This window comes from Mixophyes fleayi, chromosome 8, assembly GCF_038048845.1.
Source record: "Mixophyes fleayi isolate aMixFle1 chromosome 8, aMixFle1.hap1, whole genome shotgun sequence".
Lineage (NCBI taxonomy): Eukaryota > Metazoa > Chordata > Amphibia > Anura > Limnodynastidae > Mixophyes > Mixophyes fleayi.
In genome coordinates, this window is record NC_134409.1 from 38,070,071 (window position 1) to 38,358,428 (window position 288,358).

At 39.3% G+C, this 288,358-nt stretch overlaps 1 protein-coding gene across 3 annotated transcripts; it reads left to right on the forward strand.

Annotated features, from left to right (window-relative positions):
- Positions 1 to 3,848: 3,848 nt before the first annotated feature.
- TGFBR3 (transforming growth factor beta receptor 3) lies at positions 3,849 to 168,155 on the forward strand. Of its 3 annotated transcripts, none has more exons than XM_075182390.1 (17): positions 3,849 to 3,968; positions 4,374 to 4,538; positions 65,858 to 66,042; positions 86,110 to 86,247; positions 114,070 to 114,247; positions 115,978 to 116,143; positions 117,683 to 117,830; positions 125,615 to 125,801; positions 128,348 to 128,589; positions 130,745 to 130,894; positions 134,016 to 134,162; positions 136,614 to 136,778; positions 137,314 to 137,607; positions 141,441 to 141,558; positions 146,374 to 146,412; positions 148,562 to 148,669; positions 167,813 to 168,155. In XM_075182390.1, exons 2-17 carry the CDS (start codon positions 4,478 to 4,480, stop codon positions 167,929 to 167,931), a joined length of 2,445 nt encoding a protein of 814 aa, XP_075038491.1. In that variant the 5' UTR covers positions 3,849 to 3,968; positions 4,374 to 4,477; the 3' UTR covers positions 167,932 to 168,155. The 3 variants fall into 3 exon arrangements, with proteins under 3 accessions (XP_075038491.1, XP_075038493.1, XP_075038494.1); XM_075182392.1 differs by having other exon boundaries at positions 128,351 to 128,589; XM_075182393.1 differs by lacking the exons at positions 130,745 to 130,894; positions 134,016 to 134,162.
- The last annotated feature ends 120,203 nt before the right edge of the window (positions 168,156 to 288,358 follow it).

Sequence of the window (288,358 nt, forward strand, 5' to 3'; positions counted from 1 at the left end):
TGACAGCATGTGAATCGGCAGCATTACCCCCAGAAATTTCATTTTTACCCCATTTGGGGTAATTGACTCCTGTTCTCTGACCACTGCAATAGATGCTGCTAAATCATTTGACTCTGCTGAATATAGTTATTTATGGGAAATATTATAAAAAAATTGTACAGGTATTAAGTCTATTAGGTGGACTAAATTATTATACTCTGATGCAGTAGGAAGGATTTCTGTAAATGGGTATATTTCTAATACATTTAAATTAGAAAGGGGAACACATTAAGGTTGCCCATTACCACCAACTCTATTCGCTTTGGCCATAGAATCTTTTGAATGTTTAATTAGAAATCACTAAGGCATCATTGGTTTAACTATTTGGGATAATACTGCCAAAATTACTTTATATGCAGACAATATGTTGCTATTTATATCAGATATGTTAAACTATCATAAAAAATGAATGCAGGTAGTGGAAAGATTCAGAAATTTTGCTGGTCTAATAATTAACTAGATCAAATCGATAATTTTGTCCCCAGAATTGTATTCACTCTTTTTCCTTGCTGTGGGTAAATATATTTAAATATTTAAGGATTTGGATTACTAATAACCCAACAGAATATACACAATAAATGAATATAAGTAACAGCGCTGTAATGACAATCTGAAAAAATGATAGATGCAAAATCAAAACATAAATTTGTTATCATAAAACTTTTAAAATACTTAAACACTTTTACCATCTAAAACCAATATCTGATATCTCTAAATGTCAAACTGACCAAGTAGCAAATATCATATTATGAAAATAATCTTATATAAGTTGAAGTATGTGCAATAAAACACTATTATTGTAACATAAATAGCACCTTGCTTGTATTTCAAGTTCTGCTGAGGGCCTCTCCAAATGAATGTTCAAAGTGACCAACAAAATGTAATAGTCTAGATAATCAGAAATGGGGCTCATTTAGCAAAAAGTCATTTGCACTTTGTCCACGGTCCCAAAGAATCTCATCCACTCCAAAAGGGGCCAGAAAATAAGCGCCGGCCACCTTTAATCCCCCAAAACAGTTTGTTGCAATCTCATCTCAAAAAGACCAGAGGGTATATTTACTAAACTGCGGGTTTGAAAAATTGGAGATGTTGCTTATAGCAACCAATCAGATTCTAGTTATCATTTATTTAGTACATTCCACAAAATGACAGCTAGAATCTGATTGGTTACTATAGGCAACATCTCCACCTTTTCAAACCCGCAGTTTAGTAAATCTAACCCCAAGAGACTTAGGGGCAGATTCAATCCAGTTCAGATGCGCTTATTGATGGCTGTTACGGTAAGAAATTTCTGCTCATTTTCCTATGGACTTCTATGTGACACGAGGAAAAATAAAATTTCTGCAACATCTCTGATGCAATGTGTCTCCGCGGACTGTTCCTGAGACATATTGAGTCACATTGTGCCGAATTGAATCTGCCCCTTAGACAGGCACTTCAATGTCGTTGTTAATAAATGAATATAAGAGATCCCAATACAGTCTTTGCTCAACATATGCATGAGATATATGTGCACTTGCTACAGGCAGGGCCGGATTAACCCGAGGTCTAACTGGGCTATAGCCCAGGGGCCTCGGGCATCCAGGGGGCCCTTCAAAGTCCTCAGCAGCATTATTGATCAGTCCGGGGGGTGGGGGCGATCAATGCTGCTGAGCACTGTCACAGTAGTCCTCTGTCCCCAGCGCTCAGTAATCTGCTTACTGAGGATATCTCGCGAGTGAACTCTCGCGAGATCTCCTCAGTAAGGAGGACGGAGGACTATAGTGACAGGTAAGCGCTTGGGAGGGGGGAGCCCTCACGGGGTACAGGGGGGGGGGCGGCGGGTGGCTCACATTGGGGGCCTCACGGGGGAATGGAGGTGCCCTTAGCCCAGGGGCCTCCATTCCCTTAATCCGGCCCTACAGGGCAGGTGCAAATAGACGCTGATGGTGATGATGTATTGTAAACCAGGCACATATGCTGAGGATGAAGAGGCAGACACATTTTGAGATGTGTACGGCTCTGCTTGTAAGTGAAAATATGCTTATTTATCACTCTTTTTTTTTAAGAATAATTTACTGACATTTTGTGGTCAACTCTGCATCAGCCCCCAATATCAGTAAGACTGACGCGTTTCTTTGTCATCAAGAAAACTTATATGTGGAAAAAGTACCTCTTACAGTCTCTGGCAGATTTCATTTAATTAAAATGATAATTCAAGCAAAATTACTTTATCTACACCAATATTCACTGATATATTCCTGGACATATTTTTGAAAAAATGGTTTCTTCTCTGGACTGGCTGGACAAAAGAGCAAGAATAAAACAGAGTATTATATAGAACTCATGCTTCTGTAGGTTTGATGCTTTCCCATTTTAAATTATATTACTTTTCATTTCAAATAGACCTAGGCAAGCCAATCTGGCATAATGTTAAAATGGAGATCTCCTTAAACTGAGAAATGACGGCTTTTAGTCTGGATATTATATTACTAAAATGCGTCGGCTGTTTTCCCAAAACCATTTAAGAAAGATAATTTTCAATCTCCCTAAATCAGCATTTCATCAAAACCGCCCTCTTCATAAGGCTCAGTTTGAAAATGGTGCACCAAAACTGTATAGTTTCTTATTTGAAAAAAATAATAATCAAGGAATAGGAAAACATGGAGCAATATTCACATTGTCTGCAATCTCGCTGGAGGATTATAGTGCAGACTGCCTTATACCTGCCCAGAACAAAATGGGAGAACAACATAGAGTCTAGTTCAGATGAGAAATAGTCTTATATTCTGGGCTTAGCTTGTAATTCTACTTTATCTACCAATTTTCAACAAATTCAGTTAACTCCTAGAAGACTAATGAAATATGGAGGATGCATTAACTCTTCATGCCCAAAGTATGCTAAAGGACTGGGTTATTTCTAGAACCTATTTGGTAATGTCCAAACGTGAATACATTTTGGCACAATGTAATTTGTTCTTTTACTTTGAATGGCGTTTTGCCACTATCCCAATCTCCTAAGATTGCTATATTTGGACTCTCTCAAAATAAAAATATGGAAAAATGGACTTGGCAATACACGATTAACCTACTCTCTTTGGATAAAGTTTAATGCAACTGATGTACAGATTATAGTGCATATGGGGATATTCTATAAAAAACAAAGAAGGAATAAAAATGGTGCCTTAATTTGTCTCCGGCATTTGCACCAACATTTCCTCTGCAGTCACCTCTGTCTCTTCTTATGCTAATGATAAAAAGTGGACAAGGTTCATGTAATGCCACAATAATATGCCACTTAGAACACACAGTATGTAACTTATTTTTTTTTACATATGTTTTCGATTGATTCAGCCCTCCACACTAAAATCTAAGACACTTTCTTGTCAGAAGAGACTATAGGCCAACTATAAAAACATCTATTTTTAAAAAATGTGTGTAAAAAAGTATTTTTAAGTGCTTTACATCATAAGAAAATATTTTTAATTAAATAAGTTCCACCATATATCCTTTTATATTCATTTCATTAAATACATTTTAAAAAAACTTTTTCAGATTCTCCCACCTTTGTAGACCACCCCCATAGTGCAGCTTTGGATAGCACTGCCTATAGATAATATTATATAAATTAACAATAATAATAATTATAAATAATAAATACATGGATGAGCAGAGAAGAGAATGGTGTACAGTATATATAATAAAATAGAGAATGTTGGTACTGTCCACTAGGGGGCGAACCTAGTCTTCCAGTTACACTGACATCAGAACTAGAAGTACAGTACAGAGCTGGCTTCTGTCAGGCCACGCCCCCGGGAAGAACAAGACTCCCGCCCCCTTCTTTCCTCTTCCAAGCTTGGAGTGCCTTAGAGCCGGAGATGCATGAAACGTCAGCCCAGTGGGAACAGAAAACGGGCACTAGCTCGTTAGCGTCTCCCTGAGATCTCCGGGTAAGTTTGTAACTATTAAATGCCACTTATGTAACAATGATCCCTGGCTCTAGCAAGGCTTTAGCTGCCTTTAGGGGCATGTCCAAAACATCTGGCTCCAGCTCTCATATTAAAACTGCTCTGCATCTGGCTGAAGTGTTTATCTTACTATGTTTGTGCTGTCTTGTGGATTACAATACATTGCAAGCTCCATACATTTTGCAATCTGCAAAGTTTCCTAATGTTTTTGTGCATAGTGTGATCCAATGACAGTGTCACTCACTTCCTTTGGTATCCAATCTGTGCTCATGTAAGTGCTTGTATTCCGCTGCCTCCTGCAAGGAATTGGGGGTGGGAAATGTCAGCAGGATGTTTTTTTTTTTTGTATCAACTACAGATTCAAGTTGTCTTCTCTTTCCTTCTCAGGCTGTAGGGTCCGGTGTATAAAAACAGATAACAGTGAACCAGCACAGTGGGGGAATTTATCAGTGTCCTGCAGAAAGTTATCCGGGATATCCTGTAAAGACAACATGATCACACAGTGGTTTTTGAGTACATGTATTCTTCTCTTCCTGCGCTCATCATCTGCAGGTAAAGTAGACTGTCATCCACTGTAAGCAATGTGTGATATCAGATCATTAGAAACATGTATTATTATTTTTTAATACAAACATTATAAACACGGGTAGGCAGCATGTAGTCCTCCAGCTGGTGTGGAACTAGAAGTCCCAGCATGCTCTCTCAGCCAAAGGCATGCTAGGATTTTTAGTAACACAACAGCTGATTGACCACAGTGTGCATACCTCTGGTATCTGCTGTTTGACACATTTATTACTGAAGTTGTCAGGCTACCTGATTGAATATAATCAGTGTGCTTTGTGGAAGGATATGCTGGAACTTGTAGTCCCACAACATCTGCCATTCCACAGGTAGCCTATTTCTCTTGTAAGCGCAGCTCAGTTCGGCATCTCGATTGCAGTTGTTTTGCAACATGCTTTATTTGAGCAGTATGTTGAGTGTGCTTGTGGCATTCAAGTGGTTAAACACTGCTGAATAGAGTGAGGTATTGCAGACTGCTTAGTTTATTTTAATTACAGGACACCGCAATACACATAAAATGCACAATAACATCCCAGTGGGAACGCTCTTTTATGTGAAATATTGCCTTACAAGCTAATAGTTGACCTACCCGGGCTGTGTTCTCCTTTAAGCGCCTTATCCCAATAAAGTAATTGTGAAACTGGATATTAATCTATAAATAGTGTTACTTTTTGGTTCTAACGTCATTTACGATTTAATAAATCCAGTGCGTGTTTCACCTGTTTCATATAAAAATTGTGAACGTTCTGTTCAGTGTAATAAGCAGCCCCCTCCATCTCTCTCATTCTCCAGTGTTTACTGTGCATTAACAGCTGTTTTTAATAGCACTATTTCTCAGAACATTATTTCTGCCTTGTACCTCAATGAATGACTATGTATGGATTTCCTTTGTGTTATTAATCCCCCAGGACCATGTTAAACACTGATCTACAAAAGATACAAAAATTTTTGGGAGAATCTGGATTTGGAAGCAAAGTTCCTTATCACACGTAGTATTGCAGGTTTGGCCATCGTGTGCCAGTTAGCCTGTTATTGAACAACGTCAGCATGCCCTGTCAGACACAGAGTTAGGGTTAGGTTTAGTTGCTGATCAGCCGAATAGCTGTTTGTCAGCAGCTTGTAATCACAGGTTGCTGACCTAGGGCTAGATTTACTAAACTGTGGGTTGAAAAAGTGGAGATGTTGCCCATAGCAACCAATGAGAATGTAGCTGTAATAATGTAGAATGTACTAAAATGATAACTAGAATCTGATTGGTTGCTATGTGCAACATCTCCACTTATTCAAAACCCCACAGTTCAGTAAATATACCCCCTGGAGTCTAATGGGTATCATAAACTTAATGGAGACAATATGTATAGTTAGTGGTGCCATAAAATATTGTTGTGTTGTTTCAATTTAAATGTGTTTATTTGTTTAAATTAGTAGCATGCAACTTGCTACTCTAGAGCCCCATAATTCATATGTGTGATAAACAAACAATGGTCTTTAAGAGGTGATTCCCTAATAACAGATCCTGTTGTGGAGACCATGCTGTCTTTTCTTATCAAAAGTGAATACTTTTTCTGCTTTTCTTATTAATTGAACATTCTCCATTATTGGGCATTTACAAGCGTTGCCTCAGTAAATCCTAGCTATATATATATTGTGGCAATATGTTGATCTGATGTAGCATTTGGATTTTTACCATTTTAATTGGGACGAAAATAATGTCTATAAATCAGTTTTGTGACCCAGTGCTCAGAGTTTCGCTAGTAAATGTATTTACATTTAATTACTTTATAGTTGTATACAAATTCAGTATATTATTGTAAAAATTTATTGTGTGAGAAATTGGAGTTTAGCTCAACATCTTAATAGTAAAATGTAATTAGTATATTCATTGTATAAAATAGATTTGCAGAGAATGGATTATAAGGACTCTTAAATAGAATGGTCATCTACATTTGTGTCCTAATTTATAGGCTCAGGATCCCTGATACACAAAGGGCTAGATTTACTAATCTGCGGGTTTGGAAAAGTGGAGATGTTGCCTATAGCAACCAATCAGATTCTAGCTATCATTTATTTAGTGCATTCTACAAAATGACAGCTAGAATCTGATTGGTTGCTATAGGCAACATCTCCACTTTTTCAAACCCGCAGTTTAGTAAATATACCCCAAAGTCTTCATTTCACTTTATATGAGCACTAAGCTGATTACTGATTTTCTTATTAGTATTTGTTATATTATGTAAATGGAAAAAAATTACAAAAATCAGTTGTTACATAACTTTATTATGTGTTGCTATAAAATATTCTTTTGATGTGAAATGTTGATTCCATGCTGTGTTGTGTCACTGTGCAAATTGGACATTTGGCAATTATTGTGCATGTTAATAGCTGGTCTTATGACGGTGACAGTTGCCTGAGTTAAATCTAATTGAATTGTAATAGACTGAAGGCAGACCTGTCACCGAATTCTCTAGCCTTAATTTGTTGCTGTACTACATAGTGCCCTGTCAACTGTGTAGTAAGCAAAACAAATGCAGTTCCTCGGAAACCTGTTCACTTGGGAGATACTATCCTGCATGCCACACACTCTCCTGGGCATCCTTCCTCTAACCCTTGCAGCAGCAGAGCTGTAATGTGTAGAGGAAGCTGCCCTGGAGCAAGCACTATACTCTGACAGCCTGACTAGGCTTCAAACTCAGTCTGTCAGATTGTACTATGCTCTCTCCCGGGCCGTTCTCGTCTAGATGCTACGGCTGTGTGGGTATTATAATTATGCGTGTGTGTTATTCTTATTGTTCTCCAAGCGGAAATGTAATATTTTGCACATGACATATTTTAAAATATTCTACAGAATGTTATATTTTGTTTACTTTATTCCTGCCTTTATTTTATATTTTTGTGTACGTTCTTACAGCTTATACATTTCAAAATACAGTTGCAGCATTTTTGTTTTGCTGAGACTACTAAAACACTAGTGACAATGCAGCTGCAACTAGCTGTTCAAAATAGATGTCAATGCCTTGGGTGGTATTTCAGTGACTGTACATTTGCAGCTGTCAGTGCTTTCAAGATGCTGAAACTTTTGGGCAATACAACATTACAAGATCACTTGCACAAGTGTCATAGCATAGCCCTGCAAGAAACATGTGCGCCATGTGCTGCAGTAAGTCCTGGGGTTATATTTACGGAACTCCAGGTTTGAAAAAGTTGAGATGTTGCCTATAGCAACCAATCAGATTCTAGCTGTCATTTATTAGTACATTCTACAAAATGACAGCTAGAATCCGATTGGTTGCTATAGGCAACATCTCCACTTTTTCAAACCCACAGTAAATATACCCCCTTGCTTAATATCTTGTAGTATCTGTCATATCTACAACTGTATTGCAGCAATTCCGAAGAATAACTTAATTACTATTTCTCGTCTGTGCTTCAAGACAGCCCAGTAGAGAGGTGATATGATGGAAATAGTAGAGATGGAACAGAGGGGTAAGATAAAAATATTTAATATAGCAAGGGTGATACTCAAGTCCTGTAAGAGAGCATATTTATCCCCCCACCCCCACCCCCCACACACACCATCAAAAAAAAACCAAAAGAATGATGAAACTGGACACTGGAATCAGTAGATAAGGTGGACCAAAAAGTTGTTTTCTGGACCAAAAAGTTGTTTTCTGGTATTATACTCTATGGGGTCTATAGTCATGGCCAAAAGTTTTGAGAATGACACAAATATTATTTTTCACAAAGTTTGCTGCCTCAGTTTTTGTGATGTCAATTTGCATATACTCCAGAATGTCATGAAGAGTAATTAGATGAATTGCAATTAATTTCATCGTCCCTCTTTTCCATGACAATGAACTTTATCTCCAAAACAACATTTCCACTGCATTTCAGCCCTGCCACGAAAGGACCAGCTGACATCAGGACAGTGATTCTCTCGTTAACACAGGGGAGAGTGTTGACAAGGACAAGGATGGAGATCACTCTGTCATGCTGATTGAGTTATAATAACAGACTGTAAGCTTCAAAAAGAGGATGGTGCTAGAAATCATTGTTCTTCCTGTTAACCATGGTTATCTGCAAGGAAACACGTGCAGTCATCATTGCTTTGCACAAAAAGGGCTTCACAGGCAAGGATATTGCTGCTAGTAAGATTGCACCTAAATCAACCATTTATCGGATCATCAAGAACTTCAAGGAGAGGGTTCAATAGACATGAAGAAAGCTTCAGGGCACCCAAGAACGTCCAGCAAGCACCAGGACTGTCTCCTAATGTTGATTCAGCTGCAGATTTGGGGCACCACCAGTGAAGAGCTTGCTCAGGAATGGCAGCAGTCAGGTGTGAGTGCATCTGCACGCACAGTGAGGTGAAGACTTTGGAGGATAGCCTGGTGTCAAGAAGGCTAGCAAAGAAGCCACTTCACTCCAGTAAAAACATCAGAGACAGACTGATAATCTTCAAAAGGTATAGGAATTTGACTGCTGAGGACTGGGGTAAAGTCAATTTCTCTGATGAATCCCCTTTCAGATTGTTCGGGCCTTCTGGAAAAACGCTTGTCCGGAGAAGGAAAGGTGAGCGCTACCATCAGTCCTGTGTCATGCCAACATTAAAGCATCCTGAGACCATTCATGTGTGGGGTTGCTTCTCAGCCAAGGGAGTGGGCTCACTCAAAATTTTGCCTAAGAACACAGTCATGAATAAAGAATGGTACCAAAACATCCTCCAAGAGCAACTTCTCCCAACCATCCAAGAACAGTTTGGTGACGAACAATGCTTTTTCCAGCATGATGGAGCACCTTGCTATAAGGCAAAAGTGATAACTAAGTGGTTCGGGGATCAAAACATCGAAATTTTGGGTCCATGGCCATGAAACTCATTGAGCAATCCTCAAGAGGCGGGTGGACAAACAAAAACCCACAAATTCTGACAAACTCCAAGCACTGATTAGACAAGAATGGGCGGCCATCAGTCCGTATGTGGCCCAGAAGTTGATTGACAGCATGTCAGGGTGAATTGCAGAGGTCTTCAAAAAGAAGAGTCAACACTGCAAATATTTACTCTTTGCATAAACTTAATGTAATTGTCAATAAAAGCCTTTGACACTTATAAAATGCTTGTAATTTTACTTCAGTATACCATAGCAACATCTGACAAAAAGGTCTAAAAACACTGAAGCAGCAAACTTTGTGAAAACCAATACTTGTGTCATTCTCAAAACTTTTGGCCATGACTGTATGCATCAAGTAAAATATGTAGGAAAGAGTGGCTGATTCTCACTCTTTCTTCATACTGTTAGGGCAGAGGAGGCAGAGTGTAGCAGAGTGAGGGTGCACATGGTAAATATATTAATCATTACAATATGATCTGTTGCACCACAGCCTCAAACCCTCCATGTGTGGAAATCTCCTTTCACCTTTAGGGAGGCAGAGCACTGGAGATCTATGTATGTTATAGATCCAGGGGCGGATCTAGAAAATACTTCTACCCGGGGCGATGTAGGGTGGGGGGTAGGGGGGGGATTTAGGCCCCACCCCCTTTTTGACATCTGAGTCTGCCAGCGGCTGCATACTATGTGCAGGTCCGTTCAGCAGGGACAGGTAGGGACAGTGTGCTGCCCAGATGCTCTGATTGTGTTTAAAACACAATCAGAGCGGCCGGGCAGCACACTGTCCCTGCCTGTCACTGCTGAATGGACCTGCACATAATGTGCAGCCGCCGCAGCAAGCCCCTGCTAGGGGGGGGGCGATCGCGTTTGCCTTACTCTAAATATACTTTTACATTGATCTAATTTGTACTTAAACTTATACAAAGAACCCAGAAATATCACCAAAGCTGAATTTGTATTGAGTCCTCTCTTGCTTATGTCTGTGTTTTTGTTAAATCTACATTCAGTGAGAAAACAGGGCACACATAAACCAGGGACATACAATGTAAGCAATACAAATCTAGAACTTAAAACAAATTTTTGGGAGGATCCTGCTCATGGGAGTTTACAATGAACTGTGTATAAGGGGCATGGTGGGGAGGGCGGATGCAGCATTTCTTTGGTGATTTCATTGGTAGTGTACAGTGTGTACTGACAGCTGCATGCGAACCACTGAGTGTGACTATTGTTGTATACACCAAGAATAGTACTGCAGGGTTAGTGCCATGTTTCCCGTCAGCCCCTTCTGGGTTAAAAACTGGAAGAGGGCTGTCATGGTTGACCAGCCATGACATATGGGGTTACACATAGTTGGGGACGGGATAAATACTTAATGAAGAGGGGGGATAAAAAGATGATAATTAGTGGACTTTAATTGATCTGTTTTATTACATAGAAACATTGTGCTGTAAATGTCTACACACCTAATTACACATTGGACAGTCTTCAGCGTCTGATAGGATGTGGTCAGATCTTATTTTTCAGAGAACATCTTTGTATATTCCTCCTCCTACATACATCAGTGAAGCACTGTGTTCTGTAAAGGTGTCAGACGGTGTGTATGTGTGTAAATAGAATTTTTAAGAGTTTCCCTCTGTGTTGCTCTGCTTGCCCAGTGTGTTTGCTCTATTCCAGGCAGCTGGCATCAGTACCCTGTCAAAGCAATGCATTTCCCAGCAGAACTTATTCGTGTTTGCAATTTATCTCTTGGAAAACATGATTATTTAAAGACATGCGTAATTTTGTTTAATCTTAACACAGCTAAACAAAGACATTGTTTTGGTTACTTTTAGCGTAGACTGCCAATCCTAGCTGTCACATACAGTTCTAGCACCTGTGATTCTTAAGTTTGACTGGTTAAAGTGAGACAGAAATTACGCAAGAGACAACATGCATTCCGGGCCTCATTTGCAGGAGTGAGTCACAGCAGAACATGGGCCAAATGTGTAGTAACCGACTCAGACAGACACAGAATCTGATGGCAGATAACAACCAAATGCCCTTCTAGTCTGCCCTATTCCCTACCTACTTACAGACTCTGACAGACTGATTTAGGTGATATAGAACCTGTGTATTTCCAGTATATCCATATTTATTGGCTTTGGTGCTCTGACCGAAGTACAGAAGTAGTTGTTGGTTAAATAGCACCAATCATTTGGTGTCATACTCTTACATTACCATTTCAAGTGTTTCCAGGACATCGCATTTAGTTGCCATTGTACGGACATGCTGTTCGGTGATGTTAAGGATTGGCCATTACTTCTGGAAAATAATTGCTTCAATTAGAGAATTTCATCACTTCTGTGTGCATACAAACCCAGGGCATTCTTTATCCAAACACACATGAGCATTTAATAAGATTTGTCGTTAAGAGTATTAAGAGTATATACGTAGCTGACACAAATCCTGCACTTGTGCTTTTCATGTAGATTGTTATATTCACTTGTAGGTTGTAAGCGATAGGGAACACAAACCTTCCATCTTCTGTCTCCATGCATGTTTCAGTAATGTACATGTAACACTAGTGCTGTCTAGTATTTTGCCCATTTATATATAAAATACATTAATTATAAATAATATTTACACACAGCATCATGCTGCTCCTTATTTTTCTACAGATTCTTAATATCATCATCATCATCACCATTTATTTATATAGCGCCACTAATTCCCCAGCACTGTACAGAGAACTCACTGACATCAGTCCCTGCCCCATTGGGGCTTACAGTGTGTTAGGGCTTAAATTCCCTAACACACACACACACACACACACACACACACACACACACAGACTAGGGTCAATTTCTTAGCAGCCAAATTAAGCCAATTCACCTACCAGTATGTTTTTGGAGTATGAGAGGAAACCGGAGCACCGGGAGGAAACCCACGCAAACACGGGGAGAACATACAAACTTCTCACAGATAAGGCCATGGTCGGGAATTGAACTCATGACCCTGGTGCTATAAGGCAGAAGTGCTAACCACTTAGCCACCGTAACTGGAATAATATATCCCCTACTCTCAAATACAAGGGCATTAGAAGTCACCTAGGTGTTCTGTGACAATTAAGAGGCCAAGTCCTACTGTACAGCAAGCTAGGTTGTTTGTATGGGGTGATCCTCATATCCAAGTGAGTATTGCCCCTGGGACATCATGAAAAACTTACAAAATGAGTCATGTAACACAAGTGACATCACTACTCTGCAAACATCAGTGTTAGGTTATGGGAGTGAGATCACTGTTCTCCAAACATAAGTGATGACATTACTACCAAATAATATGTTTGACATGATATCTTACAAATATTCAAATTCTTTTCAGCACAGAAAATTCTCTTTACTTTTGCACGATTGTATTTACCAATCTATGGGAACTGTGAAGTTACTTGTAAAATAAAGTGACATGCTTAGATACCAATGGAACAGTACACCCATGCAGGGGAGATTTGTTTTACCATTATGTTGACATCATTGTGTAGTTAATTAAAAAAGAATTAGGATCCGTGGTGACAGATTCACTTTAACGGCTTACACACAAAGCATGCATTTCTTTACTGTAGGATTTTGATTGTAAGAGATATCAAGGCACTGCTCTGTCTCTATGGAGATGATACTCCCCCATTGCAGTCACTTACAATAAGCCCAATCCTTGCAGTTCACAGTGACATTGTCACTAACACAAGGACATTGCAGGAACTGTCCGTTTAGAAAAGGTGGGTGTTTGCTATACTTTCCCAGTAGGGTTTAGATCTTTTTCCATTGCAAATTATGTGCAAGCTTTTTACATGTTGACCCTTTATTTCTTTAAATAGGAATTCCAAATATATCTTCAGCATTACAGTGACCCAGTACTGGTTTTATCATCGTTATCCTGTGCAGAACATGGAGAGAACATAATATTTAATTTAAACATAAATGAAGCCAATAAAAGACTGGGAGAAGAGTTCTAAATGTCCTGTGATGGAAAATTGAGATCTAATAAAAACATGAATAGGTCACGTTTATCAAATAGTGCAATGTGATGCCTATTCGACATTCATTGCAATTAGTCACTCTACAGGGCCACTGGGCCCCAGAGCAAAATTTCGGAGAGTGCATGGCGATGCTGATCTACCCTCCCAAGGCCAGAAGAAGTGGCAAGTGTGGGGGATGTGGTGATGTAATTCACATCATCGCAGCCCCATGCCTGCCGCGCATTTGTCGTGATTAGAGTCATCATCATCCAGAGGGGGTGGAGCCAGGATGATGCGGTTTGCAGCTAATCACATCATGGCTCCACCCACTTCACAAGGGATGTGGGCGGGGTGTGGGAGGGTGGTCTGTGGTCCCTGGAGTCCACAAAAACTCCCCGAAATTCTGGAGTTTCACAGATGTTCCGGGAGAGTAGGCAAATATGGAGGAGTTCCAGCTGTCTGTAATGTAGTGGAAGATTAGATTAACTTGGGCAGACTAAATGGGCCAAGTCGTTCTTAGCTACCATCAAGGTTTATGTTTACCTCCATGATGCCATATTTGAACATTTTTATTTTGGGTATTACTGGTCCTTTGTTGAATAAAAGTAAATATTCTAGTCCCTAGCAAAAAAAGCAGGAAAAAAAATGTATCATGCAAACAAAACTTCGTGCATATTCATAAATAAAATATATCTATAATATAAAAGCCTAGTGGCGTGTGTTAGTCTGTGTGTGTGTGTGACAAAAAAACAAAACAAGCTGCAGCGCCACCTGCTGGGCGGAATTATACACTGACCTACTAAATTCTTAGTGTGTGTGGGAAAAAAAAACTCAGAAAGGGTTGAAATTTGGTATACTAAGATGTTTTTAATTTGTTAATTTAATTTGTTAATTGTTAAAAGTGTTTATAAAGATTTTAAAAATATATATATATATTTCTTGAAGGAGAAGTGACAGTTGGGAGTGGTTGGTGGTTGCCGGGGGTGACAGTGGGGAGTGGTTGGTGGTTGCCGGGGGTGACAGAGCGAGAGGAGTGTGATACTCAGGACCGCTGAGAGAGATCCCTGTGTCTGGATAGACATCTGGATAGATGTGGCGATAAAGATGAAGGATGAGGTGATGGAGAAAAATGATGAGGTGGTGACATGTGGACAAAACCACGTTAAAAAAGGGCGCTTGCGTCGGGAAGTAACGCTCTTCCCCTGAGGAGGCCTGGGCTAGGCCCAAATGCATGACAAGAACCTTTTTAACACCTTAAGTAGCTTGATTTGACTAGAATGCATGAGTATCATGCACGGGTTAACTTGTGTGTGTATATATATATATATATATATATATATATATATTACTTCTAGGCTAGGGACACTGGACATACAGTAGGAATTAAAATGAATTAAAAGTTACGGGCTTCTGTAAAAACATTGCTTACGGTATGCTGAGAGCATTTGCTGATATAGAATAAAAATGATTGCTCATTAAAATTTGTATAAATCTTTGAATATTCCTATAAACACATTGATACTTTTATTATTTGTGTACAGACACCAGTACATGTCCAGCTGTTGCATGAAAGTCACAAGCAGCTAGTAATAAAGATATTACGCTGATGGAACTTTTCCTACCATACAAGGAGGTGGATTTTACCCCAAGTGGGGGCTCCGTCAGAGTTTCGTGCTGTTTGTGTTACAAATACACCATCATAACGTGCATTTTAATTGCCTTGGGCTGTGAAAATGGCAGAACAGTTTTCTATGATGCACTTTAAAAGCTTCACAGCATTATTTCTGAAAAGTTAATGATCGACCCAGTGTATGGTATAACTCACATACAATGAGCTGCCTGCAAACTTTGTTTAACCAACCAATTCACCTCCCTCCCAAACTACTACCAACCAGAACTCTGAGAACAGGACATCAAAGGGCTTTATCAAAGAATTAAGCATTAGAGTGTAAACGCAATGTTTACTTGCCAGGCAAGAAGATTAAACAGGGTGATAAATGTGCAGGTAAATCAATGAGTAGTTTTGTGACTTGAAGACTACAAAGACTTTTTTAAGCATTTGAAAGGTTGAAAGTCTATTTATAGACTTTGGGAAAACAAGTAACATCAAGGAGTTCACAGCATTTATATTGCTTTACTAATTGTACTAATTGTCCCATTGGGGATTCATTTGAAAAAAATTGCACAATTAAAGACATATTATAGACATATAACTTTACATATATTTAACTAAATGTACATATACTTTTTACATTTCTGTGCAAAATTAAATATAATTGAGGTTTGCAAATTAATTGAAGGAAAGCAAAAAAAAAATTACTTCATAAACAGCAAAAGCACAAGTGATACCTGTGGACGTCAATAAGGTGTCAGTGTTTTCATAGGTGCTTATAAGGTTTGAACACCGCATCAGTTAGCTGGAGTAGTGCCCGTTGAAAACAGATCCCTGCAATATGTGTACATTTCACAGTGCATCTCTGGCATCATTGTTATTGCATTTCTTTTTATTACATGACTGCTTTTGAACCTGGTGTGTTTGGTAAGGAATTTAGACTGTAAGCTCCAATTGGGAGGAAACTGAAGTGAATGATTCCATAAAATAGCAGTTCAATGTGCCCAAGATAACTGCCTCACCTTCTGCAACAATGGAGGGAATTCAGTTGCCAGTGAAGTGGCGCACGGACATCGTGTCGCGTACATTGCTGGCAATTACGGTACATATCTCCGTTCATTATTCCTCCACTTGTGTAGTATTTTGAGTCCTACTGGGAAAAAAGTGTTAAATAGATAAAAAAAATATTATAATTATTAGTTTAGGGGACTGCATTCTGGCTTTTCCTGTTTGTAATATTCCTAACTCTGTACTCTTTCTGTCTACAGTTAATTAGAAAGCAGACATCTTTTTTAAAATAATAGTGTGAGATCTTTCTTACTTGGCACTATACCAGCCTGGCAAAGTGTGTGCAACAATGTAAACCAGAAATAAGGCACAGACACAGATATTTGGAAAATTGAAGGTCGCAGTTTATTTAGGTATTAAACCTTCATGGTGGCGGTGAGAGCGTAGCAGTCAGCTAACAACTAATCTTCAACCAATAAACAGTGGAGGACAAACGCTCAACCACTAACCAAGAATCTCCTCTTTACCAATTGTCCGGTGCTAATCTGGTGTCAGTGTGCCTGCTCCTTTCTAGACTCGACATCGCCGTGCTGCGCAAAGCACGGCAAGGGACCCTCTGCACAGAAAGGGTCTAGAGTCATGTTCTTCGAAAGGGGCAGTGACGAGCGGCCAATAGGGGTAGCACCTTTGACTAGTCGCCGACTGCACAGCTCTCATACCCAATGCTGGGATCCTTTAACTGACTCCCAGTCTGCCCTCAAAACTCCCCACTAGAAAACCCAAATGACTACATAACTGACCGATGGAGATCCTTACACCCTCATCGGAGAGATGCACACCATCCGCACTGAACAGATGCACCTCCTGGAAACTAATGGACGGATGTGGTATTACCATGCTTTCTAGCAGAGTGATAACTTTACCTGTGGTACTGTTCATTTTTTTTTCGAAGTACCTTACATAAAAATGGGGGGGGGGGGGGGGGGGGAATTGACAACCTCTATGAAATTCGAGGGACTATGTGCGACCAACATAATTTCATATCCAGCCAGCGCATACGCATGCCCTTTAAATCCTCCTGTATAGCAATGATTACGGCCAATGATTCAACACTACCCACAATATTATCTCCTGCATGCACCACCAAAATGTCAGGAATTACATATTTCAGCCTCTAGCAAGGGCATGAGATCAGGCCATCTAAGGCCGCGCTTCCCCACCCAATTCATATCTACTGGACATGGAAATGGTGACATATCTATGGCTAGTGGGTGAAAGCCCACCCCGACTACGTAGGAATGGCCGATGATACATAAAAGGATCTTTCTGTCGGGAGAACCTGTGACAGAAACATGTTACATTAGCTCCCGACTTAGTATGAACGATTATGCAATCCATTACCAACCTACAATTAGAGCTCAATACTACTGCGTAACAAAAAGTCCTGTCCAGTAAGGATGTCAGGGGTCAACTACAAGTTAAAAATTCCTTACAAAAATGTACTAGCTTAAGCTCCAGCCGATGATGTAAACACCATATGGCGTTACATAACTAAACAAACATCCACTGCAAGGGCTATAAACCAAGCAGACCCGCACTAAAGGCCGCTTTATCTTAATGTGAAAAACCAGCCACCACACTAGGAGGCAATTAATATGTCGGGAAGGTAAAGGGCGTAACCCATATGAAGGTCAAGAAACCCCAAACCCTGGAGGCCAATAGCCAATCAGGCCTGTATCCTAGGTAAACGGTTTTTATTCACTTCCTCTGCACACCACTGAGGTCATAACCAGTCAGGATGTCAGTGGTCACCAAACCAAGCAGTTTCTTAACAGCACGAAACCAGCTTTACCACAATGTGCACCACGGTGCCAAAGGCAGAGGGGCAGTGCGCAACCAAATTACCTGAAACTAGGAACTAAAAACCAATCAAACCCCGCACCTATGTCGCTTTACCATAAAGTTAAAACTGCCGCCACATGAGCAGGCGAATAATAATTGGGCTGTGAGGGAGAGGGGGAGAGAGCGGTAGCCCATATGAAGGACAAAAAAACCTGAAAACCCTTGAGGCCAATAGCCAATCAGGCTTGTATCCTAGGGAAACGGGAAAAAATCCCTTCATGCCCTTCTAAACGCGACAAGCAGCAGTGCCCTAGGTTACCGAGGTGCATGTGTGTGTGGGGGTGGCAGAAGGAAAATGGCTTAAGACAGTTGAGGCCAATTATGTCCCTTATAAGCTCCTGACTTTCAAACGACCTAACGCCTATATAGCTGAGACAGGAGCGCCTCTGTCAACTGCAGCAGTAGCCACCCCAAACCAAAAGCAGTGGGTGCCATAAGGGGCCGGGTTTAAACTCCCATTCTCAAAGACACGTTTGAGGATGGCTTATAAAAGCAATTTGGTTATAGTTACCACTTCGGTGAGGATCACCCAGGGCGCCACCCAGCGGGGTTGGACCCTTTAACATTTGAACCGAATGACCTTTGCCCAACTGATCTGTATGGAACAGAGAATTGAACAAGCCAACTGTTTAATCACAACCATCATGTGCCAAGTAAGTAATGCGACCCCAACATCTCGCTGTTAAAGCAGTCCTGACATAAGGCCAAGAGGCATCTAGCTACCATCATGGAAAATGCTTACAAACTGAAACGGAAAACCTGTCGTAATTTGTGGCTGTAGCCGTTCTAACATAAGTAAAAGTGTCACATTAATTCAGGACCGAGCCAATAATGGCCAAATACTACATGAATTATGTCACATTAATCATAAGGCAAGGAGGGGTATACCCTTAGAACAAATTGTGACAGACCCTTTTCAAGCCGCAGCTGTAGCTGCCCCAATTCTAAGTGAAAGGGCTCTAAGTTCCTGATTTGAGCTAAGACTATAATATCGGTGGCTGGAGAAAAATTTTTGGTCCCACCTGTAGCCTATTAAGTGAAGAATATAAAACGTGGCGCACCCCTGAAACCTGAAGGCTACCTCCAAGCCAAAGCCATATGGTTGGGTCTACACGTGTAGCGATGGATACTAAGGCCCATTACCAAAATGGTACTTCTCAGACCTATGAATGATTGTCACACAGAGGGCGTCTTTGACCTAGAGTCCTACAGGAAGACGAGGGCTGCATGTGATTCCAGACTGTAAAATTTTCTTCAAATGTATTTCAACATTATATATAGCCATGGGTGTGATACCACCTAGAGCGCTAGGCTGTAAAAGACAAATGTCATCCCACGGGGAACATAAGACTGTGTGTCAGCAAAGTATGTACATGGCATGACGGGAAATACAGGGTAAGCCTCTATGACTTCATTGTGGCACCACCGTCCAGAATATTGGTATAATCTATCCTCAGATAAATGGCTTGTGAGTAACAAGCGGTGTATAATGTGTATAACACGAAAGAGCCTGAGAGATGGTATTTAAAACTAATGCAAGCACCCGATGCTAGGAGTTATAACATGTCCTATCCAAATTATCAACAAGTGTAAAGTGTGGTGAGGAAGATTCTGTACTTAGGCATACCACGATGATACACCTTGTCCGATAGTACTACACACTATGTTCTCAAACTACAAATGACGATGGGTACTCATGCCGGAGGGAATACCCACAGTATTTACTGAATGGAGCAGGCATAAACACTCAAATACAAAATCGTTGTAAACCACAAGACCCTAGACTGTTTAACAGAAGCTACAAAACAGGTAAGTAAGTAGGCTGGGCCAAAAGAGAAGGGGGGGGGGCAGGCACAGAAGAGCTCATTAAAGGGCCTTTATAGTATTCTCCCCCAAATATTAGTTAATGATACATCTCTGTGACAGACAATAGCAACCGTAATAGTCAGGATACTGGTGTGTGCAGATAGCCGTTACACAATGGGCAATGTAAAAAACCATGCCTCCCCCCCATTGGGCTATTAAGATCAACATAGAGGCACTGCAAACAAACCACGGGTGGCTCACTGGACATAGGGTCCAGGACTTCAAGTAATAACATGGGGGGGAGGGGTATCAACACCATACTTCCCAAGCCGTGTCTGCTTTGTAACCCAAAATCACAATAACAAATTAAGTTGCGATGAATACCAAAATAGTGCACCATCAGCATAGTAGACACCTAAAAGCAGGATCCCAGGGACTAACAGACACAGCGATCACATTATATTCTGCGCCAGGGAAAAACTGAAAGCTGACAGCGAGGGGGCACTAAACGCGTATCGCACAAATCCCAGGCAACTCACCAATACACCTGCTGACACATGAGGGACCAACTGTGTGCTAGGTGCCCCAAAACAAGAGAAATCTGAGTGTGGGGGGTGCAAAGGGGGGTTACAGCCACCTGGGGGGGAGAATAGCAGGAACATGGGAGAGGTGGCTGCATTATGCACACTGGGTCAATTTCTGCTAGGTCCAGAGCGCACGCTATATCTTTGCCAGTCCACAGGCCTGAGGGGGGCAGACTCTGGGCACTGTAGCATGCACTAGCAAGGGCGGGGTGGTGGTATAAAAGCCAGCACCTGGGAACTCTAAACTGGAACCTCTGGTGCTGTTGAACTATGAGGAGAATTGGATTGTATGTCAGACCTATGCATACTAACTGTGTCTCTGCTAGCATGGACCAAAGATTGGGTTTTTACTGTGTTTTCCCCGGCGACAGGTAAAATGGCCACAGGGGGGTGGGATAGGGGCGTGGCCATGTGACCACTCCCGGTACGACCGAGGGAGCCATAAGTGAATCGGGCAGGGGGATTGCTGGTGTAGCGGGAACAGGGCATTTTGAGGAAAATGTGAGTTATGAAAAGGGGCAAGGAAAATGAATATCAGCCAAGCCAGTGCTAAAAATATAAATTGCTAAGATAAGCAGACTGCTGGGGCATACAGCGGTGAATCAGTGATCATAACCACATTTATGTTTTATTTTTTAACATCCCACAGCACAGCATTTTCCCTGTAGGGTGTGTTGCAGAGAAGAAAGACAATTGATTATGGATTTTCAGGTTGCATAATGCATTGTATGATAATGAGTTAAATTGGACTCAGGTTAAAATGTGCTGCTTATTTGTCTGTATTAGACCCAGGGGCGGGCTGGGCCGCTCAGTCCAACCGCTGTTAGGGCCAGCTACCCCCCCGCCCCCGGATGCAATATTACTTGATTATTACCGGCGGCTGCATCACATGACACGCGATGCAGCCGCGTCAGCGCACAGGCGGCCGCCTGTGCACCCCTCCAGGCTGATATTTGCCAGCCTGCGCTTGATTAGACCTTACACTGCATAGACACATATAGATAACAGGGAGAAAACGGAGGGAGAATAACAAAAAAGGCAAGTAAGCAGCAGAAGGGTCAAACAGACAGTGGCAGACAGTAAGGGAACAGATAGGAAAAAACATGAAGTACAGGTGACAGAGATAAAGATATTACCAGATACAGCCCATTATGGAGAGGCTCCTTAGCAGCACAGTCAGGAATAGAAAGACCCAGCATTCCTTGCTCCTTGCATTTATACAAAGTAAACCTCCCAGTGACATCTTATTAGCTGGCTTAATGTAAACACCAGAAAACTTAACTCCTATTGGTTAATGCCTATTCAGAGATCCAACACGTAATATATATATATATATATATATATATATATATATATATATATATTCTGATGCTGATAGAAACTAATCCACAACAGTCCAAAAATTACAGTTGTTGCGTATATATGTGTTATCTTGGCTCATGTTTTTGGAAGCCTCTTCACAAAACCTGTGTTTGACTGTGGCCTCATTCACTGTGAGAGCTGGAGCGAAGTAAATAAACACGAACATGAGGGAAGGGGAGCAGCTGGGTATCTTCAGGTGACATAGCAGGATATGTCCTCTCTGCCAGTTGCCTCATGTGCATTTCAAGAGGAACAAAACGTAAACAGATATTTGCGCCATGTTGCCGTGGCATGTTCTGAGCTGTCGCCTTTCCTCATCTGGCAGTACAATGTTTACTGGACAAATAAATTGTAGATTGAAATTTGCATTTCATATATGATTGTCTCCTGTCTCAAGTCATTGAAATATGGTTTTGCCGAGAAGGACCTTCTAGCTGGATTTATTCCTAGCAGTAAAAAGGGCCGCCTTAAGTCCCAGAATGCTTAGCATTATTATAGAAACCAGGGGATAAACATGTGTGATATATGTTATGATATAGACTTTGCAGCTCAAGGTGGATGCCCCCAGTAACAGAACTACCGCAGCTGTAGGGGGAGTAGCTGCTATGATGCCTAGAGGTGAGGGGCAATGCTTGGTCACCTTCCAGAACAGAGCGAGGCCTTTTCTGAGCATGCTCGGGTCTGACACGTGCAGAGAAGCCCTTGTCTGGGAGGTCTTCACTGCTCTTGGGGAGCTATATCTGGCTCTCAAGCCACCAGTCGGTCCTGCCCTAGTTATTGTCAGCTTCAGTAAATATTAATTAGTGTTTGATCTATCTGGGATTGCTTGCACTTCTATGTTAATACCCAGTCTTTAGGAATCTTCTTAAACAAAAATGCCATTTTCCACAAGAGGAAAAAATAAACATGGATGCCAAAATAACTGAGTACATAGGAAGCTGAAAGGTTTGGTACTAAAATGCAGAATACAGGAAATCCTGAGACAACAGGGATTTCAGACGGAAATATGTGCCTCTCTGAAGGGTAAACTGAAGTGTAAGTGTGATAGCTGGTTATTAGATTTTTCTGGTCTTATACAGTTCCTTAAGCTCTACACTTATACAATCAATGAACACCATAAAGCATTCACAGTTTTGTAGATATAACATAGACCATAATGTAACTCACCAGTATACACGACTTGAATATTTGAAGGAGTTTTGTAACAATTCAAACATGTAGTTTCTATGTATTGTGCACTAAAATGTATGTTATATACTAAAAAAGTGCTATGGAAAAGTTGCTATTTTCTGCTTATAGCTGCATGTATGCTTTGGTCTGTTTGAAACATTTATTTTTGTAGCTGTATTTTCATTTCCTTTACCCATTTACTATTAGTAGATGGAAAAAAAGTTCAAATGGATCCATTTGCCTACACTAAGCCATTTTGTGGTATTCATGATATGCAGAAAATCAGTTCACTGGTAAAAAAATGCCCCTCTTCTCTGTGTGTAGGCGGAAAGTACACTTCAACAAAACCTTAAAATAAGCACATGCATTTTTAATGGATTTACGACTTAGACAAGGTAGACTAATTGAATACAAACATGAAAACAAAGGGTAGAGAGCCCTGATCATGAAAGAGCTTACAATCTAATTGGAAAAGGGCACAGCTGAAATGAGAGAAATGACCGTGGCTCAGTGTGGAGATTGGGACAGTTGTGATGGTGCTATAGTGTGGTAGTATAGTTGAGATTAGGCAGGTGTGAGGGTGCTACTTATGTGGGTAATGTAGGTGGAAGTAGGGTAAGCTCATACTTGCCTACTTTGTCAATTTGTCTTCCTGGAGGTCTGGAGGCAGGTGGGCATGTGGGGTTGGGGCTCAGAATCAGGTAACTAAGCTCCACCCACTAAGCTGTCATCATCAATTTGCCCTATACCAGCAGGGCAACCGGAAGTCTAGGAGGACTCACAGAAATTTGTGAGTCTCCCGGACATTCTGGGAGAGTAGGCAACTATTAAAGAGATGGGTTTTCAGAGAGGGTTTAAAAAGTTGAAGTTGTGGGAGTGTCTGAGATATAGTAGGGAATTCCATAAGTGGGTAGAAGTCATATAGTCTTGAGCGAGAGTTGGTTACCAGAGATGAGGCGGTGCTACTCTTGTCATATGTATCTTAAGAACCTCAGGCGATTCACACGTAAAATACTTTGCTGTTGCATTAAACTTTTCAGTGTTGCTGTTTCCATTGCTTTTGCTACGTATCAAGTTTCCATGATTACGTCCCACAAACTAAACTGTTCTTTTGTCACTTGTCAATTTTTTGAATTGATATGCTGCATTTTGGCCCACTGACAAAATGGCTGCTTCTATAAAGGAGCCAACTATCGGCATACGCACAAATATATGGCTGTATGTTTTCTCTGTTATTGTACTGTCAACTTTATAATAAAAAAAACTACGTCTCCCACCATCATCAGCCAGGCAAAAAGTGTGATAATATCATGCAAGCTGTGGTTAAGCAACAGCTGCACTGTGGGTGGACTACAGACATTGCCGTACATAATCTCCACTGAAGGAATTGTCCCAAGAAAAGATTTAACAGCTAATAAAATTATGTATCTTCGAAAATTGCGCAGACAAATTTTTAATTAGTTTTTTGTGCTAAAGAATGTTTAATGATGATTGCTTCATGCGCTCAGTACAGTGTTATTTATCAGCTTGTAAAGTAAAAATAATCACAGATGATCTCATTATGGACTGAAGTTTTCTCAATAGTAAACGTTTCCACTGGTGGACATAATGTTCAGCCAGAACTGTTGTTTGTGTGAAACTCATCAGTAAAGCATTTTGCGTACAGTAAAAAAACAAATGTGATGTCTTTTGCAATGTATATAAATTGCTTTTTATTTATTCACTAAGAAATGCACCCGCTAAACTGGAAAGCAGTAACATGATTTATAATGCATGTGCTGTAACCCATAGCAACCAGATGTTATTTGCCCTAGTCTTAAGCAAGATAAGATAATGAATGTACTCTAAATTTTGTGTATTTAATATTTTGTATACCATGACTTTGTATACTAATTTGTATCTGGCCTACAGTACCTCTATGCTACCAGAGGTGCTGCTGTTTTGCCATTGGACATTTCCACCTTGCCTGCAGGAATTAAACTCCTTCCCTGATTATTACCTGCACCTGTTCCACTGCCCTATATACCTGCCCCAAACATTGCACCTTGCAGTTCATTAACTGTTTGCTGCTTCTGGTCCCTGGTAATTGTGCCTGTTGTTCTTCTGATTATCTGGGTTCTACCTGTTCCATAATTTTGCACCTTTTTTCTGTGACCCAAGACTCTGGCTTCGTTTGACTTTGCTACTGTTTACTCCCTGGTATCATTGTGGATTTTTCCTTCTTCTGACCCCTGGCTTGCCTGACCCTCCTTTGACTGATTCATCTGTGGATCATCTGGTGCCTCCTGCCACCTGGCTAAACCTGGTAACCTGCATCTGCACTTCCCCATTTGTACCTGACATCCAGTGCCTCGTGCCTCCTGAGTATCCTGGTATTCAGTCTATATATTTATGTTTGATGCTGACCATACACTGGCCGATCGGTATATGTGTGTTGCCAAATCTGAGTGGTCCAATTGTTTGGTACTCAGACTGAATAAGACAGAGCACAATGATGACCACATACATTGTCAGATGTGGTCATTGTCTGAATGAACTTACCCTCCAGCCCTAATGACATCTGGGGGTAAATGTATGAACCTCCAGATTCTTCAACTCCGGCGAGTTCAGCGTCTTCAGCGCTTAAACTTAAAGCGGCGCTGCCTTGTAAAGGGAAGTTTCCCTTTACAAGGCAGCGCCGCTTTAAATTTAAGCGCTGAACTCGCTGGAGTTGAAGAATCCGGAGGTTCATACATTTACCCCCTGATGTTGATCTGGGTTGGCTGTCTTTTATGGGTCTATAGATTCTGCAATTTGAGGCCAGTTAAGTCTATAATGCCTTAACTGGTCATCGAAAGATGCCCCTGATGAGCATATTTAAGCAATAGGATAAAGAAATAGGCAGAGTGAGTCCCCATGTCTGGCATTCCATACCTGTCAACGGTTTTTGAGCCAGTTGGATGCCCAGAGGGGAAATGAAAGGCTGAGCTCAATGTCTTATGCAGAAAGACGGGAACTAAGGACCAGACCTGTGAAAGTGTAAGGGAATAATATTGGGAATGGGAGCCAGAGTCTCTCCAAAGCACATTGTTGGACAGTATACTAGTACTGCTGTTTTGTTACTTACGTACTGTTTATTGAAAACTTCTTACTTCCAATTCCTTTGAAAATGACTGAAGTTAACAGATTTTTCCATTTTACCTCTTTTCACCCCTTAATACACTTTGCTGATCTAGCATATCCTTTTAGATTTGTATAACAATACTGTATATCCTGTTTAGGCTGTAATTATAACCAGATGATCTACATATATTGTAGACACACCCAGCTATACATCAGATCTATAGTCTTCAATAAACATATACATGTATAAATGTTATTTGTCCCATAGATTGTAAGCTTGCGAGCAGGGTTCTCTTACCTCTCTGTCTGTATGTATTACCCAGTATTGTCTTATTAATGTTTGTTCCTAATTGTAAAGCGCTACGGAATATGCTGGCGCTATATAAATAAATGATGATGATGATGATATTGAACCTCCTATGATAAGCAAATACTACACAGATTATTCATCCCTAAAATGTCTGCTTCAGAATTTTTAACAGTTTTTAGTCCTTTGAAAGCCAATTTGTGCATAATTGTGCTCTGTTTGCTTAAAATGATGTTCAATGAATCTGCCCTGCAGATAGAAAATCGTTTTTCAGCTCTTTGTTTTATTGTTCACTTTGAAATGACCCCATAGGTCAAAATGGGAATAAAAAGCCTATTATATGAAGCTTAAAATTTGTGGCCCTACATTTTTATGATGTGATAATTACTTGCTGAGGATTTTCACTTCCTGAGGCATTTCAGATTTGCAAATTGCCCATCACATTGTGCTCAGTTTGCCTCTAAAGCTGTGCTTTAATTATCCATGATCCAACTGTTAATCTAAAGATGGAAAAGTAAAGACATACAAGCTCTTAATACATCTCTGGTAAAAGAAAAATAATTACCCTGTAATATTTATTATCAAAAATGAAAAATTGGAAAATTAAATCCCCCCCCCGCCCCCAAATGTTCAATTGTCAACAGTCTGCATCCATCTATGCTGTGCCTTCCGGAAGTTAATGGGAGATAAGCTTGCGAGCAGGACCTCCTTACCTCTCTGCCTGTCTATATTACCCAGTATTGTTTTATTACTGTGTTCGTTCCCAATTGTAAAGCGCTACAGAATTTGATGCCGCTATATAAATAAATGATGATGATAGGAGTACAGTTGCTGGGGGTATTTCTTCAGGGTCCATGAATGGTGCCTGAAGATGTTCCGATATGGTGGTAGAGGGAGGTTCAATACCCACATTTTATTTGTATGCAGATATCCTTTAAATAAACAGTATATATTATGGATTATATACGTTTGTGTGTCTCAAACCCTGTAGAATGAAACTACACACTTAGGTAGCTTTATTATATTAACCTATATTAAGTTTTCTGGTAAACACATGAATTATATAGTGAATGCTGCCCAGCATGTCTACATTAGACACGTCTTAGATAAAATATCTGAAATATGAGTTTTACTATCAAAACTTAGGTGGTTGTAACTGACCACTACCCAGCCTGCTTCCTGCCTGTGGTCTATAAATAGGAGTGTTGTCCTGTCATATTGTTACTATTATACACTGTGTTGTGATATCTTTGCCACTATGCATACCTCCCAACATTTAGGGGCATATTCAATTGACGGCGGGATCGCCGAAAATCCCGCGCTCCAAAAATATTACCGTTATTATGGTAATCCTGCGCGAGAAAACTGTTAATACGGTAATTCACTCGCTGAATTGAGCCGCGAGCTGAAATTCAGTGAGATATTACCGTATTAACGGGTCCAGAAAGCAGGAGATAAAATAAGCCATGCCCTTGTTCAGCCCAATCTCCGCCCACAAATGAGCAATTTAACAATGCCACCCACTTTCCTGTTAAGCCCCGTCCCTTTTGTGGCACGCGAATCAGAATGTCCCTCCAAATTCAGGACCATTGGGAGGTATGCAAGTATTGAGTTGCAGTCAGACCATTTAATATTGCAGACTTTAACAACAAACCATTGGATACCTTTGTGTGATCGCCCATGTGATAGCACCCTGTGCATCCTGCAACACAACACATGGCAGAGCATCACATAGCACCCTGTGCGGCTCTGGGAGCTGCGAGCTGAAATCCGGCTTACTATTGCCGTAATAACGCCTCGGGATATTCAAACAATTGAATATGCCCGCATATTTAATTCTCGGCGGAAACGCAGAGAATCTCGCGGTCTGCGCACGATTGCCGTTATTATGGTAATTGTGCGCGGAAAAACCGTTAATACAGTAATTTTCTCGCTGGATTTCAGCTCGCGGCTCCCTGAGCCGCGAGCTGAAATCCAGCTAACTATTACCGTTTTAACGGTAATAGTTTTTCTTCGACGCGGAAAACAAACATTTGAATATGCCCCTTAGAGTGCATTTGGAATAAACTTCCCCCATGATTAAAAAACTTTATCTCAGATACAATACCTTCACCACTACTAACCTCCTAAAGGGAGCTTCAAAAGATATAAAGTACATCTTCTGTCATTTAATCCTTATCTCCAGCTGTGGCCTGTTTCATAATGTGTCAGTCGGTACATGAAGATAGAACACATTAGAACACATTTCTTTTGTGTGAACTGTATGATTAAGTATCAGTTGTGCTAGTTGCATTTAAACCTTCTTGCTATATTTTAAATACTATACAGGAGTGGGGTTCATTGTACTGCAAACCAACACATCCACTGTGCTCCAGGGTTTGGCTGATTGCACTTTGTATCCTTCCCGAAGTGCGGTGCTGTTCCTAGTCGCTTACTCCTCTCCTGAAAACACTAAGGGCCTGATTCATTAAGGAAAGCAAGGCAAAGGAGTGAGTAAGTGTCATCTGGGACAAAACCATGTTACAATGCAAGGGGTGCAGATTAGTTTAGAATTTTGCACATAAGGTAAAATACTGGCTGTTTTTTCATGTAGGACACAAATACTTGATAACTTTATTTTTACACTGAAATTTAAAGTTGATCTAGGACATGCCCTACCACAACAATAAATCTGTCCCCACATTTTAAATTTGCCTCACCCTCCAATGCAACATGGTTTTTCCCAGGTGCAAAGTTACTCATTGTTTTTTTTGCTTTACTTTCCTTAATGAATCAGGCCCCAAGTGACCAGTATAAAGGAACATACATCTCCCAACTGTCCTGGAATCGGAACAGTTCAGAGGTATGTTCCGCATAGGACTAAAACATCTATTTTTAATCAATTAATTAAATTAAAAATTAATTATAATTTTATTTAGCAAAAATGATTATCAGGATATTTTAAAGTAAGCAGATAGATTATCTATAATATAAATGCTTAGTGGCGTGTGTTAGTCTGTGTGTGTGTGTGTGTGTAAAAAATAAAACCAAGCTGCAGCGCCACCTGCTGGGCGGAGTTATACACTGACCTACTAAATTCTTAGTGTGTGTGGGGAAAAAAATTCAGAAAGGGCTGAAATTTGGTATACTAAGATGTTTTTAATTTGTTAATTTGTTAATTGTTAAAAGTGTTTATAAAGATTTAAAAAAAATATATATATATTTCTTGAAGGAGAAGTGACAGTTGGGAGTGGTTGGTGGTTGCCGGGGGTGACAGTGGGGAGTGGTTGGTGGTTGCCGGGGGTGACAGAGTAAGAGGAGTGTGATACTCAGGACCGCTGAGAGAGATCCCTGTGTCTGGATAGACATCTGGATAGATGTGGCGATGAAAATGAAGGATGAGGTGATGGAGAAGAATGATGAGGTGGTGACATGTGGACAAAACCACGTTTAAAAAGGGCGCTTACATCGGGAAGTAACGCTCTTCCCCTGAGGAGGCCTGGGCTAGGCCCAAATGCATGACAAGAACCTTTTTAACACCTTAAGTAGCTTGATTTGACTAGAATGCATGAGTATCATGCACAGGTTAACTTGTAACTTATAATACACATTTCAATTTGAAACACATACCTACACCACCACCTTCCTAGCAAACGGCATGTTTAATAACCCCTAGCACCTTTTCATATGTGCATTAAAAAAGTGTATTTTATAAATACGTTTGTTGTAAAACATTCACATTTGTTAGGAGGTGTAAACATTCCAAGGTTAGGTTTTCTGCACATTTCTTAATGCAGTGTGATGTTAAATGCCACACTTTTAAGATGCATCCTTGGAAAGTTAAGATTTGGCCACTTACCATTCCAGATTTCAAATATGTGCATGTAACTTTAAATATGCACGTCAACACATTCCAACATACTTCATGCATATTTCTAAAACACGGACTTAGTCTAGAACCATGATCTTTTTTTATGCACGTGTGAATGAGCCCTTTGACATTTCACACTTAAAATGCTCACTCTGTTTAAACAGGGATTCTTAGTTTAATAGTCCTTTATGTACAAGTCTTTAAAATCATTTGCATCATTAGACCTTATTGCAGTATTTTGATTTGTTTGCTATTGTGCATGTTTATATCTATATCTATCTATCTCACTACAAGTGTAAGTGTACACAATCAGAATCATTGTGCAGGGTCCGTAAAAAATGTAAATATAGACCTACAGTGTTCAGCAAATGAACAGACCAACAGAAGTATAGAAAAGGTCAACATTTAATGAAAGATAAGAAAATAGCAATATATATATATATCTTCCCCAGGCATAGAATATTTTAGAACAACTAGAGGGAGTTGCATCTTGCCTGGAAATATTAATATTTTAATGAATACACTAGGTGCTATTAGGCAGGTAGGATTAGTGTTTTGTTTCTTCTGCTGCCTTAGGGTTCGACTTGCTTTAGAATTCTTTTTATATCTCAAAGGCCTGCAAAGCATTTCATGGCTTCTGCCCTCATCGGCATTTAAGGATTTAAGTATATCCCTACAACAACCTTTAGTGTCAAAGTGAGTTATTCCCTGTCCCCTGTTAGGCTATGCTATTGACAGCTTGGTTTTCCTAGTCATTAATACGGCCCTAGGCAAGGTGAGCTGTCAGTCATACCACTCTATTTAAGGCAGCAGTTAATGTTAGGTGGGGGGTAGATACAGTTATTTTTCAGTCTCTCTTAAAACCCATATCTAGGACATTATGATAAACTGTACAAAGTTAATTACTTTACTATGCTTTGTTTTCACCTTTCTCATAGAAGAGGTTCTGATATGTCTCATAGCCGAAACCTTGATCCAGTCTGCCTTTTATCAGTCTTTCATCTTTAAGCTGGACCTGTCTAAGGAGCAGAAAATCATTTCTTCTGTGATACAGCCATTGGTAAATCTGCAGCGTATGTTATTCTGCACAGAAAGTCTTATTTTTTGCACCTCTGACAGATGGGTATGTTGCTGTGGGGCCCATTCATATTTAGCTGCCACGTAGACTCCTATAGCTGTAGTTATGTGCTGTTCACTGCAGAAAATGTGGCCTGTTTCTCACATGTGGAGAAAACAAAGCACATGTGAAAGCACTTATCTGTTGTACTTGGAATCTAGAAGAGTTCTAATTTTATAATCCCATTCTTCGCCCCAGAGAGGGCTTTTCTGGATGCTGGCCAGAGATCCAGGGGCTACTTACTGATGACCATTTGACATAGGGCCTGGGTTAATGGAAAAATCACATAGGCTGAGGCCTAGGGCAGCAGAGCTACCAGGGCAGCACCCTGTTTACTTTGCAAATCATTGATTTAATTTTTTTATTTTCTATTTTAATAATTCACCAATTATTAGTATTATAATCAGACTGAAATAGAATAAATCCTGAATTATTTCCAGCTACTTAACTTTTAAAGATAGGATGCTATGGGGACTCCAGCTATGAAAAGCGGCAGTAGGCTTTATGAAGCGGCTCGGAATTAGGGGACTTGGGAGGCAGTAAAATGTAAATTTAGGTCTGTTGTTGCCCAGTAGACATTATGTAGTAGACGGTGCGTCAGACATCATAAGAGCTGTCTTGCTTCTGCCGCCTTGGGCTTTGTTCAGACAGGCAGCGTGTTGCCTATGTAACACTCTCTGCCAGTGAGAGTGAGCAGGAACCTGCCACATGGCATGAACACTGGACCGAGGTAAGTTGTCTTTTGTTATCAGGTTTAACTTCTGATCTTCCACCCCACACTGATTTTCAGTTTTGGGTGGAATTATCCTTTACCAATCTAATTTTAGCAGAATGCACAATCTTGATGCACCCAAATTTAGCAGTTTCATCATGATTACACTCATATTAAAACATCACTCCCATGAAAAAATAATATTTATAATTTCTCCTTGGTTTGTTTCTTCAGGCTGCTATTAATGATTTATAATTGTGCACAGTATCATTGAGTACCATGGGAACCACAGTCACATGATGCATGATGTAGTAAACAGAGAGGCTTTGGTACGCCCCTCTGAGCTCTGTCTTCTCTGTGCACTGTAAAATCCTCCCCTTCCTGCCTTATTTTCTACATTTACCACATGAAAAAAAAACAAGAGGTGGCAGTACAGGCACTGTAATGGTTTAACATATGGTAGCCCTAGACTTGATATTATTACCTAATTATTGCCATGTAGACCTGGAGCTATTGAACAGTGGTTGTCCATTTTACCTCTAGTAACCAAGTGGAGAGCACGTCTGTCACACGCCGGACTCCCGCTGCCTCCCCGGGAGCCGGCGGGTGTACCCACTAATTACGGAGGCCATCCCCACCAAGACTCTCTGTTTTCTTTCACTTACCTGGTCCACGCTGCTGCAGCTCTCCAGCGCCGTCTCTCCCCTTCTTCCGTTCAGCGCTCAGTGGTTCTGCGCATGCGCAGAACCGTCTAACTGTTTTATGTGTTCTCACTGCCCTCTATTGGCTGTCCAATTGGAACTGCACTATCTCTACCTCCTCTGACCAGAACTCAATGCTGGTTCTTTCAGTCAGTCCCTGACTTTAAGATTGGAAACAGCTCCTGTGTTTTTGCTATTCCTTCAGCTTCCAAGCTACGTCTCTCCGGGGAACTCTCCTCTAGGTGGCTACGCTGCTAAACATTCCGGTGAAAGCACTTCCAAGTGGCGACACTATCCTTTCCTGCTAACCAGCTCCCTAGTGACTACTTCGCTGAACATCCCAGCTATATTTCCTCTCCCAAGTGGCAACGCTGTCAAACTTCCCGGCTAAACACCGCTATCAAGTGACAGCCCTACTTCTACCTGATTCTACGCTTCGTCTGTTGTGTTCGCTGAGAACTTCTCCAGGGGACCGCGACCTGCAAGTGGAAGCTGCAAAAGCCCATATTCCCTTGCGGGAATCTCTGGTGAACACCTTTCACTTGTTAGACTCCGCGCCCCTCGCTGAAGTAACGTCAATCTCGGCTGAACTATCAGGATCCAGTTGAAGTCTCTCTGGTAACGTGACAACGTCCCTCACATTGTAGCGCTTGGCTCTAGTGGAGCAAAGTCTGTCCATACCTCTGAATAGACTTCTATTGAAGCTGTTCCATAGAGCTTTTACAGAGTGAAATGAAGCACAAATCTGCACTTGCTGGCACCCAGTTTCAGATAAGAGGAAATTCATGGTAAAAGACTCACTCTTATAACCTACATGTAGGGGGGACAATTTATTTAAGTAGGGGTTATATGGAGTTTGTACTATTTTACTAGAATATATTCAATATAATTTATTTTTTTTAATTTAGGAAGTTAATTGAGTACTAGCCAGAATCAACAATTGTATACAGCAGTGCCAAATGCATTGTGCCAGGATAATTAAATTGAGCTTTAAATTGTTTCATTGTCAGACTGAACAGCTGATGTTTTGTGTTTTCGTGTAGATTATCATGAGTTCTTTGCAGTGGCTTTTGCTGGACGTTAACCATCAGAATAGGGGAGCCAGTGGCACCCTTGTTTTTGTAGCTTTAACTGTCCCTTTGGCCTTATTGTGCAAACATGCTTCTATAACTTGGCGCTGTTGTTTTATGCATCAGATGCAGTATCTCTTATATGTGCAGAGAGAAGCTAGAATGTGTTGTCATTTAATTAGTTACTTGTACATCATATGGTATTTTGGTCATAATCTGCCTGTGCAGGCATTCTTCATCCACTACCTTTTCTAAAAGGACAAGAGACTAAGACATGGGGACAGATTTATGCTAGGGCAAAAAGCCCTATAGCCCTTTGTTTCGCCCTTCAAGGGTGTTCCACCAGCGATAGAACTCCTATCACTGACAGTAACCTCACGGTAATATGTTTCTTCAGGTCTCAATGGTGATAAATTCCCCATGCAATGTATGGAAACGTGTATTTAACAAGGATCGTGGAACTGGCACTATCCTTGGCATTATTTTTATTATTATTAATCTTATTATTATTAACAACATTTATATAGCACCAGTATATTCCATAGCACTTTACATTTGGGAACAAACACAGTAATAAAACAAGACTGGGTATTAACAGACAGACGGCGATGTAAGAGGGCTCAGCTTGCAAGCTTACAATCTGTAGGACAATAGAGTTTGATGCATGAAGTTAAATGTTACATATTGCTTTGTGATCCAGTAATACAGCGATGTAGGTTAGGGAGTCGGAGGGTTGAGTATAGGAAGAACACATATAAGTCTTGTGTGAACTGTATAGAGGGAGGGTAATCAGGTTCGGATTTGAGGGCTCTACCCGCCACCCTGATTGGGTCAGCTTTGCCTCGCAGGTGGGAAATTTGGGCGGCATGTGTCATTCACTGCTGCTCTACATGGCACTAGATATGCCCCCAAAGGTGTCACCGTAATTTGACCACGCCCCCATCGTGACATGAACATGCCCCCTGTCCTGATAACGGATACCTGCACAATGCATGTGCGGGAACGCCTGTACAGGTCCCGAGACTGGCCCCAGCAAAGCTGTAACTTCAACCTTGACACTCCCGGACAGTATTGCCTCAGCAGTTTAATATCATATATTGCGATGACAGATTTTTTTTTATTGCTGCGATAAGCGGCTTGTTAGTAAATAAGCTCCATGGTGAGGGAATTTCGGATAACAGAGAAGTTGCTGTAACCCATAGCAACCAATCACATTTAACCATCTTATCTCTAGAACCATTTTGAAAATTAAAGCAAGTGTACGGTTACTACAGGCTACAGCATCTCTTTTCATGTGCAGTAGTTTTTATTTATAAATGTCTCCATATTTATTTAACAACAGCATATTTTATATAGAATTTCTTGTTGACTAATAGAAGAGTCCCCACATTTCTGAAAGATGTTTTGTTCAAAAGTTATTGCATGGTAAAACAAGGCCGTATACGGACGATAATATAATTTGGCCACCAAGGGCAATCTTCTGTTGAAGCCTACAACTGATGTTCCAGTTTTTCTAGGCTCTGCAAGTGCCTGCCAGCATCCAATCAGGTTATCAGATGCAAATATGTAGAACACTGAGCTTCTCTATACATAATGACTTATGTCCATGCGATTGACTTTAGAACATATAATAGAAAATAAGACTGCTTATACATTTAATTAACATTTCAAAAAGCAACCACACAGAGGAGTCATCCATTGAGTGGTCTGATATTTATAAGAATGCAGACTATCAATTCACCAACTTTATTCATCAAGCTTTAAAGGTTTTGGGAAAAGCTATTTCTGTGGATAGATAGCAAAAACATAACATTAACTTCAAAGTTTATTTTGTGACACCTCACATGACACTGAGGTTAAAATTGGCCATGCACAGTACCATACAGCCCTCTGAGTTAAATAACTTAGTCCTGCAAAATTATATTAATGCGCTTAGTCTGCACTTGGCAATGAACACTGAGCTCCTCCCATTGACAGTCCACATTTTGTGCTACCTTCTTGAACAAACTTTCCTACTTTTAGTTGGGACCCTCCTGGAGATGCTGGATAGGGGGCGTAGTGGGAGGGAGGAGGGGACGGGGCGTGGTCAATCACTTCATTTTGGCCCTATCCCTTCGACAAAATAGATATTTCGTCATGTAGGGTGGGGCCAATATGACGCGATTTACTGAGAATCTCATCACTAGGAAGCGAGCAGGATGCGGGATAATTGCCTGCTTTCCCGGGGGCCTGGGAGACCTAACCAGAATTCAGAAGTCTCCCGGACATTGCGGGAGAGTTGGCAAGTATGATCTTGACCCACAATTCTACGTGCTTCCTTGTAAAAACAAGAGCAGCTGCACAAAAATGTGCATGGCATTGCAAAAAGGCATTTCCTAAATGATACTTATAGACTCTCTCATTAAGCAGCATTTTAAGATGATCTGTCAATTGCAGCTCAAGCTTAGAAAAAGTGTACTTTATTGTTCATGTGAAATATAGTGCACTATCAAGTGAGTATGGATTTTGACATACCGCACATTGGCCCTGCATTTGTCTGGAGTGAGCTTGGAGCTGTTACACGAGTATTGCTTTGTGTAAGTGATTCAGAAGAAAGGAATTATAATGAAGCTGTTTTGAGTGTTGGCCTCCTCGTTGTTAAATATTTATGTGTATTGGAAGAACAGTGTAGAATGGGAATGAGTAAGTAATGAGTAAATTTTGTTTCCCTGTCAAAACGTGACCCTCTCTGGTTCTGGGAAGGAGGTTCAGGCCGTTTACAATTTCTGCCGTATCTCTGCTGTCTGTCAGTAAACCATCAGAGTACTTGGAACTCTCAGTGCATTTGATGCAGCATTAAGAAGGTTTTTCTAATAAGTTCATCTTAACCCTTCCAGAGTCATTTATTTTTGTTACATGCAGGTTCTGACTTTATCAGGCTTAGACAACCTGTATCTCGCCAGCAGTTGTGGAACTGTAAGTGCCAGAAAGCACGGTGGCGAAGTGGTTAGCACCTCTGCCTTACAGCGCTGGCGTCATGAGTTCAATTCCCGACCATGGCCTTATCTGTGTGGAGTTTGTATGTTCTCCCCGTGTTTGCGTGGGTTTCCTCCGGGTGCTCTGGTTTCCTCTCACACTCCAAAAACATACTAGTAGGTTAATTGGCTGCTATCAAAAATTGATCCTTGTCTCTCTCTCTCTCTTTGTCTGTGTGTGTGTTTATGTTAGGGAATTTAGACTGTAAGCTCCAATGGGGCAGGGACTGATGTGAATGAGTTCTCTATACAGCGCTGCGGAATCAGTGGCGCTATATAAATAAATGGTGATGATGATGATTGCCTGCCATAGAGACATAGGTGGCAATCTGGGGACTTCTAAAGTTTTTAAGTCACCCTGATACTATCACAGGAGACATTTTACCATATTGAAATCTGCTCCTGTCTGAAATACTTCACACTCACAGTTGTATTTGTATCTAAGACCTCATTATTGCCATAATTTATTATTACAATCTCCCAGAGGCAGCTGAGCGATACCGGGCTAACTTACCGGGCCAGTCTGAGGGGATATGTACATGCATGACCTGGCTAGCCGGTCTTCACATGTGCAGTGGAACTGAAAACCCAAAGTTAGGCTTTCAGTTTCAGTAGTCAAAAACTAATAATAAAAGTAAAAAAGTTGTGCAAAACAGGTTACAGTATTTTAAAAAAGTTAAAACAATATTTACAAATATTGGCCATTGGAAAAAATGTTGTATCCTAAGACTAAAGCATTTTTTATAATTTTTCTATTAGCGCCGTTCTGATATGGCAAAAACAGATGAAGAATTGTGGTGTTATTTGTAACACCACAATCCTTGTTAATTAGGTTCTGCTGGCAGCGAGGGATACCTCTTGAAGCGAAGTCCTATCTCTGGTGAAAAGTGGGAGGGCTTTCCGCCCTTAAATATATCATCATCATCATCAGTTATTTATATAGCGCCACTAATTCTGCAGCGCTGTACAGAGAACTCATTCACATCAGTCCCTGTCACATTGGGGCTTACAGTCTAAATAGACTATATATATAATATATATATATATATATATATATATATATACACCCCATAGTGAGCTACATGTAAACACACAGTCTAAGTACCAGTATTCTGCATATTAATGTCTTCTCCAGGCTTGAGTTCTGATTACGCTGCGCGCACTAATGTCATATAAGAGCCACTTGTGAGGCACCTGAATATGATCACGTTGCCTTTATTTTCAGAGAAGTTCAGTGAATTTCTTTCCTAGTATATTGCCATGAAGGTAACTATACGTCTCTGTGAAAACTCTGTGCTTTCTTTTAGTGTAAACAGAGATTAGTGAGGCTTATCAGCACTCTGTTAATGCGTGGGGTCAAATAAATGTAGCATATTCCTTTCTTTTTCCTCATGCTAACTTCTATGCAGCTTTCCTCCCTAATTATTCGTAGATAAAGATGTTGTGTTAGATCCTCAGGATGTTTCTCCATGTGACTCTGTCAGAACTTATCCGGTGATTGATTTCAAAATTCCGTACTCAGTTGACGCCTATAGAAATCTGGCTGAAAGTCCCTTTCAGTGAAAGTTCCTACATGGCAGCCTTACGATTGCAACACTTTTGTGGTGTCTGACGGTGGCACACTTCCATCTCTTATTGCTAAATGAATAAACTTTCCTCGAGCTGGCTAGAACTTTCAACCCTTGGGGTGAGAGCTGGGTATGTCTGAGAATCCTGTTCCTTGCAACAACAGACAGGACAAGGCAAACGTACATGTACACAGCCAGCTGGCGATGCCAGTGGGTTTTTTGTTTTGTTCCACGAACAGGTGAAAACGGTTGTGCAAGTTTGTCCCAGAGCATAAAAAAATGTTGGCCTTGAAATTGCATTTAATTATCTGTCTGCATAATATAACAAAGCTGGAATTAAACAGACATAGATCACACTGCGCACTCTGCTGTCACGCTAAGACATGAACCAACCTTGTCTATAGTTTCATGTAAAAGTATAATAAAATCCATGGTGAGTAATACAAACATGTGTCTTTTGCTGAACATCTGCTCGTTCTTCAACGTGAGCAATTCTATGTTTGTAGAAATGTTGCTAGGCGGGCTGATGTGATTATCCAATTTCTGCAGCTAAGATGTCGTACAAAGCAGTGGTGGGCCTCGAAAATTGGGGGTCCAGAATGCAGAGATATATTTGTAACCCCACCGCCCCACCTGCATCCCAAAAAATACATAAACAAATAGATACTGTTCAGGAAAGTGCTGGCAAAGAATAGCACATGATATTAGACTCGGCTCAGCAGACTATAAAAAATTTCAGGTAGCCCAGTGACTCAGCCCAAGGTAGTCCACTATGGGAGTGGCCCGGGGGGCAAATGCCCCCTGCCTCCCAGCCCAGCCTGCGCCTGATAATATTACAGTTTTTCATGTCTATTTGTCTCTTTGTGCATCTCTTTTTCACTCTTCCTCTGTGTCGGTCTCTGTGGGGCCCCGGGTACTGCATGCTGGGGCAGTTTTTCCCTGGGTACCTTCGCTGCTGCATAATGAAGGTCGTTATGACACCCACACCCTGGGGGGTGTAAGTTTTTGTTTTTTTATTAATTGGGTTAGGTATGTATACTTCTGCGGTAGTGTTTTTCTATGCAGACAGACAGACCAAATGGCGTCCCAATAAAAGTAATGCATAAGTCATGGATACTGCAACTTCTGAGTTGGTGGAAAAATAATAGACCTTTGGACATGAAAAAGATCTACAACCCCTCTCACTGCAGCTGATTTTTGTGGGTTGCTTAAGCGGGACCCAGTGCTTAAAGTCACATTACCATTTGAAGGAAATTAGCTCCACCCTCTCCTCAGTGCCAAATGCCAGGAGTGTGTGAGACTGGGGAGCGGGACGTGAGTGGAAGGAAGTCGCAAACTTTTAAGAAAAAAAAAATCTTCCTTTCCCATTAGTGGTGTCCTGGGAGCTGCACAATGGAAGAATATTCCCTGCAGAAGCCAAAGCTGCATGAGAAGCCTGTAGAGGTGTAACCCTGCAGACCAGAGCCGTAACTTAGAATTCTAGCGCCTGGGGCGAGAAAGACAAATGCCGCCCCCCTAACCCTCAATTTTAACCAAATGAACATAAAATATTCCTAAACTGCGCCCCCCTTCAGAGTTGTGCCCCGGGCGGTCGCCCCTATCGCACAGCCTTAGTTATGTCCCTGCTGCAGACCAATAGAAAGCAGAGAGCTTGTGACTTCCTGCTACCTCGTGGGTTTACACCTCCACCCGGCAGACATATTCGGCTGGTTAACACTTAGCCAGCAGAAGAAGCTGGACCTGTTTCACAGATATGAATTAGCCCTGGGAAAAACTGATTCAGACCATGAGCCTCTCCTCAGGGCAGCTCAGTAAGTTAACTTTTACTGGATGCCCGCAAAGGATGTCACAAAAGGCCCCAAAGTTGCAGAGGAGGCTTTGTATACCACAAAATATATTTGAGTTCATCTAAATTAAGTATCTTGCCAACAGTTGTACGTTACTTAACCTAACAACTATCCTAATATGTACGAGGATTGCCCCGATCCGCTCATTATCTGCAATAAGCTAGCATCATTGCAGAAGTTCCTATCATGTCACACAAAACCATAAAACCATGCACAGACATATGTGACGTCATATCTATATGTACAGTATGTATATACACATATATTATACACCTGCCCAATGGCCTGGTATGACTGGGCAAGCAGAAAATATTTCATGCCAATGACCACAATTGCATGTGTGGGTTCAACCAAAGTCGATGGATCCTTGCATTGCAAATCTTTGTGGTCTTGTCCTTCTGCCTGTGACCAAGTTGCCAAAGATCCGGTTGCTCAGCAGTAATGTGGAACGACCGCATCAGGATGAATGTGGATGGCTTAGGACTTGCTGATTTACTTGGGAGTTTGGTGAGAGCAATCTTTTAAGATTGAAGTTATATTCTCTGCTATGGAAATGCTACTGTAGTTTGAGAATGGTAATGTAGCAGTTTATCTTCTATACTAAACAGCCCACTCACTAGAGGCCTATTTACCAAGCTCATAAGAACAAACCGCTATAGGTTTTTATGGGGACTAGTATTTTGCGAGATTTACCAAAGTCTAAGATTTTCGGAACTTGTCCCCGATGGCTGACGCCATCTGAGGATGGCATTAGCCTTTGAAGCCTATGGGTAGAGCATTGCAGTAAAGGGACCTTCGGATCCCTCACCGCAGCTTACCTGCTCTCATCTCCGGTCACTATCACAAATAGCAACTCTGCCATAGTGACCGGAGAGAGAGACAGACATCAGGAATTTTAAGGTAAGTGAAATTGTCGCCCGGGCAGCCTCCTTTCGGACGTGCTGTCCCAGGAAGACTTTTTAATAAATCCTTACAAAAAATAATCTGTGATCGTTGCAGTGACAGATAATAATTAATGGGGCAAAACCTATTTAATGAATAAATATGCCCCTATTTCTGGTCTAGAGGGGATTCCTCTCTAGACCAGAAATACTGCACCCTTGCTCTTGTCTTACCCAAATAGGTATAAGATGGCTTTATAGAAAACAAAACAAAAAACAACAGAGCCATTATTCTACATGAAATGCCAAGAATGCATCAAAATAAACCCAAATCCCAAGTAAAAGCCAAGATTTCATTGTCCTTTAAAGATTCTCTGAAATGTCATAGCATAAGTGTATTGAGTACCCATAAGAGATGAAGAGCAAGCAGACCTGGGGAGAGTAGTAATTCCAGGAACTTGATATTCAAGCATTCTCTAGTCAATGGAAACTTGTAATGCGTGCTTTTATAAATGTCATTCTTTTAAAAAAAGAGTTACAGAGAACAATGAGTCTTAGTTTTTAAAGCATTTTGCCTATAAAATATTATGTGTATGTTTTATTGGCTACCCCCTCTAAAGATAATATAGTAAAGACATTTTATGAGCTCCATTACCCATCCCAGGTCCATATTAGGTACTGTATTTTTATAATTTGTTCACAGTATTTGAGATCTTGGCTTTAGTTGCTGAAAGTAGTTATGTAGACAAAAAGTCAATTATCAAACTCGCTTTTACTAGTTCACGTTTTAGTAGTTTCATATGTTTGCATTACGTCACCATTGACTGTCAGTTGGGCCCATCCGGGATTGGTGTTGACCTTTGTCGTTCATCCATAAATTGCTATGATTATAGCATTTGTTAATTGTAATCTTGCTATTATGGACAAACTGACGAAGAAGAAAAAAAATGCAAAAGACACTTCCTAAAGGCGATTTTCCAATATTGCACCAAGTAATTTCCGTTCTGAGATGAGGTTCACGCTACAAATCTGTGAAAAGATCTTTTGTCTTATAGAATTTCTAGCTAAATAGGAAACAATTGTATTCAGCCTTCTTTCCTTTTTCCTTCACATATTCATTCAAAGAACTCTTAGATCTTCCATTACACATTCAAGGCATTACGTTTAACTATTGTTAAGCATCTGGCTGCTCGAGATTTTTTAATGGTTATTTTTTTTCATTATTTATTTGTAAAGCTGGGTACACACTACAGAAATTTCCACCAACTTTTTATTCCAATCGATTTTACATGCGATCGATGGTCCGATCGCTCGGTCCATGGACTGCATACACACTAGCCTTGTTTAGGACGATAAAGGGAAGAGCGGACGTCCCTTTAGCGACTTTTTACAGCCATGTTGTCATGAGCAATGACTGTAATTTCGTACTCACTGTTGTGGATCGGTCGGAAGTTTATACACACTACACAGCGGAAACGAGATTGGAATGAAAATATTTAACTGTACGACCAACCAAATGAGGCGACAATTGTCCATTTGGGCAGACTTTCGACCATCATCATCATCATCTATTTATATAGCGCCACTAATTCCGCAACGCTGTACAGAGAACTCATTCACATCAGTCCCTGCCCCATTGGAGCTTACAGTCTAAATTCCCTAATGTAGACACACACTCACACACAGACATAGAGGGAGACAAACAGACAGAGAGACTAGGGGCAATTTTGATAGCAGCCAATTCATCTAACAGTATGTTTTTGGAGTGTGGGAGGAAACCGGAGCACCCGGAGGAAACCCACGCAAACACAGGGAGAACATACAAACTCCACACAGATAAGACCATGGTCGGGAATCGAACTCATGACCCCAGTGCTGCGAGGCAGAAGTGCTAACCACTAGGCCACTGTGCTGCCCTACCATCGTGTCACATCACACACTGACCCGACTTTTGAACGAGTGGTCGTATGTCGGCTGATTGAGCCGATCATTGGACGAAAACCGTGTAGTGTGTACTTAGCTTTAGGCACCACAAAACTCTGCACTGCTGGAGAGATGGTATAACAATATGTGCGTAAAACTAATCATACATGAAAACAAAACAAGTACATACAAGGTTGTCAGAGAAGGTGCATAGTGAGGCAGAGGGGAGACAGATAATTTGTCTTTATCCTGGTAGATAAATGTTAACAGAGGTGGAAATACTTTAAATGATTCCTAATTCAACCCAATTACAATGATAAAAAAGGGGCGGGGTTAAACAGTTTAGGAGCAGGACATTTTGGAAGCCTCGATTTAATAGATTAGGCATTGTCTGTGCAGATCAGGGACATGGCTTACAATATCACAATTTCCAATTCATGGAATATTGATAGGCATGATCTCGCTTCATTTAGTCGCTTTTTGTAGGTTCAACAACATACATGTGCACAACTTTACTTTCAAACTCCAGGGGGTAAATGTATCAAGCTTAGAGTTTTCCGGCGGGTTTGAAACGTGGAGATGTTGCCTATAGCAACCAATCAGATTCTAGCTATCATTTTGTAGAATGTACTAAATAAATTATAGCTAGAATCTGATTGGTTTTTCAAACCCGCCAAAAATTCTCAGCTTGATACATTTACCCCCAGGGCTGTGATCAGTGAAGCATCATGGGAAATCATTGTTAATGGTGAGTTTTTCTCTGTACTGGCTTGAGCAATAGGATCCCAATGATTTTGCTAATTATGGTTTATTGCATGGAGCTCTTCTTTAAGGACAATTGGAAAAAAAGAGACACCGTACTAGAGATTGTAGTCCTAAATGGACTGTTGCTCCATAATTTGGTCATTTATGAATTATAGTGTAATTCTCATGTAAAGTTGTTGACTCATGATCAGTGGTCACAGTTGGGGGTGTACAGTGGTATGCCATACCGCCACTTCTCCTACTGACTTCATTGCAAAACTAACTTTACATTTACTTTATTCCCATTTCAGTTTTCATTCCTCTATATTTCCATACCGCTACTTCTAAATATCCACTTCGACCACTGCCCGTGATCATGTTTCACATTCTTTCTTTATCAGATATGCTAATGCTCTACTCAACGCCATATCAGCTGTATGTGATTAAAGCTTAAGTGATAGAATAACTGCCCCTCTATTATTTGTATTTGCTTTTGAAACTGGAGCCTTGATGCCAGACCCTGGAGAAAAGTAAATACTACACAATGCCTTACATATTGTATTAATTAAGAGCTAGTTAAGCCTCATATTTAACCGATGACAGAATGCTACAGTCGCTCTAGAGTTTCAGATGTCTCTCTCCGAATGTGCTTTCAATTGAAAGCGTGTCATCCACTATACTGGCATATAACCTGCGGTTCACGAGATGATTTGTACAGCATGCTGGGAGTTATAGTCCAACAAGAGCTGAAGCTAGGCGGGTAGATATAGAGGAGGAGATGTTTGTCTGCTCTCAATCTTATCACTGACTTTCTGACTAAATGATCCTGAAATCAATGAGTAAAGAATAATTCAGTAAAGTCCGTGCTAAGTTTGGTAGCTAATATTCCTTAGATAAAATGAGTCAGGTCTCAAAAATCTTCCTATTCCTGATCTGGTGAATCTTCAAAAACTCTTATTTGATAACTGCAGTGTTATGACTGTTATCAATATCACTTTTTCTTAAGTTTCTAGTAAATAAAATTAAACTTGTATTTTACATGTAAAAGGTCACATTTACAAGTGATTTCATGAAAATACATTTCTATTCTTAATATTATGTATATAAATGTTATGAATATAAATGTTTGATGAGAACATACTTGGTTATCAGTGTGAATATCGAACTGGCATTAACTCTCGGAGTGATGGAAATTGTGGAAAATGCCAGGTCAACTGAAAGAGTTTGGCATTCATAGGCTTCAGCTTTATTACTGTGAACACATAATACTTTATATTCTAAGAGTAAATGTATTTTTTTCACGTCAAAGTCAGATTTGCATTTGTATCTTACTTAAATGTAATTTTAGATTGTTATGATGTCATAAACAAAGGAAGAACATTAAATGATTTATGATATTTTTTTTGTTCAATATTTGCAACAAATTAAATTGGTTGAAATGTACATACATTTTAAGTGTGGTCTCTCAAAAGAACATTGATACCACATGTGTAATCCCTGAAAACACGTATCTTCAGCAGAGCTAACATATTCAATAGTGATTAGAAATTGCATTTTTACAAAATAAAATTCACTAAGGAAAAACCTGAAAATTATAATTACAAAACCATACAAGTGCCCTATAGACCCATATATATTTCCTGAAGCTATGCTCTCTAGAGAATAATAGAAAATATGTCAATATCTAAAATTAACACTTGATTGCCAAACGGTTTGTCGAAAATGGTACTTTTCATAAATAAAATGTGTATCTATCTATACAGGATTAGCATGTTTTATTATTTTTTATTATTACTTTTTTATTTCTTTTTTTAACCCTGGGCAATTCTACCACCATTGTGTAGTCCATGCAGTATGATTTTTACATGCATAATCAAATCATTGATACATTTTACTTGCAATACCATGGTTAACAACATGGTTTGCTGTTAAATCATTGTAAATATATGAGGCTGCTGTGAGAACAGCAGTTTGGACTGAATAGCAATGAAAAAACTGTGGTCTGAGTGGAGGTAACTGTCAATCACTTGCAGTTGTCTGTTTTTCAGTTGAGTGTTTTAATTTTTTTGCCATTGATGTTTACCCTGGTTCAGACCACTGATGCTAACTTGCTTTAATTTAAGTCAGGATGCGAATATAATAATATGAATCACAAAGCACAATATGCACATGCTATATACTTCTCATTCATCAGATACATACAATTCTCTCAAAGTGCCACCTAGTGTCAGACAGATCTATTGCAGACAGTTTTATTGTTACACTTGGGGCTAGATTTACTAAGCTGCGGGTTTGAAAAAGTGGGGATGTTGCCCATAGCAACCAATCAGATTCTAGCTGTCATTTTGTAGGAAGCATTAAATAAATGACAGCTAGAGTCTGATTGGTTGCTATAGGCAACATCCCCACTTTTTCAAACCCGCAGCTTAGTAAATCTAGCCCTTGATGTGATGTGTTTCATTAAAGTGGTAGCACACAGTAGATGAATTAAATCACCCAGCTTTAGAAGATAATTTTTCGCATACTACATATGTGTTTCTAGATTTACATACATGTGCTACCTACATGTGCTTTTGGTGAAAGGAGCAAAATGAGAATGGTGCAGGAATCATTAATGTGAAAAATGGATTCCATCAATTGTAGGAGGGTATCTCTGGTAATAAAGCAGAATTAGAACTTATGGGCGTATATTTACTAAACTGTGGGTTTGAAAAAGTGGAGATGTTGCCTATAGCAGCCAATCAGATTCTATCTGTCATTTTGGAGAATGTACTAAACAAATGACAGCTAGAATCTGATTGGTTGCTATAGCCAACATTGTCACTTTTTCAAACCTGCAGTTTAGTAAATATACCCTCTGGTGTCTATTGTAATTCATAGTGTTGATTCAGACACTTAGAAAGGGTATTGCAGGTGTAAATACAGTATTTGTGGTGGGGGGAGGGCACTGTTGTTGTGTAGGTGACAGTCTTGTCTTTAGGTTTTGAATGATAGACCAGTAGATTTATGCCACATCTCCCCAAACCTGTTAAAAAAAAAAATAAAAAAAATTGATGAACCAGTTTGAGAAGCAGTTGGCGACCGTTTGGAGTATCTTTGCTTTGGAATGTTAGGATTAAATGTTAGTGATGTCACTGGTTACTACTAAATCGATAGGCCTCCTTCTTATGAATATGAATTCAGCCCCCAAATTGCTGCCCACTGAATAGAGCCTACTGCTTTTAAAATATTTTACAATCATTACTAGAGATCACTGTACGTTTACCTCCTCACTGAGGTGTCAACCCCTGCAGTCTTCTCTTTATCCATGCATTGCAAAGGACAGAAAAAAATGTCTTCATTTTTCAACCCAAAAAGCTATTAATCCCTGAAGGGGATACATGCTGCATGTCTCTTGTGACAATATTTCTTTTTCTTTGTTTTTTTTATTATATAAATAATAAAAAGTGTAATGTGTTTTGCAGCCTCAGCTGTGCCCTGACAGCTGGACGGAACGGCCTGCTGCGTGCACACTTACTGTAATTAATAACATTAAGGATGACGTTTATTGCAGTCTACTAATGTAATACCTGCAGTGCGTGTTGCTGTCTCTCAGCCTTTAAATGAAAACGTCTGTCTCTTTTGCATAGGATTTCAGACAATCGTGCTGTTTTTGTCTGTTCTAGTCTAATGTTCATTTATAGATACTTATGGAATTTGACTTTTATTTTTCTCTCCGTTCTCTTAAGTCTGTCTGAAAAGATTCTCCCATCCGACCTATCATTCCTGATTACTGACCCTCAGCGGACAAGCTGGCTTGAACTATCTTTTGTGTTGAGTGGTCCTCTTTTGTAATAAGACATTTTTTGTGCTGAAATATTTCATTAGATGGTCAGCATGTGACTCTAGTAGATAAAAGAAACTTAAATACATCCAAAAATAGTAAAACAATAAACCTGAACATTCCTTTTTAGGCAAAACAATATTCTTAAAATATATGATTGGAGAATTATTTTGCAGCTTGTAGACATGAATCCAAAATATTTCCTATTACAGCCAAGGTTTGTATAATAAATGGAAAAAAAACAAACAAATAGCCTAAAAACATGTTTGTTTCCCCATTAATGGTGTAACAGTGATAACGTTGGTAAGCTGGGAATGTTTTTAGAATTTGTTTTAGAATCTGTTTTAGAATTTCCAACACCATTTTTGTGGACACAAGTGTGGAACATTAAGCCAAACCTTCCTTTGAGTCCAGTCAATACGAAAACAGTAGTGCAATATCTTCCTTGTTAACAGTGCTTAAAAGTCATGAAGGCATAAAAATGATGTAAGTGAAATGCGTTGGTTAATTAGTGCATATTTATAATACAAAATGCTTTTATGCCTCAAATGTGTCATCATGCATAGTATAACAAAAATATATAATAAGGGCCTGATTTAGCATTAGAAGTAAATTCAGCTATAATGTATAATTTTGCACCTTGGTAAAACCATGTTGAACTGCAGTGGGTCAAATTTAAAATGTGTGGACCGATTTAGAGTTGGGAGGGGGTGGGGCACCCAGGGCCACCCATAAGAATTATGGGGTCCCTAAAACTTTGTGATTCCAGGCCCACCTCTCCTTGAGAGATGAGTTTGAAAAATGTTAAATCTAATTAATAGCATGTAGTTTAGAGCACATATTGTATTATGCTTTGGGTGGCTAAGACAGAAAACCAGTGGGTTAGAATGTAGACCCCCTTTAGCTAGAGTTTCATTATAATTTAATTTCTTGCAGTAATACCCAAGGCATATGTCCCCAATATATCTGTCTGTAGACAGCCCTGGGCGGCCCTAGCTCAACTGTAAATTATAGTGTTAAGTTTGTTAAAGGGTGCATGGCCCCCATACTGTACCTGTTAGCATGTAAAGTGTTGCAAATAGGTAAATATTGTGTATTATGTATCAATTTGAACGGGGTATACAACTCATGAAGTAAATCCTTATACACACTCAACATAATCCCAATGCCCACTGGCATGTCACTTTCTGCTTCATGTACACACAATATAATAATTCCAGCTCATTGCTTGGACAGTGTAGCCACCAGGGCTCCACGTTACTGTGGCAGCTTATAAGTGACCATATCACACAATTACTTATCATGTATAAGACCGTGTGACTTGATTACTAACTACCAGGAGTATTCTGTTCAGATTGGTGGATTTTGCTATAAACATCACCAGTGATATCACAGTACCCATGACTGACATACTATGAGCCATCTTCCTCTATCAGCACCCTTTAAGCCACTAGCTGTTACATGTGGAGATGGCAGTCAGTAAAGGATGAGATATAATCCGTACTTGTCTATTCTCTCCGAATTTCCCGAATTTCAGGGAGTCCTGCACTTATCACAAGAGGGGAGGTTTTATGAAATAATCTAAATGCTCCAGCACACTATACTTTTTGAATGCATTGGAAATCCAGAGAAATATTGGTCTGTGCATTTTGCTTTCTTTGTTCATATATGAAAATGTTCAAATATGTGCGATTATTTGTGTCCAAGGAGGTGCTAAAGAAGAATAAGCCACAAGAGGCAGCGTTCAGACGTTTCCCCCAGCCACACCCATTTCCCATGTTGTATGAGGTTCCGACCATGTTCTGTGTTGGTACTCTGCGTTCTAATTGGCGGTTGTGCCCAGCTCTGAACTTCTCTGTGTTTGGGTACTTTTAGCAATGTGACACCTTCACAAATGCCCATGAAGGCAATGGTCTCATAGCCAATGCTCTGTTGTTACTATCATGTCTAAGCTTATGCTACATGTTCTACCCACTCGAGTTGTATTGTTTAATCTGACCATATGTCTCATGAGTGTGCAGAATTAAAATGACAGACTGCCTCTCAACTCTAATTACCCATGTTCAAATTCAGCCTATATAACTCTTACTAATTATTATTAATGTAATAATAATAATAATAATAATAATAATATCATGGCTACCATCATATCACAGCAAGTCCTGTGCAGCATGGATATTCGGGCTAACACCTGATGATGACTTATATGACTTGTGCAGGACTTAAGAAGGTGTTACTAGTAAAACATGAGCGATGCTTATGGAAGGAATCCACTGTGTTTCCTCTTGGTGGAAAAATATGTGTACTGCTTGTCTCTGGGGACATCTGCTCTGCTGTCTCCGCATGTGGGGACCATATGCACATAATGTAGCACATCAAGTCCATGTGCACAAGCTGAGTAGTGTGTTTGTTTCAGAGCAACCTGTAATGAGGATGTGGCAGAAATAATAAATAGGTAAAAAGTCTTCATTCAGCTTTACAAATCAAAGGTCATCAATGGGCAATACTTAATCATGTTTACATAATTAGAATGTATAATACTTACTAGAGGCATTGAAGGAATACGTTCCTATGCTATGGGACAAGTATTGTCTATGACAGAATTAGGCAATCCTCATGTTACACTAGAACCCTTCGAGGGGAATCAGGAGGATCAAGTCAAGTAAAAGAAAAGGAAGGGCAGCATGGTGGCTTAGTGGTTAGTACTTCTTCCTCACAACACTGGGTCATGAGTTTGATTCCCGACCATGGCCTTATTTGTGTGGAGTTTGTATGTTTTCCCCGTGTTTGCCTGGGTTTCCTCCGGGTGCTCCGGTTTCCTCCCACAATCCAAAGACATACTAGTAAGTTAATTGGCCGCTATCAAATTGACCTTAGTCTCTCTCTCTCTCTGTGTGTCTGTGTGTGTGTTAGGGAATTTAGACTGTAAGTTCTAATGGGGTAAGGACTTATGTGAGTGAGTTCTCTGTACAGCGCTGCGAAATTAGTAGCGCTATATAAATAGATGATGATGATGTCCAGGAAAGTGTCAGACCATCATTAAAGCTTTTTGCAATGTTGTAGTGCTACAATCAGATCACCAAGGGAAGGACACCCTTAAATTTTATCACATGTAGCTGACCAAATTGCATTGATCTGTTTGTTCAGGTGCTGTACAGAGCCTGTCATCCTGTTCTCATCTGCATTTCATTGCACCCATTTCAGGGGCAAGCGCATCATATTGACAGGGGTATTCCAAGAAAATATTGTTAGCTATCTATCCTATTATATCTATCTATCTATCTATCTATCTATCTGCTAGAAACCCTATAGATCACAATGCAAGAGTTTTTTTTGTCTGCTGGACATGTTAGTGCAAGTATTACTTTCTATATTGGAGTCTGCACGGGCTTGGTATGGTTTTCATCACACCCGATCAAACACTATCCAGTTGTATAGGATTTCAGTCGGGTCTGAAGGGCTTATACTCTTTACAATATTTGGTCCGTTTGGCTGAATTGGCCAAAATGACCAACTCAAACCTACCACTTGTGGGCAGCTTACGTCTATGTATACAGTTTAGTCAACCAGACATTACATATATGTTTTCCTGTACTATTAAAGGTCTCTAATGGATTTCTGGGGGTAAATGTATGAACCTCCGGATTCTTCAATTCCAGCGAGTTCAGCGTCTTCAGTGCTTAAATTTAAAGCGGCGCTGCCTTGTAAAGGGAAGTTTCCCTTTACAAGGCAGCGCCGCTTTAAATTTAAGCGCTGAAGACGCTGAACTCGCCGGAGTTGAAGAATCCGGAGGTTCAAACATTTACCCCCTGGACTTTTGTGGAAGCTTTGGTGTTTTTCCTTTTTTTTTATATCACATTTTGTTTATAATCGTATAATCACAGCAGAAATGTTACATAGCTGTGAAAATGGTCAGATACAGTAGTCCAGTTGACTGGCTTTTGTTATGGATAATGTCATGAAGCATTATAATATTATCATGAGTCAGGTAACGTTAACCCCAAGTCAGGTACACTTGCAGATAATTTTTGTTCAGGATTACATGGAAGAATATTATGGCTGGTGCTTAAGTGTGGGTCTGGCTTTCAAAATATTCAGTCCCTGGGGCTCTGTAGTCTATGCTCATTAAACTAACTGTTCCATTATGACTTTGATACTAATATCTCCCAATATACATACAGTATTTGCAAATAAGCTATTTGGTAGGACTGGAAGCATGCAAATATTATTATTAGTATTATTATTATTATTATTAGTAATATATTATATAATATATATCATATAATTAATAATATTAATTATTACAATTCAGTTGCAAGGTATTTAGAAGCACGTTATCTATAGCACACAAAGTGCCAAATTAAAATGTTTGTAACCTGGGCTCATGTAACTATTTAATATAATATTTTGTATTATCTATGATACTATTTAGACCATGTAGTATAATGAGTTTTTTTGTTTTGGGAACCTATTTATGTTTTGCAAATGTAATTACTGTTTTTTTCAATATTTTCTGTTCTTGGATCTTGTCAAAGCTTTATTTATTTTTAACAAGTTTTCTTTCTAATATGGATCTGCTGAACAGCTGTATCTAAGTATTATTTGTCATACCAATATTTTGAATTAGTAGAGCAGTGCGTGGTAGCACCAAGCTTCATTATATAGGGGTACAACATCTGTCATGTAACACATGGTCTTATCCCCCTAGTGGTCGCATCCCATACTGCTATCATACCTTACACCTTTGCTTAATAGTGTTCGTGTCTATACCTTTTTCCTAATTGCAGTATTACGATTTTTGCAGTTTTTCTTTTGTTTTACTCCAGAACCTACTGCTGCTTAAATGTTTCAGTACATATTACCATTACCATTTACCATTATTACCATTTATTTTATATAGCGCCACTAATTCCGCAGCGCTGTACAGAGAACTCATTCACATCAGTCCCTGCCCCATTGGAGCTTACATTCTAAATTCCCTAACATACACACAGACAGACAGACAGACCAGTATGTTTTTTGGAGTGTGGGAGGAAACCAGAGCACCCGGAGGAAACCCACGCAAACACGGGGAGAACATACAAACTCCTCACAGATAAGCCATGGTCGGGAATTGAACTCAGGACCCCAGTGCTGTGAGGCAGAACTGTTAACCACTGAGCCACAGTGCTACCCCTACGTATTGCAGAGAAATGGCTGTCAGAGCTTAGGGTTCCAATAGTTAAATTCCCCTTTGCTTCAGCATCCCTGGTAAAGCCCTTATAAAAGTACAAAACATGCATGTAATACCATTTGCTTTGAACATTTCAGTAGATTTATTTCATCTCAACACGTGCACATAAGATTATTCACCTAAAACAAAATGCATCTTTTCTCCGTCATTACGTGCAAGACGGCAATGTTCTCATGCTCCTCAACAAAGTCCCTAGAGTAAGGCTAAATTTTCCTATTGCTACAGCAGTCATTCCAGGGGCATCATTAAAAAGTATGTCCTTCTGTATTTAAATAGCGCTTAACAAGCATGTTGAAAAGACAACAACAGGCTTTTTTCCCCCCCGAAGTTTACTTACCCCAATTGGTAACATGATGTGTTGTAGTTGATGATGATGATTATTATTGTTATTAACTTTGAAGTATGTATGATTTGAGCAAGCCACATTCAGAAATGTTTTTAATTTTTCTTTGTTGCAACAATGTTGCAGCTTTCTGCAAAACAGTTAACCCGTCGTACTAAAGAGAGGCTAGACCAGTGATGGTCAACAGTTGGCCCGCCAAGCCTTCACCTGTCACACCCAGCTTCTTCCTCCTTTATTGTCAAGTTATAGCTTCTAACTCATGTTTAAAATGCCGGCTGAAATGTTATTACAGATAGGTGTCTATTTCTTTGATTAAATGTATTGTTTTAACTTATTACTGAGATTAAGGGTAAATTGCGGCCCTTTGAAGATTAGAGGGCCGCGTGGGCTCCTGAACCATAGCAGTTTGCTTTTCACTGGGTTTAGACATTTATATATTGTTTTAAACCATAGGACAGCACTTAATAACAATGCAAGTCAACTTTTCAGCAGCAAGGAGGCATGATTTAAAAACATGGCTCAGCTCACATTAGACCAATTGAAATACCGAATAAGGATTTGTTTAGATGATTCTGATAGATTACAGAAAGTTAGATGAGATTGATTTGTCTTAACTTTCATAAAAGCTACAATGACAATTTTTGAAACCCCTAAAATGCCTTCAGAATCTGTGGTTTTTCCTCTCATTTGCATAGAATGCAACCGACATTAAGGAGAAAGTAATAATTAGTAATATAGCTAATATTTTATACATGCAAATAATAACTTATGAGATCACATTCACTTTTAGGGAAACATTTAATGGATATTTTTGATGGCTGTATTTTGAAGCTAAAGCAATGTAATACTTAATCTCTGCTTCCCCTGTCCGTTATAATCTATGTATATTCCGGTCTCCTGTCACCTGTCCACTCAAACACTGGGTAATATACACCATACCATAAATAAACTGGCTTCTCCCTGCAGCCTTACCTTCTTAGTGGTTTAAAAAGACAGCATATAGGAGCGAAGACAGAATAAACTACACTGATATAAAGGTGATTTAAAGCTGATTTATAAATGTTGCCGTCTGTTTTATAATGCAATGGTAAAATTCTGTCTGTACACCATTATTATAGGTAGCTCAGCTTCAAAAGAAAGACCATTAAACTACATGTACTTCCCGAAGCACAGACAGGATTACTAGTTAGTAAAGTGTAAAAGTGCCTATGTGAAATAGAACTCATAGCAATTGGGGAAGCACGGTGGCTTAGTGGTTAGCACTTCTGCCTCACAGCACTGGGGTCATGAGTTCAATTCATAGCCTTAGCTGTGTGGAGCTTGTATGTTCTCCCTGTGTTTGTGTGGGTTTCCTCTGGGTGCTCCTGTTTCCTCCCACACTCCAAAAACATTGGTTAATTGGCTGCTATCAAAATTGACCCTAGTCTCTGTGTGTGTATTTAGACTGTAAGCTCCAATGGGGCAGGAACTGATGTGAGTGACTTCTCTGTACAGCGTTGCGGACTTAGTGGCGCTATATAAATAACTGATGATGATGATGATAATAGCAATTGATAAACAATTAGCTTGAATTGATCTAGTACAAATTCGGCAATTAACGACATCCTCTGATTTGGGTCTTATGTATCAGTATCAGGGGCTGACTGGAGGGCAGGGGGGCATTTGCCCCCGGGCTGGTCCCATAGTGGGCTACTTTAGGCTGGGTCATTGGGCCGCCTGCATTTTTCTACCCTGTAAAATGTTCCAATTAGGCTGCTGAGTCGAATCAATATCTCCAATATGGCTACCTTTTACCATATAAGTATATTTACTTGTAATAAATTCCTCCTTGATCAGCTGCACTAACCTTCTGGCAGATAGTATATAATGTACAGCTGGTAATCATTACGTTTAATATACAAAATTGTTTCGTACCCACTAAATAGGTATACTTGGAAGACTTGGTTACAGTCCAAGAATTAAAACTGCATTTCATAAATGATTTATCACTTAGGGAAATGTGTATGAACTGCAGCGCCCAGAATCTGTAAGGTTTTAGACTCCCCCCCACCCCTCGGCCATTACAGTTTCTCTCTTGCGGAATCTTTTGTTTATTGCATTTGAGAGGCCTCTTCTGTTACTGTGAGCTGGAAAAACAGAGGTTTGATTTATGGCAGCCGCCTGCAAGGATCGGGGATGACAGACTGCAAGCACTGATGTCATGTTAGCAAAACAATTATGCACATTGTCACCGAGCACATTATTATGCACTTTATGTAGTGTATTTATTGTAATAATGAAATCAGATGCAGTTTGAGCTGCCAAGAAGACCATTTCTCTCCATTATTTAAATTAAAACCTTGATTTGATTTTTATCTGTAACTAGAGAGTAATGGGCTTCATTGTTAACCTTTTTTTTCTCTCTCTGATAAAAATGACATGCAATAATTGGGTGAAATGTTTTTAAGACACTGTTTATGGAAAAGCAATATCAATCCAACCACATTATAACTACATGTACAAGGGCAGCACGGTGGTTAGCACTTCTACCTCACAGCACTGGGATTGTGAGTTTGATTCCCAACCGAGACCTTATCTGGGTGGAGTCGGTATGTTCCCCCTGTGTTTGTGTGGGTTTCCTCCAGGTGCTCTGGTTTCCTCCCACACTCCGAAAACATACTAGATGGTTAATTGGCTGTTATCAAATTGACCCTAGTCTCTCTTCCTGTCTGTGTGTCTGTGTCTGTGTATTAGAGAATTTAGACTGTAAGCTCCAATAGGGCAGGAACTGATGTGAGTGAGTTCTCTGTACAGCGCTGCGGAATTGGTTGGCGCTATATAAATAAATGGTGATGATGGTGAGTTCTTTGGTGCTGTACAGTACTTCTGGACTATATTTATCTTGAGTGATTGGGCAAAAGTCATAAGCATTACCACTGGTCTTGCCTGAGACATGACATTGAGCCGTAGGTATGCATATAAGTGGGCCTGTGTATCTATTAGCATGTATATAAATACTAAAAATTGTTGAAATTGGTCAAGACAATGCTGTTCCATTTTAAGTATTTTCACTTAATAGTAATTAATATTATCATTATTTACTATTACTAACTGGCACTAGGCAATTAAAGTAAATCTACATCTTATACTACAACCATCTTTACGTTCATTGGCTGTTGCTCTCTGGGAATTTTTGCCTCTCTAGGTAACATTGAAAGCCCTTCATTTGCCCCCATACCCATCTCTGGAAAGATGCATGGGCCCAACTTCCACGACCTTCCTATCTGTATAAGAAAAGCAAATACATTCTGCCACTAATAAAAAAAATGTTATTGTTGTTTATGCTGGTATCCATCCATACATAAGAAAAAATGTAGGATATAATGGGGAATGGGGCAGATTGTCACCCTAGTCCAGTGATGGGTAACAGGAAGCCTTGGGCCGCATGCCTTCCTCCGAGCCTTCATCTGCTTTATTGCTAAGTTTGTTGTAGCTTGTGAAACTGCCTGCTGATATGTTATTACAGATAGTGTCTTTGTCTTTTATTAAATGTAGTGTTATAACTTCTAACCGAGTTTAAGGGTAATATGCGGCCTTTGGAAGGTTAGAGGGCTGCACGTGCGGCCCTTGAAGTGTTTCAGGTTACCCATCACAGCTATGTATAAATAGATAAGTAATAATAATAGGCTCAGGAATATGTGGCCTTTGCACAAATCCAGTCTGGTTAAAGTGGAGATGTTGCCTATAGCAACCAATCAGATTCTAGTTATTATTTATTTAGTACATTCAACAAAATGACAGGTAGAATCTGATTGGTTGCTATAGGCAACATCTCCACTTCTCAAACCCGCCAGAAACTCGCAGCTTGATACATTTACCCCAAGGAATGTTGTGTTTCCCTCACATATGTTAGACGTAGGACACGGTCATGTAGATATAGACACTTTTACTGACGCTCAGATTTGAAAATAATGAAATAGTTGAACAAGACAGACCTCTCATAGGAAATCTAAGCTTTTATTCCAGTGCTGGTGTATATTATAGCTTTTTACGTAGAAACTATTAGCAGGAGAAATAAGTGCAGTATAAGCAAACTAGAATTATTAAAAACTCATTGCCTTGGCTTGTAATTCAATTCCTCTTTGCTATAAAGCAAACAAAAGGCTGTTAGTCTGGCACGGGACATTTGTGTTTGAAACCAGACCTTTAGAGGCAGAAAATGCCTATTATACTGTAATTAGATACTTGCCATGTTTATTTTTATTAAATTGTTACTGTACATGATGGTAGAAGCTTGCAATCATATAGACCATTGTTTTTTTTGTTAACTCTATGCATGGAATTTGTGGTGCTGATGAGTTTAATCAAACTTCATTATTGAGTGACACATATACCTAAGGCACCCTCTCCTCTCGTCAAGTATCTGTCAAGTATCCTTCAACATAAATAACATCCGCACTTAAACACATTGTCACTTATTCGGTCGTATATCTCTAGGTCAATGGAAAAAAACCTGTCATACAATATACTGTGTCTAGAATTCCTTTTTAGTGTTTTAGACATTTCATGTAGGCTAATACCAGAGCTTATAACTGTCATTTATATTTTTATGGAATTAGTGTTTGTGTGTATACATTTAGGGGTAGATTTATCAAAGCTTCTTAAAAGGAAAAGTGGAGGTGTTGCCCATAGCAACCAATCAGATTCTAGCTATCATTTTCTAGAATGTAGTAGATATCAACCCTTCCTTTTTAGGTTTCATAAATCTAGCGCTAGGCAGCCCTCTGTGAGCGTGGCCAACCCCCCATTCATCATCACAATTTCTTTATATAGCGCAAGGAGTCTTTTTAGTTTGTTATTGTCCATTTTGATAATCTAGCGGGATTGATTTATTTTGTTAGTGTTTTTTTGGGATACAAACAAAAGATTTTGTTATAAATTCCAATCATGTACTTAAATGTCCTCTGTGTGACTTATCATTGTGCATTACAGTGATGGCACAGGAAAGTCAGGTCAACATTCTATATTTCCATGGGGTGTATATAATACATATACATAGATAAAGAGATACAGTTAAGGTCATGATGGAAATAGATATATTAATCCTCATATGAGTTGTCAAAACCTTTACTATTTCCTGTAGCAAAAATGATTTTTTTCCATTGCATAATTTCTTTATGGGATTATATTTAAAGCAGGGTTACTCAAGTATGTTTAGTAAAGGTACAATTACCTGAGTTTGATGTGAGGAGAAGGTTCGGCAAACTCTAGTTTTCTTGTTATTTGGTAGCTAATGGAAACCTGGCATTTTTTCTCTTTAACTAGTCTTTGACATTAGGTACAAAGGAGGCAAATACACAACGAGGCTCAGGTGGCATTGAAAACAGGAATTGCTTTAGAAACAAAAAACAAAGCTCTTGATGCACATGTCAAACACCCCCATTCATAGGCCAGATGACCTCCTTATAGGTCGAACACCCCCATTCATAGGCCAAGTGATTTACATGCGTGCACAACACCTTCCTGCCCTTTTCAATATCACCTCACCTCGGCATCGATAGATCCAGGCCTGGTTAATCTGCCCCGCTGCACTCGAGGGAGTAAATTTATCAAGCTGTGGGTTTGAAAAAGTGGAGATGTTGCCTACAGCAACCAATCAGATTCTAGTTATTTATTTAGTACATTATACAAAATTACAGCTAGAATCTGATTGGTTGCTATAGGCAACATCTCCACTTTTTCAAACCCGCAGCTTGCTGAATTTAACCCCAGAACTGTAATTGCTCTGCTCTCCAGAACGTGATCCTGACAATGTAGGGTTATTTGGAGAACAGGATAATTACAGCTCTGCCTGCCCTCACTTTATGGTTAAAGCTTTCTCTCCATCACCTGCTGGCCTCTGCATGATGGCGTGGGCTCCGCAGGTTTAGTGACTTATCTAATGATGTATCTATATATGAGTTTATTCTTACTGGCTTAGTAAAATATAGAGGCATATAGTATATTTTGCACAAAAGAAACATGTTTTTAATGTTTGCATCTAATTATTATGAGGGCTACCATATCTGTTAGGGTAAAATAAAATATCATCTATAAATAACACAGTGACCTAATGATAGGGGTACAACGTTTGGCATTTGACCTCGGGCGATGGTCTACAGTGGGTGCTGACCAGCTGATAATGATGCTGCAGCCACATGTTGGCAGAACCAGATAAAGGGGGTGCAGGTGCTCTCACTCAGAGGGCTTCTGTGGTGATCACTGCCCACTGCTCTCTAATGACATCACTGACAGATGAGACAAAGTATATTCTAAAGCTCTTTTAACACATGTACTTACCTCACCGTTCTCATGCCCTACCACCGCCTCCTGCTACCTGTCACTTATTCACTAATCATGTAATCATGAATCGGCAGTGGCACGCGGGAATTTTATAACAACTGTGGTTTTGCAGCCAGGGAGCCACAGTTCTCTGTAAAAAGATCTAACCTTATTACTGATTATGTGGAGAGCGAAACATTGTTACTCTGGTACACCAAAGGATTCTCAGCGTATCCAGCCTCCAAGTGAGTGACGGGAAGCTCTGCGAAACAGAAGACATTGTATAGAGAAATGTCTTCCTTCTAGGACATCCTTTTCATATAGTGGTAGCTTTTAGTCACACTAATGCTTTCCTTACAAACAATAAATGGTAGGTTTCCAAGACTTTGTTGAATTTGGAAGTATCTGAAGATCTCTGTTCTTGAGAGCATTCGCCACGCCCTTGTTTCCGCTTGGAGTATTTCATGTTGTGCATGACCATCCATAAATGAAAATAGTGCTTGCAGAAGAAGAATGTAGTTTTGTTACACTCTGTCTCCTTCAGGGCTTTTCATAATAAAACAGTTGATGGATTAAAGTCAAACAACATGTCACCTAACACATTGGGTAATGTAAATGATGGGCCTGGTAGAAAAGCAAAGTGAGCTGTCGGTTCCATATGATATCAGTGCTGATTACACTGCTCTCCCGAGCAGGCTTAGTCATGCGGTAACTATACGTTTACTTGACTCTGACCTGCCTTATGTTTACTCAGAGACAAGGGAAAACAAACTTTGAGGCAGTACAAATGATTTCATAGGGGCCAAAAACCAGCATTTCGGAACGGCACAGGAGAAATCTTGGAAGATCAGCCAAAAAGAGGAAGATACTGTTTTAGTCAGAATTTCTAGATTCTAAAAGAAAAAAAATATGTTCCATGTTGGAGAAACATAGTTGTAGTTATATAAATATAGACTAGTTATAGAAATATCTAGAAATATAGTTGTCCCTAATTTACAGGGACAGTTCCAGGATTTTGAAGATTTGTCTCTGGAAATGTCCCTAGTTGTCAATATAGACTAAAAGCACCATAAAATATATGTGTTTTTGGTGTATAGAGGTGTGTTTAATGATGCATTGACACCTAAAGTGGTGAACATTTTTGTTCTCGACATTAAAAAGGCTACAGTTTTCTTCTGGGTTTGTGAGACTAGCCACGGTGTCTGGGGAACAATGGCTGCTCAGTGACGCCCCCCTGTGGAGGGGGCAGAGCTGCAATGCTCTCTCCCACGGTGGTAGTGAAGCTTTAAAATGAAAAATAGAATGTTATATACTAAGTCTGTAAACAAGACATGATGGGAGTGACGCACGGTCCACCAGGACAGTATCTGGTATACATGACACACTTTGGTGAGCTGACTCAACATGTATTCCTTAAAACTATTTTTTATAATGCGTGAACTCAGTGTTTTGCCACCAGGAAGACACGTTTATTTGATATGTAACTAATTTTTCACTAATTAGTTCCAGGGGTGTTGATGTGTAGGAGGTAGGCTCAATTTATGAGCAGTCCACAGAGGCCCGAGCCTGAGGCGACACAGTTTGGCTACAGGTGCTCACTCTGCTCCTTTTTATTTGGAACATAAATAATTTACTACCGGCCTTATTATGAACATTTGATTTATTCTGTTTTACTTCTGAATTACTATCGTTTACAATACTGTTAAACAGCGGTGATGTGGAGGCTTCTACCATGGAGAGCAGCAGTGTTAGAGATGTTAGAGAATGGGGCTGCAGAATATGTAAGTGTGGGCCTGAAAGGGGCACTTTGGAGGGACAGCAATGATTAGGATACAAGTAGCTTTCTAGATAATGAAGTACTGAAGTAGAGGACCAGATACAAGTGCTCGGGTATTCAATCTCCCTGAGTAACTTAGAGAAGTTACTATCTAACCAAACAACATTCTGTGTTAAGTGTTTACAAAAGAAAGTTTTTGTAGTTTATGGACAAATTCTAAAGATAATGAATCCATTATTCTATGTTTTTAGCTGACTTTCTCCTGTTAAACTTAATTAATTCTACTTGTTATATAATTACAGGCCAATGTGATTATGTTTGTAGTTTTCATACCTGTAAGCCAAAAAAGAAATACCCCTGTTATTCACCTGTGTAATACGTGTTTATTTCAAGAGCACTGTACGTATCAATTTTAGATCAACAGGTTAAAAAAAATAAGATCTTTCTTCCATGTGTCCTGAATTAAAATGTTTTACTCATTTGTTATTTTCCCCATAATTCAGACTTCTGATTCATCCAAATCACCAGTATAAGGTGTAACTGATTTACTTTCATAGTATTGGGTGGATGTTAAGTCCTGAGCAAAGTTCAAGTTTTTCATTTGAGAATGATGGAAGCCCTGTGTAAGATCAATATGATATTTCTTTTGAAGGCTTTATACAGCAATGCATCCTGGTGTCGGCTCGTTTAGAGAGGTCCCAGCTATGTCTAAGATGACCAGAGAAAAGATGATTGATCTATTCTTAGAACACACTACTTGCCAAGAAATATGTATGTTCCTCTTATTTCTGTTATAGCCTTGCCACTGACTAACCTTCTATATGCAAGTGGCTGAGTTCCCATAAGACCTTTAAAGATAGTTCCAAGAAGTATTCTAAAGCAGTCCATAACTGCAGCATTTTGGACAACCATAGATAGTGACTGGAGGAAGATCATCCTCTGTCAATCACGCTCATTGGGTCCCATGGGATTCAGCTTAATGGCCCAAACATGAAATTGAAAATGGGTCTGATTGGTTGGAAGGCCCATTGGACCCAGAAATGGGATATTCCAATGATTGGCTGGAACTGCCCGCACACTGGCATCTTTACATCGAGGCCATCTTGTGGTGTTGTTCTGTTATTGCAGTCACCTGAGTATTGGTACTTGCATTTTATTTGCTGATATCTGGTGAAAGATTGTGTAAAAAAACAAAAACAGAACCAGACATATTTTTGCTCAAAATTGTTTTGCTTCAGACTCTCACTGAAATGTAACAAATAACCCAGGAATAATGTGGAGTTGTAGTTTATTTTGGGACTCATATAGGTACATTGCCAACCTAACAGATCACTGCCTAATGTGAAATAGACTTTAAAAATATACTGTTTTATTTACTTTCTGATAAGTCTGCACTTGCAGTGATTGGCTGTGTTACAGCTTTTAGATAACGGAGAGTAGTATCATTATATGTAAATAAGAGATTGTCTTTGCAAAGAAACATTTCAGTGTGTTATTTTTAGTACATTTGTAGATATATTTGCTTAACCGTAGCTACAGTACCGAGCATTTGGACATTTACCTAATGATCAACTTGATTACACCTTTCCCCCAGTTTTTAAAATTTGCCAAACATGTACATCCATCTCTGGAACGAACATGTTGGTGTCTTTTGCTTTTCACCAACCAATGACCACTTGGAATCCCGTCATTTCAAAAAGAGGACACCTGTATCACATGATGCCCAGTCAGTCACTAATTGGCTAATCATAGTTCCATTTGGGCAGCGGATATGATAAATTGTTGCTTCATAGCAGGTGACCTTTGGATTTGATTCCAACCCATGGTTCTTTGGGAGTGAAAGCTCTTTCCCTATTCCCATATGTTTTCTTCCAGGTGCCATGGTTATCTTCCATAGTTCAAAAGCATAGTGGTCTTTTTATCTATAGGAGAAAAGATCTAGATCTATATTTAGGGATTCTCCCTTTTTAACAAAGCCCCTGGGCCAGTGAAGGCTATCACCGGCGGCGGCCATCGCCAAGGGCATCTGGCAAAGTTTCCCCATGCACAGCTTATTTACCGCGTACAGCATCTCAAGATAGCGATAGCAGAGACTCACCAAAGGAAACAATTATTTATTATTTATTTTAAATAAAGCATTTTTTCTTCCTCTATTTTTAAGTTATTTTTTTTTCTATTTTTTTTACCACTACTATAACATTATTAAATTATTTTATATGAATTTAGAACTGGAAGCCCATTCCAAGCCAGTATTGCCAGGGAACAAGTATTACAAGCATCGCTGAGTTGCCCCGGTAACCTTTTAATGGTAAATTGGGCGATTGAAGATTTTCTATTTCTTAGAAAATCATCCATATCGTCCATTAATGAAAAATATACCCTCGTTTTAGATTCTTTTTGAATTGTTGTTAGTGTGTATGCTGGTTGTAGGGAAATTAGATTGTAAGCTCTCCTATGTGCATGTATTCATTTCTCTGATTGTACAGCACTGTGGAAAACGTTATTGCTGTAGAACTAAGGGATAATAATAACAAAAAAAATGTCATTGCCATATAATAGAAACCAGCCACCGTAATCAAGTCTGATCAGTGGTGAGTCACATTTACTATGTGCCGGAAATCATGAGTCTCTAGGCCAGATGTATCAAAGGTGTTTCCTCCCACACTCCAAAAACATACTGGTAGGTTAATTGGCTAACAAATTGACCCTAGTCTGTCTGTGTGCGCGTGTGTGTGTGCGCGTGTGTGTGTGCGTGTGTGTGTGTGTGTGTGTGTGTATGTGTATGTTAGGGAATTTAGGCTGTAAGCTCCAATGGGGCAGGGACTGATGTGAATGAGTTCTCTGTACAGCGCTGCGGAATTAGTGGCGCTATATAAATAAATGATGATGATGATGAAAGGTGTGCAATTACCATACCCTCTCTTTTTATAGCCTCCCATTTATACTTTCACCTGCCAGGTATGATTGGTGTTCCAGTCTGCAGTAAAGTATATTACTGTACATCTACTATATATATATATATATATATATATATATATATATATATATATGTATATATATATACATATCCTTGTTTGATAACACCACCCTGCTTTTCCTGCCAGTTGCGCCTGTGCTATAAATTGGGAGACCTACACTTAATCTTCTGCATCACTGGAAGACAGACCTCAGTCATGTGATCTTTCACCTGTTAGTAATTCTTATCTTTATATTAAGAAATAACTGGGAATCGATGGAGGTAACAATACTTCAAGTTTCCAATTTTGGCTTTGCACAGAAGTTGTGGGTAACAAATATACTTGTTTGTTTGTTCATTCCAGCAATGAAAGGGTTTACATTTTATAGCAAATGATGTAACATTCATTTCCTCAGATGGATATTGTTTTGCAGTTCTGAATTGGATTTAATCCTTCTGGAGAGACTGTTACAGAAAGAAAATAGTGCTAATTTATTCTATTTTATTTTTTTTACTTGTTCACATTTCCTGTAATATTCCCAGAATATTTCTGTAGCATCTTGTGATTTATACATCAAGAACCAGTGTTGGAACCCCTAAACATTTGAGCAAACACATACATCAGTCCTGTCCACATCTTTTACTGTAATTTGGAGCCAGTGATGGATCTCAGCAAGAGAACTTGTAAATATAGTTTGCCAGATTACTCTTTAGCATATATGGTAACATGAATTTCATAAGACTATATGCTTCTGTAACACTTCCCAGCATGCTCAGTCTGCCAACAACAGCTTCAGGGTCTCAGATTTGGGTAACCTTTAAGCCCGAGCACAGCGGAGGCAGACAATTTGTGTGTGTAGCCAGTGGCAGAACTACCATTGGTGCAGCTGGTGCACTAGGGCCCATGGAGATAATGGGGCCTGCTGCATGGGGTACTAGTGAGCTGTGGGCCCTGGTTCCCTCCTCCCCGCTTCCCTGCATCGGAGCCCTCAACTTGCTAGTTCCGCCTCTGGGCTTAGTCAATGTGCATGAGCATACAGGCCCCATAACTACTAGTGTCTGAGCTCTAATAGAAGCATGTAGATGGGTATGGGGATGTTCCTTGTTGGTTCCAATTACCCCATACCCGCTTGCGCCTGCAAGAGCCAGCAGCATCTTTTGGATGGTGCATACTCCCTTTACATCTGTTATTAGATAAATCCTTATTGGGTCATCTCACTGTGACTCTTTATAAGAATACATATCCACTTTAAATACAACTCTGCCTAATGTGTCAGTCTACTGCATTACAGCATACGTTGATATTTGCTGAAAACCGGTGAACATGAAAAAAGTTGCTGTAACTCTTAGCAACCAATCATATTCTAACACTATTTTTTTCCCTAGTAATGTTCAGATATGCCACCATCTGATAAGTCGTTATGGGTGTTTATATACACCACTTTTGTTTTAATAAATGTATTTCATTCATCATATCACAGTAGCTGTTGGCAGTGATTATATGTAGCTGGGACGGTGCTAGATGGACTTAATCTTCCTTAGTTGCAGTTGTTCCGTCTACAGTATCATTAAGTTTCAGTTCCTGTTCAGTGCTCCCAAGTTACAGGTCTTTTAACAATTATAAGTATTTTGAACGGAGTCTTACAAATGGGTAGACGTGTTATCACTCTGACTGTACGACAGTAAGTATAGTGTAACTAATGCTTCCTCCTTCTATCTGTTAGGTCCCATCCCTGAAGCTGCATGTCTGCTGTCAAATGTTACCGAATATTACCCTGTCCAAGCTTTGCTGGAAAGCTACTCTATTTTATCTGGCTGTGCAAGTAACGGAACAAAAAGTCGTCCCCAAGAGGTGCATGTCATAAATCTGAAATGTGTAGAGAAAGAACCCTGTCAGAGTAACGCAGAGGTATGTATGATTTACAGTATAATCTGCTCAGCAATGTTTCCTGGAAGCACAATATTGTACTTTCGCCTATTGTTTTAGTGTGCCATTACCACCCCTGCCGCTGATCCTGTTACTGATAGGACATCCTGCAGTGTTTATAGAACAATCCTTTACACAGGACAGCTGAAACAGAGTTAAAGGCGCTCTAACTGTATTAGTCATTCTATATTTATCTCCCCATTGCATGTGTCCAGTGGAAATACATATCTTGTTATAGGACTGTTACGTATTTTCTTTGTATGTGGATAACTATTCAGTACAGTATCTTTCCTTTTACTATTCAGTACAGTGCCTTTGCTTTTCACCATCCAGTATAGTGCCATTAATTTTACTATTCAATACAGTGCCATTCCTTTTACTAATCAGTATAGTGCCATTACTTTCACCATCCAGTATAGTGCCATTATTTTTTTTCTATTCAATACAGTCCCATTACTTTTACTATTCAGTATAGTGCCATTAATTTTACTATTCACTACAGTGCCATTCCCTTTAATATTTAGTATAGTGCCATTCCTTTTACTATTCAGTATAGTGCCATTCCTTTTACTATTCAGTACAGTGCCATTCCTTTCACCATTCAGTACAGTGCCATTCCTTTCACCATTCAGTACAGTGCCATTCCTGTGGTCTTTGTCTCATAATAATTTCAATCTCCTCTCAAAGTGCTCCGGTCATTCTTACTCATGAGTAATAATCCATTCACAATATAATAGCCCATGACATGGCCTAGTGGCGGGTGCTGAATGTAATATAGGGGGTATGGCCAGCTTCCAAACTGCCAACATTATGGCAGAAAACAGACACAGGGGCAAAAGAGACACGATGCCTACTGGAAACTAGGGAAGTGGAAGAGGTAAAGGAGAACTTACTGCACAAAAAAGTTGCCCACTAATAGGCCCCTGGGTAACCTGTGAGTACTGTATCTTATATTCTTGTGTCATAGAGCTCTTTTAGATTATTTGTACAAAGATGATTACAAGTGAGTTTGTGAAAAAAATGGCATATTATTTATTGGTTATTAATACCGTGTTATTTTGGGTGTAGTTCCTCTTTAAAAGGTCTGCACCCTTGTACAGAATATGGTATAACTAAATGTGTTGCACATTATCATTTAATGCTCCAGGCTGCATGCCATGATTGCTATAAACAAATATTTAAGTTCAAATTCTTTCACCCTTGCGAAGCAAAGTTAAGTTATATCTTATGGAGTTTGCATTTTTGTCTCCGGTTCTCTTGCTGACTGCAGCATTTTGATCGTGTAGAATAATTGCTCATTTAAACAGGATTCACTGAGGGAGGGCAGTAAACTGTTTTATTATGACTGCCCCAGACTGTTGACTGCTAATTCTCCTCTTTACCCCCTTTAAATCTCAATTGCCGATACGATTGCAGAATACTCTTGCTAGCTGTAAAACATTAATATGTGCTACCAGTTCATTACCATAACGGAGATCTCTATTTGTCTAACCTTCATAAAGGTGAGGACATTATTTGCTGTTGCTAGTAGTCTAGATCAATTAGCCATCTAAAAGTCTACTGCATCCATAATGCCTTTTGCTTTTAACTACACAATGTTTTGTGCTGTCTCGTCTTTTAGATTGTTATATAAAACTACAGGAATAGACCAAGAAGGGATACTCTAGGAAGGTAGTTTATAAAGGGCAAAATAGCAGCGCACAATCCACCCTAGTGGACCTGTGTTCCTAGATTTATAGTTGGGGTAGGGCATGTCCTACATCAACTTTAAATTTCACTGCAAAAATAAAGTTATCAATTATTTGTGTGCTAGATGAAACAAATAGCCAGTATTCCACTTATTTGCAAAATAATAATCCAATTCACCCCTTGCATTGTAACATGGTTTGTCTAGGAGCAAACTTACTTATTTTTTTTTTTTTGCTTTGCTCTCCTAAGTGACTGAGGCCCTAAGAGTGCCTTATTTTATCAGAAGTTCTTTTCTCTCATTTCTGTGCATATCTGGCAGCCTTTCCAACTTTTGCTACTGGTTAACCTCTGAACACCACCAATTGCACTCAGAACTATTTCAACAACTCCCTTTAATTTTCAAATGAGGAGAATAATTTGTTGGCTTTTGTATTCTTATAGCTTGCTAATATTGCACCATTTCCTGTTACAACAACACACCTTTTGTCAATGGCCTTATGTTAAATGGCCTTATATTAAAAAGAATAGTCTTTTGTTGCAAAATACTTGTATCCGGGATTACCTTGTTAAGAAGGATATTCTTTATCTCCGTTACAACAGCATTCATTAAGCACCATCAGCCCTCAACCTCTTCCCTTTCCTTGTAATACAATACTTTGTAAAAGATTGCTAAATTGTCCAGGAAGCTCAAGAGATTGACTGGCGGCAGTACCGAAAAATAAAATGATAAACAACCAGAGCAGGGCCACAACTGCACGTTTGGGATTAGACATTTTAAACAAAGCAGATTGAATGTTATCTTTCTGATCCTTGCAAAATTTAGCGCTCTCAATGACCTTTTGGCTTGGACAAAAGTCAATCTCACTTCATGTTGAAAACAGATAAGTGGTTTCCTGGTGTCTGCTGGCCCTAGAAAATCCTGGACAGGCAATGTGTTTACAACAGAATACCTTGATCTATTTGTAGACTGAAAATAGACTCGGAGTGCTCTGGTCATAGAATATTCTGCTTGTTTGCAAGGTGCCAAGAGATATAAAACCCAATGTTGAAACAAGATTCACGGTCTGCTGACATTTTTTTCAATCTTGCCTGTCTGCGGTTGGTTTGTATTTTAGTCACTGTTTAACTTTTGTCTTGTCTATGAGCTGTTTGGCTATATTGGTGTACGTTATGCTTTTATATCACCTGTATATTTTCTCTTTTTATTTATGTTTAGTTTTAAAGCACGTGTCTCTTTGTTATGCACTATGTGGTTCATTTAGCGGTAGACACATATGGTCTCAGGACGTACATTGAGGAAAGACACACAAAAGCAAATATATGTGCTTATTGTCCCTTGTCTTTTGCTGCATTCTGTGTGAGTCCCATCGTAATTCTCACACTCATCTGAGTCAGAGGACAGGAGAGGTACACAGGCCGAGAGTTCAAGGGCAGGCAGAGTTGCAGTAAACAAAGCAAAGTCAAACACAGTGACTCCAACAGCAGAAGATGCATTAATCTATATAGGATAAACATGCAGGAACTAGTCTAGATAAACCCAACACCAGCAAGGAAATAATGGCAATGAGTGTATTAATGTAGGTTCTGGCCAATCAGTTGCTGGGAATAAATCATGTGAGCATAGAGTGTGGATTGCTCAGCTGCTAGGTAATGAGCAGTAATGAGTCAAGAGCTGGTAGTCAGCTGCAATGTGGAATCCTCTGTAGCAGCTCAGGAAGCAGGGTGAATAAGGTTGCTCGGCAACAGACACACAACAACTCTGAGAGTCAGGAAAATCTGAGAGTCAGGAAAATCTGACAAAACACAGAGCAGCAAAATCATAACTGGTATGTCACTGGTGAGCAGGCAATGCACGCTCCTGTCCATGGTGCATGGGCAATGCAGGGATTTTTTTTGTATGGGGTGGCCTAGTGCTTTTAACTCGATAGGCATGCCCCCAAAAAGGCACAGCCACACAGTGCGACCACACCCCCTTTGGCGACAACTCTCTATCAGACAACTATAGAGAAGGCCCCAAGAATCTGCTGTATCGTGGCTCAAAATTACACTGTTAGTAATGAATGCTAAAATCACATTACTATATTTGTACAGAATATATCAATGTAAGAATGTGTCATGTACACAAGATAAAATATTGTCTTAACAGTTAAATAATAATTATTTATAAATAATTAACACATATAAAAATCACATGTTCCACAGAAAAAAAAATAATTGCATGCAAACAGAAATACAATGTACAAATTAAATTAAATACAAACATCTGTTGTTTTTCTCTTTAAAAATCACATGGGAATTTTCTTTTCTGTAGTAGTCCAAATGAAAATGTCAATTAAGTAATGCAACTAAACAGCTGCAAGTTCATATCTCCGCAATCTTCAAAGCTGCAATACTAATGGGCTGGAGAGGTCAATATACAATCAGCCAACCAGAGGTGGCTAGATATTGTTGCTGATAGTCACCAGCCATTATTTTAATGATTGTCATTATCAAGAAATTCAAAATGAATCGCCTATACCCATTGAAGTTCATTCGACTATTGCATCCCAATAATCAAAATTGTATTTTTACAGACTGGTGCATGCAAGTATATATTTATCAGATAGCTTAAGAATGTTTTTTTGTCCCTTAAGAGGTAGTGGAGTTTTTCCATAAAGTAAAATACCTTTTCTGTGTGTGTATTTCAGCCAGTAACTCTAATCTTATCACTACTAGAGCAATTACCGGTGTGGTAGAGTTCTGTAGTGGATTTCATTTTGAATGGTATAACTTGCCAAAATTATTAGTTTTTACCCCGAACCTTCTGTCAACTAAATGTTATTCAGAATCAGGGCTAAAATACTGAGACGTTCTAGTAAGCCCAATCCCAAAAACAATTTGATTCTGACCTTCTGGTTCTCCAAGGACTAGTGAGCCATTTGTTCATAGTAATCTAAACTAGATGAACCTCACGTGGATGAGAGGAGGAATAACGAATGTATCCTAGGATGTTACAGTGACGTGGTGGCACAATTAAGTCATCATTCAAATTATTTAACTGAAGAGTGATGTCAGTCTTATATTTAGCTTTAATATTAGATACACATTAGATACAGTTCAATAGTACAGGGAACTATCTTAGCACATAAGAGCATTCTTTTGTGTTATTTCCATGTTTTTGTTTGTTCGGATGCTTGGTTCTCTCAGCATCAGTTAAACAAATTATCATAAACATTTATATTACAGGCAGGTTCACAGTTGGATCTTTAATGGTAAAGTATTGGCTTTCAGAGGTAGTTATAAACAAACTCAGTTCTGACGTTCTTGGGCGACTTGCTCTCCTAAGGGACCATCCCAGACACTCTGGAATAAATTAATTGTTAAATTATCACTCGGTGAAGCAAATTGTTTTCTAACTGCGTCAGCTGATCTGTTTTTAATTATACTGCAATAGTGTGAAACAAGACAGCTTAGTAGTTTCAGGGAAATCCACCTGGTTTCCTTCAGAGTTTTATATTGCTTTGATTTCAGAGACCTGCTAAAAATTACTTTTCACCTGTGACGTACATGTATTGCTGGACCCTAATTAAGTCCTATATAGGTATATCCATATTCATATTTTCAAGCTCTGAACCAAGGTCTTTAAACCACCACCTCTTACGCTTACCATTTGTATTTCCTATGTACTCAGGGAACCATATCCGCCTACTTGTGTCACATGACTAATTTTGAAAGCGTTCCATAGCTTGAGGCATTACAGCCATTTAAGGCCATTAAAGATATAGGGCCTGATTCATTAAGGAACTTAAATTAAGAAGTTTCTTATTTAAGTCTCCTGGACAAAACCATGTTACAATGCAAGGGGTGAAAATTAGTTTTCTGTTTTGCACATAAGTTAAATACTGACTGTTTTTTCATGTAGCACACACATATCAACTCTAAATTTCAGTGTACAAATAAGCTATCAAGTATTTGTGTGCTTGTAACATGGTTTTGTCCAGGAGACCTAAATAAGAAACTTCTTAATTTAAGTTCCTTAATGAATCAGGCCCATAGTGTGAGGGTTACCTTATACAAACAACATGTTCCTTCAGTCTGAACTTTTCTACTAGATCTTATCACGAGTCAGGTTATAAAAGCTCCTGATAGGCACAGAACAGTACTGGAATTTAGTTTCTGTCTTGTCCATTCTTGAATAAAACTCTTTTAAACTAGTTTACCCTTCAGCAATATGAATCAGTGTGAACTAGGTATGTTACTTTAACCAGACCTTCTGACCCCCGACTTCAGCTTATTTTTGATGGGCATCAGTGGTTCAAACCAATCTAATGCAATGAACATGACAATCCTAATACTTTATACAAGTATATATTATTGAAAGGGCCCTTGTGATCCATCAATGTCCACAGCTCCTTTGGTTTAGGTTTTCTATATGTTAATAAAATCCTTATACATGTCCTTTAAACTTTGCATTTGTGGCTACCATTACGTGTAATGAGTTTGTCTCCCTTTAAGCTGGAAGATTGCCAAGGACGTATCACTATGACCCATGATTTTGTGTGAAACAGCTAAACTGCAAATGCATAAAACTAAGACTGTTTGTCACATTCAGTCTGATAGAGGTCACTTCACAAATGAAATGATGACATCAGGCAGTATATAAACGTACTTTGTGTGTACTCCACGCTGTTGTTTGCCTTTTCTACAACGCTGACAGCTGCAAAGCCTCCCAAGTGTCAATAAAGTTGGGAAAAGTTAACCACTGGACCAGCGATGATTTAGCAACACTCTCCTTATTTGGAAACACTATGGATATGGCTCTCAAAATGGTAGACCTTGAAAACGTTTGTAAAATGCCGTCCCACTAGGGGCCTCTTTATAGCCCTGACTGCAGATATTGTGTTTCCTTGAAGCTGCACAGCTGTTTTTTTCACTGGAATTGATATTTTCAGTCCATTTTTTCTGTCAAACTGACAAAAGGCATTGTCACAACCATTTCATTATAGAGGTGTTACAGATCTGGCTATTAAGTAAAATTGCTGTCGTCTAGGGAATATTACTGTTTTTGAGGCTATATATTAAGCCGTGACAAGGTCATATGTCCTAAATTCCCCATTTTGTTGTGTATTGTATGATAAAAGCAGAATTAATTAACACTTTCTATTGTTGTAGAGAGAATCAAGCTGAACAATAGTTACATTAATGCTCATTTAGGCAACTTTTGAGGCTTCAGCTTTTATCGGACTACAAGTTCCAGCATGCCATAGTGAAGATCTCTGGCTACTATGGTGTTTTGAGGCAACCCGTCTAAATTCATAGTTTAAAAAGAGGTGATTGCTGAGAATACAAGGCAGAGTAAGGGAATACAGGCCACTGTATGTTCCCGTTCCTGTATGCCAAATCACAATCTTGGGCCTGATTCATTAAGGATCTTAACTTAAGAAACTTATTATTTCAGTCTCCTGGACAAAACCATGTTACAATGCAAGGGGTGCAAATTAGTATTCTATTTTGCACATAAGTTAAATACTGACTGTTTTTTCATGTAGCACACAAATACTTGATAGCTTATTTGTACACTGAAATTTAAAGTTGATATTTGTGTGCTACATGAAAAAACAGTCAGTATTTAACTTATGTGCAAAACAGAATACTAATTTGCACCCCTTGCATTGTAACATGGTTTTGTCCAGAAGACTGAAATAATAAGTTTCTTAAGTTAAGATCTTTAATGAATCAGGCCCCTTATCTTTATTCAAGCACCTATTACCTGTTCCTGTCTCCATTATCTTCTATATAGAGAGCTGGTTTACTGACATTGAAACATATAGAGTCCTATTACCAAATTCTAATGGAGAGCATGACACCAGAGAATACTTTCTCATGCTGGGGTAAAAAGCTCCTCCTTAATAAGGTTTCTGCTATACATGTTTATTAATCTACTGCACCATGTGAGTCAGGTACGGGATATTAGACCATTTCCAATTTGGAACAATTTGAGAGAAACTAACAGTTGAAAATGATCTTAATCATTGTTCTAGATTACTCCAGACGCCTACCCTTATTACCGTAAATGGAAGAGACAAAGTGGTATGACTTGAAGTCCAATCGATTTGGGACAAGAGTTAAAGTAGTTTGTTTCTGCTTGTCCCAAATTGTAGGGTTCTGGTTTGTGCTGTCTGGAGGAAATCTGACCCCATAATTGTAGACCCGTCAGAAATCCGTTGCACTAGCGCCAGGGCCAGGAAGCAGTCGCAGGTACTACATCCTCAGGATGAACCTTGGAATCTCAGCACTGAATTCTGTGGAGTTATATGGTTGTTGTGGGCTGTTAGCAGACAGTGTGTCCGAGCCAGTTGGAACCTAACTGTAACCCTTAATGTTCTTCCAAAAGAAATGAAAACTAATTACGTGCAGGCGGAGTCTCGTCCTGTCTGTGATGCTCAGAAACCTTCAATTAAAGAAACGGAGATGCAGTGAATTGTTTTCCAACTCTTCCTGTATAATTCACTTTACACGCAACACATTGTAAGGACTTTTTTATATGGCAGCTTGGAAATGTGTTTTATAGCTTAGCTAGGAAAACCCTTATATGTATACATGTTGCTGAAAACAAACTCCAGACATGGAACCACTGATATTTTTATTGATAACATGTTACAGAGATATCCTGGTCGCCAAGTATGGTAAAGTTTATACTGTGTTGCTTCAGATTTGTTTATAATTAAATAAAACATAGCTATGGTGTGTGAAAGACAGCATATGTATGTAACTGGACGCTTCGCTGCTAGAGTTTCCTCCCTGTTAGTGGATATTCTATAAGCATTCACCTGAAGTTGTCAGGGTAGAGCGACCTGTATCCAATTAGATAATGCTTCATTCTTTGGATATGTTGGTTGATGATATTCCTTCCTCTAAAATGAAAATCATTTTTTAATGTTTATTGTACAGTATTTTGTTTCTTTGATATATAATTTCCAGAATGGAAACAGAAGACTACTTATTACATCTGCATACAGCCTATACAAGTGAAAATAAAATAAATACAAAGTTGATAAGAATGTAGGGCCTGATTCATTAAGAATCTTAAATTAAGAAGTTTCTTATTTCAGTCTCCTGGACAAAACCATGTTACAATGCAAGGGGTGCAAATTAGTATTCTGTTTTGCACATAAGTTAAATACTGACGTTTTTTTCATGTAGCACACGAATATCAACTTTAAATTTCAGTGTACAAATAAGCTATCAAGTATTTGTGTGCTACATGAAAAAACAGTCAGTATTTAACTTATGTACAAAACAGAATACTAATTTGCACCCCTTGCATTGTAACATGGTTTTGTCCAGGAGACTGAAATAAGAAACTTCTTAATTTAAGATCCTTAATGAATCAGGCCCGTAATGTTTTATTTTGTAGCTGAATAATAACAAGATATTGGCAGAAAAATGCAGACTTGAAGAGATATATTAGAACAGCTGCCTCATAAAGAACAATATCATAACTTTGAAGGAAACACTTGAGATTTCAGGGTTCACTTGAGTTTTCAGATACTGTGTTCTGTAAAGGGAGCTCTTCATGTCACGCATCCAGGGAAGATTTGCATGGGTTATTAAATAAGTTAAAAGTCCTCTAGGGTTATTGTAGCAGTCTAGCCAGATTAAATACTACAGTGAGGCAGATGCTATTGAAATTGAGGTATCAATCTGATTACATACATTACCACTAGATTTTAATGTGACATATTTTTGAATCACACATTTTTGCATTACATTTTTATCTCACTAATGATATCTCATTAAGCCTAAAGCATAACATTCACAAATATGTATGTAAGAGTCCATTTACAATGACAGCATTTTAGTGATGTGAAATTACATGGACTTTAGTGGGCTAGCTAAATGCAAGCAATTGTATAGTGTTTCCCTAAAAGGCTCCAAGTTACTTCTCACATTGTGATATCATTCTGTCTGATTCAAAGCAGGAAGGCTGGTGTGCATAGAGCAAAATGCTACCGTCATAGGCTAAAATGTTTATGCAAAAGTTTTGGCATCCCAGGAACAATTGCAGATGTCACTTGGGACCTGATTCATTAAGGATCTTAACTTGGGAAACTTCTTATTCCAGTCTCCTGGACAAAACCATGTTACAATGCAAGGGGTGCAAATTAGCATTCTGTTTTGCACATAAGTTAAATACTGACTGTTTTTTCATGTAGCACGTAAATACTTGATAGCTTATTTGTACACTGAAATTTAAAGTTGATATTTGTGTGCTACATGAAAAAACAGTCAGTATTTAACTTATGTGCAAAACAGAATACTAATTTGCACCCCTTGCATTGTAACATGGTTTTGTCCAGGAGACTGTTAAGTTAAGATCCTTAATGAATCAGGCCCTAGATCTCTAAGTGAGAAGTTTACACACCCATAAGAGTACAAACTTAAATAAGGCATATTATTGCATATATTAAAGCAAAATTACTATTTATTTGTTGAATTTATCAGTTTGAAACACCAATAAATGATGTGTCCTTCCAGTTGATTCATTAATACCCTTTTAAGGCTTTAAAACTTAATTGATTCCTTAGGCCTTTAAATCGTCCAGGAGAAGAATAGATGCGTCGTTGTATAAATACCCTGCCCTTTCTGATTTCTGAGGACATTGTGCCTACTCTCAACAAACTTTAGCTTCTCTAAGTTGCTGACTGATACAATTGGCTGTCACAAAGCAGAGGGAGGCTGTAAACGACAGATGTTAGTTAACGAGGCAAAACCTATTAATTAATAAATGGACTCCATATACTGTATCTCTGCATGTATGTTAATCCCATAAAAATCTGATATTATTTAATTGAAGAGGGTGCAACCAAGAGTATATCATTTATATTTCAAAGTAAAAAATGGGACTCAGGCAAGTCAGTAAGTTAGATTACAAATTATTCCATAAACAATAATTCTTAAAAGCAATTCCTTACAATATCAATATAAATATTATCCAAATCTCTTATTTTCTGTATGCTAGCGTGAAATGGTTAAACTTAATTGTGTGCAACAGTATGCCAAAATGTGTCCAATAGTAGGAAGTTAAAATGTATTTATATATTGTATATGCAATTATTTATATATTGTCCTTTGTATGTTGTCCACATCACGGTGGCTACACATCCGCCAGGAGAAGATCTGCCATGGCCCATGTCACCTAACTTTGACATCACATGTCATGTCCACAAACTGCCTACGAACGTTTCGCTAAAGGCTTTGTCATGCCATGTGTAGAGAATACTCTTCTCTTTTTTTTTTCCTTTTCCTTTGGTATATATTAAAAATTTGTACCCTGGAAACTTTTGTACACAACTTTAGTTAGTAAGGTTATAAAAAGACAGACATCCATTTTCGAGATGATACCATATACTGCTGTTGCATTATAAAGTATTGGTGTAGTTCCCAGTTTTTACCATTGGTGTTCTGAGGATTCAGCATCCTTATGAAGTGGTGGGTGGTTTAATAGCTCTGTTTACTCAGAAAGGTAGACAGAAGTTGCTGTGTGCTCACTGTCATATTTATGTGACAGTGCATCCCACATTCCAAGTATTGTGATTAATAAATCCCTCTAACAAATATCTGTTAGGTATAGCTTGATGTTACTGCTGCTTGCCTACCTGTCTACTATTCTACTACACGTGTCTTAATTCCTAATTCTGCTGACTTCCTGTTTGATCCCTCTATTATTTTGTTGCATCATGTTATAGCTAGGTTTTAGATGATATATGTGTGTGTATTATTTTGTATGAAGTTATATGAATGTAGTGTGATTGACATGGCAGAGCTAGACCCAGTACATTGCTTTATTGTTACATACTCATGTGTAATGCTCATTTACACATCATTGTGTGGTCCAACTCTCATCCTTTGTTTCTTATTCGCTTTCCCCTTTCCAACATTTCTGGACCTCTGCCTTTGCATGTGTCCATATGTATAGTTGGATGTATGAACTTTGTTATTTAGAAAGATTAGTTGGGATACAAATAAGTTGACTGATCTAAATTATCCTGTGCTGCTGTTAACATGATAGCGCTGTGATTGGCTACAGGTTGTTATAGCTCCACCTTCTTTATGTCAGACTTGTCTATGTGGAACCAGCTTTAAAGAATAAACGCAACAGCTGTTCCGACCCTCATTAAACACATGAAATAATGTTCTGCTGGCTCTGTATTGCAGAATGGCAATTGCTAGTGCTGGATGTTACCTGTTATAAGTAAAATTGACTAGCAAGAGTCTTAAGCTGAGTACAGTGGCTAAGTTGTTAGCACTTCTGCCTCACAGCACTGGGGTCATGAGTTCAATTCCCGACCATGGCCTTATCTGTGTGGAGTTTGTATGTTCTCCCCATGTTTGCGTGGGTTTCCTCCGGGTGCTCCGGTTTCCTCCCACATTCCAAAAAAACATACTAGTAGGTTAATTGGCTGCTATCAAAATTGACCCTAGTCTGTCTCTCTCTCTGTCTGTCTGTCTGTGTGTGAATATTAGTGAATTTAGACTGTAAGCTCCAATGGGGCAAGGACTGATGTGAATGAGTTCTCTGTACAGCGCTGCGGAATCAGTGGCGCTATATAAATAAATGGTGATGATGATAATGAGTAAACACTACAGGTTTTTCAGCCAATGATCGTGCCAATCACACGATAAATGACTATTAGGTCTGAAATTCCCCCCACAATCATGTGTTATCCTACCAAAGCACATCATATTGTTTGACTTTATAAGCTGCCTAAAAATCGCCATCAGCGATGGAACAATGTCGGGTAAATGTGGAGGTGTGCACGCACTCACGCCCAGCAGTGTAGACAGATCTCTATAGTGTGCAGAGTTACATTTTTTTCAGGTAGATGGTTATGAGAGATGAAGAGCACAGTGCTGAAGGTGAATTGTGTAGGTGTGTACACATAAATCCACATGCTCATTGGGACTTTCAGTTGTTGGTAAAAATCGTTACAGAAATCGCATCTGCAGAACTTTACTGCAATGTGTCCCCAGCTTTAAATTTGCAGATGTCCAGGGAAAATGAACTGATTTGAACTTGACACGCATAATAAGATTTTTCTTAAGCACTCTGTGTAGAAGTTCATTATATTCTAGGTTTGCTTTTTCAGCTGATTTAACTAAAAGGCTAGTTACCGCTGAATAGTCCACATATATTATTACCTGTACTTAAAGTTTAAACACAAAATAATCTGCAAAATCTGTACAATAATAAACCTTGGCTTAGCGTCAAATTATAATCAGATCCTTAATCCTTACCATATATGCCTGAGGTTTCCTGTAGTGCTAAATTCATTTGACAGTAGGGATTAGTGTACATATAGTGGTGTATGATATTGAAATTCCTTGTGATCTGCAAACCAACAAAGGGTCACCCCTGCCCTGGAAACATGGACCGTTCATTGCATCTGATAACCGGCATCCTGAAAATCTAGAAAAACAAAGGAATTCCGAAACGGTTCTCAGCCCCTAAACAATTCCGAGTGAATATTCCTTCCTGCTAAACCAAAACACAAGCAGGAAGTCCTTTAATCAGCAGTCTTAATGAAAGAGGGTAACGGTGTCATAGATGGGAAACACCAAGCAATTTATAAACACGTTAACTCTCAACACATAAAAAAAAGTTATAAAGCAAATTGTCTAGATTAACCCACCACAGCCTTTAATCTCAATCTTTTGTTGATCACCTTAGAGAAAAAAATATACAATATAAACTATTTGTAATGGCTCTCTTTATCTTGCAGAGAATGCGGAGAATAGAGAATACTAGAACACCAAAGTATGGAAAGTTTGGATAAATATTTAAATATTAAATCCTAGTGTTTTTGTCAAATTTGTAGAACACATATAATAAAATAAAAATCAACCACAGGGATGCATAGCATGGTATAAAATTATAAATGAAAGGAGTTCAATATGATGAAGTATTTAAATGCTAAATACTAATATTAGTTACGCAATATGGGCCTGATTCTTAAGGAATGCAAATGCCGATACGTGCCGCATTTTGCTTAAATTTTCTTTGCGCATGCTCAGAAACGGATTATACGCCAGTGAACGACAGCAACATCCAATTCATCAAACGCAAAGAACCTACACGGCAGCCTACGATTTCATGAGCAGAACGGGGAGGGGAATGAGAGTATGCACATAGTTATTGTACAGTAAGGATGTGCCAAGCTTGTGCGCACGTAGCAACATTCGATTTAAGCTTTGTACATCTCAAAGGTGCGTGATTTTCTAGCGTATCACTTGCACCAGCTACAGGTTGGGTGTAGGTGTAAGTTCCGATTACTAGTGATGACGGTCCTATATGTGTGTCAGAACATATATTGGCAATCAGCAGCAACTGTAAAAATGCATTAATGTACAGTGGACATTAACAATATCATGGTAAATGTACTGGAGCGAAAACCAAAGTGAAAAAAAAAAAATCTAAATTTTTTTTCTTTTTACAATTAAATCTTTATTGACAATATTATTAACAGGTGCCTGACATTGAATACTTTTTTTTAACTTTGCGTTCTTTTGGAACTTATATTCCACATATGTATTAGGCGTGTCCTGCAGTCTTGTCTGTTAGAGCAGAGAGCACCACCAAGACCCGTATTCAACAAAACATGTGTCTTTAGATCTGCTCCTACAGAAGTGCGCATGCCAGATTTATGTGCGTTTTTAAAGAAACTCAATTTACATTTGCTTTGCATACTTTAATGAATCAAGCCCTATGAGGCTTTGTACAACATATACATATAGGGGGCAGCATGGTGGCTAAGTGGTTAGCACTTCTGCCTTACAGCACTGGGGTCATGAGTTCAATTTCCGACCATGGCCTTATCTGTGTGGAGTTTGTATGTTCTCCCCATGTTTGCGTGGGTTTCCTCCGGGTGCTCCGGTTTCCTCCCACATTCCAAAAAAACATACTAGTAGGTTAATTGGCTGCTATCAATATTGACCCTAGTCTGTCTGTCTGTCTGTCTGTGAATATTAGTGAATTTAGACTGTAAGCTCCAATGGGGCAGGGACGCTATATAAATAAATGATGATGATGCTTATCTGAGTGTGGAAACACAGCATGAGACCATAGGATCCTGCGCTCTTTATATTGATAGAACAGGATTTTAAGATGGCACCTTAAAGCTCAAACTTGCTTTAGTGGTAAATCTGCCTTAATACAGGAGTGTCCTGTTAATAAAAAGGGGAACAGTGCTTATGTGATACTCCCACATGTGGGAAATGCGAGTGACCCCTTAAATATTAAAGTTTTTATTTCTATTCTCAGTGTCTCTCATACATACTTTAGTGCCAATGCCAAGTTTATATAGTGGTCCTTGAAGAAAAACATTTCATGTCTGCTCTGCTGTCAGTTTCTTGTATTCCCCATAGACAGATTTTTGGTTTTCCTAGAAGTGCTGTGAACAGCTGCCTCATTCTGTGTAGTGTTCTCCAATTTCACACTGTGTTTTTATACTGCTCTGCTTTAATATGTGGATGTTTCTAAACACCTCCACACAGCAAATGCCAATATCATCAGTGTGAGCATTCTTCTAAATCTCATATTTATTCTGCTCCAGCAGCATCAAAGTACATAAGGCATAAATCTTTCATTCATCATGTTTATACTGCTAGAAACATAATTATTTGTCTAAACGCCTTTTCCAGCATTGCTTACATACAAACTATGAAAAACATGTAAGTGTCTATTTTTCAAAGGGTTGGTGTTTTTACTAGAGATAGAGCTTTGTCCTATACATCAAAGGGTTTTGCTGACAATAGCTTATCAGGATGGCGATAACAGAAGAAAATTCATTTAGAACAATGCGTTCTTCTGTGAATTAATGGTAAATTGAGACGATAGGTGATTTTCTATTACCACAATAAGCTGCAATTGAAGCTTAACCTAATGCCGCATTTTCATAAATATAGTAGTAGACTCTCTATAATTGATAATTGTGCAGGGGAAAGCACACTCACCTATTTTAAAATCTATCCTGTATTTTATATATAAAATATGGGCTAGTGAAACATTTTATATTTTTGTGTGCTTTGCAGTAATTGAGCATATGCATGATCCTTGCAAAGGTACTAAGTGAGAAGTTTGCTCTATTCGTCAAAAAATCGGGTATATTAACTAAACTGCGGGTTTGAAAAAGTGGAGATGTTGCCTATAGCAACCAATCAGATTCTAACTGTCATTTTGTAGAATGTACTAAATAAATGATAACTAGAATCTAATTGGTTGCTATAGGCAACATCTCCACTTTTTCAAACGCGCAGTTTAGTAAATATACCCCCAGGTCTCACCTTCTACTTTCAATTGGACACAATTCAGCATAGCAGTACATCTCTAAGTGCACTTTGTGTAATGTAAAAAAAAAAAAATGATTAAAGCACACATAACTGCCATATGTAATAAAGGCAGTCCCAATACTTCTCATTCTTATGAGTAATTTAAGCCACAACTCAACCTAAACTGAGCAGTATTTTAGCAGTAAAAAAATAATAGTGTAATTAAAGGTACTAAAGGAGTAGTAGAGACTGGACTTTGATGTGACATTTACAGGTTTGCACAATGCGCATCTTAGATTTTTCCATGCAAACCTAAGCGCACTTCCAATTAGCATATACCATATAGGCGCACCTCTGCAAAGCCAAAGTCATTTGTGGAGCACATCCTGTGTGCTTTGTAAATTAGGTTCACAGTGTATAGGTAACAGGTGCACTCGATATAGGAGTAGAAATCCCAAAGCGATATTTCAGGCTGACCCACGTAGTTAGCTCAGAAACTATTTAATTCCTAACTTAGAGTATGATGTCTGAAGATTAAATAAATACAATTTGGGATAATATTGGCTGTATCTGCAAATAATATGGGTTAATACAAAATAATGTCCTATTAGGATAACATGTGTTCCATTTATATATCGATTCTAAAACTAATATAGAAATGATTACAATGTCGTTAAAAGAAATGTACAGGGCTTTTGTGTAACAGGGCACAGGGCACTGTCTGTTGTGTAGTAAAATCTAAGTGTAAATTTAATTAGAGTTAAGTCCTTTGGGTTGAAAATGCTTAGATGAGACACAAATGGAGAGTCGAAACCTTTTAGACCCAGTATTGAAATGTTTCTGTGATCAGTTGAGGTGTCCACAAGTATGTGATATCCCTGAAGAAAATACTCTAGACAACTGGGTAACTTGTACATCAAGTCCTTTTATTGCAGTATTCATTTCAGAGAACTGTCTCCAGATATTTCCATCCTTTCCCCGCTGTGCTAAAGTAACCTTGAAGACGTATGGCATCAGACTGTAACATTTCACAACAACAATTGCAGTTCATGTTTGTTTGCCTGGAAGCCTGAAAAATAAGACATCAGCAATGTTAATTTTGATTATTTTGTTTTTAAATTGTGCCCCAGACTTTCTCTCATACTTCAAATTACTTTACCAGAGTATTAGGGCAGAAGTCCATCAATTGTTTTCCCAAGTCTGGTTACTATGGAGATAACCAGTGGTCCATGCAATGAACTATCTCAGGGGACAATAAAAAGTTCTGCAGCTGTCTTAATCCTTTTGACATCATAGGTATCTGGTAGAGGCCTGTAATAGAAATTGTGTGTGTGTGTGTGTGTGTGTTTGTGTTTGTGTGTAGGGATAAGAGACTTTTCTTAACAATGTAAACTTAAAGGGACCTACAAACAGTGGAAGTAGCCAGTTTGTGAGATAGTCCATCTTCATCCTTTTAATTCATTAAGAATCAGCATGGCCAGGTTATCCAGTAGGCCGACTAGGGTGCACGGCTTTTGGGTGGGGGGATGGGCACAACATTTTATGAGGAGCAAAATTGTTGCACGGTTAAACTGAAATTCATTTTAAGACATAGAGAATAGTTGTTATCCAAAGTAAAAAGAAAACATGAAAGAAAAATATAGTAAGGTTTTAATCTTGATGTATTCTCATGGTAAAGGCTGGAGACAATGAGTCATCCTTGGGCGGACGCTTGAGGATAAGCGAGTAGGAGACACAAGGATGGCGACAGACACAAGAGTGACATCCACCTCACCCGTTACATCTTCACCCTCAGCGCTCCCTCGTGCATCTGTTCTGCTATACAGTTCTGATTTTAATGAAACCGAACTCGGAGGCAAAGATTGTCGTTACCCATTTAAAAAGCCAAGAGGAGCTGCATTTCAAGCACATGGGAACATAAACATTGGGGGAAGTCTGTGAAGGAAAATGGATTTTGAATGAAGGAAGACTATAAAATGTTTCTCAGGGATCACACTGGTTCCTACTGAATTGCTAGGCTGCATTCTTATGACTGATTGGCCAAACTCAAAAAAATGTCTTCGGTGTATAGATGACCAGTCCACTTTAAATGTGGATGAATGTATAATCATTAATTTAATTTACCACTTTTATGTATGTCCTCCAGCACATTAAGTGATAAGAAATCCTGATAGTAAGGTTATTTGATTTAACGCAGCTCTTTCAAGACCATGTTGTGATTAATCTGTACCAGGGATAACAATGTGCAGAAGCTGCTTTCTTTATGACTTGCACTTTTTTCCTTTAAACTTTATAGTTTACAAGTCTAATCTGTACATTGTCGTTTTTACTTAAAAGCTTTTAAGGTAAAAATAAATACCTTTGTACGTGTTTACAACAAGCAATATATAATCTTTATTGCTGTATTTATTCAGGACATTTTAACTTGTTAACTGGAGCATATTATTTGATGTGAATATGAAAGATATATTTCCTGCAGACAGTGGTTTGCATTGTACTACAGTATAATGGGCCCTGTGCTCGGTTTGACGGTTTGGTTACTGTACAGTTGTAAGTGTGTGTGTGTGTGTGTGTGTTGGGGCGGAAGCTAGTGTCTCGTACTTAACAACAACCCAATCTATGCACAATGGACATATTCACTAGACTTGACATTGTAACCTGCCATTATCCCAGCATGCGGTTTTATTGAAAGGAAGGAATTTAGTACCTTGAAAATGATGCATTAACAACTTCACAGCTTAGTAGTTAAATTGCTAATGAGGTGCCAGGCATGATTGCACACTAGTAAAAGAGGCTGTGGCCAATTGTAATGGGCTCATCTTGTATTTATAATGAGAGGTCAGTGTTGCCATTAAAGGAAGCACCCAAATTCCTGCATTCAGATTCTGATTTGCCCGCAGGCAATAGCTTCCTATGACTCTGCCTGGTTCCATCTGTCGCTCTGTGCAAGTTATGACCATTACCCACAATTATACAGTATTATCTGCTGCCCATTCTTGGCATGTACCATAGAGGAAGCATCCTGACAACTCAGATAGTTTGATTGTTACATGGGAAATAGAAATTCATATAAATGACCTTTGACTCTTGCGACAGAACTTCTTGCAATATGACTTTGCCCATTCATTTCAGATGGCTATGTCTTTCTGTGCCCAATGTGATGCACTGTCCAATGAAATGAATGGAAATTATCACACATCTCACAAGTTGTAGTTGTAGTGTATGTAGTGTATTCAGTATGTAGAGTATGTGAAGACATGTAGTATACAGGAACACACAAAGGAAGATGTACAGATTAAGCCAATGTATTTGAAACAAACGTCAAAATGCGGCACTAGTCACATGACCTGAGTAGACCCTGCACATAATACTCGTACTCTGTACGTGAGTTGAAGGAGGCAGTATGGAGCAACATGTTATATTTTCTCCATCCATGCCCAGTGTTGTGCCATTTGTCTCAAATAAACTCATTTTCTATACAGGATTTTCCATATGCAGTAAACAAGTCCGTGTATTAATGCTCTACAAGGTGCAAACACTTGCAGATCACATTGTGTTTTACAAAGTAAAGGTAGTAGCATATAAAATCATTGTTTATCCATATTTTGAACTCAGAAATGTAAATGCTTTATTTGCCCGTCCATAGAAGAAGTTCCTGGTGTGCCCATGCACACAGCAGTACAACAAATCTCACACCACACCAGGGTTTCCCAAACCCAGTCCCCAGGGCTCCCTAACAGTGCAGGTTTTCTGGATCACACGTGACATAATTAGGACCACCTGTGGATATGTTACAATGTGTCAGTCAGTAATGAATACACCTGTGCTCCAGCAAGGAGATATGGAAAACCTGCACTGTTAGGGAGCCCTGAGGACTGGGTTTGGGAAACCCTGCACCACACATTGGGAACACCATGCCTTATTAAGTTTTTTCTTGTTGCTTGTACTGTTTATACATTTTGTATTTATTTTACTTTTATTTGCAAGTGCAGCAGTACCAGTGTGTTCATTTCTTCTCAAGGCATATCTTAATCTAGTTTTGTTTATTTACAGGTCACGTTGCATTTGACCCCAATCTCAACAATCTCGATTCATCAGAAACCTCTGGTGTTCATCTTAAACTCCCCACGGCCTGTGACGTGGGAGCTGAAGACTAACAGTCTAGCAGCGGGCGTTACCAGATCTTTCTTTGTGAGTATATGAGCGGTTGCGAAATTAGCAGTTTTGGTATGCAGCTACATGTGGAATAAATATGTCAGGTTATTTTATCCTGTCATTATAGCAGAGTATATACCTACAGAAACAGAGTTATGAGCAGTACAGCAAGCATTGAGCTTTCGGATTGGGCCAGCAATATCATTTAGCATTGGACATAGTCTTGATGTGAAAGAAGAGAACATGTTAATTATTGTGATTAAAAGACATTGAAGACTGCAACATATTTATTTTGTGATTCCTAGATATTAGTCATCTGGGATGTCAGACAATAGAGAGGGCGATGGTCTTATGTGTTTTTGCAGGAAAGCTGTGATCTCTGTTTCTGATAATTCTATTTATATTTGATCCTATTTACCGTATATTTGATTGTATCCATAACAGAGGAGTGTTGTTATTTTAAAGCGACCGAAATGCCATAATCATTTTATTATTCAATGTGGTGAAACCCGGAGATTCTCATTTACCAAAACAGCACACACAGGCTCAATGGAAAACACCTCTCTTTCGGCTAAATTTACACACCGTGAATTACGCCATGTATTTATCTTACCGTCAATTTACACCATAATCACATCAAATTGCACAATTTTTCTTCAAGGATTTAGCAAAATACACTGAAGATACACTAATGGCAAATCAGTTGCTTAAAATTAAGAAGCTAATGTCATGATGTCATTGCTACAAGTGTAAAGTAGTGGAAAGCATCAAAATTTACTAGTGTTTTCTGTAGGTAGATAAAAAAAATATTTTTAGCCTGTCACCATATAATACGTTTTTTCCTAGTAATGTATCGTTAAATTCTTCAGATGTACATTACTGGGTATTGTCTAGTCTGATAAATCCTCCTAAAGCTGGGTACACACTACAGAATTTTCCACCAACTTTTTAAGCCGATCGATTTTACATGCGATCGACGTTCCGATCGCTCGGTCCATGGACTGCAGACACACTAGCCTTGTTTAGGACGATAAAGGGAAGAGCGGACGTCCCTTTAGCGACTTTTTACAGCCATGTTGTCGTTAGCAATGATTGCAATTTCGTCGTGGATCGGTCGGAAGTTTATACACACTACACAACGGAAACGAGATTGGGATGAAAATATTAAACGGTACGACCAACCAAATGAGTTGACAATCGTCCATTTGGGCAGACTTTCGACCATCGTGTCACTACACACACTGACTCGACTTTTGAACGAGCGGTCGTATGTCAGCTGGTTGAGCCGATTATTGGACAAAAACCCTGTAGTGTGTACCTATCTTAACCCACCTATTTCACTAACAATGCATTTTAATCTATGTAAATCTCTTTTCTATCCATATAATCTAATCTGAACATAGCAGATTAGATTACTCCAAAGTCACCATTAAGGACAGTAAATGGTTATTCACTGTATTGAGGATTGTCACTTCAGTGCTGCATAAGAACAGAATTTGGGTGGAAATCCAGTAGGTTGCATATTTGTATATAAACTGATTACGCTGCTACATTCATTATATTAAAATTAACATTTATATTAAATACCACATAGACTGTTTTTTTAACAGTGAATTAGTAGCATGAATCTGAAGCTTTTTCCCAGGTGGTTCTCCTATAACACTGTTTTTGCAAAAGCGACCTGTTGGGAAGATGTATATGGCTATACTGCAAAAAAAAAAGTTTCTCCCTTCCTTTCTCGCAAGCATTTGGTTCCCAGGAGAGTGTAACCTGATCTTTTAGCCAGTCAGTCAACAGGCTCCTTGGTGGTCACGTGATGGCAGAAGGGGGAATGCGGCGAAGGTTCCAAAGCCTCACTGCTCACAACATCATAAGTTATTTAACTGTGGTTGCCATAATATGATATGGTAAATCACGTAATTGCTTGATATTTAGCAAACTGTACTGCTACTAGGAATAAATTGAATAATATATGCTTTATCACAGGGATGATTTGGTGACTTCATCCTGCATGGCAGCAGTAGTAGCATGTCATTACAGAACATAGGATTAGGAGGCAAGGTCTTGATCTTTCAGAAATTAAAGGCTTATTAATTAAAAGTGCAATGTAAATGCTATTTTTATGATGTATAAGTTGCCAGTTGAGTGAAGTTTTTCATTAAATATCCATCTTAACTCCTTGGCGATGACAGCAGAGTTACATGCACCAGTGTATTGATCAGAGTAATGTGCATTTCGCTCATAAACCTGTCAGTGCAAATCCAACATTTTAACTAGTCTAGTTGCTCAAAAAATGCATGATTTTATTACAGCACCCCATAAACATGTCACATTTCTGCTAGTTGACATTATAATGCAACTGCAAACCTTGACATATCTCTCAATCAACATCTGTGTAATACAATCTGCAAAAAGTATGTTATGCTAAGGTTAATATATTTGTTATTGCTAGCTAAAGGTAGGCTGTGGGGAGTATTATTAAAATTGACTGGTAACCCTTTGTTGTGTAGATCTACTAAGTGTTTAAAAGTAATAGTACAGCACTGAAAATCATGCTTCTCTCTGCATGTCAGATAGATAGACTTTTACAGGGCACTTTATATACATGTGTGTGTATTTATATTTGTGTATGTGTGTATATTTATTTATGCTCATACACACCTTCCAACATTTCAGTACCCGGCATCATGACATCACCCTGTAAAAGCACTAGTCTGCCCTTTAGACCCCTCCCTTCTCCTCAAACACTGCAGCACGCACCAATAGCAGGAAAGTACCTCCCAACGTTATCACTCACGGAACAAACATGCCCGTGGGTGGGACATATTGACAGAGCCCTAAGATCTGGAATGTCCCACCGAAATCCAAAAAAGTTAGACACACAAAACACGTTTACAGATGAAAACACAATTGGTATTGGGTGGAAATTTGTAGGGACAATGACATGTCCATGCTGCACACTGATGCTTGTTCTCAGTACTATGTACTGTCCAACTTACTACATAATGACACAGGCACAGGATCTGCACACTGTGTAAGGTGCACCCTTCTTCTCCAAATTGACAGGCAGCAGGGGTAGCCCTGTCATCACCACAGAAGAGGCCGTTCGTCTGCTCTTCCCTCTCACTGTTAAGTATTAGTTATGTTCAAACTAAATAAATAATGAGATTCTCATAGATAATTATTCACATTATCCATTATTCCTAAATCCTTGTACTTAAATGTCTTAAAATGACATTGAATCCCACATCTTAAATTCATTATTTGTTATTATTCCGAGCAAAAGATAATATAACTAGTCACCAAATTATAGTATATATAAAATATAATAGTACTACTATATATATGTATATTATTATTATATCCTTACTAATATTATATAATCGCTGGATAAAGTGAAGAAGACTCAAGAGTCTCTATAGCTGCTGTAGATACTAGAATAAGTAGTGAACACCTCAGCCATACCTGGTGCCAAGTTTAATATGCAGAGCCATATCTGGTAACAAGACTAATATGCAGAGCCATATCTGGTAACAAGACTAATATGCAGAGCCATATCTGGTTCCAAGACTAATATGCAGAGCCACATCTGGTAACAAGACTAATATGCAGAGCCACATCTGGTAACAAGACTAATATGCAGAGCCATATCTGGTAACAAGACTAATATGCAGAGCCATATCTGGTTCCAAGACTAATATGCAGAGCCACATCTGGTAACAAGACTAATATGCAGAGCCACATCTGGTAACAAGACTAATATGCAGAGCCATATCTAGTAACAAGACTAATATGCAGAGCCACATCTGGTAACAAGACTAATATGCAGAGCCATATCTAGTAACAAGACTAATATGCAGAGCCATATCTGGTTCCAAGACTAATATGCAGAGCCATATCTGGTAACAAGACTAATATGCAGAGCCATATCTGGTAACAAGAGTAATATGCAGAGCCATATCTAGTAACAAGACTAATATGCAGAGCCATATCTGGTTCCAAGACTATTATGCAGAGCTATATCTGGTTCCAAGACTAATATGCAGAGCCATATCTGGTTCCAAGACTAATATGCAGAGCCACATCTGGTAACAAGACTAATATGCAGAGCCATATCTGGTTCCAAGACTAATATGCAGAGCCATATCTGGTAACAAGACTAATATGCAGAGCCATATCTGGTTCCAAGACTAATATGCAGAGCCATATCTGGTAACAAGACTAATATGCAGAGCCATATCTAGTAACAAGACTAATATGCAAAGCCATATCTGATTCCAAGACTAATATGCAGAGCCATATCTGGTAACAAGACTAATATGCAGAGCCATATCTGGTAACAAGACTAATATGCAGAGCCATATCTAGTAACAAGACTAATATGCAGAGCCATATCTGGTACTAAGATTAATATGCAGAGCCATATCTGGTAACAAGATTAATATGCAGAGCCATATCTGGTAACAAGACTAATATGCAGAGCCATATCTAGTAACAAGACTAATATGCAGAGCCATATCTGGTTCCAAGACTAATATGCAGAGCCATATCTGGTAACAAGACTAATATGCAGAGCCATATCTGGTAACAAGACTAATATGCAGAGCCATATCTGGTAACAAGATTAATATGCAGAGCCATATCTGGTAACAAGACTAATATGCAGAGCCATATCTGGTAACAAGACTAATATGCAGAGCCATATCTGGTAACAAGACTAATATGCAGAGCCATATCTGGTAACAAGACTAATATGCAGAGCCATATCTGGTTCCAAGACTAATATGCAGAGCCATATCTGGTAGCAAGACTAATATGCAGAGCCATATCTGGTAAAAAGACTAATATGCAGAGCCATATCTGGTAACAAGATTAATATGCAGAGCCATATCTGGTAACAAGACTAATATGCAGAGCCATATCTAGTAACAAGACTAATATGCAGAGCCATATCTGGTTCCAAGACTAATATGCAGAGCCATATCTGGTAACAAGACTAATATGCAGAGCCATATCTGGTAACAAGACTAATATACAGAGCCATATCTGGTAACAAGATTAATATGCAGAGCCATATCTGGTAACAAGACTAATATGCAGAGCCATATCTGGTAACAAGACTAATATGCAGAGCCATATCTGGTAACAAGACTAATATGCAGAGCCATATCTGTTGCCAAGTCTAATAATCAGATCCATATCTAGTAAAAAGACTAATGTGCAGAGACATACTTGGTGCCAGATTAATGTACAGACCCATATCTGCTGCACATTATACTTACCCGCTGCTCTGACTTTTCCTGCCCTCTCCCTGTTCATCAAACAGTGATTTCATCCTGCTTTTGCAGAGTCCAGGTCACAATCACTACATCTATCGACATTACCTGAATGTGCTGTTCCTCCCCTGCAGTGAACTCTGATAGCCAATCAGCCAAAGAGTAAAAAAAAAACTCAAACTAAAAGAATGAACTTGAGTAACTGAGGATATTCAATAAATCTATTTGTAGATTCCTGTGGTATTACAAAAGAATAGTATTCTTGTCGAGACATTACACTCCACCCGCACTCCCATATGAATTGGAATATATTGTAGTGCATGGAAGTGAGCCATCCCAGGCTGGTCTGCACATTGTGGCTTGGGTTTATAATGTGAGTTAATAAGTTTAATTTGTTGTCTGCAGGCCACATGCAGATCCAGATCTGCAAGGCACGCACTGGCTACAAACAGGCAGTACACATTGTTTTAAGCAGCTTCAGCTCCGTTAAAAAATTCAAACACGGATGTTATTTGTAATATATTTACATGTGCCTTCATTTAAATGGGTTACTATTGCGCTTAGTGAGTACTGAATGTTGATCAGAGTGCAGATATCACTTATTGTGAGTTTTATTATTTCTATTATTATTATTTATTTATAAAGTGCCAACATACTACTCAGCACTGTATAAAGGAGGAACAGTGGTGGCAAGATTAAAATCTTTTAATCTCTGGCTCCAGCAGCTAAAATGAGATGGCTCTTTAAACCAACCTTGTCCTTGCTGTGATGACGCACCTTGGTACCACCTTCATACATTTATAAGATGATTATGTGGTAGGCAGGGCACAGAACTGGTTTAAAGTGCAGCCCTCTCTAGCTGCCAGCCGCATGTTTTATAATTAACTATTTCAGGTGAACCCAACAGGTGGTGTAGGTGCCAAAGTATGATGACCTGGAGAGAAAACTATTTTTAACAAAAATTAAGTATGTAATAATAATTTATGGGAATTGCACATATTGGGGTTATAATTCATGAAAATGTGCATTAAGAAATATGAAACAGCAATTTTTTGGAGAATAAGTGGTGAAAATTGTACTTTCCATTTATGTACACATAGATATTTGCTGGACACCCCTGGTTCAAACCCAAGTATCACCTCTTGTACAAGTCACTTTGTCTCCTATTTGGTAATGTTAGCTTGTAGGTTATAGTGTTAAGTGCTTTGTAAAAGTATATGCCCTATACAAATTACTAATAGTAATATAATGATAATAATAAGGATTATTATTAATTATATTCCAAGCGTTCATAAATTATTGAAAATAACATCACCTTTTAAAGACATAATGCAAAGAGTTTTTATTGCTCACGTTAGATTATTGCTTACAGATGTCTTCATGTCTGAAATCTATAGGATTATACAAGAAAGTGATAACAATTTACAAATGGAATAGGCAACAACTGATATGTAAAGATTTGCTCTACTTCATCCATCATGTCACATGTGCCAAGTCACAACTTTTTTGCTCTTTTGGGACATCAAATTCAGTAAATTGATGGCCGCTAATCTCTCTCCTTAAATTTTGAGTAAGATAATTTTTCTTGTTGTAGATATTTTTTCTAAAAAAGATTCTATATATATATATATATATATATATATATATATATATATATTTATTGTACTAGTTGGAGAAGACATAATCTGCCCTATAAAACTCCATATCTTACCCAGAGTCTTACCCCCTGTGTACAGACAGCAGTAGGAGCAGGTGTTGCGGTCAGGATTTGAGCACAAGGGGGAGGAGCGCTGTCACTTGGGCAGTTACATCACCTGAAGATTAGGAGAGGACAGAGGTTGATTACACCACATTTGTCCATAAATTGCTTCTTCACCTGCTGTGGACTAAGATTGGCAACTGTGGATTATAACTTCTTCAGTTTATTTTATGAAATATTATTTTTTCAGCCTACATTGTGTATTTTATATTTTTGCTTCTACATATTATTGACATTGTTTCTGGAACTGTTACATGTAACTGTCAACCCCATCTGTGGACAATGATACCATTTGAGACTTTCATCATCAACATCATCAACATTTATTTATATAGCGCCAGCAAATTCCGTAGCGCTTTACAAACGTGAATGTAGATAATTAATCACACCTGGAAAAAGCAACGCCAATCTGGAACCAATGGTTTATTTTAGTACATTTGAAAGAGGCAGTGAAAGGATAGACAGATTCTTGCAAACTTTTGAAATCATATGCAAATTGAGGAACAAAGGACTTATATTTTATAGCCTTAAATTTTGGGTTTAACCATTGCTACATTTTGTACGCTCTCCACACAGTTAAGAATGGGTTATGCAGAGGTAAAACGGGCATTGTTGATGCTTTACGCCTTTACCCATCAGACACGCCAACAATATTTCTGGACCGTCATTAAAGCCCCCCTAGATTACTTCCCTAGGTGTAGAAAAAAACCTGACCCATACTTTTAACCAGTGGATCTTTGGACAGGGATCTGAGATGCTAGAAGATATTCAGCACCTTTGTGTACCTTGGATGCTGTCCCATGAAAGTCAGGAAGTGGGTGATAGGTAGAGAACCTAAAGCCGTGGAAGAGGCAGCAGAGTTGGCTGACAAATTAACACATATCTATTCCGGCAAGAGACAAGTCATGGCACACAGAGCATCGCAGTGTCACAGCTACACCAGCACCCATAAAATAATCAGATATCTGTGACAACAGTATAACCCCAACCCCAAAACCCCAAACCCAGTCCTCAGGGACCCCTAACAGTGCAGATTTTCCAGGTGACAAGTGAAATAATTAATACAACCGTTGGATCTTTCAAAATGTGTCAGTTAGTAATGACTACACCTGTGGTCCAGCAAAGAGCTATGGAAAACATGCACTGTTAGAGGTACTTGAGGACTGGGTTTGGGATGCACTGCCCTATGGCCTACACAGTTGCTTCATTTGGGTCAATTGACCATCTTTTGGTAACCTTCCCAACCCTCTGCCTAGTAACCACTATCTCACCAGATTATGTAGTCTCATGCACAAAGATGAGACTCCCCAAGGCAGGCAGTCTCATATAGTGTTATTGCCCAGACTGTGTGTCTCACAACGGAAACCACAAGCAATAAAACAACTAATGGACAAACTTTGACCCCGTCTTGCAATTAATTGCTCCCCGCATCTTGTCTCCTGTCTTCTGAACCGTAGTTTATATTGGAAAACTTTGTAACATTGGCAACTGGCTTTTAGCTACTGTATAAGGAGTCTCGTTATCATTCGTTATGTTTGAAGATCCCATGGATGTCACAGATGAAGTTCGAGAATTAGATGGTCAAATCTTATGTAGATGTGAAATTTGCAAACCTCCACCTTTGATGCACATTGATCTGCTTAACAAGAGACTGTTGATTGACAGACAGCTTCTGTGTTTCCCAGGATTTCACCCAGTAAATGGATCATCTGGAGATCCATACTTTTTAGGGGGAGTCATGTGACACATGCTTAATTTGTTTTGTATGAATATTATATATTGTATGAATAGTCTGTAGCAAAGGAGAGATCTGCCTGCTTCATTGTTCTGGGCCCCACGATTTCTGATGGCGGCCCTTGATACAGCACTCGTCACTGTAAATAATATGGGTATAAGAAGGCACTGAGGAGTTCTGTCACCATATAAAAAGACAAGGCTATAGGGCAATTGGCCAGTATAGGGCAATTGCTTTTATACAGGTCATAGTAATCTGTGGACTTTGAACTTATTATTGATTTTGGATTTTGCAATCTAGATTATTGACATTCTATGTGGAACTGTTAAATTACTGCCAACCCCGTCTATTGATTATTTTAGTCCCTAGTTCAGATTGAGTTTGTTCACACATCTCGAGTTTGTCTGGACAGTATCGATTTTTGCACCCTAAATGAAGCAACAATTTGCTCTCATGCACGATGGATATTATGGGTTTCTCTGCATTTTCTTCTATGTACTTGCTCTACTAGCCCACTATATCCCCCATTGCATAAATACTTTATTTCCTCTTTGCTACAGATGAAGCTAATTACTATTTCCATTTACTTGGCTCACAGAAATTGATTGTGTATTTTGCTGTAACATATCTCAAAGTGTATCTATTGTAAATTGTAATCAAACTGAAGGACTGCAAGTGAAGCGTAGTGAGCTCTTTTTTGGCCAACGATAAAACAATACTTAGTGCTGTAAATAAATACACAATCATGTAAAAAATAAATACCAACCATCTGCTTATTTACATCCAGTTGTATGATTGCAAGGGCAACAGCAGGCTCTGGTTTCTTTATCCAACATCTGATGTTCTGTTTCTTAAAGTGCACATGTTATGTCTACTAGGAGAGAATCTTATCTAGTTTGGTTATCTATGGTTTGTGCTCTCTGTATTCCTGGAAATATTGATATGTTGTATTTGTGAGTAGGGTTTGTTTTTTTTGCTCCACATAAATTTTAGCACATGAGTATAGTTCACTTTATAAACTAAGTCATCTCTGAATTTCTGAGGCTATTCCTTGATGTCACGTGGAAGCTGCTATATTTCTATATATAAGAAATTGATCTGTCTCTTATGAGATAAGAAAATAAAAACTATAGTCAGTAACAGTGCTGCCACCAGTCTCAGGGAATGAGACATATCATCATCACCATTTATTTATTTATATAGCACCTCTAATTCCACAGCGCTGTACAGAGAACTCACTCACATCAGTCCCTGCCCCATTGGGGCTTACAGTCTAAGTTTCTTAACACACACACACACACACACACAGACTAGGGTCAATTTGTTAGCAGCAAATTAACCTACCAGTATGTTTTTGGAGTGTGGGAGGAAACTGGAGCACCCGGAGGAAACCCATGCAAACACGGGGAGAACATACAAACTCCTCACAGAGAAGGCCATGGTCGGGAATTGAACTCATGACCCTAGTGCTGTGAGGCAGAAGTGCTAACCACTACGCCACCATACTGACCAGATATATTATGCTTGATTACCTTTCCAATTATATACATCTATACAATATTTGTGCTTTTGGCCATTGCAGCACCAACTCCCGAATTCCAGCAGCATTGAAGGGAAAGGAGGTGATCAAGTTCTCCAACAAGGACTATCTTTTGTTACAAGCTTAAGTAAAGCATGTTAAGTCTCCTCCTTTTAAACATATGCCAGTGAGATTAGTATACCTTCTAGCCAAGTTATCCTTTTCTTAGCAGCTATTAAATGGTCTACCAATTGGGGAAAGTGGAGTGTGCCTAAATTTTCAAATGTAAAAAAATACATACCGTTTTTTTAAAAAAAATTTACAGCTATGAATACTAGCCTAATATAAGAAGAATAAAAATTATATTTATTCTACTTGCAGACATTGTTGATCTATTCATAGAAACGTCTCATTCTAATTACTGATATCTTAATTGGAATGATACTGCTACCAGCTCCAAGAGGTAATATGGCCATGACACATCAATAAAACACTATTGGATAAGATGGTATAATATTAATATACATTCAGAAGATTACATGTAGTAGATTAATGATATGTAAAGAATACTAATTTACCCTCATAGATTTAATCTCTTCTGATGGACAATCAGTAAGGCTGGGTACACACTATATAAAACTTCTTCTGATACGATATCCTTAACGATTTAACCAATGGCAAAAAAAAAAAGTTGCTGATACATGTGTACACACTAAACACGTTTTACCCGATTTACCTTCAGATCTGTGCTCTTCATCTGTCATAACCATCAGCTGAAAAGATCGTGACTCTGCACACTCCATAGTTATCTATAGACACTGCCGGTCATGAGAGCAAACACACTGAAGGATTGGAACGACATAGTTCCATCGTTCAATGAGTTTTTTAGTTTGGTTTAAAAATCAAATGAAACGATGGTGTATGCTTTGGAACCATAATCGTTCTTTGTTGCAGTATACACACTAATGCGATAACGGTCCGAACGGTCGCTTATCGGGTGATTGGCCCAATAAACGGCTGAAAACACTTTAGTGTGTACTCTGGGTACACACTATAGTGTTTTCAGACAATCATTGGGCCAATCACCCGATATGCGACCGTTCAGCCCGATATTGCATTAGTGTGCACACTTAGGGGTATATTTACTAAACTGGGTTTGAAAAAGTTGGGATGTTGCCTATAGCAACCAGTCAGATTCTAGCTGTCGTTTTGTAAAATGTACTAAATAAATGAAAGATAGAATCTGATTGGATGCTATAGGTAACATCTCCACTTTTCAAACCCGCAGTTTAGTAAATATACCCCTTAGACAATGAACGATAGTCATTCCAAGGCACCGATCATCGTTTGATTTGATTGTTCAGCAGAACTATAAATCTCGTTCAGCTATGGAACGACGTGCTTCCAATCCTGCAATGTGTATGCACTCACGATCAGGATCTCCATAGAGTTTACAGAGTTACGATCTCTTCAGCTGACGGTTATGACAGATGAAGAGCACAGATCTGAGGGTAAATCTTATAAAACATGTATAGTATGTATGCATGAATCGGCATGCTGATCAGGATTTTTTTTTTTCAGTCGTTAGTAAAATCGTTGTAGATAAAACAATGAGCGGAAAATTCTGTAGCGTGTACCCAGCCTAACAAAGCAGATTTCAACATCTGCTTTGTCAAACAGTGTTTCCACTTACTGGTCACCATATTTTTTTCCGTTTTTCACGTCAAGATCGGGAAATCTGGAATTTTAAAGCGTAAACTGCTCTTGAAGCACAGCAGAGTACCAGCATTATACCTGGCAATACATTAACTTGTATCCAATATGTAATATGTCCCCTGAAGCTATTGCTCTGCTGAGTAATTGTTTGTTAGTACTAAAGTGGGGATTTCCATGGCATTAGTATAAATAGATTTTTCCGAATTAAACAATTCGGTGACAAAAGCATGGATTGTCCTGGTAAATCAAGATAACCATAGGCCTTCTGCCATTCCATATAGTTATGTTGATGAACAGCACTCAAGTTATAGTTTAGAGACAGAAATATCGGTGTTCACATTTTGGGCATAAAATCACTCCTAAGGGCACAGAGCGGGACCCAAAAGTAAACGATGGGATTGATAGAGGCCCTGTAAAGTAAACCTGGTGCCTCTACACAGTGACTTAATCACTATTAATGAGCCTATCAATTCATAAAGAATGAGTGACATCCCTGAGGCTTGTTGCTGCGACATGAGATGGCAATCTTATCAGTTCACATAGAGCTACTGAGTCAGTGACACGACTGTGTTGTCACCAGTTACTTGCAAATTGATAGTCTGCATTTTAATGAATACTGGATCAGCTCACAGAATACGTCCACCACTGAGTGGACAACAGGTTCATTTTCACAAACAATAATAAATATTAATAACATGGGGCCTGATTCATTAAGGATCTTAACTTGAGAAACTTCTTCTTTCAGTCTCCTGGACAAAACCATGTTACAATGCAAGGGGTGCAAATTAGGAATCTGTTTTGCACATAAGTTAAATACTGACTGTTTTTTCATGTAGCACACAAATATCAACTTTAAATTTCAGTGTACAAATAAGCTATCAAGTACTTGTGTGCTACATGAAAAAACAGTCAGTATTTAACTTATGTGCAAAACAGAATACTAATTTGCACCCCTTGCATTGTAACATGGTTTTGTCCAGGAGACTGAAATAAGAAGTCTCTCAAGTTAAGATCCTTAATGAATCAGGCCCATGGATTTAGCAACCCTGGAACTGAGATTATTTTGACAATCTTGTATGCTACAACAATAAAATAAAATACTATGCACAATTAAATAAGGTACATTGTGTAATTACTTGCTCTGCTCTGCAAAAAGCAGTTTTGGAAAATAAAGTCCACAGCAATACTCCATTCAGCTGTAACGCATATGCACATAACCTGATACCAATGACTGCTAGTCATGCAATGGCCTGGTCTGCTTTTTGGATCTCTGTCAAAACTGTCTGAAAAACAAGTGCCATTTGTTTTCCTGTGCTTAGCGTTTAACGGGAAATCAGGAGGATATATTTCCAGAATCGTATTTTAAATAGATCCAGATGTGAGCCTCCAGCTCCGCTAGGAGAAGAGTGAGGCGTAAGAGGAAATGCTCTGCCAGTGTTTAAACTCATAGGAACTGCAGCTATTAATGTTTCCACACAGCGAGCAGGGTGGAAAATGAATGTGCTGAAAGTGACTGGAAGACGTAGAGGTGCAAATTGATTATAAAACAGGAACTAAGTAGTTTAGAATCATTAGCTTGATTTGATACAAAGAGGTAAATGTAATAGATGTCCTAAGGAGCTGTAACAATGAATATTATTTTTATAAGTGAGATTGATTGTTTTGCAGCTCATATTTCTGTTGCGAGTTTAGTTATAAACCGTAGGGAGTCGCTCAGCCGCTAATTGTGCTGGCTCTTGGAACCCTGGTTCAGTTTCGTGTTTGATTACTTGTGATATTACACCTTCTAAGAAACTGAGGCCAAGTGCTCTTATACACAGATCTCCGAGGTGAATATTAATATTCTTATATTATATAGTAAAAGGGTACATTATTAATTATAATACCAACATTGCACATATATGAGCACAGCTACTCCAATCTCCTGAATGGTCAGGAAACTCCAGACAGAGTCTGGCAATTTCCCTGCAGAAGGGACATAAATATATACTTATTTCTTAGTTAAACTCAGACATACACAGGTATATAGGTACATAGGTATATCATACTTGTCTACTGTCCTGGAGACTCCCGAATTCTGGATAGGTCTCCCGGGAGAACAGGCAAGTCTCCCGCACCCTGCTATTAGGCCACTCCCCACGACAAAATGGCGATTCTGCCACGGGATGGGGCCAAAATGACGCAATTGTCTGTGTCCCGCCCCCCATTCTAGCATCTCCCAGAGGCCTCCAACTCAAAGTAGGCAAGTATGACAGGCAAGCAGACATATACATACATGTACATATAATCACCAGGGGTATGCCTAAAATGAGGACCTGAGAGTGAACTGTTTCATTCAAGACTTTTGGGGGACCAAAATCTAGGGAATTCATAAAAAATAAAAAAAAGTATGTATAATGTCCTAAATAGTTTTCTGCATCAGTGATAAATGTAATAATGAGTAAAGTAACAATATTTATCTTTTATAATGAACACTACTCATACAACAATGTTCTCAGCACTTGTTTTTGTTTTTTTTTATCCATCACTTTATTTAGGTAATTTTGGAGAAGCAGTACATTATATAGAATTGTGAGTGCAATAACTATGTGAACAGGGCGAGTAGAGGAGGTGCCTGGACGTGAGAGGTCATGGTAAACATGCTCTTACAAGTTTTTTTAATGACAGAAAAGAGCAGCAGCATTTCAGTAGACTAATTTACAAAGTGCAAAACCATATTTGCAGAGGCTGTGCACCTAGATTTCCTCCTAAGGCATATGGAACAAGATGGATGGTTTTGCAGAGGAGAAGAAGAAGCTTGTATCAGCTGATTGGAGGAGTTGGGCGAAGTGAGGGTGCCCGTTCCAAAGCATGGTGTAGGTGCTCTGGTGCACCATGTTTTGCAGAGCAGTGGAAAAACTACATTTACATTAGTAGAGAGAAACTATTGATATGAGCTAATTGGGTGGAGCACATTTTTAGGGGCGCTCCCTGAAAAGTGGAGGACCTCAAAGACATTTCTACTCAGCAAAAGTACCTACCTGATATTTGCACCAGCACTGAGCTGGATGGAAAGCAGTATTTTAACTGATTAATTTGCTAAGCTATACATAATTTAATGTGCCATTTAGACTTTTGCATATTCAGCCTTCCTGCACACCATGGCTCAGATGTAGTACTTGGGGGAGTAGGTGTGCACCTTGATTTGGGCCATCTAGGTTCACAGGCAGCAGAATGACTCAAGTATGAGCTATTCCTGATAGTATGTTAGATATTTACTTACATAGTTATACCCTGCAGCTATGTCAGAGCACAGGAAGCTGCACTATTACTACTTCCTGTTTTGTGACTAGGGTACAGTACACCACTCAGTGCTGCCATGGCTGCAATGCAAGTTTATCAGTGAAAAGATACTGCTTACATTCTATGAGGAATACCCCATGCAGAGGTAAAAGTAGGAAGGGTAAGTGGGCTTTTCAATATATTCTGACATCAGGATAGACCGAATAGAAGATTCTAATTTACCAGCTATTCATTTAAAATGAGTATTATATACTCAGTAGTGACAGAACCACTTTACATTTGAAAGGGAGTTGACTTTATGCAGTATTTCCATTAACAAGTCCTGCACACATTCTGTATAACCCCTTCAGCCACCTCGTTCAACGTGCCATGCAAGGACAAGTAGTGTTTGTGTTGGCTTCTACTTAATTTGATTTACTATGACTGTAGGTGTAGATTTGCTTTGGTTTGTCAGTATAATGTTTACATATCTTGCAGAATGTACACAGAGATTATCATGGAATACAACACAAGGTTTAAATAGTGCACATTGTGTACTGCAGGGAAGGAGATCCTTCCACTAACCAGTTATACTTTAGGTTTTAGGTTTTTAATCATTTTATCAGCAAGAACATTAACTTGGGGTGATGACAAAAATTCAACTGATGGACTGATTAATTAACTGGGTGTGTGGGGTTATTTGTAGTCCCTTATTTAGCTGGGGAGGGGTGCCATATGCAGGATAATACTTCTGTATCCTGCTCTGTGACATGACTGTTGACGTCTGTAGGATAAGGACCTGCTCCCTTAAGCATAACCTGGACAAAATTCACTCCCACTGATGCCCCTGCTCACTCCCCAATAAACACACAAACATTTATATGTAGGTAAAAGCTATCATCTATATTTATTACATACAAACTGCACCTATAACAAGCACAGACAATTATAAGTACAATCACTAATGTTTGTAGTTTCCAGAATACGCACATATCTCACATAAGACACCGCAAAGACCTTAATTCATGCACTCATCATCTCCTGCATCGTCTATTGCAATTCCCTCCTTACTGGTCTTCCAAAAGTCAGACTTGAACCCCTACAATCTATCCTTGTAAACCGTTCTTCCCCTGCTGAGCCACTGTGTCAGTCTCTACATTGGTTGCCTGTATTTCAATGAACCCAATATAAAATTCTTCTAACATACAAGGCCGTCAACAAAATTGCACCGACATACATCTCCTCACTTGTCTCAAACTATCTCCCAACTCGACACCTCCGTTCTGCACAAGATCTACGTCTCTCTTACACTCTCATCAAATCCTCCCATTCTCGGTTACAGGACTTTTTCCGGGCTGCACCCATTTTGTGGAATTCCCTCCCTCGCACAGTAAGACTTTCTTCTAGTCTTCAAATCTTCAAGTGTTCTCTGAAAACCCACCTCTTCAGGCAAGCTTATGATATTCCTCAACCACCATCTTAATCTCCCTAGGTTACGCTATTACCACTCTCTACACAGCTAACACAAGACAACAACCCTCTGACCAACATTGCTACACACACAGCCCACTCAATACTTTTACCTTTACGTTGTAGCTGGTCCAGTGTACAATATGATGTAGCACATGCCCTTGTGCTTCAAACTCCCATTGTCCTATAGATTGTAAGCTTGCGAGCAGGGTTCTCTTACCTCTCTGTCTGTATGTATTACCCAGTATTGTCTTATTAATGTTTTCTCCCAATTGTAAAGCGCTATGGAATTTGCTGGCGCTATATAAATAAATGTTGATGATGATAGTGTAGACAGCGCTACTGCTACTGAAGGAACACAAATCCCAAAGCTCTGTTTGGACAGGAGAGTCCACCTTGAAAATTTTGTGGATGACAGCAGAATCTGCTGTGTCAAAGCGAAACAATTACAAATACATACAACACTCACAATACGGCAAGAGGAAGTGAACAACGGGAGTAGATGCTAAGACTAAAAATGAGGTCAGAAGGTAAGAACATTCCCTACTTGTCACCCATAAACCGCATCCCTTCCAAAACACCAATCTTAAACTTATGTTTGAAACCAAATTTACCCTGTTCCTATGAAAACCTAACTATTCCTGTCACACGGTGTAACAGGCATGGATCCCTCCTGAATAGTCCAAGGAAACATCCTGAACTATCAAGGCTTAGGAATGTTCCCTGTAAAATTGATGTGGCTTGTATGGGACTTAGACCCCTTATACACTTGCAAAACCTGGTGTATTTGTTAAATATGCACATTATAAAGGATACCTATTCATTATAATCAGTTTCCATTCTTATGTTATGGCCATTGCGCACCTGCCAAAGTTTTAGAATTTGCCTTGTAAGATTAGGATACTGGCACTTGCCATTTTCGACGGAAAAAGTGTTCATATCACTTTAAATCTGCGTATTAACCCATTCACACAATCATCATGTGTATTTATAACATCGGAATTTCCGCTAAATATCCATGTTTGATGAACGTGGGAAAAGGTTCTCAGAGTGCCAAAAACATCGTTCCCACAGGGGTAAATAGAGTAAATTGACTAATGAACATGCATAAAAAAACATTGCATATTTTTAGGCGCACTATGAACGAAAATGAGAATTTTTCAGAAAGTTTGATTTTACAATAATTAGTCAGTTTAACCCTTAGTTGTGTGTAAGTTGATATAATAGAGAAAATGTAAACATGGCAGACAAAACGGATGGTAAGAATCTAATTACAGGAGTTATAGTCACTGAATACATAAAAAATAATACACAATGGACATCTTGATGCAAGGACAGTTATTTTTTTTAGTCCGGGGTGTTGTAATGTGTCTTTTAACACATTAAAAGTAGTGGTTACGAATAGTATATTAAATAACTATACAGGAGATCACCCGATCATTAAGTTTCAACCCTAAGCGCTAAAATTGTATTTGTTTTCCAGGCTTTTCTTCCACATCCGTTCTTCTGAGATGCATTATTATGTATTGGTACTTTCTTCACCTGTCATATATTAGGATACAGTCAGATTTGGCATTGGCAGCACATATTGTAATGTTATCTTTATAACTAGTAGCTAAAGATCTGCAATGAATAACACATGTGGGACACTGCTGAATTACCACTTTTCCAACCTGTTTCATTCATTCCTGACATTTGGAAAATATTTCCAGGACATGTAAAGCTACTGCAGGCTTTAGGCTACATACACACCGCTCTATGCATCTTGTTGAGCGAGATTATTCACATGAGATAAAGGGGTCGGGAGCGCACATTTTATAGGCGTGTTCCTTGAGGTGCATAAGGACACAAGGCCATTTTTACTCTGCAAAAGGATTTGTGCCAACTCTGAGCTGGCAGCTAATGGGGCTCATCCTAAATTTGTCCTGGGACGCATTTTGAACTTTACCCATATACTTTCTAAAGTTGGCTACCGGGAGCCTGCCGGGGGAGGTGGGCGTGATGGGGGGCGGGTCTCCAATATTTGACAGCAGGAGGCGGAGCCAATTGCAGCGATTCCTGGTGATCGCGGCGTTTTGGACCTAATTCTGCCCACTTCACTAGGAATGGGCAGATGCGGGAGATTGCCACATACTCCCAGGTGTCCGTGGGACTGACGCGAAATGCGGGAGTCTCCCGGACATTCCGGGAGAGTTGGCAAGTATGACTTTACCTGTTAGACTTAATTAAGCACATTTGTATTCACTTCTCATTGTACTAAACAAAATGTGTTTGTTTTTTTTAAAGACACAATAGTGCTGTATGTAATAAAGGCACTCCTGGGGGTCAATGTATCAATCTGCGCATTCTGCAAGTCGCCGATATCTGACGACTTTGCAGGGCAGATTTAAAACGGTAATGTCTTTACAGGCAAAACTTGCCTCTCACTTTTAGGCCAAAAACTCAGCAGTATTTAAAAAAAAAAAAGTTTTATTTTGAACGGGTGGTTCCAAAGTGGACATTTGAGGTGATGTTTAAAATTTTGCACAGTACGCCTCTTCAGAGTTTGTGTCTCTCCGCAAAGTTCGGCATATTTGTAGTTTGGAGTTGAAGCCTCCCATGTGTAAAGGGTGTACCCTGGGCGGACTATCCATGGGGCTATGTAAATAAGGTCTCTTGTGCACAGTGGGTAATTACACTGAAAAAGTGGTGGAAAGTAATTTTTGCAATGCAGCATATGTAGAAAATAGTGGTTGTGAAAACTTTTTCAAATGTTTTTATTTTTAAACTATGAAGCAGAACCAAGTGCTATGATTGTCATTTTTTTAAAGCAGGAACTGTAAATGGCTTATAAAAGTGTGTTGTATGTATCATACACTAAAGCTGTCAACTGTTTCATCCAATGAGCAGGAAGCTAAACTGACAAATGATTTCCTGAGTAAAAACGTCAGTCCTGGCAACCAATGAAATAGCAGTTGCAAAGCAAAATTATCAAAAACCATATATGTCCAACCATCAAGCAGCAGTGCTAGCTCTACCTATTCAGACCCTGTAAAAGCAGGTAGCTTTATTAAGAATATAAGGCAACTGTCCTGGTCACACAACGACTTGTGGCGATTTGCGTCGCTCCAGCCCCCCCTCCTCCCCTCCGCAGTTGTGCGTATGGGAGTGACAATCGATATTTTATGATTGTTAATTCGCATGTGTTGACTATTGAGCTTTTATCCTCTATGGTGGCTGCCATTTCTATTTTATGGCACTAATCTATTCTATGCTGTATATTTTCGACTGTCCTCTAGTTGCAGATATTTAAACTTGAACTGGGAATTTGCTTATTGTATGTAAAGTTAGATTTTATTTTCATTGTATTTAAGTAACTGTCTTGGACCCTAGTGATGTAATACAATTATTCCTCAATGGCAGATGTGAAGATTTTTTTTTTTTACTTTTTTATTTAATTTTTGAGCCAGGCTGTTGACTTGTGTCCAGTAATAATAATAGACTTTGGTATCTTGCCACCACCTTAAGCTGCTGTAATAAAGCTTATAGATTTGTCAGATGAGGCACAACTCTTTACTTTTAAATTGCCATTACTGAAGCCAAGTTTTCAAATAAGAAATACAAGCCTGGTATTTATATAATACAGCCCGTAAGCAGATCTAAACTACATGGTTTTGGTATGGCAGACATACAGCTTGGCCCAGCCTCTGCTGACATTTGTTTAACTGGTTTCACTGGATTGTTTATAATGAATCACATCTGTAATGTGGACTAGGGGAAACAGCATGTACCCTCTTTAGTAGTGTGTTTCTGGATCCAGTGCAGCATACCTCCCAAATTTCCACACCTGGCTGCCCCCAACCCATCTCAGCTCCCATAAAACAATTTTGTATTTACCTGTGGCGTCCGCAGCCGCTCTCCATGGTGAGGGGGACATACCTCGCAGAGAATCGGGACAAACGTGACAACTGCATAATAGTGCGACAGTCCTCTCAAAAAGGGACTGTTGCATGAATTTTGGGGGGTATGGTGTAGTGCTTTCTATATTTTTAAAAAGGTTTAGCCTGTACTGGAATGTATAGGAACGCAATTATGGCACTTCTTTTCGACCCTATAGTTTAAGGTCTTTTGGCTCCATAATTTAATATCCTTCCAGCGAATATGGTTTTGCCTTCCCTTTCTTTTCGTTTTCTATATGAGTTTCATTTGCATTTTATCTGCAAATTAATCACTGCAAATAAATGACTGGAATAGATACATAGAAGATAGAAAATAATTATCCAGAGTGTTCTGAAGATCAAGGGGTGGGGTGGGGGTGTGTGATTCTTCTCTAATTGTTGTCACACATAAATGTGATCACCTCTAGCTTCCTTCCATAGTCACTGTTAAGGAAAACCACCTTATCCCCAAAAACGTTATGTAGGATAATGCATTCTGGATAATAGATCCAATACTGGCATTTTCATATCTCATGTCCCTTTTCAGTTCTCATCCTTAGCGCCCACATTTAGGGCTCTATTGATTATATAGGAAAAAGCCATAAAACCTGTGAAAACAGGAGTTTTTGACGGATTTAGGGCTTCTTCCCTGCTTGTAAAGCTTTCACTGGCTATTGCTGGCAATTGCTATTGCTAAGCCTATCCTGTGAAGCTTCCGGGTGGCTTCCCTATTTTAACATGGACAGTGGCAAACAAGTACTGTCACTGCCATCCTATCACCATCTCAAACGCAATAAGCAGCAATAGAAAAATCTTCATTATTACTATTATTATTTTTATTATTATTATTATTATTTATTTATTTTTTATTAGGCGCCACAAAAGATTTGCAGCGCCATACAAGACATATGCAGAAAGCAGTAATCCATAACACATTACATGAAGAACAAAATACAAAGACCAGACATTATGGATATACAAAAATACAGATGTTAATTCAGATTAAATTATTTACTGTACAGTGAATGAAAGTGATGGTAATAACTAGCATAAAATAGGCCTGAACTTAAAACAGGGCTAGGGAAGCAGGCGAAGAGGTACAGAGGATGATGGAATAGTAGAAGGAGAACACAAGGAAAGAGGGCCTTGCTTGTGAGAGCTTACATCCTAAAGGAAAGGGGGGGAGACAAATAGCATGGTACCGATTGGGGTAGTGGGGTTGAAAGCCTTGGTAAGGGAGTTAGGAGATAGGCTGATATGCTTGAATAAAGAAAAGAGTCTTAAGGGCACACTTGAATCCTTTGACATTAGAGGTTAACCTGATTGGGCATGGGAGACGGTTACACAGCTGGGAAGCGGCCCGGGCAAAGTTCTGGAGACAGGAGTAGGAAGAGGTAATCAATGAAGTAGTGAGGCAGCGGTCATGGGCAGAGCGGAGGGGGCAGCAAGGACTACAGGTAAAGATGAAGTTGGAGATGGGGGGGATTGATTGAAGTTAAGTTTGAGGAGTTTAATTTCAATTCAGTAGGCCACGGGGGGCCAGTGTAGCAGCTGCCAGAGAGGGACAGCAGAGAAAGAGCAGCCGGAGAAAATTATAAGGCGGGCAGCAGCATTGAGGATAGACGGGCAAGGTGAGAGTCAGGTAGGCCAGAGATAAGGAGATTACAAATGAGTGAATAAGAGTTTTGGTGGCTTCCGTGGTGAGAAAGGGCTGTATCTTGGATATATTCCAGAGGTGGAAGTAGCAGGATTTTGATAGGGAGAGGATGTGAGGTTTGAAAGAGAGGATGACATCAAGACATCGGACTTGAAGGACAGAAAGGAGAGTAGTATTATTAACAGAAAGAGAGAGCCCTGGCAAGGGGGAAGATGATTAGTTCAGTCTTGGAAATATTATCTTTAAGAAAGTGCTAGGACATCCAATATGAGATGGCTGAGAGACAGCAGGAGATACGCGATATAAGTGAAGGGGAGACGTCAGAGGATGAAACATAGATTTGGATATAATAAGCATAGAGGTGGTACTGGAGGCCAAAGAAGCTGATGAGGTCACCAGGGGAGGAGGTGTAAAGGGAGAAAAGCAGGGGGCCATGAACAGAACCTTGGGGAACGCCGACAGGTAAGGGAAAAGGGGAGTGGTGGAGTCATGTGTAGAGACTGAGAAGGAACTGTTGGTGAGGTAAGAGGAAAACCAGGAGAGGACAGTGTTACAGAGACTGATAGATTTGAGAGTTTGCAAAAGGAGGGAGTGGCCAAAGGTATCAATCTTATTAAATAAATGTAATGTTAATTTGCAGTTTTACTGGCTGTATTTTTTGTAAGTTATTTTACCAATTTGTGTCTATTTACCATCATTAAATCCATTTGCGAAGAGAGGGATGAGACATTCTTTTCCTTTGTAAAAGGTCAGTGAGCTTTTCAGACATGCAGACAGACTGTACCAGATTTGTATGCTTGATGCCATTGGTATAAAGCCAGACACTAAAGCGAAGCTGCTTATGAACTTGCGCACACTCCAAACTTGAAGATGAATTAACCTGACACATGAGCAGAACACATTTCCACTGTGCTCTTACTTCTTAGAATTGTGTAATTATTAGATGAAGGTAAACAAGCAGGTACAGAACGTTTGTTCAATGAGGGTGTGATCTTAAGCAGTGAGGGGTCGCATGCGACCTTCTGAGCCTTTACCTGTCACTGCCGACCACAGCTACTGCTATTACTATATATTGCCCTGTCACTATATATATATATATATATATATATATTTACAGTATATGCTTATACTGCACATGTATCTTTTTATTATTTGTTCTTATAGTATTTTTGTCAGTTTAATTGCTTTTAATGCTTTGATATTTTTGACATTAAAGGGCATATTCAATTGTTGGCGGAAACATAAATCTTGCGCTCTGTGCACTATTACCAGTATTACCGTTAGTGTGCGTAAATACCGTTATTACGGTAGTTTTCTCGCTGGATTTCAGCTCGCAGCTCCCTGAGCCACAAGCTGATATTCAGCTTACTATTACCGTAATAACGGTAATAGTTTTAACGCCGCGGGGATTCGGAACAATTGAATATGCCCCTAAACGTACAAAAAACAAGTTTTGATCAATGTTTCCTCTGGTATTAGCAACCTTAAAATGAAAGAGTTACAAATTTAATCTATTGGAAAGGACTGCATTGAGAGTCCGATGTGTAGTGCAACCCTGCACATTGGTGTTTTCACCACTGCTTGTTTTTATTTCATGGCATCGATAAATATATTTATTACGAAAACGATGCTAATCTTTGTGTTGTGGCTTTTTATAGTAACCTTTGTTTTATGTTAATTTGTGTCCGGAAATCTGCCAAGGTTTGTGCACCGGCCATTGTGTATTGTTGAAATGCAAAAAAGGTCACCAAACTATTGTGAAAAGTATTCCTCTCTGGTTATTTGATATTCTGCAAGTAATGAAATAATGACACTTCTCTCGTAAAATGACTCTGTAGGTACATTACAGAATATCGCCCCATATTCAGTAGAAAACAATGCATGTGTTGCTGTGATATTTAATTCTATCTGTGTTTTTTAAATATCTGTGCAGTTTGATAACTGGAGGATCTGAAGAATACATTCTACATAGTGTAAAAAAATTAGGGGTCTGGAGCACTTCTCTTTGTGAAGCTGCCATGTTAATCCCAATTAATTCTATACTCTGGTAGTTATAGTCCCCATATTATGTGTAATAATTACAGTAGAGGAGTATCTGGGCTCTTGCAGGTACAGTACCCATGGCATTACATATAATTACAGTATGGCAGTATTTCTACTGTAGTTAACCATGAGTAAGATAAACTGGTGTGTACCTGTAATCACAGTACAGGAGCAGTTACAGGTCCTATGATATTATGTGTAATTACAGTACACGATTGTTTACACGCCCGAAGGTACAGTACACATGGTATTATAGTACAGTATTTATATTCACATAGTTAATTCACATTCACTCATACTCATGGTATTACATCTCATTACAGTACATTAGAATCTGTTAAAGTAAAAGGTTGTTTGTACTTTTGCACTTACATATTGAAAGTATTACAGTACATGAGTGTTTATACTATTGTTAACTGCCATTTACAGTATCCATGGAATAACAGCTAATGACCGTAGTTAGTATTGCTGCCTCTCAGTACTGAGGCCTTCAGATGGAATCCAAGCAGAGTGCTTTCAGTGTGTATATTGTATGATTTCCCAGGTCTGCATAGGTTTCCTCCCATGGGCCAAAACCAAACTGGTGAGTTAAATGGCTTCTGACTAAATTAACCCTACTTTGTGTGCGTCAGTATGTCTGTGGTAGGGACGTTAAATGGTAAGCTCCACTGGGCAGGGACTGACGTGAATGAATTAATGTGCGATGTACTATGCAACATAATATGTTGGTGCTATAGTAGTAGTTAAATATTAGTAATTATAGTACAGGAGTTGCCTTGTATTTACTGTACTCATGGTAGTACGTGTAATTACGGTACAGGAGTACATAAACTCCCGTAGTTACAGCACTTACAGTACTGGTACTATAACCTTGCCAACAGTATACCCTTACTCCTGTATTCACTGGACTTATGGTATCGCGTGTCATTGTGGGGCATATTCAACAATAACCACATTTTTAACACAATTATTTTCAGTCCTTATTACAAGTGTACCTATATCCTATCTTCTCTATGGTCACAATTGCAAAGTGCCCACCTTTGCAATAGTAACCGGAGGGAAGAGCAGGTAAAATGCGTTGAGGGATCCGTCCACCGCACAGCTCCCCCCATAGTCATGGGGCTGAAAAATCTTAATCTTTGATTTTTGGAACTTGGTAAATTAAGTTAATAGCAGTCCCCATAGATACTGCTTTTGTATACAATAACAGTGAGACTGCAGCAGTAAGCAGAGATATATGGGCGATGTCTGCTGCGATACTTTAGTTATGAATAGCTGGGATCCTTAATACTGTGGGTTTCCCCCCAAAACTGCCGTTTTCAGGGCATTAGGAGCTTCTTAAATAGGCTCCAATGATACAGGAGTAACATTATGTCCATGGTATAATGTGTAATTGCAGTATAGCAGTATTTATACTCCTGTAGTAATAGTACCCATGTCATTATGTGTAATTACAATACAGGAGTAGTATCACCTCTAATTATAGTACAGGAGTAGCTATACTATATATACTATATCTATATTTACGGTACTCCCATAGACACTCTTCCAATTGTATAACTTATAATTACAATAAAGGAGTACCTCTACCCATGGTATTACATGTAATTAATTTACCTATGTATTTATACTCCTGCAGTTATAGTATTGATAGTATTTGTAATTACTATACAGGAATCTATACTCCTGTATTAATGGTTGCAATGGTATTATATATAACTAGATATGGGTACTGTAAATACTAGATATAGAATTGGACATGTCAGCCTAATGCTATGAAGTGAATAGATTCCAGATTGCATTATTCATTTATTTTGCTTTCTTTCTTTTTTTTACTTTTTAAAGTGACACTTTTGCCCCCTTCCAAAAACGTCAGCGCTGGGTTTTGGCATCATGGATCATAATCTCTTCAAACACCCCAATATTCTCATTGTTTTAATGTAACCGATTCATGTCTTAACTGCATTCTAAATGTTTGTAGCATCCGAATAATTCTGTGTGATGCCTCTGATAACATTTTGCTGCTATTCCCTGTAGTAATATAGAAAGGCTGGAAAGCATCAGGTGCTGGAAGCTACCTAGCCAGTTGCTTTTCTAACACCTAAATTAAAAGCTGTTAGTGACACAGAAAATGTTCTTTGGTTCATGTCTCACATTCTCATTTTTGACAATTATGTCAGGGCATTAGGAACCACATAGTAAAGGTACTATAAGTGGATAGGAATTATTGCTTGCTGCATAACAGATTCGGTCAAATCTAAATAAATTACATTGATCTGTGCTTTAAATTGTTATTGACAAGTCTTATTTAACTACATATCAGCAACATATACAAGAGGTGGATTGAAGGAATGTGTATATATATATATATATATATATATATATATATGTATCTCATATAAAATTTAATTTTCTTGTAAAGCCTATGTATCACACTGCCCTACAGAAATGCAGTCAGTACAAGTGTTTGTGTACATTAGTACATATTAATCAGTGATTCTGTTCTACGGGCAAGCCCCCCTCCTCACGTTCTTGCTTATGGGAACTATGTATATTGCTTGATTATTTATTTTTGTATCACTTGTGATTAGCCTTTACGATTTAACATGTTTTGTTTGGATTGCTTCACAAACTACACCCCATTCATTTCAATGGCAGGGCTGTTAAATTATATCAGTCTCTATAACAAGCTTTGATTAGTGAGCCAAATATTTAATGGCTGCACATCCAATCATGGGACATTCTTTTTCTACGTGAACTTCAGTATGTTCTAGTCGATGTTGTTAAATGATGAGATAAACCTGGCATAGTCCAACCTCTTAAAAGTCAGTCAGTTTAGCATATATATGAGCTCAAGACATTAATGCATAAATACTTCCACATTTTGCACATGACTTATGTACTCATAATCACACCAAAATTGCAAAATTACACACAGATAATGTTATATAGCCATTCAAAATGTGCAAAATATTTATGTAAATATATAAGCAATATTATATGTTTTAGTTTATAAAGAAATATTGTAATCAGTGTTATCATATAGATGAAAGACAATCTGTCTTTCTTATTTACAAACATATTGCTGTCTTTTAAATAATTAAATGATAATTAGTTTTGTAATAACCTTTGCATTCTCAGATGAAAGCCATTTTGTTTTGTCCCCTCTTATTTACATGAAGCGCCACATTTAGGAATTGGAAGAGAATACATAATGAAATGATTAAGAACCTGAAACATTATGTATTTCTGGAATATATGATATGTTGGTAATTCTTGATGTATTATTACATCTAAAATGTTATGCGCTTCATTTTACAAAATTGTGATTTCCCAAAAAGATCAGAGTTTCAGGGTTTCCGTCACTCTTTAACAGAACTTGATGTCCATATTTAGAAGCTATTTGACTCCAGACTTGGCAATAGGTTTTATAGACAGGTATACTGTTTTTATTACTGTTTATATGTGCATCCAGTAAAAGTCAAGTGATTTATTGTCCCACTAGGTATCCCAAGGCTCCACCGTTCAGTATGAGGCAGAGTACCCTCTATCACCACAGTCAGAAGAAGTACTGCCCCCTGGCAATGAGGACCTGTTACAGTGGGCCCTGAAAAAATATGGAGCTGTCACATCTTTCACCGAAGTCAAAATGACCAAAAATATTCACATTAAAGTGGGTGAAGGTAGGTCTTATTTGTATTGTAGATTTTGCCTCCATTTTTTTATTTTTCTTAATAAAAGAGGTGATGGGAGAAATTGTGTATGCTAGAATGTTCGGTGAAATTATACTGAATGTCATTGAGTCAACTCATAGTATAATTCTTTAGGATTGTTGTTCTTTTGTGGCAGTGTTCCATACTGTGGTAGACTCATGACACTGGAGCAATCAACTTTCACATTGTTCTGTCAGTGATTCTAACAGTGATGGCGACAAGCGGCCCTCTGAGCCTTCACCTACAGCCCCCAGCTCCTTCCTCCTTTATTGGCAGATTTGTTTGTTATTACTTGTAACACTTGTTTAAAAAGCCTGGTGATTTGTTGTTGCAGGTTATTGTCTCTTTCTTTGATTAAATGTATTGTATTAAACTCTTACAGAGATTAAGGGTAATGTGTGGCCCTTTTGAAGGCCCTCGAAGTGTATCGGGTTGCCCATCCCTGAATTATAATGTTGTAAAGAAAACAGGTTATGCATTGTATGCCAATCTAAGCTATGTATGGAACTTTTAGTGCTGTTTAATGTCACCATATCAAACAGTAGCATAATGCATGTATGAGCTTTGTTTCACTGAAACATCATACAAAGGAAATACATTGCTGCAATTTGCCTTGTTTGATAATAGATGGATTTCAGGGCTGTAAGCGGCTGTTGTAACTCCCTCAAACACACAGCGCTCATCTTTTATACATAGTCCTCTTCCCTGTGAATTAGTACCATCCAGCATGCTTAGAGGGCAGATGGTGCTCATATAAGTCATATATAGCAAAAGTTGCAGTTGCGCTTTATAAATTACCCACTATATGTTTTTATTACATTTTTATAGCAATTTATTAAAACATAATTGTATTATTCAGACTTCTCAGATGATGTTGGCAACAAGGAAGATAAGTGGTGATTGCCACAGTTGTAGATTTGAATGGTTAATACTGTTCATGAATCTGACATATTTACCCAAGCAAATACAATGTACTTTGTAGCAGATACAAGGCATAAATGTTGTGAAAATCTCATATTTCTACAAGTGTTAGTTTTGAAAATAACCTTAGTAAAAAATGATTAATTCATATGTGATTTCAGGAGGTAGGGCTCACTTGTGCTTACAAATCATCCCTAGGCTAGAAGCAATCAATGCTTTGTAATTTGGGAAAATAATACAGTTACTTAGCCTCACTAACAACTAAGGGGCAGCACAGTGGCTCAGTGGTTAGCACTTCTGCCTCACAGCACTGGGGTCATGAGTTCAATTCCTGAACATGGCCTTATCTGTTTGTAGTTTGTATGTTCTCCCCGTGCTTGCATGGGTTTCCTCCGGGTGCTCCGGTTTCCTCCCACACTTCAAAAACATACTAGTAGGTTAATTGGCTGCTATCAAAATTGACCCTAGTCTCTTTCTGTCTGTCTGTGTGTTAGGGAATTTAGACTGTAAGCTCCAATGGGGCAGGGACTGATGTGAATGAGTTCTCTGTACAGCGCTGCGGAATCATTGGCGCTTTATAAATAAATGATGATGATTAGCTCTAAAATGTGTCCAATTACTATGTCTGTATTGGACAAAAATCTCAAACATGGCTTCTCAGCATGTTTCTTCCATGTTTCTTCACAGGGAATTTACGGACTTACATTGTAAGGAATAAAGCAAAATGAACACGGTGGTTTGTGCATACTTTAATGGTAATATACATGTCTTTCTTTCAGACAATGCTTTTCCTGCAACATGCAAAATAGATAAGAAGTTTCTTTCTTTGAACTATCTGGGTCGCTATGTGCAACCTCAGCAGGCTATGGGCTGTATTCTAGGGTCCGGAGAAGAGAGAGACGTTTATATCATTGAGCTTGGTTCTACAAGTTCCAAGCCATTCAGGTAATATGAACATATGGCTGAAATGTGTTTTTTTTTTAAAAAAAAAAAAATATATATAATTAGCCTTTTTACACACTAAATAAGACTAAGGGGTAAATGTATCAACCCTTCAAAAAAGGAAAAGTGCTGGTATTGCCCGTAGCAACCAATCAGATTCTAGACATCATTTATCTAATACATTTAAGTGATTAAGTGTAATTGTCTTCTATACCCAGTGGAGACAGTTGTTTAATGGGCTGAACCAATATTCTGCCTACCACATCACTAGAAATGAGGCACATAGCGCCTTCTCAAGAATTTTGGTTCAGTCAACAAAATAGCTTCCGGTATTTAACCATTTTATACAATTTATTTTTGGACCAGTTTTTTACTAAAAACACATTATAAAAACCAGCTTAAGTTGAAGCCACCTATCCAAGAGTAGGTGGCGTTGAGATATATGTTTATAAGAGACATATGCTTTTAATCTCCAGTGCATAGTACAGTGCCAATAACTAATTGCCATTGGAAGTGAAATCTGAGGTACCAGGCAGCTGGTTACCTTGGCATGTGAAACACTTTGTGTATTTTTAGGCTCAAGTATTATAACCTTTCTGGCTTTGCTGTGCTTTGAATGAGATTCCTTCAGTATTTTTCTTAAGTTGCCATGGATTGAAACTTGGCTATTTTTGTGTTTTTAATGACAGTCCTGAGTGCCAGGACATCTCACTTCCTGTAATGCTGAACTGGATTTCTTTCATTGAAAAACCTATTGCTGCAAGCTAACCACTGAGTCAACACGCATTCATATGGAGCAGTCTTCATTAAAGGTCTAAGCTCATCCGACTCATCAACTAGAGGACGTTGTCATTAACATTAAAGGGTGGAATGTGTGACCTTTGTACCATGGTGCTTCTGAGAATGTCAGCCTCCATCTGTAATAGCAATATCTTGGCAGCACCTACCTACTGTTTGCGTCACAAAGAAGACAATGGGATATATTAACTAAACTGCGGGATTGAAAAATTGGAGATGTTGCCTATAGCAACCAATCAGATTCTAGTTATCATTTATTTAGTACATTCCACAAAATGACAGCTAGAATCTGATTGGTTGCTATAGGCAACATCTCCACTTTTTCAAACCCACAGTTTAGTAAATATACCCCAATACCTCTTTGTTGTATATGGCTCTGTCTCATTTTGTGAACAGTTATAGAAATTTTCAATCACCTGCCAAATATTAATTTTATACTGTATATTTATTTATTATCATTTATTTTATAGCAACACCATATTATGTAGCGCTGTACAGAAAATGTTTAATCTTCCACATCAGCCATTGAAACACATTGAGATTATTGTACTCTCTGGCTTCAAGCAATGGGCTAATTGTGTCCAAACTTTGTTAGATCACTGTGATCAGCATGTGCTCTTTGTTTGGTGAGAATGTAAATGTTTAATCGGTTGAGCAGTTGCTAGAGTAGAATATATTGAACTGCAAGAAGATAACTGGATATATCTGATATTCTTTCATTCTGTCTCGATTTTTCACATTTAGTTTATACCAGGTCGACATTGTCATTGACATCAGTCCACGTCATCCAGATATCAATCTCGTAAAGAGTCTTGTACTTATTCTTAAGTGTAAGGAAGCCGTCAACTGGGTTATTAAGACTCACAATATCGGAGGCAAACTGGAAGTCCTGGTATGTTTCTTATATCACTATTAGTGCCCAGGTGTACTAGATGGTGCAATATTTATACACTCTACATAGCCAAAGGCCAGTAGTGGTACATATATTGATTGACAATTCACTTTTTTCTCAGTTAGTGATTTTTTAGTTTTGTATGTATATTTATAAGTGTATATTTATGAGGTTAATACAAGCGTATTAGCTGTAGTAATTGATAGTCCTTTAAAAAGGCATGAGCATGTGAATAGAATAACATTAACTACAACTACACAAATGATGTTTATTTGGTTTGTGTAGATTATACAGTATTTGGAGGTTAACTTTTAGCAATATTAATTTTTGGACAATATGTATTTATTTTTGTTGCAATTGTCTTCCTAAAGTTCTTTAATTAACCAATCCTTGTTTACTTAATAGATTAACTGTTTACCAAATCAAATCGTCAGTTTGATATCTCTCAAATACACATAGACATATGTAAGACATATCTAGATCTAGTTACAGCAGAAATATATGTATTCAGGTCTTTGGCAAGAATCGCACACAGAGTAATTCTTGTGTCTATGGGGCATATTCAATTGTTGGCATTACAGCCTAAAGTAACGCGCCCCGGGCACTATCACCGTTATTACGGTACTTTTCACGCTGGACTTCAGCTCGCGGCTTAAATCCGGCTTACTATTACCGTAATAACGGTAATTCTTTTTCCGTGGCGGAAAAAGTAAACAATTGAATATGCCCCTATGAATGGATAAGGCAAAATACTGACAACATATGTAACAAATGCACTGTAACAATACTGTATTTACTCTTTCTTTTATTTTGTTTACTAATATTCTTTTCAATGTTTTTTCCAATCTGTAACTAGTCTAAGGGGCATATTCAATTGTCCGTGTTACTCGCAAAAGTAACGCGGAGTTAAGAGTATTACTGGTATTAAGGTAATTCTAAGCCGGATTTCAGCTCACAGCTCCCTGAGCTGCGAACTGAAAGCCGGCGTTAAAGGTACCGTAATAACGGTAATTCCGCGCACTATTTCCGTAATAGTGGTAATAGTGCGCAAACCGCGTTACTTTTGTGAGTAACGTGGACAATTGAATATGCCCTTAAGACTGGGTGAAAGGGATAAAGTTAGTGTGGGTTGCTTTTACTCCAACGCAGTCAAAATTAGTGATTATTGATTTGGTCAGAGTAGACATAGTACATAATCCGATTTGTAAGCTTCATTTTTGGGCTCAATAACTTGTCGTTGTATGGCTGATAAATCGTGGGGATTGTTGCACTAAATGGCAGTAATTTCCCCCTACAAGAGATTTGTATACTATGATTATGACCACAATGACAAGAGCTTCCTATACTTGTTGACAGATTGCTAACATTTCACTTACAATAACATACATTCTAACACCTTGCAGGGCTGAATTTATCTAGAGTGTTGTGTTATCTCTAGTTTAACTTATTTATAGACTACTAAATTTAGTTTATAAATCCTAGTTATTTAATTCTTATCATCACTGCTAATTGATTTGATCTTAAATAGCATGTGGTTAGTGGAATTTAAAGCTTCCATATATTTTGTAGATTACTAAAGGACCTGTAATCCTCACCTAAAACTACACAGATAGTACTCAAGATAAAAGTATACGGACATTAGTCTAGATGACTAATGGTCATGTATGAGAGTATTATGATCTACGCAAATGCATCTATTTGTCCACCTAGTGCATTCACTAGTACACTCAGACTTCCTCAGATTGCCTGATTTTGGAAATTGCCTGTAGAGAAATAGCGAGTTTGTGTGTCTAACTGTAATTGGGCATGGTAGAAAGAGTGAAAAATTCACTGCAAAGTCCTTTCTGTTACCACTCCCTACTCTAATTTCAACTTTTCTGTTTTTCCTTTTAAATATTGCTCATTTATTTTTTATGTCTTACCTTCATTTATATCATACTTGCCTACTCTCCTGTAATTTCCGGGAGGCTTCCCGAACCCCCTGAAGATTAGGCATCCACCCGGAGGTGATGAAGGTGGGGCTTAATGATGCGATTTTGCATAACTAAGCCCCGCCTTTGCTATGAAATGCCGTGCTACGGTGACGCAATGGGGTCACCACGCCCCTCTCACCCTCTCACCCCCGTCACATGACTTCTCCAAGATCTTCTGGCGGAGAAGTTTAAAAAGTAGGCAGGTATAATTTAGAACTTAAATGTATTCAGAGAGTAGGGGACATCTGGACTTAACAAGGAAGCCATTGGATCTGCTCAACTGCTCTATTCAAAATAGGCAAGATTCTCCACCCCCAGAGACAACATCATCATGTCTCCCAAATCCATGTGCTTCCCTGTATCTGATTCTGCCTCTTCACGCTCCTTTGTACATAAAAGCACTAGCATTAGGAAACAGTATATGAGTAGAATAGTGAGAGACCTAATTTGGATTACATAGAAATATTTTACAATTTAGTAGGAATTGCTGAGATTATTTCTTGCTCTTCACATGATAAAACTTTGGAAGATGACAGAATCATGACATCTTCTCTTTAAATAAAATGTCATTGGGAAATTTAAACCAATCAGTAATTGCTTAGCCGTTTAGTGGAAACATGCAGCAAGGACAGAGATCTCCCTTTCCCAGGGGGCAGCAGTGTTTATTTCTAATATGGCTTCATGTTATTTTGGTCAGTGTAGAATTGCTCTGTTGCTGTATCGTACTTACGGGCTGTTCCAGGGCAGCGTGAACCAGGCCTGACCTCTAATGTTTCCACTTCAGCTTTTGTTCACTTACATCTGGGTCTCTTCGACCTTGCTGCTTCTTGATTAGATTTTGCTATAAATATTTAAAAAGAAGATTCAAACTTTGGGATTTTTGTTCGGCCATGGTTAACCCTTTCAGTGCTTACTGCTGGCTTTGCCTATTCCGGCAGGTATCAAGTGCACAGCGTGCTATAACCAGAAAAGGGAAATCCTCATATTATGGGTAGCTGCAGCCTGCCAAAAGTTTTTATTTGAAACATGTGGTGTTCATTTTTTTTTTTTTTTAAGATAACTAAATTGTATTTTGTTTTTTTATTACACTTTCTCTGAATTTTTTTGGGAAACATTTTCAACCATTCATGGACAGAAAGAATAGGCCTGAGTTTTTCTCGGGGAAATGTCATTATACAAGGCGACTTGTGACTCTCGAGCTGCTGTGGAACTACAAGTCACAGCATGTCCTGCCAGGCAGGGGGTACTGGGACTTGCAGTTCCACAAGACCTGAGAGCCATTGGTTGCGTAATCCAGTTGTAAGATATCATTACAGAGCAGAAGTTATAATGCATACTACTGTTACATGATAATCCATAAATTGCTGCAAAAGTCCAGCACATGCCATCATATATATAATGGTGTGTTATGGTTTCGTCTTCATTTTATAGCTGGTATTTCCCAAAGACAAAGAGCGCCTTTTGTGCTTGCATCTAGTGTTTGATTTGTTGTCACTAAAGGAATTATCTCCACCCACTGGTGACATCACTTATTCTGAGTGTTCTTCAGCGGAATGTTTAAAAAACACATCTGAAGAACATGACATTGACATTTTTTGAGCTATACTTATCAATCCAATTATTATCACATGGTAGAAGATATTTTTTCTAACGTTTACACAGACCCCCCCCACAGCTATGTTTTCATAGAAACCTTTGAATTCATTCGCAAGTGTGCACTTTTATAATGTGACTTAGTGGATAATAACAGGGTCGTACTATATATTTGTGAGCCCCATTGAAAAGTTTTGTAAGGGCCCCATGCACCGTCAAGTGGTGAAAAACTCATATATACATATGGAACTTTGACAGGGAAGGCAGGCCCCCCTGAGCTGTGGGCCCAGTACTAGCTGCACCCCGTGCAACTGTGGTAGCTATGCCCGTAGCTAATGGTAATTATAACTTTACTGTACTGTTGAGCTAAATTTTTAGTAGATGCAAATTTTTATAAATTATTTTTTTTATCACATTTTGTACAACTATTTCTCTTTCTCTCCCCTCCATTCTCCACCTCTCATTGTTTTTGTTTCCACCACAGTCTCACTCCAATCTCTCTCGTTCTGTATTTATTTATATAAAGTTATATATACAGTATATACTTATTATACACATTTCTTAGTTTGTTCTGGCTGGAGAATGGTTAATCATTAGTCCCAGCATGTTTTGCTCTGAGTTCAGTATAAGCGTCTAAATTTAGGTCTGGAGCAGTAACATATACATTCTTATTGGCAGAAACCACCATGCTTTTTTAGCTCCAAGCACAACTTTATGAAATAGTCGAGTTCCTGTGCACATCTAAGAATATGTTGTACATGGGCTGTGCTGGTTTAAGGGTCTCCTGGACCTGAAGCTAAAATTATCTGTCAGTTGTGACTATTTGACTGGCTTTAGTCGTCTAATTCTCTTTCAGCTTTATTTTTAGTGATACAACTCTCCACAAAAGTGTAAAAAGTTACACTTTTAAATATAAATCATAGTAATGTCTATAAGTCTAGGCCAGTGATGGGCAAACTTTTTCAGGAGCGGGCCAAATAAAAAAGAAAAACTTTAGGCGGGCCAATATAATTTGTTAAAAAACTCAAATATCGAAATATATAATACAAATTTTTTTGAATGTGACGGGAGGGTGTTATATAGCAGTGTTACCTCTATAAGTGCAGCGATCGTACAGATACAGCACTTATTTCAGCAGGTTGTTGCAGATCCGTCTTTCTGGTGAGCCACTAACTGACAACACAGCAGCCAATCGAAATCCGCCTTAGTATATGGCCCAGCCCCTCTCTTCTCACATGACTTTCAGCCATTAGGGGGCGGGCAGGTGTTTGAGTGATTGACATACGAAGTGTCCTTTTAGGAAGGAGGATGAAGTGCAATGGAGGAAATAGCTGGGAAGGCATAAAAATGAAGGTTCTGACACACAGGGTCGGCCCTAATAATTTTATGCATATTTTAATGATTTTTTAAAAAAAATAAAAATTGGCGGGCCGGATAGAACCTCTAAGTGGGCCGGATCTGGCCCGCGGGCCGTAGTTTGCCCATCACTGGTCTAGGCCCATCCTTTGCTGTAGCCTTTTCCGTGTCTTTTGGGTTGTCTGGTTATCTGCATAACAGGAAAAATCTGAAACTCACAGGAAGAATCTGGAACTGCAGTTATATCAGTACTTCTGGCCCTGTACCAGGGGAGGGCTGGCAGATTTTAGCCCGCGGGGCAAGACTTGACTCGGTAGCCTATTTTAATGGGAAAAAAAATGCAGATGACCCAGTCCAATGTAGCTCACTATGCGTCCGGCCCGGGGGCCCCCAGCCCAGCCTGCCCCTGACCTGTACACAGAGGGGGTCCTAGTTATGATGTTATCCGAGGTACTGTCCCTACATCCAATGTGGAGCTTATCCCAGAACCTCATCTGACTGCCTCAGTATGGCACCTCTTATCCCACAACTCACCCCTTCTGACCTTGCCTATAAAGTTACAGCTGTAGCTTAGCAACACTCGCTGCCTTAACCAAACACCATTACAAATGGTCAGGGGAAAACAATATAAGAGGCCGCAATGTGCTACATTTGAAGCACTATCTACCTTCTCCTTAAATTACTGAGGCACTTATCTTGCCTCATGGTTGGCCCTGCATGTTTGCAGGTTTTCAAAGCTTAATGCAAAACAGAAACATCTGGTCATATTTAAAAACTCAGCATTGACACTGTTTTATGTCAGAAACATACTCTCTGAAGAAATAAGCATTTACACACTGCAGCAGACAACTTGACGTATGTGGGCGATCTTAGTTCCGCAAAACACACCCAGGTGCGGTGTCTGTACTGAAAATCAGCCCAAATAAATTGCTCTAGATAATAACTTTTGAGTAAAATATCCTCTAGAGAACAAACACAATTATGTACATTATAAGAAATATGCTACATGTATAATTTACTTTAAGGCGTATGATGAATCGAAATCGTCATGCCATATTATATTTTGTAGAAATAAGATGTACATGGAAATTCTTTCCGTACCAGCATGAAAATGCCCTAATTTACGTTCAGAAAATGCACAACCATGAAACTGAAGCAGTTCTGGAGGACGTGACGCATTTTATGCTAGACAGGATGCGATAGGTATATTAGATATTTAGTGTACCTGATCATCCAGTCTTTACATAATCTGGCTTCAGCAGACGTGAAATTCAAGTCTTTCCTCAGTCCTCTAATCTGAAACAGAAGAAAAAGCTCATAAATATTTTCACAGATGTTAGTAATTGAGTTACCCAAAGCATATTTTATTTGCGTACTGAGCAGGGCACCGAATCACGTTGTTTATATCTAATCTCTCTCTGTTATTCAAGGAAAGTAGGAACTTTATAACTCTGTTGCATGTTGTGAGATTTCAAGCTAGTTTGAGGTCACTGATTGTGGGAATCAAGAAGTGGAAATGCCTTTTCATTAGTGATCAAAAGGCTCATTCCAGCAGTGGTTCTAAATTCTTATTCTCAGCAAGAATTTTTCTGATTAGCACTGTGGGGCCCCCGAAGCAAAACAAGGAAAAGGGCATCCACTCAATACTTACATGCAGGTAGAGCATACAAGATTTTTTCCCCCTTTACCCTTCTCCATAATGTGACAAATATTTGTTTTTGCGTACCTAAATTTTCTAAACATCTGTATGTAAAAACAAAATAAAAAAACAAATCGTGCTGGATTAAAGTGGAGCAGAGACCCATCTATGCTCCAACTTTACTTCTCTAACAGTGTTTCTTTACTACTATAAATGTGCAACCACTCAGATGAAGGCACCAAAATATGTGGCACCATGTGATATGTTGGTCCCACTGCATTATTGGAACCAGCTTTTTAACATGTGTTTTTTTCCTAAAGCAAGATCCACATTGTACTCATTTGATTTATATGTCCATCCGGTTTCATATGTACTCGGCAAACAAGCCTCACCCACTTAGGTCCTATTGCTCATTCTCAAAGCGTTGTGCAGCAGAAGTGGTTGATAGAAGAGAGAATATGCCTATGTACTGTATGTGCATATATTAATATAAACGACTTACGGAATGATGCCGAGTTAGGAGCAAAGCACAAAAAGGAGCAAATTTGCACCTTGGCAAAACCATGTTGCATTGTAGGGGAGGGGAATTTAAAATGTGGGGTCATATTTATAGATTGGATAGGGCATGTCCTAGATCAATTTAAATTTCAGTGTAAAAATACAGCAACCATGTACTTGGTTCTACATGTTTTCCTTGAGTGCACAAAAATACATTAATTTGCCCCCTTTGCATTGTAACATGGTTTGTCCAGGAGCAAATTTACTCCTCTTTTTTGCTTTGCTCCTGAGTATCAGGCCCTTAGTCTGGGGCAGCTTACATTGTAGAATGTCCAGCAGTGAACTGATGATTGAGTGTTACAGAGCACTGCAGTGGTCTCAGCATTGTATTATATATTATAGTCAGTATTTGAGGTGAACATTTAGTAGTCGAAATTTAGAAGTGGCGGTATAGGAAATGTAGTGGGAATGTAAGTGTATGGAATTTGATAGCTTTATAATGAAGGCAGTAGGAGAAGTGACAGTATTGGTATACCACTGTATGCACCCACACTTTGACCACTGATTATAGTACATTGTTATATCTAGTGTTGTGCTGTAATGATACACTTGCACACATTCTCAATCAGTCTGTGCTCTTAAGAACAGATTTTTAGGCTTATTGTTTGTAATAATGAATTACTTACATGTTTGTATTCTTTTCGTGTTTGGTCTTCTTTCCACAGACATCAAACAGCGTTAGTTTTGGAAAAGAGACAGAAATGTTTCCGTTCAAACGCAAACTAGTGATTCCGAACATTCCCTCAACGCAGGAGAGTTTACTCAATTGGGCCTCTGCTAAACAGTACGCGGTCACATCCTACACATATGTACCAGTGGCAAACAAGTTCCACATTAAACTTGATGACATAGGTACTGATGAAGAAGTTCAATATTTGTACATGCAAATTTAATTTAATATTATTGTTATCTAATATGAATTGGAGCATCTGTACTTTTCTGCTTGTGCCACTGTTGCAAAAAAATTCATAAACCCTAGGCTGGTTTATATGTAAATAACGTAAATGATTTATATTTTGGATTGTCACTGTATTGTACTTGAAGGGTCTTAATTCAGTTAATTAATGTAGTATTTTTTTTACAGTTAAAATGCCTTTAATTAATTTATTATTTTTTTTGCAATTTGTGAACCACTCTTGGGCCTAGAACTGGGCAGCTTTGTGTTCAGGTTTTTTTTAGGACTATTCCTCGGACAGTAAGTTACACGCATTATATTTTAATATATCCAGACCAAGGTACATATAGATCAACATTATTAAAGGATTATCATAAACTATTTTGAAATAGATGACAATAACTTTTAACTGCACTTGGCAGGCAGAACAAGGGGCATGTTGTATGAACTGATTAATTACAGCGGTTTCTGTAGAAAAATAAAAATGGAAGCCTTGGCTAAGGGCAAAACATTTCATGTACACAAATGCAGTTTATCATCAACTATTTTGATGATGATCTTACCATATGTTTCCAATTGCATTACTGACATTTTGCAAACCCCCATATTACCCAAATTAGCCAAAGCATTTTCTGAGCTTCCAATTTTCATCCACTTAATTCCCCAAAAAAATCATTATCTTCCATTTATTTTTTACATAATTCCTCATCCTCCATATTTCACAGAAGTCATTAACCTCCTTTTCTTAGTTTCCCACTTTATTTACCTACTGTATCTACTGTGGATTAGCAGACTTGTTTGGCGTATGTTAATTTAGATTTATTATTGCATTGGACACCCAATATGAAGCAATGGGTCACTTTAGAGCTGAACAAACTTATCTAGGTCTCAGGAAAATGCAAAACTACAGATCATCACTGCACAAATATAATATATGCCACATCTAATCTGAATTCACATCAGTGGAACCAAATGTGATAATGGTTTTTCCATCTATTTGGTGAGCTAAGGACACTAAGGGGTTCATGTTGAGATGAACGTAATTTGCGTTTTTGGCGTATAATATGTTCCCTTGCAATTACGCATGGGCCCAAACAATTCGTCTCGGAACCAGTGGTTTGTGTGTTAACGCAGAAGTCAAAAAGCGTATTATACACCAAAAAACGCAAATTGCATTCTAGTCAATACTTAAAACACTTAAATGGAGCCGGCATCATTGGTATAATTTGCCTCACCTGTTTAACGCCACAACATTTAAAAAACATTATTCAAATCTTTGCATGAAACCCATTGGCCAAACAACTGCACACATACTGACCATCACATTGTCCAATGGGTTTCATGCAATGATTTGGATAAACAACTGCATACATACTGACCATCACATTGTCCAATGGGGTTCATGTAATGATTTGGATAAACAACTGCATACATACTGACCATCACATTGTCCAATGGGTTTCATGCAATGATTTGGATAAACAGCTGCACACATACTGACCATCACATTGTCCAATGGGGTTCATGCAATGATTTGGATAAACAACTGCATACATACTGACCATCACATTGTCCAATGGGTTTCATGCAATGATTTGGATAAACAGCTGCACACATACTGACCATCACATTGTCCAATGGGGTTCATGCAATGATTTGGATAAACAGCTGCATACATACTGACCATCACATTGTCCAATGGGTTTCATGCAATGATTTGGATAAACAGCTGCACACATACTGACTTCACATTGTCCAATGGGGTTCATGCAATGATTTGGATAAACAACTGCATACATACTGACCATCACATTGTCCAATGGGTTTCATGCAATGATTTGTATAAACAGCTGCACACATACTGACTTCACATTGTCCAATGGGTTTCATGCAATGATTTGGATAAACAACTGCATACATACTGACCATCACATTGTCCAATGGGTTTCATGCAATGATTTGGATAAACAGCTGCATACATACTGACCATCACATTGTCCAATGGGTTTCATGCAATGATTTGGATAAACAGCTGCACACATACTGACCATCACATTGTCCAATGGGTTTCATGCAATGATTTGGATAAACAGCTGCATACATACTGACCATCACATTGTCCAATGGGTTTCATGCAATGATTTGGATAAACAACTGCACACATACTGACCATCACATTGTCCAATGGGTTTCATGCAATGATTTGGATAAACAGCTGCACACATACTGACCATCACATTGTCCAATGGGTTTCATGCAATGATTTGGATAAACAGCTGCATACATACTGACCATCACATTGTCCAATGGGTTTCATGCAATGATTTGGATAAACAACTGCACACATACTGACTTCACATTGTCCAATGGGGTTCAACCAATGATTTGGATAAACAGCTGCACACATACTGACTTCACATTAAGAAATCTTGATAAAATAAAGCATAATGCAAATGCTTGTATTGTTATGAACCACTCTGAGGCAATGATTCTGTTCCTCAAGTAGAGATGAACGATGAAGAGAAGCACACCCCTCCCCCTGGATTCATGGACCTGTTTCCCCCAGATGTGATGTTACCTATAAATAGAGGAAGGGAAGAGTTTGGACACATATCAGAAGATTTACCCATGATACTGCAAGACAAGGTTAAGCCCGAGGAGGTGCAGGGGAATATTAATGTGGCCTTGTCTGTGAAGTGTGACGAGGACAAGATGGTGGCAGCTATAGAAAAGGACAGTTTACAGGTGCGTTCATAAGATTTGGTTGTGATTTGGTGTTTGGGATATCAAACGTGATTTTAGCCATTTTAAACAATTTAGAAATTACAGTAAAGAAAGTAAAGTAAAGAAATGACAGATGTTCTGGTTGTCTGAACTCGGCACTGAGGAGGATGAGAAGAAGTAGGAGTATCCGTGAGAATGTGTACTGCATACATGCAGACTGGGACAAGGGGTTTACAAAATCTGAGACTCATGGAATGTGTTTGAGAGTTGTCAGGTTATACCATACTAATGGATCGTATGGTTGTCAGGTTATACCATACTAATAGATCGTATGGTTGTCAGGTTATACTATACTAATGGATCGTATGGTTGTCAGGTTATACCATACTAATAGATTGTATGGTTGTCAGGTTATACCATACTAATAGATCGTATGGTTGTCAGGTTATACCATACTAATAGATCGTATGGTTGTCAGGTTATACCATACTAATAGATCGTATGGTTGTCAGGTTATACCATACTAATAGATCGTATGGTTGTCAGGTTATACCATACTAATGGATCGTATGGTTGTCAGGTTATACCATACTAATAGATCGTATGGTTGTCAGGTTATACCATACTAATGGATTGTATGGTTGTCAGGTTATACCATACTAATGGATCGTATGGTTGTCAGGTTATACCATACTAATGGATCGTATGGTTGTCAGGTTATACCATACTAATGGATCGTATGGTTGTCAGGTTATACCATACTAATAGATTGTATGGTTGTCAGGTTATACCATACTAATAGATTGTATGGTTGTCAGGTTATACCATACTAATGGATCGTATGGTTGTCAGGTTATACCATACTAATAGATCTTTGCATAACAATGTGCTCATTTGAGGGCTCGTGTAGCGTTTACAGCTTATAATACACTCTTGTACTTCTGCACATGCCGCAGACTACTAGTTACATCTGCGGCCATATGTAGTCGCATCTTTCTCTCACAGCCACATGTGGCCCCTTAGAATTGAAGAGGCAAAACATCGGAAGGTGAGGGAGTGTTGAAGCAAGTCCATCTTATGCCTGTCAGGAGACAGGAGATTTGTGCATGCTGGATCACTAGTGTAAGGTAACTGATGCTGATCACTACCAGCCTAGATGCATCTGGCTCAACATACCCCTGTAAAGTCTTTTTTGGATGCAATTTCTGTCTCTGTTTTAGAAGGAAATTGTGTCCAACTCTACATGAAGCCCTTGGTTGACCACTAAGTGAAGGAGGGTAGAAGTGGCTGGGGCACCAATGGACCAACAGACTCCAAGGGGTAATTGTATCAAGCTGCAAATTTCCGTCGGGTTTGAAAAGTGGAGATGTTGCCCATAGCAACCAATCAGATTCTAGTTATTTCTTTAGAGCATTCTACAAAATGATACCTAGAATCTGATTGGTTGCTATAGGCAACATCTACACTTTTCAGACCCGCCGGACACTCACAGCTTGATACATTTACCCCCCAAGACTTATTAAAATGGTCCTGCTTTCGTTTTTATACTTTACATAACAAACCTTATGTAGACATTTAATATACAGTTATGGGTTGGATAAGTTAAATCAGGTCTCAGAAGTTTTAACATAACAACATGTATTTTGATAAGGACTGGACATATTCAGTTTTCTTTGTTAAAGTAGACCAGTTAATGTTATAAAAAATATCATTTGTTTCTTTAAATAGTGATTTGCTTATTTGGCTGTCTTGGTAAATTTTCAGTCCTCACTTCAAAACTACAGGAGCCATCTTTCTTTGTAGATTATTAGAATGCCTACTCAATCCGTCTCATTCCATTCATTTGCATACAACAGTAAATGAGATGTATAAGCATTTTTATAATGAGGGATGCATTGTAAATAATCAGTTTGATAAAGAATATGTCATTTATTGCGACATAACGACTTTCAGGGTCCACAGAAGTCAGAACGTCGGAAACTAAAATAAAGTGTAATAAATAATCTCTCATTGTAATCTGAGTACTGTTCATTGAATTGCTTCTTTATTATATCTATTGGGTATAGTAGTTTGCAATTATCTTCCCTTTGTAGTTGTAGAAGTGCACATCTATGTTTTATCAATGGTGTAACCATTAATATGATTGTAGCTGTTTACGTGTTGCATCCTTTTTAAGGCCAATGAATACGTAGGGACAGAACTTTCTCTACTCGATCCAGTTTGCAGAGCAAGAGAAAATGCCACTCATTTTATCTTAGAGTCTTCACTGACGGAATGTGGAACACAGCACAGCATTGATGACTTAAACATTGTTTACTACAATACTGTAAGTAGTTAATTGGCTGTTAGCTCTATCTGAGGCAAGGAAACATAGCATACACAGTTTTGCATAGTAATATGTATGTTTTAAAATGACTCTAGGTACTGTAGAATAGAATAGTGCTTGTTATCTTTATGTAAAAGTAAATTTCCATACGTAAGACATAATTTGTAATATGCAGGTAATCTTAGACTCCACATACAAGACTCCTTGTATCTTGTGTTTTTCAGTCAACAATTTATTTTTTCACAATCAAGACAGTTTTATTTTATTTTACTGAAAAGCTACGTAAGATTCTGCAGCCCATTAAGTACTGTGCTGTTGTTGGTTCGTGATCTGATGTCTTCTCATACTCACCCCACCTTCCTTGCATCACAACCAAATATTGCTTTACAAAGATTAGACATAAGGCATCCCCACAAAATAAGTAAAATATCCAGAACATCCACCCACTACACCACAGGATGTGCTGGAAATAATAAATGACATTGCACAAACCAAGCATACAGTATATACTATTTTGTAAACTTCATGAAAGTGATATATCATATACGTCATCTTTTCACTTACTCCATAGCCAGCATAATCACCTTTATTGAATCCATGAAGACAATAATGAATCAAGAGCCGCAGAACACGAGTCTAGTGATGAAAAATAAATAGTATGCTCTGATGTCTGTATTTATATGAGAGATTTGCTATGAACAGTCCCAACAAAAGGTTCTGGAATGTAGTGATATCATTGGTCTAAACAGTTACTGAGAACCTCCTCCCCACAAACTATCATCATCATCACCATTTATTTATATAGCGCCACTGATTCCACAGCGCTGTACAGAGAACTCATTCACATCAGTCCCTGCCCCATTGGAGCTTACAGTCAAAATTCCCTAACATACATACACACACACATACATACACACACACACACACACACACACACACACACACACACACACACACACACACACACACACACACACAGAGACTAGGCTCAATTTTGATAGCAGCCAATTAACCTATCAGTATGTTTTGGGAGTGTGGGAGGAAACCCATGCAAACACGTGGAGAACATACAAACTTCTCACAGATAAGGCCATGGTTGGGATTTGAACTCATGACCCCAGTGCAGTAAGGCAGAAGTGCTAACCACTTAGTCACCTTGCTATGCAGTCCATATCTTCAGAGTATAAGTTATCACCCATTGGACTGACTGTCTTACTTAAACACAGGTAGGCTGTCTTCTATGCTGAGTAAATAATACCTGCAGAGCATATTTCCTTCTAATTGGGCATAACTAGGTATCAGGAAAAGACTGTCACAGAAGTGTATCTTCTACCTTGTTCCTTGTGTGCACATATTGTAACAATTGTGTGGATAAAGAGTCAGATTTGTAGCTGTTTAGACAATTTCACTACATGCCAGAACCTCATTGGTGTTCCAACTAGACTGTTCATAGCAGATATCTCATTCGCACACTCACCATATAAATATATCCATATTTTTTTCTCACACACTACGTCTTTTTGTCTTTTCTCTTTACATGTATCCTATATCGGAGAGCAAGCTATCCTCATTTGCTTATTAAATACAATTTAGCTTCACTACTAGGCAGTATGTCCTATTGTCTTTTAGGGCTACAAAGCACACAGTGCAGGCATTGCATCCTAAAATATAACATATATAACTCATTATAGCCCCATCCTGAGCAGTTACGTGTTAGCATGTACCGAAATATGTGTATTTCTTTAAATTTCCCAGTCAGCACACATTGCAGGTACATTATCAATAAGGACCATATCCTAGGGAGACAGATTGTCAGAGAGAAGGAGACAGCCAACAGGCTCCGATAAAAGCAAAGTGGGGTTTGGAAACTCAAAGATTTTACATCATTACATTTATTTTGTACCACTGATTTAAGGACTGACGTAGATTGGTACTTTTAAATGGAAATGCAAAAAATTCAGCATTCTATTTGGGATTTGGCTGAATCATAAGGGTTTTGGGTTTTGGATTTGGCCAACTGACTCCAAATCCTGATTACGATCTGGAAATGAAGATTTGGATTCAATTTGTTAATTGGCAACATGTTTTGTAAAATTATTTAAAATTCAGCTGAATCTTAAAATATGGATATAAGCTCATACCGAGGTGCCTCGTATCTGCAGATCATCCCGCATTTACAGCGAGTGGTCATATATACAGAGAGAGCACTTAGTAGAGGGTTTCATTCTCACTCAGCACATAAGTTGAACATACTGCAGATGTCTCATTGACACCTGTAGTTGGGAGTCTAACAGATGCTTTTCACAATACCATGAGTGGCATAACTGCCTTTAATGATAACATTGATCATTGCTGTAAAGCCTTGTCCCTCCTTATTTTCAGGTCTTTGAGCTCCATAAATATGTATTTCTGCAAAGATTTCTCGAGCACTCAGTGCACTTGCATATTATATTTAATACTTGTTTCTTAGTCTAATTTTCCACATGAGTTGTGACTCTATATAATTAACATGATCCAGGCCATGTTGTAAAAATGGCCGACCTGGCTCTAAATTGCTCTATGAAAGAAATCTCTTCAAATGTCTATTTTTAAGTCTCACATATAACCTAAATCCTATTCTTGACACAAGTATTGTTCACACGATAGGACAGCTTCCTCCCCAGAGCTCAATCTGTAGGTAGAAAAAAAACACATGTTCCTTTTCCCTTGCTGAATACATGGTTTCCATAAACTCACAAACGATCTGGTTTTCTTATGACCTGGTTTTGTCCACTGGTCATTCAGGAATTTTTGCTTATTTTTTTTGTGTGCAGTTCCCCAATTTAAAATTAGACTGCACAAAAAAATCAGGGGGTAAATGTATCAAGCTGAGAGTTTTCTGGCAAGTTTGGAAAGTGGAGATGTTGCCTATAGCAACCAATCAGATTCTAGCTGTCATTTTGTAGAACGTACTAAATAAATAATAGCTAGAATCTGATTGGTGTTTCAAACCCGCCAGAAAACTCTCAGCTTGATACATTTACCCCCAGGTGTGTTTAACTGCAGTTGTTTAGTTAGAAAGCCTTTGTGTTTGTTGTTATAAAAAGCAGTCACACTGACAGCTTTTTCTGTGATATTACAGATTGTTATACAGCTATCACCACCCACTGAGGGAAGTGGCTGGCCTAGCGATTACGAGGATTTGGAATCTGGAGATAGCGGTTTTCCAGGAGACGCAGATGAAACTGAAATAGGTCTTCCGTATTTGAACCGACCTGAAATTGTGGTGGTACGTGCATTTCAGGACATGTAGGGCTACGGATTTTTACAGTGCTATTTTAATTACAATCCTTTAAACGTCCCTCTATTAGAACCGTAATTCTTATCTTCTTTAAATCCCTCTTTCTCTTAACTGATAATACCTTTTTTTCTGTAAGTCTATGGTCTGATATCATTTAAACTTCATGTGGATTGCTAGGTGTTGGTATGTGATGTTTGTGGCTATGTATTCAGTGGTTTATATTCCTTTTTGGTGCATAACTGTATATAGTGGTTATACCTTAATGACTATAAAGATTGTAGGTCCACATAGAAGAGTGTGTCTGTTATCTCTAATCATAAGTGTGTCTCTCTGGCAATTTGAAATGTTGTCAGATAAGAAGTTTACACGTGAAAGTAACATTAGTCCACAAGGCACCAAAGCCTTGATCTCTATACAGATTCATTTGTTTCTTTGGTATTTTTCCAAAAATAAAAAATTACTTGCAGAATGTGGGAAATTTTTATTTTATACACTCCAAATCAATATAGCCCATATAGTTGCAAATATAGCCATAAGGAAATATATAATAATGGTAATTTTGCAATTTTCCTATGCATTTGTGAACATCAATGATCAAAAAATACTATTAAAAGGTGATCAGGATGGGTCATATAGATTAGACAATGCTCATAACAGTACATACAATCCATTTTTTACATTATGCAACTAGAAGAGATCAAATAGAAATATATTTTCTTTCAGTGCTGTGCTGTGTTCTACATCCCACCATATCTGAGATTAAATTTATGTCATTTGCAACAATATGCTCTGATATGTGATTTACAGATGTAATGCAGTTTGTTTGTTGAAATACTATGTTTTCCCAATACAATGGTAATGTAATGTGTCACCTGAGCTTGGAATGTATTGAAATGAAGCAATTGGAAAATTTAATTCCTCTCTAAATTGCATATATGTATGGACATAGCAGCGGTACAAAGGGTAAGGTGAATAATAATATTTATTTCAAGTTTCTTGTCCAGAGCAGCGATATTCAAGTCCAGTCCTCTAGTACTTCCATAAGGTCATATTATCACCATTTCTGTATTAAATGGTGATGATGATGATGATTTCTGTATTCATACATAGGTGAATTAGCCTATGTTACTGAGTCGGTTGGGAAACCCAGGTCAGTTTCGCTTTTTTTGGTTCACAGCTGTGAAGAATGCACCATTCTTTGTACCACATTCCTGATGTAATGGTAAAAGTTCGGCAAACTCCGCCATGTAGACTGTTGGTGGTGGACCGCCAGTATCCACCCATTACTTGTAAGAGGCTGCAGTTCCAGCTGTACTGACAGTAGATAAAGTAGAGCGCTGTCCCTGATTCTGGGGATGAGTTGAAGGCGTTTTTACACTTTTGGAGAAACCCTTTTTCATCCAATATGGCCCTACCAATAGTTATTCGGCACCTAATCCCACATGCCCCAGCCAATACTTATCTCCAGCAGCTAGTCCCAGGAGGAGGAGCAAGTGAATGGATAATACCTGTGTTCGATCCAATCATGTGCCATTTAGTGTCTGCTCATACAAGGCACAGAATGCTAGAAATAGGTTGTAGACTCGGTGTGTGTGATGTTCCGGAGGCTCACTAGCTTGTTCCTCCGTATAATAAAATAATATGGGGTCAAACTGCCACTGTATTTAAAAAGACTTGATTATATGGCTTTACATACAGTACAAAACATTACAAACCACCCATTGTCAGCCTATTACAATCACATGCAAGTATTTCAATATATACATGGAAATATTAGGTATGCTCTATTCTAATTAAATGATGTCATTACAGTGCAGAGACTCCTGTTAATCACATGAGCAAAATGCTAATCATGTGGCTGACTCACCCCCCACTGTGCTACAACATATTGATGTCACATGTAAACACACCTTAGTTTAAGTTCAGTCATGTTACCTATTAGTGACTTACATGTCACCCATAGCACAGAATGCTACAGATAGCTATAATACTTAGAACTAATCTCTCCTGAGCTATTATATTATACCCCTTGGGACTGGCAGTATTGAATGTGAACAACTTACAGGTGTGTGTAGGAAACAATGGGAATCCTGTTAGGTGACTACCAAAGAACTACATAGAAGTTTTCCTGAGATTGTTGGGTTGGCCAACCCCTTCTAGATAACTCTGACATTCCAAAAAGATCTCCAGCTAACAAGGATGATTTTAACACTGGCCCAAAGGGAATTAACTATAGCCAGCTCCTACCCTATGATTCTTCTTTATTGTGCTTGTGCTGATGGGTAACATTACTTTTTCTCAATTAGTGGAGAAGCTACATTATAAATTCAAGGAAAAAACCCCATAGGCTGAATAAGTAAACTGAATAATTCCTGACCAGTTGCACCGTTCCAATGGTTTTATTTTATTTGACATATATTTTTTTATTTGTCTCCTTAGTTTAACTGCACTGTGCCACACGATATGACACCCACCTTTGACCTTCATCCCTATGCCGCAATAGACAATGTTACGTTTAACATGGAGCTGCATAAAACAGATCTGTTCAATATCCTTACTCGGAACCTCTTCTCTGTGGCTGAAAATGGACAGGTCTATGTGGAGGTAACGTGTTATATTTCAGGACCATTAAATGAAGAGTACCATTAAAATTGTTTGAAGACTCAACAGATTCATTAAACTAATTGTGCGTCCTTAAGTTGTGAGATGCACAAATTGCACATCTAAAGTTGCCTGCAGTCATCTTCAGGTCAGCAATCAAAGCTTTACATTGACATCAATAGCAATAGTGACACCATCATGCTGTAAAAATTGTTGTATATGTATATATTAATTTATTTAGCACCACAAGAGGTGCAAAACGTGTTACAATGTAAGCACAAAAGTGGCCCAGAACTAAAGTGTTTAGACTATGATCACTAGAAATAAAAGAAACACAAGCAGATTCCGACACAATACACTATTAAATAAAGCCCATAATTCTTCAATTTCACAATCCATTTGCAATTTGTAAAACTCGTTTCTTTCGCACACCATGTTGCTGACTACTTTGACACGTCTTCCTCACAGTAGAACAATCCATCAGTGTCAGTGTAGAACCACCCAAGTACTGTAATAATTTCTGTCTTTGAATTTGCAGGTCTCTTTAACCAAGGCAGAGAAGGAATTAAGCTTTGCCATCCAAACTTGTTTTGTTTCTAATTCTTCCAATCCTGATATCCTGACCGAATATACAATCATAGAGAACATCTGTCCTAAAGATGAATCTGTCAAATTTTACAACGTGAAAAGAATGAATGAACTGCAGGAACAGACTGAGATAAAGAGGTTCAGCTTCATGTTTAAATCCATGTTTCACACTTCTTTACTCTTCCTGCATTGTGAGATGACTCTGTGCACAAATAAAGAAGGGGGAATGGAGAAGCTGCCTAAGGTGAGCTTTGGGTCTCCTCTCTCATTTGTCATTAAGGGGCATGGAGTCACTGTATAATGAACAGCCTTTTCTTGTTATGGAGACATCCAGGGTCAAATACCAATTATTAAAAGAAAACATGACAGTGCGATGAACTCCAATACCCAGCAATCAAACTCAAAGATAACCTCATTATTGAGAGCATGACACTTAAAGTTCAAATGCCTGTAGAAGCTGACGTTTTGCCATATCCATGATATTGCTGCCTTTGTTAAGGTGGAATTTTATCAGGGATATAAAACAGAAAAGCAGGAATAGTTGATTACCAACAAATAAAACATACACATATGAGTTCTGAACATTGTGCAGACTTAGGGGTATATTTACTAAACTGCGGGTTTGAAAAAGTGGAGATGTTGCCTATAACAACCAATCAGATTATAGCTATCATTTTGTAGAATGCACTAAACAAATGACAGCTTAAATCTGATTGGTTGCTATATAGCAACATCTCCACTTCTCCAAACCCACAGTTTAGTAAATCTAGCCCCTAATATCTGCTGGAGCAGGCCTGTCCAACCTGTGGCTCTCCGGGTGTAACTACAAGCCCCAGCATGCTCTGCCAGCCGATAGCGAGGACTGTATGCTGGGACTTGTAGTTCCACAGCACCTGGAGAGCCACAGGTTGTCCAGGCCTCTCCTGGAATGTGTTTTTGAGAAAGTGTTACATGCTTGCGGCTTTTACAGTAACAAACATTTACTTTGTGGACAAAAAAATAAATAAAATTTAATTAGCCAATTAAATTGTATCTTTGATTAGTTTGGTGCGACTTAGATTAAGAAAAGCGTGGATCAAATTAGTTTCCTTCACATGCATTTTAGTTGATAATATATTGTTGTTGTTAAGTTGTCTGTCCTGACTGTGTGAAAGTGGAGATTAGGTTATGTTGGTACATGAACCTACTTCTAATGAATTGAAAACAAAGCTCCATCCAGGATCTAGCAGTGCAAAGGTCGGGCGTGATCATTTGTTTAAAGTGCCAGAGGTCCAAAAATATTGACTGCTGTGACATTCTGCTTACTTCAGCTTTTTCTGGGACACTGTATGATTGCATTTACTGTACAATATAATGAGCAGTCGTACTTCTATATTCTTAAAAGATACCTTGTATTCTGCCATAGTACCCCATGTTTAAAGGCTTTTATCCAGCTTTATTCTCTGGAGTAGTGCCACTAGCTCAATGCAGCACATAATGTAGTTGTTTGGTGATTGTTGTCGGAATGTTACTCAGAGGTCCATGTGAGTGACCACACATGTTCAATTATTAATCAGCTGTGAATCCTAAATAGTTGCTGTCACACAGATAAACATGGCTGCAAACACATCATGATATGTATCTGTGTACTGACGTGCAGAGTCTGCGGTAACAGGAAAACAATGGGTGTATATTAGCCGTATAGTAATTGACTTTTATCATTTGTGGACTATATTTCTCTTTTACACTGTCTTGTTGCACCTCCCTCAGTTTTTTAGTTCTTTAGTGAGTTATTTTAAAATTATAAAATAATCTAACATTTTTTCTTTGTAGGGTAGATAGTTAAAACCAACATCATTGTATGAATTATATACATTGTTGGAGATTTAGTACTCTGGTTTAGTCACGGATTTTTTTGTGAACCTATTTTGTGAAATTCTTTGTTAAAAAGTCATTTATTTTCATACATTAACACCCTTGACAATGATTCAGAAACAAGTCCTTTGGTTTGTTGGTCCTTGTAACTTTTGCTATGTCACCCATGCACCTGTTATGGGCCTTGGTGGTGAGCAGTAAGCTAGTTATGCGTGATCATCTGCTTCGTAGGTCCCGTTCTGCATGTGCAATGGTGCATCGTTTGGGCTTTCAGTGCCACTATGAGTTTGGAGTGATAACTAGATGTCTAATATATGTAGCTGTACCGGCCCCCCCCCCCCCCCCCCAAAAAAAAACCTTTTGCATACTCGTAAGCTTCTGAGTACTTATGTTTTTCTACATGTAACTAACCTATTGTAAGGCTACATTAATATATCTCCATTTGCACAAATGCACCAATCTGATTGCTCACACACTGCCTGAACTCACCAATCTGACCCCCCCCCCCCCCCAGATGCCGCCCACTTTTAAGTGTAAAGTCTCTGCGCATTGTGCACGATTGTCAGAGAAACGGAGCAAATGACATTTGCAATTCGTGAAGAGCATATTGGCTCTTTCTCAAAGTACCTTTCCAGTGGATAATTAATGGCATTAGTGTTTACGTTAATTAATACATTTTCTTAGTGTTACGTTATTTCCTTAATACAATGTTGTGATGAGCATTTACAGTGTGACAAGAGCAAGAAAATAAGTTTGTGTTTTATGAGGGAAAACATATAGCCCCTTAAGTCTGAATGAAGTTATCTTAAGTGGTTGTTCAGGCTGCTAAAGTCAAGGATCTGCTCTGACAGTTATTTGTGTCAGGCTACTTGTGCTCAGTAGTGTGTTTTGCCTCATCTATGTAATGAGGAACACAAGAGGGGATTATATTCCGGGGACCTGGATTGTAGAATGTAAGACATGACTGGCTTTTATCAGGAAGTGTCACTACCCCTTCAACATGTTTATTTTGCAAGTGTTGCTTGATATTTTTCCAGTCTATTCAAGAGTCAACAAGTTGAATATCCATCAAATGCCAAATACATTCATTTGACCTACACGCTCTATCATGATTCAACATTCTAGGCTTGCTTACATGTTTGCTTTGCTGATAGGAAATTATGACTCTGTTGTTTAATTTTTCATCAACTTAAATTTGTTCAATAATAGAATCTGGTGTCACCATCAGTTGATTACTTTGAGTAAGAGTAACGTTAAAGGTTTTGGAAACAATGCATGTGCTTTTCTTATACATAAAATGAAAGCACAATAGACAAGGAATTGTATAAAAATCAAACCAAAATAAAATCATTTCATATATCTGGATCTGGACTACTGTAGTTAATCCATCATATGACTTAAAGCTGCACTATAGGAAAATATTTTACTAATGTTTCCCCCCAACCCTAGGCAGAGTCCCGGGGGCCACACTGTGCATCAGCCGGTTTTCCCAGGACTTCTCCTTTCCCTAATAGTCCCCGGTGAAAACCTGGATGTTGTGAACAGAGGACCAACAGATTGTAGCTTGTGATTGGTCCTCCCATTTACCACCCCTCCTTCTTTGCCGCTAATTATAGATGGCCTAATTGATTTGCTGGTTCTGTATTACAGAACTGACATAATTCTTTGAAAAATGGCTACATGGCCCCAGACTCATTAGTTAAATGTTAATCCCTTGTCTTTAGTGCTTTCAATTTATGTGCTGGATAAATGCATTTTATCCACTAGTGAGTGATAAAGTGCAGGAACGCTCCGTTACACTACTTACGTAAAAATAAATTTGGCAGCTCCAGTACACTGGCTGGGTCATGTGTAATGACTATACTGGGTCATGTGTAATCACTATACAGAGATACTCGGTTTAGAAAGGAGGTAGACAGTAAACCTGTAATTGGTCTAAATATTTACAGACTACACATACACACTCATCAAAATATGAAATGATGGCACTTGTAGTTCCACAGGAGCAGGAGAGCCGTAGGTTGCCTATCTTCAGGTTAATTCTTGTTTGTTTGTTTTTTTATTTCTCATAAGGTGATCTGCACATTTAATCCCTGTTCTAAAACACTACAACCTGTTCCTTCCCTGCATGCTGTTCCAGGTCAATATGACAATTCCTGACGATTTTAAAGATACTGGATTGTACACTGAATCCCTTCCTGACCTTGCATATTTGTGTTACAGTGCATTCAGCTTGATGAAGCCTGCACTTCCCTCACTAGCAGCATGATACTCTCTATGATGCAGAACAAGAAGACAGTCACAAAGCCATTGGCAGTGATCACGGTAGAGAAACCTTCAGGTAATACAGCACATTGTAAAAACTGCTTTCTGCTACAAAAAAAAAAATGTAAAAAAAAAAATAATCCCATAAAACCCTTCACTTTCTCAAATATTTATTCTATTCTTCATAAAACTTTTGTTGAAAAATATTTTAATGGATAAAATAGTTTTCTCACCCGAGCGAGGTGCTAAAGGCAGATGTATACACCAGAGATCTGTGCAGATGTTATAGGATGGTATAACATGCTTAAAATATTTGGGTCATAGGATTTAGCTTGATGTAAACATTTCAGTACCAAAGATATCCTTAAATGGGGATGTATCCGAATTTTACATAGAACAGGGCAGTGTGCTTACTTACTGCATAAAGGGTGTATATAGTTTATTTATAAGGTTTGGTTGTAGTATTATATAATACCATTGATAGTCCAAAAAAGGGTTGCTACAGCCAAGTTGTGTCATATAATGGTACATATTTTGCAAATACAGTATAAACAGGGGGCAGAGAGGTTTATAGCAACTATTGAGATCTGTAAATGGTTTGCTCCAATATGCAGCAAACTGTTTACTAACAATGAGTTACCATGGCTACATGCTGATTAGTCAGAACTGTGCAATTTAATAATAAAACTTTATGAAAGCTCAAAACCGAGGAAGGTACAGAAATGAAAGAGATTAAAGTCTCATCTATATGGTTTCTAGTGAGTATATTAGGGTTATACTGCACCAGTTATTAATTAAAAATATTATGTGCTCTAGCTATGATTAGAAAATAGTACGTTTTTCTTTTTTATACGTACAAATGGTCACTGGGCGTTATATCTCCAGCAAAGATATGTAGTCTGCAATAGCACACACATCTCTCCACTAGTGCAATGAGATTAGTGGTGTTACTGATCACAGTGACATTTAGTGATTACACTAGGCAGGAAAGAATGTAACAGTATTATAAGATAGGAATAGTTTGAAATCCAGACTCTAGAATTTCTTTAAGGAAAGGTTTGTCTTGTTTTTCAAGAATATTGAACACTTTAATGTAGGCTTCTGTTAATGTGGTGTTAAAAGAAAAAAACATATATTACTATAAATATAATAATAAAACAAATACATAATTTAAAATTTAATTATGAAGCTGATGCAAGACATAGCGGTATATTTATCAAGGGGTAAAAACCCTGGATAGGGCTTTTTTCTAGTTTTGCAGGACAGGGTGCTATCGCTGGTGGTATGATTTGTCACAATATTTGTTGTTATTGCCATATCAGGATGGTGAAAAGATATAAAAATCATTGGAAAAATACTTTATTCTTTGAAGAAAACTTTTTTTTTTTTAATGTTTAAATGTTTTAGTTTTTTTTATATTTGAATCTATTTTTTATCTTTTTTTTTTTTTTTTTAAATTACTAGAACTGAATGCCGAGATCTTGGCCTTCAGGTCCACTGGCCATGCGCTAACAAGCTAGCCAGCTCACGCATGCGCACGTGTACAGAGACTGCCTTTTTGCAGATGACACAATGATATGTAACAGAGTAGACACATCAAATGATTGATCTAGGTAGACTAGAGGAATGGTCAAGAGAGTGGCAATTACAGTTCAATGCCAAAAAATGTAAAATCATGCACTTGGTTCTCAAAAACCCTAAGGCTAAATATAGTATTAGTGGAACTATAATGGAAACTACTGAAGAGGAAAGGGATCTAGGAGTCACTATTTCAGGTGACTTAAAGGCAGGTAAGCAATGTAACAAAGCAATGAGAAAGGCAAGTAAGCTTCTTGGTTGCCTAGGGAGAGGAATCAGTAGCAGAAAGAGAGAAGTAATAATACCGCTGTATAGGTCATTGGTACGGCCTCATCTAGAATACTGTGTTCAGTTCTGGAGGCCATATCTGCAAAAGGATATAAATACATTAGAGACTGTACAAAGAAGGGCATGATATAAACTTTCAAATATATCAAGGGTTTTAACAAGGTACATGAGGGAAACATTCTTAAAAGGAAGAGAAGTATTAGAACATGAGGACATGCACTAAAACTGGAGGGAAAAAGGTTCAGAGAAAATTTGAGGAAAAACTACTTCACAGAAAGGGTAGTGGAAAAGTGGAATAGCTTCCCATCAGAGGTGGTAGAGGCTAATACAGTAGAGCAATTTAAGCATGCTTGGGATAGACATAAATATATCCTTACAAAGATTAAAGGACCAAGTAGGGTTTGAGGTTACCATAGGCTAATAGAAAGATGGGCAGACTAGATGGGCCAAGTGGTTCTTATCTGCCTTCAAATTCTATGTTTCTAGTGAAGCAATAAGTTAACCTTACTGCATCAGGTCTGTCCTGGTTATATTTTATTGAGGTTTTTATCGTCTCTGTAGGCGGCAATAAAAAAAATCATCCTTATGACCACATATTGATAATTATGGGCCATAATCTGGATTGACATAGGTTTAGAAGCCATGTGTTTGGTAAGACAGTGTTTGATGTTGGAAGATAGTTTTAGTCACCTTAGATCACTGGTTTGTTAAATTTAGTAAGGCTCTAAAAAGATTAAAAATTATCTTGGACTTCTGTACAACGTCAATTTTAAAGGACACATCTCCCATCTTTCTTTCAGTGGTTAGACCTAAATCACACATCAATCGATTTATGACCATTTCCAGTAATAGGGCTGCGTTGTTTAAATGCCACAGCCTATCTGAGTATTGTTGTTGACCATGTGCATCCCTTTATGGCTACAGAAATTTGTCGGCGGTATATAATTAAATTTTGATGATGATGATACTCCCAGCAGTATAACATGCCATGCCACAAAGCACACTTCATCTAAAGCTGGTTCCATGAACATGACAATGAGTTCAGTGTACTCCAATGGCCTCTACAATCCTCAGATCACAATCCAATAGATCATCTTTGGAAAGTGGTGCAACGTAAGATTTGCAGCATGAATGTTCAGTCGACAAATCTGCCTCATCTGTGTGATGCTATCATGTCATCATGGACCAGAATCTCTAAGGAATGTTTTCAGCACCATGTTGAATCCATGCCACAAAGTAATCAGGCTGTTCTGGGGGCGATGGGGGGGTCCTAGTCAGTACTGGAAAGGTATACCTTCTAAAGTGGCCACTAAGTGTATGTGAATAGTACATAGTGATACATGCACCTAACACAGAGTTGAGTTAGAGCAGAAAATTAACCGTATTTCTTAGATAAACTGAAAACGAACTTTGCGAGTGGTTAATTAATGAGATTAGTTATTAAATGTTCATTAGCGTATTTGCCTCACTTTTAGCCTCTCAGTGCTATTAGCACATCCCTTTACAATCAACTTGAGAATGCCAATATTTTCATTATTTCACATGAAAGTAATCAACTTTCCTTGTGGAAAAACTTAATATAATAGAAATCTATAAAACAATTTGGCTAGCCAAATGTTAAAAAACTATAATAAAAAAAAGTGTGTGGTCAAGATTTTGTGTTCACAACATTGTAATTAAACACCATTCTTTTAGGCATAATTTCAGAATTGAAAAATCACACTAGGCTATTTTTATATTTATGTTATGTATATTTGCATATACACTATATGGACAAAAGTATCCGGCCACACCTTTTAATTATTGAATTGAGGTGTTTCAATCAGACCCATTGCCAGAGGTGTATACAATCAGGCACCTAGCCATGCAGTCTCCATTTGCAAACATTCGTGATACAAAATGGGTCGTTCTGGAGAGCTCAGTGACTTCAAGCGTGGTACTGTGATAGGATGCCACCTTTCGAAAAAAACGGTTTGTGAAATTTTATTCCTGCTGGATATTCCACGGCCAACTGTAAGTGATAATATTAGAAACTGGAATCAGTTACGATCAACATAAACTCAGCCACGAAGCAGAAGACCACGTAAAATAACAGTGGGGTCAACGACTGCTAAGGCGCATGGGGCGTAAATGTTGCCAACGCTCTGCTGATTCCATAGCTGAAGATTTCAGAACTTCCACTGGCATTAATGTAAGCACATAAACTGTGCGTCGGGAGCTCAGTAGAATGGGTTTCCATGGCCAAGTAGCTGCATGCAAGCCTCACATCACCAAGACTAATGCCAAGCGTTGGATGGAATGGAGTAAAGCACACAGACACTGGACTGTGGAGCACTGGAAACGTGTTCTGAAGAGTGATGAATCACGCTTCTCTGTTTGACAGTGAGTCAGGGTTTGACGGATGCCGGGAGAACATTACCTGCCTAACTGCATTATGCCAACTGTGAAGTTTGGTGGAGGAGGGATAATGTATGGGGCTATTTTTCAGGGTTTGGGCTAGGCTCCTTATCTTCAGGGAAGGAAAACTTATTGCCTCCGCATACCAAGCCATTTTGGACAATGCTATGCTGCCAACTTTGTGGCAACAGTTTGTGGAAGGCCCTTTTCTATTCCAACATGACTGTGCCCCAGTGCACAAAGCATGGACTACAAAAACATGGTTTGATGAGTTTGGTGTGAAAGAACTTGACTGGCCCGCACAGAGCCCTGACCTCACCCCTATTGAACACCTTTGGGATAAACTGGAACGGAGATTGTAAGCCAGGCCTTGTTGTCCAACATCAGTGCCTGACCTCATAAATGCTCTACAGAATGAAAGGGCAAGAACAGTGGAAGCTGTTATCGCTTCAAAAGGGAGACCAACTCCATATTAAAGTATATATATGTATATGAATACAATGTTATTACAGTCCCTGTTGGTGTAATGGTCTGAATACTTTTGTCCATATAATGTATCTTTCATATTTACTTCCATTTTTATTTGTATATTTTTTATACTTCATCTGTATTCTTTGTTTTGAAACAGATCCCCCACAAAATCCGAATGATCCAAGCATACCGCAACGTAAGTGATATTGTTACTTTATTTTTTATTTTAACTGCTGATTCCATTTTCTTAAAATGCATCTTAAAACTTTTTTTTCTCATATATGCCAAAATTGGTTGCTGTAATCAGATGTTTATTCTATATGTAGGAAATATTGCTTTAATTTTTTCTTTTAAGCTTTATAAGTTCATAACAATGAACTGTAAATCATGTACTCCAGTAAATAACTTATAAAATGTAATTATAAAAAGCAAACCTTCTCATCCTGCCCAAGGTCAGAATAGATTTTTTTAAATGTATTTGTATAGAATTGAAAATACAATGGAAATATAAGAACCTTAACAAACAATAAGCATTCATTCAGAATCTGCATAAATAGACCAATTTTGACCTTATGAGCTAACTTCCTTATGATAAAATATTTCCTTATGATAGAGTATTTCCTTATGATGATAGATTTTAAACTGCCTATCACCATCTGTTAGAAATCTGTAATGTTTTATTTTTCTATTTTTTGACTTGCTTTATATTGGACTGGGGGGAGAAAAGCGGTTCTGTCTTTGTACAATCACCACCTAGTCAGCCCTGACGTTACCCCCTTGATTGGCCTGTGATGTCTACAGTTAGAATCCAGGGTTCCTTCAGAGTTCTGCTTATTGGCTGTTCATATTGCTGCACTTTTGTTGATGAAAGTGTATGTTGGCATTAAGGACCCTGTAATACTAACGCACAGGCCAGATGGACGATGCAGGACATAGAGCAGCAGAAATGAGCCAGCTCATACATTACGAAGAATAGGTTCATTGCAATATACTAAATGCCGTAGTAAGGGTGTAACAATACTACATGCAGCTGTGACATACATGCTATAATGGCTGGTAATCGTTATTAAAATTGTGCATAAATGTGGATTGAGTGTTCACATACATCCAAGATGCTGCCATCTAGCAACATCCCATAGAGAGTACAACAAAGGCATTTGTGTTTTGTGCTGAGCAACCGCTAATATTTGGTATGTGGCGAATCTGAGGCAATTTATGAGTTCTCAGCGTTTCCCTGAGTGTACGTTTTGTTTAGTTGTATATCTGTCAGATAATAACCCCCAACTCTGTTACTGACAGACAAAGCATGCCCAACAACTGGGCCACATACTTAAAGACCTTTTGAGACATTAGTTGCCTCATGTCCCTGTGATGTTACTAATTCCTAGATAATGTATAGACTACATTCTCATAAATATTGGTTCAGCTCAAAATGGCTGCCGCACCTGTGTGTAAATACTGCCTCCACTTTAAGCCCAATCCTGATGAAAACCTGTTTTATTTGTAGTGGTCACAGCCTATTTAACATCTGTTGTTCGTGTTTTGTATTTGGGCATTGTCTTTACTTTTCCACTCAAACTTCTGATTTTAATGTAGCTCCATTGACTCTTCCGGTATTCTTAGAACAAGAGGCATATGCCATTAATAAAAAAATATTTAAATAAATAAAAGAATAAGTGCCTGGAGGAATTGAAAGAAAATAGAAGCACACTTGGATATCAATAGAGGATGTCTCTGTGACTTTTTAGACTAAAGGAAGTGTTGTATTTTTTGTCTGGAATTAATTTCATACACACACAGCATTGCCAAATGTTGAGAACAATAGATTCTATTTCTGTGATTCTGTGTCCTTTGCCTGACATCACTTATTTCACAAGCGGTTCCGCTCTCCACCTACAAATGGGAACAGGGCCAACTAGGTTTCATAGGTTACAAAATAAAGTTGGCTGAAATGGCAGTACACATGTAGGAATAAGTGATATTTCCTTAAATCTTAGTAATACTGTCAGTGCAGCATTTAAAGGCCATTGCAGTTAAGTGCTTCTGTGAAAATCCATTTTTCACAGTGCTGAATTTAGACATGTTCCGTAGGGCCTGATGTCTCACAGCTAGGTGGGGAGTACTCTTCTACCCCAGAGTATGTTGATCTCATAAGGAAAAAACCACAGGCACACGCTGGTATAGAAAGTGTGGTTTATTAACCTCTATGAGAAATGTAAGAGAGAGCTCTTTTTTTTGCGAACCTGTTGGATATGGAGCCAAAATCACAGTTTGGAAATGTATTTGAAATAAGATTTATGTGTCCGTCACTGGAAATAACTGTGTTTGAACTTTTGTCAATTTAGCAATTTTCTACGGACTGGACACACCAACGGTGGTTGGAATTGCATTTGCAGCCTTCATAATTGGTGCACTTTTAACAGCAGCATTGTGGTACATCTATTCTCACACAGGTATGTCTTAAATCCTTATTTTTTAATTATTTGCTTTTGTTTTTTTTTTATTATTTATCCAAGTATATGACATCTGACAACGGGGTATTTGGATGGTGTTTAGCCTCTTGACTACTGATGACGACTTCTATCTGTCTGACAAAGTCCGAATGTTGCTCTTAGAAAACCCTATAGACATAATATACTACAAGGTGCTAGTGCCTCAGTAACTTGGTCACATTAGCATTGGGGAAGATAATCTCAAATGCAGTTAAAAACTAACTTTAGCATATTAGGGGCTGAAAACTGATGTAATGGAAAAGTGGTCTTGTCCATAGCAGATAATCAGATTGTGATGGTCATCTTTCTTGTAGAGATTAGAAAATGAAAGCATAGGATTGGTTTGTATATGATAAAAAGAAAACCGTTTTACACCATTTTCCATTAATGCCTTCTACTATTTTCAAAATTCCCCAAATCTGTAAACTACTAGGACCATGGAGAACACATCCCAGGGTTTGGTAGATACTCATCCCAACTGGGCTTGTAATGGACACTTCTCCTGGGTGAGAGATAGGAGGATAGCAGTGGGTCTACTAGGCAGGTGGAGGCATGGGCTATTGTGAAGATGCCATGGATAGGTACAGTTCTTCTTTAAGTTCTTAAAGTAGATTTACTATCTCTCTAATTTCGAGGGTTGCAATATAGAGACTTCTATGTTACTATAATGACGTCTGCCTTAAATGTTTATTGTTTTACATGGTTAGAGTTTTGTGTCTGATAACGATGTCAGGCTGACATCACTGTGTAGTGTAATTATTTTTGGGTGTTGTGATCATTGGAGACAGCTGCAAACAACATATAGAACAAATTGGGCCTGATTCATTAAGGAAAGGAAAGCAAAAAAAAATTGCAACTTTGAACCTTGGCAAAACCATGTTGTATTGGAGGGGGAGGTAAATTTAAAATGTGAGGACAAATTTATAACTGGGGTAGGGCATGTCCTAGATCAACTTTTAATGTAAGTGTAAAAAGAAAGCTATCAAGTATTTGCGTCCTACATGAAAAAACATCCAGTATTTATCTTATATGCAAAATAATAAACTAATATGTACCCCTTGCATTATAACATGGTTTTGTCCAGGAGAAAACTTGCTATTTTTTTTGCCTTACTTTCCTTAATGAATCAGGCCCATAGTGTTTAATTTTCCATGATTTTCAGAAGTTTAATTATAAATATTTTGTCTGTTTTTTTTGTTTCCATTACATTGTGTTTTTCTGGTGAGGAGCATAGAAAGTAAGTATTAATCTTGACCTAGAATAATCTACAAACCACAGTGAGAAAATGAGAGTGCTCTTTAGCCCCACCTTCTGTCTATAAATTATACTGCAACAGCCCTGTTTTTGTCCTCTCCTGTTAGTAACATGAGATAGGTACATTTTCACAATACTGCAAACTGTGCTTTAAATATCATAGCTATCATACAGTATTCACAAAAAGGTATTTGTGCAGTACTTGACATTACCTTTTTGAATTATCTGCCATGAACAGTTCCATCTTGATTACACCATCGCTGGATGATAATGAGTGTTCAGACTTATCCTGCAGCATTTAGTTTATTAGAACCCTATAGTCTTCGGGAGTTAAGGAAAGCAGAACAATGTTTGTATTTTGAATGTGTCTGAGCGATATCCGGCAAATATTACAGCCAAGAAAACGTGCACGGGCAGATTGTCCGCCAGAGCAAACCAATTAATACAAAACATGTCCCTTATACATTCCATATTTCAACAAATAACGCCTTCTCCATCCCTGTGGTTTGGGGAATTCATTCCTCATAGCACAGCTGAATTATTTTACACCACAAATCGTTTTTCTCCACAAATCTGGGAAAAAAAAGATTTTTGAAGACTCACATTATATAAAAGAAATACTGGATCCTATTATTATATTGCTACACTTACACTGGCTGATTTCTTAAAGATGGAAACAATGCAATTTAATAAATATTGTGGAATGGTACATGTTTTAATGTATTTAAGTGGGTTTTCTAATACTTGGATGAAATAATAAAATTTAGACAGGGTTTAGATGCTGAGGAAGCTGTACATAACACACAGTTGTTGTTTTTTGGTTAATAATCGCTCTTTTCCCCTACTGTACTGAGCTCTTTCTTTTATCAGTCCCTGTCCTCTTTTCCTCTGCACTGTCACTTAGTGTTTGCTTTGTGCTGATCGGTACCGTGGTTCCAACCCCAGCTCAGTTTCCTGACATGATAACCGGCGTGGGTATGAAGTCAGCTGTCTTCCACGCCTCAGCTTGTGCAGTTCACACCCCACACGTGCTCTGCTATTGTTTAAACAGGCTGAAGCCCCAGAGTTGCTTCTACGTCTGAGAACCAGTATTTCCAATTTCCATTTTTTTTTTCCAGTTATTTTGTCCCTGAACGGGAATTTCTGGGAAACTGAGAGATACCAGTAATTCTAACAGATTGTTAGTGGTGGCCGCTGGGCTTCTGAGACTGTCAGCATTGCATGTGTGAAGAAGAGGATGGTGGGGGCTTCGGCACAATTTAGTCATGATGATGATGTCATCATTATGACCACCTGCCTTGGCCCATTGGAGCAGAGGAGGGCCCCAAAAATCGTCTTAAAGTTCTTTTAAGCCACAAGATGATTGACAGCGCTTTCAGCTCTTATGTCACACTAAACTGAGAGAACAAAGAAAATTGGTTATATCAGGAAGAACTTTAGTTATATTAGCTTACATGCTACATTTATAATTTTCTTCATCTATCCCAGCTTTTTAACTACATATTTCGATAGGGAAGTATAGCAGGAACTGTATGTTTTTGAAGAGGAATATTGAATTTGTAACCAGGAAATCCAGAGCTTGAAGGTGTAAATACTGCTGACAACACATCCTTGTGATAACCTCTATTTTAACTCCGGCTTTTGGGAATGGACAGTTGAATGTCAGCCATAATATTAATAATAATATTAAGGCATAATATTAAGTCCTCTCCTTTACTCTCTGGAATGTCCATTTTTAATATGTTAAACTTGTCAAAGAAAATTACTTACACTTATTACTTTGTTTACAAAGTAATTAGAAGACTCTCAATATTAGAAGTACCCTTTACAGTAGTTACACTCGTACATAGAAATACAGACTGACGCTGGAAATCCATGGGAAACGTCACTTCTGGGAATCACCCTTCCCAGTCCCTGATATAGGATAATCTCGAAGAACATCGCACTGCTGTTTTTCTTAATGATGCCTGATCAGATAATGATGCCTCTTTGTGTACCAGTTGAGCCTCCTAGCTAATGGTCAGTGTATTGCAACATACTATTAGCTCATTCTGTACTGTTCATTTACATTCTGCACATTGTCACCGTAACACATGTACACAAGGCATATCATTCTCACGCTATTAAATAATTATTTGAGAATGTGAAATATTATGTAGTACAAAATAGTTATGACACTCTTTTGCTGTGCAAAAATTAAGGATTAGTGTCTGCACTATAAAATGATTATTCTTCAAATTAAACTCCGCATGTTGTCCCTGATATCATGCTCAGTGAAATTAATCATAGATGTGCAAAATCTGACACAACGTCTTCCATAATGAAATACAGACAGCTGTCAAGAGTGCCAAAGGTTGGCCATACCTAATGTTTTACATAGTTGGCCATACCTAGTGTTTTACCTAGTTGGCCATGCCTCGTGTTTTACCTAGTTGGCCATGCCTCGTGTTTTACCTAGTTGGCCATGCCTCGTGTTTTACCTAGTTGGCCATACCTAGTGTTTTACCTAGTTGGCCATACCTAGTGTTTCTATCAAGAAAATCTGTTTTCTGAATGACACCTAACACCACCAACTATTCATGTATTTTCCTGCCCCTTTAGAGTTTAAATAACACTATATATAGCCTCATTAAAGCATTAGAAAGGGCTGGGGAGATTTTTTACTTAATATCCTACTAAGAAATACTGACTTTTGTGTCTGTTTTGTGTATGACTGAGGTGCGTGCTTTCAGTCACACAAGTGGATAAAGAAAAGTGAATAACTCACAAAACGTACACAAGAATGCAATCTTTTGAGTCAGAGCTTTACCCACTGAGCAACCATGACATATGACACAGGCCACTGATGAGACAGGTTCCTATCTACTTTTTTTTAAGAGGGCATTAGTGTAGGATGAGGGTTTTGTTTTTTGCATAGGTAGTACTAAAGGACAGCCTGAAACTGTGAATAAGGTTCGGGAGGGATTCAGTAACCAACTAGAGACAAATATACAAATACACCACTCCATAAAATAGTGCCTTCAGAGTACGCCACATACGTGGTGACCTTTTGAGTCCTCCTTTAAAACTTTGTTTCTCTGTACAGTTTCCTTAATTAAATTAGAGAAGCTTTTACTTTGCTGGCTCAGTTTTTTATAAAGCCCAATTCAACAGTTTCTTCAATCTGTTTGGAACAGAATAGCAGTCTTCTCTCCTGGATTTACATTGCCATAGCCCTACCCACCACTGTGCAATGCCACAGATGTCTGTGTTACACAGCAGGGGGCAAGGCCACTGTGATGTGATTGCGCCACCATCATCATCATCATCTATTTATATAGCGGCACTAATTACGCAGCGCTATACAAAGAACTCATTCACATCAGTCTCTGCCCCAATGGAGCTTACAATCTAAATCCCCTCACATACACACACACACACAGACCGAGAGAGACTAAGGGCAATTTAATAGCAGCCAATTAACCTACCAGTATGTTTTTGGAGTGTGGGAGGAAACCAGAGCACCCGGAGGAAATCCACGCAAACACGGGGAGAACATACAAACTCCACACAGATAAGGCCATGGTCGGGAATTGAACTCATGACACCAGTGCTGTGAGGCAGAAGTGCTAACCACTAGACCACCGTGCTGCCACCACCTCCCCAGCACCACTTCCCAGGTTAATGTTGGCAACTATGCCCATACTGTACCATAGCTGCCCTTGAGACCTCACCCGCGGCACTGTCAGGCCTCATTGTGAAATGGAACAGAGGCCTTGATTCTTGATTAGGCTGCAGCTGAGTACTGTCCTCACCCTGCCACTTGCTGCATAATCATAGCAATGCAGGCTGCACAGTGGCAGATCCAGGGGGGGGGGGGGGCGATCGCCCCCCCTAGCAGGGGGGGGCGATTGACACAATCAGAGCAGCCGGGCAGGACTCTCTCCTTAACTCTCTCTGCTGAACGGATCGGCACATAGTGTGCAGCCGTCAGCAGCCTTAGGTGTCAAAAGGGGGCGGGGCTAAATCCCCCCCCCCCCTAAATCGCCCCCGGTACAATTAACTTCTGGATCCGCCCCTGAGGCTGCATGAGCCTGTACCGCAGTTTGCTGCAGCATAATCACAGAACAGCCATACACACACAATTTTAGGGTCCCTAACCAGCAGAAGAATGGGGTAGACCCCAGTGAAAGACCCAAACAATTCAGATAGAGGTGAGGGGTGGAGTAGAGCAGTAGGACCACTTTTTAAAAATATTATAAAAAAAAGTAGAAATATACTTTAACAAGTTATTACCAACTACTAGGGATTAAGTATTCATGAACATGTCCTGATGATTTTGTTAGAGTGACTCATTATATTATGCTTCTTTATTACGCCATAAGGAATAGCACAGAATAACCATATCAAACAGAATGACAGTCCTGGCAATCACCCGTAGCAAATCGCTTTTACTTTGTTTTCCCTCAAACCGCTCCGAGCCCCACACAAGAAACAACGGCGAAGCCGTACATTTGTGGTTTATGATATCACTGGAATATGCGAGGTGGAAATTCTAGAGTCTAAAGCTGTTTTTCACAAATTCTTCAGGAAAGGAGAACTTGGAAGCTGAAAGAAATGACATAACTTTGTAGTTTCGGTCATTGGAGGCTGGTAATGCTGCCAGCTTTTTTTGTCAAATGCTTTCACATATGATGTAGCATCAGAGGCGAAAAAATAACCTGTCCTGGTATAATCTCAGGCTGCTGCATGCTTTTTGACAACTTAACTGCATTGTTTGTTTAGTGTAAGAGTGAATGACACAATGAATATAGTATACAGTAGTATGTACATATAGGGCCTTTAGAGTCATTAAGGAGAGCAAAGCAAAAAAAGGAGTAAGTTTGCTCCTGGACAAACGATGTTACAATGCAAATTAGTTCATTATATTGCACATAACTTAAATGATGGCTGTTTTTTCATGTAGCACACAAATACTTCATAACTCTATTTTTACACTGAAATTTGACATTGATCTAGGACATGCCCTACTCTTACTATAAATCTGTCCCCACATTTTAAATTTACCTCCCCCTCCAGTGCAACATGGTTTTGCCCAGGTGCAAAGCTACTCCTTTTTTATGCTTTGCTCTCCTTAATGTCTCAGGCCTATGGTGCGCTACAGCTTTCCTGAACACTGGGGTATGTAAAACACAGTGTTGAACTTGATGGATGTAAGATATTTGTGTAAAAAAAGGAAAGCAGGTTGGAGGGTGGTATAAACAAGGATGAGAGGAAGAAGGGGTTGTGTTGGAATGATATATGGTAGAGAACATAGTTGGATTAATAACATTGGAGCATATTAGCACACCATATATAGCATAGTTGCCTACTCTCCCGGAATGTCCGGGAGACTCCCGAATTTTTTGAGTTCTCCCGGGCTCCCGAGACAGCAGGCAAAAATCCCGGATCCAGCTGTCGCCGTTGTTGAAGATGGTGGGGGCGGGGCTAAATGTGCCATTGTTGCCCCGCCCCCTGCTGTGATTGGCTAAAATTGAAAGGAGACAGAGCCTAACACCACGCCCCCTCAACGGACCCCCTTCCGGACAGCTGCCTTCAAAAGTAGGCAAGTATGATATATAGCACAATAAGCCCCCCCATCCACTAGCCACACTTCTTTAACAAAGAACATCGTTTGATGTTGACACAGAGCAGTATACACTGCCACTATCCTGCACAAATCATCACTTCTCAGTTAAACTCAGTCAGGTAAACCTCACATCAGCCAATTACATTTGACATTTACCTTACGTTTTCTTTGCAGGTAAACAAAAGTTTGGCATATAAACTGTGCATGGAAAGAACTATTGGCACAGACCTACCATGCTCAATGCTAAGCCACACATGGTAAAGAGGCAATGTCTTTTTAATAAATATATTGACCTTTATTTATATAGCACCAACATATTACACAGCCATGTACAGAGAATGATTCATTATTCACATCAGTCCTTGCACCAGTGGAGCTTTCAGTCTAAATTCTCTATGACACAAACACACGCACTAACATTTCTGTCAATATGGGTTTTATATGGACTGTGGGAAGAAACTGGAGCATCTGGAGGAAACCCATGTAAATAGCATACAACCTCCACACATGTAGTATCCTGGTAAGAATAGAACCCATGGCCCCGGTTCTGTGAGCAGCAATGGGAGTTCATAGAACATGTCACCGTAGGGAGTTTTGAGAAGAGATGAATAAGAATGAAAGCCAAACAACAAGATCTGGAAATGTTCTCAGCTTAAGTGAACCTTTGCATCACCTCTGCCATCATCTAAACTGGAATCACATCTGTGCTCACAGAAATAATTGAAACTTTTGCAAACACTACAGTAATAGGATTTTAGTGATCCTGGGCTGTGTACTCTCAAGTTTCCCCCTTCTTAGGAAAACATTAGGATTGCATAAGTAATGGACACAGTGAATGTAGAAGTCCATTCTGGTTCCCAGTTACAGGTTATTAATGAGGGTAATGGAGGGCAGCATAGAATAGTTAAGTATATTACAGTATGGGCCAAAATGTTAATAGTAAGTTGCCAACCAAACGATGTGTTGCTGTACCAACCAGAAACAAAAATGGGAATGCTAATCCCTGCAGATCATTTGTTACCATATGAACATATGGTCAATACAAAATGTTTCAGATAACTTGTAGCCATCTGTTTCTGAAAGGAAATATCCAGTATTTAGTGGTTTCCTTTTTATTCTTAACTCTTCGATGCTTATGTACTGTACTGCGTTTTTCCTGCAATGTGCGTCTGTAATATTCATTTTAGTAATAACGAAAAACTGTCATATTATTACTTATTGAGTGATTACCATAGCGAACTGCAGCTCACTTGGCTAAAAAAGGCATCATAAAAAGCTGAAAATCCAGCGAGTAAATTACCGTATTAACGGTATTTACGCGCAAATTACCGTATTAACGGTAATATTTTTTCGAGCGCGGGATTTTCACCCGTCTCGCTAACAATTGAATACCCCCCTTAAAATTGATATTTGTGTGCTACATGAAAGAACAGACAGTATTTAACTTATGTGCAAAATAGAAAACTAATTTGCACCCCTTGCATTGTAACATGGTTTTGTCCAGGAGACTACTTACTTATTTTTTTACTTAACTTTCCTTAATGAATCAGGCCCAAGATCCCTATACCTCCAGGCAGAAAAACCTGCAGCTTAGAAATCCTTCTTGAGAAGTAGCAAGCAAGACTCGGTTATCAATAAGACTCAGAGGAAAGGGACTGCTTCTGTACCTTTCAGTTATCAATAAGACTCAGAGGAAAGGGACTGCTTCTGTACCATTCAGTTATCAATAAGACTCAAAGGAAAGGGACTGCCTCTGTACGATTCAGTTATCAATAAGACTCAGAGGAAAGGGACTGCTTCTGTACCTTTCAGTTATCAATAAGACTCAGAAGAAAGGGACTGCCTCTACCATTCAGTTATCAATAAGACTCAGAGGTAAGGGACTGCTTCTGTACCCTTCAATTATCAATAAGACTCAGAAGAAAGGGACTGCCTCTGTACCATTCGGTTATCAATAAGACTCAGAGGAAAGGGACTGCCTATGTACCATTCAGTTATCAATAAGACTCAAAGGAAAGGGACTGCCTCTGTACCATTCAGTTATCAATAAGACTCAGAGGAAAGGGACTGCTTCTGTACAATTCAGTTATCAATAAGACTCAAAGGAAAGGGACTGCCTCTGTACCATTCAGTTATCAATAAGACTCAGAGGAAAGGGACTGCTTCTGTACCATTCAGTTATCAATAAGACTCAGAGGAAAGGGACTGCCTCTGTACCATTCAGTTATCAATAAGACTCAGAGGAAAGGGACTGCCTCTACCATTCAGTTATCAATAAGACTCAGAGGAAAGGGACTGCCTCTGTACCATTCAGTTATCAATAAGACTCAGAGGAAAGGGACTGCCTCTGTACCATTCAGTTATCAATAAGACTCAAAGGAAAGGGACTGCCTCTGTACCATTCAGTTATCAATAAGACTCAAAGGAAAGGGACTGCCTATGTACCATTCAGTTATCAATAAGACTCAAAGGAAAGTAACTGCCTCTGTACCATTCAGTTATCAATAAGACTCAGAGGAAAGGGACTGCCTCTGTACCATTGCACAGGGAGCAGAGCTATGAGTAAAAATATCCAACATTGTAACAATGCACTTTTGCTTATGTGTTCTTACATAGACCCCAATAGCCTCAATCTTTCTTTTTTGATTGCTGGCTTTGAAATGCAATATCATTCCACAATCACACTTTAGTAAAACAAACATTTGATTTCCTCAGTTTTCTTCAGAGCACTTAATTTAATTAGAGCAGTTCTTGAATTACAATACATTGGTGATTTTCAGGCCCTGAGTACACATTACCAGCTATAGCAGTGTTGGCTAACCTGTGACACTCCAGGTGTTGTGAAACTACAAGTCCCAGCATGCTTTGCCAATATATAGCAGCTTATTGCTGTAAGGGTATGCTGGGACTTGTAGTTTTACAACACCTGGAGTGTCACAGGTTAGCCAACACTGAGCTATAGCCTTCAAACACCTGGAGAACCATAGATTGCCCAAGCCTGGCGTAGGGGTTAAAAACCATTGAGTAATAAGAAAATAAAAGGAACACAAGAATTAACTTTAAAGTTCATGTACCTATGATGTTATTTGGGCATATTTCACTGCAGTGCCTTAGTCATGTGCTATTAAGTCATAACATCTTATTTGAAATATGGTTTTAATCAATATACTCATCTTCCCTACTTCTGTCTGGATGGATGGGAGAAATCGAGTTCTGCCAAATTGTCTCGCTGAGCTTACACTATTCTAAGCAATAATACAAAATGTTAGTGCAGAAGAAGGAAAGTAAACAAAGAGGGTTTTTTTACATAGACTTTTAGCTCAGATTTTCCATATTGAAATGATAAACCTAGTTCGATGTCCAGAAACAAATTGTGAAAACAATGACGCAAGTAACAGTTTTCAGTGTTGTTCTGAAGGAACAATGACAGTTATAAGATGTAAACTTGTTTTTCGCCTTCCATGGGATGTGACTTTTTTTGGACGCATTAGTTTTATACCCTTGAGAATTTCTTAACATCTCCCATGGTATCCTGACTATAATGATGCAATCCACTTGATTTATTACTCAGTGTAGAATTACTTATTAATTCTGAAGCCGTCCAAATGTTGCACTTTATAATTGCCTGTTGTCATTTTGTAATGTTGTGCCAGCACATTGCTAGACTTATGTGTTTATGTGGACATCTGGTTATTCCTCCCTGGGTAGGACTTTTTGGCAATGGACACTTCCTAATTCGGCTGATTAGGCTTTGGGTGGGCATGCTAAATACCATCTGTTTATGGTCAGACGGTTGGCAGAGCATTTGTGTTACAGTAAATGATGAAATGCCTGGATGAAATGATGCACAGTGATCACTTTCTGCTTTGCTCCATTAGTTTGTCCACCCAGTACATTAAGTGCACATAGGCCTATATCACCCCAAGAGTGGAACTATCTCCCAGTGCCTTCACACCGTTCCTGGGGTCACTTAGGACCAATAAGTGCTGGCTCAATCCTGAATGATCCCAAAAGGATAAAAAGAACATGTGGAGGCACCAGGAGATTGCATAGTAAGTTGCAGGGGTGGTTGTGGGATATCTGTGCAGCAGATGGTGGGTTGGGGTCTTTGTGCATCAAATTGGCTTGCATTAGTTGGGGTATCTGTACACTAGGGGCCTGATTCATTAAGGATCTTAACTTGAGAAACTTCTTATGTCAGTCTCCTGGACAAAACCATGTTACAATGCAAGGGGTGCAAATTAGTGTTATGTTTTGCACATAAGTAAAATACCGACTGTTTTTTCATGTAGCACACAAATACTTGATAGCTTATTTGTACACTGAAATTTAAAGTTGATATTTGTGTGCTACATGAAAAAACAGTCAGTATTTAACTTATGTGCAAAACATAATACTTATTTGCACCCCTTGCATTGTAACATGGTATTGTCCAGGAGACTGAAATAAGAAGTTTCTCAAGTTAAGATCCTTAATGATTCATTCCCCAGGTGCTGACAGTTGGGGTCTCTGTGCAATGGGTAGCTAGTAGTTAGGTGAGTCTCTGCACAGCAATATATGGTTTGCAATTTGGGGTGGACATATATCTGCAATATGCCATTTGCAACGAGAGCTATTTCTATGTATATATGGCTTCCTCTAGTTATCCGTAGGCAATATTTGTTTGAGGATGATGAACTATTTAGTGGATAAGACAATGGCAGGAGCATGTGCAGGAGATTTTAGTTGGTGTGATGCAAGGACCTCGGGGTCCAATATGTCTGCACCTTCCTGATTTGAGGGCTTAGGCCCAATAAATGAGTTGGTAGAAGAAACATGCACAGACTGTACAAAAAGTAGATCACATGTCACAAAAGTCTGTGCACTCCTGCCAAAGAAGAGCATTTTATGTTATTACAGATGGGTGTGATCTGTTAATACGATCAAAAACTATTTTTAAGATAATGCTATCTTATTTTCTTGGAGACATGAGAAGTAGCTGATGGAAAATGAATTGCTAAAGGAAAATGAATCACCAGTGGATTGTGTCGGAACTTTCTGATGGGCGGTGTTTCTTTTGTTCATGCAGAGATGCTCTTTGGCATGACTCATTCACACACTGTAGATATGAACCCGCTCAGTGATAATGATTACAGTTTCCGACCGGCACAATCATAAAAATTGTCCGCCCAATATAATATTATTTAGAAATGTATTTATTTTTTCTCTCGTTAGTCCATTTGTTTTGGCATGGAAACATACATTGTAAATATACAATGCATTCACGTTCTGGTGTATAACTGAAACATCATCAGAATAATGCAGCAAAGGCTTTATTGCTTTTTAAGTTGTTATTAACAGACAATTAACTACCCCTCATACATATTTTTTTATATTTAAATGATGCAGACATTCTTTACAAATTAAATCAAAAGCTACAGTTAGTGGACTGTTCTTGCCATTCCCCCTCCAACCAAGCCAATGCTGAATTAGGTCATTGGCCATATCACTCAAAAGCACAGGGAATAATATATTTTATCCTACTGCCAAATAAACAAATGACTTATTCTCAACCTAGTGACATGTGCTACCAGAACCGTTCATTTTAGCCCCCCATGCAAAAGCGATGGTCAAGTACCAAATACTAAGTAAGGTCAACTTACTTACAGATGAATCAACAACATTTTCACAGAGTCACATTGCAATGACGGGACTACATCTGTACCTCTGGATCTTCAAAGTTTGGCCGAGTGACTAGACTTCCAGCCAGCCCGATGAGTAGTGTCGTTGATGGGCTCCCTACGGATGTTAAAAGAGATAATGTCAGCTAGACTCCCAATGGGAACATAGCACATTTCAATACTTTATTTCATCTTTGTTATCCAGACGCTCACTATGACCTTCGGTGTAAATGTAAGGCATTTCATAGTGTCTGAAGTGCAAATGAATTCAATGATATCCCCTAAAAGAAAGATCAACATATGGACTGTGGCCAAGTAGCTTAAGGTCCGTCAGATAACAAAACAAATGACCTAATGTACTTTGGTTTGCATTGCCAATGGATATTTTAAAATCGGCAAGCAGTAAAAGGTCATGTTTGCTCAGTACTTTAGCGTGGAAAACAAAGAAGTCCTCCATGTGTAACGATTAAGCCCTGCATAGATTGTAGGACAGCGCTGTGAGATGCTTTGGCTGACGATAGGCCAATGCATCATATTTACTCAGCACTTGAGACCACAGAATGTCTACTTTGCGCATTTATATGACATTACTTTTTACGGCAATAAGGAGCTATCGGATTGTAAGTATAGTTCACAAATTACCATCAGTATTCATTAATATAGTTTTTAAATCACCTATATAATGGTATTTAGCACAAGTATCTAGAATAATCTACTTGGACCCAAGACTAATGGGGCCTCTGTGGCTCACTGGGGAATGTGACATGGGGAATAGTATTATTTTGCTTTCTATTCTAAAACAGTAAAACAAATAAATCCGATAAATAAATATTGGAGGCTGTTATGTACTTATGGTATAACATATCTGCTACTTAAACTTTGTCATTTTCAATCATACATTTTTAGTATATTTAGTATATGATAGGCTCTAAGGGGTATATTTACTAAACTGTGGGTTTGAAAAAGTGGAGATGTTGTCTATAGCAACCAATCAGATTCTACCTGTCATTTTGTATAATGCACTAAATAAATGAAAGCTAGAATCTGAATCTCCACTTTTCCAAACCCGCAGTTTAGTAAATCTTGCCCTAAATGTTGACAGTTCACTAAAAGTAACAAACACAGAGAAAATGGCCCAAATATATGGGACTCTCTCACTGTTTAGAGTTAAGACCACCCTATTAGCAAAAGCGCAGTGGAGTGGCGGGTGGATAAACATACATTTGCAAATGTGTGCAGCTGAGACTTTTGCATTTTTATGTACAAGTAGAAATGGCAGCTCCTTTGCTGGCTATAGCAGTGTGCTGGGGAGATTTTTCTCTGTGTTTGTTCCTTTCCGGATAGCCCCACCCTTTCAAGCACCTGCTATGAGCCTATAAATTGATTGAGCAACTTCCACTTCTGTATTAGTTGACTAAAAGTCTCAATTAGAAAATGTAACCTTTATCTGTATTTGCATTTAGAAGTACGTGTCAGAGGTGCTATATAGGTGCTTGCTGGAGATATCCTAGACATTCCTCCATATGTGGGTTGGCCGAGGGACATCAATTTATAGCCTTTCTTTCTAAAAGCCATTGATGAGATGCAGTACCTTTTATAACCCTATGGGGTAATACATGTCATTGTTACCTATAGATTACCTATAGATTGATTGCTGGGTGCAATTCTTCACCACTCTGCTTAATAGATGGTTATCACAAACTGGACCAAAAGTCAGTTGAGAACATGTACCAAAGGCATCAAGGGAAGATAAAACTAGAAACTGATTATACTTCATATCACAAGGCGTGTGCTTTACAAAGTTCAAAAAATATGCAAAATGTATGTTGTGAAAAGGCAGTTCTACATTGTGATCGGTAATTGAAAGGCAGGGCACTGACCTATAGATTGTGCTTTCAGCAGGTCATTGACCACTTCCAGGGGGAGTTTAATGTAGAAACAAGACTGCATGTGGGGGCGTTGAGGCAACTTACAAGAAATGTCTTAATTCATGGTTAGAACATGTGCATTTCAGATTTCCATTGTTATTGTTGAGTCTAGATGTGCATTTTTTGCATTCATTAGCAAAATCAAAGTGTTAACACATGTTAAACACAATTCTGCGACTAACTAGCTAACTTTGTTAGCTTTCTTTATAATATTTTTGCTAGTAAATAACTTAACTACAATATTGATTACAACACATTACTAGTTGAAACTGACAAGTTTTCATGGGGATAACTACATACATTAAATATGTGTATTAAAAATAGAATACTAGGTAGGTGTGAATTCGAACTGTTGGTGGCTTAATACATGCATGTGAAAATAATCATGAACACATGGTAGTGTTACTATATGTGTATAGTCCGGTAGTCCACAACTGTATGGTGCTCTGGGCATATCTTAGCTGGATGTTATACACTAGTTCAATAAACTGAAGTTGAATATGGAAGGGGGAGTGTTAACACATGGGCCCACAAAACATTCTTGGAAGGGCTGTAAGACTGTTGGGTTTATTTACTTAGAATGTTGCACAATCACATGACAATGCAGTATAACTTTGGCTGTTATGCAGGGCCTGCCAACCCTTTTCAAATATTGTTTTACAAAAAAGTTTATAAAAGGTCATTAATGGCTAGCAGCTTATTAGTAATGACACATTACTATGTTGCTTTAAAATCTGTGACTGCATATAGATGTTAAGATACGCCATGGATAGGTCACAGCTATACACTATTGCAAAATCACCGGTGTGATACTACTATGTGTATTATTGTAGTATCGGTAGGACATAGTTATTTTCTTCTTACTTACTTGCAGGTGAAAGATTGTCTTTATTTTTATTGACACTCAGAACATTTTGCTGAGGATTGCCAGTCCTGCTACTATTTAACTTCTGTTTTCTATAAAATAACAAAAACTGAAGAAAAATACTTTCTTAATGATAGTTTAAACAATTAAAAAGATTGGATTTGATGTCCGATGAAGACCACTTGGCTCCCGGTTTACCCAGCCATTTAGAATTGTCTGACATTATTATTGTCTACCACCCATGGTGTTATGCTGCTCAGTGAAACCAGTTTTATGTAATGTTAGATTTAAGCCATACACATATTAAACTTGACAAATATCAAAATTTTGGACCAGAGTGCTGCTAAATCTTTGAATGAAATATTATCTTTATTGTACATATTGGCGCAATGTGCCAGTTCCTAATACTTAATTGACGTTTTCCAGAAGTCTGACATTACCCAGAAACTTTTATGAAAGTCGATTAAAATAAACAGACATGGCAACAAACTGAATTTGGCAGAAGGGTAGAAAAACAAACTTTGAGACTTCCTGTACGGGGAGGAACATCCACTGTGTGCCAAAGTGTTGATTATTAAAGTACATAGTGTTACATCTAGCTTATTTACAGACCATATAAGGGACATGCTCATCATGGAGAAGGATATAATAGTTTGTGGAAATATGTTTTTAAAGAGCACAATTTCAGTGATATTGAGCATGATGGCAGATTGTTATGTATAAACAGGGCTCAATTAGCAGAAAATATTTTTATTACCATGTGTTTCTTTATAATGTAACATTATTGTGAGATATTATTTATTGTAATGTTAATATACTTTTTGTAGCGTTTTTGTTATTGTTCAGTAGAAATACATTTACATGGTGCTTCCAAGATCTCTGCTTCTATGCTTTGGATCTCCTCTGCATTGAAGATTTTACAACCAGTATAGATTACTGGACATTTCTAGAAAAAAAACATATTCCTCTAATATTTGGTTTCTTAAGGAATATTTAGTAAGATTTAGGCAGGCCAAAATCTTAGCATCCAGCTAACCAGAATCTGATATCCCTATGATTTGACTGCTCAGTGCAAAAAGTTTTCTAGTGCTAAATAATAGGCATGCAATTTAGGACTCAGATGCAGTTCAGTAAGCGGCACAATTCTAAAATATGGTCTGCTGCAAACATAATGCCTACACATTTACCCTTTAACTTTACAATTGGGTACTCAAAACAGAAATCATGTGGGCACGCACATTCATGTAATATATATTTGGAGTTCAAGAAAACCCAGAGATTGTATTTACTGCGGCTGAGGGTGTGGTGTCGGAAATAATTGGGGTTTGTTTCCATTGAAACACTTTGTGCAAACTGTTAAGTCCTTCTAGTCTGAGCTCTGGTTCTCAATTAACCCCAACAGATCACATGAGAGCAACGTTCTCCTGAAAGTCAGGGATCAGATGCATCATACTGGTGCTGTTCATCTATTTGGGTGGGAGAGGGTTTAACGTTAAATATTTCAGTTCCACTAATATGAATTGTATATGTAAATTTAAATACTATTTAGAGGCACAATTAGAACTGTGCCACTAAGTGCCATATTATTATTACCCTTGCAAAGCAGATTATATACTAAAATAAAAAAATACAGCAGCACAGATATACATTGATCCATAGTAATCAGTTATACATCTGCTTGCATTGTCTAACTTGGCCGATATCTTCTAAAGCCAGTTAGTGTCTTGTTGCGATAAGTTGCTGCATTGTTTTTTTAAATAACATTGTTATCATTATCGTTGTTTTCAAAATAAGTGTAAACAGAAAGTTGGTAAAAGCATTAAAAAGTAACTGCAGTCTGTTTACTATTATTACTACTATTACTATAATATTATTATCTAGCATATTATAGTTATAGTCAGGATTATATAATGGGTGACAGCAATAGTGTAATAGGACCTTCCTGCAAAACACAAAGCAGTTTTACATTCTGCTTTCTTGGCCCAGATGTTTCAGGGGCTTTAAAAAGGGGAATGAAACTTGCACAAGTTCCTGCATTTAGCTGGTAATACTGTGTCCTCCGCTGTAGTTTATCTTTGAGCAGTGCACTGTCGGTCATTCCACCACTGACTAATGTCTAATGGAGAAGGGCTCTGGATTGTTATTAGTTATCCAAATGTCTTCCAGCACTTCAAGAGGCTCTCATAAACACCAGCAGAGGAGGCCTCTTATCATAGCACTGTCACTGTATGGCTCTATAACATGAACTCAGTGTCACAGGAAAACTGGAGTGTTTCTAAAAAGACATACATACAAGTCCTTACACTTCTCTGTTGAAGGGGTTTAAGACATTTACAGCATCATAAGTTTGACTTGGAATTCTGTTTGCAAGTACATACAGTACTTAATGCAAAGCACATGTGTCTGCGTAACACTGTATACTCCCTTAGAAACTGTGGTTTTGGGGTTTGCTGTTTCTAGTATTTCCAGTTAGCAGCATAGTAAAGGGTTTTTTCTCTACTCTAGTATAACGGTTATTATATAAGGAAAATTGACCCCGTTTTCTTTTTGTGTCTTTGTTTATTAACTTTTTAATGTTCAGTAAAGCATACGGGCTTACATTACTAGGAATCAAATTTCTCTGCATTTTGTTATGAGTGGTTGATAAAATGTTTCTTTCTCTACCAAGATAATGTTACCGTCCAAGCCTAACCCTCAGTAGAACAATGTACTTGTGGTCATATTATCAAGGAAATTTGGAGATGTAACTTTTGAACAAAGAACATCTTATTTTTCTTGAAATCACCCAAAAAAAGAATGTTAGTCACTGACGATAAAATTGCTCAGTTAAATGATGTATTTTTATTTAAATAAATGAAAACACACGATTCGATACAATATAAAAAAAACTTAAAAGTAAACAAAATAAACAGCATATCAACAGTCTAATATGCAATGCAATACATCATATACATATTAAAGTAAAACTGAAATAACCATTTAATGGGCAGCATTTGTAAATAAATATTTGTCATTTCATATCCAAGTTGGATAAAGGGAAGTACTGTACTATGCCTTGAATGTTTGTATGCAGAACCACTCAATAGCAAGTTTGGAATATGCTCAAATTGTAGTGATTAAAGCTGCTTGTCAGACAATTGATCCACTGTTTAATGGAAGTCTCCATCCTATTCCAATAACAGCAAATGGGGCCCTTCTTTAGCAGTTGTGAATACATTATATCATCATTCAGTATTTATAAAGTGATAACATTTTACCTAGCACTGTATGACTTGTAAGCAAACCCCAAACGTTACATACTGATACCAATTTAAGCAAAAAGAGTGGGGAGGTCTCTGTTTGACAGGTTATAATTTAAAGGGAAAAAGTGAGACATAAGGACTGAACTTAGAATACTATTCATCTAGTAGTTTTAGATTTGGGGAGACACAAATTGTCTTTGTCAGTAAACAGTTGTTTCCTTTGTGTTAACGAGTATTCATGTTCTCTCTTACTGAGAAGAAAGGCAGTAGAGACCAGGTGTGAGTTTTTGCTGTGGGAAGAGAAAATATAGCAAATATTTGATAAATCCTACCCCAGCCAAATATTTAACTACACATACAAATGGGAATAAGGTACTCGCTTGTTAGATTTCCTTTGCACATATTTAATGGGACTGTTACATGCCCAGCGGTTTGCCTCCCTCAACTTGTTCTAAATGGGCTGTTGTTGGCTTCATCTTGGATTTATTCATCTAAAGAACAGCAGGGGAAGACTAATCAGAAATATGTATTTTTTTCCCCATCTCAGGTGATACAGCAGGAAGACAGCAAGTCCCCACATCCCCACCAGCGTCGGAAAACAGCAGTGCGGCTCACAGCATTGGCAGTACACAAAGCACGCCCTGTTCCAGCAACAGCAATGCTTAACCCGAGCAATGGCACAGGAAGACTGAAGATCAGCTCCAGGGGCAGAGGTTCAAAGTCACTGTTGACATTAACTCTCCAAGGTTGGAAGGAATCGTACGAGTTCTTTCTGAAAGGAAAAAGGGATCTCAGTGTAAAATCTGCCTGATTTTTTTTTTTATTTCTGGATGAATGCAGTCTTTGGGTCAGTCCAAAGAACGTCATGCCAAAAAAAAAAAAAGTGGTAATACTACTAATTATGCAGCGTGCAATCCTGCAAAATGGGTTTCCTTGGCTGTCAATGTGAAATGTGTGCCAGTTTTTAAAAATGCTGCTTACATCCCATTTAACCTGCATTTAGGTGCCATGGTTTTGTTTATAGCGAAACTATATACATATATACATACATACACTGTATGTATATTTTAACATGGATTGGAGTACCATGAGCACTGTAATGCAGTGTAAAATATTTAGCCACTATAAAGCAGCAGTTTGTTGAATGTTAATGTTTGTTCTTCTCAAATGCTACGTGCAGCTGAAGTGTGTTTTGTGTTTAGTAGTATTGTATATAATCCGATCAGCCTTCTCGGTGCAACGGACCAACGCCACCTGCCTTTCAACTTCTATGTCACTTTTACTATCCACAAATACATTACGTCTTAATCCTAGTGTAGTGACAGGACCGCAAAGATTTGGTTTTGTCTAATGAGTGTCTGTTGTTGAGAAATACAATCCAATTTTTCTCTTTTTATTGTCGTGATCAATCAAAAGAGTAGAGAAGGGTTTCTTTCTGGGTTTTTTTGTTTTGTTTTGTTTTTTGTTTTTTTTAAATCATCTTTGTTTGTTATTATTTGATTTTGGGCACTTTTTGTCTGGTATTGTTTTAGGGTGATTGTAGTAAGTTGCTGAGCAATTTTAAAGCAGTCCACATTAGCAATAAACAGACTGTAAATGATCATAGGTATTAAACTTGCCCGTAGGAAGGATGCATTTGAATGTATGTACATATAAAATATCCTGGAACGTTTGTGAAATAAGAATCACAAATAACATTGTTTTCATATTTTTTAGGAAAACATTTGATACATGCCATTTAACTCCTTGCAGATTGTATGCAAAATTCACAGTACTTATTTCTTCCACTATAAACATATAGCTCTTTATTAGGGTAACATGTGTCAGGCTTCTTACACAGTAAGTGTGGTTCAATAGTACCACAAATATGAAAAGGAAATTGAATATCAGTGGTCATATATGCAATAAGTTATCATATATGTAATATTTAGCTCACAATTAATATATATATCTAGCAGGGAATGTAAACACACATATTAGATTCTACTATGGAAAAGAAAACAATATCCACTGCAAGAATAAATCATATATCATATATAGTTAGGTGAGACATTTCTGGTATAGGAATTTATTTTATATTATTAAATCCCTATGTCCAAGCTGACCATATCATTTAGGAATGTCTGGAGTTAGGATGGACCTCATCGGTGCACTAGCTGTTAATGAAGTACAGCTCCTGCTGGCTGGCAGGCTGAGCATTGTATAGTTTGTCAATAGCTAGAACTTGGAAGGTTACCTGTCTCCAGTTTGGAGCAAGTTCTGGATTCCATAAATGACCAGGAGTTGGTAGGCAGATATGGACTTGTAGGGCTTACTGAGCTATCTGCCATATAGATGGGTGGCATGTGGTCTTTCCATACAGCATGCCCGTTGTCGGTTTGGTATATTAGGAGATACATATATATCCACTGTATTTTACACTTCAAAGTATCTCTTTTTCAATCTACCATGTCTCCAACCTGATCGCCAAGTCTTCTGTGGAATAGTGATCCCTGGTTATTTCTTATTGAAGCGTTTATAGAATATGTATTTTGAGATATTCACAAGACAAGCATCACTTCTAGTGGGAAGATTCATTAAACCCCACCATAATCTAACACAGCTGTAATCCACATTACCTGGAATAGGGGAATATCAGCCATGGGATCCTGCTCTATAAGAAATCTCACCAACTGATGGGAATAGACAAAATGTAAACTTTTTAAATTATTCTTATCTATACTGTACGTCTATATGTGGACTGCCAAAATGAACAGAAATAAGAAATTAATAGAAACTGCAGGACAGACTGTAGAAGCCCGTAAACTCAAGTCCCATTAAAGGTACAGTGTGTATGTCTGTCCCCATGCTAGCCATAGTAACTACGTTTTTTTAGAACTCTTGGTATTGCCCCTAAGGGCATAGAACTGTCACACATAAAAAAGAAAATATTTCTGCATAGCTTTCATTGTTAAGTGGCTGTGGACACCAATTACAGAAAATTCCTTTTGAAAATTCTCTGTGCCATTTGGATGACTACAAGTATAGTATTATGCTGTGCCATTTACAGGGCGTCAGCCGCATTACTATACTATATCTGTAGGTCAGGGGGAGGCAACTCCTGGTTCTTCAGCTATAGTGGAACTACAGCTGCCAGCATGGACTGTCAGATGTGCTTGGAGCTGTACCTGCACAACAGTTGGAGAGCCTCAGGTCACCTTCTTCCACAGTAGGTGATCATGGATGGGACTGGAAGGAATAGAAAGATACTTTGAATTAAACTTCCTATTTACTGTCACATTTCACCATTATTTCATTTTAGTAAGAATTATGATTATAGAGATGACTATATAACAAGGGTAGGTGATTACAACTCCCAACATTCTCTTCCCACCGCTTGCTTTGATAGCATGCTGGGTCTTGAAAAAGAGAGTCATAGTTTGCCAAAGCTTTCTTTACAACATGGCAACAATGGAGAGTTTGGCTCTGTGGAATTGCTGCTGGAATGCAGCGGTTGTCAAGTGTTTCTTCAAGAAACCATAGAGAATGTGTGGTGGTTACTTTGATTAAATGTCCTTTAGTTCATATATGGTCATTGTTAAAAAACCACTGCTGTATGTATTGTAATCTCAGCTTGTGCTCAAGAAAAAAGGAAAAAAAAATACCCTTTGTTGCCAGAAGAGGCAGTAGAAAGATTTATTTTATAAGCTACCTGTGTGTGGGACAATCAAACGCTTTTGCCAAACCTAAAGCTGAATGTATTTTAAAAGCTTCTTCTTTCTACAAAAAAAAACCCCACAAAAAATTTAAAATGTCTTTAAAGAAGACAAGAGTATCTACTATTCCTATAGCTATATTTTACTACATTATATAGAGAGATTATATATTTAAATGTTTTATGACAAATGTACTCTATAAGATTTGTTGTTTTTTTGTGTTTTATCATTTCAATAACTGTGAATTTTAACATCACCCAATGTAAATCCCTTTCCCTCCCCCCTGAACACTCTCCATCTCATTTGTTGGACTCTTGATAAATACCAAGAGTTCAAGTATGGGCTGGACTACAACATTTGTAAACACTTTAAAATGTATATTTTTGAGAGAAAATGATTTGTACTATTAGCAATCTACCTTAATTATAATATATATCTACAAATTTATATTTACAGGTAAAAAGCCATGTATATTTTATCTAAGATATATATATGAAAAGTCTCTTTCTGATTATTGGCATATACTGTGTATTTCTCTGTAAAAATATTTGGCAAAATGAAACCCAACCAATTAAAAAATAAGTGTGTATATATATATATATATATATATATATATATATATATATATATATATATATATATATATATATTCCCTATATATATCATGTCATTTAGATAGATATCTAGCTTTAAAACAGTATTCACAGTATGATTGATCAGCCAGTACAGTAGTAGCACACTGTGGATATCATGTACGTAGTGCACTGGTTGCACACTGCATATATCGGTGCACCTATATCATCATCACCATTTATTTATATAGCAGTGATTCCGCAGCACTGTACAGAGAACTCACTCACATCAGTCCCTGCCCCATTGGAGCTTACAGTCTAAATTCCCTAACACAGAGAGAGAGAGAGACTGACTAAGGTCAATTTTTTGATAGCAGACAATTAACCTACTAGTATGGTTTTTTTTTTTTGGGATTGTGGGAGGAAACCAGAGCACCCGGAGGAAACCCACGCAAACACGGGGAGAACATGCAAACTCCACATAGATAAGGCCATGGTCGGAATTTAACTCATGACCCCAGCACTGTGAGGCAGAAGTGCTAACCACTAAGCCACCGTGCTGCCCTCATGGCCTTCCAAGTGCAGGTTAAGGTGCACGCCTGAAGCTTTGCTCTCTGAAGAAGCAAAACTGTGTAAACACTGCTTAAAAAGTCCAACCTCCTACCACTTTAGAACCTCCCCTCCTAAAGTGCTGTTCAGTTTAACAAAATTTATGTATTAAATTAATCATGACAGTGAAGGAATATTTGGACTGACTTAGTTACATGTTGCACTATTCCGTGATTTGAAGCTTGTTTTGTTTTTTTACATTGAGCAAAACGTACCTAAAAATTTGTTTTCCCACTAAAAGTACGAGTGGAAGATGAAAAAGTGTCCTATTAAAAGTATGGGAGGAAGCCCAAAGACTGCTAGTTTTCAGCTGATGCAAAAGCTAAGTGTTTTTGAGTAATGAAGATGTCTGTCCCCTTATCCGAAAAGCAAGATATACCCCTAAAAACGTGCCCTCTCCACTTCCTCATCTCATTTTAATAATTTTGCTTAGAAAATATAAATTGCATTGCTCTTCAAAACTAGGTGCACTGGTGTGCCTACTCAATCTTTAGCAGGGGACTCTCCCAAAGCCCGAGCAATCTATAAGCTGGTGCAAAATTTCTGCTCCTCTGCCAACACCTCTGCAAATCGAAGTGGGTAACATTACTGAGTGAGATATCTCGGCCGTTTTGCACTTTGTAAATTATTCTTTTGAAGTACCACTAAACAATACACTATAAATTCAAGTAGTTTTACAAAAGAGCATGTAGCCAACACAATTATAAATATATATTTGTTTCTAACTTATATTTTAATAACTTTACAGAGAACGTCATCTTATGTTCTATCGAGGTATGAGAGGCTTTATACATATAATTTAGGCAAATCTGCTTTTTCATGCCGGATCTAGTTATAAGGTAGTGTATTTCAGAGTTTAATATGTCAGACATTCATAAGTAATATGACTAAACCATACAGCTATTGACTTTTAAAATAGTTGCACACAATTACTGAAACTAATGATGCTGGTTAAAAACTCATTTTGTCCTTCAATCATACTGTGGATACTGTGGAATTTTATTAAAAGATCTAGGCTCAAAACTGAGATATTTCATACATCTTAATTGTCAATAAAATGTGTCAAATTGGTTATTTAATGGTATTTCCCTGGCATAATTAATTTATCAAGCAGTGTGTTAGGGAACCTTTAACACATGTTGTACAAGATGATTGCTTGTGGTCAGGTACATCATGTATCAAAAAAAAGGAATGTTGTATATAATACAACGTAATGGTTGATCAATATTGAAGCCCCAATTAGTGTGCCTTACTATATTATTGTAAAAAATCCCCATTATGGAACTTTATTATCTGAGTTTGGGCTCATTCACACATTAGTATTTAGACAGTATATTTTGACTACTTTGCATTTGAAAATGTTTACTGTGGGAGATAAAAATGCAATACACATTGGTAGTAGGGAGCTCTATGAACCATTCTTTCCTAAGGCAACCACATCAGAGAACACATGGTATAGTCCCCATTTTTGTGCACTATCCTGGTGTCTATGATCTCTGTGGCCACCTGTATTTCCAATGTACACCACATGTGTTTATTCCACAGCTATGCAAGTAATCTCATTGTGGCCAAAACTCTTGTGCAACTATTTAATTATGATTTATTTTAAAATCTATAATTTTCAGAGATTTTCTGCTGAATAAACGTTACAGTTGTAACTCTGTATCCTTGGCAATATAGACAATATAATATCTTGGTGACTAAAGCCATCAAGTAGACATCAGTAAAATGCATAACAAGGACACACGGAAAAGGATATTTATTCAGCAGGAAGAGCACTGCAAACCTATATTTTTAGCAAAATAAGCAATCCTTCCTCTTTGACCGTTTCATTTGCCTTGAGAATTCTTCCTCTGACCCGTCCCAGCAATGGTAATCCTGTTTAGCATTTTCCTTTCTCTTGCTCAGTTAACAATTACACTCTCTACTCAGCCGTAAGTGAGATGAACCTTTACATTCAACCTTTACCATTAAGATATATGGGAATCTACACGCGTGATCCCCCAATTTATACAAGGTTGTTTGCTAGAAATTTTAATTACTCTGTAATATGTAATCTACCTCATTTTTAAAAAAGGAGTATTTAAGGGTTACCTTTGCAATAACCATGTTTATCAGAGGGAATGTTTGTATCATAATCACCATGAGCTGAATGTGTATCTGGCATTTCAAGGCATATTTTATAATCGGTTTCAACAAATAGTCCTTGCCTACAAAATGTACTGAAAGGCACCTGCCTCTGGCCTGTACAAAAACAGGCTATGATTCTCATTATTCCAACACAATTGTTAATTTATGTTTTGTACAAGTCTGTTATTTTGAGGTGTCACCTTCTACTTTTGTGCATAATAAAGACATATAAAGACATTCTGTTGTGTTGCTTATTATTGTACATTTCAATTATGCACATCAAAAAGTCCTGGATTTCATTGTCAAGGAAAAGTTACAGGTATTGCAAACTTTGGAACTGTCATTATTATTTTGTATTTTTGTTTACGGTTCCAGGGGACAGGCTGAGAAGTGTAAACCTCAGGAATGGCATAAGATTAAAAGTATAATAGACCATGTTATTGCTGAGAATGGTCACAGTTCAGTAACTTACATAACGTAGCCTGTGTATACTATGCTAAATTTAGAACATTACAAGGCTGCACTATGTGTAGCATATTCATAATAATTCACTCCAAGCAAACTGAACGTGGGGAAAACAACATTGTAGTTTCTTAGGGGCACATTTATCAAAACTCGCAAAATATGAAAAATAGTTTTCAATCCTTATCGCATTGATAAGGATTGAACTAGTTCTCATATTTATTGAAAAAGCAACACAGGAACAGCAGTTCTGAAAAACTGCTGTTCCTGTGAAGTGGAAAACATACTTACCACTCAATGGTGCACCGTACCTGGTGCACCAATGGTAGTTCCGCCACTGGGTACTACACTGAATTCATTTTCATAACAGTGTACTTACCACTCTCTTTGACATTTGCATACAGATTACAAGTAATGATGCTGGGACCTAGCTAGACTGGGCTCTTATTAAAATGTCTTTGGATAGATGGGTAGGTTGTTGGGCCTGAAAGAAGGAAGTCACAACCTTTGAAATAATAGAAAAAAACAAACTAGGAAATAATAAAAAGGTGGATTTGCACACATAAAATTAGAGAAGTGTCTAGCTATGTCCTACCATCTTTATGACAATGCCAGAAAATACTGAGACAAAATTGTAGTTATACATAAGCCCAGTAGGGACCAACATTTTTGAAATTCATCAACCAAACTCTTTACTAAATGTAGACCTGAAATGTTTTGTGAAAATAATGGGCAATAGGCTGAACAGCTTATTCAAGACAGACGATTCACCTGATACTCCTAGTGAATAAAACAACCTCCCTTCTTTGGTCATGGGCCTCGACACTGAAAAGATGGTTGATCATGTTAGTTGTCCCTTTCTGATGTAAGCTTTAGGGACAATTTCTTAAACAGCATTGTCACTCTCTACCACAACCCCTTTGTCACGGTGGATGCCAACAACAGATAGTCTTCCTCCAGTTTTAACAGCCCTAATAGCATGCCACAAAGAATTCAGGCTGTTCTAGGAGCAAAGGGCATCGTACTCAGTACTGGAAAGGTGAGTCTAATAAAGTGGCCACTGAGTGTACACAACTTGGCCCTCATCTTGAGTGGTATTCCTTGATGGCACACAGAGTATAAGTTGAGTTGTTGCAGACCCTCTGTTTGTCCTTACTGAGTGAGAGTGTGTCTCGTCAATCTGGTTTGGGATGAACTAGACGAGTGAAAGCAAAGAAACCTACAAGTGCAACACATTTGTGGATCTTCTGCAACAGTTTTGTAAAGAGCTTTCCAAACAATATTTGATGTCCATTGTAGAAAGAATGCCACAAGTGTGTTTGTGGTTATATCTGCAACAGGTGTCTACTTTGAAGAGTCAAAAATGTAGATAACATTTAATGATTCTATGGGGCATATTCAATTCCGATCCCGATTCGCGGGATCGCGCCGGAACAGCCGCGAATGTAATCCGCGGTACAGCAATAACGTGGATTTTCGTTCGCACCCCGTAGAGCTGCGTACAAAAATCCGCATTATTGCGATACCGTATTACCGGCAGTAGTGCGCATTTTTCGCGGTAACGCGCGTTACCGCGGATCGGATCGGAATTGAATATGCCCCTATGATTTTATTTTTGTCTCCAATTGTTTATTTGCACTATGCTTTAATTTCAAAGCACATTGAGACACTAATCTGTGTAAATTTTTAATAAAAACTAAATAAATGTTCTAAACATTTGACCAATAGTCTATATCTGTAGGAAACATTGATATCATAATGGCTGCCTTCCCTAATGATACTTTATTATACATCTCTAATCTAAAACATATTTTACAACCAATCTTTGTTATCATGAAACAATATAAGGATGTTTAGGGATTTACTGTTACCCTAAAAGAGTTAAACTTCTACATTCTGTTAAAGCTATGTTCGGAATCCACTGAAATCCTTTATTCTAAGGGACTTTCTGAATAAGAAGTAAGAAGAGTATGTTTCTAGAATCTATGATTAAACAAGAAAACACCTGTATGTGCTGCTCAGACTTACAGATCTATATTCCTATATTTTTGAAAATAAAGATTGTTCTACATAAATCCTGTGCTTTGATATAATTCCACACCAACTACTAATCAATAGTAAGTGATGGCTATGTTATTACGTCTTACAGCCCAACCAAATTATGGGAGGAAAATAAGTCTATCACAATCTAAGGTATCAGCTGTCAAAAAACATGCATCATTTATATATACATTAAATATCGGAAAATAATCAAGGCTGTGGTGGAAGACATCTGCATGCAAATCTTTTTAAAATTACTATATATTTGCCAAAATTGTATATCCTTTACAGATGCTGCAAATATTGCTCACATGCAGAGGAAAACTGATTCATTTAGGAAATTTATATGGCAGATTAAGCCTTCTAGAATAAGTCTGGTTAAATCGCACCTGATGGAAGAATTCATATTCCAAATCTGAAACTATATAATTATACAGGAATTGGCTACATAAGATAATTATGTCACACTTCTGTGGAAAAATGATTTCTGCAAATATGAGCTTAATATACACTATATGGACAAAAGTATTTGGCCACACCTGTTAATTATTGAATTGAGGTGTTTCAATCAGACCCATTGCCAGAGGTCTATAAAATCAAGCACCTAACCATGCAGTCTCTATTTGCAAACATTTGTGGTACAAAATGGGTTGTTCTGGAGAGCTCAGTGACTTCAAGCGTGGTACTGTGATAGGATGCCACCTTTGAAATAAGATGGTCCATGAAATTTCATCCCTGCAGAATATTCCACAGTCAACTGTAAGTGATATTATTACAAAGTGTTTAGGAACAACAGCAACTCAGCTACGAAGCGGAAGACCACATAAAATCAAAGAGCGGAGTCAATGACTGCTGAGCCGCATGGTGTGTATAAGTCGTCAACACTCTGCTGATTCTATAGCTGCAGAGTTCAGAGCTTCCACTGGCATTAATGTAAGCACAAAAACTGTGGAGCGGAAGCTTAGTGGATGGGTTTCCATGGCCGAGCAGCTGCATGCAAATCTCACATCACCAACACCAATGTCAAGTGTAGGATGGAGTGGTGTAAAGCACACCGACACTGGACTGTGGAGCAGTGGAAAAGTGTGTTGTGTGGAGTGATGAATCACGTTTCTCTTTTTTGCAGTCAGATGGGCGAGTCTGGGTTTGGCGGATGCCGGGAGACTATTACCTGCCTGACTGCATTATGCCAACTGTGAAGTTTGGTGGATGACGGATAATGGTATGGGGCTGTTTTTCAGGGTTTGGCCTAGGCCCCTTATCTCCAGTGAAGGACAATCTTAATGCTTCAGCATACCAAGTCATTTTGGACAATACTATACTACAACAGTTTAGGGAAGGCCCTTTTTTATTCCAACATGACTGTGCCACAGTGTACAAAGCAAGGACTACAAAGACATGGTTTGATGAGTTTGTGTGGAAGAGCTTGACTGGCCTGCACAGAGCCTTGACCTCAACCCCATCGAACACCATTGGGATGAACTGGAACGGAGATTGTGAGCCAGACCTTCTCATCCAACATCAGTGTCTGACCTCATATATGCTCTCCAGAATGAATGGGCACAAATTCCCACAGAAACACTCCAACATCTTGTGCAAAGCCTTCCAAGACGAGTGGAAGCTGCTATCGCTGCAAAAGGGGAACCAACTCCATATTAAGGTATATATGTTTTTGAATACAATGTCATTACAGTCACTGTCGGTGTAATGGTCAAGCGTCCGAATACTTTTGTCCATATAGTGTAGTTCAGATTCCTACTGAAGTTCTTGAGAATCTTTTATCGATATCTTCTTGGGAAGTTTGGCATGTTTTGTGTAATAAATGTTATTTCTACAGTCATCATTCACTTTTTTCTTAATTCATAGGTAATTCTGAATGTCAGCATGAGCATGCTTGTAACCCATATAACCTATATAATGGGTGGAATGGTAGGTCAAATATGAGTATATCTTACACAGACCATTTCTCTAAAAAAGCCCTATTGGCTCAGTCTCAGTATTACACTTATTGCCATTAGATTGGAACAATGTCCTTGGCTTGGTATTAATCCCTAGTAGGAAGGCCATTTCAGTTCAATACAATTTGTTATGTTCTTCCCTGGATCATCAGAGCATTAAATCTGGGATATCATATTGGTTGGACATATCTCCATTATATTCCCATGAGTAGGATTCTAAAAACCTTTACTTACTCTCTAACCTCACACACTGTCAAGCTGCATCTCTATGCAGAAATACTGCGGATACCAACATTTGCATATAACTACTTTTTTGCACAAACTCTAAATGATACATAATACCTTCTGGAATTGTTTTATAGGTTCCCAGTGTTATATGTTATACATTTGTGTTGTAATATGTATAACTGTGTTCATTGTGAATTGTGCGCAATAATTAGATATTTTATTTTAGTATTGATAATACTTGTTTCACGCTAATAAAAGAAAAAAAAAAAAAAAAAAATATATATATATATATATATATATATATATATATATATTAATAAAAAAGTGGGTCATTTAGAGGGTTGTACAGATTTGGACAATATATTATTATTAAACCTTTTTTACTGTGGAGTAAATCATTATCAGATGGCTTCTATGAAGTGACCTAGTGAGAGCATAGGGTCTGCTTCTGGGCATGCGCAGAAGTATTTTACCCGAAATACAGCACGTATGGTCATTTACTTTCCTTAATGAACCACGCCCAATGTTAATAATTGGTACAATCCCTAATCATAGGCAAACTGAGCGGGAAATTCCTAGTGCCTGGAAACTCCACTCCAAGCCTAGGGCACTGTATAATTGAGGTGGCTGGACCCTGCCCCCACTTCACACGGCTCTGCTTGAAAAAGGAGAGCTGAGTGCATCTAACAGTAGTGCATGCAGCGTTGCCCATGTATATTATAGGGATAGGAATAGTTGAAGAGCAGCCAAACACTGTCTAATATTATAGCCACGCCCCATGCATGCTGGTCACACCCTCTGGCGGCATGGTGTGGAAACCCCCCTCTACAAATCCTGCGTTTGCCCCTGCTAAAGCAACTATATACTTTCTTACGGAAGCAAGTACTGATGTTATTGTCAAAAGTACACATCCATTTTCTCCTCCCTTTTGTCCTTCAATAGCAATTTGTAAGTCACTAACAGAAATCCATTTAACTAAGGAAGGTTTGGCTATTAAGGGCTTCTTTCACACTACATATACCATATAGTAGACCCCCACCACACAGAAACACCCATTTCCTGAAACGAAAAGCTGTCTTGCACTATGTCTCTCAACACGGAGAAGCTTTTCGTAGAGTTTTATCGTAAAGCTAGGGAGGGCCTGAAATGCACTTAATTCAGCTCTTTTCAGCTCTCATTTGGAGGTAATAGGGGGACAGAGGAGAAAGGTTAATTAACCCCTTTAAGTAAACACATAAAATGAAATAAAGCATGTAAAAATAATAAAATATCAAAGACCGAAACACATATTGGTATAAAATACTAATCCGAAAATGTTTTTTTTAAATAGCAAAATATAAAACAAAATATTTTATTTGGCCACTCAGAAATAAGCTGTGGCGATCAACCAGCGGAGATAATCAGTAAGCATCAACAAGTTTTTTATTGTTAATGTTTACAAAGGAAGGTAAAATGCTAGAAAATTCTGTATGTTCTGTTATAATGACCAATGCTCAAGATTATACATCACTTGTCCAAAACAAAGGGAACTGCAGTACTAGTAAAGTACCAGTACACGTGTTATTCATTCATAGAAATACACATTTTTATACTTATAGATATCTTTATAAGCAGTAAAGTACAACAAAGCTGGTGGGAAGTAGGTAGGTTACAAAATGGAGTTTAGTAATGCAGGTGATGTGCTATCCATTCTCCAGCCTATACTTAGTATCTGTAAATAAATAATGGACAATATCTCACAGATGATACACAAGAGATGATACTCCACACAATGGCATTGTGTTCCCAGGCCAACTGAGTGTCCCTTTATCTCTAGACATGGGAATCTGGCTATCTGGCTTCACAGTCTTACTATTGACCCCAGTGTGCCCCAAAAATACTCAATATCTCTGTAGCTCTGTAGGGATCCATCTGTCTCTGACTTGGAGCTGACTGCATTTGACTGTACCTCATTGTTTGCCCTCAGTTCTTCATACCTAGTCAACTACCAGAGAAGGTCAAGCGTTTCACAGTGGACTTGTACTTGGACTACACTTGGATGTTAATCAGACTCTCCAGAACTTGATTAGGGTAACCATCAGACTATATGAACTCAAACCTTTGTGCTCCATCTCTACCTGCAGGGGTCCTACCCACATGCAACATACGTGGGGGGTCACACATATGTGTGGCCTGAAAGATAGAGAAACATAATCTTGTATAAGTGATGTTTAATAATACATTTAACCACATATTCTCTTTCTATTAGTGTATTCTGAAGATACCATTGTCAACGGTAAGCAAGTGTGGTTAGAAAAGGAAAGTTATGTATCTGCCAAGTCTGTGTTTTATTCAGTATTGCAAATATAATTCTTCAATGGATTTTTAAGAATAAGGCTCAACTTGCTTTGTTACATCATTATCCCCCCTCCGTTCCCTCCTGGGACAGGTACGTGATGGGCCAAGTGCTCATTGCAACCAGAGCTGCTATAGCTCAGGCCTGGAAACAACTGTCTCCCCCGTCTTTGGCTAAGGTGATATCTAAAGTGAACTTCAGCTTTGAGATGGAGACCCTAGGAGTTCCGTATTCTACGGCAGCTACTTCCCCATTAGTGAAATGGTGTAGCTGGCATAATTACGTCACAGACGGAGGTGGGGCCCCATCCCAGTCCCCCCATAGGCTGGATATCTCCGACTCAGTGTCTCCTGCCTTGATTTAAGAAATATTTGCTTTTGGGCCTAGGTACAAGGATGGAATGGACTAGTCTCTGTATTGTAAAGTTAAAGTGACTTATGTTTAGAGTGCCAATGTTTAGTTTTACTTGTCAACTGACTATAATTATATTTAAATACTACAAAGTGATACATGTCTAGATTGCTGGTGTTTTATGACATATTGTTGTGTTTCGTCCCCACTATGTACCCCTTTCCCCTTTATGTCCTACCCTTTCCTTATTTCTTTTTTTTTTTTGTATCCTTTGCAATTATCTTAGAAAATTCAATAAACTTTATTTCAGTTAAAAAAAAAAAAAGAATAAGGCTCAAGACTTTGCAAAGAACCTTGGCTTTGCTTTGTTACCATAAGGAAAATAAATTAGGCTCAATTGCATTGTAAAATACGATCAATTTTACTTGCCACATACTGGCTGTTTGTTTATTCCATGACCCATAACTCAAGTACATACTGAATGGCCTTAAAATATGACATCAAGGGAAAGTATGGAAGAAAAAACATCTTGGAAGTATGCCTTTTTGTGAACCGAGATTCATAATAATAAAAGTCATTTTGAAATATATTTTTGGTAGTGTCATTAAAATATGTAATCACAATATGCAACCATGCCTTTAAAATGTCTCTTTTTTTTTAAACCAAATTCCCCTGTCCTGCCTTGGCCCTCTTTTTGGACTGATGTATATATCAGCACAGATCCACTCCTTCATTGACTGCCAGAAGTGCCTGTTTGGCATTACATTTATAAGAATCAACTATGTGGGAAATATAAAGAAAATGTAGCAGTGATAAGAAAGTATACGTAACAGGCAAATTTTGCATTAATTAATAAATTAAAAAACTCTCATGGTGATCAGGGAGTTTCACATGGTCAATGGTAAGCTCCCTGATCACTTTTTTTTTGTTTTCTTGTTGAGACTTGCCTATTGGCCAAGCTGAGTGTCCTATGATGCCTTCCAGCCCCTTTGTTCTTCCTTTAAAGATTGTAAAGGAGATTTGGAAGTGGGGGCTAATGGCAAGCAGGGGTGATAACTGCTACTGCTTCTGCTCCCATAATCTGCTTACAGTCTCTTATAACTTTTATATCTAAAACATATGTTGCAGTGCTTACTATCTGTTAACCAAGTGATTTGTTTGCTAACTAGCTTAGCCTTAAATGGATTAACCTGCTTGTTATTATTTATTGAAGGAGTGTCAGAGAGACAAGAATGCAGCCTTAAATGAAGAGTTGAACTGTGTAATGTTATGCACTTATGTTGGTTTATGCCTGATTGTTTTACGAAAAGAACAAACAGATAAATACATATGAAGATGTTGCAAAACAAGTAAGGAAACAAGAAATTAAAATTAAATTAAAAAAAAAATTACACTCAAAGAATGGTGGAAATACATTTTATTGTATCTATTCACAAGTAATAATATAAAGAAAATTATGGAAATTGTATTAGATAAATACAGAGTTGTTCAATAATACACCTGAATGGCGGGTAGCCTTGCTTACCCAGGGCATCAGCTCTCGTGATAAATTGCAGCCCAGTTTTCAGTTCTTTATACAAATTTGATATTTATGGTAGGGCAGTTATTTTTGTTATTTAAGTTATGTTACATGGTTCCCCAGGTGTCCAACTGCTATTGCTTGGGATGTATTTACCTTTAAAAGCTGTGTGCAGTTGAGCTACTCAACTTAACTTGTATTGCAATATGTGGAGCTAACATTCACTGTTTTTAATACAGAAATTGTTTTAATGCTAAGTAAAGCTTGAATAGCATTAATAGTGTCTTTGTTGAGTGCAGAGGATCCTATATCTTCTTGTTTGTACAATGTGGCTAAACCCCTCTTGCACTCCAGTTTTTAGCTCTTTATACGCCTTTAATATTTATTTATTATATAAAACTTCTGTTGATGCGCACACAGACTACTTCTTGCTGTATAATTGGTGCTTTTATTGTTACATCACAATAAAACAGCATACACTTCCGTCAGGATGACACCGGGCAGCCTAATACTGACTAGACATAATTCTCCTGTCTGGTCACCGGCCAATATTTAGCATCAGTCACACTGCACAAATGCACAATACAGATTTAAATATGTTACAGTTCTCCCTTCCCCCAATCTTGAGCGGGGGAGAACTGGAGAGAGAGGAGGTCTCTTCAGGTGCTCTGTTTGATTCGCCTCACTGCAGACACACCCAATCAGCTGTAAAAGAAAAAACATCCAAACCACCTACACATTGTAAGTTAAATCACACTTCATACTTTTACTTTGTCACACATTTGTCTTTCACCTGTACACCTTTAACCTAGGTGCACTGCAGTACATGTGTGTAACCCTGTCTACAGCCTGTGTGTGTTCAACCTTGGAGTTCCACTGGGCAAGGACTTTTGGTGCTATACATAGTCACTGTATATTTACAAAATTATTTAACTATATATACTGCTATAACAAAGACATAGTTTAAATTGTTTTGTTTATACCAACAATAATTCTGATTAAGAATCTATCTGCATTTAACAATATATGGATTGCATGGAATCATATAATGCTATATAATATAAATAGCCTACACACAATTTTGACCATGCTGTGATCCTGCAGTTTTCCAGCTGTTATCAGACTACAACTCCCATGATTCCCAGCCAAAAAGGAGCCTATGAGAGCTTGGCAGATGATCACTTTTATGGTTCAACAACAGCTGGAAACCATAGGCTCTAACTCTTGACATAGCCACACTCTGAACTAAAACAATGAAACTCAGCAACATCTGCAGGTGTAGTTTACAGGGACAGTGGAATGGCCAAAAAAAGGGAGAGTAAAATATAAATAAGATATTGTGCTAATAAGAGAGACAATTTTCCTTTACGTTCATAGCAAATTATTCTGGATCCAGTTAAGTAGCCCTTTTGGTATAAATTATTAGTAGGTGGTCCACTCTCCCATGACAGCAAGTTGAGGTTTGTTTTTACATTGACGGGGTCCCATAAAGGTTTTCTTTTACCAGAACTATTTTTATTTTAGCATTGGGTGAAAATCACATACTGCAAATACCTCTAACCACATTGAGGAGCAGTAACAAACAATACCATAATTAGAAATATGGCTCATTTTTATATTGCTTCTCAGAAAAGCATATGTTTGGACAGAGTCTTATGTATCTGCACATAATCATATTCTATTGTACAGAGCCTGTCATGAACCTGCCTGGGCCACCTGACCTACTTTTTTGACCTTCTAAAGTGCGACACCCTCAAGCCCCTGGTCCACCTCCTGCAGCATTACCTCCTGATTGACCCACACTTCTATTGCAGTCTGATCTAGCTCCTGACTGGACTTTTGCTGTGGAACCACCTAATCCAGTTCACACTACTCCAATCTTAGCAGTGCCAGCTAGGGTTACCACCTGACGTAAAAATTGAACCTAGTGATAATGTAATTAATAGGACAGAAACATAACAGAAATATGAAGGTGATATTCTTTTCTAGTGCCAGTTCCTGACCTGCCATCTGTTCCACTGACTACGAGGTAAAATCTAAAAATGTTTGCAAACCTCTTTGCAAAGGAGGGTGCTCTTTCATGGGGCTACCTGTGCTAGAATTCTGGTCTCCGTGTCATTTTAGTGCAAATAACAATGTATTGCGAAATTTCTCTTCCACTATAGCTGAGCAGACTTGTACATGAGAGGTACTTTAATAACCAGTAGTCCTTAATTAACTACCCTTTTCTGACTACTACTAACCACTGCACATGCTACTTTGCACAAACTCTTTTGCACATAATTCATTACAAATATTGAATTCAATGCAAAAGTGATACTGCCAAAATGTACATATAATTATAAGACAAGTTTACCAACCAATACAATGTTAAACGTCAGACAACCCATATCTGTATGGAGTTCGTATGTTCTCCTCCTGCTTGCGTGGGGTTCCTTCAGGTGCTCTGGTTACCTCCACCCCTCACAGATGTATGGGTAGATTAATTGTCTTCTAACGAAATTATCCCTAATGTGTGATGTGAATGGTTAAATATTTTCTGTTCAACACTTCATAATGTGTAGGTGCAAAATAAAGAACTGTTATTAAATAACACTGTTACTATTTTATATTATTATAATTATCATTTTAATTTACTGCACTGAAGAATATGTTGGCGATATATAAAGAGAGAGCTTCATTGAGGCACATCATTTTCTATCCCTATCACTTTCACAAGCAGAAAAGTACATACCAGAACCTATTCTAGTTATACACCAACTAAACCACTAGTGTGCTTTTGGGCCATAGGAGGAAACTAATGTGAACAATGTTTAAGTTTAATCCCTTTTAGTGGGATCTATTTCTTTTTTTACCTCTTTAACTATGCTACACTTTGAAATATAACATAATGAATGCATATTCAGTTAGGATAAAATCAATTATTGAGTCATAGTCTAAAGCCAGTGTCACATACAGAATTCACCTGAACCTGTGTGACGCATGTGACAAAGGGCTAATCATGACAAATCCACTTGGTCTGACTAAAAATTATTAAAATACCTCTTTAATTACATATCACATTCACTATTAACTGCCACCACCAACATTTGCATCCAAAGCTACCACTTTGCAGAAGTTCTTCGGTTTTCCCGAACCAGAATTTGTGCACCAAACAATCCTCTGTATTTCAGTTATGTAGTGTTATAATAACTAAGCTATCTCGCATGTATATGTGATTAGTACACAAAGACAGAACATTATTATTGGAAAATTGTTTGGTGAAAATGTAACAATGCTTAAGATATAAAAGATATAATAAAATGACATATAATAAAATAATTATACCATAATGTTTCTTAAAATATAAAGGTGAATTGTAGAAACCTCCCAAAAAACTCATATAATTTCTTGATCTCTGGTGCTGGTGTAAGCCAAAAGATATTGCACAAATACTCAATAGGACATACCCATGAAATGAACAATTTTTGATCCCATACAGCAGTGGTCAGGGAACAGGGGTAAATTACCCCAAATGGGGTAAAAATGAAATTCCTGGGGGTAATGCTGCTGATTCACATGCTGTCATTTGGATTGTAGACCCCTTTAAATGTGAAATTGCTGTTGTACCAGAAGAGCCTCAAGGGTTGGCAGAGACACTTCTTGAGCTTCGATGCAATAATGAAGCATGTATTGCATTTGAAAACAAAGCAGATCTGTCATATTTTTGGATGTCAACAGCTGCAAAGCCATTCAAAATTGCACATGAGGAGCAGTCAAAAAGTTGCTGCCTTTTGCAACAACCTACTTTTGCGAACGAGGATTTTCCACTCTAAGGAACATAAAAACAAAGCAGAGAAATCGATTGGAAGCTGAAGACTGTATCCAAATTGCACTGACATCAAAATTCCCCAATATTGATGCTCTTGTATCAAAAATGAAGCAACATCATTCTCCAAAACCTGAAGTTTTAAGTTGAAGATTTCAAAGAAATTTTGAATAGATTCAATAAAATTTTGAATTCCAATAATTAATAATATATGATTTCCTTCCTTTCAAATAAAGGGGGTAACGTCGGCGTATCTAAATATATTTGGGGGTAAAAGGTAAAAAGTTCCCTGACCCCTGCCATACAGTGACCTTTCAAACTTGCTTCTTCAGTCCCCAGCCCTCCTCCCTTCCTATGAGGTCACTAGCAGAAGCCTGTGTATAAGCACTTTTTTATGACTTTCACTATACACACAATTTAGCATGGAATACTTAAAAATGAAAAATATATTTTTGCTGCATATCATATAAATATAATTTTACATTTAATCAATTGGTCACAAATTTACACACAGATACATATGGAATATGACAATATTAGGCCCATGGTTTAGAACAGTTTTGGCTAACCTGTGACACTCCAGCTGTTGTGAAACTGCAAGTCCCAGCATGCTTTGTCAATATATAGCAGCTTATTGCTGGAAGGGTAACACTGCTTTAGAAGGATGCCTAATCATTGTAGTTTCCCTATGAGCTAACATGTATGTTTGACATATGTCATAGACCTATTAGCACGGGTCACAAATATATTCAGAGATGTATGCCAGTATAAATTATGAACAACATTTCTTTGATGTACACATTTCCTATTTGAAACATATGGACTTCAGTGATCACACTATGGGCATATTCAATTAGCCTCGGAGTGCCTCCAGAACTGTTGTCCCCCCATAAGGGAGCAAGAAGAAATCCATGATGTTGAAGTACCGTACCACATGCTGTGGGGAAAGAAGTTCAAACAATTTAAGGGGTATATTTACTAAAGTGTGGGTTTAAAAAAGTGGAGATGTTGCCTATAGCAACCAATCAGATGCTAGCTGTCATTTTGTAGAATGTACTAAATAAATGATAACTAGAATCTGATTGGTTGCTATAGGCAACATCTCCACTTTTTCAAACCCGCACATTAGTAAATATACCCCTAACTTTAAAAATCCCTTTTAGGACAGGACACTGGCCACAGCAGGGTGCCTGAATAGAGCAAATTGATAGGTGGTATATCAGCAAAGATAAATTAACTTTCATTGATGGCATATTAAAACTATTTATATCTAGGTGAGTAATCATTTATATATTTATATTTTATTATTTCATTGACTTAGGCCCTAATCATAACATTTAGTTACTTGCTTATATTGTTACCTTTTACTTATTAAGCACCAAGATGTCACCCAATGTAGTACATATATTGTAAGCAATAGAGGGAGATATCATTCGACAGTAAACAAGAAGTCTCTGACAGTATAAAATGAAAACAGGAGGAGAGCTACAAGAGATAAGAGTAATGAAATAGCCACATACAAACATATATGGGTCTCTGGAGTACTGAATGTAAATGTCTGAAAAAAAAGAGACAGATTTAAGGTCACACCTGCCAACTTTTTCCGGAGGAGAAATCATGTGACACAGGGTAGGCGAAGAGGGCGTGGTGACATTGATTAAGCCCCGCACCTCCATTCCCTGCTGTGAATTCCGGGAATTTTGGGGGAGTAGGCAAGTATGATTTAAGTTCAGTCTGCTAAATGTAAGTTAAAGTAGCAGTCAAAATTTCTATAGTAATAATTTCTATTTTTTATTCAGTATTTAAATCGTAGTTGCCTACTCTGCTGGAATGTCCGGGGGACTCAGAATCCGCATTTCAGGGACTCCGGGGAGAGCAGGGCAACCTCCTGGTTCCAGTAAAGTGGTGTAGGGCCGTGCTTAGGACACGAATCGCGTGTCCTGTCCCTTGCTGTAATAGGTCAAAAATGTGATGGATGTTTAGGGGGCGCGCACAAATGACACGATTCCCCCCCACACACACACAAACGCCTACTACCTTCGCCCTCCCCATATCTCCAGGAGCACTCCTTGCCAAATTTGGCAAGCATGATTTAAAAACATAAGAAAAATAGGAGAGAAAAAAATTGAGAAAATGTTATGGGTAATATAGGACATTACTTTATGGACAGCTTTGATCATACTTGCCAACTTTTCCTCGTTGGCTTCAGGGAGATCCCGGGGGAGGTGGGCGTGCGGGGGCGAGGCTTGGCGAATTGCATCGTTTTGGCCCCGTCCCCTAAACGATTGTCACAATTTTGGCCAATTACAGCAGGGGGTGGGGCTAAGATGACACAATATTTGTGTCATTAAGCCCCGCTACCCAACTTATCTATTGCGGGGGCGACAACTGGGAGGTTGCCTTGCTCTCCCGGGAGCCCGGGAGGTCAGAGTCCCAGAGTCTCCCGGACATTCCAGGAGAGAAGGCAACTATGCATTAAGGAAAAGCAGCTAATGAATCTCTAGAGACTGAAGTGTCTTTTACATTTTTGTCTCCATTACTGAAGTCATTTTACCTGTCAGTCTTAGATTAAATCTTGGTCTCCATAAAAATGGCCACCTCCATAGGCATCAACACATGGACATAGGACACAATTTCTGAACTGTGTCATCATGCCACAGATGGCGAAGCCAACCACGTCTTGTACTGGCTCAGCATCAGGGAAAATGCCAGACTCTTCAGGGAGTGAGGGAGATCACCCCTATTTCAGGGAGTCTCCCTGACATTCATAGAGAGTTGGCAAGTATATTTTTGATTATATACCTTTGCAACTAGGATGAGCGCAGTCTGCTGCAAACTATCAAACTTTGCAACTCTGAGTTAACACTGTATGACCATCTGATTGGACTAGCTTCTGATTCCACGGTGGGTTAGAAAAGGAGACTGAGCTGAAGGAAGCTGAACATGGATATTGACATTTACAGAGGAAACACTTTTTTTTTTTTTTTTTACACCAAAGAGTTATTCCCAAACCCTTGTATAAAAACAAAGGTCAAAGGATGGTCAAAGCATTTTAAAACCTGTACTTTGAATTAACATAAAATATTTTAGAATTTAATCACCTTTTAATATGGAAGTAATTATAAGAAAATGCTATAAGAACTGGTTAAATTATGCATTTTGCTGTATTTCAATATGTAAAATATTCCATACATATTTGACCAAGAGCAATCCAGTATGGCAGCGCTGTGAAACAGATAAGCAATCATTTTCTGTCTTTTCAGACAATATTTTCTGTGATTAGATACAAGAACATTCCTGCATGCTTTTTAAACTATTGGCAAATGGGTGTAATCCTTAAAGCAGATAATATGCATGAAATCCCAGACTGCACTGCTGTTCACCCCTATAAATTTGTGTATTCTATGCTTCCTTGGTTCTTTGCCCTGCTAATTAGTTCAAGAACATTGAAGTCCAGCCATATATTATCAGTGTATTTTCCAAACAGCTGGAAAACATACTGACTCAGGAAAACAGGGAGGGTGGGGAGGTGGACAAAAGTATACATATTTGTATATATGTTTGTATGTATGCATTCGTTTGTCTGTTTTCACATAACATACCCAGTGTTATATATACACTTGGGATAACAGCAAATGCTAACATGAGAATAATAGGGTTATAAGATCTCTCCACAAATACAATATATGTACTGTATTTTCTAAACTGATCTAGAAAATGTACAGCCAAAATCTAGTTGCTTGTTAAAAGGGGTTGGGTACGAATTCCAGACGGAAGAAATACTGGTACTTATCCTGCTTCCATGAATTTGCCTGACACTTGTAAAATGGCGACATTGTGAATGCCAACAGTCAAAATGCAGAAAGTCACAATGCCGACATTAAATCAGCAATGCCAGCGGGTCCAGTGGCTATACTGCAGCTGCCAGCCGTAAACAGTGGTAAAAATTGGGGAAAAACGCGTGCCCCTTCCCCAGTCATACTAACCTTAGTGCTGCCAGCCTAGTGTTTCGGTAAAAGGAAAATCCGGGGGGGGGTGGGCGGGGGTGTTAGGGACAAAAAGCGTAGGGTCCACCAGAGTCTGCTTCAACCAGCTCTAGGCTTTGCCAGCCGGGGCTGGTGGCACTGTAGCAGGGGAAACACGCAGCAGGCTGATCAGCACGGGGCTGGATTCCGTAGGGAATTGGGAGCTGCAAAAAAAAAAAAATCATCATCCACTATTTGCTCCTGCTCGTGTTGCAATTGTGCGAACATGCCCTTACTCTATGTTTAGCCTACCTTAGAGCAACCTCATCATGCCCTGTCTCATCATGTTCTGCCTCCCCAAGCACAGGCTGCTGTAAATGGCAAAATCACGCAAATCTGCATGAGTGCATATGTGTGGGCCCACTTGTGCTCACCCACTTTCTAGAGATACACAGAACAATTTTACACAAGATACGCTACGCAAACTGGTGTAGTACTCATGCTGTGGGTCTAATTTATTCTAATATATATATATATATATATATATATATATATACACACACATACATATATATACATGGTTGGGCATGAAGATCTCCTATATTTTGAGGGGGCACTGTGTGAGCTGTGGTGGGGGTAGGGAGGTGGGGTAGATTTAATTTGGTAAGTTAGACTCTGACGTTTTTAATACCCATCGTGAATTGGACCGGTGAACATCGGGGCTTAGTTGTTCAAGAGTATTATGATAACGACGCAGATAACGTTCCGTACACGCTTCGCGCTAGGTCGAAATGCATCTGTACCAGATCGGAAAACGATTTTGCTATGTATTTCTAATCTTTGGACAACTGCATCCACACTGAAAAGTAAATCACCTGGCAGACCTAGGACCGTAAGAGCGCCAGAAAATGTGGAAGCAGTGAGAGCAATCCCCAAGGCGTTCTGCTCATAAGCCCTGCCATGGCACTGGGGATATCAAGTCGAAGTTTGAGGAGAATTTTACATGCCAATTTAAAATTACATCCTTATTCCTTATAAACATCAAACATCATCCTCGATCTCTTGAGGATTTAAAGGAAAGGATCAGACAGGAAATCGAAGCCATTCCACCTGATATAACCCGGAGAGTGATGGAGAAATTCCGGGAACGTCTTCAGCAATCTATTGCCAACGATGGTCGCCATTTTTCTGATATGATTTTTAAGACTCATTAAAACAAAACTGTTTTTTATGTTCTTTTCAGAAATAAATACAATGTTTTCCTAAATAGTTTTCGTTCATTTTCAAAATGTGGGAGATCTTTATGCCCCACCCTGAGAAGGGGAACATTTACTGTGATGGGGGGCAGAGGAAAACATGTGATTAAGGGAACATTTATTGTGATGGGGAGAGGGGTTACATTTACTGTGATGGGGGGGGCATTTACTGTGATGAGAAAGTGGGGGGAGGCATATATTGTAATCAGGGAGATGGGGGATGTACTGTAATGAGGGAGGGGGAAGCATGTACGGCAAAGAGAGGGTGGGGAGCATTTATGGCAAAGAGGGAGGAGGCATGTATGTGGGGGCTGCCAGATTACTTAGTACTGGGATCCACAGTTTCTGATGGCAGCCCTGCTTGCTTATTACAGCAACTTTCTGGGCCCCCCTCCACACACAGCAGAAGAATGGATGCGTGACGCAGCACAGAAGCAGCGTTGTCAAAATGGGTTTGGTCATATAGTGATGGGGGTGTGGCCAACATGGTCTGTGGCTGAACCTCTTCACACATGACATTATGGGGAGGATTCAATTAGTCGCAATGTTTCTCTGGAACGTCCGTGAGACACTTTGCAGCGGAGCTTTTGACAGAAATTTCTACTGTAAATGCCGTCAATGTGTGCGCCACAATGTCTGCGCTCCACAGCACTGCAATTGAATTCCCCACATTATGTATTAAAATAGTGTTGCCTTCAACTACCTGTTATTGCAGCTTTCACAACCTGCTACTGGATTCTTGTCTGGATCCTGGAATGCTGGGACGTGTATGGAAAATGTACATGAAATGTGGAAAATAATGAATGAACACAGTACACAGCACAGATCACGCAGATATAATTATATAACAAGCAAAATAGGTGTGATAAAAATTATCTTAGATATCTATATGTTTGGAATAATAAACACAAGTCTAAGGGCTAGATTTACTAAGCTGCGGGTTTGAAAAAGTGGGGATGTTGCCTATAGCAACCAATAAGATTCTAGCTTTCATTTATTTAGTACCTTCTACAAAATGATAGCTAGCATCTGATTGGTTGCTATAGGCAACATCCACACTTTTTCAAACCAGCAGCTTAGTAAATCTAGCGCTAAGAGTATAAGAGAAATGGCTGCATCTAGGGGCCCTGCAACCCCATTCAAAGATAAATACACAATAAAAATTAAGAGGCGTTTAAAAACCCTTAAACATAAACTCAATAATAATAAATTACATAAAATTTTAAACTCCAAACTAATTTTTTCATAAAGTACCATGGGGAGATTCAATTGCCGATGATGTGTCACATGGACATTGCGCTGTGTACATTGCTGGCAATTACAGCAGGAATCTCCACCTCTTAATTTTTAGACCCTCCAGGCACAGCATAAGTCCCCCTCCAAGACACAGCATAAGTCCCCCCTGACACAGCATAACCCCCCCAGACACAGACTAAGTCCCCCCAGGCACAGCCTAACCCCCCCAGATACAGCATAAGTCCCCCTGCTGTGTTAGAAATGGGGAGAAGCTCCTTGGCGCTAAGGCAGAAATGTAAACAAGTAGCTGAAGGGATGGTAATAGAACTAGCAATGCCTGTCTTGAACAAAATCTAGTTTATTCACAATCATATGTGTTCTCCTAAGAGGAGTGGCACCATAAAACATATAGTTCTGGCCAGAATGGAAAAAACATAAAAGTATGGCTGTAGGTAAGGTACATATAAAGAACACCTTTTTGTTCACATAATAAATATAGTCTGTATAGTGCAAGGAAGTCCACAAAAAGCCCAATTGGATAGAGTAATCTTGTTTAAGGGCACAAGTACAAAGCCTGCAATGATGTACTAAATCAGGCCGTATAAGTTCAGTTCAAATCCAGTGCGATTTTGAATTCCAAAATCCAAACAGTTCCGAGTGAAAGCAAAAGGGGACTTACTCATGCGTGATGATGTAGATCCGGAGTCATTGAAACAGTCTCATCCTTACCACCCCATCAGTCGGAGGGCGGTGTTGTATCCAAGCTGTGGGAGCTGTAGTTGCGGCATCCGATGTTGTCCCAGCTGTTCGCCTGTAAAGATAGTGCTGACGTAGCAGGCTAGTAACTCAAGAGGGGGCGGTAGGTATGTCCCGTTCCTACCACGCTCTGAATTGGATAGTAAAAGGTCCAATAAGTGGTATACGGTCCAGAATGATATAAGAAGTGTGATTTACCAACACGTTTCTCCCGCATGTAGCGGGCTTCATCGGGGATAGTAATTGAATGAGGCAGATGTTTCCTCTTTTGTAGCCTCTTGCAGTCAGAGGCTCAGTTCCATAGCCAATCATTGTAGAGGGCAAATGTAGATTGACAGTTCTGCAGTGATGGTCAGTAATTATTATGGGAGCAAAGTAATAGAGAAAGTAATTGTTATATTGTAATTCTAGAATTTTGCAGCTATTGAGGAAATAGAGAAACTTGTGATGTGATGTATTGTTTGTATTGTTTCTACCTCTCTCCTCCTCAAATAGCAGAACAGTAAATGTCCAACTGCTTTGGAGAAAATATGTTATGAATATTTTAGGCCTCAGAATCTATTTAAATGGCTTTACCCAATACAACGTATCATGTCTGCAGTGGACCTGCTTGATTTCACACTCGTCAGTCTGGTGAATCAAAACATTAGGATCTCTGCCTCCCAGAACGGGATCCCTGACATTCTAATAGCCAACACAAAGTCAGCTTTTTATATATCCTTGAAAGGACAGAGGGCAGAGCAGGGTCACAGTGCTGACAAAATATCACATTAAAAAAATGTCAATTTCAATATCACCAGGATGTATGTATGGGAGGCTCACAACGCCATCATTCAAAATGAATTTCTTGGAATTGCTGCAAGTAGAAGAAAAGAATATTTTAAGAAGAGTTAACATCCTCGAGACACAAAATTTCTGATTTTTCTACTAAACATCAACATACTCCTCCCAAAAATTGGGTTGCATCTCTGAAGGGACGACTCAATGCACTTCTATGGACTAGAGCTGGGAACACATTAAATCGGCTCCAACAAAGGTTCTACGGCAAGGTTGACAAGGCGATTACCCTGCTTGCGTCCAAACTCAAAGCAAACATAAGTTATAATCACTTCTCCACTATTCGAACTTAACAAAATGTTTGATCCAAATAGAATAGTTACTGAATTCCTCTCATTTTACTCAACACTATATAAAATTTCCGATCATTCCCCAAAGGCAATTTCAAAGCATATTTATTTCTCAGCTAACAATCTCTTCTTCTCAAACAGCTACTCTAAAGATATTATCGTAGAGGAGACTCTTGACACAATTAAAACTGTTAAATCAGCTTCTGGCCCTGATCCGATGGCTTTTCCGCTACCTATTACAAAACTGTTAAAAGAATTTTTGCCCCTATATTAACTAAATGAGCTAAGTCTCTTTTTCATGGCATAACTTTTAATACTGCTACAGCTCGATTGATAATTGTAGTAATTTATAAAGGGGGCAGAGATGATCATCCTATATCTTTACTTATTGTGGATTTGAAATTATTTGGAAACATTTTAGCAAATATAAAGTGTAATGTGATTCCCTATCTAATTCATCAGGACCAGGTGAGTTTTGTCCCAGACTTTTAAGCCTTAGACAATACTAGAAGAATTATCAGCATTGTCAGTCATCTACAAATCACTAAAACTGTTTCTTTGGCCCTTCACTTGGACACAGACAATGTCTGAGGGAGTTAGCTGGAACTTCAAGAAATTACCTCTCTCTTGTATGGGAATTAAGGGTTTATGTTCCTTCAGGGAATTTTATTGTTATGTCTCTATAAATGGTTTTCTATCTACGCAATTTCAAATAACAAATGGCACTAGGCAGGGTTGTCTGATATCGCCTTTGATTTTTGCCCTAGTGGGGAAACCTCTGGGGGTAAATGTATCAAGCTGAGAGTTTTCCGGCGGGTTTGAAAAGTGGAGATGTTGGCTATAGCAACCAATCAGATTCTAGCTATCTTTTTGTAGAATGTACTAAATAAATGATAGCTAGAATCTTATTGGCTTTTCAAACCCGCTGGAAAACTCTCAGCTTGATACATGCACCCCCTGGTGTCTAAAATAACAAAGAATAATAACATTTTGGGTGTTCATCTTAATAAAAAAGAATCTGAAATTGCCCTATATGCAGTTGATACTCTTCTTACGCTCAACTGACTTCACTTTCTGTTTTGCAAGAAGAAATCTGATTATTTAGTTCACTTTAGGGTTATAAATGGAATCTGTCTGAAACAGAAGTACTAGATTTAAAACTCATGTAACTAAAAACTCTTTAAAGTCCAAATTTAAATTCAAATAGCAATCTGCACAAATAAAATGTGCAGGGATTTATTTGACTAGAGACTATGACAAACTATTCCTAACCGTTTTACTCCTCTACTGGACAAAATTGAAATAGACTTTACAAGCTCTGGCAACCTCTGTTTATTTCTTGATTAGGTAGAACGGCTTCTGTTAAGATGAATATTCTTCCAAAATTATTGTATTTATTTCAAGCCCTGCCTTCCAGAGTTGCTTATTCTTATTTTTCTACTTTGGAGAAAATAGCTTCAAAATTTATATGGAGTGAAAAACGTCCTCGAAAATTAAAACTTTACTTTGGCATAGTGTGGATGGTGGCTTGTGCCTCCCAGACTTTAAGAAATATTATTTTGCATTGCATATATTTCACAATGCATTGAAATGCATTGAGAAATCAAATTATGGGTTGATTTTGAAGCAGAATTATTAGAAATAGTTACATGGTGGAGATCTCATAGAGTAAAATCCATAAATACTATGGCTTTTTCCTGTAATCTTTGGGATGAAGTGACATCTTTATTTAAATTAATCTCACCAATACCGCCTGTTTGCCCTTTAAAGAATATTTTCCACCTGGAATGAATCACTTTCAGCTTGGATTAGATAAATGAATTAGATTCCTTCATGCATTGACTTTATTAGACACTGTACCAGAATTTTCTGACATTCAAGTCAGAATACATTTCTCAAAAGAACAAATGTATTAATATTTACAAATACAAACTTTAATGATTCCACTTACCTCAACTGACAAATAATTCTTCACTTTTCTCTAGAATTTCTTTGTATGTTTCACTCAACTTCTAAGACTCTTATTTCATCTATTTATAAGTTACATAGTTTGACCAATAGCAGAAAAGCATAGATTTGAAATATTATGTGAACAGTAGATGGGGATTATGCTTTCCAATAAAGATTGACTTTTAATATTTAAGAAATGCCTTTAAGCTGCGATGTGTACCAGAATAAAAGAAGACTACTATAAATTATATTATAGATGGTACCTTACTCCCTCCAGGATTCATGTCTTTTCTCCATTCATCATTCAATTGTTGTTGGAAAAATTGTTCTCAATCAGGTAATTTTGCCCACAGAGGTCCTAAATGACTAACATTTTGGAGAGAAAGAAAAAAAATTGCTTAAAACTATAACAACTGTGGATGTCCCTCTCTCACCGGGATTTGTTCTCCATCTGCTCCCAGTTCCTGATGTTAATAAATATTGTAATAAACTAAAACGCCATATCCACTCCCCTTCTTCATCACAAAACAGTGCAAATTTTCTCTCCCCCCCCTCTTCTTCATCACCAAACTGCCCCTTTTTCTCCCCCCTCTTCTTCATCACCAAACCTTTTCTTTCTTTCTCTCCCCCCCTCCCCTCTCATCACGCTGTAACATAGTTGATGAGTTTGAAAAAAGACACCAGTCCATCAAGTTCAACCTATTTTGGATCTCCTGCGATCCTGCACTTATATTTGAAATTAATCCAGAGTAAGCAACCGCCAATCTGTTTCAATTGTGAAAATCCCCCCAGACTCAATATTGCAGACCTATTTTTACCCTATATCCACTACTATCCTTCATTTTAATTAATGGTCGTATCCCTGGATACACCTTTCGGCTAAAAATTTGTCTAACCCTTTCTTAAACATATCTATTGAATCTGCCATCACAACCTTCCCTGGCAATGAATTCCATATCTTGACTGCCCTTACTGTAAAGAACCCCTTCCTTTGCTGGTTGTGAAATTTCCTCTCCTCTAACCTTAGGGGATGACCACGTGTCCTGTGTATGGTCCTTGGGGTAAAAAGTTCCCATGAAAGCTCTCTGTATTGACCCCTAATGTATTTGTACATAGTAATCATATCTCCCCTTAGATGCCTCTACTCTAAAGTAAACATGCCTAAACTGGCTAACCTTTCCTCATAACTTAATGACTCCATACCCTTTATCAATTTTGTCGCCCTTCTCTGAACCCTTTCTAGTTCCAAATTATCTTTTTTATAGAGTGGTGCCCAGAACTGTACTGCATATTCAAGATGAGGTCTTACCAACGATTTATGCAGTGGCAAAATTACACTGTCTTCCCTTGCATCTATGCCCCTTTTTATGCATGCCAATACTTTGTTTGCCCTTGCAGCTGCTGCTTGACATTGAGCACTATTGCTAAGTCTACTGTCTACGAGCACTCCCAAATCCTTTTCCATTATAGATTCTCCTAAATTAATTCCATTTAATTTATATATTGCGTTCTTGTTTTTGATCCCTGAATGCATAACCTTACATTTATTTGTGTTAAACCTCATATTCCATTTGGCCGCCCAATCCTCCAGTTTATTTAAGTCCCTCTGTAGAGAAGCTACATCTTGCTCTGATTTTATTACCTTACAGAGTTTAGTGTCATCTGCAAAAATAGAAACTTTACTCTCTAAACCATCACCAAGGTCATTAATAAATATATTAAAAAGGAGTGGTCCCAGCATGGAACCTTGAGGTACTCCACTTAAGACTTTTGACCAATTAGAAAATGTTCCATTTATCACAACTCTATGTTCCCTATTCTCTAACCAGTTTTCGATCCAAGTACAAATTTTGATTCCTAGACCCAGTTCCCTTATTTGTAAACCAACATCTTGTGTGGCACTGTATCAAAGGCCTTTGCAAAATCTAAGTAGACCACATCTACTGTCCTGCCCTGGTCTAAGTTCCCACTAACTTCCTCATAGAAACTAATTAGATTAGTTTGACATGACCTATCCCTCACAAATCCATGTTGATTCCCACTAATAATTTTATTGCGTACCAAGTAATCCTGAATACTGTCCCTTAAAATACCTTCCAGTAGTTTCCCCACTATTGATGTCAGGCTTACAGGTCTATAATTCTCTGGTTGTGATCTCGTCCCCTTTTTAAACAACGGCACCACATCTGCTATTCGCCAATCCCTTGGTACTGAGCCTGATGAGATTGAATCTCTGAAAATTAAGAATAGCGGTCTAGCTATTTCCAAGTTTAAATCCATAAGGACCCTTGGGTGTATGCTATCTGGACCTGGAGCTTTATTTATCTTAATATTCTTCAGACGCCTTTGGACTTCTTCCTCTGACAACCAAGTATTAATTAATGGCATGGTTTCATTTCCATTTTTATGTATTACTCCTGCCATTTGTTCCTCTCTGGTAAATACTGAAGAAAAGAAAGTGTTTAATACCTCTGCTTTTTCCTTAGTATCATTTATCAATTCTCCCATCTCACTTCTTAGGGGTCCTATATTATCTTTTTTAATCCTTTTGCCATTTATATACTTAAAAAACTTTTTGGGGTTTGTCTTACTTTCTTTTGCAACGTGCCTTTCATTTTGTAATTTAGCCAATCTAATTTCCTTTTTGCATGTTTTATTACATTCCTTGTACCTACGGAAGGACTCCTCTGACCTTTTCAGACTTAAACAATTTAAATGCACGCTTCTTCCTTTGCATTTCTTCCCTTACCTTTTTATTTAGCCACATTGGTTTAGACTTAATTCTTTTACATTTATTTCCCATAGGAATGAACTTATGCGTGTATGTTTCCAATAACATTTTAAAGACAGCCCACTTTTCTTCCGTATTTTTTCCTTCAAAGGCTTTGTCCCAGTCTATGCTCTTTATAGACTCCTTTAGCATATTAAAATTTGCCTTTCTAAAGTTTAAAGTCCTAGTTGATCCCTTATACCGTTGTTTCTGGAAACTAATTTCAAATGAGACCATATTATGATCACTGTTTCCCAAGTGCTCCCTTACTTGAATATTTGATATTACGTCTACATTGTTTGTTATTACTAGGTCCAGTATAGTCCGGTTCCTAGTTGGTTCCTCTACTAATTGGGACATGTAATGGTCTTTTAGCATGCTCAGAAACCTATTTCCCCTAGCTGTACCGCAGGTCTCAGTACTCCAATCAATGTCCGGATAATTAAAATCCTCCATAATTAAAATTCGACCTAGTTGTGTTGCCTTTTCAATTTGCTGTAGAAGTTGGGCTTCCTCAATCGTACTAATATCTGGCGGTTTATAGCATATCCCTATCAGCAACTTCTCTGAACTTTTTCCTCCGCTCGATATTTCCACCCACAATGCCTCTATATTATCACCAATATTCTCGTATATAACTTCCTGAATACTTGGTTTTAATTCTGGCTTAATATAAAGACATACTCCTCCTCCCCTTTTATTTACCCTATCCCTCCTGAAGAGAGAATAGCCTTCCAAGTTGACTGCCCAGTCATGTGTATCATCCCACCAGGTCTCCGTAATACCTATAATATCATACTGCTCATTCATTGCTACTAGTTCTAACTCCCCCATTTTACCTGTCAGGTTTCTTGCATTTGCAAGCATACACTTAAGTCTATTGCCTCCCTTAGGTATTTCTTTTTGCTTTAAAAAGGGCCTCTCATTATCGGCTATGCTTCCCTTTCCCCCCTCACCACCCCCTTTTAACTGTACCTTTCCTCCATTCCTTTACTTACCTTTGTATTGCCTTCTTTCATCTTTCTCTGCTCTTCTTTTCTTCTCTTTTCTCTTCTGTCTTCTTTTTTCAGTGGGGCGCTCCTCACTGAATGTTGGGCGTGACGTGATGACGTCACGCCCGACATTCAGTGCAAACGGAGGAGGGAAGACGCCAGCGCCGCGGCCACATGAGTATTTGTATACTCACGTGATTGCGGTGTTGGCGTCTACCCCCCCTCCCCGCACAAAAAATAAAGACAAACAGATGTAAAAAATAAAGTTTTTAAAAAGAAACTAAAAAAAAACCCCTGTCGGCAGTAAGGGCCAGGGCCGGGCCCGCAGGCATGCCCGGACCCGGGTAAATAGTACCCGCTCCTCCTCTCGGCGGTCCTGGCCTTTACCCCCTCCCCTCTTGTGTGTGCGCACCACTGCTCTCCTTTTTGTATCTGTCTCTGTCTCCAATTTTGTATATGTACTAATTTCTCCCTATCTGTCTCTGTCTCCTCATGTGTGTTTATCTCTGCCCACACACACCTCAATTGTTTGTGTGCCTCTGTCTACACATTATGGGTGCCTATGGGTGGCTGTCCCTTTCTTCCTCCCCCAACTTGTGTATATGTCTCTGTTTATCCCTCCAGCCCATCTGTTCCTCCTCCTTTTTCTTCCCTCTGCTCCCACAATGTACTGTCCTCTTGCGTCATAACTTCTCCTCCCTCATCTTCCACTCCTGCCCTCTTTACGCCTTTCCTTCCTGCTCTTCTGCTGGAGTCTATGTGGTAGGCAGAACCAGTGTTGGTGGCTGCTGACCAGAAGTGACGTGGATGAACAGGAGCACAACCGTGCCCAACACCACATCATTGAACCTAAGAATGGCAGGTAAACACAATTTTCTAATTTTAATAATTTTTTATGTGTTTCAATAGTAATCTTTGCTTACATTGTGGGTCTTATTCATCGTGCTCAAAACGCCATTAGTGAATGCGCTAATGGTGTTTGGAGACGCTGCTGGTCAGGGATTCCTGATTGGAGTTTTAGCATCAGTAATGGGCAAAATTATTAAAGGGTGTAAAGAACTTTAATGAATCAATGGGGCATTTTGCTTCACTTGATATAATGCTACTGCCACTGGTGGTAACCTCCGCCATCAGAAAGATTACTTTTGCATGTTTATTTAACAAGTATTGTGGTGGTACTTGTACCATCGTAATACCTATTCTCCATCACAGGCATTGGGCCCTTTATCACCATTGTGGCTAGGGCTATCAGTGTACTAACCACACCTACCTTAGATTGGCCCCTCCTGCATGAGGCCACTGTCAGATTTTTTTCCAGGACAGCTTTAAGTTCTCAATCTGCCCCTGTCAGAGGCCCTTCTCCCAAATTTTGATATAGGGACGGTTGATGCTATGATTCATCCTTGCCTGCCACAATTTGTTTTGTTCATATAATTAATTTTGCAAGAAAAATGTTCTGCATCTAGTAGCGCTCCTGTGGATTCCTAAATTCCTTAAAACAGTATGCCAAGGACACAGTGACACTGAACACTGTTACTTGGTTCACATTTTCATTTGGCTCTTTCAATACAGAATGCAGTGAATGAAGCGCAGTTAGACTGTTTAGTAAAAGCAGGGAACCCATTTCCTATAACTGTGTTTACATTTTTAACTAAAGTGAAATGCTGTATAATTGCACATTGTTTCCCAAGCAAGTTTAGATGCTCTATTAAAATACAGATGTGGGGAGAAGAGACAGGAAAGCATGTCTTTATTTTGTATATATTTGTTTTTCCAGCAGATATTCCAGACTTACTCTACCGTACTCTGTGCTAATATAAACTGACCGTCTCAGACACTCTAAATGTTTAAATTAACTTGGCTTAAAGAACAATTTGCTTGATGAGAGGGATTGGGGACTGTCAGCTGTTTATAAATTGAACAGCTTAACTTAAAGCATAAGATGTTCATAGATATATAATAGTCTTATTTTAAAACTCCTAAATTCACAGGTAGAGAGCTAGATTGCCCTAATGACCTTTTTCCCCAATGAGAAAAGCTTTACTGATTACGAGAGAACAATTAATGTGTTTTTTTCTCATGTACATGCAAAGAATTGTTAGATCATTCTTGTTTTTTTAACCAATCACTATTTGAGGTGGAGGCTACCATTTGGGTATAGTTTGGACCAGTGGGCAGCATAGGAGTCCACCGTTCCAAGTTACTTTGTTTCATAAGTGGTTTTCATTTCCTACATCTACAATTAGATGTAGTTTTTAGTACATTTTAAAGGGTGTTTTTACTCCCTTGGCTTAAAGCCCAGAGTTGCTGTTTTTGACAGTGATCAAGACGTAGGAGATGTAAAATACTTCACTCCACTCATGTGTCCCTTATTCATGAAATGACACACCATTAATCACTATTAAAATCAGTGCTAAGACTTTATTTTAGAGCCCATTTAAAAGTTTTAGCACAGGATATAGAATCCAGGAATCACTAACCCTATAGTTCGGATTTTATTTGTAGGCCTCTTCGGTGTCGGATTTGTGGCAATCGTTAAAACGATTTCCACCGCCCTATAGAACACGAACCACACCATTCATATTTAAGCCCTAATGGCTTTGGCTTCATCCTCTCCTGAGCAATAGGGCAAAGAGTCTCACAAAATTGTTAATTTTATAAATTTGAGCATTTCAGTCAAATCCCCAATCCACCCCAATTTACCCTTTGTCGGGCCAAAAGTTTGTCTCAATTAGCCCAGCAGTGCCTCATTGTGCTTTTGCTACATTTTGTAAGGGCCCCCATGTAACACTAAAGGCAGCGGAACCCTCTGCTTCTGTATTAGCTTGGTCTCTGCTACTTAGGGCATTTATGCATTTTAATTAATATTATATGTACAGTATGCTGTATTCATATAAAGGACAGAAGGATAGAAACTGGCAATTTTAAGAACCTATAAAAGTGGAAAAAAAACCACTGTGCTTACTCTGTTGCAATACAGACATGTGTGCCATTAACAATAAAAATTAACTGAGTGTACAACAAAAATAAAGTCATGTATCTGATGAGATCTGGGGCTAAATTTATCAAGCTGCGGGTTTGAAAAAGTGAAGATGTTGCCTATAGCAACCAATCAGATTCTAGCTGTCATTTATTTAGTACATTCTACAAATTTACTGGTTTTGCTGTGCCTTTGCCATCCTGTTGAGAGATTGGGGTTGGCGTCCTCAGAGTACGTTTAATTTACGCTGTACTGCAGTGCTCTTTTTTACACTTCTTCCATATCAGTGCATTTGGTATGCATTAACACTTTTGAAAATGTAAAGGGAGATGGTAAACGCAGATAGATGCCGTTTGCAAATGTTTACATATGTGTTTCCACATGCATTTGTCTTGAGCAACTTCCTGCTTTGGCGAAGACAAGATTAATTCAAATTTTTGCATGGATCACCCTTAATCTCAGCCTGGACAAACTTCTATTTCTGAAAAACCCACCATGTTGCTCTATAAATCTATGCTGCAAGTAAGTCCCATCTGTGCTGAAAAGGACATTGAAAAATTTAGTTGAGTGCCCAAAGTACTTAGAAAACAGTGAAATATTGTCTGGCCATGAACATAAAGAATACATTCAGTCATGAAAAACATATGTGTCCATGTGGCTTCTAAGAAGCAGGACATCCCAATTCATGGGTAGCAAAACGTAAGTGGCTTAACAGAAAAGTGAGTGGAGTTTTACCCAAATTGGCTCATTTGTGGGAGGAATAGGGGCAGGGCTTATTTTGTTATGTTGGGAGGTGTGCTGTTTTGCTGTTTAGATTACACACTTTTTTAAATAAATTTTAAACATAGCGGCTTTACATGATAAAACATTTGCGCTGTTATAACAACCAGGGATGGAACACTGCATCCCTGGGCCTCATAGTAAAGTTTAGAGGATGGCCAAGTGATGCAGCCTCCCAGGCCTCCACCCAGCTCTTAGAAGAACGGGGCTTCTTCTGATCATGCATGGGTTCAGCACATGCTCATCGAAGCCCCATTGAGCATCAGCTTATGCACAGAAGAGGTCCCAGCTCTTCTCTTGCTGGCCCACCTCCAGGCACTTCACTCCCTGCAGTGGCTGTCCTTCCACTACTGGTAACTACACATCAGTATAAGAATACTGTAATCAGAGGCGGATTAGTGCATAGTGCATCACTGGTCCCCATAGCAATATCTAGGTAAGGCCCAGTGATGCCATTCTCACCTCTTGAAGGGCTTCTTTTGAGCATGCGTGGGCCAGCACATGAACCAATCGGAAGAGGTTGTCACTCTGCTCTTTTGAGAGCAGGACAGGGTGGAGCGGGGGCCTCAGATTTGGGGACGACCAAAGATTGCCAGCCCCTTTGCTTCAGGGTTCCATAGTCGCAACACCCCCTGCACCCGCTTTAAGTCCATCCCAGGTTCTAATGAATATAAAGTACTCATTTGAGTTTACTGTGGGTGAAAGAAGATAGCTGCACTGGAGTATATTTAATAATAACTGAACTTGAACAGCGACTGTGGACTTTCAGTTCCACTGAAAATGGTCAATCCAGCAAGCAGGCTCGTGCATGTTCACATCTGCAAAGACTGGACCAGGGAAGCAGGAAGTTAATTGTTACCTCTCTGAGCCAATGTCACCGGCCAAGCTGATTTTTCATTAAAGTGTGGCAATAACTGATTAATTATCACTGTCATAAATGGCAATAAAAAAATAAATTTGCATTTTTTGCCACAATTGGAAGATTGTTGATATATGGGCCCCATAGTCCACTTGACACTATGCAAAAAACTATTACCTCAAAAGCGTGACAGGTCCTATTTAAAGTTTAGTGTAAGTTTCATCTCCCATATATTGGTGGATAAAGCAGATAGTTTGTGCCTGAAATACCAACACGAAAACCGCATGTGAATGAATTTACCATTCTGTATTATTATTACTACAGGTATTCAATGGAATAGAGCAGTCTCAGATTTTTTTCCCATCAGACTTATCTACTGTCCCTTGGCTCTTTTCTATATCCAAGTTTCAATTTCGGGTCTTCAATTACACCCCTGCCTCTTGGCTCAAATAGTTACTAACGACTTTTTTAGTACAAACATTTTTCCAAAAATTATACAATGTGCTGTTGGCTCATTTTAATATATCTAGCACATTTTTCCAGAGTTTGGATAAATGCAAGTTCCAAAATGCTGATATCCGAGGCAGAGGTAAAAATGTACTGCTTTGTCAGTTATAGGAAATTATTATTGATAATAATAATTAATAATCATAATTACTGACAGGGTAAAAAGTGAGGGAAATGATGCACATAGTAAGAATGGAATTAAAAGAATCAAAGGTTTAAAGTGTCACACAGAAGAGGACGCTTAATACTAACTATGACACTGCAGCATGTTGATTCACCATAAATTAATGAAACATGAGACATATAGTGCACATTGCGCCTCATATCTGACCCAGGGGTCTATTTAACAAACTGTGATAGCCCATAAATCCAGAGCTGTTTTCTCCAGAGAATGTCTATCACAGGACTTCACTCAATTTGTGAAAGGGTTAACAGAGGTGGAATTGGAACTTTCTCTTACATTAATCTACTTTGCTGCATTCCCCATTGAACTTCATGGGGACTGTGATGTTTAGTGATTTACCAATCAGCAAATAGCATTGCTTCTCAGGGTGGTGTTAGCTTACCACCTGTCCCTATGGAGACCAGTGACGCCAGAAAGGCTTTGCATGCTCCCCCCATCTGTTCAAATTCTTTGCGAACTTTAGCCACACATGCACATATCACATGCAGCACTAGACAGCCGGTGAACATTAAAATCAGTTTGTGTAGGAGGGGGTCCCCCAGCATAGTAAATTGCAGCAGTTCTGCATTAGATGTGATTTGCAGCAGGGGCACACGTAGGCGGGGTTGCTGGTTCTCCAGAAGCCCCTCACCTCCGCGAACGAATGGGCACAAAAGCATGTAAACATTGCCCCTACACATCACTGCCCCGGACGCTTATTTGACAGCCCCGCGGCTCCTGTACAAATCAGTATTGCCGAAATGGAGCTACTGCGCATGCACGGCTGCAGCAGCTCCTTCCTTCTCCAGGAATTACATCACTCGCTTATGGCAATTTTATATATAAAGATACATCGGTAAATAGGTCTCTGGTCTCCGATACTGCCCTCAAGAATTCTTGTTTAGTGTTTTGATTCATAGACCCAAGACTCCATTTCTGGTGAGTCTGCAGGGTTGAGATGCAGAGCTGATTTGATTGCACTATGGATCGCCCCCCTGTTATTTTCTTTCTCTAGCTCTCTCTATCTCGCTCTCTTTTCTCTTCTCTCTCTCCTTCCTTCTCTCTCTCCTTCTCTTTCCTTGTCTCTCTCTCTCCTCTCTATCTCTCTCTCTTTCCTTGTCTCTGTTACGAGTCGCGGCTCCCCGACGGGCCGCCGCGACTCACTTCCTGTGTCCTCAGATGTCCCGGCCATCTCCATGACGACTGGGACGTCACTTCCGCCCCCCACGTCCCGGTTGCCTGGGCAACAACCAGGACGCGCTGTCTCACCTGCCGCAGCACCCGGCCAGCTGTCCTACAGCCGGGCGCATGCGCGCAGGAAAAGGTACTTTATCTGAATATTATTCTTTTTATTTATGTCCTCATATGGTCTCTCTTACAACACCAGCTATTTGTGAATGCTGTGTATTCTGGGCGTAGTATCACTTGGCATGACATGCTGTGATTATGTATTGGGAGGAGTCTCGCTGCACACTGCTCCTATTGGTTCCTCGCACTACTTAAGGCAGTGAGGACAGAGCCTCACTGCCAGTTATAGCTCCCAGTGTAGCTAGGCTCCCTGTTCCCTGTTTCCTGCACCTGTGCTGTATCCTCGTTCTGATTTCCCGTGTATGACCTCTGGCTTGTTTCTGGACCCTGTTGTATTGCCTGTGACCCTTGACCTCGGATTGCTTGGAATTTCTCTGTCTGCTGCCGGCCCTCGACCTCTGCCTGGACTTCACTCTGCCATTGCTTCTACCCTCCATAGCTGGGTTCTCCCCAGTCAGCGCTCATCTCTCGACCCTCTCTTTGTCTGCTGCCAAGTCTGTCCCCACCACTAGGGGCTCCAGTGAACACCAGACTTCAGAGCAGACTCCGGGCTTTGACGTGCTGACTGGAGGGGTACCTAACAGTCTCTCTCTCTTTTCTTCTCTCTCTTTCCTTCTCTCTCTCTTTCCTTGTCTCTCTCTCTCTTTCCTTGTCTCTCTCTCTCTTTTTCTTCTCTCTCTTTCCTTCTCTCTCTCTTTCCTTCTCTTTTCTTCTCTCTCTCTTTCACTTGCTCTCTCCTTCTCTCTCTCTCTCTCTTTCTCTCACTCTCTCTCCTTTCTCTCTCTCTCTCTCCTTTCTATTTCACTCTCTCTATTTCCTTCTCTCTTTCCTTCTCTCTCTCCCCCTTCTCTCTCTCTTTCTCTCTTTCCTTTTCTCTCTCTCTCTCTCTCTCTCTCTCGCTCTCACTCTCTCTCTTTCTCTCTGTCTCTCTCCTTCTCTCTCTCCCTCTCTTCTTCCTTCTCTAGCTCTATCTATATCTCTCTATTTCTCTATCTCTGTCTCTATCTCTTCTTCCTTTCTCTCTCTCTTTTCTTCTTTCTCTCTCTCTCTCTCTCTCTCTCTCTCTCTCTCTCTCTCTCTCTCTCTCTTCCTATTATGGTGTTGCTGCCCCCCTTGCTTATTTAATTTCTGGATACTCTGTTTTCTCAAAACCATTCCAAAATATAAAGGTTCACGGTATGCCAAATGTAACTGACTTTTTATTTTTACATTCTAGCAGCTATATGCAAACATATATTTTAGACTTTCATTTGCAAAAAAACACCCAAACATATGTAAACGTATTGCCAAATAAATCAACACAAGTATGTTGGAAATAAAAATTTGCCTAATAAAAACAACCTCTTTCTTGAGGCGGCATATAAAATGTAGTATAGTTCATAGTTGTATATTAATTTTCCATACCTTTGGCTACACTTAAGCAGCCAAATGTGGTTGGAAAATTGTGGGGTGAGAAAGTGAATAGCAGAACAATACAGTAGAGGCAAGAATATAAAATCAAGCCATAGAATTTTAAGCTGCTGGAGACCGGTCCATCTTGGCGAAACAGCAAATGGGAGGCGCCAAGTGAGCAGATCTAGAATTATTGTTAAAAAACATATGGAAACTTTTTCTTTTTAAACAGAGTGTCTGTCTGTCCCCCAAACCATTTTTTTTTATCTTTATTTAATCTTTTACGCTTCAGTGTTTTTGGCTACCAACTGAAAACTCTTCATAATACATATAAATGTCTAAATTATCTTTCTGTTGTGAGGACTGCTGGAACGTTGAAAAGTCCATTAAAAATACTGACAAATATAAAGGAAAAATACATATTTTTATTACAAATTAATCCGACAAATAATTCAAATGATATCAGTGCCAAGAGGCTATGACACTTCATAACGTTAAGAGCACCAGAATGGATATGGAACACATTTACATTTAGACATGAGTTCTGGATGTGTTCCAGCACGCTCCAGTTAAGGAAAGAACCTGCTGTTAACCCTTTCACTGACAGGGGTCTGTGCCAAATTTGCTCTCTGGAGATAACACCATTTTATGCCTTTTCATTGCATGTCAGTTTTGCCAGGAATAACCTTTTACTTTTTCTCGAGCCAAGTGAATTTGTTATTGTGTTTTGGGGGCAGATCTAACTTTCTTTCTTGATGCTATAGTCCAGTGCTGTCTGTTTTCTCCAGTAGTAAGAGTTTTGGACCAGCATATACATATAGTACAGTATAGATCACTTGTATTAATATCATGGTTAAAGTTCCACAAATTATTAAAATAAATATGGGATGAATCATACTAGTAGTAGAATTACTTTATAGTCATACGTATATCCATACAATTGTATTATAATGAACTAGCCAATGCATGTTCATTAATACATATACTGCGCAATATTAAATAATAGAAGATACAGAGAATTACTCCCAGATTACAAAACAACAGAAGTGGTGTTGTGCAGTTGCCCCTGACCAGCACACAGATCAATAATATTATTGCACATATGTTTATGCATTTAGATTAGATACTGAGGGCTAGATTTACTAAACTGCCTGTTTGAAACAGTGGATATGTTGCCTATAGCAATCAATCAGATTCTAGCTGTCATTTTGCAGAATGTACTAAATAAATCATAACTAGAATCTGATTGGTTCCAATAGGCAACATCTCCACTTTTTCAAACCTGCAGTTTAGTAAATCTAGCCCTGAGAGTTCCATCCAACATACAGAACAAAAAAGGTGATCCTATACAGTTGTCCATACATATATAAAGATCAGCAGGGAACTGGTGATCTATAACAGAGTAATATAAGGGGACTACCTAGGATATCTATATTCAACGAGCAAGGGATATGTAAGAATCTCATGTTCAATGAGACTGAGAGGCAGGGACACAGTGAAGACAGATAGAGATAACTGAGGTAAGTGAGGGGTTAATCAAATGTAAAGTCAGTTGACAGTCCAGGAGTAAGAATCCAGGTAAGGCAGGCAGAAAGTGATGGGTCAAACTGGAATAGCAATAGTAACACAAACACAAGGGATAAAAGGTATACGCAGGAGCAACACAGTAATAAAAATGGAGAATGACGTGACAGCAGAACTGTTGGTGGAGGACTGAATTCTCTCTGTGTGCTCTTGGCCCTACAGAAGTTGCCCTTCTCCTCAGGACAAGTCATTGGGTACTCAGATGCTGCCAAGACCTGACAGCACAAGAACTTATATATTGCACCAGGCCAAGTGACGGGACCAGGATTGGGAAACTATGTACAAGGGCAGACAGAAGATGGAATCAGGCAGACAAGGCTTGTGGTATAACAGGAATACTGTATATACAGACAATGCAAAGGGAAATAGGGCAGGAGAGAATAAAAAGAAAAACAAGAAACGGTAGAGAGATTGTCTAAGACAGAAGTAAGACTAGGACAGAAAATATGATGACACTTGACTGTGGTTAAAGACAGTGGGGAGAAGGCCACATTCAAGAACGATTTGCCAATCTAACGAGATCCAAAATGAGACAAGCCAGAAGATCTATCAGCAACTTCCAGTGTTATAGGAGGCCTTATATAGAACTGAAGTTTGCTGGGAATAGATACAGTTGTCCCTATTAACACAGAAGACAGGCACAAAATAAACAAACAATAAACATAACAGAGAAGCTGGAAGAGCGGAAAACCACAAAACATACTCCAAAAGCCTATATGCTAAGAAGCAGGCACCGAAACAGAGGTCATGGGTTCAAGTTCAGGCAAAACCTGACAATTGTATGTTATTTGGTTGTAGGAATATAATTTCATATAACACCACCCCATCATTACCCTAGTCTACATGGTTACTTTTCTCTTCCCACTATCTCTCAGTCTTGCCTCTATTTCTGTCTTCATATTATAACCAGTGGTTGAAGTGGAAATTTAGAAGTGGAGGTATAGAACATGTAAATAATGTAATGTGATAGTTTTACAATGAAGGCCGTAGGAGAAGAGGCGTTATGGCAAACCACCGTATACACCGCCATTTCAACCACTGATAGTTCAAAGGCATTGGTGGTTAGTGGACAGCAACAGGCAGCCAATCGTGAGGCTGAAGAACATCTAAAGGTAAGTGTTGGGTTGCATATATATAACACTATAGTGAAGGGGAGGTGGCTGCATATATATCACACTATAGGGAGGAGGGCTGCATATATATAACACTATAGGGACGGGGGCTGCATATATATAACACTATATGGAGGTGGCTGCATATATAAATAACATTATAGGGTGGGGGGCTGCATATATATAACACTATAGGGAAGGGGGGCTGCATATATATATAACACTATAGGTTGGGGGCCTTCATATATATAACACTATAGGGGGGGGAGGCTGCATATATATAACACTATAGGGAAGGGGGCTGCATATATATACCACTATAGGGAAGAGTGGCTGCATATATATAACACTATTGGGAGGGGGAAGGCTGCATATATATAACACTATAGGGAGGGGGCTGTATATATATTAGAGATGGGCGGGCTCGGTTCCCCGAGATCCGAACCCACCCGAACTTCGCCTATCCGAGTACCGAGCCGAGCAGGCTCGGTACTCCCCCGCCCATTCGGATTAGAAATCGAGGTAAAACGTCAACGTGACGTAGTCGGATCTCAGAGCTCGGTTCTCTCGATATTTGAAATGCATAAATACCCGCCTACACAGCAATCCATCGTCATTTGACAGAGGGAGAGAGCAGGGTTAGGTCACAGGCTGTATTAGAGCAGGGACAGAGCAATAACTGTATGCCTTATTCTTTCTATTATTATTTCAATTCTGATACCAATTCTATTAGCAATTATTAGAGCAGGAAAAGAGGAGGATTAAGGAGGCATTTTTTTTTCAATATTTTGCACTACACTTGTTTTGGGGTGTCCCATATTCCCCAGTGTGAAACAATAATTTTTCTGGCTGCAAAAAGTCATATTTAGCAGCAGTATCTATACAATATTTTGTCACTACAAGTGCTTTGGGGTGTCCCATATTCCCCAGTGTGAAACAATAATTTTTCTGGCTGTAAAAAGTCATATCTAGCAGCAGTATCTATTGAATATTTTGCACTACAAGTGGTTTGGGCTCATTAAAATGGATTCAAAGCAGTCCACATATGAGCAGAATCAGCAAGCAGGTGCTGGCACCAGTCCTGATGGTAGTCTTCCCTGTATGTCATCTGGTAAAGCCTATGTAAAAGTGCAGTCTTTTTAAATCAGGGAAAAAAACACACCCAAAAAACCCCAAGTATACTTATAAGTATATGTGTAGGGTGCAATCTACCCCCAAATAGGAAAGGGACTTTTGGCATTTCTATATCACGTACAGTCTTGAAAGGCTGCTGTTTTGGCAATTTCTCAATAAGGGTAGGGTGTCATACACAGACTGACCCCAAACTGGCTTTGTCCATTTCAATTTATATGGTACAGTCTATAACGGCTGAATTTTTTACTATTTTCTACAAGTGGAGGGGGGCCTATACAGACAGAAACCAAACTGCCTTTGTCCATTTCTTTGTATATTTAACTATAAGTGTAGGGTGTAATATACACCCAAAGACGATGGCTGCATTGCCAATAGGCATAGATGGAGAGGAAGACAATCTGGTTTGTGTGTAGAATTAATGACGGCCTACCAGGGATTAAACTGTTTTTTTCATAATTTATTAGCTTTACAATTACCTTACTTATCCAAGAAACAGGTGGAGCACTAAATTTGGTTATTTTAGGCCAAAAAAAATAGATTTTTAAGCAAAATTGCAAAACAAAACCAAACAAAACCAAAATTAAAACCAAAACATGCAAGGGTGGTTTTGCCAAAACCAAAACCAAAACCTGAAAGTAATCCAGATCCAAAACCAAAACACGGGGGTCAGTGACCATCTCTAATATACATATAAGACTATAGGGAGGGGGGAGGCTGCATATATATAACACTATAGAGAGGGGGGAGGCTGCATATATATAACACAATAGGGAGGGGGAGGCTGCATATATAAAAATATAGGGAAGGGGAGGATGCATATACAAAACTATAGGGAGGGGCTGCACAGAGAAAACTGTAGGGAGGGGTCTGTATAAACAAAACTCTAGGGAGGTGGCTGCTATAATGTGTGAGGGAATGGTGGGGCTGTCTTAGTAGTGCATGGGTGGGAGGTAGGCTATTAATTTAATAGTGGAGTTTAGGTGGGGCTAGTTATTTAATGGGTGCTATTTTATTTGTAGAGTGATGGTGGGGGAATTTAATTTATTGCTGGGGCTGTTTGGAGGGAGTGTATATACTATTAATTTAATGACGGCTGGATGGAGGGAAATTGATCTATTTATCAAATATGAGTACTATTATTTTAATGTTGGGGCTGGAGAAAGGTATAATGATTAAATGCTGGTGCTATTGATTTAATGCCGGGATGGTTGGAGTTTTCTAAGTTTCATGTACACATTTTTTTCCAAATAGGGCCTCCATCATTCCAGGATCCAGACAAGCAGCAACTGATCTAAAGAAACTAGCAGCCACAAGTAGTAAAAGTGACAAGAACAGGTAGGAGAGAGCAGGACAGTCTGCCAACTGCCCTGATTCTGTTGGGGCAGTACCGGATTTGGGTGACTGTCTCGCTTAGTTAGCATTTGATCCAACAACAAGGACAATTGAAAGATATGTCCTGCTTCACACTGTACTGCTCGTGAAGGCAGAGCTGCGTGCACCTAACAGTAGTGCACACAGCTTTGCCTGTGTATTTGTCTAAAATGTATCTAATATGATAATCCCCCATTTTTAGTGTGTCCTATCCCCCCAAGAGTCTTATTCCAGCCTCTGGTCATACTGGTTCTTGCATTGATTTCATTGCCTGCCTTCTAACTTGCACTGGTCACATTTACAGATCACTTTGTTGAACATATGGCCAGCCCCCATTGCACTGACGATATCTTTTAATCCTACCTCCTTTGCACTTAGCATATTACCAGCAAACCCTTGGAATAGCTCTCCCTTTCACTTATGCCATTGTCTGCCAACCCTCCCTGCACTACTATTAATTCAAACCACCCCCAATCACTTGGCACATTTAGGGCTCATACACAATTGTTACAAAAGAAGTGTTTTCTTGCAGATGTTGGAAGCATTTCACCTTTGTGGTTATTGCACTGGACAGCCATTTATTATAAGGATTATCTTTAATGCATTTTTTGAAACACACAGTACACTTTTTTATATATTAAAAGGAAGAAATTTGACTTTTAGTTTGCTGCTCATGACGTCAGGGGAAGATGCAACAGTGTGGTGAGGTGCTCATATGCTGCTCTGATAGACTGATCAAATACGATTGTGCCAACATGTTTCGTAATAGTTAAACTTACTAAACAAAGTCAGATATGTTTCTATGAAGCGAGTTTTGGAAGAATGCATTAGTAGGCAACTAAACAAGTTTGAGCAAAAAACAGTGGCAGATCATGCCAAAGGATTCATGTATTTTTATAACACAGGACTGGCAGCCTTTTCCCTGCATTGCTTTAGAAATGACCCACTGTGTATTAAGTCATCACATCTGGGTTTTCCTAAATGTTACTACAACCAAATTCCAGTAGTTATAAATCTTGCCTACTTTTGTGTTGACCCCACCTACAGTTGATTTGGTCCCATCCACATGAGGCAACTCCAAGAAATTTTTCCAGGGCCGCTTTAAGATCCCAATCAGCCCATGTTCATGTGTAATTACTATAGTCAATTAAAATGCAGATATAGTTCCTATGGTTTTGCAAAACAAAGTTTACAATAATTATATTCTACAACAGCTGAACCACTGCATGACCGCAATCATTGGTTATCATGGAATCTTGCCAGCTTTTCTTATAATAAGCAAACATGTCTGTAGAGGAAGCACATTGATGCTCAGCAGCCAGTAGAGATAGGAATGTAAACCCCCCAAAACAAAACAAAATTAAAAGACAGAAAACCAAGCTTTGTGCCAAAGCATAGCTACCCTTTTCCTCCACTACCCCATATTGGTAATTTTTTTGAGGGTTACTTGTTATATGAGTGTAATTAATATTCTATACCCAAAAGAAAATGAACTGTCTTTTTACACCACAGCCAAGTTTCATGCATATACAGTGTATATTTTACTGCATTGCTGTATTTGTGTACTTCATGGATTCCATATTACTTACACATTGATGCAAGTCTAAAACCCCTCTACCAACTCATTTACATATATCTTTAAAATGAAACTTTGTTCATGTAGATCTCCCATATATGAATTTACAACACATGACCATGTTAGCAAGAAATATTGTGTTCCACCTACCGACAGACGCAAGGGGCCTGATTCATTAAGGATCTTAACTTAAGAAACTTCTTATTTAAGTCTCATGGACAAAACCATATTACAATGCAAGGGGTGCAAATTAGTATTCTGTTTTGCACATAAGTTAAATACTGACTGTTTTTTCATGTAACACACACATATCAACTCTAAGGGGCATATTCAATTAGCTTTTGGATTCGCGGCAACGCGCCGGAACAGCCGCGAAACGTAATACACGGTACCGCAATAACGTGGATTTTCGTTCGCAGCCCATAGGGTTGCGAACGAAAATCCGCGTTAATGCGGTACCGTAATACCCGCAAAAACGCGCACTTTTCGCGGTAACGCGTGTTACAGCGAATCCAAAAGCTAATTGAATATGCCCCTAAATTTCAGTGTACAAATAAGCTATCAAGTATTTGTGTGCTACATGAAAAAACAGTCAGTATTTAACTTATGTGCAAAACAGAATACTAATTTGCACCCCTTGCATTGTAACATGGTTTTGTCCAGGAGACTTAAATAAGAAGTTTCTTAAGTTAAGATCCTTAATGAATCAGGCCCATGCAGGGAAAATACCGGCTGCTTTTGCAAGTAGCACACAAAGACTGGGCAGATTTACTTTTACACTAGGATGTTCAGTTGAGCTAGGATGCGCCATAAATCTGTCCACATATTTTAAATTTCACCTTCCTGCAGCACAACATGATTTTGTCAATGTGCAATGAGGCCAAATATGTAAATTTGGGGCCCCACAACTGTGTTTCAGTCTGGGCTCATGTTCTAAGTTAGTTACGTGCTAAAAAATTTAAAATATGAGAAAATGTGTATATATATATATATATATATATATATATATATATACATACAGCAGAGATAGTGGTGCTATATAAATAGCTGATGATGATGAAGGAATGTTCATCATAGTTTATAGAGGCACTCCATTTATTTAAATGATGATCATCATCTTCTATTTATAAAGCACCACAAATTATGCAGCGCTGTACAGAGAACTCACTCACATCAGTCCTTGCTCCGCTGGAGCTTACAGTCTAAATTCCCTAACATACACACACAAACTGGCCAGTGGACAGTGGACAGAAGTATTTGGCCACACCTGTTTATTATTGAATTAAGGTGTTTCAATCAGCCCCATTGCCAGAGGTGTATAAAATCAAGCACCTGGACATGCAGTCTCAATTTGCAAACATTTGTGATACAAAATGGGTCGTTCTAAGATCTCAGTAACTACAAGTGTGGTACTGTGATAGGATGCCACCTTTGTAATAAGACAGTTTGTTAAATTTCATCCCTGCTGGATATTCCACTGTCAACTGTTAGTGATATTATTAGAAAGTGGAAGCGTTTAGGAACAACAGCAACCACGACGCAGAAGGCCACATAAAATCACAGAGTGGGGTCAATGACTGCTAAGGCACATGGTGTGTAAAAGTCGCCAAAGCTCTGCTGGTTCCACAACTGAAGAGTTCCGTACCACCACTGACATTAATGCAAGCACAAAAACTGTGCGGCGGGAGCTTAATAGATTGGGTTCCCATGGCCGAACAGCTGCATGCAAGCCTCACATCACGAAGACCAATGACAAGTGTCGGATGGAGTGGTGTAAAGCACACCGACACTGGACTGTGTAGCAGTGGAAACATGTTCTGTGGAGTGACGAATCATACTTCTCTGTTTGGTAGTCAGATGGGCGAGTCTGGGTTTGGCGGATGCCGGGAGAACGTTACCTGCCTGAATGCATTATGCAAACTGTGAAGTTTGGTGGAGGAGGGATAATAATATGGGGCTGTTTTTCAGAGATTGGGCTAGGCTCCTTATCTCCAGTGAAAGGTAATATTCATGCTTCAGCATACCAAATTATTTTGGACAATGCTATGCTTCCAACTTTGTGGCAACAGTTTGGGGAAGGCACTTTTCTGTTCCAAGATGACTGTGCCCCAGTGAACAAAGCAAGGACTACAAAGACATGGTTTGATGAGTTCTGTGTGGAAGAACGTGTCTGGCCTGCACAGAGCCCTGACCTCAACCCCATCGAACACCTTTGGCATGAACTGGTACGGAGATTGCAAGCCAGGCCCTCTCGTCCAACATCAGTGCCTGACCTCATAAATGCTTTACAGAATGAATGGACACAAATTTCCACAGAAACACTCCACCATCTTGTGGAAAGCCTTCCAAGAAGAGTGGAAGCTGTTATCACTGCAAAAGGGGGACCAACTCTGTATTAAAGTATATGTGTTTATTACAGTCCCTGTTGGTGTAAAGGTGAAGCATCCGAATACTTTTGTCTATATATATATATATATAAAATAGTTTTTGCCATTAACATATAAATTTCCGTCAGTGTTCAATGCACTTAATCCTTGAATGTGTTGTAAATCTGCATGTAGCTGAACATCTTTATTAAATTAATAAAATAAAACTTTATTTAGTATGTGTGTCTTTTATTACTCACTTTCCTCTCCTTCAATCACTTAAAAAACAATCACTAATCATATACACTAAGGAGGGTATTCAATTGACCGCAATTTTTTTTTTTTCCTGCAGAGTTAAAAAAAATAAAAAAATCACCCTTGGGTTTTTAACTGCTATAGCGACTGTTTTTAGTTAACGCAGCGCGAAAACTTGTGCAATTAAATTAAAAAAGAGGAAACACTGCCCCCGTGCGTTAGTCATTGTGTTTGCGAGTTTGTAGGGGAGTGAAGGGGAGTTTTAACGCGGTTGTGTATAACACAAAAAAAGGATTTGCATACATTTTTTTACATTAGATTGCATTACACATTGATAATATCTACATTACAGTACTTTCTTTAGTATATTTTTTTATTTATCTATTTTTTACTATAGAATCATCTATTCATGTCAAAACACATTAGTACATTCATATTTGTACCAAAACCATATAAATATAATTAATTAGTGATTTAAATTTTTTTATGTTTTTTTTTTTCATTATTTTTTCATAAGAAAATCAATTTTTACATATTAGGTCTTATTGATAAACATAGTTTATCTTTTTTTTTCATTATTACATGATTTAAAATACTTTTCTTAGGTTTTTTTATTTTTATCACACCCCAAAGAGGTGCAAGATAAAACAGCATATTTGCCTGTTTAACACGCCATGTAAAAAAACAATTGAATAGCTTTTAACGCAGCTGCCTCTCGCACACCCTATACTTTCAATAGACCTTCTACTGGACCGTGAGAGGACCTTTTCATGAAAAAAAATGTAGCGTTAAAAATGGAATTGAATCTCGGGTAAAGTTAACCTGCCCGAAAATGTTAAAAAACAGAGTTAAAATGACTTAACGCAGTCTTAAAAAAAACTTGCGGTCAATTTGATACCCCCTAAGGGTCATTGATGAACCCCAAAAATGCACTGCTTTTTCATTTGAGCAAAATGCACTTAGAAAATATCTATTTCAAAATATCCATTTCAGCAAAAAAAATTCACCTTGCTGGCTTTCAGATACTCTGGAAAATGCTAAGTATAAAAATGGTACAAAATAACATATTTTGATTAATTTAAATATTTGTATTTTTCTTTTAAAATGCTTCTCAGTTCGGTCTCATTTATGGGTTAAATTAATCATTAATCAGGATAATGAGTAGGCATTGGGACTCTTATTACATGTATTAATATGAATGATGTTCTATTGCACTGGTTAAAGTTGCCTAAAATGCTCACTCTTGCAAATGTGCAGCTGCATGAACTATGCTGCATTCCGAAAAAAGTATACTGCAACAAACACACATTTAGATGTAAATGAGGAACAGCCACACTAGAAATAATTTGATTCTTTTCTCAAAATATACGAGAACCAGATGATAAATACAAATGTGTGAATGGACCCTTTAAGGATCATTTATGAAAAAATATTCAGAATGTGAGGTTATATCCTGTAAGAAAGAATTGGATCTGGGATGATAGGTCCTCACTGATTATATGATGCCTTCCTCTCAAAAATCCTGATCTTTACTGGATGGCTCAAAAAGGGTGTGGTCTACCATGAAAGTGGCGTGGCCAGGGGCAGGTTGGGCTGGGGGAGCATCTGTTCCCCGGGCCGGTCCCATAGTGGGCTGCCTTGGGCTGGGGCACTGGGCCACCTGCATTTTTTCTCTTTTAGAATAGGCTGCTGAATCAAAAATTGCCCCCGGGCCAAAATTTGCCAGCGCTCCCCTGGGCGTGGCTGTGTAAGAAACAGTGGATATAGGCTGATTGGTGTTTGACTTGGGTGGGTGGGCCGTGGCTTATTTTATACCCAGTTCCCCATCAGAAATGTTATGCTGTATATATAGAGGCATTATTTATCGCCAGGGTTAGGGCACAAGCCAGGATGCATATACATAGAACAATGTTATGTTTAGATTTTGGAGAAATTAGTACTGCTTCATCAAGGAACGCAAAATTAACGTGTTGTGCGTTTTTTTAAAAACACACATAAATCGGACATACGCATGTCTCTATTTTACAAGGAGTGGATGAAAAGATACGTATATTGATGAGTTTGGGTCTAGGACTGTTCTGCTCTAACAGACAATACACTGCTGGATACGTAAAATACCTAAGTGGAATATAAAGTCCCAAAAGAAAACAGAAAAATAAAAACATTTAATAATATACTCATCAATGGCAAAATATTAATAGTGGTACCGTCATCCCTAGTAGCCGGCGCTTACTCCAGACCTGTAGCTGGTGCAAGTGATACATAGAAACACGTACCATTGAGATGCCCAAGGCTTGGCATGCCCTTACTGTACATTGACATTTACATACGCCCCTTCCCCTCTCCGTTCAGGTCCTGAAATCATAGACTGTAGCAAGGGCTCTTTGCGCACGAAGAGGAATTGGAAATTACTGCATTGTTTGGAGTATGGTTAATTTCTGGGAAAGTGAGGAGCAAATTTGAGCAAAATACGTCCTTAATGAAGCAGGTCCACAATGTCATTACAGCAAGGTTCCACAGCTAGACTTGTTTGAAATGGCAGGAGACAAGGAGAACTCCAATGAGTAAGAGCATGCAATGTAATGGTATGGTATTTCCCAAAATGCAATTACATTCTAGAACTCTGCTGGTTGTGGGATCTTAGGACTTATGATACAAAATAGTATTTAATTGTAAGATTGACATATGCTAGATACAGCATTTCCAGCAGATAAGTAAAACGGAAATGGCATATGGACCAAATGATATTTTATTTTATGTCTATGATGAAAAAAACCAAACCTGAGCAATGTTTTTTTTTGTTCTGCTGTACATGCAATGGTTAAGGATCTCCTAATTCCTATTTTGGAGTCCCCTGGTTTAATTTGCTTTGGTTTTAGGTTCTTATGTCGCAGCGAGAGGCTCAGGTTTCCGGAATAACAGTGGTCTGCTTTCTCACCTAATTTCATTATCAGAAATGCTTCCCTGAACTTTAATAAAGTCAGACTTAATAGGTCGGTTTATTTGTACAGAGTTTACATCCTTTCATTGCGCTGTTTCTTTCAGGAAAGTTGGGTTGTTAAAAGGCTCTGATCAATTCTCATTTGTAAAGGGATTTATATTGCTGGCACCTGAAAGCAGAGACTAAGAGGATTAAGCTAATAAATGTACAAATAGAAGCCTTATATGTCCATGCAATGTCTTCCAGTGGTGATACTATAATAAAGTTCCAATAACTAGCGATGCTATGAGTTCCTTTCTCCAGTGCTCAATTATGTTTTGTTGTAACTGCCATTAATTCATGCTACTGTCAGGGGGCTATTTACTAAAGCCATTATAATCATGTACACATATACTGTCAGATTACTTATAATTCCTTCTCCCACACTACTTAAAACCCTAAGGTCTTGCTAATTTGAGAACAAGTCGCAAAATAAATTGTGCAGTAAAAATTGTTTTCCATTGTATCCATTTGACATTGGACGTATAAAGATTCTGACACCAAAAATGTGGATTATGGGCCTCATGCCGAGTTAGGAGCAAAGCAAAAAATAGGAGAACATTGGCTCCGGGACAAACCATGCTACAATGCAAGGGGTGCAAAATAACTTTATTTTTTTGCTAACAAGGACAATACTGGTGGTTTTACACGTAGCACACAAATACTTGATAACTTTATTTTTAAAGCTAGAGGGAGTTAATTAACTGACTGTCAGGGATTGGTAGATGTTAGTATATGATTTTAAATAATTGTCATATATTTTATTTTATTTTCTATGCTACTAGGGGGTTGTTTTATTTGGTTATAATGGAATGCTGTGTTTGAATCATTCAGGGTTTGTTAACTTTGCAATATAATACAATTTTTGCACATTTTCAATACAGGACTCCAAGTTTCCAGAAGCCAGCCAACTGACAACAACGCTACAAGCAAGCAAGAGAGAACATCAGGTAGTCTATGCTGTAAGATTAGGTAAGAGAGAACAGCACAATTTGTCTAACTTTGAATGTAGAATTTTACTGTAACGACATTTTAATATATTTGAAGAATGAAGTGTGTTTTATGTATTATTATTCTACAATGTTGTGTGTATATATATATATATATATATATATATATATATATATATAGGTGCTTACAGTCTACATTCCCTGACATATACACACACAAACTAAGAGAGACTGTGGTCACTTTAATAGAAGCCAATTAACCTATAATGTTTTTGGAGTGTGGGAGAAAACCAGAGCACCCGGAGGAAACCCACGCAAACACAGGGAGAAGATACAAACTCCAAACAGATAAGGTCATGGTCAGGAATCAAACTCATGACCCCAGTGCTGAGGCAGAAGTGCTAACCAGGAAGCCACCATGCTGCCCAAATGATGGGTCTCCAAGCGTTTTTGCAGAAAGAGATTTTACTGGGAATTTTCTGTTTAAAAGATGTTTACAAAACATACAATAATACTGTTTATAAGGTAAGAAGTTATGGCTCTTTATAGAGCAAAAAACCACATGTACAGGTAATGACCTCTTTACCGTTCTCTATTGTCTTCCAAACATCAACCATAATATTGTCTGTCTTCTCAGGCATAAACCTTCTTTGCACTGTCACTACTCTATCCCCCTCTCAGGTTCTTTGTCCTCTATATCGAGGCAGATGAATAAGTTCTAAAACTTGTAGAGAAGTGTCTCTTGTCACTGAGAGGTGGCATCAAATGCAAATGCTTTGTCACAACTCTCAGCTGTTCCGGAGCACCCAGAGAAAGGGAATGAGGGCTCTTTCCCATTACATCTGCATGCAGTTCTCAACTCTATAAAAAGGCATTGCTTAAAGTGAAAATCCACATTTTTTTAATCCATACCCCCAATTCATAATAATAAGTAAATTTTTGCGGTTATAGTTTCTGCAGCCTTTCTGTTGTGAGACTGAGATTTCAGCCTGCATGTATGGTACACTTAAGTGGGATCAGGACCGGATTAACCCGGGGGCTTTCTGGGCTAGAATCCAGGGGCCTCAGTCATCTGGGGGGCCCTTGAAACTATTTTTTTTCTTTTATTTATTTCTGTGTACCGCTGGCATTCATCGGATTGGGGGCAGTCAGGTCATGGAGAATGGCAGGCAGCTAACAGCAAATGTTATGCTGATAGCTGCCTGCTATCACTGTACTGCTTCCGCGGTGCGCGTTAATCTCCTTACTTAGAAAATCTCGTAAGAGTGAGACTATGACTCATAGTCTCACTCTCACAAGATCTCCCCAGTAAAGAGCTTACTGCACATCACGGAAGCACTACAGAGAGTGACCCAAGAACGCCTGCTGCAGCCTTCAGTGAAGAAAGGATGGATCTGGACCACAAGGAATAGGAGGTAAGTGCTCGGGGGGGAGGGGGGAGAGTACAGGAGGAATGGAGCAGAGCTATTATTGTATGCTGTATTATATATATCGGGGGGTCTTCACAGTACCCTTAGCCGGGGGGGCCTCACAGTACCCCTAGCTGGGGGGGCCTCACAGAACCCTTAGCCTGGGGGCCTCCATTGCCTTAATCCAGCCCTGAGTGGGATTGGAAGCAGTTAAACACAGAGAGAGAGATGCCGAAGGAGGGGAGGGGGGCACAGAGAGAGACGCTGGAGGGGAGGGGGGCGCAGAGAGAGAGACGCTGAAGTAGGGGAGGGGGACACAGAGAGAGACGCTGAAGGAGGGGAGGGGGACACAGAGTGAGCTGGCAAAAAAGGGGGAGACACAGAATGGGCTGGCAAAGAGGGGGACACAGAGCTTGTATTAACTTGTATGTACTTAGATATATATTTCAACCCTTTCCTATTGTTAAATTTTGTCGCCTGTGATCCAGTCTCTCTCTTTATTATTAATAAGGAGTCTCGATCTTTCTGCCGAACAGTTTCTCCTTATTCAATTTAGTTGGCTTTTCAGAATATTTTCTAGCCACGGCTTGTAATAATTACTTGTTATATCAATATAGTTATTAACATCATTAAAAAATGTACTGTGTGTGAACTCCAAGTACACTTGAAACTTAAATTTTAATCATTAGTGTTAAGAAAAGATACAAACTTCTCAATTAAATCAACAGAGCCATCCCAAATAATAAAAAGATCGTCAATGTAACGGCCATAGAACACAATGTTCGCCATGAAGGGACCAATCCAAATAACTATCTTATTTATAATTATGATATTATGGGAAACTGAGGACAGTGAAAGCTCCCTGATTAACATCTGACAACTTACCGGACACAGAGGGAGATTGGAAGGAAAGGGGAAATACTCCCTAGGTGACATCTACCCAGATCCGGGTAAACAGTTACTTGCTGTTTTCTATGATTGAAAACACAGCTTATTGAGAAATCATTGTGATACCATTTACTTTTGAATAGATCTGAAGTACCTACATGATTGCGATCTATATGGTGAACTGGCCACTCACCTTAGGATTGCTTCAAATTGTTTCTTGTTGAGACAATTTTTAAATAGAGCATGTATACTCCAAAAACATACTGGTACGTTAATTGTCTGCTAACAAATTGACCCTAGTCTGTGTGTCTGTCTGTGTCTGTCTGTGTTTGTCTGTCTGTCTGTCTCTGTCTGTTTGTGTTAGGGAATTTAGACTGTTAGCTCCAATGGGGCAGGGACTGATGTGAGTGAGTTCTCTGTACAGCGCTGCGGAATTAGTGGTGCTATATAAATAAATGGTAATAATATACTAGGTTTTCACCAACATTAAAGCTTCTCTGAGGGTATAAACCCGTTCTTTCTTTTGGACATTACCTAATACACATTGCAAATAGTGGTATTATATCTGTGTGTGTGTTGTATTGTATCTATTTTATTTATTGTTATTATGAAGTATTATATCAGCTGAATTAACATAGGTGATGAATTAATAATGTGTCTGGGGAGTGGCGTAATAAATGTAATGTATTATATACAACATGATGTGACTGCGGGGTGGCGTGATGTGACTGAGGGGGTGTGATGTGTCTGGGGTGTGGTGTAATGTGTCCAGGGGGTGGCGTGATCATCATCACCATTTATTTATATAGCGCCACTAACTCTGTAGCGCTGTACAGAGAACTTACTCACATCAGTCCCTGCCCATTGGAGCTTACAGTCTAAATTCCCTAACACACACAAACAGTCAGACACACAGACTAGGGTCAATTTGTTAGCAGCCAATTAACCTACCAGTATGTTTTTTTTTGTAGTGTGGGAGGAAACCGGAGCATCCACGCAAACACGGGGAGAACATACAAACTCCTCACAGATAAGGCCATGGTTGGGAATTGAAGTCATGACCCCAGTGCTGTAAGGCAGAAGTGCTAGCCACTTAGCCACCATGTTGCCCATAAATAAATGTAATGTTTTATTATAATTAATGTATTATATACTATGTGATCTGTGTTATGTACTTTGTTCACCTATTGCTCGGTTTTCCACATTTACGTTTTTCAACAGGACCCAACCTTCCAGGATCCAGACAAGAATCCAGTATCAGGTTGTGAAAGCTGCAATAACAGGTAGATGAGAGCAGCACTTTTTTATTACATGTCATGTTGACAAGGCCCCCAATAAAATGTGACCACGCCCCCTTTCCACGTAGCGGCACATCTCTCTTCCCACTCTCATTTGGAAGGGGGCCCAGATAGTTGCTGTATGGGGGTCCTCAAATTCCTCTTGGTGGCCCTGGGTGTAAGAAGGGCTTGAGTGAAGACTGGAGGTGTTGTGGTTGTTGTGAATGAGCTTCAGGAGAAAAAGTGGTGGACATTAAAGAATTGGAGCAGAAAAGATAAACAGTATATTGTAAAAAAATAAATAGACTAAAGGTAAAGCAAAAGGCAGCATTAGTGACAGTAAATTGGAGATACAGGGCTCTGAGGCAAATAAGAAGAGCCAATAAATGTCTACTAGAGATGAATAGAGAGAAAGAGAGTGAAGTAAAAGGAAAAAACTGTACAGTGCTGTGAGACAATAAAAAAATAGCCAAAAAAAAAGCATTGGCAGATCAAAGAGGCACAAACGTCTCATCTTGACAGTATTACAGATACTTTACATTGTGTGTGATCTTGCAGCATTGTATCGGCCAAAACTATTGTTTATTCAATTCTTTTTGCCTGAGACAGCTGTCAGTGATGGGGGCACTTTTATTGTAATCATCAACCATAGAGTATTCTTTAGATGATAATTTCTATTTAATGGAAATCCTGTAGTGGCTCCAACCTCTAAAAGAGCACAAGCCTTATTGCGCTGAGGTAAAATATTACAGTATATTTGGTAAGCCCAAAAGAGTTATCTTGCTATTCTAATATTTCCATACTATTTATTTGGCTGTCAGTAGTCCTGCAAGTAGGTGTGGCAGTTATAGGATTTTTCCCTCTGGTGCTTGCCAACATAGAGATTGTATTTACGGGAAGAAGTCTATAAGAGAGGCTAAAAAAATCTTGTTATATTTTTTTACCATAATAGGCCAGCGAATAAGCGGCTATGCTAGGGCTGGATGCATATTAATTAAGAAACGATCTCTAGGGTAGTTGTAGTATAAACATATATTAGTAAGTGTTTTAGTCCAAGACATTCAAATTTTTAGTATTTCTGGCACTATCGTGTTATGTGGTTTCCAAGTTCTGACTTTAAAAATCAAGTTTTGCTGCAATCAAAATCTGCTACAAGTGTAACCTCAAACACCTCTCTGTTAACACTCTCTTGCTTGAGTATCTATACACTGAGAATAACTTGTTCAGCAAAATGGGGCAGAGCGGGACAGGACTCTTGTGTTACTTATACTGTTGCATGACTACAGAAACCATATGCAGTAGGTTCCCCGTGTAATGTGCCATCTGTGCTATCATACTCAAAGTTATATTGTGCTGTCATGTAGGACTGTTTACTGTAATACACTCAAAACTCATTCATCGCTCCCAACAGAGGATTAAAAACAAGTGCTCTGCACTGCTGACATGTTTCACTAGATAGGTGCCTGGTTGCTCTTGAAAAGAAAATGTAATTTTAAATAAAGTTCTGTGAGATAATTTTGTGTAAGGTGGGGTTGTGGCAAGATGTAAGGTTAGCTTTAGTTTCTAGTTATATTTACAAGGGAACCAAGCCACCTATAACTAGTTGGCCAATAAAAGCCTCACATGCTTCCATTTCAGTGCCAGATACTGTAAAACATATATAGAAAGATATTCCCATTAAAAGATAATTCCACCCAATGACTAGACACACTTCTAATTTTCAACAGAAAAGAAAAAAAAGAAAAAGTAACCGCACTAAGTGAGTCTCATACCAAGGTCTATTAATAGGCTCTTAATATAGCCTATTAACCAGGATGTTCATGATATAACAAAGAACACCCTGAGCGGTGCACCCATATACCAGGAATACAGTATATACAGAAAGGTAAAGAGGAAAGTAGATGACTGCGGGGCACTCAGAACAATGGATGAGTATATAATATTAAAATTACATTTTATTGATATACCTTAAAATTATTAGTGATAATACATCCTAAACCCAAAAGATAGCGAAATATTAAAACCAAAAAACAGAAACAAAAATATATAAAATTGCAGATCCACAGCTCCGTGGTCCTATATTATCTGATAGACTCTGAATAGAGAAATACACTAATGTAGATAGGATTGACTGAAAGTATAAATTATTTATTGATGAATAAAAGATATTTTCCTCGTCATAAGGTTTCACAATTGCCAAAATGTCACCTAGATTGTCTCGACCAATATATTGTGGCATACAAAGGTGAAATGCCTATATAATTCAAGAGAGTCCCCCTAATGGTGGCTTTAATAATCGCTATCTGTTGTATAATGATAGGGGAGCTCAAGTAAATGCCTGTCTATCTGGCAGACTGTGAAACATATGTACATTTTTCAGTGAATCACATCATGGAGCCCAGTCTGTATGAAATAACATGGACACCCTCGTTAGTAACGCTAGATACTTAAATATAGATCTCCCCCTAATACCCTGAGTCTCAGCAATTGATCTATGTATCTAAGGGTAGGGGAAACACAATATATATCGGTCGAGACAATCTAGGTGACATTTTGGCAATTGTGGAACCTTATGACGAGGAAAATATCTTTCATTCATCAATAAATAATTTATACTTTCAGTCAATCCTATCTACATTAGTGTATTCCTCTATTCAGAGTCTATCAGATAATATAGGACCACGGAGCTAAGTTTGCAGTGGATCTGCAATTTTATATATTTTTGTTTCTGTTTTTTGGTTTTAATATTTCGCTAGCTTTTGGGTTTAGGATGTATTATCACTAATAATTTTAAGGTATATCAATAAAATTTAATTTTAATATTATATACTCATCCATTGTTCTGAGTGCCCCGCAGTCATCTGCTTTCCTCTTTACCTTTCTGTATACACTTCTAATTTTGCAAACTTTTTTTACTATGCTCAACTATAAGGGGGCCCCATGAAGTTGTTGTACATGGGCAGCATGGTGGCTAAGTGGTAACACTTCTGCCTCACAGAACTGGGGTCGTGAATTCAATTCCCAACCATGGCCTTATCTGCGAGGAGTTTGTATGTTCTCCCCATGTTTGCGTGGGTTTCTTCCGGGTGCTCCGGTTTCCTCCCACACTCCAAAATCATACTGGTAGGTTAATTGGCTGCTAACAAAATTGACCCTAGTCTGTGTGTGTGTGTGTTAGGGAACTTAGACTGTAAGCTCCAATGGGGCAGGGACTGATGTGAGTTCTCTGTACAGCGCTGTGGAATCAGTGGCGCTATATAAATAAATGGTGATGATGATGATGGGCCCTGAATTCCTCGTGGCAGCCCTGCACCCACATAGATGCAATACCCAACAAGATATGTAAGTAGCAACCAAATGGATACATTGTACCTGCAGCAACTTCCCAATATACACATTTGACAATGGATTTATATTAATCTCAAATACAAAGAGTTCCTAAGAATCACTGACCCTCTGATTTGTATATATACAAATGTACAAAAGATTTGTAAATTCTGGGAAGAGTTAATGGCCATTTAAGACCTAGCTAAAGTACTGAGAGAAGATTTTTTTTTTTTGCTCCTCTAATGTATCGGTGACCCACTGTGCTTCTACACCCAAAAAAATCTGGGTGTGCCAAAAATAACCAATTCTCTTTGTTTGGGGTCATATAAACATTTAAGTCTGTATTAATTGGCTTGTGCACGTTTCATTGCCTCCTTTTGGATTAACATTAAGTAATATACAAAAAAAATCTTTGAACTAGACTCCAGAAGTCCCGTTACTTGCAGCGCTGATGATGGAATTAACAGAAACCGACATTTTATTTTGACTTTCCTCCAGTGGAATCTTGGATCTCTGGAAACTCTTAGAGATCAATGTTACAAATTTATGATTGGATTAAAGCCAATGTGGGTGACAATACTAATCCTCCCGTGTTTTGTGCAGGATTCATATGTTTTCATAAAAGGAACGACTGATTTCTTGCTACACCTTACTCTGTTGTAAGTTATTTACCTTGGCCTCATACCCAATATTGTCTTAGATGGTTTTTCATGAAATTCAACCTCTGACATTGGCCCTGAGTGTCTACTAACAAAAATAAATAATAAGTGCATTTTGTAAGGAGATCTGTAAAACTAATATTGTTCAATGATGCTATAACTGGTATGCTTTAGACATCAGTTTAATAAAGTTTATATGAATGACCCAGACTCCCATTAAAAGATTATTTAAATGTATTAACCGCTTACCATCTGCTGTTTAAGTTATAAGGCACTGTAAAGTTTGAGTAACAGAATGCTGGAAGTTGATCTTTAATCCTGTTTTAAATGAAAAATACACAATGTTTATAAATATAATTCATTTTTACTTTATATTTTTATAATTGGTCACTACAATATGGTTCTTCTATACCAGGGGTAGGCAACCTGCGGCTCTCCAGGTGTTGTGAAACTACAAGTCCCAGCATGCTTTGGCAGTAGATAACCGTCAGATAGGTGGCAAGGCATGCTGGGATTTGTAGTTTCACAACACCTGGAGAGCCGCAGGTTGCCTACCCCTGTTCTATACAGACAAAACACATTTTTTTTCATATAATTCCATTAATGAACAGTTTTCTCTCCTTTTGAAAAAAAACCTTGCTCTCATATGCACTTTTAGTGGAGGTTTTTTGAGATCTCTATAAATCCCTTCATGCATCCTGGTCCTGGTATTATTAGCACTATATATATATATATATATATATATATATATATATATACATACATGCAGTGAGGAAGGGGTGTGGTGCAGTATTAAGGGTGGTATATCCCCAAAAGCCAAGGTGTGTGCAAATGCGTACCAGATAGTTGTTTGAAAACAGCTCATCAATATACAATGGTTTTTTTTGCCGTAGTCATATAGGTCTGCTATGGTCTGGTGAGCTCCTGTAAAGAGAGAGATAACCCATATAGTGTAATATCATTACAAAGGTAAATCCATTTAATCCCAGCCACCCAAGATTAGGTGTACCAGAAAATAGATAAATATTGCTTATCTGTGGTATATTCTTCTGACACTTGGGACTCTTCCTTATACACAAAGGCTCATCAGCTGGGTGAGTATTCAACAGCTACTAGCGCCTCCAAATATGCAACCAGAAAAAAGGCCAAATATAGGGTAGTAGATCCAAAACAACAAAATCAATACAATACAGTGCACTAATTGGCAGCATACCAGAAATAATAAAATAAAAGGCTTATCTGTATCTCGGAAGCATGGAAACCGCCTCAGTTTATCCCGGTGTGTCATCGGTAGACGTGGTAAAGGTTTGTCTGTGTGAGTTGCTTCTAGGTCACGCACAGCAATCTCAGTCAGGTGCCAGCTAACACACTCCGCAGGTATATATTAGAAATAAAGATACCATATAGTGTAGTATTTTTGATCAGAGAATTTATTCAGATATAAACATAAAAAGTGAACAATCACAATATATAAATTATCATATGCTTATCATGGATCCATACAAGTTAGGTATATAGCTGACAATGTTCAATCTCTAGAAAATCCATATAGTGACTTCCAATGGTCTCCGCACAAAAGTTCCTAATGTGGTTCCACTCAGGGACTAGAGAGACAATAAATACCTTACAATGTATGGGGTAAGAGTATCATGTAGCCTCATGGCATCTCATCCTTAAAAGAACTTCCTCAGGAAGATGTATATATATATATATATATATATATATATATAATATAAATGTCTAGTGGCGTGTTAGTCTGTGTGTGTGTGTAAAAAATAAAACCAAGCTGCAGCGCCACCTGCTGGGCGAAGTTATACACTGACCTACTAAATTCTTAGTGTGTGTGGAAAAAAAAATTCAGAAAGGGCTGAAATTTGGTATACTAAGATGTTTTTAATTTGTTAATTTAATTTGTTAATTGTTAAAAGTGTTTATAAAGATTTAAAAAAAATATATATATATTTCTTGAAGGAGAAGTGACAGTTGGGAGTGGTTGGTGGTTGCCGGGGGTGACAGTGGGGAGTGGTTGGTGGTTGAGGCCTGGGCTATGGCCCAAATGCATGACAAGAACCTTTTTAACACCTTAAGTAGCTTGATTTGACTAGAATGCATGAGTATCATGCACGGGTTAACTTGTATATATATATATATATATATATATATATATATATATATATAAACACCTTCCTTCTGGGTGGAGTTAACTTTGCCACAGGAAATAGATCACCGCATTCATATGCTAATCCTGAGCAGCTAAACAGGTCAGACAAGTCCCCTACCTCATGCTACGAGGTGGGGGAGGGAACCTACATTTTGTTTACTAATGTAATTCAAACATGGCAAAATCTGAAATATTATATTAGAAAATGGAATATCCTTATCACTGTTGATTGGATGAGTTCTGGCCAATCAGTAGTTGGTTGTAACTTCTATGTGCACATTAGTAACTCCACAGCTTTCTTTAGGAAGGGGTCAGCAAATTCCCTCTTACTGGTAAGAGGTGTAAGAAGCGTGCTGCACTGATAAAATGATGGGGTACCAGAGACCCCCAACCAAAGAACTGGAGGGAGAAAGGGGAGAGTGGGGCTTAAAAAACAGAGGTGGAAAACCCATCTTAGTGTAAAATGCCATACTAAAGCACTTGATTTTCTTCTAAACACATTTTTTGCAGGTCATGATATCTCCTTAATGTCATGTTGTGCACTGTTCCTATAGATTCCTTTTATTTATTTTTTTATGAAACTAAGGAATGCAGAGCTGACGCCCCTTTTAGTGTTGTGCAATGATAAGAACACGTCAATTGCAGATTGAATAATTATTTGCTCGATATCCTAAACAACACAATTTAATCAGCTTCAAGGGATTGAGATTTTGCAAATTTGTAGGTGACACAATTTTACTTATGAATTAACATAGATTTTGTAGCCACGCAACTTTAACTTAAGGTGTGGGGAGAATGGTAGTTATCAATATCTGGCTACTATTTTAGTGGGCTGCCTCTTGCAAAGTCTAGACAAAGATATATAGAAAAAGGTCATTAATATGTGCTGATAAACCAATGTAATAACACATTAAATCTAAAATGGTAACACTTCAAATAAAAGTTTAGCAAATGTTGTATTGAAAAAAATTATGGTCAAAGATCTTAAGTGAAGAAGATGGAAAGTTCATATTAAGTGGTGGTCCAAATGTGGTGGTTCGCTGGTCTTATGGGCATCTTATTCACAGTCTAAAACATGGTGACGCAACCAATAAGCAACTCCAGCAAATGTGGTTATCTTCACTTACAGAGCCCATATAATCAGGTGCATTTACACAAAAGTAACATGGGATGTCACAATATTCACTGCACTTTTGCACGTTCATAAATATTTCTTAATGAAAGCCTTAATGAAAGCATCTGTCTGATTGGTTGCCATAGAGTAATGTAAAATTATACCTAAATGCAATGTTAATAACTTTTCTTTATATCTTTATTTATTTTAATACATGGTGACACAAGTAGTAATAGACAGGACTTTTTTTTTGATAATCATTCTTGTAAAACTGGTACACCCACAACAATGGTCTCTGCTCACATCAAAGCTGGTAATTCATGTATACATAATTTAGTACATTCTTACATAATTTTCAGTATTACTATTGTAGAGACTAACCCCTTGTTAACTGACAAAATAACTGCTCTCCTTTGTTGGTCTTTCATTTGCTGCTGATCCAAAGTCTAAACATCTGGGAAATGTATACCATAAAAAAACCTTACTTGGCCAATCAGGGATATGAAAATAAGAAGTGAGTAGTATCACCAGAGGTGCAAGTAGGGTCGGAAAATAAATCTCCACCTCTAGTTATCTGCAGGAAAAGAGCACCTTTTAATCTCAACATTTTAAAGCTGTAACTTGGAAAAATACTTCCAACTTTTTGGGCCATTAATGATAATTACGCACATGATCAGGGTTGGGTCTAACATTAAGCGAACCTAGGCCATCGCCTAAGATGCCAATTTTCAGTGATTTGTTGGAAGCAGGAAAAAATGGGCACGTGTAAAGATCTGAGCAACTTTCCAAAGGGTCAATTTATGATAGCTAGACGACTAGGTCAAAGCATCTCCAAAACAGCAGGTCTTGTGGTGTTTCCCGGTATACAGTGGTTAGTACAAGGAAGGACAACAGGTGAATCGGCAACAAAGTCATGGTTGCTTAAGGCTCACTGACGTGCATGGGGAGCAAAGGCTAAACCGACTAGTCCAATTCCACAGAAGAGCAACTGTAGCAAATAACTAAAAAAGTTCATGCTGGCTATGATAGAAAGGTGTCAGAACACACGATACCATCTGCTTGTTGCGCATGGGGATGAGTAGCCGCAGACTGGACAGGGTGCCTATGCTGACTCTCGTCCACCACCAAAAGCACCTACGATGGGCACGTGAGCGCCAGAACTGGAGCATGGAGTAATGGAAGAAGGTGTTTGGTTCTGATTAATTACATTTTCTTTTACATTATGTGGACTTGCTGGGTGCATGTGCGTCGTTTACCTGAGGAAGAGATGGCACAAGGATGCATTATGGGAAGAAGGCAAGCTGGAGTAGGCAGTGTGATGCTCTGGGCAATGTTCTGCTAGGAAACCTTGTGTTCTGGCATTCATATGCATGTTACTTTGAAAAATACTACCTACCTAAGCTTTGTTACAGACCAAGTACATCACTTCATGGTGAATACCCACTGATGGCAGTGGCCTCTTTCAGCAGGATAACACGTCTTGCCAAACTGCAAATATTGTTCAGGAAAGGTTTGAGGAACATGATAAAGAGTTCAAGGTGTTTAATTTCCCCAGGTCTCAATCTGATTGAACATCTGTGGAATGTGTTGGAAAAAGAAGTTCGAACCATGGAGGCACCACCGCGCAATTTACAGGACGTAAAGGATCTGCTGCTAATGTCTTGGTGCCAGATACCACAGTACACCTTCAGTGGTCATGTTTCCATGGGTCACAGCTGTTTTGGCACAAGGGGGACCTATACAATATTAGGCAGGTGGTATTAATGTTGTGGATTATATATTTGTCAAAGGGTAGTTTGAGGGGAGCATAGTTTTGATATTATTATTAAGCTCCTGAAAGAAAGAAGAAATCTGCTACTTAAATTATTGGAAAGCCGAAAAATAAAAGTGTTTCTAAGTCGCACACAATATATACAGTTATTATATAGAGAGTGGCTGCATCTTTTTTTAAACATGTATTTAACTATTATAGATATATTATTACACTATTAATACAAGTATTCACTTTCTCCCTTGAGTGAACACAATCCAAGACTCAGCGGTAGCGTGTCTATAAAATTCTGAGAGGATACTTTTCCACAAGCTGGGGTGCCAAGTCAGACATCATTTTACTTTTTTAAATCATTTGTCTGGTATTAAATGTAAAACCTATTCTATTAGTAAGTAACAATTGTAGCATGACACTTCACATACTGCTATCAGATAGTTCCCAGATACAATATTTTGCCAACAGTACGAAATAAAACAGACTTACATAGTGATAGAGTCTCACACTAGGACATATAGTTGTCACAAAGTCACTTGGTGAATAGAGGTTACTGCACACAAAGTTCTGCTCACCAGGAAAATGTACACAAATGTCTTAAAACACTTAAGAACCAACCTCTAATAAAATAAACTTCTACTATCATCCTTAATCACTGCTCAGTTAAGACAAATTTATGGCTTAAAATTAATCACTTTATTAAAAAAAATTGTCTGCACTGGTATTTTATGTCATACGGTTTCCTTTTACAGTGTTCTATCTCCATTCAATGTGAATAAAAGTAATACATTGTATTACTCATATACTGGGACCTAGAATTATATATTCATTACACTCTTGAAATACTTTTTCAATAACAGCAAGGAAGGAGGGGGGGCTCTCCGAAAACTTGTGCTATGTACTAGGACCAATGAAAGAGCTAAAAAATAATAAGTATTCCTATCTGATTCCTGGTCATCTAAATATAGATGTAGCCCAATTAACTACTAATTTTAAAACGTATACATTTTATTGTACTTTTCTAAAACTACTTTACAATTCCCATTCAAATATCAAAGCAAAATATTGAATTAAAATATAGTAGTCAGGAGAAAAAAATAAAGAAAATGTGCTTCTTAAAATCACCACTTAATTATAAACAGTGAGAGTTCCCCTTTCCAATATTGTTGCATGTTTGTATCTTATTTCATCCTGTGTTGGAGACCCAATTATGTAGATTTCACCACATAGATCCATCATAATGAATTGGAATGCCAGATCTGTTTAAAACATCTCAAATTCATTATATAGGATCCATATGGTGAAACCTACATAATAATATTAATAATTAATGTTACGCAGAAATCAATGTTTTTGCTCTGTACACACATATTATTTGCAAGTACTCCATACTTTGCAAGGAAAACTGCTTAAATCCTTTCATTAACTGGTTCAAACATCTGCTCCTCTTAAAATACTCTTGCTCTGTAAACCTATGTGCTTTAGAAGAAATCTATATGCACTTGTGTAAATCAAATTGTCCAGCACCTTCAAAAAGGGTTTGAGCTACAATTCAGCCAAGAGATTGGAAGACTTATGTGTAAAAACCTTTTTGCAGGACTATGTTTTAACACCAAGGGTGTAGTACAGGGAGAGATAGATAAGAACTTTGGAACTGAGAACCTAAAAAGAAGGAGCAATAAAATCACTAAAAGCAAATCCATTCCAGTAGAAATTTACAAGTGTGAATTGTGACACAGGTTAAAGTAGAGGATACAGGGAGTTCCAACATCACAGTAAACAGGAGGGAACAGTCTACATTTATTACATCTGCTTTTGCATCCATATTGGATTATTCTTATGTGACAGAGAAGGAGTGTTGGTCAGAGAATCTTCAAAAGTGATGTATTGTTCTTTCAAGAAAAGACAACCAAAGTGCTATTACCAGAAATCATGTGTGTCGTGTCAAGTTATGTGTCCCAGAAAAGACTGTGTTATTTGTTTGTTCATCCCTGTTGTATACTTGCATGTCAGAACTTTGCACAAGCAGAGAGGATCCACATATTTGTCACTCTCTGACATCAAAGACGTGAACTTCTATGTTTGCTTTTTAAAAATTATATTGCATTATCTATGTTATTTTATTTGAAGTCAGATTGAGTGCAATAATAGTGTATTATCATAACAAGTGTTTTTGTGACTAGAGTTTGTGTATGCTCTCAGCTAACTTGTAGATAAGTGGGCCAGAGGTACCCCCTTAATGTGATAGAAGATAGAAAGTGGGAAACATATAAATTGTGTCTGTATACATTTTATTGCGGTCTTAGGATATTGCTCTGATAATTCTTAACCAAGATTTAAACTGCTTTCATAGAAACATACCAACCTCTAGAATACCTTTTTTCTATAGTAAAATATATTTTTAATAACAAAATGAAATTAAACGTTTAGTAATCCACGCCTCAGCAAATAAACGTGGCGGTGTGGCTTCTACAGACCAGTTTAGTGTATTGAGTTTTCATTTGTGTGTCTGAGATCGGAAGTAAGTAGGCAGAGGGTTTCTTAGTCTCCCTCTGATGCCCAACGATGAAGATATTACTGGATCCTGACTAAAGTGGAGGCACTGTGCAGAAGACATTTAGGTGAATATTGATATTGATTTAGTAGAAGTAAAGTACACTCCCTGCTTCCCACACACATGATAGGGAAAAGATGTGTTCAATATATTTATATATATATATATATATATATATATATATAGTGACAGAGGAAGTGGTTTTCCACAGGCTTCTAAGAGAGAAATTAGCTACTCAGCTGACAGTCTGCAGATAAAGGCTGCAGACAGGATTAATTCCCTGCAGAGTAAGACTTTTAGGGGAGAATTCAATTAGTATCAAAGTGTCTCCGGAACGTCTGTGAGACACTTCGCGGCTGGGGTTTGACAGAAATGACAGAAGGAAAATTAGATTTCTACAGTAATTGGCTGGCAATGTGAGCGGCGCGATGTCCGTCTGCCACATCGCCGGCAATTGAATTTCCTCCTTAAGCTGCACACACACATATGGACAATATTGCCTAAAGAGGTTGTAAGACTCAAGGGAGGGGTTTCCCTTATTTAAACCTGTTTGGTATACTGTGCAGCGTGACCGATGCCAGACAGTGGCCAGTGTCTATGGAGCTGGTCAACTTTGTGTTATGAATTACTTTGCCATCCTGACAATAAAAGCAAAGTAAAGAAGGTGTTCATGTGTACCTTACCAGATGTCTACCCGTGTCACAAGTGTTGTCAGAAGCGGGATTGCAAGGGACAGCCAAAGCATGGCTGTCCACCCATCCAACCAGACACAATGGTGATGAGTGAAATGTATTGAATACCACTATCACACACCAAACTGTTATAAAACTGTAGTTGCAGTGGGGAGATTGTTTTATTGCAGAAAAAGCAAATATTTTGTCTGTAGCGAGACAGAAATTGGAGCAATATATCCGTGAACTGTTCAGCACCTGTTTTAGTTTTACAAAAAAAGGAAATGTTTTAAAAATTGCTGTTTGTTGTAGTGCCACTCCTGGTCATTCACTGAGTTGTGAGTTGTGTGTGGTCAGGGAAAGAACCCTGTGCACAGAAGTCTGCTAATTGCCTTTGGAAACAGGCTGGAAAATGCTGTATGCGTGTACGCATCAAGATTTTAGTTTAAGGCTGCAAAAGAACAAAGAATAATTGTTGCCAGTGCAAATTATCTTTGCTACAGCTAAAGATTACACATATAAGCATAGATATCCAACAAAGAATACACCAGGATTAGCTGCTATACACAGTAAACCAGCATACAATACCACCGATCTTTGAAAAAGTCAGCCCTTGAGCAGACGAAACGCGTCAGTAGAAATGTTTTAATGGATGGAAGTATATACCTGGATCAGCAGACTGTTTACATTAATTAGCACTGGACATAACTGGACAAACGGATACATTATTCCATCTCCACAATTATGAATGGAGACACTCCAGATCGGGAATAAGACACAACATTTGGCTGTTGGAATTCTACAGGTGAATTGTTTCCCCAAGAGCCCAATGTCTTTTCTTTAACAGCAAGATTGTGCGTGCGTAGGATACATAGTGTCCATATAACACTCCACTGACCATCTGGAACTCCCGTCTGTGATTGAGTAAACAAGCACCCTCATTAGGTGCCAGTATGTTGGGGTGAGACTGTTTTCTATTTACCGCTACTTTGTTTACTACTGGCTCATTCTTCCAGCTATTTATTGACCACGCATGCCCAGGATTTTAGACTTTTGCATTCAGTGTACTGGCCACACACTTCGTTTTTTGATTGCTCATTATTCTTTTAAGTGAGGATATTTTTATTCAAGATTGGATTTTTTTACTTTGTATTTGATGTTCTTTTTGCTTATTCAGATTTATTATCATCCATATTATTGCAAGAGGTTACACATCTATTTGTGATTCTTGTGCATGTTGTCTATTCTTAGATTATTTATTTATTGTTATTAATAAAAATTATATTTTTAAACGAAGTCCGCCATCCAATATTATTATATTTTTTCTTATATCAGGGTTTTTCCCATAGGGCATCCTATCTTGCTCTAATACCACAGAACTTACTGCACAGCTTCAATTGTGTTAGGCCACGCTCCATACACATATCACTAGGACTAGGATATATATATTTTTTAAATCTTTTCCTCTGTTTGATTTTTTTTTATATTCTTGGTATGCATTTCCCTATATCTGTTTTTTTTGTTATCATTAGTGATTATCGGTTGTGTAAAATATTTTTCTATTACTTGGTTGCATTCTTTACAAATACATTTTTAAAAGTGATGTATTTATTTCCTCAATAGTAGGTGTAAAAGGTTTATCATTAACCAGTTTTACACATCTCATACATTGGAACATGATAAACAAGACAGCCATTGTCAGTCCACACGTTTATGGAATCGACAAAACTCATAAAATTGAAGACTTTCTAAAATAAAATGTGTAAACTGCAGGGGACATACAAACTGCTTTCTCTAGAACATTAGCATGGTCTGTGTCAACATAGGCATTGTGATTAATTATGTCTACATTCTGGAACAGATAGGTTATTACATACAGATGTAGCAAGAGACAATAATCTTTTTCATACTGGGCGATTCTGCTGCCATTGCATAGCCCCAGCAGTATGATTTCTCCATGCATAATGTTAATATTAAACACCAAAACGTTTATTATTTTTATTTGCAATATATTAGCTAACAGTATGGTAAATATATAAAGCTGCAAGAGTGGTAAATTAAACTATGTGAAATATGCTGGCAATGACAAATTAAATCAACTTTACATTGATGAATCAAAAGAATGGACAGTCTGAGTGGAGGTAACTGCCAGTCACTTGCAGAAGAAACTGTGGTTAAAAGTTACCACCACTTGTATCACAGATGCTGCATTGTATAATTAAAAAAATCCTACAAACAGGGATCGCACCCCTTCTCCAATTCCTTAACCAATCCCAACACTAGACAGCCTGGGTTGGTTCCCACGATAATAGTGAGGCCACAAGTGATAGTTGTGTTTTCTTATTCAATTAAACTTTGTTTAAGTTGTGTACATCTGTTTTACTCTTTTAGTATGATGGGCATTCTTAAGTCCTAAATTATACTGTGACCACTGGCAGGGCCTAATTAAGGGTTCAGACTGCCCTAGGCTAATACAGTTGTAGTGCCCCTCCCTATCCACACCAGGCTAATTCACAGTATGCAAACACAAATTTGGCTTTTTTCATCCCCACTAAAATTTATATCTGCTTTTCAAAACCGAGAGCAACTTGGTTTAAACAGGTCATGGCAATCTTTGTCACTCATTTCATTTTTATTAAAATCAGAACAATATAACGGAACAGAGGCATGAACAAGTGCTACTGAGGGTAAAGATGTTAAGGGGGAGTGGACTGTCATGTCTGCACCTTTTGCTGCACTTGTCTCTCCTACTCGTTTATACCCAAGTGCCTGCAGGAGCATGAATCCTTGTTCTTCAAGATTAAAACCTTACTTCATTTTTCTTTTTACTTTACTTTTACTTTTTACTTTTGGGAACAACAATTCTCTTATATATTAAAATTAATTTCAGTTCATGCCTTTCCCTGTCACAATTTTGCATGCCCCAAGAATCTTGCGCTCAAGGCTGCAGCCTAGTCAGCCTATTGGATAATATGGCCTTAACCGTTTTGGTTGGAGAGGCCACAGACTGGTTTTCACTGTGCTAGCTTTGAACACCAATAAACCCCTTGGCATCTCTCCTCCACTTGCTCTCATTACAATAATCTTGCTGGTTTGGTTCTGCAAACCAGGGCACATTGTTGTGTCTCTTCCATAGCTCAGTGGGATTGTCTTAATGCTGCCTTACTCCTCCCCTCTGCCTGTGCAAACTTCAATAACAGTTTGGTAATGTATAGTAATGTATAGGAGGGGAGCAGTGCCAGTCTATGCCCTGTACTGATATTTTCGCTTGAGCACATAGGTTTGCTGCACAAAATGGCCACTTAGGTGGAGAAGTTTGCACAGCATACCTGATTTTGCATAGCACTGCAGAACTGAGGTTTAATATTGATTAACTAGGCTATACTAGTGACTATAGTAATGACTATAGTAATGACTATAGTAATGACTATAGTATTGAGAAAAGATGATAAATTTTGGGACAGGGGGAAATAACAACTTTGCCAACCGGTATAATGGATAGGTGTCTCCAAGTACATTATTAACACTCTCTTGAATTAAAGACTCCCCAAAACTCTTGTACAGCCCTTTTTTAAATATTATCTTTTCTCTAATACAGTCCAAATCAAGGAGAAGGGGGAAGATGGAAAAAGCTGCACGAGTACCTGGGACTCCCCGTCATTGCTGATAAATCACATGTGGTTCCTCATGCTGGCCACTTATAACTGTCTGGCAGTGAAAGAGAGACCGGTCATTCTTCCTCATAGTCATTTTGCATCTGTGAGCAGCTGGTTCTTTCATTATGTGTTTTTCTAGGGACCATCTTCCCTTAATAGAGGATACAGGTGGTCAAGGAAGAAGCAAAAAATTTTTTATTTCCCATTTGGACTATAATGGATCAAAAGAGAAAATGTTATTTTATATTTAATAAAGTGATGAATGCAGGTTTTGGGGAGTCGTTTCTTCAATTAAAGTATATTTTAAAATAAGTTGACTTTGGGGATGGGGGAGTCTGTTTTGAAAAATCCTTACTGACAGTTTACCAGGGAAGACAGATAAGTGAGACATTTATACTGAGAAGAATATCTGACGGAAATCATTGACAGAGCGATTAAACAGCAGAACTGTTGTATTATCTTACACATATCAAATGCAGATAAGTGTAATACTCGTTGCTGAAAGTGCATCAAGCGTGATTGCAAAAGGGTATCTATTTAGTAACACAATGCACCTTGAAAACCTAGCTGTGCCAAATACTGGTTGTATTCTCTCCACTGACCTAAGGTAGTTGGATATCTCTATGGCATCTTATCTAAAGAAGATGGGGTTGCAGTTAAAGTAAAATAGGGCTTTATAAGGCTACCATTGGAAAATGGAAACTAATGGAACCTAAATACTCAATAAAGCAACCCTTGTCAGAGGTGCTCTCCTTATCTTTTATAACTAGATATTTTGTACTAACCCGATTTACACCTATTTATGTACAGCTAAATTATTATTTTTCTTTTCTACTGAAGCCATTTACCTTGTCGTGCTTTTTCTTTCTTTTGGTAGTGTATTTGTAAATATATCTTTTTTTAAGGGTTAAGTGTAATATACAGAAATTTAGCTAGGGGGAGGGGGGCAGTTTTTGCCTAAAGTTACTTTCATGTAAATAGGGTGCCCAAAACTTGAATTACTTTTCCTGAATATAATGTACATACAAAATGTGTGTACTTTTATATATATTTGATGGATAGTTATTGGATAGAAAAAAAATCTGGAACATTTTATTAATGCATTTTTCTTTAATATTTTTTTAATCTGTTTTTTTTTGTTACTTTTGACCAGAGGAGAACTTGAAGAGTCACAGGAGACTGCAGTTAATCTCTTCCTGCTATCACTTCTAGTCCTAATGTGTAGTCCCCCTGCTTCTAACATGGTGGTAACTGGGAATTGTCCTGGTGGCCTCCAAGGAATCCCAGATGTGAAAGCTCTCTATGTGCCTGCATTGGAAACACACAGCTCTTACTGATGAAGGGTGAAACTAATTAGACAAGCATTCATGACTTAAATGCAGGCATACAGGTGTGGCTTTACTGAAACTATCGCTTAGGGGTCTATTTATCTATTTATCATAGGAAGAATAGCCATAAATCAGTCGAAAACAGATGTTTTTGCTAATGTTAAGACTTCTCCGTTTGCTTCTAAGAAGGATTGTAGTGTTGCCCATATTGCCGCAATACACCGATCGCTTTCGTCATCTCAGGATAGAGGAAAAAATGCTTTATTTCATTGAATAACTTTAAATGGACTTTTGTTAAATAGACGCCTTCGTTTTACTATTGCTCAGAATTATTTTATGAATTCTGCCATTGATGGTTATAAAAAGTCTTACTTCACTGCTCTTTTTTAGTGTGGTGTTAGGCATCTGTTTCTCTTACATATCAATGCTGGTGAGGGATCGAGTAGGAATTAGACCCTCTTATTTGTAACGACTGATCCCAACATGTGCTTTAAATGTCCGTAGAGCCATATTTAGCTCCCCTGTGTTCTCAAAAGATTGCACATACGAATCATTATGGGGCCCATTTATTAATTACCAGGGTTTTGCACTGTTAATTATAATCCCCATTATCTGCTCACGCTCTTTGTCTTCCCTACTGTACGGCACTGCGGTGCCTTACAAATCTACAATAATAATAATAATATTAATAATAATCTGTCATCACAACGATGACAGATAATGTTTTGTAAGCATTTATTAAAAAATCATCCCGGGACAGCACATCTGGTAGGAGACTGTCCTGTTGATGGCTTCACTTACCTTAAAATTTTAAAATTCCTGTTGTCTGTCTCTCCTCTCCGGTCACTAACACAAAGTGGCTTTGCACTTGCGTGACCTAAGGTCGTGCATGTGTAGAGACATTTTGCGAAAGTAACCAGAGGGGAGAGCAGGTAAGCTACGCTGAGGGATCTGAAGATCCCTCTACCGCAATGTTCTGCCCATAGGATTCAATGGCTAACACCATCTTCAGATACGCAGGACAAGTTCCAAAAAGGTAAGCTTTTTGGAACTTGATAAAATTGCCCAGACTGCAGTCCCCATTGACTATTATGGGAACTGCGGTTAAGGCAGTCATTTGTCTAACGCAGAAGAAATTAATATTTTACATAAAAATGTCAAAATCATGCGGAAAAAGCTGTTTCCGCCTAGTTTAGGGCTTCATAATTAGGCCACTATGATTTCTTTGAATATTTTATTTCTAGAGTATCCTTATTTGAAAATGTATTACCCATTTGGACAGGACTATGAGAAAATATAGTGGATAAAAAAGTTTTGTACTGCTTCCTATATATTGTTCCTATATTAAGGCTCATTTATAAAGGTGCCACACAAATGCCATTTTTTGCATATGGAAATTGCATGACTTTGCAGACCAATATGGTTGCATCTGTGAAGATGAGAAATTTAGCATCTTGCTGAGTAAGTGCAGAACATATTTGAAAAAAGGACATGATCTTTCCATGACGGACTGAAACCAGGTCTTAGCTTATACTTTCAATGAGATGCTTTTTGCTCTTTCTGGGTGCACTTATAATGGAAAACTTGGAACAAAGCAATACAAAAAGTAAAAACAGTGGTTAAACATGTAATAAAGACAGACCAATGGCCCTTCAATCTTGATTACTTTAGACATAAATGAGGATAAATTATGTAATATTTTAGGAGAAAAGTAAAACCACAATCTTAAATTAATTTAAATGAATGATAGGTTTGGTCCTAAAATAGTAATAGGATGGGAATGGATGTGGGATAGAGGATGTGGGAGGTGGGGACGACATCCTTAGCTACTAAGACTGGGAATGTGGCACTTGGCTGTGACATCATAGCTAAGCAGCACACTTCTAGTGTAACATTGACGTGGATGGAGGAAGAGCAGCCGTAGGGATATTAAAAACACTGTATGAGTGACATTATGTCACTCATTCAGTGTTTTAGGCGACCACTAGCTATTGGTGCCCTAGGGAACCACCTAGATTCACCTAATGGTAGCCCTGGCCCTGGGCTCATTTGCCCAAATTAAAATGTACTGCATCCCTGGATATTTTGCGATTCATATATTACCTATATGGTGAATGTTTCTGTGTGGTTACAATTCAGTATACATAGGGAGTTGGCCATACCTTCCAGCAGTCACTATTTTCCCAGAACAGTTTAGCTTGGTGGCCAAAAGATGCGTGCCAGCAAAAAGGGGCAATTTCTTGGGTAGATCTGGATGAGGTTTTGGTGGATTCTAGGCATAGACTATATTCTTGTGTTTCCTATCGGGTAACATGCCTGAGCGGAGCTGCAGATTCCTGTGGTTCTTCTGACAGGGGAGTGACAGGATCTGTTAATGTTTGACTTTCCTAAGATGGCTGACAGGCGCAGCTTCACCTAATGATGTCATCAAGTTGGACTCTATGACTAATATGCTGGGAGTTCTTTACAGAGTATTTTAAAATGCAGGTAGGGGAAACAGGTCTCTGTGGATTACCCTGGGAGGAGAAGTTTTGTTATCCATGTCCCTGCAACAGGACATAGGCCTAATAGGCAGAGTTTCTAGCAAAGTTACTGTGTCAGGCGCCGTCCGCACGGCCGCCTGACTGCCTGACCGCGCGTCTGGTTGCTATGCAACCAGACGCGTCACTTCCGGATCCCCCCCTGCCATCCATCTCCTAGCAGTATGACGCGCCCCGTTGCTAGGCAACGGGACGCTATGTGATTCCCGGCGGCAGGCATGACAGCGCTGCAGCGCTGATGCTGATTGGATCCCCACACTATTTAAACCTCTTCCTGTCCTCTAATCAGTGCCAGAGTATCAGGTCTTCCTGTCTCCAGCGTTGTGTGTACCAGTTGCTGTATTGTTCCTGACATTCCTCGTGCTGCTTGTGACCCTTTTGACCCGGACCGTTTGACCACCCCTATCTGGATTCTGCCTTTGTACTACGCTCCCTGAAAGTTACCGACTCGGCTTGCCTCACCATTCTTCTGGATTTCCCTTTGTACCTCCTCTACCTGAACGTTGCTGAACCGGCCTGTCTGACACCCCCTTGTATCTCGCTGTGGACTCTAGGAAGGACCGCGACCTGCGTGTCCCTGCAGCGGAGTCCATACTTCCTTGCGGGGGTTCCTGGTGAATACCAGGGGCACGTTAGACTCCGCGCCTTCCTCTGAGTTGCGCCAACAACAGCAGGTACCCACTATCAGTCATACACCCACTATCAGTCGTGACAGTATACTCTGGCCATGACAACGGAGGGGTCTGGTGAACCGTCTGCTCGTGACCTACTCCTGCATTTGGCTCAACGAGTGGAGCAACAAGAAGCAGCCCAAGCGCATCTTCTACAATGTGTCCAAGGGATTGCTACCCGCTTCGATACATTTCAGAATGCTGCACCCGCTACACCAGCCATAACCTCTGCGGCATCCACAGCATCCAGTGTGGTTACGGTCTCTACAGCGGCCTCCGGTGTACGCATCCCGACACCCGAAAAGTTTGACGGTGATCCCAAGAAATGCAGGGGCTTTCTGAACCAATGTGCCATCCAATTTGAGTGCAACCCAGGGGCCCTTTCTTCAGAACGCACCAAAGTAGCTTTTCTCATCTCCCTCCTCAGTGGTCAAGCCCTTGCCTGGGCCTCACCTTTATGGGAACAAGGGGGTCCACTTCTTAATAACTCCAACTCTTTCATTGAAGCTTTCAGGAAAGTCTTCGATGATCCCGGAAGAGTTGCTTCTGCAGCTACCAGCTTGTTAAACCTCCGCCAAGGTGACCTGTCCGTGGGGCAATTCGCAGTTCAATTTCGAACCCTGGCTTCCGAGTTAAAATGGAATAACGAAGCACTGGTGGCAACCTTTTGGCAAGGTCTGGTGGACCGGATTAAGGATGAGTTAATTTCCAGAGAACTCCCGGCTGAGTTAGATTCTCTCATCTCCATGTGCATCAAGGTGGATTTGCGCTACCAAGAGCGCACGCAGGAACGCTCTCCTGGCAAACGGTTCATACCACGGCTAGCACCCCAGTTCCAAAATCCCATCCTGCCAGTGGACGAACCAATGCAAGTAGGACGCTCTAAATTATCCCTTGAAGAGAGGGAGAGACGCTTCAAACAACGCCTGTGTCTGTATTGTGGAGATCCGGGACACCTGCTAAGAGTTTGTCCCAAGAAACCGGGAAACTCTTCCTCCTAAACGGTGGCGGGGAGGCCGTTTTAGGAGAATCCACAGTTGCTCCCTATTCTAAAGAAAATTCCCCAGAATTTCAGATGGCTGTCATCCTGAGCACCCCCAAGGGTACCTTTTCCACCACGGCCTTTGTGGACTCCGGCTCCTCCGGGAACTTCATTTCGGCGGATCTAGCTTCGCAGCTCCAAATACCTCTAAACCCATTGCCCCAACCGTTATCTCTGACGGCAGTCGACGGAAGTCGTGTCACTCACGGCTCCATCTCCTCCGTGACTTCTCCTGTTCGGTTGAGGGTAGGAGTACTTCATAGCGAAATGATCCAACTTTTGGTGTTGCCGAGGTCCATTAATCCCCTCATCTTGGGGCTACCGTGGCTGAGAAAACATTCTCCTCAGATGGATTGGGACCACGCTCAAGTTATGTCGTGGGGTTTAGGATGTCGCTTTGAATGTCTGTCTAGAGTCTTGCCTCCAAAATGTCAAGTAATGGCTCATTCCGAGCTAACCCACCTTCCTGAGGCCTATATGGAATTCCAAGATGTATTCAGTAAAGTGGAAGTGGAGATCTTGCCTCTTCATCGTCCCTGGGATTGCGCTATTGTTTTATCTCCTGACCAACCCATCCCCAAAGGGAGGACCTACCCTTTATCTCGTCCAGAGACGTCAGCCATGTCTCAATATATTTCAGAAAACCTGAAACGGGGATTTATCCGCAAATCTACTTCCCCAGCGGGTGCAGGGGTTTTTTTTGTTAAGAAGAAGGATGGGTCTCTTCGGCCTTGTATTGATTATCGTCCTCTCAACCGCATCACTGTAAAAAATCGATATCCACTACCTCTCATCTCCGACCTCTTTGACAAACTCAGTGGATCTCAAATCTTTTCCAAACTAGATCTCCGTGGGGCCTATAATTTGATTCGCATCAAAGAAGGAGACGAATGGAAAACGGCCTTTAACACCAGAGATGGACATTTCGAGTACCTGGTGATGCCCTTCGGCCTCTGCAACGCCCCAGCCATCTTCCAAACCTTTGTTAACGATATCTTTCATGACCTGTTATACACTTCTGTGGTAGTGTATTTAGACGATATATTAATATTTTCTAAAGATCTGAAGACTCATCGGGAACAAGTAAAAGAGGTCTTACGTAGACTCCGGAGACATAACCTCTACTGCAAGCTGGAAAAATGTGTGTTTGAGATTAGCCAGGTACCTTTTCTTGGTTTCATCGTGTCGGGTCAAGGTCTTTGTATGGATCCCACCAAGGTGTCAGCTATTCTGGACTGGCCTCAGCCACAAGGCCTTAAAGCTATTCAAAGGTTCATCGGCTTTGCAAACTATTATCGCCAATTTATTCAGGGATTCTCCACCATTATAGCCCCCATTACAGCTTTAACCAGGAAGACTGCCAACCCCAGGGTTTGGTCCTCGGAGGCCATGTCTGCCTTCATGACGTTAAAGAAAGCATTTTCTTCAGCCCCAGTTCTGTCCCAGCCAGATCAAGAACGACCTTTCTTCTTAGAGGTAGATGCATCCTCGGTAGGCATTGGGGCGGTGCTTTTTCAAGAGTCTCCGGCTGGCTCACACAACCCGTGTGGGTTTTTCTCCAGACGATTTCTTCCAAGTGAATGTAATTATGGAATAGGGGACAAGGAGTTACTGGCCATCAAGGCGGCTCTGGAGGAGTGGCGACATCTGTTGGAGGGGGCTATATTTCCTGTTACTGTGTTTACCGACCATCGGAACCTAGTGTTCATTCAAGAGGCTCGTTGCCTTAATCCTCGGCAAGCCCGCTGGGCATCCTTCTTTGCTCGATTTAACATGAAGCTCACATTCTGCCCGGGAGCCAAGAATGGACGTGCCGATGCATTATCTCGCTCATTTGACGATTCCGATCGTTTAAGACCGTTGGTTCCTCAGCATATTATTGATCCTTCTAATATCGTAGCCCTTACTAGGACCAAAACGTCCTCTCCTCCTCCAGGCCGGTCATTCGTGGAACCCCATCTCCGGTTCAAGACCCTGCAGTGGGCTCATTCATCCCGCATTGCCGGCCACGCTGGAATAAAGAAGACAACATCGCTGCTTTGCCGACGCTTCTGGTGGCCTAATGTATGTGCCGATGTTGAGAGATTTATTGCTTCCTGCACTACTTGTGCTCAACACAAAACTTGTAGAAGAGTTCCGGCAGGCCTTCTTCGTCCACTCCCTATCCCCGATGCTCCTTGGGAAAGTGTGGCCATGGATTTTATCACAGACCTACCCCTCAGTGCAGGGTTTACCACTATCTGGGTGGTTATTGATCGATTTTCGAAGATGGCACATTTTATTCCTCTAACTGGACTGCCCACGGCCAGTCGTCTGGCAGATATCTTTATCAAGGAGATATTCAGACTACATGGTTGCCCGAAGGAGATGATTTCGGACCGCGGAGTCCAATTCACATCCCAGTTTTGGAGAACCTTTTGTAAGAGATTGAACATAGAATTGAAATTCTCTTCGGGATACCATCCGCAAACCAACGGACAGACGGAGCGAATCAATCAGGATCTCGAGACATTCCTCCGCTGTTTTACCTCCGACAACCAGAATAAATGGTCTCAATTCCTTCCTTGGGCGGAGTTCTCCCATAATCAACACATTCATGAGTCTACCGGATTCTCCCCTTTCTTTATTATATACGGAAGTCATCCTGTGTTTCCGGATCCTTTTCCAGTGTCCTCTTCTCCGGTTCCAGCCGTAGATACTCTTTATCGGGAAAGGATGTTGATTCAGCGCTCCCTATGCAAATAGATCTGTGTAAACTGCAGCCATACGGGACCGGAGGGGGAAATGGAGAAGGGAGGGGGAAGGATGAAGGGTAGCTCAGCCCTTAGACACAGTATTTTTGATGATGATGGGTCCCTGGGCGCATGGACAATGTAGTTATGTATAAAACAATTTAATGTAACATATATTGTATAGGTTATACAGTGCTGTACATAGATACATACATAAAATAGCGACAGTATATGACCTATTTGGTGGTAGATACCTACCAGCCCCTTACATGTAGCATCAATAGGTAACAGCTTGTAAAGGCAATATTAAACAGATACACATATATTGGATGTATAACAGCTGGTGGTATAAAAGGCTATCCGTGTGTACAACAACACTGAGTAATAGCCAAATCGGCAAAGACTAGTATTGGTTACAAATATTGTCCAAATACGGATTCCATAAGTTCATTCCTCCTGAGTGAGGATATGTAACAGATAGGGTGCAGATACTGAATAATCCCCAAATAGGAATGATTTGGTTCAAAAACAAAGTCCTGGTTTGAGAGTGTTAGTAAGAGCCAGACAGTTCATTCCTCCTGAGTGAGATTATGTAACAGATATAAAGTGCAGACGCTGAAAAATCCCCAAATAGGTTTGATTTAGTTCAAAAACAAAGTCTTGGTTTGAGAGTGTTAGTAAGAGCCAGACAGGTCCATCGGATGAGCCCAGTTATGGAGGCTGGTTTAGAGACTTACCCTTAGTGAGGCAGATCGCGGATCACATAGTTGTGGATAGTCCTAACCCAAACGCGCTCCCTTGTGCTTTAGGCCCGTTGCCGTGGAGATGTTTGTCCCGTCCTGTTGCCTGGCGGAAGTGTCCGTCTCAGATAGTGAGTTATTGCGCATGCGCATGCGCCTGTGATGCCGCCGCTCGTAGCGGTGGGTTTGAATGTAGGTGTTCTCAGCAATACCTACAGAGAGCAGTGCTGTATTGTGTTCTGTGGTTTCAATCCAACGCGTTTCACCTTGGGGCTTCCTCAGGGTTTGGATGGCTAGAAGGTTTAGTTGAGTCAATTAAAGAATTTTTGCCTATGGCTATAATAATTAGGTAAGTTCACTGATCCACGTGTTTTGGTTTTGGATCTGTATTAACTTCGTGTTTTGGTTTTGGCAAAACCGCCCTCACGTGTTTTGGTTTTGAATCAGTTATGTCGTGCTCCTTGAAGGACTCATTGTAGAGCTGATGTTGGTTCAGGCAATGCTTCTTCAGCCACTTGCATACATCGTGCTGCGTCCAAAATGCTACGGGTTTGGTTGCTTTAACAATATTAGGCTCCCAACATGTGAAAAATCTGCCCAGATTTTTCACATGTTGGGAGCCTAATATTGTTAAAGCAACCAAACCCGTAGCATTTTGGACGCAGCACGATGTATGCAAGTGGCTGAAGAAGCATTGCCTGAACCAACATCAGCTCTACAATGAGTCCTTCAAGGAGCACGACATAACTGATTCAAAACCAAAACACGTGAGGGCGGTTTTGCCAAAACCAAAACACGAAGTTAATACAGATCCAAAACCAAAACACATGGATCAGTGAACTTACCTAATTATTATAGCCATAGGCAAAAATTCTCTAATTGACTCAACTAAACCTTCTAGCCATCCAAACCCTGAGGAAGCCCCAAGGTGAAACGCGTTGGATTGAAACCACAGAACACAATACAGCACTGCTCTCTGTAGGTATTGCTGAGAACACCTACATTCAAACCCACCGCTACGAGCGGCGGCATCACAGGCGCATGCGCATGCGCAATAACTCACTATCTGAGACGGACACTTCCGCCAGGCAACAGGACGGGACAAACATCTCCACGGCAACGGGCCTAAAGCACAAGGGAGCGCGTTTGGGTTAGGACTATCCACAACTATGTGATCCGCGATCTGCCTCACTAAGGGTAAGTCTCTAAACCAGCCTCCATAACTGGGCTCATCCGATGGACCTGTCTGGCTCTTACTAACACTCTCAAACCAAGACTTTGTTTTTGAACTAAATCAAACCTATTTGGGGATTTTTCAGCGTCTGCACTTTATATCTGTTACATAATCTCACTCAGGGGGAATGAACTGTCTGGCTCTTACTAACACTCTCAAACCAGGACTTTGTTTTTGAACCAAATCATTCCTATTTGGGGATTATTCAGTATCTGCACCCTATCTGTTACATATCCTCACTCAGGAGGAATGAACTTATGGAATCCGCATTTGGACAATATTTGTAACCAATACTAGTCTTTGCCGATTTGGCTATTACTCAGTGTTGTTGTACACACGGATAGCCTTTTATACCACCAGCTGTTATACATCCAATATATGTGTATCTGTTTAATATTGCCTTTACAAGCTGTTACCTATTGATGCTACATGTAAGGGGCTGGTAGGTATCTACCACCAAATAGGTCATATACTGTCGCTATTTTATGTATGTATCTATGTACAGCACTGTATAACCTATACAATATATGTTACATTAAATTGTTTTATACATAACTACATTGTCCATGCGCCCAGGGACCCATCATCATCAAAAATACTCTTTATCGGGAGTTTTCTCTCATTTGGGCTAAGACTAAGACGGCTTTACTCAAGGCTACTCAGCATCACAAAATCTTTGCAGATCGTCATCGGAGGGCCACTCCTCTCTTAAAGGTGGGAGACCAAGTATGGCTATCCACCCGGGACCTAAGACTAAAGGTTCCCTCTATGAAGATGGCTCCTCGATTTATTGGCCCGTACACCATCATGCAAGTCATTAATCCTGTATGCTTTAGATTGAAACTTCCTCCTTCTCTGAGATGTCATAATACTTTTCATGTCTCATTACTACGACCAGTGGTACTCAATAAATTCTATCGACCTCCCGGTCGTCCCCCACCAATACAAACCTCTTCTGGAACTGAATTCGAAGTCAGTCGGATCTTGGCCTCTCGCATTCTTCGTGGCAAACAGCAATTTCTTGTCCATTGGAAAGGATTTGGCCCAGAGGAGAGATCATGGGTGGACAAGCAGGACCTTCACGCTCCTAGAATTCTCAAAAAGTTCCTTCAAACAGGAGGAAGAAGAGGAGGGTATACTGTCAGGCGCCGTCCGCACGGCCGCCTGACTGCCTGACCGCGCGTCTGGTTGCTATGCAACCAGACGCGTCACTTCCGGATCCCCCCCTGCCATCCATCTCCTAGCAGTATGACGCGCCCCGTTGCTAGGCAACGGGACGCTATGTGATTCCCGGCGGCAGGCATGACAGCGCTGCAGCGCTGATGCTGATTGGATCCCCACACTATTTAAACCTCTTCCTGTCCTCTAATCAGTGCCAGAGTATCAGGTCTTCCTGTCTCCAGCGTTTGTGTGTACCAGTTGCTGTATTGTTCCTGACATTCCTCGTGCTGCTTGTGACCCTTTTGACCCGGACCGTTTGACCACCCCTATCTGGATTCTGCCTTTGTACTACGCTCCCTGAAAGTTACCGACTCGGCTTGCCTCACCATTCTTCTGGATTTCCCTTTGTACCTCCTCTACCTGAACGTTGCTGAACCGGCCTGTCTGACACCCCCTTGTATCTCGCTGTGGACTCTAGGAAGGACCGCGACCTGCGTGTCCCTGCAGCGGAGTCCATACTTCCTTGCGGGGGTTCCTGGTGAATACCAGGGGCACGTTAGACTCCGCGCCTTCCTCTGAGTTGCGCCAACAACAGCAGGTACCCACTATCAGTCATACACCCACTATCAGTCGTGACATACTGTAGATAGAGAGATATGAATTGTCGCTCATAGCATAGGCAGGGGCTGAAAGGGTTGGGCTGTGGGGTGATCATGGTGGGGGTAAATGGATCTCTAGCCTTTTCAGTACATACACAGGCCCATCTGAGGTAAAGTATGGGTGAGGAAAAGGGACTGGATGGAACAATAGTTGTTATTGGTTGGTGTGTTCCCACCTCTCATAGGCTGTGCATAGAGATTAGGGTGGGGTCAATGAAGCAGCCGCTCCAGGGCATGAGATTCCTCTTGACAGCCTTAGACCTTTCCTAGTTAGCCTTTCCTTCCAATAGTCCTAATTCTCTGACTCCTAAAAGGGCAAGGTCCATCAGAAAACTGGTGTGGTTCGCTAGAGATGTGGGCATGGTTAGGTGGATCTGTCTGTGGTTGGGCAGATAGTAGGTTTGATTTGGGTGGATTGTGAGTGGGTCTTTTTGTCTTTTGAAATATCAGGACACATGGTTTAGTATATAGATTAGTGACAGTGCCCAGCAGTAAGTATAGGGAAATGTCCTTTATAGAAATGTGTTTAACACAGGCTTGCTTTGCCTCTGGTGGGTGCAATCCAGCCTGTATTAAACAAAGAGATCCACTCCTGAACACATGGCTACAACATCCAGGATCCTCTTGTCCAGGAAGCAGGCCGTGGCTGTATAAGAGAAGAAAAAAGGATTGCACCTAGGGGCAGTGGGTTTCCAGTTACCAGGAAATGGCCCCTCTGTCCAGGACTCATTGACAGGCTGGTCTGTTCAGTTGGACAAGTCACTTTAGTGCCATGGATCTACAGATCTGTTCTGCTTTTCGCATCTATAGTGGGCATCTCTTCCCACTCTGTCATGAGGTGGGTAGCGTGTCATAGTGCAGTGTGCAGGAAATAGGTCAAATGGAAAAAGGAAAGTTTGGGGGTAGGCTCTTACTGTAATTGGTGTGGAGGCTGGTTATTCATTTTGAGGGTGGGTAATAATCAATTAATTGTGGGTGGGAAATATTAATTTTTTGGTGGGGGCCAATTTATTTCATGATGAGGACTAGTTAATATAATAGTGGTGTCATAGTAATGACTATTACTTTAAGGTGGTGTGATTATTTAATTAATGCTAGGGTAGTTTGGGGATTTACTAAGGAAGCTGATTCTTATAACTACATTATAAAAGTAGTCATTCTGAAATGTGGATAAACAAAATCCTGAAAGGGCAATTCCTTCTTAATAGGAGTAATTGTTCTACGATGGAAGACTTCAATAGACAAGTTGATGTATTGTAGCAGTCCTTTACTAGGCAAGGTTATCATGAGTTATTTTTGGATAAAGGAGGAATAGAGTCAAATAGAGGGAATCTTCTGGTGCACAAAAATAAAAAATAAGAAATAGAAGATAAATTGATGGTCTTTATTACCCAATATAATAGCTATGCATCATGGATGAATTAATAGGTTCTCATATAAATACTGGTAAGACTATGGCTTTCAGGAAGGCCAAGTGTTAAAGGAGAGATTAGCTCCTAGTTATTTTTTACAACAGCAGGGGAGGGAGCCAAGAAGCCTTTAAATATATGGTTGGATGCACTACCAAAGGCAAAACACATTAACTTGCCACTGCTGCACCTTTACCATACCCCAGTAAAGCATGGGTTTCATGTGTTATATAAATGCGTTCTGCTAGAAACTGGATAACTACCTGTCTGAGTCTGTAAGGGTGATATATGTAAGTGCAAAATGTTGAGCTTTTGTGCAAAAGCCATTTTATGATGTTATGCAATGATTTTTGTGCAAATGCACCTGTGTGGATTAGGTGCATAAATGATCTAATTATGCACCTACATGCAAATATGAGATTTAGTTCTGCAGGATGTGGCTATTTAAATAAGATTCAAGGGATAGATCAAGGGATGTTTTCTGTTTAGCAGAGCATAGGACCCAGCTTAGGATGCCTCTTGCACCTTCCAGGTACACTTCGTACAGGTAAGTGCATTTCTAGGTGCATATTGATCAATGTTAGATAAATAGAAATGTTTTGCATATTTTGTGACCTACAAATCACCTTTTATGTATTCTGCCTGATGTGTATTCCTGGGTTTGACTACACTGTCATCTTCTGGGAAGGGTCTCCCAATGCCAGAAGTAATGATGTTGGGAGGTCTCCAATTGATGTTTGCGCTGTTATTCAGTGGAATAAGGCAAGGGAAGTTCTGGGACATGTGGATATTGAGACTGCTAGTCAGGTGGGTTGGGTGCATTGTTAGACAAATATATGGTGCATTGTCATCAGGGCCGGATTAAGGGAATGGAGGCCCCTGGGCTACGGGGGCCTCCATTCCCCCGTGAGGCCCCCCCATGATCGGAGCTGCCCGCGCCCCCCTTCCCCCGACACTTGCCTCCTTCTCCGGCGCGCTGTACGCTCTTTACTGAGGAGATCTTGTGAGAGTGAGACTCACAAGATCTCCTCAGTAAGGAGAAGGGCCGCAGTGAAAGTGCTCAGCAGCACTGATCACGCCGGGGGCACCCCCACCCCCGACCGATCAATACTGCTGCTGAGCACTTTAAAGGGCCCCCTGGATGCCATAGGCTCCTGGGCTGTAGCCCAGTTAGCCCTATGGTTAATCCGGCCCTGATTGTCATGTTGCTTTACTGAACATATTTTTAATTGTAAAATTGGTAAATAATTAAATATATGCTTCTGTTTTCATTCTACAGAACATGCATTTTTATCTCACTAAGGAAAGATAAACAGATTTTCTGCAGCAGGTAGAGTCACCCCAAATTAACGCTACTCTCCCATTTAGCAGTGGCTCAGGACTCTTAATTACCATATAGATGACACCACCCTTCACATTTTTACAATGGGTACTTGAGGGCTACATATATATTCTAAGTGCAATGCTACAACACTGCTACTACACAATCTAACTCAAATATATGAGCATTTATTTAGTGTTAAATATTGCCATCTTTTGCATGAATAACAGGTTGTGTGTAAAGCGGCTTAAGGGACTCCTTGTGTTTGAGTGCATCCTAAACTAGACCAGACCAACCTGACAAACATACACCATAAAGATCAGTTGACTCATTTAGTCTACCCATATTTTTAATAGCTTATTCTACATAGAGACATTTGTTTTCCCTAATGAATAGGGAGCAAGAGAGCAAGTATTTGCATTTTAATTTTAATTACTAAAGGATTTTAGCACTGCACAAGCTGAGAACTTAAACTGTTCCTCTTTAGCAGTATAATTTGTAAACTGTGGAAAGATATTTATACATATGGTATGTATACTTTGCTATATAAATACATCCATGTCAATTTCATAGAGGAGGCTGTATATTATATACATAGACAACATAAAATAAAAAGGTAGAAACCCACTGCCTCATCTGAAAATCTTACTCTTGTGTCTGCCAATTTTTATTGACACAAACCAAGTCCCAGCGAGTGGTTTAGTCTTTCCATATGTTTACTTGAAGGTATTTTATGCAGTATGCAGGCTTAGTTTTAAGCTGTTTTTTCACATTATTATTTTTTTTTTTAATCAACAAATTTATTCTTCACCCAGCACCAATCTTATCAGTACAGACTAATGACACTGAAGCATTGTGCTACATGCAGAAATAGTGTAATACCACTGACATATAGGATTTTGAGAGGGGGTTTTCCATGTATATATGGTTCAGAAGAAAAAAATAATACTAATAATTTTATTTATATAGTGCATTTCTCACAATATGGCTCAAACCTTTGCAGTTAAAAAACCCCCCAAATGATAAAGGGTTACAAGAGTACAGAAAAGAGTGCTGTCCCTTTGGACTTTTTAGAAAATAGAGATGAATTAAATGCTTGAGTAAACAGGTATGTCTCTAGTATGCTTTTACAGATTTCTATAGTGGGGGCTTCACGGACAGTACATTAATGTACCCTACCTACTGCCTGTTACTGTAAGCAGTGGGGATGGGGATGGAATGTGAAAATGGGGTACTGTTCCATCTCTGATGGGCGGGGGGGGGGAGGTTTGCTGCCTGGGCTTGAGATGGCCCCACTTGTATCTCTCCCATTGCATATCCAACCCTGTAATCCGAAAGCTATTTATCTCACCACCTCCTCCAGAGGTATCCAACCCTGCAATCTACAGGCTACCCATCTCTTCACCTTTCCAGAGCTATCTAACCCTGCAATGCACAGGCTACGTATCTCTCCTCCTCTACCAGGGGTAACCACCCTGCAACCCGCTGGCTACTGCATCTCACCTTCACTTTACAGTATTGTGTATTCCGCTGTTAAGATATGTGGTTATATTACTGCCTTACCACTTATTGCATCCGGAACCTGTATTACCTGTGTTTCTAATAAAACCACTTTGTTCACCTACTTTCTCTCTATGGTCTTACCTTGGGAACCCTGACACCTCCTCATGTGCATCCTTACTGCACCCTCTCATAGCTCTGCTCTCTGCCTCCCTCCTCCCCACTTACCTCTTGCCAGGCCGTTCAGCTAGGGCTCCACTGCATGCTGTGTTCCTATGCTGCTCAGAAAGAAAGTATGAACACACATCCTCTCTGAGAATATTTATATAATAAGCTATATTGCTGACTCGACACATGGAGTTATGGATCAGTATGGGTCAGTAATCTAATTTGAATGCAGGCTTTCTGCTCAGAGAGTGTTTCTATGAGATTGTGCTGCAGTCAGATTATTTTAAATTTGCATGAGGTTGATCTAGAATTAAATGGTGGTGCAGTGAGGGGGAGATTCTGGATACTGGGACCCCGCCTAAGAGGTTGCAATAGTAGAGGCAGGAGATAATGAGAGAATGGACAAGTGTGTTGGTTATGTTCAGTTTGCCAAAGGGGCATATTCTGGCAATGGGGAGTCGACAAGATTGCATGAGGGATTGGATGTGTGGAGTGAAGCTGAGGGTGATGACATTAAGAAACTGGGCTTGGGGGGAAAGGAGAGAGCATGATGTTGTCAAACATGAAAGAGATGAGGGGAGGTATCGATACATTAGGAGGGGAAAATATGATTAGCTCTGACATTTTGAGCTTAAAGTAGCATTGGGACATGAAGGTGGAGATGACACAGAGGCAGTTGGACACACAGGATAAGATAGAGGGAGAAAGGTTAGAAGTAACAGAGTCCCAAGGAGTAGATGAGCTGACAGAGAGAAGAAGTGTAAAGGAAGAAGAGCAGATGGGTGACAACAGAGCCTTGAGGGACTCCAACATATAAAGGAAGAGGAGGATAGCATGAATATGCAGAGACAGGTGAGGACAGTGATGCAAAGGCCACAGTAGTGAAATATATTGAGGAGAAGAGGGTGGTTGACAGTGTTAAAGGTGGCAGAGAATTCAAGGATTGTTAGCATGGAGATTTGACCCTTCAACTTGTCTAAGAATAGATTATTGGTCCCTGTGAGATCATTCTCAATATAGTGAAGTGGGCAGAAGCCAAACCATAAGGGATCAAGTAGAGAATGAGTGTAATGAAAGTGGGTTAGGTGGTAGTAGGCAAGCGGCTCGAGAAGTTTGTAAGCAAAGGGGAGTCGAGAATGGGGCGGTGTCACGACTGTAGTGGGTGTTTGACTGGTAGAAGGTACCTGCTGTTGTTGGCGCAACTCAGAGGAAGGCGCGGAGTCTAACGTGCCCCTGGTATTCACCAGGAACCCCCGCAAGGAAGTATGGACTCCGCTGCAGGGACACGCAGGTCGCGGTCCTTCCTAGAGTCCACAGCGAGATACAAGGGAGTGTCAGACAGGCCGGTTCAGCAACGTTCAAGTAGAGGAGGTACAAAGGGAAATCCAGAAGAAAGGTCAGGCAAGCCGGGTCGGTAATCTACAGGGAGCGCAGTACAAGGCAGAATCCAGATAGGGGTGGTCAAACGGTCCGGGTCAAAAGGGTCACAGGCAGCACGAGGAAGGTCAGAAACAATAAAGCAACTGGTACACAGAAACGCTGGAGGCAGGAAGACCTGATACTCTGGCACTGGTAGGAGGGCCAGAGAAGGTTTAAATACTGGAGTGCTCCAATAGAATCAGCGCTGCAGCGCTGTCATCCTCAGCGCCGGGAATCACTATAGCGTCCCGTTGCCTAGCAACGGGTCGCGCTGTCTGCAGAGGTCAGGCGGCCGAGAATCCGGAAATGACGCGTCTGGTTGCCTAGCAACCAGACGCGCGATCATACAGTCAGGCGGCCGTGCGGACGGCGCCTGACAGTATACCCTCCTCTTCCTCCTCCTGTTTGAAGGAACTTCTTGAGAATTCTAGGAGCGTGAAGGTCCTGTTTGTCCACCCATGATCTCTCCTCTGAGCCAAATCCTTTCCAATGGACCAGAAATTGCTGTTTGCCACGAAGAATGCGAGAAGCCAAGATCCGACTGACTTCGAATTCAGTTCCAGAAGAGGTTTGTATTGGTGGGGGACGACCGGGAGGTCGATAGAATTTATTGAGTACCAGTGGTCGTAGTAATGAGACATGAAAAGTATTATGACATCTCAGAGAAGGAGGAAGTTTCAATTTGAAGCATACAGGATTAATGACTTGCATGATGGTGTACGGGCCAATAAATCGAGGAGCCATCTTCATAGAAGGGACCTTTAGTCTTAGGTCCCGGGTGGATAGCCATACCTGGTCTCCCACCTTTAAGAGAGGAGTGGCCCTCCGATGACGATCTGCAAAGATCTTGTGATGCTGAGTAGCCTTGAGTAAAGCCGTCTTAGTCTTAGCCCAAATGAGAGAAAATTCCCGATAAAGAGTATCTACGGCTGGAACCGGTGAAGAGGACACTGGAAAAGGATCCGGAAACACAGGGTGACTTCCGTATACAATAAAGAACGGAGAGAATCCGGTAGACTCATGAATGTGTTGATTATGGGAGAACTCCGCCCAAGGAAGGAATTGAGACCATTTATTCTGGTTGTCGGAGGTAAAACAGCGGAGGAATGTCTCGAGATCCTGATTGATTCGCTCCGTCTGTCCGTTGGTTTGCGGATGGTATCCCGAAGAGAATTTCAATTCTATGTTTACTCTCTTACAAAAGGTTCTCCAAAACTGGGATGTAAATTGGACTCCGCGGTCCGAAATGATCTCCTTCGGGCACCCATGTAGTCTGAATATCTCCTTGATAAAGATATCTGCCAGACGACTGGCCGTGGGCAGTCCAGTTAGAGGAATAAAATGTGCCATCTTCGAAAATCGATCAATAACCACCCAGATAGTGGTAAACCCTGCACTGAGGGGTAGGTCTGTGATAAAATCCATGGCCACACTTTCCCAAGGAGCATCGGGGATAGGAAGTGGACGAAGAAGGCCTGCCGGGACTCTTCTACAAGTTTTGTGTTGAGCACAGGTAGTGCAGGAAGCAATAAATCTCTCAACATCGGCACGTACATTAGGCCACCAGAAGCGTCGGCAAAGCAGCGATGTAGTCTTCTTTATTCCAGCATGGCCGGCAATGCGGGATGAATGAGCCCACTGCAAGGTCTTGAATCGGAGATGGGGTTCCACAAATGACCGGCCTGGAGGAGGAGAGGACGTTTTGGTCCTAGTAAGGGCTACGATATTAGAAGGATCAATAATATGCTGCGGAACCAATGGTCTTAAACGATCGGAATCGTCAAATGAGCGAGATAATGCATCAGCACGTCCATTCTTGGCTCCCGGGCAGAATGTGAGCTTCATGTCAAATCGAGCAAAGAAGGATGCCCAGCGGGCTTGCCGAGGATTAAGGCAACGAGCCTCTTGAATGAACACTAGATTCCGATGGTCGGTAAACACAGTAACAGGAAATATAGCCCCCTCCAACAGATGTCGCCACTCCTCCAGAGCCGCCTTGATGGCCAGTAATTCCTTGTCCCCTATTCCATAATTACATTCGCTTGGAAGAAATCGTCTGGAGAAAAACCCACACGGGTTGTGTGAGCCAGCCGGAGACTCTTGAAAAAGCACCGCCCCAATGCCTACTGAGGATGCATCTACCTCTAGGAAAAAAGGTCGTTCTTGATCTGGCTGGGACAGAACTGGGGCTGAAGAGAATGCTTTCTTTAACGTTATGAAGGCAGACATGGCCTCCGAAGACCAGACCCTAGGGTTGGCAGTCTTCCTGGTTAACGCTGTAATGGGGGCTATAATGGTGGAGAATCCCTGAATAAATTGGCGATAATAGTTTGCAAAGCCGATGAACCTTTGAATAGCTTTAAGGCCTTGTGGCTGAGGCCAGTCCAGAATAGCTGACACCTTGGAGGGATCCATACAAAGACCTTGACCCGACACGATGAAACCAAGAAAAGATACCTGACTAATCTCAAACACACATTTCTCCAGCTTGCAATAGAGGTGATGTTCCCGAAGTCTACGTAAGACCTCCTTTACTTGTTCCCGATGAGTCTTCAGATCTTTAGAAAATATTAATATATCGTCTAGATATACTACCACAGAAGTGTATAACAGGTCATGAAAGATATCGTTAACGAAGGTTTGGAAGATGGCTGGGGCGTTGCAGAGGCCGGGGGGCATCACCAGGTACTCGAAATGTCCATCTCTGGTGTTAAAGGCCGTTTTCCATTCGTCTCCTTCTTTGATGCGAATCAAATTATAGGCCCCACGGAGATCTAGTTTGGAAAAGATTTGAGATCCACTGAGTTTGTCAAAGAGGTCGGAGATGAGAGGTAGTGGATATCGATTTTTGACAGTGATGCGGTTGAGAGGACGATAATCAATACAAGGCCGAAGAGACCCATCCTTCTTCTTAACAAAAAAAAACCCTGCACCCGCTGGGGAAGTAGATTTGCGGATAAATCCCCGTTTCAGGTTTTCTGAAATATATTGAGACATGGCTGACGTCTCTGGACGAGATAAAGGGTAGGTCCGCCCTTTGGGGATGGGTTGGTCAGGAGATAAAACAATAGCGCAATCCCAGGGACGATGGGGAGGCAAGATCTCCGCTTCCACTTTACTGAATACATCCTGGAATTCCATATAAGCCTCAGGAAGGTGGGTTAGCTCGGAATGAGCCATTACTTGACATTTAGGAGGCAAGACTCTAGACAAACATTCAAAGCGACATCCTTCACCCCACGACATAACTTGAGCGTGGTCCCAATCCATCTGAGGAGAATGTCTTCTCAGCCATGGTAACCCCAAGATGAGGGGATTAATGGACCTCGGCAACACCAAAAGTTGGATAATTTCGCTGTGAAGTACTCCTACCCTCAACCGAACAGGAGAAGTCACGGAGGAGATGGAGCCGTGAGTGACACGACTTCCGTCGACTGCCGTCAGAGATAACGGTTGGGGCAACGGGTTCAGAGGTATCTGGAGCTGCGAAGCTAGATCCGCCGAAATGAAGTTCCCGGAGGAGCCGGAGTCCACAAAGGCCGTGGTGGAAAAGGTACCCTTGGGGGTGCTCAGGATGACAGCCATCTGAAATTCTGGAGAATTTTCTTTAGAATAGGGAGCAACTGTGGATTCTCCTAAAACGGCCTCCCCGCCACCATTTAGGAGGAAGAGTTTCCCGGTTTCTTGGGACAAACTCTTAGCAGGTGTCCCGGATCTCCACAATACAGACACAGGCGTTGTTTGAAGCGTCTCTCCCTCTCTTCAAGGGATAATTTAGAGCGTCCTACTTGCATTGGTTCGTCCACTGGCAGGATGGGATTTTGGAACTGGGGTGCTAGCCGTGGTATGAACCGTTTGCCAGGAGAGCGTTCCTGCGTGCGCTCTTGGTAACGCAAATCCACCTTTATGCACATGGAGATGAGAGAATCTAACTCAGCCGGGAGTTCTCTGGAAATTAACTCATCCTTAATCCGATCCACCAGACCTTGCCAAAAGGTTGCCACCAGTGCTTCATTATTCCATTTTAACTCGGAAGCCAGGGTTCGGAATTGAACTGCGTATTGCCCTACGGACAGGTCACCTTGGCGGAGGTTTAACAAGCTGGTAGCTGCAGAAGCAACTCTTCCGGGATCATCGAAGACTTTCCTGAAAGCTTCAATGAAAGAGTTGGAGTTATGAAGAAGTGGACCCCCTTGTTCCCATAAAGGTGAGGCCCAGGCAAGGGCTTGACCACTGAGGAGGGAGATGAGAAAAGCTACTTTGGTGCGTTCTGAAGAAAAGGCCCCTGGGTTGCACTCAAATTGGATGGCACATTGGTTCAGAAAGCCCCTGCACTTCTTGGGATCACCGTCAAACTTTTCGGGTGTCGGGATGCGTACACCGGAGGCCGCTGTAGAGACCGTAACCACACTGGATGCTGTGGATGCCGCAGAGGTTATGGCTGGTGTAGCGGGTGCAGCATTCTGAAATGTATCGAAGCGGGTAGCAATCCCTTGGACACATTGTAGAAGATGCGCTTGGGCTGCTTCTTGTTGCTCCACACGTTGGGCCAAATGCAGGAGTAGGTCACGAGCAGACGGTTCACCAGACCCCTCCGTTGTCATGGCCAGAGTATACTGTCACGACTGTAGTGGGTGTTTGACTGGTAGAAGGTACCTGCTGTTGTTGGCGCAACTCAGAGGAAGGCGCGGAGTCTAACGTGCCCCTGGTATTCACCAGGAACCCCCGCAAGGAAGTATGGACTCCGCTGCAGGGACACGCAGGTCGCGGTCCTTCCTAGAGTCCACAGCGAGATACAAGGGAGTGTCAGACAGGCCGGTTCAGCAACGTTCAAGTAGAGGAGGTACAAAGGGAAATCCAGAAGAAAGGTCAGGCAAGCCGGGTCGGTAATCTACAGGGAGCGCAGTACAAGGCAGAATCCAGATAGGGGTGGTCAAACGGTCCGGGTCAAAAGGGTCACAGGCAGCACGAGGAAGGTCAGAAACAATAAAGCAACTGGTACACAGAAACGCTGGAGGCAGGAAGACCTGATACTCTGGCACTGGTAGGAGGGCCAGAGAAGGTTTAAATACTGGAGTGCTCCAATAGAATCAGCGCTGCAGCGCTGTCATCCTCAGCGCCGGGAATCACTATAGCGTCCCGTTGCCTAGCAACGGGTCGCGCTGTCTGCAGAGGTCAGGCGGCCGAGAATCCGGAAATGACGCGTCTGGTTGCCTAGCAACCAGACGCGCGATCATACAGTCAGGCGGCCGTGCGGACGGCGCCTGACAGGCGGTAGTTGGAGAGAGAGGTAGGGTAAAGAATGACAGAACAATAGGAAACAGCTCCAGATAGAAATCTGAAATATTATTTAGTATATATAGAGATGTGAAACTACAATTTGCCAAAGGGGGTTCATTGTAAGGTTAAGTTTCCACCATCAATTTAAGTGTAAAGTCCCTATAAAAATAAAACTTTACTTTTTTGCTATTCAAATATAAAAATAAATTGATTGGTATTCCCTCCTGGTATATACTACTGTATTAGGATAATTGCATATATTGGAGAGTAAATATACTCAATTATTATCTTTTAGAAGGTATAAAAATATCTTTGATCATAAAATCTTGTTCTTAATAGTGTTCCCAATATAGTGTAAGTTACAGGTATAGGATAAGATAAATAGCATAATCAGTTGCACAATCCATATGTTAATATTTAGCCATAAACATTTTATTAAATTCTGTAGTCTATATGTGACAGTTTCTATGTGCTGCGCAGTTTTGCTGTGCTCATCTGAAATGTCTGAAGCCAACATTTCAAGTCCGAAAGTTTTCAAACTTCCTAGATCATACTAACTGACTAAATATTTAAATACAAATAATCAATTTGTGCCTTACTATAATTGCATGTGGATTTGAGACCTTCTATAAATCGGTCATAGAAGACCAGATTTTCCGCAAAGTGTTTGGTGCAGTAGATGTTAAACATTTTAGAACTCATTATGAAAAGTTTAGCATAGCTTTCAGCAAATCTGGTCCCCATCATCATTCCCTTGGTGTGTAGGTATAAAAACACATGAAAGGAAAACACATAAGAGCTCAATGTATTTAGGTGCAAAATGCTCATTAAAACATAGCACGCAAAAAGACATTTGGTTTTACTGGTGCAAATGTTGCAACTCAATGTAATATTAGTGAAATGATAACTAATATGTGATTGTATAAATTAAATTGATTATAAAATAAATGTGGCATGTATGGTGAGCATAAGAGGATCTTATGCTAGATAATGCTCATCGACATCACTTCCCTGCTCCGTTCTGGACTAAAGTAGGGATCTCCTGTCTGCTACCTACCCGATCGCACTTAAGGGTGAGTGTTATGTTTTTCAATTACAGAGACTTTATTATGAATTAATTGGCCTATACTTTGGAACTCATAAGGACGAATATGTTCTCCCATGAACTTTAGGACTGCACTTATTACCTTCCTGTTGGAATGTGTAAATACTGAGTCTTGGAGTCTAGTGCTATTTTCCTTGAATTTGGTGACCTATGAGGACATTAAAGAAGGATTGTTATATACCTTTTAGTTATGCCTATAATACTTTATTGTTTAACTCTTTGACGTTATGTGATTATTATATTACCAGTGCACTGGCTTATTTGTACATGTGTGGCCGTGTTTTAACATTTGTTATATAAATTTGATTACCTACTTTATCCATTCATTACTCTGCGGCATGGGATTTTTATTGTTTTGGATCAATTTTATTGATAATTGACATTTTTATCTTAGTGAGTGGTGTGTAGGTAGGGCCTCAGTGCACTGCTTTGCCCGGGGGGCCTATAACGCTATTAAGATGGCCCTAGATGGAATTAAGTAGTAGTAAATGTTTACAGCACTGAGTAATATGTGGAAGACTTCTTTTTTAAAAAAGGGATAGCTCTTGATGTTCATAGCTAAAGATGATTTTAATAGTTTATAGCAGGTTGGAAGTTTAAAGCAATTAGGATGCTTGTAGCAAGTTGGATGTTTATAGCAATAGGGATGTTTATAGCAGTAAGGTAGTCACTGTTGTGGAGCAGTGTGTGTTGCTTAAAGCTCTGTGTGAACCCTATGGGACCAGTGATCAGTGAATAGAGTTATATCCAGGTCTGCTGATAGGGGGAAGGGGGGGTGGCGGGTGCTAATTACTATTTTTTACATTGTTTTTTAAACCTTTTTTTTCTTTTCTTGCAGGGCGGAGGGAGAGGGGGGGGCTCCGCCCCCTTCGTTGGTGGGGGTGCAGGATACTAAAACAATAAAAAAATTACTCACATGATCGCGGCGCCGGCAACCCTTTTCCATTCTCTTCCATCCTCCGGCGTGACATATGTCACTCCCCGGTGAGTGGGCACTGCACCCTTGTGCCAATGGTGTACACAACAATGCAGGCTTTTTTTCTGTAGGAGGGTGGCCCTGCGCTTTTCACCTGCTAGCCACACCCTAATAATGCATAGTCACTCCCCCAATTGTATGAACACACCCACTACCAATTTTGCAGTATTGCAAACATTTTTTACATGCTTAACTATAAGGGGGTGAGGGGAGGGCATAAAGTTGTTGTACCAGGGCCCTGAATTCCTCTTGCAGTTCTGATTATATCCAATTGAAGGTGGTATAAGGCAGCTTGAGGGAGCATAAATGATCTTGTCAGTGGGAAATGTTATAGCTATAGTTCTTATAGGAGGCAGGACTGGTTTAGAGGCTGAAGTAGCAGGATAAACAATGGGTGTCAGGATACCTAGTTTACTCAAGAGGCATGAGGCATGGATGAACCATGGATGACTGGACTCCAGGTTACTCAAGAGGCACCAGAGGAGTCTCTCATGGGTGTCATTATTCCAGGTTTCTCAGGAGGCACTTGATGAGTTACGAGTGTCAGGACTCCAGGTTACTCAGGAGGCAGGAGACACCAGACAGCTAGAAGACTGGATCAGACAAGAAGGTGTAACAACTGCAGACACAGGAGCTAGATAGCTAAATAGCTGAAGATGCTACAGACTGTAGATGCTGGATTGCTAATGGAGCAATAAACTGTAGACACAGTAAAGCAGGAGGATCAAACAAGCCAGGGTCAAAGCCAGATGGTCCACCACGATACCAGGGAAAAAGCAGGAGCAAAGTCTCAATAATACCGGGTCAGGGTTCATAGGAAGAGGTGCCAAAACAGAGGGACAAGTAGAGGTCTGTAACGATAATGGTGGTATTATCTGAAGCCCAATAGCCGAGTAGATATCCAGAGAGTAGTCAGACGTTTGCCGGGTCGGTACACAAGAGGGTAGTCAGACGTTTGCTGGGTTGGTACACAAGCGGGTAGTCAGACGTTTGCCGGGTCGGTACACAAGCAGATAATGACAGATGCAAGGTAGAGGAGCAGGTAGCAGGAGCTGAGCAAGCAGAATACTCAAACATATGTCTGAACCAGGAAGTGCCATTTATAGGCCCAAACAGGAAACAGGATCTAAGATTGTTTCTCTTTGATTCCAAACTGGCCATCTTGGATAAGGACAAATCTAAGGGCAAGTTTGCAAATACAGAGACCTCTAGTGGTCGGAGGTGCAAATGTCAAAGTAATTCCTTACAAGGTCAATGCCAGGAGATCAATCAGGAATCATATGCAGAAAAGCCAGCAGTGCTTAAGGCAACAAATGAACTGGCGAAGACTGCTAGGAGAATCAGTTTTTTAAAGGCCAGATACAGGTGCTAAGCATCCTGGAGTAACAAGCTTAACTCTAGCAGGTAGAACAGTCCAAGTACCACAGTGGCCCCTTTGGTGGAATAGTGGTACAGCAGGCTGGATACATATATGACAGATTCCAGACATATCCCTTGCAGCCAAGATCAGGAGAAGGCACAGAAAAATCTAGATGCAGGGTTGCAGACAGAGTCAGATCATGACAATAATATAACCACTTCTAAATTATCTGCTAGACGGCTTAGTATCCTGGGACTATTGTATTTTCTGTTCCATGACATGTAGTTCTTATATATTAAATGTAGCAAAATAATTGCTAGCTGTAACTTTACACTGTGTCTGAGTTGCTGTTACATATTGTTATCTAAGTATAAAGGAAAGTGTTTGTGCTGTCATGCTTATTTTCCTTATTATTAAACCTGTAAATTGACAGTAAAGATTGTAATCCCCGTTACTGCAACTTCTCAAAGCATTGCTGTAATGCAAATGCTTATTGCAGTCTATTTAGGGAATAAAATAGTAATATAATAAAAGGAGGGAATCTGTGCGGAGGTTCTCTCTCCTTGTCCTTTTATTAGGACTGTGTAGCGAGTCTCCTCTTTATTGTTTCTTTATTGCAGGAACGAGGATCTGGGGAGCAGACATCTTTCCCCTGGACTGGCTTTCCAGTCTGTGGAGGTGCAAGTATGTCTTTTTTCCAACGTGTTCAACGTGTTCCGTCTGGGTAGGGTGTTGTCAGGGATGGGGAAAAAAATATTAATAACTACAGATTTTAGAAGGGGAAAAAAAATAAAGAAATTGGATATAAATATTTTATTATTATTTAGATGTGATCATTGGACTAAACTATGCCAAAGAGAAATTTAATTACTGAATGCTTTCCAAAATTTGCCACAAACTGAACTCGATGATGATGATCATCATCATCATCATCATTTATTTATATGGCGCCACTAATTCCGCAGCACTGTACAGAGAACTGATTCAATTTCATGAAGAAGACCATGTAATCAAAATAATTCCTTAATGCAGAGAAGTGTAAGCCAAGATGCAGAGATGTCCAGCAAACTTGAGATCCTGGGCTTATGAGAGTAATTTAAATTGAAAAATATACAAAAAGTTGACTTTGTTAATTTTATTGCTTTGGAATAGCAAAGCTTCAAATCCAACTGATGTGGCATTCACCTCTGAAAAGAATGTGTGAGATGGATGTTATATCATCATCACCATTTATTTATATAGCACCACTAATTTCACAGTGCTGTACAGAGAACTCACTCACATCAGTCCCTGCCCCATTGGGGCTTACAGTCTAAATTCCCTAACACAGACAGACCGACAGACTAGGGTCAATTTGTTAGCAGCCAATTAACCTACTAGTATGTTTTTGGAGTGTGGGAGGAAACCGTAGCACCCGGAGAAAACCCTCGCAAACACAGGGAGAACATACAAACTCCTCATAGATAAGGTCATGGTCGGGAATTGACCTCATGACACCAGTGCTGTAAGGCAGAAGTGCTAACCACTTAGCCACTGTGCTGCCCACAGTATTGGTGTGAGGAACAATATTTTTCACATTTAGGAAAGCAGATTGCTTTGGGGAACAATTTTGTATGCCATTTTTGGTTGAGAGCTGAAAACTGGATGCAGTTACCAAAGTAAAATTTAAAAACTCTTGCTCAGACCATGATGATGTCGTGGCCAGGTGCCTGAACATGCAAAATTGTGACTGGCCACAAAGCGGGGATGGTGGACAAGTGTAAGCAAAGCATCTTAGGTGTCTGGACAGCTAAATAACAATGGCTATGTGAAGATATTTTCAACAAATCAAATTGTGCTGCATGGATTGTATTTATGGGTAAAGGAAATACATTGATAGAGAAAATGTTATTTGGAAGTAACTGATGATAAATCAGATGTCAAATTTTGTGGTCTAGGAGGTAAATGTATCAAGCTGCGAGTTTCCGGCAGGTTTGAAAAGTGGAGATGTTGCTTATAACAACCAATGAGATTCTAGTTATCATTTATTTAGTACATTCTATAAAATGATAACTAGAATCTGATTGCTTGCTATAGGCAACATCTCCAGTTTTCAAACTCGCTGGAACCTGGAAAATCACAGCTTAATACATTTACCCCTAGGTGTATGATGAAGACCATTTGATGGTGTCAGAGTGTTTGATCAGATACTTTAATTCAATTTATAATAACACATAATAACACATAAAACTCTGTCACTGTTTAGGTGCAGAGGTTTGAATTTTCACATGAATTTATATTCTTATTCCTTCTCCTCTTACTGGGCCTGATTCATGTGCAGACATATGTCTCCTTGCATAGCGTATGTTGCGCATGTATAAACGCAAATTACACTTACGCCTACGACTTGAGATGTGGAATAGGGGACGGGAGGAGCGGACTAATGTAGGCAATGCACAATAAGTGCATTCTAGCGCAGATGCACCAGTCAGGTCCTGTGTGTGTCATAAGTGCACTTATTCTCAGATGCATCTTTTGTACAGGTCAGGTGTAAATGCCAACTGATAGTGATGATTGCCACGGCGTAGTCTTTGAAGAAAGAATACACATATGTGTACCACTAGCTATCACAGAGTAACTATATGCAATATACTGTGAAAACACATTGTATGTACAATATACATAGAAATCTTCTTCATTTATGTAATTAATATAAAATAAATTGAAATTAATTATTTATATAAATGATTATACTGACAACAGTTGTTATTTTACATTTTGATGAAATACAATTATTATGCGTTATAGATGCATATGCTACAGTCTGTTCTGTGTGTCTACATACTGAAAGTACTGTTTAGACGGATTGTATCCCACCCAGATTTAAATGAAAACACACATCTTGAGATACTCTTTGATTTGAATACGACCAGAACTACGGTCAAGTTCCTTGCACTTTTTAAACACAACTTACATACAAATTGCATTTAGACTTTAATCAAGGCCCTCTGCGTTCTGACATTTCCCATTAACACATTTTTGCTGTGGATACTGCCTAAGAGATAATTTATGATATACCCCTTGTAACAGAGGAACTAGAACAGGCTCAAACACGCACTTGCAGAAGCATTTATTAAAAACATAGCATCAGTTGTCAGGGAATTGAGAGTTCTTCATGTGTCAACATTAGGTTTCTGCAGTCTCGTCGCGTGTTGCATGAACAGTCCAGTTCAATCTGCACTGAACCTTTTAACAATCCTAGGTCTTTTAACATGCAGAGAATCCCATGACAGAATGAGATGTGCTTTTTTAAAAAAAATAAATCACTGTGACAGACTATAACAAAAATCTTGGTATTTACTATTTCCCAAAGGTTTATTTCTTCAGGCTGCTACTAATAATTTCTAATTCTGCACAGTGTCATGCGAATACTATGGCAACCACAGTCAATAGTCACATGATGCAGTGAGCAGAGAGGTTTTGGAACACCCCACTGAGCTCTATATGCTCTGTGTACTGTAAAGTCTTCCTCCTCCTTCTACCTCATATGACATGCTGAGAGCCTGTGTGTGTGTGTGTGTGTGTGTGTGTGACCTGTTTACACACCAACACTGTGGGAACCTGAGTAGTGGGGACAAAACTTGAGGTCCCCACAAAGCTTCCCAAGGCTAATAAATGTAGCGGACCTTGCTGATACGTTCAGCATAAAAATCTGGCATGTCCCCGTGAGTCACATTTGTCGGAACAAAAGTGTGCATGTGTCCAATGTGGAGGGGAGAGTGTGAGCATCCCACCACCAGAGGCCAGTATACCATCCAAATGTATACCAGGAGCAGTAAGAGGAAGTGACTGCAGCCTGCCAGCTCTTTATACACCAAGCGGGTAAAGACACAGTCGAATATGTCTGCTGATGAAGGTAAAGTGGGGACAGTGAAGCATGACAGAGCCTAACGGTAGCTCTGACTATATCCCGGAGGGCAGTGGAGATGAGTATGTCCCTGACACTTCAGAGGAGAGCGGTTCAGACACCAGTGTTGATGCCCCGTTGCCCACCAGTGCAGCAGAGCGCAGGTACCCAGAGATGAATTCTATGTAGGACCATTCTCGACCTACTGGCAGCTGTGTTTTAAACACAGAGGGTTGGAGAGTCTAGTCTGCCCAAACGCTATCCAGAAACAGTGATGGCTCCAGGGCGTATAACAAAAAGCTAGTCTAGTTTAAGTGCCGAATACTAGTGGTGATGACCTTGTATGCTATTACCTGTGAATGCAATCAGAAGCAACTCTAAATAGGCAATTTATGTATTGTAGACATTCATAAAATATTGATAAATGAAATTCATGGGGAAAAAACTTTTTGTTTTGTTTTTATAACGTTTTATCATAAATGCCTATATTATTATTAACCGGTGACATCAGTTAAATAGTTGTTTTTTGGGGGGATTTTATATTCCACATATGAGTTACATATATCCTGCAGTGCCTTGTCTAGTAGAGCAGAGCAGAACTACACCCGATTTCATCACCCCATGTGTCTTCATTGTTGAATTTGGGCGCATGTATACCTGATTTACGTATGCTTTAGTATGCGTGTCTTTATTAATCAGGCCCTTAATCTCTCAGCATAGAATGTCTCCAAGAAACTCTGACTACCACTCAATCTAACTGTGTCACTGGAAGTTTTTGCTACAAACTTTGATAAAGCAATATGATAAAATGGGCATCAGGATGGAGGGGCTTGCACTATGTTAATGGCATGCCTCTTATAATATAGTCTTGTCAAATATACAATTATGTGAATAAATGTAATGAAATAGAAATGATGGTGGATAGAATGATAGGATGTAAGTAATGCTAGCTCACAGGGCCCTCTTAACAACATTATGGGCCCCCGGGCAAAGCGCTGCTCCGGGGCCCCGATATATATATATATATTAATACACATATATATATATATCGCTGTTTTTTTACTTTTTTTGTTATACTTACCTTGCGGTCAGCTTTCGATCCGGCTCCCTCTCTGGTCTCCTCCTCCGTGCTGTGCTCCGCAATGGATGTCGGACGTGACATGCACTGCGAGCGCAGCACGGAGGATGAGACCAGGGAGGGAGCCGGATCGCCAGCTGACCGCAAGGCAAGTATTTTCTGGCGTTTTTTTTTGCAGGATTTTTTGCTTCAGTGCTGCTTTGGACGGGCCCCCTGGCCCGCAGGGCACCCGGGCACCTGCCCATTGTGCCCAATGGAAGAGATGGCCCTGCTAGCTCACACCATGAGACACAGTCTCATTGCCAGACAATATAGTACAGTAATCTCCAACTCATTTTCCTTCGCAACTCTATGGGATGCAAAGGTAAATGGTTTGGAGATTTTAGTAAAACTCTGATGCAACGTGTCCCCGCGTACTGTTCCGGAGTCACATTGCGTCACCTCACGGCCAATTGAATTCCTCCTTAGATAGTTAAGAATAAGTGAGGATTATATTACATTGGGGACCCAAGGAATAATCAAAAGGGTCCTTGCTACTTTTTCTCTTGTGTTTTTGGCATGATTTGTAGGAAGACAACTAAGAAAAATGAGCACTAGCTGTATGCTTTAAAGGTAATTAATATGCTATTTAAGGAAAAGAATAAACCTTATATGTGGGATTCCTACTGTAAGAGGTTCCTCAAGGTAGTGCGCTAAAGATTGTGCCAGAGCCAATAGTCTCTTTGTCCAAAATTTGTGGTGTGTGACTGAGAGCTTGAGATGGAGCAATGTAAGCATGATTTTGAGTACTGGCACAACAATTTGTGAGACAATTGTGGATTCATGATTTTGTACTGTAGGTCTTTGATAATCTTGTCAATTATTTTTGGTGTATTGTTGGATGCTAACAGACATTCTGTAACGTGAGTTCATGGTAGGTAATTTATGGAGAATAAATTAAGGTGTGGTGCCTTGTATGTTGAAGGATCTGAATATTTTTTAGTCCTATAGTCTATAATGATTTGAGAAGAGAAACAGTGTGGATGAGATTATTTGGGATCTGTATGCATTTGAGAATTACTGTAGATAGCTTGGATTTTTCAACTTTGGAATTTGAAGGAGATGTCTTATTCCAATCCTCAGTTTTCTGGGTGCCAATTCAACTTAATGTTGCATTTTACTAGAAAGTTGTTGTGATGAATAAATTCCAGATGTTCACAAAAGGTTAAAAGTTGGACGTATAATGCCTTTATCTGAGTACTGAGTTCTGATATGAATACGTTCCTGATACCTTAAATGGGTATTTTCTTATTATTAAACTTTTGTTTATTGGTCATTTTCTCTTTAGATTTAATTTGTATGGATTTCCCAAACAAAAGTAATACAATTAGTTGGGAGAGTGTACAATACATGGGAATGCTAGAAGGAAAATGGTAAGGGAGAGTCAAAATAACATAATCATGTAATAAGATTGCACACATTTAAATAAAGCTGTGACAATGACCTTAAAATGGTCAAAGTTCCAATGTTCTCATCTGCTCTGGAAAGCTGACGTCTTTCTGTGAGTCCTGAAAGATAACAGGAACAAAATAGTAACTGGATATTGGGTAGGAGGATTGGTTAGTTAAGTGGGTAGGAGAATAGATGAGAAAAGGAAGACAGAAAAAGTGGAAAATGGGGTGATACAAGTGTTTGCAAATTAGCAAAAGCCAGTGTATGTAAATGTCATGTTCTCTAAGCATGAGTCATCTCGAGATAAAAGTCATTCACCAGTTAATCAGGTAATGTTGTCACATTACTACAGGTTTCCTGGGGAACCTATATTATCTTAAAGGTTGAGGAGGAAATTTCCATGTAATAAACATACCAGACCCTATTAATAATTGCCTGAAGAAAATTGGTTTAAGGTTTCTCCAAGAGGGTGCAATTTGACAATTAGACACATTGCATGGGCCTAATTATTTAATTTGCTAATTGAGGGGATTGGTTGAGGGGGAAGCATAGGTCGGACTATTTAGAATTGATATCTTGGTGACCCTTCTTGTTTTGAGTTAATTATTATTATCGTAGATTTGTAAGGTGCCACAGCGCTCTGCAGCACCGTACCGTAGGGAAAACAGTACATACATAAAACAGTGACATACAAGGTAGACAAAATAAGCGCAGACATGAAAACAAAGGGTATGAAGGACCCTGTTCATTAAAGAACTTACATTCTAAGTTAATGTTCTAGAGTGTAGAATGGCTGTTTAATATACCGTATATACTCGTGTATAAGCCGAGTTTTTCAGCATACTTTTGTATGCTGAAAAAGGCCACTCGGCTTATACACGGGTGAACTTACCTGGTGTCCGGTCCCTCGGCTTCAACTTCTGCATATGCGTTCCAACACAGGAAGTTCGGCATTTGGAACGCAAACTTGCGTTCCAAATGCCGAACTTCCTGTTGTTGGAACGCATATGCGTTCCACTGCCGGGTAAGTGAAAAAAAAAAAAAATCTCTCTCTCTCTCTCTCTCTCTCTCTCTCCTTTTTTTTTTTTACAGTGCAATTACATAATGAACAAACAATACAGCCACCATGTTCATACATTTATATCCCTACCCCTTTATTTAGGTTAGGTTGTACCCAATGCCAATGATTTTATAATCATTTATGAATGTTCATTGTCATCTACTGTTATTTATGGTTTAGCTAAAAATGATTTCATAGATTGAACCTATCATTTTTATTTAGGTTTTTAAATTAGCGCTCTTTTCCACCCTAGGCTTATACTCGAGTCAATAAGTTTTCCCAGTTTTATGTAGTAAAATTAGGTGCCTCGGCTTATATTCGGGTCGACTTATACTCGAGTATATACGGTATGTTAAGAATATGGAAGAAGTGGGTGTGGAGAAAGAATCTACCTGTGTGGTCTTGAATTGAAGATATAATTCATTTGTTGTATATGATAATGGGGGTGGGTAAGGGTAGAGAGTATAGGGAAATAGGACATTAAATGGTGGCGTTTTGAGGATATAGCTCTTACCTCTGTCTTGTACGTTGTGTATTTGGTCTGTTCTGATTATTTTTTGTAAACATAGACATAAATAACTGACCATTATATGTATTTTGAAAGTCAAATATATTTGTAAATCCATTCAACCATCCAATAGCTATTAGGATTTCCTCATCTGCATGAACCTGGAAAGGATCATAAAGGCTATTTACAAAAGTGCAAAACATTTGAGTTTGCCAATCATTTCTATTTGCGCAATTGCATCTAATTGTAAGGATGCAATTAACAGAATCAATTGCATGCATACAGAAAAATTCTGCATCAGACAAGACAAGAGACACACAGAGTAAACAGATGGTGGACATACAAGAGACAAAAGGTAGAGACCACTCTGCCTGTACATTCTAAAGAGAGGGGGTGATTAGACAGTAGGAGCAGAGCAATTGGTAAAGGCAGCGGTAATGTTCACACTACAGCTGGTAGAGGATGATAGTCATGGTGTCCAGTGGCGGGGATAGCAACAATGATTAGATTGTGAAAAAACAAAGTATGAGTAGCAGGTTTTGAGTAGCAGGTTTGGGGAGCAGTAGATGGCGATACAAGGCCAAGTGAGGTGACCCGACTCCGGAAAGCTGCAGCTGTCATATTATGAAGTCTGCATGGAGGACTGGAGGCAGACATTAGAGGCTCCAGGGTTTTGTGGAGGTGAATGGTGAGATGCAAAGGGATTGAGTAGAATAGATGGGAGCCCTGTGAGCATGTGACCATCCTTGGTGCCCATAATGAGTCCAACTGTTCTTGTAGTCTTCACTACCTGCAGCAGCTGGTGTTTTATGCTCAGGTGCTGCCTATCTGGATCCTGGAATGTTGGTGCCCTACTTTATTCAGCAGTGCTGTGTAAGAGACTCCTCTGGAAGCCTACACGCATGGGACGGCAAACGGTCATGTCCTACGTAGCACATTTGTAAAATAACCTTTCATGGATCTAATTCTTGATCCGTATTATCATAGCGTTGTATATATACCAACTAATCACGCTTACATCATAGAAAAGCTCAGCACTAGTGCTATGTCTGTCCCAACTATAGAGTAACCAAATCAAACATCTGTAAATTCATTTCGTGGGGAAAAAACACTTTATTATCTAAAGAAAGTACCAATAATGGCAGCTAAACAAGAGTAAACTTTTCATTATGTGTCCCACAAAATTATTTGAACTGTTTTTGGTTGAATTTTGGTAAATAACCCACACAATGAAGGAGACAGAGAGAGAAAGATGGAGAGAGGGGGGAGAAATGCACAGAGAGATGGAGAGAAAGTGAAAGAAAGTGGGAGAAAAAAAAATGAAGCTGAAGCTAGAGATGGAAATATATTAAGATGGAGAGGTAGAGGGAGAGAGATGGAAAAGGAGAGAGAGACAGAGAGATGGAGGGAGAGAAAATTAAGATGGGGAAAGAGATGGCGTTAGAGATAGAGATGAGCAGAGTGGTGGAGAAAGGGACAGATATAGGAAGGGAGAGAAGAAGAGAGAGAGAGAGAGAGAGAGAGAGAGAGAGAGAAATGTAGAGAGATAGAGACGAGGAGAAGGAGATTTTTTTTTTTTTCTTTGCTACATTGTTGGTTTGTTTTTTTCCTTTTCTGAATCTAAATGATTGTTTTACCATGTCTGGAAGAGGTGCTGGTTTTTGTAGGGACAGAAGGAAGCTGAAATAGGAGCCCCCCTTTGCCCATTAAATTTGCTCTTGGCTGCATCTACTCTATGTCTGGTGTAGTTGCTGCCAGAAGCAGCACCTCTCTTGTTGCAGAGTGTGGAGCTGGGTAGGACAAAACAAAGTAGTGGAGGCAGCTGTGGTTCACAATGTCTCCTGTAAAGGTGCATCAATTTGGAAAGGGGAGGGGGGGGGGCAGGCAAAGCCAATTAAGCTAATTTTAGAGACTGGATACCATTGAGGTAAAGCAATATCTTTAAAGTATCCTATGTGTCAGAAAAATGTTTGCAGTGGCGAAAACAAGCTCTTGTGCTGCTGCATGTGGGATAATGTATAGTGAAAGTGCAAGGTAAGAAGCAGCTCTATAATTGCTCTGAAATAAAAATTTCTTTAACTTCAAAATGGATCATTTTGCTGAATTATCTGCTGCTAACAGGTCTTAGGCTACAGACAAAAGTAAAAGTCAGAAGATTAAGAAAAATAGACTGTCAATTGCAAAAATCAATGAAGCTGACAGTGAATAATCTGAGAAACAAGAACTGCCACGGAAGTTTTCCATCAATATTTTTTATTGAATTATTTCAGAGAGTAAGTAATGGGGTGCAGAAAAAAGAAAAAGGGAGGGGGTACATTAAGGAAGGACAGTACACAGGAAGGAGGACACAGTCAAAAAAAATAAGAAGTGTATATAATACAAATAAGAAATGTAGCACCACACAACAAACTTTTCAAACATTATTTTTTGACATACATCGTAAGATTTAAGGTTGAGGAAAGTCAATTAAGCTATGCACGGGGGCTGGTTTAAGGTGGAAATGAACTGGGCATTGGTCGAACCTTCCCTTCTGTGATACACTCATGCCATTTAAACCATTTTTCAAGAGGGACAGAAGCAGAGGAGGAGTAAGGCATGTCTATTCTCTCCATATCAAAGCTGATTTGAATTTTAGAAATGATCTTAGAGTGAGTGGGGAGGAATAGTTCTGAGCTATATCGGCTCTAGTCGCTATTGACATATGTCCTAAGACATATCTTTCCTGTTTCAAGACTGCTTAAGTATATAAATGTAAAAGTGCTATTTCTGTATCGGAGCAATGGGTATCCCGATTACTGTAGAAACTAAAAGCTTCTTTTCAAAGTGGTCAATCATGGAAGTTTTAAGTGAAGATGCTGTTAATAATAAAAGTACACGGTAATATAAACTAGAGGTATGTCTTTTCCACTCCCAGAGATACTAGAGACAGAACAGAATGTCCGGGAGAGCAGGCAATTCTCCCGGCTTTGTAAATTAAATTTTGTAAATGGAACAAAGGGGACAGAGCCTAGTGACGCTGTGCACACATCATTGTGGCCCCGCCCCCTATTTTTTATTGGTCAAATAATAGGGATGCCAGTTTTGGGGGCGGGGCTAATGACACAATTCTTTGAGCCCCCCCCTCCTACTGGCCCCCGGACCTCCTGGGAAACAAGTTGTCTATGTTGGCAACCATCAAAAGTGCACACAGATTCTGTCTATTATTTTAATAGATCTGGGTGTAGCGGACTATTACTTCTGATGAAATCACCCTAAGGTGAAGAAACGCGTCAGGTTGAAAGAAGCTACACTTGGCCACCTAACTCTGTGCCTGTTTGATCGTGTTTGGAGTTATTGGTTGCCCTATTAAGGAGGCTTGGACATTGGAGATTATTGAAGTTTGCCGTCAGTTCCATTCTACGCCGAACTCTGCGAATTTACTGCTTTGGGAGACAGAAGTATCAGTGTGTATCCCCAGAGCAGAACACTCACTGTGTGGTTTCAATTTGGCTCTACGGAGCTTCCGTCCCCACTCGTACACCACGCACCTATAGACCATTACACGGGATATTCCACTTTGATTTTTTAACCAACATATTTTTTTCTTTTGTCTTCTTTTTTTTTTTTCTGTGATGTGGGGTGGCTCTGCCCCATCCGTCATCAAGTCACACCAACATTCAGTGAGGAGCGGTGCAGAGAGGACCAAGAATTCAAGAAGCATGAAGACAGAAGATGGAAGAGAAGAAAAGACAAGAGATGAAACAAGCTAATACAAAAGGTAAGTAAAGGAATGGAGGCAAGGGGAGGAAAACAGAAAAGCACAGTGTGATGAAAAAGGGGGGGAGAAATGCACAGTGTGATGAAAAATGGTGGAGAGACGGGCACAGTGTGATGAAAGGGGGAGGGAGAGAAAGGCACAGTGTGATGAAAGGGGGGGGGGAGAAAGGCACATTGTGATGAAAAAGGGGAGAGAAAGGCACAGTGTGATGAAAAGGAAAGGGGGCAGAAAGACACAGTGTAATGATAAAGGGGGGGGAAGGTACAGTGTGATGAAAAAGGGGGGGAAGACACAGTGTGATGAAAATGGGGGGAGGCATAGTGTGATGAAAAAGGGGGGGCACAGTGTGATGAAGAAAGGGGGGAAGCAGCATGGCGCAGTGATGAAGGGGGGCAGCATGGCATAGAGTGATGAATGGGGGGAAGCAGCATGGCATGGTGTGATGAAGGGTGGCCAGATGAATGGGGGAAAAGCAGCATGGAGTGCGCAGGGTGATCATAAGGGGGAACAGCGTGGTTGTGATGAAGGTGCATAGTGTGATCATAAGAAGGCACAGCATGGTGATGTTGAAGGGGCACAGTATTGTGTGTGTGATGGCACAGTAGCCTTGTGGCAATGTAGTGTATGTGAGTAGGTGGTGGCTAATTAATGAGTGCTATTTTTTGGGGTGATGGTGGGGCAATGTAACAGTGGGGACTATTAATTTAAGATGGTGTGGTTTGGGGGCTATTGAATATGAGGGTGAGTTTGGGGAGAATTAAATAGCTATATTTATGAAATATAAATACTATTAATTTATTTCTGGGGCTGTTTGCAGGGAGGGGAATAAGTTTATTTATTAAATGGGAATACTATTATTTAAATGTTGGGGCTGGAGGAAGGCCTAATTATTAATTATGGGTGCTATTGATTTAACGCCAGGGCTGGTTGGAATTTTCTAAATATACCCATTTTTTTTCAAATAGGGCCCCCAACATTCCAGGATCCAGACAAGCCTCAACCAAAGAAACCTGCAGCCACAGTTGGTGAAAGTGAGAAGAACAGGTAGAAGAGAACAGCCAGTCTGTGAAATGTTGTGATTCTAGTGGGACAATCCCAATTTTTTGTGGCTGTTCTGCCCAATGTAATGGGCAGGTCAAGATTATTAACTCTTTATATACACACTGCATTCTTTATATACTACACTATGGTGCTAGATGTCCTGACAAGCAGGAGTGCATAACAATGCAGGGTTTACTTTCTGTAGGAGGGTGGCTTAGTGCTTTTACCTGCTAGCCATGCCCCAATGATGCCTAGCCACTCCCCCAATCGTATGAACACACCCAGTTCCACCTTTTTTCCCCCACATTTTTTAACATGCTCAACAATAAGGGGGCCCCATTGAAGTTGTTGTACCGGGGCCCTGAATTCCTCTTGGCAGCCATGATGCTGTGCCTCTGTATCATTGATTAGCTGGAAGTGCAGCACTGCGCTTGGACGCCACAGAACAGGGCCACCCTATTAGCCACTCACTGACGTGGATGAGCAGCAGACAGCAGCATCACAGATGGCACTAAGTCTGACATACACTGCCCCCCCCCCCCCCAGCTCCAATTAAGGTAAAATACTGTGGGGGCAGGGGGTGGCATTCTGAGGCGGAGCATCTAGTATTAGCAGATACCTATTATCAGGGCACTTGTGCTGTTATATTTAATAGGTGTCAGCGCGGCTAATGGTAGATGTTAAACCACAAGAAGCTTTTAGACTTAACCAATTTGTTGGTTTTATTTCAGAACTTGATATAACAGATGATATATACATATATACAGTTGCTCACAGTTGATACTGAGTGTAACAGACAGGCAGTATAACAAGCTTATGCAGTTAATGTACTTAACTCTATTATAGAACTGTCATATATGCAGATTGTAGTAAGCTTATATTGTTGGCAATGTCAGATAACAGATTGCTTATATATATTTTATGTGCCTCTGCTCACTTTATATATCTATAAACAAGTAATTTTACACAAAAAGGATGCAGCTCAAGTTAATCTGCGTCTTTTCAGTTCAACTGTGACTTGGAAGAACAGTTTAGAGCTGAACTTCCTGTCTGTGCATGCTCAGTCGAGCGATGCGGATGGCTGGAGGCTGCCCCACTTCCTGTCTGCACTAGATCACAGAGGACACCACTACCAAGATGGGAGACAGAGCGTAGCGCTCCATATTAACATCTAGGGCACCCAGTACCACTCCATCGGTCCTGGGTCCAGCATAGGCAGGACTGCATAAGGAGCACCATATAAGGGGTTTGAGCACGCTACTGTTATTGTATTATAAATGTATGTAAATGTAAGCTTGTGGATGCATACAAGCAGAAAACAGAAAGTGTAAGGAATGAGGAAGTGCCTAGAACAAAAGCAGTATTAAAGACACAAACTGAGGTAAGAAATAAAGTGAGCAATGTGAAATGCTAGAATGTTTTGTATGCAAGTAACCTGGTCACATAAAGAATGACTGCAAAATTTTGAAGCTAGAAGCAGGGCCTTATTAAGGGTTCTGGCCGCCCTAGGCTAATACGGCCGCAGCGCCCCCCCCCCCCCCCCCCCCCCTCCTCCGAATATATAGGTGTATAGGAACACTCCTTAATATGAATGTTCAGGTGTATTCTCCAGCATTCAAATTTAGACAGATTGTGCCATTGTCTCTTACCTGTTCTTGCTCTTCTCTCTTGCAACTTTGTTATCCTCTCGCTGGCTTCTGGAAAGTTGGCGTCCTGTTTTGAAAATGCAAAAATGTATTATAATGCAAACCCTGAATGATTAGGCCCTTTAGTTAAAATAAAACACTCCATTATGGCCAGCTAAAAGTACCCCATTGGACAGGCATATATAAGCAATATCTGAATATTTGTTGTCAATCAAATACAAACCTCTACCAGCCCCATCTCACTAATATTTAGTATTCTAGTGATTACTATAGATATGCAGGGCAGTTCCCCCCCCTTCCTATAGATATGCAGGGCAGTTCCCCCCTTCACTTACCTGTAGTTGTGCCAGCGTCGCTCCTCTCCTCAGATCAGCAGATAGGAAGTGAAGACGTCCTGCTTCCTGTCTGCTGCACAGCAACAGGCAGCCTGGCGATTGGCTGTGTGTTGCTAACCACTGACCACCAATGCTTTTGATCGTTGAGCTCCCCACCCCCCGCGGCGACCCCACCCCGAAATAAAAATGAATGAAGAAAAAAAAAAAAATTTTTTTTAAAAAATAAATAAAAAAAATACCCGCAGCGCCGCACCCCCCGGGACCCTAGTGGTTGATCAGGCCCTGGCTAGAAGGAATCAGCAGAAGATGCAAGATAATCAACAACAAGCCAAAAGTACAGTGAAATTCATAACATTTCAAAACCAACAATCATTTCACACAGCTATAATCACAGTACTGTTGTGTACACCCGATGATTGTAAGATGACTACCAGGCATCACACCAAGTGGAATCCATATCTATCCCATGATATAATGTTTAAGGATATACCAGCACACTGCACAAATTTAGTTGAAGGGGAATGTGCTGATATTTTGTATACCTGCATTTGCTGATGTCTGATTGATTATGCTTTCAAGAATGTATCCTTGTGACTGTACGTGGGAATTGGCTGTATAATGAGTAGATTGGAGTGAGTGGGGAGTTGGCATTACTAACATTAAGCATATTAGTGGCACAATATGTTGGATGTGCAAAAGTGGTGCTTAAATTAATTTAATTGAACTAAAAGGGGAGTTGACACTGACGTGGAGAGGTATTCCATTCATCTACCAGGGTTTGCAGAACTTTTCACAACATATATAATCCTAGTCATCAATTGAAAGCTGTTTGAACATCCAAGTGCAGGAATCTCAGAAAAGAAAGTAATCAGAAGATTAAAGCTAAGTAACTAACACTTAAATTAAATCTATTTTCTTTTTCCATGTATTTCCTGAAATGCTGAATATGAAACTGGTGGTCAAGCAAACTGTTAAATTTCATCACATGCACACATAGTCAAGTCGCCGATTAACACGGAGAAGTATGTCAGACTACTAAAAGGTAACAGGCAAATGTATGCACACTGTAGACATCTACAAAAATGTGCACACAAGACAAAGCAAATTTAATTGGGCTGAAAACTGGCCCCGCATTTTTGTACTGCACCTGCTCATAGTATGTTTCCACAATGCATACTTTGTATTTATTGCTGCCATATCTAAAAAAAAACAAAGTGCACTTTTATTTTATTTCAACATTTTTGATCAAACAATTGTAATTAACATGTACTTAGCAAGTCAAATTGGTACAAACATGAAATATATTAGGGAACCTTTAGAACTGTGGAAAACATTATGGAGACATCCCACGTAAAACTGTAAATAGACTTCACAGATGAGTTTCCTTGAAAGGGTCAGCCTCTGACTGCTGCGCTGGGCTTGTGGACCATCTGCTTCTGAGAACAAAATGTTTAACAATGTCATAAAGTCTTACAGCAGATTTGCTAGCATCAAATGCATGCACATTTGTAATATTTATGGAAGCCATATTTAGAGTTAACTGTTTAGAGTCCCATATCCTATCCTACCTAAGAGTCCTCATCAGGCAGGGGCAGAGTCTGGTAACACCAGAGGAATTTACAGTGAGGACCCAACCTTGAGCTTAAAAAAAGTCTTGGGGAATTTTTATATTTGCCCCTAAACATAATGTTATCATTGGGCATACAGCTTGTGTCAATTAGTAACTCCATGCACATTATGCCAAGCAATGCGCACAACATTGTTACCAGCAGTGACTACACACATAGCGTTCCCAACAGTGCCGCACACTCACATGCATTTGGGCATGGTTTGTCTGATGTAGGTGTGGTTTTAAGTTGGTTAAATATATGATAAAAAGATTTTTCAAATAATTATTACTAAAGTCATTGTAGCTCCACCTGACCAGTAATTAATGCAGAACTCATTCTAGTGACTAATATTTCAGACAGAAAACATTCTACTTAGCACTATGCAATATAAACAACACTATAGTTACCCCCATACAAATACAGAAAAGTGATCACTGTATGATACATAGATTATTCTCATGGTATTAATACAATATAGAGACAATCTTAGGGACCACTATACAGACCTGGGAGCATTTTAGCCACCAGCATATTACACAAAGAGCATCTAAGTGACCACTTTATAGCACAGAGAGCACTGTTGTGAGTAAACGATAATACAGAGAGCATCTTATTGATTACAATACTATAAAGACCACAACTTCATCGAGGCTTTACAAAGCAGAACCCAAAAAAACCTCTGGTGGCTTTCATAGCACTGGGGTCATGAGTTTGATTCCTGCCCATGGCCTTATCTGTGTGGAGTTTGTATGTTCTCTCTGTATTTGCGTGGGTTTCCTCTGTGTGCTCTGGTTTCCTCCCACAATCTGGTGCTCAAAAACAAACAATATATAGCTCACTATGTGTCAGCATATACATAAAGAAGAAGAATGTTGTGCACAATATAGCTATATTGGGATATAATCTCACCTGCCACGTCAAGGCATCTCCTGTAGGTGAGTTCCTAGCCAGTAAAACAAAAATATATATTTAGGGTGTCACATTTAAAACCTTTTCTGAATCTCCATTTTCTAAAGCATGCAGCACCTGCAGGGAATGGTCAACTCCCAAACAAACAAACTAAAGTTTAGTGAAAGAGGAGAAGGCACACTTCTTTAAATTAATAAAATTTTTACAAGTGAATAAAATCATTTGAGACGGCAGCCAAGGACAATTAAAATCAATGTGCATGTGGCGATGTGTGACAATTGAGACCAATGTACCACTGGTGATGTGTGGCAGTTCTAAAACCACCCAAAAAATTATTCTTACTTAAGTTCCCCCAAAGTGTTCCTTCAGAACATTGTGGTTGATGACAGATTTGTGTTCATATAGCAATTAATATGTAATCATAAGTTACTTAATGGACTTGTCAAGAGATATGTGATATCTGGGTAGTTTTTGCCAAGTCAAAATAGGAAGCTGCAAAAGTATAGTAGCTCTCATGAACATCTCATCGGGACACATTAATGTAAAAGCAGGGTCTCCTTGTCTATGGTTGTCATGTTACAATTGTCATTTTGAATGAATCTTACTATTAATTCCCCTATTTCTTACCAAACAGGCCCCCAACTTCCAGCATCCAGCAAGGAAGCAAATGAGTTTAAGGCACCAGCAGCAGCAACAAGTAGTTAAAGATACAAGTACATACAAGTACAGGGATAGAGAGGACAGCACTATTTGACGATTCTCCCGATTCTGGTTGGACAGTCCTGATTTTGGGGGACTGTCACATTCTGTCAGGACTTACAATAATAGTAGTTAATAAAGGAGAAAGATAGAATTCCAATTAAATAGCACACTCACATATCATCGTTTACTGATAGGTGTAGTACAGATTATTTCTGAAGATGCAAAATTGTGCGCCTTCTTCGCAAATGATGTTGTGTGCTATTATGTGCCCTTTGTAAATTAATGCGTTTGATTTAGCGCCAAAGGCAGGAAGTCTGCATATGAAAGTGACTGTGTTTGCAGGGTTGCAGTATTTAGCAAAACAAAACTGAATCCAATGCTCTAAAACAAACAATATATAAATAACTATGTGTCAGCATGTACATAAATAAGAGATGTTATGCAGAATGTAGCTATATTAGGGTAAACTCACCTGCCAACATCAATGCATCTCCAATAGGTGAGGTCTTAGCCTCTGTAACAAAAAGTGTACTGAGGCAGTCTCAGTAAAAACTGAATACCCATTTTTAAAGTATGTAGCAACCATGAAGGAAGGAATATGACTCCCAAATCACCTAGGTGTGTTGGACTATCCCATTGTGCTACAAGTTATTAGCCAGCCATTGCCTGCGAAAAATGAAAATGCTGCATTTTAGAAAACATATAGTATAATGAATTTTGTAAAGTCTGGAAACATTAGACGACTAACTATGTTTTCCTCTAATAACCATATTAATATAAATAACTGCATCCAACACTAAAATGTCATGTTATCTTGAAGTTTAGTATTTATGTCATTCTGCATTGCCATTATCTATATTCTTGTGTTCTTTTATGTTAACGCAAATAAGTAAATAATACTACTAGTGTTTATTATAACTCTTTCTGCATTTGTTTGCTGCTATTTGCAATATTCCTAGACCTTTTAGCACAGGCGCACAGTATTTTATCTAGCTGATAAACTCAGGCACGCCATTTTAATGTCGTGTTGAAATGTCCACTCAAGCTAGACTTCTCAGGAGGGAGATAAATAAAGTAGGCCTGGGGGACACACAGGATTGTCCAGCTGCAGACAGTTTAGACCAGCTGGGGAACCACTTGGAAGAAACAACATTTTATTTTTCACAAATGATTCATTTCTACTATGGCATGTCTGAGGCAGGATAGTTGGGGATGAAGTACTAAAATGCAACATTCTAATCATGGATGTTCTAACTGCTAATACCGCTGTGTCTCTCATTTTTAAGGTTGTGCTAATTAATGGGTCATGTCTGGCCGATTAAGTATGCAATGCAACAGAGGAGATGAAGTAAAAGTCACTGATTAGGGACCAGATGTTTTGTTTTAACTTTTGCTTTTAAAATGCATTCTGTTTTCAGTTTGTGTACTGAATATTTAATTAAACCAATACCACTGCTGTATTTAATTAATACACAAACATAAAGATTCATTATCTTTGCAAGGCTATCCCTGCCAGAATAGCTTACTTAGAATTTCATTGGTCGGAGGGAAGAAAGCCTTAAATATGAGTTAGAGACATGTGAAACTTTAGCTATTTTTGAACCTCGACATTGTCTAAAAAAGTAGGCTGGGAGTTACAGGTTCCAAACAGCTGGAGAGCTCTGATTTACCAAGTCCAAATGTAAAAAGTACTTCTGAAAATAAATACTGATGTTACAGCTGAAACACCACTTAATAAAAAAAATTTCCATATTGCAAAAGAAAGATAAAAAACAAAAACTATATGTGTTAGCAAACAAGCGCTGCATATATGATTGGTACCTGTATTCTTTCCCTGTCAGGTGACAATGGATTGCGCTCTCATGTATCCATGAACCCTATGTTCATCACCACCTGTCAGATCTGTACTGGCACTTCTTCCCTGACCA

What these genes read in the sequence shown, in the direction of transcription:
- TGFBR3 (XM_075182390.1), top strand. Translation starts at nt 4,478, where the DNA reads ATGATCACACAGTGGTTTTTGAGTACATGTATTCTTCTCTTCCTGCGC. An exon ending in GCGTTACCAGATCTTTCTTT is followed by an intron (nt 86,248 to 114,069) that starts GTGAGTATATGA and finishes TTGTCCCACTAG; the next exon opens with GTATCCCAAGGCTCCACCGT. An exon ending in ACCGACCTGAAATTGTGGTG is followed by an intron (nt 134,163 to 136,613) that starts GTACGTGCATTT and finishes TTGTCTCCTTAG; the next exon opens with TTTAACTGCACTGTGCCACA.